We start from the raw sequence: 288,358 nt of genomic DNA, 5'->3' as shown, positions 1-288,358 counted from the left end.
GCCAGAAAATGAAGTAAGATCTCCCGCCACCCAATCCAGTCTGTTAGCCTCAAAAGTAGCTTTCAGGGAGAGGAAGACAAATAGTTAACTAACACTCCCTGTCAACTACTTTTCTGCTTCCTATTTTTTAAATCCAGGACAATACAGAGAAGAAATGCTTCCATCTCAGTTCATTTTAGGAATAATATGTCGACTATTGTCTACTAATTGAATCAAGGGTCCTCAACCAAAAAAAAAAAAAAAGGAAGGTCACTTTATGATCCAAAAATCACAGCACAGATATACAGGGCTCTAAGAGAGACTATTTAGTCTAACAGCATTGAGGATGTTAGAGCGGTGACATGTAACGACTAAGAGTGGCTCAAATCAGCAGTTCTCAAACTGTGGATCAGGACCCCAAGGAGTGTCACAACCCCCTTTGCAATAAAGTTTGAGAACTCCTGGCTTAAATGATTGATGTGGCAACATCTGTATATGACCATCACTGAAAACCATCGTGTTTGCTAATAAGCCTCGTGTGGAGAGTTTGTCCAGGATATTGCTACAGAGCCTACCTGTCCCTACAGTATGCGTACCCGCCCCATCACTTGATGTACCTTTGAGTCACCCCCAACAAGAGATGTAGATCCTGCAAGTCAGACACTGGCTCAAAATGAGTGTTTCCAAATGCACCTGTTCTCAAGCGCTAATTATCTTCCTCCATCCCATTTTAAAAATTAGAGGATCACAGAGGAATCAAATGGGAAGTGGCAGAGAATAAAGCAGCAGCCTAGAAGCCCAAATGACGTTTTAAGCACATGATCTTCCCAGTGCTCTATTAGCAGTCTCAGAGTTTTGCAGAAATCAGTCATACTTCAGTTTCACTAACGAAGAAAAACAAAGATTTCCTTGCAGGTTTTTCAGCTGGGCCCTATTCACAGAAGGTGTCATGCAAAGGGAGGTCTACCAGCCATTTCACACAGCATAGACATTAAAACAATCATAAGCCATATTTTCACACTCCTTTGTTACTATATATGCTGCTGGTGACAAAGCAGAGATCAGCCACGCAAGGAGATGCTGTATGTGGTAGAGCAGAAGGGGGCTGCCTCCAAAATGCTTAAAGATCAAACACCTTAAATTAGATCTCCTCCTACCCCTAGTACTATTTTGATTGCCAAGTGGCTTTCAGTTTGGGATCTCCCTGCCAGGGTGCATGGTGGTGCAGCTGTACATTATTGGCCCAGGGCCACCAGCTAAAGTGCCGATTTCAAGCACAGTTCAGCATGTAGGGAGAAAATACCCGCCCATCACGTTAGATTGAATTGCTCTTTTTTTTTTTTTAAACCCAAAGGCAGCGCATTTATGATTTGAAGTGGGTTGGAGCAGTGTGGACACAGGTTCCACTATAAGCGATACCTTCAGAACTACAGGCTTCTACTCTTCTCTGGCCTTCCACAGTGTGATGAGCAATTTTCCATAAGACACACCAAACGGCCGTAGGTAGGGGTGATAAGTGTCCTTTTCACAGAAGCACAGTGAATAATAAAGTGTGTGAGAGTGAGCGAAGAGTGTTCTAGAACTAAGGAAGGATACTATGGGGTCTCCCTGGCATCTGCAACACTATAATTTTGTACATAACAGCAAGTGCCCCATTCTCTCATCTTTGCTGCAGACGTGCCCTAAAAGTAGTGCACAACTCATGAAACTGCCCTGCCAATTAAGAATTCAACAGCAGGTCAGAAGGTAGACAGAGGCCTGGTCTACACTAGAGTTAGGGGGACACAAGGCAGCCTACAACAACCTATGTAAGTGTATACACTAAAATTTCTCTCCTGACAACGTAACTGCTCCACTATGCCAACTTAATAACTCCACCTCCATGAGAGGCACAGAGTCAATGTTGATGTAGTTAGGTCAACACAGTGTAGACTGTGACGTTGCACCCCATAATACTTTATAGGAATATGCTTATGAGTGTAAATATGACATAACTGGGATATGTTTTATGCTAGATTTGCCGTGTAACATATCTTTGCAAAGGTTATGATCTACTGAATATATTCATCCTATTTGTAGGTATGTATCATTTTTATATCTGAAGTTATGAGCGGTGGCTCTATGCTTGTATTTGAAGTGTTTGCCGTAGGAAGACATAAGACAGATTTGGTCAACATAGTGTGAAGGGGTTATTCAAGTAATTGGGAGTACTTAACTAACAATGAACTTTGGAAGTTGCCAATTCACATCTGAGCTTTCCTGGGAACCTTCAAACTAACATGTAAACAATGGCGTCGGCCTGTAAAGAACTGAGTCATGCATGAACATGTGACTTGTCCAGGTGACTGCAAAACTCCATCTTGTTGAGGGGATTTTACATAGGAGAAGAGGGGTTTCCACCCACAAGAGAAAGACTATATAAGCCCCTGGAAGCCCCTCCATTTTGTCTTCATCCTGCTCAATGGATAGCGTCTCCACCCTCAAGAGATGCCTGAAAAAAACTGGAACAAAGGACAGTAACTACAGGGGTGTTAGTGATTGCTGGACCCAGACTAGGAAGGAGTCTAGTCTGTCAAAGATGCTTATTGGAACATCTCTGAGGGTGAGATTTACTGCATTTAGTTTCCTACTGTATTAGGCTTAGACTTTTGTGTTTTATTTTGCTTGGTAATTTACTTTGTTCTGCCTGTTATTACTTGGAACCACTTAAATCCTACTTTTTATATTTAATAAAATCACTTTTTACTTATTAATTAACCCAGAGCAAGTATTAATACCTGAGGGAGTAAACAGCTGTGCATCTCTCTCTATCGGTGTTATAGAGGGTGAACAATTTATGAGCTTAGCCTGTATAAGCTTTACACAGAGTAAAACAGATTTATTTGAGGTTTGGATCCCATTGGGAACTGGGTATCTGGGTGTTGGAGACAGGAGCACTTCTTAAGCGGTTTTCAGTTAAGCCTGCAGCTTTTGAGGGACGTGGTTCAGACCTGGGTCTGTGTTTGTAGCAGGCTAGCGTGTCTGGCATAACCAGAAGTACTGAAGTTCCAAGCTCTTAGGGAAAGTCGGCTTAGAGATAGTCTTAGCACAGCAGGTGGCAGTCCCAAGGTGGTTTCTGTGACCCAACCTGTCACACAGACACCAACTGTAATTGGCTTTCAGAAGCTGTCCTCCAATGCCCCACACTTGACAGTACAGTCGGTACAAGTGCTCCTGGTGAGGACGCGCACCGCCAACACAAGGAGTGTAGTGTGAACATGCAAAAGCAATTTAACTACGGCAATGGCTGTATGCTGACGGAACTTAGGTTAACATAATTTTGTAGTGCGTGGAGTCCTGTTAGAGAAACACCACCCCTGGCAAGACTTATAGGATGATCTCCCTCCTGAGAATATAGATTATGCAGGATGGTGGTAGATGGCTGCAAGAGGAATTTCAAGAGCCATGTAATTTAAACTCATACTCATTTTAAGAGTAGCCCTGGGACTAGATTGAAGCATGTGCTGTTGGTTGGTGTGGTCTTTACCTCCAAACACAAAAGGAGCTCCTTAATGTTTATTCTTGAGTAGTCTGAATCATTTAAAACTAGATTAGACAATCAGTGGGCTTCTCACCATCCAACTCCCATAGGGACGATATTCCTCATCCTAACAGGCCTTAGTGTTAGCATTCCCACCCCACCCCGATTGTCTAAGACCCCCTTTGCTCAATTTCATGACATTTTCAGCAACTGGGCCATTCTTCAACACGATCAATATTACCAGACAAACCATTTCAATCATGGCTTAAGATGCTCCAGGGGGGCCCATCATTGGAACAGGTCGTTTTCGTAATGCAGACAGGGACAAAAGGAGCCTGTTGAATCTTGTGGAAGATACATCTAGTTGCTATACACTGTAATGCAATGCAGAACTGTTGGAGATTATCTGGAGGAGAGCTTTTAAAAGGAATAAGTCCCTGGAATTCAGGAAGTCTGCAGACGCATGTGTTTCCTGTTTCCCTTCAAGGCATCATTGTTGGGATCACATACAGCATTTTTTATTAAGTTCCTTTTCAGCCGTAGTCATTCATAAGAGCAGGCAGGAAGATAATGAGACTGCGATAGATGTTTATCTGGATTTGCACTGTGACTTTACTGTACATCAGATCTGCAATGAACAAAGACTGATAAACACTGCACTATTTTTTTAATAATATAGATACAACAAAAAGTATTTTCTACTTCAAAGGACCATTGCCCCTAAGTAAAGAAATGCCAAAAACTGACGCAGCCTCTCTCCAGATGTCCTTTCTGCATTTTGGCCTTCAGAAATATTACTAGATATTTTTCTTTGCCAGATCTGGCAGCGCTAATAAGCCTTCATTTCAATAATTTAAGAGCCTATGAAAAGATAGCAGTATGAACTAGTCCACTTATTCAAAGAATGTGACTACAGCATAGATAATAGAAAAAGGCAAACCACTACCTCCTGTTAAGGTTTCGCTGATATGAGGAGTTTCTGCTCCCATAAACATCTCTAACTGAAACCACTTGTATACAAATGGCCTTTTCTTCTAGGAAAAGTAGAATATTACCAGCATGGGGGATAAAGGAGCTCAATTATCCACAGCATAGCCTATGGTGTTGCAGGCTTCCCCCTGTAGGTCTTCCAATGTGCCTCCAACTTCACCTGAAAAACCACACACCGGATTGAAAGCATAGCTCAGTACCTGTATCCAGTTCATTCTTGACTCCTAGCAGGGAAGATTCACAGATTTTAATGCCAGAAAGGTCCATTATCATAATCTATTCAGACCTTTTGCACAATACAGGCCAGAGAACATCACCCAGTAACTTCATAGGGGGGAACTGTTTCCCATATTTGCATTTTGCTTATTTCCCATGTCCTTCTCCTCTGATGGAAAGAGAAAAAAGTAGTCCCAACTTAATAGCCAGAAATAGTTCTTCCCCACTGATTGTAGACGGGTGCTCAAGATATACCCTGATCTCTCTCCAGGGCCTGGTAACCTTAAACAATTCTTGAAGAATGGAGAATTAAATTCTGGAGTATTACTCCCTGCTCTACCTCATCAGAGCAGTTCCAACTGCCTCCATTCTTCAACATTCTCAGCAGCAGAGACCAGTCTTGTGAAGCACTGAGCAGCCTCAGAGGTTGTTCCCAGTGAGACTGAAGGAAACCGAGGATGCTCAGCTCCTCAAGATGAAGGCCCAAACTTTAAAGCTAATGGTTTAATTCCTTAGCGCTGAATCCTGCATTGCTTATTTGGGTACCCCAAAAAATGATACATCCCCCAGGACCAACAGGGCCCAGAATGTTGACTATGCTACTATTTTAATCTGAACCAGTGCCAAAAGGCAGTCTTCATTTCCACTGTATTCCTGATTCCCCCTTCCTCACGCATCAGTCATCATGCAGACTGTGTGTTACAATATCCAGTCTTTCCATCTTTACTGATCACCTAAGTATACATCAGTATCAATGGTACAATGCTGATGGCATGCACTGTGTATAGCTGGTCATTATCTACAGCTATTATTTCTCATTATCTTCTTAAAGGACATAAGAGAGTTAACAGACCCTGTGCACTGGGCCTCACAGCCTTCAGATGTCCTGGCTGTTTTGGGCCAAACTCTCCCCCAAAAATAAAGCTCACTTAGTTCTAGGACACACAAGTTACTTGCATAATGACCGATGTTGCAAAGGAACACAAATTCCTACTCATTAAAGTTAACATAACAGTCTGACAGAAGTTGCAAGCCAGTCACTTCTCTCCAATGGAGCTGTAGAAGCACCCTTTGTCAACACCATTTTTAACTTTAAAAAGCTCAATATAATCCACTACCAGATTTCAATAAGGTGTAGCTAAAAGTTCAAAGCCAAAAGAGCTGTGGTTAACCGGCAGCAAGAGGGAGGTTGAATTTTTTGCTCTTTATGAGCAACTTTAGCTGGTGCCTGTTGTTGTCACTGTTGACATGTCAGCATTAAAAACTCCAAATATCAGGCTTGTATACCAAGAAACTTAACTCACGATGGGGACATCCTGTGATGGTTCTGGAAGAACTTAGAATCATAGATCATGACTTCTGTTTTGCTCTGAAGCATGCATTGTCCTAATAAACGCCACTTATTAGTGAATGCAGTCTTGTAAATGAAGCATGTATACAATAGCAAAATCATTACAGTGTTTTACGCCGTCTTGCCAAAATGAAATTGTGGACTACAATACATAATTAACTTGGTGCCTGAGGCTCCGGAATAGCCCTGTTCATCCAGAGGTTCAGCGACAACAGATACCCTTACACATGCCACCTTCAAGGGATTCATGCCAGTGACTGCCTAGTAAAACTGAAAGGCAGTTGGAGCCCCAAGAGAGCTTATAAAACAATCAAGCATTTGTGCTGCTGGGAGCACAGTGAGAAGTCTGCTGAGCTAAAATATCCTGCAAGTTTCTTTTTTTTTTTAAATGAGGAAAAGTCATTGAATGTTACAAGAGAGGCTGCTAAGGTTTGGGGTTTCACCAGCAACAGATCTCAATTTCAGTAGAAGCACTGGGATGGGAAAAATCCAGGGACAGAAAAACTAGGAGAACCTGAAGCACTGCAAGAGTGAAGATGTACTGAAAATTCACTCTCATGCAAATAATCCCACAAAGCAATAAAGATAATCCCACAAATGACATCAGTGTTTCTTGTAAAAGAGGTGTTTCCCCTCTTCTTAGATTTAAGGGACCAAATTTTCAGGGTAACTTGAACTCTGCTTCTAAAATTCATGCCTGTGATTTTGCATGCTCATAGCAAACCAGATCCTACTCCTATTGAGGTCAGCGTGACCAGAGTTAGGCCTTAAATTTGCACACAAAACCCCTATCAAGTATACTTTAAATCTACTTTGTATAAGATTAACTGGATTTCATCATGAAAAAGATATTGCTATATAAAATAACACATTTAACAGTTTACATTTCTAAACCACCTACCTAGGCAGAGGATTTTAGGGTATGTCTAAGCTGCAGTTAAACACCCACAACTGGCCCATGCCAGCTGACTCAGGTTAAGGAGCTGTTTAATTGTGGTGTAGATGTTCGGGCTTGAGTTGCAGCCCGAGTTCTAGGATCCCGTGAGGTGGGAAGGTCCCAGAGCTTGGGCTGCAATGTAGACATGCCCTTAAAGCTTTGAACTAAGCCCAACACCTGTGAAGTAGATATTCTCTCCATTTTATAGAACCATCAACTGAGGTTACATGACAGACACAGGAGTACTACCCAGACCTCAATTCCCAATCATGAATTATAGCCCATAGGCCACACTCTCCTGCTTAACAGTTTACCCAAAACAACCACTCATGCTGCAATCCAGTCCTTTGATCACTAACCCGAAAGAAAGAGACACCACTGATTTTTTTTCAATTCCACATTTGTGTGAAAATATTTTACCTATTGTTATTACAAGAAAGAGATAAAATCCCCATCACTGAGGTTAGACAAAAGCATTTCCCCAGCTCGCGTATGTGACAGCACTTTGCATTCAGCAGTTTCTCCTGTCGCGTGGGTCTTTCACACACTAGGAAAACACGGTAGTAAAATTACAAATAGCAGGGGAGGCTCACGTGTCATCACACGACAGATACTAGGTCTCTTCATTTAATGCACTTCTGGAATATTCGTAGCCATGACAGCGATGGGCACAATTCTTAATAGAAGGGGCAGGTATAATGCCTGAAACTATTTTAAAACTCATTTACTGCTAATTAGATTTCAAGTTAACAGGGTCCTTTTGGAGGGCAGGGTGGAGTGTGCATGCTCTCTCTTTTTGGAGATAGCCAGAGAAAGAAGCAGTAGATGCTAGGCAACTGAAGAACTGGTTAGCTGCCCAAGCCATATTCAGGAAAATCCTCAAACGTGCAGGACAGACCTTACGGGAATCTGGACACGGGCAGCCAGTGCAACAAGACAAAGAGGGAGGTGAAGATACTCTTTATTTCTATTAAAAATTCTCTTTGCAAAAAACGTCTGAAAAGCAAAGACAAAACCAATGAGTGCAGTGAGCAGTTTGTAATATACGGCACAGGGCTCCAATTAGCTGAAATAAGCCATAATCTTTCCATACTATGGAAGCTGAAGGTTTTGAATCTATCCTTTATAGCTCCTGGATGAATAATTCAGCAGAAGCTTGACCAAACTGAACAGCTTCCTCCCCCTCCAAGCATGTGAAGGGGCAAGTCAGGGCTGGAGAATTAATGTATGTTAGTCTCTGTATACAGAAATCAGCACTTCACCCAAACTTGTGCTGGAAACAAGAGTCCCCTTACTCACAACAACCAACAGAAAAGTTCTCTACAGTATTGCAGTCAGTGCAGCAGAGCATCCAGCCAGGCAAACATTACACCAAACACTGCTCCCAGATGACTGCCTTGAAACCGGAGAGATGGATAGACCCGTGTGTCTGTGAAAAGTCAGCCCTTCTAGTCCCAAGCACTATGCCCTTGATCTAGCTTTAGCTTTAGTTTTCAAATTTGGGTAGAATGAGGCAACAGAGGAAGGTTAAATTCACATATGATAAAAACAGTCACTGTCCTTATTGCACATGATAAAAAGTCACTCTCCTTATTTTGGCAGAGGATCCTGCAGGGCAGCCTACAAGTCTGTTTTTAACATTTCATATTTAAGACTAATTGACCTCAGAGACCTCCCTCTCCCACTCTAAGAAATAACTAGACTTCTGAAAACTATATTAGACTATCGCAACTTTGAACACATGAACACAAGCGAATTGAGTGGTATAAACAGTAATTACTGACTTGTTAAAAATAAGTTTCTATTTGGATGCTAACCAACTTACCAGTTTCAGGAAGTTTAATATTTGAAGTAGCTTGAGTTACAATATATGCCTTTTTAAGAATAATCTTACAAGTGAGCAATTTGCAACTAATTGATACTAGTGGCTGGAGAACTACTGACAATTACAGTTGTGAAGAGAATGTTTAATTTCACTTACAAGGTAAAAGTGAACCAGAAAAATGATAGTGCTATTGTTTCTATGCAAAAATTGCTACAGCTCACTAGAAGAAAACATGTTGCCTAATTACAAATTGGACAAATGTTTAAAAGGGACATCAACCCACTTCTGGCCCCCAAAGTTTGTACAAAGTCTGTTGACATAAGACCAATAAACACTTTCAAAAAATATTTGTCAAAACATAGTTATGTTTAAACAAATAAACACTCCAAACAGTGCGATACTAACAACCTGAGAGTGAAACTGGCTTCATTGATTTCAGTCCTGCAAATACTTACGCTCATGCCAATAGTTTCATTGACTTCACAGGAACTATCTATGCTTAAATGATTTACTGGGCTGGGGCCTTAATTCTGGAACACTTTAAGAACATAAGAACGGCCATACTTGGTCAGACCAAAGGTCCATCTAGATCAGTATCCTGTATTCTGACAGTGGCCAATGCCAGGTGCCCCGGGGGAATGAACGGAACAGGTAATCATCAAGTGATCCATCCCCTGTTGCACGTTCCCAGCTTCTGGCAAACAAAGGCTAGGGACACCATCCCTGTCCATCCTGGCTAATAGCAACTGATGGACCTAACCTCCATGAACGTATCCAGTTCTTTTTTGAACCCTGTTATAGTCTTGGCCTTCACAACATCCTCTGGCAAGGAGTTCCACAGTTGACCGTGCATTGTGTGAAGAAATACTTCCTTTTGTTTCTTTTAAACCTGCTGCCTATTAATTTCATTTGGTGACCCCTAGTTCTTGTGTTCTGAGAAGGAGTAAACAACACTTCCTTATTTACTTTCTGCATACCAGTCATTATTTTATAGCCCTCTATCACCCCTTAGTCATCTATTTTCCAAGCTGAAAAGTCTCAGTCTTATTTATCTCTCCTCATACGGCAGCCATTCCGTACCCCAATAATTTTTGTTGCCCTTTTCCAAACCTTTTACAAGTCCAATATATCTTTTTTGAGACGGGGTGACCACATCTGCACACAATATTCAAGATATGAGTGTACCATGGATTTACAGAGAGGCAATACGATTTTTCTGTCTTATTATCTATCCCTTTCTTAATGATTCCCAACATTCTGTTCACTTTTTTGACTGCCGCTGCACATTGAGTGGATGTTTTCAGAGAACTATCCACAATGACTCCAAGATCATTCTTGAGTGGTAACAGCTAATTTAGACCTCATCATTTTATACATATAGTTGGGATTATGTTTTCCAATGTGCATTACTTTGCATTTATCAACACTGAACTTCATCTGCTCATTTTGTGAGATCCTTTTGTAGCTCTTCACAGTCTGCCTGGGACTTAACTATCTTGAGTAGCATCTGCAAATTTTGCCACCTCACTGTTTACCCCTTTTTCCAGATCATTTATGAATATGTTAAATAGGACTGCGCCCAGTACAGACCCCTGGGAGACACCACTATTTACCTCTCTCCATTCTGAAAACTGACCATCTATTCCTCCCCTTTGTTTCCTATCTTTTAACCAGTTACCAATCCATGAGAGAACCTTCCCTCTTATCCCAGGACTGTTTACTTTGCTGAAGAGCCTTTGGTGAGGATCTTGTCAAAGGCTTTCTGAAAATCTAAATACACTATATCCACCGGATCCCCCTTGTCCACATGCTTGTTGACCCCCTCAAAGAATTCTAGTAGATTGTTGAGGCATGATTTCCCTTTACAAAAACCATGTTGACTATTCCCCAACAAATTATGTTCATTTATGTGTCTGACAATATTGTTCCTTATTATAGTTTCAAGCAGTTTGTCTGGTACTGAAGTCAGGCTTACAAGCCTGTAATTCCTGGGATCACCTCTGGAGCCCTTTTAAAAAATTGGCGTCACATTAGCTATCCTCCAGTCATTTGGTACAGAAGCTGATTTAAATGATAGGTTACAGACGACAGTTAGTAGTGCTGCAATTTCACATTTGAGTTCCTTCAGAACTCTTGGGTGAATACCATCTGGGCCTGGTGAATTATTACTGTTTAGTTTATCAATTTGTTCCAAAACCTCCTCTAATGACACCTTAATCTGGGTCAATTCCTCAGATTTGTCACCTAAAAAGAATGGCTCAGGTTTGGGAATCTGCCTCACATTCTCAACCATGAAGACCGATGAAAAGAATTAATTTTGTTTTTCTGCAATGGCCTTATCATCCTTGAGTGCTCCTTTATCATCTCGATCGTCCAGTGGCCCCACTGGTTGTTTAGCAGGCTTCCTGCTTCTGCTGTACTTAAATTTTTTGCTATTAAGTTTTGATTCTTTGGCTAGCTGTTCTTCAAATTCTTTTTTGGCCTTCCTAATTATATTTTTACACTTCATTTGCCAGAGTTTATGCTCCTTTCTATTTTCCTCATTAGGATTTAACTTCCACTTTTTAAAGGATGCCTTTTTGCCTCTCACTGCTTCTTTTACTTTGTTGTTTAGCCATGGTGGTGCTTTTTTGGTTCTCTTACTATGTTTATTAATTTGGGGTATACATTTAAGTTGAGCCTCTATTATGGTGTTTTTAAAATGTTTCCACGTAGTTTGCAGGGATTTTACTTTTGGTGCTGTACCTTTTAATTTCTGTTTAACTAACCTCCTCATTTTTGTGTATTTCTCCTTTCTGAAATTAAATGCTATAGTTTTGGGCCGCTGTGGTGTTTTCTCTGCCACAGGGATGTTAAATTTAATTTGACAATTAGACACTCAGACGTAGTATGCTGGTGGACACAGCTGTCGGTCTGCGGTAAATAGGGAACATGGCAGAGCCAAGGGACCACATGGGCTAAAATCCACAGGTTTTTCTCAGGGTATGTCTACACCACAAAATTAGGTCAGATTTATAGAAGTCAGTTTTGTAGAAAGCGTTTTTATACAGTCGATTGAGTGTGTCTCAACACAAATGCTCTAAGTGCGTGTAGTCAGCGGAGTGTGTCCACAGTACCAAGGCAACCGTCGACTTCCGGAGCGTTGCACTATGGGTAGCTATCCCACAGTTCCCGCAGTCTCCGCCGCCCATTTGAATTCTGGGTAGAAATCCCAGGGCCTGATGGGGTTAAAACATTGTCGCGAGTGGTTCTGGGTACATATCGTCAGGCCCCCCTTCCCTCCCTCCTTCCATGAAAGCAAGGGCAGACAATCGTTTTGCGCCTTTTTTCTTGAGTTACCTGTGCAGATGCCATACCACGGCAAGCATGGAGCCCACTCAGCTAACCGTCACCGTATGTCTCCTGGGTGCTGGCAGACACAGTACTGCATTGCTACACAGCAGCAGTTTATTGCCTTTTGACAGCAGACAGTGCAGTATGACCGGTAGCCGTCGTCGACGTAGTCCTAGGTGCTCTTTTAACCGACCTCGATGAGGTCGGGGCGCCTGGGCAAACGTGGGAGTGACTCAGCCAGGTCATTTCCCTTTTAAGTTTTGTCTCATGGCGATTGAGTCCTACCGGCAGTGCACTTGGCCTCTGTGAGCTATCCCAGAGTGTTCCATTGTGACCGCTCTGGACAGCACTCTCAACTCAGATACATTGGCCAGGTAGACAGGAAAAGGCCCGTGAACTTTTGAATTTCAATTTCCTGTTTGGCCAGTGTGGTAAGCTGCAGGTGACCATGCAGAGCTCACCATGATGGAGTCCCAGAATCGCAAAAGAGCTCCAGCATGGACCGAACGGGAGGTACAGGATCTGATCGCTGTATGGGGAGAGGAATCCGTGCTATCAGAACTACATTCCAGTTTTCAAAATGCCAAAACATTTGTCAAAATCTCCCAGGGCATGAAGGACAGAGGCCATAACAGGGACCCGAAGTAGTGCCGCATGAAACTTAAGGAGCTGAGGCAAGTCTACCAGAAGATCAGACAGGAGAACGGCCGCTCTGGGTCAGAGCCCAAAACATGCCGCTTCTATGATGAGCTGCATGCCATTTTAGGGGGTTCAGCCACCCCTACCCCAGCCACGTTGTTTGACTCCTTCAATGGAGATGGAGGCAACACGGAAGCAGGTTTTGGGGAAGAGGAAGATGATGAGGAGGAGGTTGTAGATCGCTCACAGCAAGCAAGTGGAGAAACCAGTTTTCCCGACAGCCAGGAACTGTTTCTCACCCTGGACCTGGAGCTAGTACCCCTGAACCCACCCAAGGCTGCCTCCCAGACCCGCCAGGCGGAGAAGGGACCTCTGGTGAGTGTACCTTTTAAAACAGTATACGTGGTTTAAAAGCAAGCATGTTTAATGATTAATTTGCCCTGGCATTCGCGGCTCTCCTGGATGTACTCTCAAAGCCTTTGCAAAAGGCTTCTGGGGAGGGCAGCCTTATTCTGTCCACCATGGTAGGACACTTTACCACTCCAGGCCAGTAGCACGTACTCGGGAATCATTGTAGAACAAAGCATTGCAGTGTTTGTCTGCTGGCGTTCAAACAACATCCGTTCTTTATCTCTCTGTGTTATCCTCAGGAGAGTGATATCATTCATGGTCACCTGGTTGAAACAGGATGCTTTTCTTAAGGGGACATTCAGAGGTGCCCATTCCTGCACAGAAATGTTCCTCCCCACTCCCTGTGGCTAACAGCAGGGGTGGAGGGGCTAGCCACGTGGTGGGGGGGGGGGGAGGAAAAATGAGACCTTGGAACGAAACCACATGTGCTATGTATGTAATGTTAACAGCAAGGTTTACCGTGAAAGAGTGTACCCATTGTTCTATAAAAACGTCTCCCCCTTACTCTCACAGATATTGTGGAGCGCACAGCAAGCAGTAATAACAGTGGGAATATTGGTTTTGCTGAGGTCTAACCGAGTCAGTAAACTGCACCACCATGCTTTTAAACGTCCAAATGCACATTCTACCACCATTCTGCACTTGTGCGGCCTGTAGTTAAACAGCTCCTGACTACTGTCCAGGCTACCTGTGTATGGCTTCATGAGCCATGGCATTAAGGGGTAGGCTGGGTCTCCAAGGATAACTATAGGCATTTCAACATCCCCAATGGTTATTTTCTGGTCTGGAAATAAAGTCCCTTCCTGCAGCTTTTGAAACAGACCAGAGTTCCTGAAGATGCGAGCGTCATGTACCTTTCCCGGCCATCCCACGTTGATTTTGGTGAAATGTCCCTTGTGATCCACCAGTGTTTGCAGCACTATTGAAAAGTATCCCTTGCGGTTTATGTACGTGCCGGCTTGGTGCTCTGGTGCCAAGATAGGGATATGGGTTCCGTCTATGGCCCCACCACAGTTAGGGAATCCCATTGCAGCAAAGCCATCCACTATGACCTGCACATTTCCCAGGGTCACTACCCTTGATATCAGCGGATCTTTGATTGCGCTGGCTACTTGCATCACAGCAGCCCCCACAGTAGATTTGCTCACTCCAAATTGATTCCCGACTGACGGGTAGCTGTCTGGCATTGCAAGCTTCCACAGGGCTATGGCCACTCGCTTCTCAACTGTGAGGGCTGCTCTCATCTTGGTATTACTGTGCCTCAGGGCAGGGGAGAGCAAGCCACAAAGTTCCATGAAAGTGCCCTTACGCATGCGAAAGTTTCGCAGCCTGTGGGAATCATCCCAGACCTGCAACACTATGCGCTCCCACCAGTCTGTGCTTGTTTCCCGGGCCCAGAATCGGCGTTCCACCACATGAACCTGCCCCATTAGCACCATGATGCCCGCATTGCCAGTGCCCGTGCTTTGAGAGAAGTCTGTGTCTATGTCCTCATCACTCTCGTCACCGCGCTGACGTCGCCTCCTCGCCTGGTTTCGCTTTGCCAGGTTCTGCTGGATATACTGCTGGATAATGCGTGTGGTGTTTAATGTGCTCCTAATTCCCGAAGTGATCTGAGCGGGCTCCATGTTTGCCATGGTATGGCGTCTGCACAGAAAAAAGGCGCGGAACGATTGTCTGCCATTGCTCTGACGGAGGGAGGGGCGACTGACGACATGGCTTACAGGGTTGGCTTACAGGGAATTAAAATCAACAAAGGGGGTGGCTTTACATCAAGGAGAAACAAAAACAACTGTCACACAGACTGGCCCCCTCAACGACTGAACTCAAAACCCTGGGTTTAGCCGGCCAATGTTCAACCCCCTAAGCTATCCCACCTACTCTGGTATTTCAGGCAGGATTGAATCTCCATTACAGTTTTCAAGGTGCCCCTGACAGACCTCACTAAAACGATTGTCGGCCGTTGATTTCATGGAGGGTGGGAGGGGGAAGCAAATGAATACAAAACAAATCTTGGTCTATTTCTTGTTTTGATCCACTCCATCTATATTTTACATCTTTGGCTGGCAGCAGACGGTGCAGTCGGACTGCAAGCCATCCACATCTCCTGGCTGCTCGGCAGAAGATGGTGCAATAGGACTGCCTGCAGGACTAAAGAGAATGACTTGGTCGAGTCACTCCTAATTTAGTCCCTGCGCCCATGTCTGCCCAGGCGCTCCTGACTTACCTTACCGAGGCGGTCAGGAGCACCTCGGACATGATGACTATGGTTTTCAGGCTTGTTACACCGTCTGCTGCCACAAGGCAATGTGTTGCTGCTGCTGTGTAGCAATGCAGTACCACATCTGCCAGCACCCAGGAGACATACGGTGACAGTGAGCTCAGCGGGCTCCATGCTTGCCATGGTATGGCATCTGCACAGGTAACTCAGGAAAAAAGGCACTTTCACGGAGGGAGGGAGAGCCTGACGACATGTACCCAGAACCACCTGCGACAATGTTTTTTGCCCAATCAGGCATTAGGATCTCAACCCAGAATTCCAATGGGTGGCGGAGTGTGCAGGAACTGTGGGATAGCTACCCACAGTGCGACACTCCAGAAGTCGACGCTAGCCTCGGTACTGTGGAAGCACTCCGCTGAGTTAATGCACTTAATGCACTTAGAGCATTTTGTGTGGGGACACACACAATCAACTATATAAAAGCGATTTCTAAAAAACCAACTTCTATAAATTCAACCTAATTTCGTAGTGTAGACATACTCTAAGTAAGTGAACATCAGCCATTTGCTACCTTCTTTTTATTTAGCTTATGATTTCCAGGCTTAGTTAGCAACAGTGCCAGTACATTTTAATCAACAATTTAAACCATGGTTTCAACCCTAACACAAGACAAGGTTAGCTCAATAAACTGACAGTCAGAACAAGGGATCAGCATTACTGCAACCTGCTGCATTTCCAACTGGCTCTACAATTCATTTTATTGTTTTGCCTATAGAAAAGTCATTTTCAAAGAGTGACATTTAGATACTTACAGATTAATTATTTACAGCCCTTACACACTGCATTACCTTTTGCCCCATGTACCCCAGAAACCATCCTCTGGATTCTCACTGCTCAGTGTCAGCAAGAGGAGGCAGGCCTTCTCACTGGTAAGATGTGCCTGTGAAATTCCATCCCCAAGGATGCACTTGTTGGACAGTCCCTGTGGCAGTTTACAGAACTCAGGTCATTCTATTTGGCTCCTTTTGATGGTGACCATTGAGACACCAGTCACTGTATACTGGAGACATCAAGAATCATGTATCTACATTGTGTTCAGCAGTATCCATACCATTCTCCTGCCACATTGGCTATTAAACCAGCATTAGGGTCAGGCATATGTACAGCTTTAATGGAGTCATCTGAAAGTGGAGAACTGTATTCAGCCAGAACACATTTTAGTGACAACATACTCTATATATTTACTCAACAGCAAAAGCTGGTCACAAACTGTACTTTTAATCAATGTAATACATTCGCTCTAACAGTCAACCATCCTTCCAGTAAAAGATTTCATCCATGCTGATGCCAGAAACAGAGCAAACAGTGCCACCACAGTACAAACAAATTCAGAGTCCATGAATGAAAAGTCCGATGGGATACAAAGATGGGTTACAAATGTTGTGCTGTATCTCCCAGCAATAAAATACATGTTAGGACACAGAATTGCTGGCACTTGCCCACCCACAGGGAGGAAAAAGGTTTTCACTTCCAGTAGAAACCCACCAACATATAGGAAACAAGAGACAGCATGCAGAAGCAACTTCAGTGAGAAAAGCCAATATCCTAGTTTGCTACCCAACTACCCACACCCATTTTGGGTCTATCTCCAATCCACAAACCATGAGAGAAATCCCCCCCCCCCCCCCCAGAAAATGGTCAACACCTTCACAAGAAGCAGAAGAGTAGCAAATACTTCGTCTTCTAGCTTTTCTTTCAATAGCTTTGCGATTATACAACAGAGCAGCAAGTCATGCCATCTGACGATACCGTTTTGTGATATTTCTTTTTAAAACCATATCCATACTAACCAAACGATTGGTCTGTTGAATAGCAATTGAAAAACCTTATTAATTTACAACTAGAAAACTTCCAACCATATGACTAGTTGCCATAATACACATTTCCTGCCATAAGTTTACTGCTGCTGAAAAGATACCCACAGGATAACCTACTACGTATTTACTATTGGGATGCAAGATTGTTTGCTACAGACAAGTCTGTCATCTATAAAATCACTGGAAAATGTAAATGTGCCAAAAAAGACATTCACAGAGCATGCACATAAATGAAGTTCACTGTACATCAAGTGCAATTAACTGTATGATCTGTTGGCAGCTCCCCTGACATCACAGTAATAAATGATCAAGGTGACAGTTAGAGCCATGCAAATCTGATGCTATCTGCTTTATATCTGCGGACCATGTATGCAGATCAGACGTGGATACAAATTTTGTATCCACGCAGGGCTCTAGATAAACCGTTCCTTAGAGGTGTCATAGGATAGGATATCAGGCATGGGGGGCAGGGAAGAGAAAGAAGATAGCCATTATCAGATGGGAAGAATACTGTACATTTTACCTAACCATTGGAACACACCCGAAATGTAAACAAAGTTTGATTTGAACAGAATTTCTTTTTAAAGTAACCCTGAAAACACTTTCCATTACAAAACCCACGTCATTAGAAAAGCAGATCTTTCTTGTTTCTCCCTCCTTGAGCACCACAAGAAATTGTACATATAGCTGTGAAAGTAAGGGTTTATAGAGCACTTTCCTAGATAGATCTAATGCAAAAGCGTAGCTCTGAAAATGCTATTATATATATATATAACTGTTTTCAGCCTGTAGAAGCAAATTTTCAGATTGAAAGTGGCCAGGATTATAATTAAATTAATAAAAAAAAGAGAGAGAGTCCATTCCTGTGATTCAGTATCTAACAAAAGCAGTAGAAAATAAGCATTTATCATCATCTTCAAGGTACTTGAAAATAATTATCTGTATAAACTCCAATACAGGTGATCACCATGAATACTTCAGATAGGACTTTAAATAGTACAAAACATTTTTTGAGTGGACACACAGCCAATTGCTGCTGAAATCGTTACATTGCAGGGTTATTTCAAGTGAGGAAAAAGCAAAAGAAATTGATCAGGCTAAAGGAAAAAAATCCCACCCTCATAATGTTCCTAATACTAGAAATAACTCAGCTCATGTATTCAAATTTGTTTTTCCCGTCTTTTTTTCCCCCTGTCGTCTTTTTGTTTAACAGAGAATGTTTTTCTAAAGCTTTACAGGAGTTATCAGTTGCCCTATCAATATTTACATCCTCTATTTGTTTTTTCTTTCTGGTAATTCAGCACCAAATACTCTGGGATCACTTGCTCACCTCTGATGAGTGAATGACATGTGGACAGGTGTTGGCACCACAACCTGTAAATTCTCAGCTTCTCTCTCATGCGCATGGAGACATACGAGCTGGAGTTCTGCTAGTCCAACGCATGTCACTTCATGCCAGTTTCTGCCTGAAAATAAGAGAGGGACAAAAGCACAACACCCAAGTCTCTCTCTGGTTGCATCATTAAGGAGGGTATAAATTTGGAAAGAAAGTCAACTTGTTGTGGTCTTTATTTTTCCCCCTATGTAAAATATTCCCCATGAGACACAAAGTTTTCCCAGGTTTCAGAGTAGCAGCCATGTTAGTCTGTATTCACAAAAAGAAAAGGAGTACTTGTGGCACCTTAGAGACTAACAAATTTATTTGAGCATATGCTTTCGTGAGCTATAGCTCACAGTCAAGCACCAACTGTCAGCTTGTGAACAATTCTTTAATGAAACAGCCACAAGGGATTAAAGGCAAGGTCCCCAGCTGCAGTGGTTCTCAACCTTTCCAAACCACTGTACCCCTTTCAGGAGTCAGAGTTATCTTGCATACCCCAAGTTTCACCTCACTTAAAAACTCGCATGGTGGGTCTCAGGCTTCAGCTTTCTGCCCTGGGCCTCAGGAAGTCCAACACTGGCCCTGGCAACTCCATTAAAATTAACTTGCCCACGGTTTGAGAACTGCTGATGTAGTGTATAGAACAGTAACATGTCACTGTCTGTATGAAATTTTAGTTTGTACTGACTTTGCTAGTGCTTTTTATGTAGCTTGTTGTAAAAGTAGGCAAACATTTAAATGAGTTGATGTATCCCATAGAAGACCTCTGCGTACCCCAGGGGTACGTGTACCCATGGTTGAGAATCACTGATCTGCTCATCAATTACTGGGAGTGGACACCCTGATTGAAATGGTCTTGTCATCACTGGTTCTCCACTTGTAAGGTAATTCCCTTCTCTTCATGTGCCAGTATATTTATGCTTGTATCTGTAATTTTCACTCCAACCATCTGAAGAAGTGTCTTTTTACCCACAAAAGCTTATGCCCAAATAAATCTGTTAGTCTTTAAGCTGCCACTGGACTCCTCGTTGTTTTTGTGGATACAGACTAACACGGCTATCCCTCTGATACTTGCTACTAGCATGTAGGTCTTCAAAAATCAGAGTACATACGTTAGTTTATTTGATGCCCAGATTGCTCAGCCTCTCAAGAAAAATACTTTCATTGATTTACCTTCTAAGAGGTCCAAGTAAACTAAGAACGCAGCATATACTTGAGTGCTGTCAGCCACATCCAATGACATCATCTCCGTGAGCTGAAACCAACATGTAACAGCAATCAAAGATGCAGAGCAGAAGTCAGATTGGTACAGATACATAAAACCTTTCAAAAGAGCATGAGAAAGTATGTAGCCTGTTTAAAGAACTGCTACTAAGATTCAAAAAGATTAAACACCAATATAAATATTGACCTCTTAAAATATTTTAAAGTTACATTTCTGCTTGGCCCAGATAAAAAGGCATTAAAAGAATCTTGACTGTTTCTGGAACAGAGCTGTTTTTGAGGAGAAAGATTCTGAGTTTCATCTGTTTCTGCTACAGTACATAAAAAATGGCCATACTGAGTCAGACCAATGGTCCATCTGGCCCAATATCCTGCCTTCTGATAGTGGCCAGTGCCAGATGCTTCAGCAGGGCAATTATAGAGTGATTCATCCCCTATCATCCAGTCTCAGCTTCTGGCCGTCAGAGGCGTAGGACACCCGGAGCATAGGGATGCATCCCCAACCATCTTGCCTTTAATGGACCTATCCTCCAAGAATTTCATCTCATTCTTTTTTTAATCCAGTTATACTTCCGACCTTCAGAACATCCCCTTTACAAGTTGTGCAAAGAAATACTTCCTTCTATTTATTTTAAACCTGCTGCCTATTAATTTCACTGGAAGACCTCTGGTTCTTACTTTACATAAAGGGGTAAATAACATGCTAATACTCCTCAACAGCTCTGATTATAAAATGTAAGATACGGTTTCTCCATATGCTAAACTCTTAAGAAGTTTCTTACATTAAAATCACATTAATCCATCAAGTTCCTCTTCCAACAAAGAGACCTAGCAGTTTTGACTATTCCAAGAAGTACTACTAACAGGAGACTCATTATTTATATAGCTCCATTGGTGTGCATGGGGCCTATTAGTGCTTTACAGACATCCAAGATGACAAAGGTCAGTGTCCTAAGGAATTTACAATCAATGCTTTTCAGGGCAGAAATTATGCTCTTTTAAAAAGTTTCCTGTGAAACACCATTCAAATTAATAATACACAAATAAGTAATGAAAACAGATCAGATAAGGGGAAACAAATCTCTCTGTCTACCTAGTCATGCTACTATCTCTGTTTCTCTGTCTAGACTAGGTCAGGGGTGGGCAAACTATGGCCCGCAGGCTGAATCTGGCCTGCCAGTCATTTTAATCTGGCCCTCAAGTTCCAGCTGGGGAGCGGGGTCTGGGGCTTGGCCTGCTCCGGCACTCCAGCCGGGGAGCAGGGTCAAAGGCTGCTCCACGCTGCTCCCAGCACGGCGCCACTCCAGCTCCTATGTGTAGGGGCAGTCAGGGGATTCTGCTCTGCACACTGCGCCCACCCCAAGCGCTGCCCCCACAGCTCCCATTGGATGGGAACCGCAGCCAATGGGAGCTGCAGGGGTGGCACCTGCAGATTGGGCAGCACGCAGAGCTGCCTGGCCGCGCCTCCGCGTAAGAGCCATAGTGGGGACATGCCACTGCTTGCGGGAGCCACTTGAGGTAAGCGCCTCCCGGAGCCTGCATCCTGAGCCTCCCCCTGCACCCCAGCCCTGATCCCCCTCCTGCCCTCCAAACCCCTCAGTACCAGCCCAGACCACCCTCCTACACCCCAAACCCCTCATCCCCAGCCCCACCCCAGAACCTGCTGGAGCCCTCACCCTCCTCCCTGTGCCCCAATCTCCTGCCATAGACCTGATCCCCCTCCCGCTCTCCGAACCCCTCGGTCTCAGCCTAGAGCCCTCTCCTACACTCCACACTCCTCATCCCCAGCCCCACCCCAGAGCCCTCAAACACCCCTGCACCCTGAACTCCTCATTTCTGGCCCCATCCCGGAGCCCGCACCCCCAACCAGAGCCCTCACCTGCTCCTGCACCCCAACCCCAATTTCGTGAGCATTCATGGCCCACCATACAATTTCTATTCCCAGATGTGGCCCTCGAGCCAAAAAGTTTGCCCACCCCTGCTTTACGTTTTGATCTGAATGCTCACCACACAAAAAAACTTCAGTTTGACAAGTTATTGCAGTTGGGTACTCCTTTTCTCCTTCCTCCCTAAAGGAAGGTAGCTCACAAGTTGTTTTTTGTTGATTTCTTAGATGTGTTTGTTTCAAGGTGAGGCTGAGAGCCAGAGAAAAGATTAGTGGTGAAAAGCTACCATAAGACACTGAGATTGAATTAGTCAGCTTGAAAGATTCCTTCCAGAACTCAAGCAAAACTTCTTGGGAAATTGGCAGAAACCCTCTATTCAATCTTAGTTTTCAAAGAAGACTTTCAGCAGCCTAAGATAAATTAACAGGGGTACGTGAGACATTTAAACAATATCTTTAGGGTGAATCTTAAGTGAAGATGGCCCATTTTATTTTGTCTTAGCTGTAGACCGCAACTGTCAAACCATAAATACGCAGCCATGACCCCAATAACTCAGTTACCCTGGAGGAAGAGGCAGCCTGGGTCTGCTGGGACAGGCGGGATCCAGCAGCCAGCAGCTGGGGGAGCGCCCAGTCCCGACAGCTCCGCCCTCCTTCAGGCGGGGTGCCGGGCCACGCAGCACCGCCGAGCCACCCGGCTGGGCGGGGGCTTGTGGGGGCCCCACCGCTGCAGGACCCGGACACCCCAAGCCGCGGGCCGCAGGGAGCAGCCTTGGGACGGCGGGCAGCAGGCTCCGCTCGGCCCCTGTAAGGACCCCCATGGGGCCAGCTCGGGGCCCGCCCCCGCACTTGCCTTAGGGTGAGTCGCCATCCAGTTGCCGCGGGGCGACCCGCGGGCCTCCCGCTCCGGCCCGCTCGGGGCAGTGCCCGGAGCCGCGCAGCCCGCCTCGTCCATGCGGCTCCTGCTTGCAGCGCGGCTTCGCTCCGGGCGGGTGCACTGCACTAAGTGCTCCGGCCGGAGACAATCCAGCGCGCGCTATAGTTCCGCCTCTGCTGCGGCAGACCCGCGGCCTCCTCCCCGCCGTGCCCAGCTGCTCCTGGGGAGCCTGTGAGCCAGGCAAGCTCAGGGCACGCTGCGCCCGGCTGCCAGTTCTGGAACCAGTTTGCCCTGGCGTCTCCAGGAATTAAAAAATAATCTTTAATTAAAGATTATGTCATGTCATGAAACCTCCAGGAATCTCTCCAACCAAAAGTGGCAACCCAAAGCTGCCCTGTCCCATCGGAGCTGTCAATCTCTGCATCTGTCCCTGTCCACCCATCCCTCTCTAGCCACCCACTTCTTCCTCTCTCTCCATCCCACTGTCTATCCCCTTTCTGTCGCATCTCATCACAATGCTTACCACACAAATAAACTGCTGGGGACATTAAATAAATGCCACAAACCAAGAGAGAAATCATAGCATATGAGGGTTGGAAGGGACTCAGAGTAACAGCCGTGTTAGTCTGTCTTTGCAAAAAGAAAAGGAGTACTTGTGGCACCTTAGAGACTAACCAGTTTATTTGAGCATGAGCTTTCGTGAGCTACAGCTCACTTCATCGATGAAGTGAGCTGTATCTCACACTCAAATAAATTGGTTAGTCTCTAAGGTGCCACAAGTACTCCTTTTCTTTTTGGAAGGGACTCAGGCAGTCATCTAGTCCAACCCCTTGCTCAAAGCAGGACTGATCCCCAAGTTTTGCCCCAGATCCCTAAATGGCCTCCTCAAGGATTGAGCTCACAACCCTGGGTTTAGCAAGCCAATGCTCAAACCACTGAGCTATCCCTCCCACCACAGCATGTATGACATACCATGAAATGCAGCAAGCAAACTCCGCTATGGACAGGTGGGAAAAGGATTAGAGGAATTGAAAGGGAAAAGGAGGTGGAGGAAGGGATGAGGGGAAAGGAGAGTGGGTCTATATAATACTAATTATATAACAGTGTTTTACATGTTCAGTTGCCATACAAATATTTACCAATCATTTTTCACTATGGTCATGTAAAGTAGTATGGGACTTAAGGACGGGTGGAAGGGGTGATGATGAAGGGAAGTGGGGAATAGAGGAGAATGGTGAATGAGGGAAGGAGGTAGAGAAATTCAAGGTAAGGGAGGAAGTGAATGAGAGAGAAGCAATGACACAGAAAGGAGGGGAAGAAATAAAAAGAAACAGTAGGGGAAGAAAGGAAAAAAGCAAGAGTGATGAGGTCAAAGGGCACAGGAGAAGAAATGCTGAAGGAAAAAAAGAGGAAGAGAGGCTAAATTGAGGGAGGAAGATGGCAGAAGTGTTGGTAAGATGAAAAGAGAAAATAAGTAAAGACAAAACCCTGACAATGTGCATACTAACAATTAGAATGAAAACATCACTGGGAAAGAGAGACTATATGGATAGAAAATATAAAGTGAAGGAAGGATGAGGAAGGAAGAATATGAATAAAGGTGATATGGTATATTTTATTAATTTATTTATAGTTTGTAGAATCTGGGTAGATTCAAATTTATATATATATATATATATATATAATCTCTAGAAATAATCACCACTGATTCCTTTTGTGAATGTGGCTTCTACAGTTCAATGAATGCAGGGTTTCCCTTTGCAGAAGTTGTCAGCTCCTTGCTTGGCACCTGGCTTGTAGAATTTCAAACACTGTCCCAAACTACACAGTCAAATCCATCCCTGGTTAGGAGGCATTAAAGCATAGCTCAGTGCTGGTGTCTGCTCAGTATGCAGCAGCATTAAAAAACAAATATATACTTGGTGCAGTAAGAGAATAATAGAGAACAAATGGCAATGACATAAATGAAACAATTAAATGTCCCCTTCTAGGGCATTGTGCCTGGTTTTAGTCAACCTAGCTCAAGAAAGATCTGGCAGAGACTAAAAACGACCAGAGACAGGCAACTAAAATGCTTAGAGGGAAGGAGTGGACTGGAATTATTTAGCCCGGGAAAGAGAAGAACAAGAGGGGACTTGACTGAGGTATTCAGACTTAGGCAGAGCATAGTGGAAAAATGAACAGTCCCTTCTCTTATCCTTTTATGATGATATGGTAACAACTGGGTCCATCAGTGAAGGATAAATAAAAAGACATCTCTATTTATTCAGCATTTAATCAGTGTGTGGATTACACTAGTGCAGGAGGTCACTGAGGGACCAATCCTGCTCCTCTTATTCTGGCAGTTTTCAGGACCTTTGCCTGTCTAAGAAGTGTAGCTTTGATAGGGCACATACACCTTATTCTTTTGTGACCAATGAAAGGGCTAAAGCATTTTAGTGGTCACAAAAGAGGTGGCTGGTTTTCAAAGACTGTCTGAGCTACCAGACCTGGAAGGAAGAGCTGGCGGCTGTGGCTTGTTTGGCTCCTGGACAGAGGAATGGACAGCTGTGCCTCCTAGGTATGGAAAAAATAGAAGAAAGTAGAGGCTTCCAAGGCCTGTGGGTGGTATGTTCCTAGCAGGGGAAAGAAGCTGCTCTCCGGCTGATCCAGGGAACAGCACACCTGAACTAGGTATCTGGGGGTATTTGCTGCCTGCCTGAACTAATGGAGACTATGGTTCTATCAGAGAGAGTACCCATAGTCAAACTGTTCCTGTCTGTTTGGGATGGACACTTGGAGTGGACTCAAGGAAGATTCCTGCATTTGTTTTATTTCCTTGGGATCTATGACCAAAGGAAAATGAGAGTGTTGCTTCCTCATGGCCAGAATAGTTGTTTTTTTCCTGCCTTTTTCTGAACCTGCCTTACACAGGCTAGTACCTCAACCCTTGGAGTGACTACCAGTCCTGTTACGGCACAATTGGGCCTTGAGTCAAACGCACCGGCTGGATTTTAAAAAGCAATGGGATATTTTGACCAATAATAAACAAAGCAATTATATGAGTTGTAAAAGTAGCTGCTGCCTCCTGCCATGTATCAGAAATCTGACCTTTTGTAACCCTGACCCATATTATTGGGAATAGGAAATGAAGTTGAGTCTGACTCCTGTGTCATATCCTTATTATACATGGATAAACACACCTCATGCTTCAGGGTGTAAACTAACCTCCTACAAGCGTTGAGGGAATTGTTCCCATGTACCAACATAGCACAACGGGCCAGGTGAATTGGCGGGGGGGGAGGGGGAAGGGGGAGAGAGGGGAAGCATTGAAGAGGAGCTACCTTCCTTGAGAGCATCAGATGCTGCTGGAGGCAGGATACTTTGCTAGACAGTCTGATTCGGAATGGTAACTCATGTTCCAAAAGGGCCTTTGATGCCATTAACAAAACTTGAAGAAGCCAAGTAATATAAAAAGTGTTCAAACCACACATGGCTTTTGTTAAAGTCAGTGTGTTAAGAACATAAGAATGGTCCTACTGGGTCAGACCAAAGGTCCATCTAGCCCAGTATGCTGTCTTCTGACATTGGCCAGTGCTAGGTGCCCCAGAGGGAATGAACAGAACAGGTAATCATCAAATGACCCATCCCCTGTTGCACATTCCCAGCTTCTAGCAAACAGAGGCTAGGGACACCATTCCTGCCCATCCTGGTTAATCACCATTGATGGAGCTATTCTCCATGAATTTATCTAGTTCTTTTTTGAACCCTGTTATGATCTTGGCCTTCACAACATCCTCTGGCACGCTGGCGCAGGTGGGTGGTCGACCCCCCTCTGTCCCTGGCCCCTCCTCAACTCCACCCTTGCCCCACCCGCTCCCGCCCCTTACTTGCCCTGATTCCAACCCCTTTCCCAAAGTCCCCACCCTGGCCCCGCCTCTTCCCTGCCTCCTCCCCTGAGTGCACTGCGTTCCCGCTCCTCCCACCTCTCTCCCAGAGCTTGTTACGCTGCGAAACAGCTGTTTTGCAGCGGCAAGCGCTGGGAGGTAGGCAGAGAGGCAGGGATGCGGCGCGCTCAGGGGAGGAAGCGGAGGTGAGGTGGGGCAGGGGGGCAGGGAGGGGAGCTTGGCTACCAGTGGGTGCAGAGCACCCACTAATTTTTCTCCGTGGGTGCTCCAGCCCCAGAGCACCCACGGAGTTGTCGCCTGTGCACAGGGATATTAAATTTAATTATATTATGGTCACTATTACCAAGTAGTCCAGCTATATTTACCTCTTGGACCAGATCCTGTGCTCCACTTAGGACTAAATCAAGAATTGCCTCTCCTCTGGTGTGTTCCAGGATTAGATACTCCAAGAAGCAATCATTTAAGGTGTCAAGAAACTTTATCTTTGCATCCCATCCTGAGGTGACATGTACCCAGTCAATATGGGGATAATTGAAATCCCCCATTATTATTATTGAGTTTTTTATTTTAATAGCCTCTCTAATCTCCCTGAACATTTCATAGTCACTATCACCATCCTGGTCAGGTGGTCGGTAATATATCCCCATTGCTATATTCTTATTATTACAGCATGGAATTTCTAGCCATAGAGATTCTATGGTACAGTTTGATTAATTTACAATTTTTACTTCATTTGATTTTACGCTTTCTTTCACATATAATGCCACTCCCCCACCAGCACCTGTTCTGTCCTTCCAATATATTTTGTACCCTGGTATTACTGTATCCCATTGATTTTCCTCATTCCACCAAGGTTCGGTGATGCCTATTATATCAATATCCTCATTTAATATGAGGCACTCTAGTTCACCCATTTTATTATTTAGATTTTTAGCATTGGTATATAAGCACTTTCAAAACTTGTCTCCTTTTAGCTGTCTGCCATTACAAGGTCTGATTGAATGGGACTCTTAATATTGTTATTCTTTATTTGACTGTTTCTGATCAGACCCTGCCTGTATTTTATCATTTTCCATCCTCTCGTCCTCACTAGGACATAGAGATTCTCTATTAATAGATCCTCCCCTAAGGGATGTCCGAACCATGTGTTCCTCTGCATCTGTCGGCTTTCCCCCAGCCCTTAGTTTAAAAACTGCTCTACAGCCTTTTTAATGTTAAGTGCCAGCAATCTGGTTCCACTTTGGTTTAGGTGGAGTGCATCCTTCTTGTATAGTGTTGTGTAGCTAAAGCCATGCTCAACCTTTTGAAAACATCCCATAGTGAATTAAGTGAAATAGGTTAGAGCTAGGTTGTCCCTTTACATTTAGCTCTGTGTGAGGGAGGGGCTGTGCTGCCCAAGGAAGGAATTATGTTTCTTCTTCCCTGCTCTCTATTTCCTCTTAGGAGAGTGTAATCTCTATTGCTGGCCCTGACCAGTAGCAGATGACTATAGCGCCCACCCTGCATTGGCTCAGCTGTGCTGGCTCTGTGTTAAGTGGGCAGAGTCAAGGTTCCCCCCTCAGCAGAGCAGGAGGGAGCACCAGGTGCTCAAGCCTTTATCTTGAGAAGGGCTTAGTACCTGCAGTGTCTGTTCATTTCTGTGGGAGCTGTGAGTACAATGGACCCAGATCCACAGTCTCACACAGTATGTTCTCGAATGAACACACACGGGAAAATGATAAAAGACAAAAACGCCCTAGCACCTCTGGGTGAACACCCTTCAAAGCAATCACTCCATAACTGACCTGTCAGTCCTCATCCTCAAAGGAAGCCACCCAGGACTTTCAAAAGACAAGCCTGAGAGCTTAATTTCATAACTTGACTTAAAATTGGTCTTAATAAAGACCCTGGATTTATGGCTTATTACAACAATCTGGAACCCAGTAACCCCCCTTTTTGTCCTATGACTACAGTGGTGTTAATGGTCCACTTCACCTTTAGTGTCCCTTAGAATACACGCTAACTACTTACGCTAAACTATCTGTTCAATCTTGTATTTAGCTGTCACACTTTGAGTATCTTTCCCTGATCTGAAGAAGAGCTCCGTGTAAGCTCAAAAGCTTGTCTCTCTCCTCAAGAGAAGTTGGTCCAAAAAAAGATATTACTTTATCCACCTTGTCTCTCAGATCCACAAAAGTGTTTAGGCGCCTAGCTTCTATTTAGGAGCCTAGATATCTTTGTGGATCTGGGCATATGCTCCTATTAAGATCATGATCCCAAAATATAAATTGTTACAGTGGGTGTTGTGTGGTGGTGTTGTTAAACTGTAATCTGTTGCATTGATGGTCCTTTCAGGGCCATTCATGGGAACATTTCTGGAGAGGGTGAGTTAATGAAATGCAGTGAATATTTTAGTGTCTTAGCTAATTTCCAGCTGGGATAACTGCATTCTGCTTATCTAAATTTCCTCTTGCAGTTTGTTTTAGATACAGTATATTAGCTGATTTCATCTGGTTATTCTGAGGCATCTATTTGTAAAACACTTTGTACAAAAGTGGAAAATAACTTCCTTTCCTCAATTGCTAAGAAGTATGGCTGTGGGCTGTGAATTAGCTACTGCCTTCTATCCCAGAGATAGCATAGGTACGTAGTGGAATAAGAAAACCCTGTGTACCTACCGAAGCCCTGGGGATGGGGAGGTGCAAGCCCACCCACATCTAAGCCCCAACCTAAGGGGAGGAGCCACTGGTCTCAGGCAACAAAAGATTATGGGGGGACAACAAGGGAAAAAACAGGGACAGGAGTGTCAAAAGCAGGGATCCAGAGGAGGACACAGAGCAGAGAACCATGAACAGTGCTCACTGCTCCTCAAAGGCATCCAGGGAGCCAGAGGACACAGCCCAGAGATGTGACTTAAGGGAGGATCAGAAGTAGGCCCCACAGTTCCAGTTTCCTCCTCCTGGGCCAGCATCAGGAGGAGATCGGTGTGGAGGTCTTGTGACTTTGTGGGGCCATGGATGGGGTGTGCATAGATCAGGAAGTGCAGGGAAAAGTGCAGCCAGAACTTAAGGAAAAGGTTCTGGAGGAGCCGGAAAAGGGGCTTCAACATAGCACATTCGATGTAGATGTGCACCATGGTCTCCCTCTCACCACAGAAGGGGCAAGTGGTGGGGAAGGTGGTGAACCGCTCCAGGTACACACCCTTGTTTACTGCTCCATGAAGGAGCTGCCGGATAGTATCCCCAGTGGGCTGTGGGACCAGGGTGGAATATGGACTGGCCCACTGGGGTTCCTGACCCTCCATGGGTGGTAGGAGGTCTCACCACTTGGTGTCAAGACGGGATACAAGGGTGAGGAAGTGAAGGGTGTGGAGCACGAGTGCGTATAGCTGTTTCCTAGGCATGGTTCAGAGGTGGACCGGCTGCATGTTGCGCAGCCAGCTCAGGTGGTGCATAGGGGGTGGGTAGGGAGGCTCACCCGGCAGGGGCCCAAAGGTAAACTTTGAAGGGTCAGGGGTGAGGGATGGGCAGGGAGCACCCTCCCGAGGACCTACTTCAGGAAAGCCTGAGAGGTGGGTAGTAAGGCTGCCATCACTTCCTGGAGTATACGATGGGGAGTATATGACGGGGGACATGAGGAGTGGAGAGCCCCATGTGCCAGCTGAGAGTCAGGGGATCCACCCAATCCTTCTGGTCATAGTCCAAGGTTTCCGATCCTGGTGGTACCAACCAGGACCAGTCTCCGGCACACCAAGGGGGACTCTGCTATCTGCACACTGTGGTGGAGGTTGTGTTGCATAGGCTCCGCAAGGAAGTCCTCCCCCTGGGTGGCTGCTGTGGATCTGGTCGCTGAGACTAGCTGCCAGGTCCTGAATACGTTCTGGTAAAAGACTGCAATCTCAGAGAGGTCTCGGAGGAGACCCCTCGGATTGAGGTAGAAGAGTTGCCGGTCATATCGGAGGCGGCAGAGTAAGGTATGCGCCAGTGCACTCCATGCTGGACTACTGGCACCATAAAGGAGTCTCTGAGGGCCTGGAGGGGGAAGACAAGGAGCTGACTGCGGAGTCGGAGCAGGCCCTCCCTGTGCACTCTCCTCCAGGGGGAAGAAATCTCTGTGTCTCTGTTTTAATTGTGTAGGTTCTTTGGGATGAAAGTGCAAAACGTTTCTTTTAAATGTTTACATGGTTGGGTTGGTATTTTCTTTGTTGAACTGATCTCTTATCCCTTGCCATGCCACAGGCCCAAACTCTACAAAGCACTTCACTGGGATTTAAACTGTAGGGAAGGGGAGCGTATGTTATAAAACACAGAGTGCAATTATAAAATAACAATGGGTGAGTATAAAGGCTGCATACAGTACTCCAGTACTTTCTCTGAAGTCCTCATCACTTTTGGATGCACAAGAAATATGGGGATCGGGCACTTGATGACAAGCTTGTACAATTCTGATGCTTTGGGGACTTTGGTTTTTTCTCTTTTTTGGACTGGCTCATAAACGATTCGATTTTGTTCTGATCGTCCTGGTAAGGCCCGGCGAGTAGATTTCGGGGGCTGGTAAATATTCATGACTCGTTTGGAAAGCTGCTTTGTGGGGTTGTTCTTGAGTCTGAGTGGGAGCGGAGGGGACACAGCCCAGAACAAGCAGGGTTTTACCCCCTCAGAGGCGAGGGCTGTGCGGCTTGACCCGGGACGGCTGGAACCGGAGGGAGGTGAGCACACGGGCGTGTCGTGTGTGCAGCCCCAGCCCCAGCCCCCTCTCCATCCCGTTCAGCCTGCCCACCAGTGTGCGCCGCGAGGACCAGCAGTCCCCCGCCACCCCCCAGCAGCGAGGCGAGGCTCAGCCCAGCCGGCTGGCGGCTTCTGCCCGAACGTCGCGCTGCGGAACATGGCTGCGCCGCCCGCTCTCCGGCTCCTGCTGGGCTGCTTGCTGTGGGCGAGGAGCGGGGCCGGCTTCCCCCCGGAGCCGCCGGAGGGCTCGGCCCCTTTGCCGGAGTCCCCTTTGCAGAAGCCCACCGTCTTCATCGCCATCCTCGCCAGGAACGCTGCCCACGCGCTGCCCCACTGCCTCGCCTGCCTCGAGCGGCTGCGCTACCCCAAGAGCCGGCTGGCCATCTGGTAAGGCGCGGGGCGGGGGAGCCCGGGGCGCCCCGCTCGGGGGCAGTGGGCGGGGGAGCTGACGGCCCTGGCCCGGGCCAGCGGGAGCCGAGCGGCGGGCGCGCTGCTCTGTGGGGGAGAAAAGTTTCTGGGCAGCTGCCCGCGGGAACAGGCAGCGTCTGTCTGGCCAGTGCGGGCGGGGGGCGGGGGGGTCCCGATGGCAGCGAAGGGGGGTGGGGGCCGGGCACGGGAAAGGGGGAAGCAGCGCAGAGGCTAGAAGGGAAGGGGTGCAGGGTAAGGGGGGGCAGGGTAAGGGGGGCAGTGCAGAGGTCTGGAGGGGGTGCAGGTTAAGGAGGGACGTGCAGGGTAAGGGGGAGGTCAGTAGAGGGGGGGCAGGGTAAGGGGGGGCAGTGGAGAGGTCAGTAGAGGGGGCAGGTTAAGTGGGGCAGTGCAGAGGTCAGTAGAGGGGGCAGCTTAAGGAGGGACAGTGCAGAGGTCGGGAGGGGGTGCAGGGTAAGGGGGGGCAGTGGAGAGGTCAGTAGAGGGGGGCAGGTTAAGGGGGAGCAGTGCAGAAGCCAGGAGCATAATGATAAGAAAGCAAGGGAACAAGTAACCCACTGCCTCCAGCGCTTCAGCGATCGAGGACAGTGCTTTTCAAGCTTTTTTCATTTGCAGACCCCTAATATTTCAAATGGAGGTGCAGCCCTCTTTAGAAGTCTTAGCCATAGTCTGCAGAGATCCGGGGATCCAGGGACCACAGGTTGAAAACCACTGATCTAGGGCAAAGGGTCTTTGTCTTTCCTGAACATCTGAGGGCTCCCTGCCTTTCAGGACTCCTGATACACTGAGCAAGAGGGCTCAGCCAGGGGCTTCCCTCTGAACCTTTTCTGTGCTGTGCTTTCCTAGCCCTAGCTGTTCTACTGGACACAAGGGTCTTTCCCTACTGCATTGGTTGGGATCAGGACAAGAGCAAAGCTTTGCCTTACCCTTTGTGTTCTTAGCTGTAAACTTTCCCTGGAGCTACTGCTTCCTGTGGAGAAAAGGATTTATTGGAACGAGCTGACAGCGTGGCTCAGATTTTGGGGTAACTCCACCCCATCCATGCTAAGAGGGGAGGACTCCAAAACTAATCCCCTTCTCTGCAACCTACCCACATGGCTTGATACATTAAACCAGGAGCAGATGTCCACTAGCCTCTCCGGAGGAGAGCAGCGCATGCATCCCAAACTATGGAATGTGTGTTTTGGCTATAAAGACCATGAACACACTGGAGGTAGATAGGCAGCAACGATGTGTTTGGGAGGGTAGGGCAAGGCACATAAAGCAAAGCAGGGATTACAGCTCATGTTTTAACAGCCAGAAAAAACTTTGACTGAAACCACAGTTTTGTTGCAAAATTGCAGGTTTTGATGGAAGTTTGCCCACCTGCAGGCTTGATTGTTGGGGAAAATGCTTGATTCTTATGCAAAAATCCAGTCCTGGGGCCAAAATGAAAAACCAAAGTCTTTGTAGAGACAAATTGCTATTATATTATTGCCATTATTATACCGATTGAACAGCTGTACTTCAGTTATTAGAGAAACAAGGTGGGAGAAGTAACAGCTTTTATTGGACCATCTTTTGTTGGTGAAAGAGAAGCTTTCCAACTACTCAGAGCTCTTCTTCAGGTCATGTTCTTGAGTTATGTTGAAATATTTGTGATGTGATCTTAGGCGTGCTTAAAACATATATGAATAGGTGCCTTTCAATATTTGTGTAAATCCAAAGAAATGAAATAAATAACATAGCTCAGTAAAAAGAACTGATTTGTCAGTGCTAGCTAGGTCTTAAATATTAGTATTTTGCAGATGTCCTAGAGGTGGCAATTGCCTGGTTTGGAAGGTGATCATGCTGAATAGGTACTGGAAGGCATTGAACAGAATATATCCAACAGCACTGGTAAGATACATTAAAAGGACCATAGCTCATGAGCAGTGTGGTAATAAAACATATTTTGTGGGAAAGGAAGAAATTGGCCTTGAATTCAATTAGCCTACTGGTATCTGAAGGGGAAAAAATCCTTTCTACTCACCAGACATTAGTTATACATGACTGGAGCAACAGAAGCTGGTAGATAGGATTCTAAGAAGTAAGAACTTTTGTGGGGCCAAGATTTAAAGTAAGAAATGCTGTTTTAGAGCTTGCACCTGATCCAAAAGTCTTTTGAAGTCAATGGAAAAATGATTCTTGATTTCAATGAGCTTTGGATTAGTGATTCAGGAAGGAAGACTAGATTTTTAGGCCCCATTAATACCAATGGAAGCTTGCATTAAATTACTTAATCAAACATGGACAAATATCCCTACATGCATTTCAGGGAGATAGTGGTTATTTACCTTCAAATACTCTACAGGTCTCTACACAAAATTACTGACTAAAAAATGATTGGTTCTAATCCTCATGTATCATTATTTGGAAATGGGATATCTGTTTTGTGCACTATGATGTCAGCATAAGTACTGCATTCTGAACTACGGACCAGCAACATGACTTAGAATAGGGACAGGCAAACTTTTTGGCCTGAGGGCTGTGCCTCCCCAAACAGCCAGGCGTGGACTGGCCCGCATCCCTGCTTCTTGCTCCCTGATGCCCCCCACTCCCCAGGACTCCTGCCCCATCCAACACCCCCTGTTCCCTGGCGGCCCCCCAGGGACCCCCGCCCCATCCAACCATCCCTTCTCCCTGTCCCCTGACTACCCCTGGAACCCCTTCCCCTGACTGCCCCCCGCTGCCCCATCCAACCCCTCCTCTCATTCCTGACTGCCCCTGAGACCCCTACCCCCATTCAACCCCCCTGTTCCCCGCCTTTTAACCGCTCCAACCCCTGTCCACACCCCTGTCCCCTGACCATCACCCCAAACTCCCCTGCCCTCTATCCAACCCTCCTGCTCCCTGCCCTCTTACTGCCCTGCATGGAGCACCCGTGGCTGGTGGCGCTACAGCCGTGCCACCCGGCTGGAGCCAGCCACGCCACCGTGCAGCTCAGAGCACCAGGTCAGGCCGGGCTCTGCAGCTGCGCTGCCCCAGGAGCTCGTACACCCTCCACCCAGAGCATTGCGCCGGCGACGCAGTGAGCTGAGGCTGCGGGGGAGGGGGAAGAGCAGGGGAGGGGCCGGGGGCTAGCCTGCTGGGCCAGGAGCTCAGGGGCCGGGTAGGAGGGTCCCGCAGGCCGGATGTGGCCCGTGGGCCATAGTTTGCCCACCTCTGACTTAGAACTATAAACGGACATGTTAGGGGTAAATGAACAACAAATGCATGTTTTAAGGATCTGAGAGTTGAGAGGTATTCCAGCAATGTGTAACATAGCTCATTTTAGAAGTTTGTCTCTGGGCTAGTATGGTTTGCTCAGCATGTAGTCAATCCTGTTCTCATGTCAGTGGGAGTGCTAGGTTTAAACCTAGTTATTAGACATGTGTCAGAAAAAGTTTACTAGGCCTTAAACCTTGCCTGCAATTCAGCTAAATATGTTTACCTGACATTAAAAAAACCCCACATTAATGAGAGAGAAGTTCAGATCTGATAACTAAATAGGATATATCAGGGGTTCTCAAACTGGGGGTCATGACCCTTCAGGGGGTCACAAGGTTATTACGTGCGGGTCACAAACTGTCAGCCTCCACCCCCAAACCCCGCTTTTCCTCCAGAATTTATATATAGTGTTAAATATTTTAAAAAGTGTTTTTAATTTATAAGCGGGAGGGGTCACACAAAGTCGTGCTGTGTGAAGGCCCCATAGTGACAGAAGCATTCCAGGGGACTGCCCATGCAATTACAATACAAGATGACTAACAATATGGTGAGATTCATTATCAAAACTAAATAAGACAAGAGACTGAAAAAACGAGAGAGGTATTCTTAAAAGGGGGCTCTGCACAGAGGTGAGGTGTGGTTAATATTGGAAATGCCTCTGGAAAAAGTGTCAATTTTTTTTAAATGAAGAAAGAAGGTCTGAAGTGGGTGTGCAGTGAAAAAGAAGTTCTATATCATATGGATTGCCATAGAGAAAGATTGATCGTCTGATGATATAAGGCATGAGGTAGATCTTCTTAAAGGGCTGTTCCCACTGAAGTCAATAGCAAAACTTCCACTGGTGTGAGATGGTGCTTAGAGGCATGGAGTATCCAGAGCACAAGATACCCACTAGGACAGAGATGGGCAAACTACGGCCCGCTGGCCACATCCGGCCCGCGGGACCCCCCAATCCCTCCCCTGCTCTTCCCCCTCCCCCGTAGCCTCAGCTCACTGCGCTGCCGGCGCAATGCTCTGGGTGGCGGGTGTACGAGCTCCTGGGGCAGCGCAGCTGCAGAGCCCGGCCTGACCCGGTGCTCGGTGCTGCGCGGTGGAGTGGCTGGCTCCAGCCGGGTGGCACGGCTGTAGCACCGCCAGCCATCGGTGCTCCAAGCAGTGCAATAAGGGGGCAGGGAGCCGGGGGGTTGGATAGAAGGCAGGGGAGTTTGGGGTGGTGGTCAGGAGGTGAGAGTGTGGATAGGGGATGGGGCAGTCAGAGGGCGGGAACAGGGGAGTTGAATGGGGGCCCATCTGTGCAGCTGAAATAGGCGCTGTAACTCACTATTAACACTTCTTGAGGAAAATTATTAATTTTAATTATTACCTACATATAAACTATAACACTGTAAATAAACAATGTACGTTTCCTTTCCATTGTAATGTAAACAATTGTAGTGATAGAAATCCCTAGCAATATGCACTCAAAGAAATGCATCAAGATCTTTGAAACCAAACAGTTTTAGTAAAATTACACTTTAAAAAAATGTTGAGAGCAAAATGTGGCGTTCAAACAGAGAAAACACAATGTATAAATGTACAATATATAAAATTGAACAAAAAGCAACCCAACAATGTTAACAAATTTGTTAAAAAACGTGTTATTTCTTGATTTTAAAACAAAATAGTTGTCCAACTTTGAATATTATATTGTGTTTTAAATTTTTTGGGGGTGTAAAATCTGAATTTGTATGGTGTGTAAGTAAAGACCCAACCCTATTCTCTACTAATTAGAAAATAATCAAAATATTGTAAATAAATATATAAAATAACATGTTATAACACACTTGTTATATTATAATAATGGGTACTCATCCTATCTGGCAAAGGAGAATCCAAACTTCAAGTATGTATTATCATATTTTCTTACCACTTTCTTTATGTTTTTGACTGGCTCATTTCGTGTAGCCGTAGATGGTCCAGGACTTTCATTATCTTCTCCACCAGTTTTCGTTCTCGTTTTCGAAAAATAAATTGATCCATGTCAGGTTGCAGTCTTGCTTGCCCTTTTTTACAGTTGTAAATGGCGGACTGTTTGTACATTGCTAGGTTACCTTCCAATGAAACATACTGGCGCAACTGCATTCTCCAGTCAAGCTCTTAATAAATGTTTAACTCCACGTGACTCATGTAATCTAAGTAAAAGCTATATAAATGTAATGTTTTGAGCTGTATATATTGGACAGAGTATAGAAAAATATTATTTATTTATTAATAAAACCAAGCTGCAATATGTCAAGTTTAATTCTCACTAATACAACGGTACGTTTCACCAATAGATTGGTGAGACATGACTTCCCTTTACAAAAGTCGTATTGATTCTTCCCCAAGATATCATGTTCATCTATGTATCTAATAATTCTGTTCTTTACTCTAGTTTTAACCAATTTGCCTGGTACTGAAGTTAGATTTACTGGCCTGTAATTGCCAGGATCGTCTCATTGTGTCTCAGGGAAGTACAATGCCTCCCCTCGCTCCTGGGAAGCACAGTCTCAATTCCACTTCTATGGGAGGGTGCAGTGGGAGCTCAGCACTGTAGCTGGCCACATCCCTGCCTCCTTTCCTACTCTCCCTGCCCCTGGGGAGGTGCTAAAAAAGAACAATCCCTGGGACTGCTGTTGGGGCTACTTCCTGTGTGGAAGGCATGGAAGAAGAGAGGTTTCTTGAGCCCTCCCCTTAAGTACCTGTTGAAAGGTAAGACACAGTTTGGCCCTCCTGCAAGTATATAAGGTTGTGACAAAAGCTTCCAAAATTTGGGGGATGGAGTGCTTCCAGTGCCCAGCCATGCTAGAGTGCCTTAAGGAAACAGGTCAGTTGGATCCTGGTTGTATCTAAGTGTTGAGTGTATATATTTGTGGCCATTCCATTTTAATGGCCATTTTCCCTTGTTTTTCCTCAGGCTGTGTCAAAAGTTAAAACTTCTTCTTGTGTAGTTTTAGTGTGTGTACACTTACTATGGAAGTTTTCACTGGGATGGGTCAGGCTTTCTCAGGGATGTGCCAGTTACAATCTGCCGTGAATCTAGGAGAAACTCATTTGGATTAGGAAACTGGCATGTTAGGAGGATTTGCTAACACGGTTTCATTAGAATTCTATCCAGTTACCATTAAAAGTGAACTACAAATCAAAAAACCTCCCTTTCTTCCCTCTTTACCCTCCTTTGTCATGTGAAGAGAGCCTAAAGCTACGTTTTGTGTTTGTGGAGCTTTTCTCTGCTTATTTGGTACATAGGGAGTATCAGGTCCTGGCTCTTTCTTGTTTTTTTGGAGGACTTTGGGAAGATCTTTGGAGATCCTGTTTGGTGACATCACAATCAGCTGAAACATGAGTGGCAGCTCTCCCAGGTCAATTTGACATTGAAGCTAAAATCTTACTTGAAAAAGCCACTTCCCAGTGGTGCTGAGATGTTTGACTCTCACTTAGCTCAGCTATGTCTACAGCTGCTGCAGCTGCATCTCTGGTTGCTGTATAGACATCCCCTGAGAGGAATCAAAAGGCATTTTCTAAGGATCAAATTAGAAACTATGGGCCTGCTTCTCATCTCACATACAGCAAGTTTACCCCCACTGTATTTCTATTGACCAGTGGAGTTACTCCCAGTTTATATCAGTGTACATGAGCAGAGAATCAGGCCCTATTTCTCTGAGGTCGACTCAGCTGCAAGTAAGGAATGTACTGTTTGTAAGAGTGCTAATTATGGCTAGCTAGAACCTGATGAACCAGCCATAAGACTATGTCCAGCAGAACTTAGAATGCCAGACTCAGACCTGTGGCACTTTGGCATGAAGAGTCCTTCATTTCTTCTAAAGTACTTTTCAATGGCTTCATCTCACTGAGTCATAGCTTTTCCAAAGGTCACATTGATAATGACCCTGTCAAGAAGGTTGCAGATCTCTGCCATATACCCTTAAAATGTAAAGAAAGCAAATGTCCTTAGTTTCATCCATCAATTCCTATTGCTTCTGAGTTTTGAGCCACATCTCGCTGTTGCTGCTGAGAGTTCCCTTGCTGCTGATTGTTGGACTAATCCAGTGGCTGCTGAAGTCAATGGGAGTATTTTCACTGAGTTTTGTGAACAGTGGATCAAGCCTTTTCTGATTAAATGCGCATGGAGTCAAGTTTTGCAGAGTACAGTTATATGTTGTGAGATGCACTTTTGCAGGTCCACTTTGGAAATGACAGAGTATACAATAGGTGTGGCCATTGTTTGGTAGCAGCTTGAGATAAATCCCAGATGAGTGGAGGTAGCTCATTGCTGATGTACTGTAAAACTAGCAACACTAAGAGAATGGTTTATCCCTAAAGGTGTCAATGATGTGGCTAACAATGGAAGTTTATAAAAACAGTGTGATGGTGATGCAGTTTTCATAATGTCAAGATTGGTACAGGATTAGTCTCTTCCTGTTTGATGCCAATAGAATGTGAATATTTTCCTATCATGTGAGTTCATAACATTTTTAAATGTGAAGCAATGTACATATATGGGAATTTCCATTAGTGAAGCAAGAATCATTTTAACTTCCCATGCTAAATACTCTTGTGGAATATTGGAGTTAGGAATCTGCTGTTTTATGTGCTCACTTCTGTCTATTGATACTGTTTTGATGTATCTCTAAAATCCCTTTTCTGTGTTATGAAACACATCAGATTGTTATAAATGGAATAATTTTGTAAAATAAACCTACTCTTCACTGTTTGCTTTTTGCACATCACTCAGTTTGGATGGTGAAAGTTGACTTGTCTGTTTTAGTTTCTTAGTTAATTTCTATAATCTTTTGTTAGTTTAACATAGTGACATATGGGTTGACTTTTATCATTCATATAGTACCTCTCCACTGTCTCTCATCATGAGGAATGCCACATAATTTTTTTAAAATCCAATTTTACGTTTGCCCCACAGGAATTTTGTGTTATCATGTAATAAAAATTCTACTTGGAACTTACATTATTAGGTATTTTGCAGTGGCACTCAGATCTCAACTGAGATCAAGGCCCCATTGTGCTAAGCACTACAAACACAGCTCCTGCCCCAAAGAGCTTACAATTTAAAAAGACAAGACAGACAGAAGATGGGAGTATATTATCATCTTTCACAGATGGGCGAAACTGAGGCAGATTGAAATTCACAAGGTCATCAGGGTTATCAGTGTCAGACCTAGTATTTGAAAACAGGAGTTCCTGACTCTTGCTGAGTTGCTGAGATCACATTCTCACTTCCAGTACTGTAAATTATTCATATCTGAAACGTAGAACCAGGAAACTGAGATTATACAAAATTGCCTTTATACTGAAGAAATGATTTTCTTCTTTTGTGTGTTTCACAGTCTTGGCAGGTGAAGTGTATGACATCATGAAATGCTTCAGTAGAAACATTGGAAAGGAAATCTGAAAATTACTACTGTGACTTTAGTCTGTACCACTATCCTCAAATGTATTGCAATATTGCAAAATTGTAATATTGATGAATTATGGAGCAACACTGAGTAAAATGTCAGCTGTAAGAATATAAGCACATAGTTATTCCTAATTTCTATGGATCCCCTTCTTGTACTGGAAGCTTCTTTAAGGGCCAGATTCTGATACTCTTACTCCTGCTGAATAGCACCATACTTCAGAAGTGGTCCCATTGAAATCAGGTGATATTAGGCATGAGTAAGAGTATCAGACACTTTCCCAAAATGAGTAAAGGAAGTAGTGAAAATAAAAATTCTGCACCGCTGTTGAGGTGTGTAGCGATTATGAGACCTGTTGGACTTCCATGAGTGCTATGGGTGCTCAGTATCTGTGAAAATGAAGTCACTTATTTCGGCAACTAAATTGTGGTGTGAATGAAATGGAAAACAAAACAGATATACCTCTACCTCAATATAACACGACCAGATATAATATGAATTCGGATATAAGGCGGTAAAGCAGCGCTGCAGCCGGGGCAGGGCTGCACGCTCCAGTGGATCGAAGCAAGTTCGATATAATGCAGTTTCACCAATAACACGGTAAGATTTTTTGGCTCCCGAGGACAGTGTTATATCAGGGTAGAGGTATATTTGCTTTGTGTGACTGTCTGTCCAATGCATCTGAAAACACACCCACCCACCTTAGGCATCAAGAATGTGTGCAATAATCATTTGGCTATGTGGATCAAGTATCACTTTCCAAAGGCCATATTCTATTGATGCTGTTCCCCACCCCCTTCCTCTGGTTTATACTGGTTTTAAGTTTTGGTTTTAAGGGTTAGTTTGGAAGTGGTTTCTTGGATGTTTTCAAAGGTCAGAAAGAGTTGGTATTTAGATGCTTTGTATATAAATGTACTGTCACACGTCTTTGAATCCCATTAGACTGTAGCTAAAGAATCTATGCAGCTTGTTGGAGTGCCTAGTAGGACCAGTTAAAGGCTACGCTGTTGCCAAAATGTCAGAATTTACTTTGTCCTTGCAAGATGGAGACTTCTGCTCCTGGGAACGCAGTGTGATTTTTGGAAGCTTACTCTCTTATGGACCTGGATGTAGCAATCAGTAAGCTGTGATAACCCAGTGGGGGTTGCCCAAATAGATTTTAAATTCAGGAGTATGCAAGTAAAACCACAGTGTGCTCCCACCCCTAATCTGCCAAAGATAACAAGCTTTCTTCGTATATTGTTTCTCCTGAAAGAAATCCTTATATTTGTGAGGTTGTTGTGTGAAACTTGTCAATGCATCCCAGGTTTTTAAGTATAGAGTGTGAATCTATGCACGCTGTCTCTCTCTCTCTGGGTGAAGAACACTTCTATCAAGATTTGTTGTTTGCTCATGTCTGGTCCACATATGCTTTGTATTATGTACACATGTATTTAGCTATATTTAAATCCCTCCCTCCACCTCAGTTTTCTTCAGAGTATGAAGGTTAAAGAGCTTCTCCTTGTGTGTCTATAGGAAAAGCCACCGAAGATTCTGTTTAAAGGATTATGTTTCTAGCCTGGTAATATCGAGCAACGGTTTGCATTGTTGCATACTTCTGCTGCTTTTAACTGTCATGTAAGGGGTGTCACTCACAGGCTGATTTTTGCTGCTTTACTGCTGGTTATAAATCAATGCTGAATCTCGTTAAAAGCTCACAGGATCCCAATGTTGCCTTCGCTTATCCCCCATGCAAAATCCATTAGACCAAATTCCGGGGGTCGACATGTGTATAATCAAGAGCAGAATTTGATCCATCATATGTTTCTATATTGTAGTAATAGCATATAATGTCCTTGTAGTCTCGTGTGACAGCTGGAATTAGAGCAGAGTGAGTCCGTTGTAGAGTTCATATTATCTAGTATAATACAATTTTAGAGGCTGAGCCTCAGAAGTAGTGAGTGCCCACATCTCCCACCAGCTTCAGTGGGAGTTGAAGGTGGCCAATACCTTTTGGGATGGGAACATTATTCTCTATAGCCTCTTTGATACAAACTGTAAGATACTTTGGGATAAAGAATTTTTAAATAAGATGGTCACAGAGGTAAAATAAATACAGAACAACTAAGAGGTATAAACAGGTGAGAAACTAGTATGGGAAACAAAAAAATGGGCCCAATCCACTGACCTCAGTGAAGCTATTTTAAGTTATACCAGCTGAAGAACTGGCCATATAGATTCTATGATGGATTTGAGATCTTTTTTTGTGTGGATATCATACGTTGTCCTGGTTATTCGGATGTTTGCTGCAGTAATGTATTGGGTTAGCTCAGTAGAGGACTGTCTTCAAAGAAGGCAGGAAGGAAAAGAATGGCTCAGGATAGCCACCTCTGAGCAAAACATGTGAGAGTTAGTAAGGGAAAATGCCAGAGCTATTAGCTTTGATGTTTTTGCCTCCTCTCCAACCAACAGACAAAACTGGTTTGGATCAGAATGGCCAAAACTTGGGAATTCAGAACTCTGGCAGATTTTAAAAGGGCTTCTCTTTGAAGAGAATGGGGGTAGTTGTTTGGGGGAACCAGACTGAGACATAGGCACCCTCTGGTGTGTCTGGAGAAGCTAAGCATGCCTAGGTCACCATCACAGGATGATAGTTTTAGATAAGATAGACACATCTGCAGATTGTTATTTCAAAAGTCTTTCTCTCTCTTTGCTTTGCTCCTACCCCTAAAACAAACAATACTTAGATTTTAAGAAGGCTGTCTGTTCGCTGTACATCACTGGTCACAGAAGCCCAAAGGAAAGAACCGCAGTCAGACTTCCTGGGTAAGTACAGTTCATACATAGGGTAGTGTAGCCCAGGGACTGCTCAAAGAGTGGGAAGACTGCAAAATTTCATCCCAGGAGAAGTAAAGGCACAAGTCCTGATACCTGTGGGGGCGATTCAGAGACCAGTGAGGGGACAGAGGTGCAGCTAGCCCTGTAACCATGATAGGTTGAACATAACCCTGCCCAACACCCCCCCCAGCCCCTCCCCCCGAAACTCTTCCCCCCACACTGTTATAAAATTACACTAGAGCTGAGAAATAAATCCACCGAAGCAAGGACATTCCCAGTGTTGCTTTCTGCCATGCATATGCATTGCAACATGTGTGGTTATTTATCTGAGAGCCCGATGAGGCTGGATGGCTTCCCGTATCCTGTGAGGATTCTTTAAAAATGAATTGTAATGGTGCATTACACATGGAGAACCAAGTATTGGGAGCTGTCCACACAGCTGTCTGCAACGATGGCCAGTATTGTGGAATGTTTTGAAAGGCCATCTGTGTTGCAGTGCATAGAGAAGACTCAGCAGAGTGCAGGATTCTATGAGTGACTTAACTCACAATTTCCTTCCTTTGGGATGATGTCTCAGACTTAATGTTATTTCAGCTTGTTTGTTTGCCTTTAATTTCCTGTGTTTTAGTGGAAGCATGGTCTACACTGACAATGGTATTGCCCTCATTTTCGGGGTGGATTAAGGCTAAATGTGGCCCATATACATGCATCAAAAGTCCAGAGTTTTGAGACAGAGTTTTGTCTTCCTCCAAAGGGCTTAGCTCGCTCTAGCAGGCATTTGGCTGCCAGCAATAAGATGTAATGCTATTTGCTACTCTGCCTCCAATTTACAGCTCCTTCCAACAATTCTAATCCTCATAATCTTGCTTTAATAACTCTCCCCATCTTGAGATAGTAACAGGGTCTCTGCAGACCAGTGGCTGTCAATGTGTGAGTTGTAACATCCTCAAAAGAGGTGCCAACAGCTCTTGGTAGTTACCAGAAACCTGCTCATGGTTTTCTTTTTTCAGTCTTTGTTTGCTTATCGACTCTTGCAATACATCCTCACTTGACACCAGGAAGGTCAGATAAACTTGCATTAAATCCTGTGGTGCCTTCTTGGTACTAAGGATTCTTGAGTAGATCTGAGAAGTAATTGTGATTGACTAGACTTAGAGTTGAGAACCCAAGCCATAGATCATTAGTGCTGTTTTGCCATTGTAATCTGGCCACAGAGTGAGGTTGCCATAGATTTCAAGTGACGTTATAACAAGGTAGAGAGAGTAAGACCCACATTTTTCAAAAGTGTCCAGTAACCTTTGGTGCTTGAGCTTTGGCTGCCTAATTTGAAACAACTTGGACCCGAGCACCTACAACACTTCCATTTCATGTAGTTCAGGCATTTGTAGTTCCCACACCTCTGACCAGACCCTAATTTTCTCCAGCCAACTGTAGAGACACACACAGTTAGTAGACGCTTTTGGCCTAAATGCCTTGCCTGAGGTCAGACATTTTATGGTGGAGCTATGAACTGATCACCTTATTGCCAGTCGTTGGTCTCAACCACAAAACCCACCTTCCCTAATTCTAATCTTGCAGTTGTCAGTGGCAGAAGGTCTCTCCTGTTCAGTAATAGCTGATGGAGTTAACTAAGGTGAATTAGAAGGTCTCTTTTTTGCTTATCTTGAAGAGAGTTCTTGGGCCAATTCACAGTTATGACAGAAATGAATTTGTCTCCTTGTATTCTTATTGGCTTTTAGGGTTATTGACTATGGCCAGGTTGTGGGCTCTGATGATGAATCTTCTGTTGAAGTCTTGACTGATTAGTAGGATACCCTTACACACATCCACCCATCACAGTATTCTTTCATTTTTCTCATTTGAGATGCAGTGGTCTTCAGTCACAAGGTGTGCTAGTAACAGACAGACACAAATGGAGCTATTTAGTTATGCAGCACTGGAGAATGGCATCTTCTCCATAAGGCACTGCAGCCAGCCATGCCCTCTCAGCCATTCTGCTCTCCTTTCCTAGTGTATTATTTTTTTGTTTAAGAATGTCACAGAGCACTTAAGGTTTTCATATTCTAAAGGCAGATTTTTTTCACTTATGCAGTATCTTGTCATTTCTGAAAATCTGAAAGTGCTCTATAAACATTGATTAAGCCTCATAATGCCATCCTGAGATAAGGTAATATTAGCTCCATTTTACAGGCTGGTAAACTAAGGTATAGAGATTAAATGATTTCCTCTTTCTACTTCTGATCTAGTCATTTGCTAAGGTAGGAACAGAACTCAGAACTCCTGACTGCCACTCACTTATTCTAACCACTTAATTATGGAGACACTACATTTATGTACAGTTCAACCTCACTGGCATATACTGCCTTGAAGATATGGCGATGGGCATAAATAAAGATGTATCTGGAACTTTGTTTTAGGTTGCAACTACCAGTTTTACATAACAGGCCAATCTGTTTCCACCTGCCTTCATTATAACCAGTCTCCCAAAGCATTTAATAACAAAGCTTCATTTTGTATCCTGCAGGAGAGACGGCTGTGTTGTTATACAGGCTTCTATTCTATACTTACATTCTCTGGGCAAGGATACAATAAATTTTTAAGCAGGCAAAGTGCCATCTGAACTAGTGGGCATATGCATCAGCAACCAAAAGGATCATGCATATGTATGGGGGGTGGTGGTAATGCTGTTTGAAGGCAGGAGTTCCAGCTGGGAAAAGCTCTTTGAGCTGGGATCTTTCCCGAAGCTGCTCTACATACACATTCCTCACATGGGAAGTTCAAACTTGCCCCCTTCCAGGGGTTTGGCTTTAATAAAGAAAATAACGGTAAGAGAAAGATCAGGACTACTGACCTCTAATCCTCTCTCCCCAGAAAGTCATGCCCATCTCCCTTATATCCAGGTGAAGTAACAAGTCACCTGCTTCAGTGAGTCACCAGAACGCACTTAGCCCTTTCCTAGAGGACCAACTCCTGCCAAATGCTTGGGATAAACACTATCAGCCTGTTGTCTGGGTGTTTTAGGTTTATATGACTGTTTAAAGTGGGGATATGTCATTCATAATCCAGCTCTGCGTTGTCTTAACTGTCAGTTTTTAAATAACATTTCTTTATTCAGTGTCGGAATCAGATTTAACAGTGTATTGATTGTTTCCAGTATTTTAATAACCTCTGAGAATTTCCCCAGCCTGAGAGTTATGCCCCGTCTTTGTCACTGGATGTGAGCACATTTTGGATATTGTAGAACACCCTCATTTTTCTTTCTGGAAAGTCAACAGGTGTGTAGTAAATCTGTGGTGGTCTGAAATTCAACCACATAAGTAGAAACTGGTGCATGCCTGTAATGGAGTTATCACACATTAGATAAAATTGACCGAACTGGGGTAAAGCAGACTTAATTATAAGGTTTATTCATTGAAGAGATCTGAGAATCATTATATTCACCACTTTGGTATGTAAAATGTTTACTCATTTATAGCCAGATCCTGCACATGGAAGAAAATGGAAGTTTGATCAAGCCATTCACTGGTTTTGTCTTGTATCAGGCATTCATAGAAGGTGTTTCATTATAGAGGATTTGAATGGTGTATATTCTTTAATAGTTTTTTATATTTAGGTGAAGTGTTTGTGCTTAGAAGATGCTTCATCTACTTTAGATAATCATAAAAGAGTGATGTAAAGTAAAAGACTTCATTATATTTAAGGAGCAAAACCCAGTATATCTCTTAATATCATCCCCACATCCTTCTGTGTACAGGATCCAACAATAATTGAATAAACATTTTACATACCAACTGCAGCTAAAATGCCTCTTCCACTTTCCTGCTGTAAGCGATGCCTTCAGGAAAGGCGATACGACAAACTGGACATCATATTGGAAGGAACCTGTCATGGTTCCTGCAGCCGTTCTACCACTGACAGTGGGTAGAGTGTCAGCTGCCATATCATCACAGCTAACTGTGGAGTTGGGCTGTACAGAAGCCAGTGCATAAGTTCTTTCCGCTCCTCTGTCTTTCCACTTCTCACTTCCTACTCCAGTAGGAACCAGGCAGCTCTTCAGAAATGAACGAAAGTCTCCAAAATATAAAAAAAACTCTCTCTGGCTGGAAACCAGGTGAATTTGGGGGTATGACCACACAGTTTTGAGGCTTGTATGAATCCAACCTTGTAGTGAGGCAAAAGAGCGAGGGGAGAGGGTATGTAAACCAAAACCCCAAGGCAAGCTTATTGTAAGTTCCTCGCACACCCAAAATGCCTAATTTCACACAGCTCCAGGTGCTTGGGCCTGATTCTCAAAAGTGCTCAGTACTCAGTATTGGAACTGGGTTTTTTAAAAAGAGCTCAGCACCTGAAGTGCTGAACTGCCTGGGGAATCTGGCCATAGGTGTCACAATGGAAGCTTCTGGGGGCTGAGCGCCTTTGAAAATCTGGTTCTTATTTAGGTTTCTAATGGGTAGCTGAGCTCTTCTGGAAATCTGGCTTCATGTCCTGATGTTTTTGGTCAAAAGATGGCTCCCTGTAGCCTGAGCCGAATAGGGAAAGGAAGAGGTTCCCAAGACAAGGAGGGCAGTATTCTTCAAAGGAGAGAATGAGGCAACTTGCTTCCTGGGGTGGAGTGGACTTGCAAGTGCCTCCAGCAGCACCTTTGGAAAAGTTCTAGTGTGCACCCCCAAATCTCCGCCCTCTGGGCACTGTCTGGGCAGGGCAAAGACCACACCCCTCAAGGCTGTTTAGTGCTGCCAGCTGTTCTTGCAGCTCCCTCCCTGCTTGGGGAACATACAGAACCACAGAGGTCCTTGTCCCCTCTCCCTCTATTCAGGATAGCTATTATGGGGCAGCCATAGTCTGGCCCTTTGGTCAAGGGCAGCTATGCTGAGGTGTGTTTGGATTACTGGCCCCCCAAGCCCTAACAGAGTTGGGTGTGGTATGTGTGTCCTAATTGCTATATCTCTGTGGCACCCAAGAAGTTGTGGGTTGGCTTTGTTTGTTAGCATTAGAAGGTGACAATTTGCTTTGCCATTTGAAAGAAAGGGTGGGCACTGGGCAGTGGTATTTTACCTGGAGCTGCAAGAGAAGAAATATCTGATTAAAAAAATTTTTTTTTAAACCAGATGGTAATTGCTTTTCCCTCCCTAAAGGGATGTTTGCTTTTTCTGTTCTTTGGTCCCTCTGCAGAGGAAGGCTGCACATGTCTGCAATCTGTTTTTAATTTGATGCACAGAGGTGCTGAATAATAGGTTGCAGTAACCAGTAACTCTAAGGTCTGCTGCTTTCCTGCAGCTGTTAGTAGGTGATTGTCTCTTGTGTCAGCAGATCCAAAGATCTGTTTATCCTGCTTGTACGTTTCCTGCTCCTAACATGGAGAGTGGCTGAAATTGGGGTGAGAAGCATGGACTATGAGTTCTTTAACACTGTAGTAGTTTGAAGAGTATTCTCCATCACTCCAGTCCTGAGAAGAAATTCAGTTGTTCTCAGGAAAACCAGAGAAAAGGCAAGTGTTACGTTCCCAAATGCTAGTATTTTGAACAGCTTGTGATGTGGAAGCCGGATATTCAACTCTGCCAAATGCAAACACGTCCATGTCTTCTGGTTATCGATTTGACTCCATGCATTATTCACCACAAACTTTCTGCAAAGTAAATTTAAGCAGCCTCCCATAAGTAATAGCCATGCCGATTCACGGTCTATGGAGGTAAGAATCACAAGGAAGAACAGGAGCCTAAGTCCCAGCAAGGGCTGAAAAGAGATCTGTGCCCCTGTAGTTTATGCAAGCAAGGCAAATATGAATGTGGAAAATATCCCTTTGCTGCTGTGCAGCTGAGGTTATTGAGTCACTAGGCAGACTCTGATAGAGCTTTTATTCACCCTGTGCTTTTTCTCTGTAACACTGACACAGTCTGAAGCTATGTCTTCACTGCCCAAAGAGGTGTGTTTTTACAGTGAGGTCACTGTGTGTTAGCTATCTTGCTGTGAAATCCATGGAGAGACAAGGCCCCTGTAACTATTACCTCAAGGTCACTAGGTAAATCCCAGGTGTGTGTGGCGGGGATATAAGGTTGACCTCGACTAGCTACATTGAGGTCAAAACTACCTGTGAAGTAGCGAAGAACTTGAGCTGGTCCCATTTAGTTCATACACCTTCTCTGCTGTGTAGGAGTGGGTTGATTATTAACTTTTGGCTTCTTCCCTTTGCTGCTTGTGGGTATGAGCGTTGCTTTTTGGGTAGTTCTCTCCTCCAGCAGCCACTCAAGGACCTGAGAAGATGGATAAATTTTGCAACAGTAGCATCAACAGCAGTTTCACAAGAGCAATAATAGCACATTCTGGAGTATTGATTGCCCCCCACCCCCATTTGCTTGTTCCTTCACAAATTCACTTCACTGAGGCTTGTGTGTGGGCTGCAGAAAGTAGTGTTACCTTTGTACATATTTATATGATCTATAGCTATAAATTAACTCCATCTTAACAACGTTTTCTGTAAGTGAAAGTTGTTGCCAGCAGTGTATTCTCAAAGTGGAAAGCGAAAGGAACTCAAACCCACAGAACCTACTTCTATTTCTGTTGCTGCTGCTAAAGGTATCCAACCAGTGGACCAAATTCTGTGATGAATCCTGGTCACATGCCACCTGAGGCAAGTTGGGCATACACTAAGAAGGAGGGGATTTTTTTGGTCTAAATTCTCAAGTTCCCTTGAGTTGTTCTGTCCTTCAGGGACAAGTCAAGGCCCACACTCAGGCTACTCAGCATTAAGAGATGGAAGCTTGAAATTTAGGGTGAGATTTGAAAGCCACAAATGGTAGTTAGGTGCCTAACTCCCATTGTCTTTCATTTGAGGTTAGGCACCCAAATGAGTGTCCCCAAAATGAGTGTGATTATCAGCTCCTTTTATCTAATGAGAGCATCATCTCATTTGCAAATTTCACATCATATTCAGCATAACATACTTTTTAAAAAGTATTTGATTCTGTAATTAACAATATAAAAACAATAACAAACAAATCTAAAGGCAAATCAAGACCTTCAACTTTAACATACATGTAGAAATCATTATGCAAAAATAACTAAAACCATAGTACACTTTCATAGTAGAGTATGAAAAATAAAGGCAATTAAAAACAAATGGCACTAAAAAAAAGGACAGTTTTTATAGATGTGTAAAATACGTGGTTTAAAGTCTGGATAGATATCATAAGCAACCAACCACAAAATATCAGAGTTACTTTGAGATAAAATAATTGTGGACAAAATTTTCAAAAGCCTCCACTGATTTTAGGCGCCTCCATTTTTGGTTGCCCAACTTGAGCCATATTAAAGGGGCCTGATTTTCAGAATGTGAAAATTTAGATTTCTCAAGCTGAGCCCCCAAAGTCACTGGTTTCTTCTGAAAATTTTGGCTTATCTGTCTAATTATTAAATTAGATTATTAAATTATTAAATTATATGCCTTTAAGACACAGCCCATAGTAAGGGGCAGTGCACAGCTTCACTCCCATCTGGGGAGAACAGGCTGCTATTCTGTTTGAGTGATTCCTCCAGCCACGCTAAGGGGAGAGCAATTTGCAACACCACTTGAAGGGATCTAGTATATCATCCTGCCAATTCCGGAAACCAGTTCACCGGGTGGCAAAGCCATGACTCCTTCTTGCTGCCCCCTTATCAGTGAGTTGTTTCCCAGGGATGTGTGGGAGAGCAACTCCATTGCAGCTTCTGTACTCTCCTGAGCAGTGCACTAGTAATGCTGTTCTGGCAGTCTCCTTAGTCCTTGCCCACTCTACTGCCTGGCTCTGTTAGCCTGGGCCATGTTCTAGCTCTACAGGAATATTTTAAAGAGTAAATCACAAAAGCTACTCTGAAAGTATCAGCTTTTTATCTAGAGTGTATTAGAGTATATTGATTTATAACAGTTTCTCTCCACGTGCTCTTGGGGAATTTCCCCAAGCCAAACAAAACTCAGCGAGTTCATTCTCTGGTTTAATAATCATTCATAAGAAAGAAGCAATCTCAGTGGGATCCATATGCAAGTCTTTAAGTTGGGGGATGAATTTGGTACCTCGTGTACAGAAAACAAGCCTTCCATGGTTGCATTCAGCAGCACACAGCCGTTTATAATCGTACTGTTAAGCTTCTTGATGAACCATTTACAGCTTCACTCAGTTGGGGTTTGTTGAGAAGTCCAAATACTGGGTCACCCGTGGAAAATGACTTGGTACATTTACACAACCTGGAACAGCAGCTGTCTGAGGGGGAAAGAATGTTTGGAATGTTCTGAAAAGGAAACATCTGATTGGCTGAAAATGAGGGAATGCGATGTATCAATACACAACAGTTCTCCAACCCTGTCTGATAAATTCCTAAAAGACTAAAGCTAAAAGGGTAAAAGACTGTCACCAATAGCAGTCAGGCTTACACTTTAACACAGGCACATCAGCCTAAATATTCTTCATGTAGCTTTGGGACAACAGCATGAAGTGGTAGCAAAAGAACTGGAGCTGATGGCAATGGTTTGTTTTGGATAAATGACTGATCAAAGCCTGAAGCAACACCACACAGCATATAGTGATGCAGCGTATGAAGACATCGTATCTCTGATTTGACAAAGTTGCTTTCAACAACTGTTTTTCTGGTTCTTTAAAAGCATTTCATTTCATTATCCCTTACCAAACTCCATCAGGTTACTGGAAAAACCTATCCACAGCCTGTTCTGAAGCTCACAGAAGATAATAGTTGCCACTGGGTCTGCTGCCTCTTCAGATATTTTTTTTCCTACATGGGAAGGCTGTTTTTGAGGTTTTGGTTACACTGTCTTTTCAAATACTAAAATGACACAAGTTCAAAGAGCTTGACTTGAATACAAAAGTCTGTGCTGCTAAGCACTTCCCCACAATTTTATAATTTCCTAATTAATGCAGGGGCTAACTCGCGTGGTGTCACGACTAAGCCATGGAGGGATGGAATGATTATTGTGAGAGAAATGTTGGAGTCCTGTTTCTAGCATTAACTAATGTAGTTACCGTACCCACAAAAAATTCTTCTCAATGAGTTGTTATTTCAGACTGGTGAGCTCATAGCTGTCTGCTTGGCAAAGCTCAGCTCTGACTTCTTCATACAAAATAAGATTGCTGCCAGGTTTTTCTGCCTCAGACCTGAGCTTCCAAGAAAGCTCCATTTTGCAGAACAAGAGGGACACTTCCATCGGTAGCATTTCCTTCTGTCTTTGACAAGCTTCTCAAGAGGACTCAGAGCCTGCCTTTTTTGGTCTAGCAAGTCATACAAGTTTAAAGCCTAAGGATTTCCTGGAAATATAGTGTTTGCATCTGGTTTAGGGTGTGTTTTCAAGCCAGATCATGGGTAGGATTCAAATGTAGATATGATGGCACAGAAATGTCATAAGCTGTTCTTGTCAGATTTTGGTCCCAAATGCTGGGAAATTGATACCTATCATCTTGAATTGTAATAGCCATGTGAGATTATCTGTGTCCATGTAATTTCTGCCATCTTGGACCAGACTCTTATTAGAGTGGTCATTCTTGTGAAATTTCAGTTGCATCCTTAGGGAAGACAGGTTCTTTCCAGTTTTGAATCTGATCCAGAACCCTAACTGGTGTGTATCTGGATTTTGAATACAAACCCCTTGTTTTTCTGACCCACCACTATTCAGAGGTTGTGATTTATGGCTCTGGTTTTGACCCAGCTCTGAGGAAAAACCTATAGAATTCTTTTGTACAACACACTGGTTTATATCCAGCTGAGTTAGGAGCTGAACTTGCTGCCCGCTGAAACTCTCATTTCGTGGGTGTGTGTGAGTGCGAGAAAGAGGTTGCTGGTTTATGTGTTGCATATTGTGTGTGTGTATGCATGCACTATATTTATATAATAATTTGTTGTGAAGGGTTACTGTTGCATGACCTCTGTTTACAACTTATGCCCATATTTGGAAACAAATTGCCGAAGCTCTGAAAAGCAGATGGGTCTAAAGGATGAGCTGCTAGTCTGAATGGCACTGAAATAGTTAAGTCATGGGCCATGAAAGAAGGATGGGCAAAGTCTAAGTGTCCTTGAAGAGGACTGCTGTGCAGGCATCCTCCAAAATCCACATGCCACTGACTTGTGATGATTTGTGGGATCTGTCTGTAGCAGTTATGAATTTTAGTTGATATTATGAAGTTGTTACTCATGGGCGGTGAGTAAACCCCCGCTTTGGGGAGGCTAGCCCGGTGGCTGTGCCCCTTCCACCCGAGGCTCCGTCCCTCTGCATGCTTGAGCCTCGAACCCTCCCTCCATAACAGGAGGACTGGAGGAGTCCTGGTCTGTCCACTCACAGCCACCATGGAGGACAGCCACCATGGCCTCCTCTCCCAGGCCCCCGAGCACCTGTCCGGGCCCAGCCACATGGACCGAGCTATCACCACCACCCTGAACTGCTGATCCTCCTTGACCTGCTGGGCCAACCCGGCCACACTGGTCCAAGCCCCCGTTCCTCCCCAAGCCACTGGGCTGACCCTGGCCATGCTGGGCCCAGCCGCCACGGCCTCACTCCCCTGTCAGACCCTCCCGCCCACCACTGGCTCGCCGCATTTCCTCCTCGCTCCCCTGCCCCCGAGGAGGAGGAGTGCGCCAAGCGGCAGCAGGCAAGCAGCAGCAGTGTAGGCCATGGGGGTTGCTGGGAAGGGGCAGGGTCACCACTGCCCAGGTGTCCCGCGGCAGGTCCGCGGCAGCTGCACCAGGGAAGGTTTAGCCTTCCCCAGCCTATTATACCTGCCGCCCATGTTGTTACTATGAAAATTGCTATAGCATGAATGCTTCTATTTCTGTGTATTCACCATGACCTACAAGCCTGAAATCCATGTTTCTGCCAGACCAGCAGGACTATCTGCACCTGAATAAGTCTTACCTGGAGAGAACTAAAGAGTGACTGCATCCTACTAGAAATCAGTTCTCTCCACCTTCCCTCTGCAAGGGCTTGTGTCAGGGAAAATGAAAAATCCCCAAACACAGAAATAAGACAGCAGGGTGCTGTTGCTAGCTTTTAAAAACCACAGAAGGGGAGAGGCACAGGAACTTTGGACAAAAGAGAGGGGTAGGGGTAGACAGGCTAGTGTCAGAGAAGAGCTGGGGGAGAAGGTTTCATGTTTCAGAAACCAAGCTATGCACTGCAGCAGATGGACACTAGATGGCCCCGGAGTTCAGCCCAAAGAATGCTCTGGATACTCCTGAGGGCATTCTGCACCAAAAAATTAAAAATTCTGCGCACAATATTTTAAAATTACGCAAGTTTTATTTGTCAATAAATAAATGCAGAGTTTCCAGCATGGCAGTGTGGAGCACAGGCCACTGGCTGCATGAAGGTGGAATATTACCCTGCAGCCCCCCACCCATCACTTACCACCGGGACATGGACTCAGCGGTGAGGCTGCACCTGACCCTTACACAGCAGAAGACCTGGGCCTGCCCCAGAAACATCCTGGGGCCCTGCCCCTCTACGCCAGGTGCACCAGGTGTGGGGCAGGTAGGCTCAACCAGGCAGGATCCAAGTGTAGAGGGGCTCAGTGTGGGGGGATCCAGGTGTGGGGTGAGAGGATCCGGTGTGGGACAATCTGGATGCAGGCAGCTCAGTGCAGGGAGGTCTAGGTGTGGGGGGATCTGGATGCACAGAGGCTCGGGGGGTTCCAGGTGCAGGGGCAATGGGACTCTACAGGGGCTTGTTGAGGCCTGTGAAGGGGTCTAGTTTTGGGGGGCCTCAGTGGGGGGCGGGGGTTCTGGGTGCTAGGGGATTGGGGCTTGGTGGAATGGGGATCTGGGTGCAGCTAGTTGGCTGTCAGTGGCATGGGGGTCTGGATGTGGGGGCTCACAGTGGGGCAGGGGGTGGGTCATCAGGGTGGGAGTTTGAGTGCAGGGAACTCAGTGGAGGTGGTCTGGGTGCAGGGGTGGGGATCTGGAGGCATGGGTTCTGGGTGCAGACGGGCTCAAGATGGAGGGGTTAAGGTTCAGTGGAGTGGGGTTTGGGTATGGAGGGCTAGGAGGGTTCTGGTTGTACCCGGTGAGGCTTGGCAGTGGTGTCTGGGTGTGGGAGGTCCAGATGCAGAGGTGTTGGGTGGATGCTGGAGCAGCTCCCCGTACAGTGATCCCTCTCCCCACAGCTGAGGAGTGATGGGGGCAGGAAGCAGGGGAAGATGCTGAGCTTCCTACAGCTGGGGGAGGTTTCTGGGGGTGGGTCTGACACAGCCCCAGCCACTCCTTACAGGGGAAGAGGAAGTCCTGTCCTCTCCTGACTCCAGTCCAGCTGGGACTAGCAGCTGATCCTGGCTCAGGGTAGGAGCCACTAGCTGGGGTGTCCCCAGTCCCGCAGTGATTTACCTTTCCACCTGCTGCTCTGGATGCCTGAAATGTTGTGACTGCACGGCTAGGGAGTGGTGCGTGACTGCTCTTGCACCTTCCCTTTGCTTCTCTGTCAGAAAGTCATTTTTCTGTGGGGAAGCAAAGAAATCTGCAGGGGGACATGAATTCTGCCCATGCGCAGTGGCGCAAAATTCCCCCAGGAGTATCTGGAGTGGTGAGGAAACTGAGGCAGGGAAATGCCGTGGTTTAGGGTTTATTATTTTTGTATAGATCTGTGTATTTCTTTTGTGGTTAAGTAAAGAGCAATAATGTGTTATGCTTCTGCTCAAAGCATCTGTGTATTCTATGCTACACCTACTAGGTGGCCCCTTGAAGGGGTAAAACAGAAGGCCCATGCCTTCGAGTGGAGTTCTAGGGTGTGTTGGAGCAATGGGGGTGGGGGAGTGGGCAGTCTGAGGGGCCAGCACTAGTTTCAGGAACTGGGGCAGTGGGTTGTTTCGTCTAGGCTGTTAGGAGTGGGTGCCAGATATATCTGCACCCCAAGAGTGTGCTCAGAAAACAACAAAGGGATCCAATTAGTGTGAACAGTGGGAACCCAAGGAATACATCCGCTCACAAGGAACAACTCTACCATTACCGTGTGGCCAAACAATTGGAGAAATAGGGGACACATGGGCACTAGGAATTGAGGGTACAGAGTCAATGAGACACAGTCTGAATGGGTTAAGCAAGCGTTTAAAAAATAAAACTCCTACTCAGCTACAGGGTCACAGAGCACAGCCAGTTCATGCCAAAATGAACTACTTAGGGTAATGTTTTTCCACCATGATTCCAGGTGGTACATTCTGAGCTTTGAAAATCAGGTGACACTAACTGAAAACACTTGCAGCAGAATTAATGAGTCCATTTTTCATCCGTTTCTCCTTTGAATCTTGTAGGCAACTGCAGAGAACAGAATAGAAGGACATTTAGGAGGCGAAAGAGAATTTTAAACCAAGAGGCACAATTTTGTCAGACAAGTTGTTTGATGAGGGAAATCAATGGCAGAATGAGTTTTGGTTTTTTAATTTATTTATGTAACAAATCCCTCTATCAGGCAATCAGTAACACAACACATACACAATATTGATTAGAGCTGTGAATGGGTTTTGGATGAAAAACAGGCTGATTTCTTTGAAAGGATCTCCAAGGTCTGTAAGCCTGAACCTGATTTCATGGGATCCCTTGGCCTGCGCCACTTCCCGCAGCCCCCATTGGCCTGGAGCGGCAAACCGCAGCCAGTGGGAGCCACAATCGGCCGAACTTGTGGACGCGGCAGGTAAACAAACCGTCCCGGCCCACCAGGGGCTTTCCCTGAACAAGCGGCAGACCGGCTTTGAGAACCACTGCCTTAGAAGATCCCCAGTCCCTTAATTTTTTTTATATTTACCATGTGCCAAATTTTGTAACGCATAAAGCTGTCCATTGTCATGTATTATGTACTGTGTTGTGTTAGTGAGTACAGTGCTCCAATAAACACAGTGGCTATTGATTCGATGGTGCTTGCAGGGAGGACTTACTGTCGGGTATTGCAGTTTGCAGTGCAGTGGTTAGAGTTGTGTCTGGGGTGGGGAGGAGAAGAAGAAGGAACTGTTGGAGGTTGTGGGAGGAGGGAAACCAGCCCCAACAAGATGTTGGAACCCACATTCCCCCAGCTCACAGTGAGGAGTCAGGACTTGAGCACTTCCTTTCTTTCTCCCCTGTTGTTGTGTCTGTAGAGTGGGACTATTACCCCACCCCTCCTAAACCCCCAGCAGAACAGACCATGTGTCTGCGGACAAACCTGGCAGGTCTCAGTGGTCTGCAGGAGGTCAGGATCTTCTGTGTAGCGGTCTTGTGCCTTTATACCAGCTGCAAGCCCCAGGCCCATGAACCTGGTCCCCGGCAGTTCAGTTCCATTAGCGCTCCTATGTTAGCAATTGCCCCCAGCTGCAGCTGCCCCGAGTCGTCTGGGAGGTGAGTGTACAGAAAAGACAACACATCGGTAATGTGTCTGATTATCAGTGATGCTGACAGCCCCCGTTCACTTATGCAGGAAGCCCACTTCTACTAGCCCATGTAGAACCAGGCCCTTGGTGTCTCAAGCTGTGCTCCCAACAGTTGCGGCCCCTTCTGGAAATGGGATGCCTTCCTTGTTCAGGTCCTACAGTAAATTAGCGGGAGGACTGGATCAGAATCCATGTGTCCTGATTCCCTATTCCACACTCTCAATACTAAAGAGACTAGACTCTGCTATTGCTACACTCATTAGCCTGAATAATTATTCTAAGATGCAAATTTCCCCCTTTCTGGAAATTAATGAAGTACTGCATTTAACTACTCCTGTTTTTGGAGTATATTTATTTTCAGATGCAAGGGGGACCAATCTGAAGCGCTTTGGAGGGCAGTATTTATAAATGAAGCCGTCAGGTTGGTAAGCGCAAGGTGTAATACTGCCTTGTATTTTACGGCTCTTTGCAAAGTACACTGAATCCTTTAGATTTCTTTTTTCTCAAGTGCAAATGCTTCAGTGCTCTTAAAAATAAATCTAAAAATGCAATCAATGCCTGAAACCAGACCTCAGCAAACAGCGCCTGTAAACAGTGGAGACAATATTTTGGTTAGAAAACAAGTTTTTGTTTTTGAGCATCTGAAGGGTTATTATAAACATGAAGATATTTTTTTGGAAAAGATCATGAGAGTGCCCTAAATTACTGCTGTCATTGCAGGTCCTGTATGAATTGAATAAGCAGCCCTACAATCTGTGTTAGAGAAGATTCCTTCTCACCATGTCTAGTGGACTGATCACAAGGCTGGAGTACCAGTCTCAGCTCTGACATTCACTCCTCCTCCTGTGATTCTGGATAAATCCACTGATATATCTGCTTTGGTTTTCCTATTTGCGAAAAGAGATGATAACTCCCATTGACATCAATGAGAGCTTTTCCATTGACTTCAATGGCCTTCAGATCAGGCCTCTACTCTATCTACCCAGTCCTCATTTCCATGTATGTACTTCCCAGAGGTGTTGTGGAGATTAATTAGTAGAGCATTTCCCCCTCCCCTCCCTATTATCCCTGGTTTGCTGAAATTTTGAAATTCAGAAAATGTTGACCAATTAATTATTAATTTTGTGAAGTGTTTTGAAGATGGAAGAATGCTATATGAGAGCTAGGCACTATTATTACCTTTCCAAATTATTCTGCAGTTTTTGAATGTAGTGGACAAAACTATCCTTCACTTTGTGTATAAATTCTGAATATTTCTATTTTCATCTAACCTGATTGGCTGAGATGGGTAGTTCTTCTAACTGTTTGATTTACTATATGTAGCTTTTAGTTATGACGCAGTGCATTTATTTCAGTACACTGCAGTATTCCATCCAGTATGGAATAAATTACATTTCATAGCACTATTGGTTATTTGAGAAGTGTTAGGCCAAATTCTGCAGAGCTCCCATTTGAGCTCATGGTCTATATTCTGCTTTCATGTATACAGGTGTAAATCCTGAGGAACCCCACTGACTTCAATAGAGTTATTCTGGATTTCCACTGATGTAACTGAGAACAAAATTTGGCCCAGTGAAGTTATGCCAGGGAATCTCTATAAGGAAGAGGAGAAACCTTCCTTGAAACCTCTATAAGGAAGAGGAGAATGAGGTCAATGGTATCTTTAGTTCACTCATGATGTCTGCTTTCTGGCACTGGATTAATGAAAATGCACAGCTAGCCAACACCACATGCTATGTGTAGAGTGTGGTTAACTTTCTCTTGTTAAATGCACAGGAAGTATTTGTTTCTTGGGCTGTTAAACTGGCTTTCTGTAATTTAATCTCCAGTATGAACACTTCAGTTTCCTATGCTGCTTCATTACCAATCCCTTCTTTTTGAGGTATAGAAAACTAAATGTATCCTTCATCTCTGGTTGTTTCTTCTGAGTGTTCTTTTTGAGTCTTTAATAGCTCTGTGTTTTTTCTGTATTTTCCATTAAAAATAAATAAATAAAGGCCAAACCTTTGTTTTCTCAAGCCTGAGGCTATCTGGGGGCCCATATAGAGCATCCTAAGAGCTGCTCTAAATTACTTTGGCAGTCCTATTCTGCCAGGTGGGGATTGCTGGGAATGCACTGCACTCTGGTCATGTCCCTGGCCCACCTTTGACATGTCACCTAGGGTGGCAGGCGAGGAGGAGGAGACTGGAAGCAGGTGGTGTAGAGGTGTCTATGTCAATATAATGCCACCCAGGGATTTGCCCATTGTAGGGAAATCCCCCCGCTGCCCCTTTATGGGGCCTGAGGCTCTGGCCCAGAATTTGGAGTAAATGGATTGGTGTGTCAGTCCTGATGATGCTCTTAATGGGATACCTGGCTTTAGGAATGAATGTGATCATTTAATATCTCTAAACAGAGAGACTTTGTATTAATAAGACTCTAGATCCCTGTCATGATGACAAGTGCAGTATAGTACCAGAATACGGGTTTTGCCAAATTTTTCACAGGTATTGAAAAATTAATAAAGAGAAAATGTGAGAGATACAAACCTCCTCTTTTCCCCCACTCCTCTAGATTATCTTGGCCTTTGGGTAAATCTCTTTCCAGCTGGAAAAATTACCATTCTTCAGCCACTTGTTATTTTTTATTTTTGAGCCTGGTTTCTAGCCAACACTTTTGCTCCCTTTCTTTTCTCTCCCTTTCCTTCCTTTCTCGAGTTAATATTCTCCAACATGGAATTGCATCAAATGCTTTTCATAAACCTATCAGCTTACTTTTTCTGCAAGACTGTCATTAATTTTAATAGGAGTCATGTGGCCAGATCCGCGTACATAGCTTTGAAGATGGACTCCTCAGGCCTGGCCCATCACTGCTTTTCATTTGTCTACCATGTGGCAGACAGTGATATATTTCTGAAGCAACCATCAAAGTACAGTAGATACTGTGATCTCTCTCTCATTAATATTTCAAGGTGCTTTTCTTTAATAGTTCCCTTACCCTCCATCATGGCTCCTCCTGACATCTCACAGCTTTGCTGTAGCTGACATTGCTGTGATCAATGGATTTATTTTTTTTTTTGAAGAACTAGGGATTGTGTGGGTTTTGTGCCTGATATCCCAATTACCACCACCAAGCGAATGACTGATTTTTTTTAAACAGAATGGAACAAATTCTGACCTGCTGTCAGAAGGTTCAACTCCATTGAACTCAATGAAAAGTTGTACCTGCTTATACCAGGTCTGAATCTGAGTTGCTTAAAACATGAAATAACAGAAGGAGAGCATTTAAACTCATGCATGTGAAGAATGCCCCTCTGTGCTAGGATATCTGAGGCACAACTCACTGGCAGCCTCTGTCCTTTTTATCTATGAAGTTGCATAGAGCTCCCTTCCTCCAGAGCTCCTGGTCCTGCTGCTGAAATGTGTCATCTCTTGTACTAGCATTGACAGTGGACAATCTGCTCCTTTGTGTAGCCTTCCCTCAGCCTTTGTTCCTTTACTGTCCTTCTCTGGCCAAGCACCAGAAGCTGCTAAGGTTCTGTGCTACAGATCTTCCTAGCAGTTCTCATCCCTGCTTTGTTATGCTGCGTGCATGCTGCCTGGCTTATATATGCCCCGGCGGTCTTTGGGCTTGATAGGCACCTGTGGGAGGACGTTAGGAAGAGGGAAGATGTTTTTGGTGAAGCTCAGGAGATGAGAGTTCGGTCCCTAATTCTGCCTCAGACTCTCTTATGTGACTCTTGGCAAGTCCCTTGACTTCCGTGCTTTGTTCTCCATCTGGAAATGGAGATGATGATACTTCCCTGGCTCACAGACTAAACTCATTATCAGTTGTGAAGGCTAAAAAAATCTCACAAGTGCCAAGTCCCCAGTGACTGTCAGTGGCCCTTAAGTGCCTAAGTGCTTTGGTATCCTTTGAGAGAAGGTGCTGTAGCTGTGTGAAGTTGGACTTATTTGATTGTTTTACCTGTTGTCGGTCAGGAGAGGTTTGGGGGGCCAGATGCCAAGTGGGGAGCAAGCTGGATGGGGCCACACATACCTTTATCCATAGGCCTTGCAAAACCTATGCCTGGCTCCTGCGTAACCCCCCAACTACCTTGTTCTTTTTTACAAAAAAACAAAAAACACAGCTGGCAATTCTCCTTTGGTCTGGTTCCCTGGTTGCCACTTGGCCCCAGACCACTCAGCGTATTTACTGGCCTACTTTTAAACACTGATGCCCTATCAATACTTTCTATTCCTCAGGAAATGGACCTGTCACCACAGAACAGATAAAAGCATCAGATAAGAGACTCCGCTCACTTTTATCCTCCTCTCTAATTCATGCTTGTACCTATGTTCTGAGCTGCTGGTGCTTTGTCCTCCTTATCCGTGTCCAGTCCCCATTGCTATCTATCTGTTCCTAAAGGTTAACTTTTCCCTGATAGGAAACATCATTCCAGTGGAGAAAAATTGGGATTGAAAATGTGATTGAGGTATTTAAAATTATGAAGAGAATAGTATGAATCCTAGGGTTGGGTTGGGGTTTTTTTTCATTTTTTTCGAGAGGCCCTCAGATACTATGGTGCTGCAGGTTACACAAGTATGTAGACAGATTTAGGCCGTTTAATTTATCTATTTTAGTCTATATAAAAAGGTTTTTATACTGCACTCATCCTTATAGTATCTGAACACCTGCTAGTAGTGCATTAAGCAATGTGACTGCATTCCTGTCACATGTTGTTTGTTCGCTCATCCTCTCCTAGAGGTATGATGCCAAGGAATCACTTGAAATGATAGACAAGCACATTTAGAACAAATAAAAGGGAACACTATTTTATGGTTTATATAGCTATCTGTGGAACTCTCTGGTGCAGGACAACATCTAGTCTAACACTGGAGCTGGATTTCTTTCAAAAGGGCTGGATAACTTTCCAAATGCTGATAACATTTGTAACTGTGGAAGGTGACAAGGGTAATCAAACCTTGGGCTCCAGGCTGATCACAGCTGGGGATCAGGAAGGAATTTTCTCTTCATAGAATGTTTGGGTGGGTATTATTAGGTGCTTTGGCTTTTCTCTGAAATATCAGGTATTGACTGTAGCTGGTGGTAGCAGTCTAGACTAGATGGGGAAATAGTCTGATGTGATATAGTACATCCTAGTTGAACCTGTTTAATCTTCTACCTTCCTTGTAATGCAAGTATGGAGCCCTGCCTTTGGGCCTGATGCTCTAACTCTTACTTAAGCAAAACTGGGGTGAGAGAAGGCTGCAATATCGGGGCTCCTACTGGTAGCTATAATATTCTCTGCATCTCAGCAACAACACTCAGGATTTCTTCTTGCTTGTCTAATCTGTTCAACTGGGGCATACTTCTGTGGATCTCACAGTCCTTTCTGTCCCCAGACAGTGATTTCTTTCATGAGGAAGAAATGCAGAGTCATATTTGTGAATGCAAATGGGTGAGAGAGCTTATTTACAGTGCAGGGTCCACCAACCAGGTTTCTTCCAACAGCTGCACCACAGCAATACATACAGAGCTGTGACTGGCAAGTAGCACACAGACATGCACACCGCCAAGAGAAACGACGTTAGAGGCCTGCTCTAATCTGCCAGTGACCAGGGAGTGCATAGTTGAGGTTTTACCTGCTTTCCATGGGCCAGATCTTGGGAAGGGCCAAGCATTTCCTTCAAGGAGCTGAGCACCCTCCACACTGACCTATTCTGCACCTTGGCTGGAGCTTTGCAGCAGACGTACAAAGATTTGCAGTATTCTGAAACCTTGTCAGTCCCAAGGATACCAGGATGATTTTTAGTCCCTTGGAAGTTGATATAAATTCTGCTATTGACGTAAGTGGGAGTAAGATTCAGTCCTCAGCCTGTGTTATCATTAACTGGAGATGGGCCAAAGCAAAAATCTGGATCCAGACATTCCTGAACTTGGAACTGAATCCAAACTTTGCAACTTGGGTCCATCTTTAGCCTTAGCATCCAGTGTCCATCTAGCGGCAGATAAGACCAGCTGGTACCATCCCTTTCTGTGGGTAGTGTTTGTATGTGTCTGGGTGCCAGCTCTCTAGAACAGTGGTCTCCAAAGTTTTTGGATCGTGCACCCCCACAGTGTCGCCGAAGAAGGGAGAGGGGAAGACCTGCCGCAGACATGCAGAGCTGCCGCCGAAGAAAAAAAAAGGTGGAGTGCCGTCTGGCGGTGCTCCTCATGCCGCACACCCCCTAGGATCCTCTGGCGCACCCCCTGTGGTGTACGCACCCCTCTTTGGAGACCATTGCTCTAGATGTTGTGCAGATAATGGAAGAAGTCTTTCAAGCACCTGTGGACCAGAGTTGGTGTAAAAGCACAGGGCCTCCATGCAGATGGTTCTGGCCTCCCACGGATCCTTGTCAATTCTCTAGGACAGGGGTGGGCAAACTTTTTGGCCGAGGGCCACCTCAGGGTTGCGAAACTGTATAGAGGGCCGGGTAGGGAAGGCTGTGCTTCCCCAAACAGCCTGGCCCCCACCCCCTATCTGCCCCCACCCACGCCCCGCCCCCTGACTGCCCCCCTCAAAACCCCGACCCATCCAACCCCCCCTGCTCCTTGTTGCCTGACAGCCCCCTCCCAGGACCCCCCGCCCCTAACTGCCCCCTGGGACTCCACCCCCAACCCTCCCTGCTCCCTGTCCCCCGACTGCCCCGACCCCTATCCACACCCCTGCCCCCTGACAGGCCCCCCAGGACTCCCATGCCTATCCAACCCCACCCCATTCCCCGTCCCCTGACAGCCCCCGCCAGAACCTCCTACCTATCCAACCCCCACCATTCCCCATCCCCTGACAGCCCCTCCAGAACCTCTGCCCCATCCAACCATCCCCTTACCATGCCGCTCAGAGCGGCAGGACTAGCAGCCACGCCGCCTGGCCAGAGCCAGCCGCATTGCTCGCGCGATGGCACGACTGTGGGGGGGGGGCTCCCAAGCTGGGAGCTCAAGGGCCGGGCAGGACGGTCCCGCGGGCCATAGTTCACCCACCTCTGCTCTTGGGTTATGGGCAAGCCCTATATAACTGGTCTATGGGGGAGCAAATCCCCACTCTCCCACTGTGTAACTAGAGGCGACTAGTGAGGATCTTTTCACAGCATTGAGATTTCCTCTTTAGAGTCCTTCTCCCATGGATTTTATCACCTGTCCTGCTTTTAGGTGGCTATTCTTTGCATTTCCCTGCAGAGACCTCTCCATCCCAGGCCCTGGTTCCCTCTGACTGAGGAGACATTTCCACCTTTCTGATATCCAGGGTGGAGTAAACAAGCCACACACACCACAGTGAGTGAGTAGGAAGCAGTTAGCGCTAGAGCTGGGAGAATTTCTCTTTTCAGTGAATAGTAAATTAGCTGAAAAATGCACTGGGGGGTAGGGGGGTACCAAAACTATTTGTAAATTTGGGTGAAATCTGGCGAATAGTTTGGGCTGGAGAAAAAATTCAGAAATGTCTAAATAGCTTGTTTTGACACTTCACTTCGAAACACCATTTTCTTAGTAGCCTTAGCACTCCTTATTCAACACCTGCTAACAGAAGAGCCCTATCTCCTTGTTACACTCCAGTAGTGGACCAGTTGATGGTATAATGGTAGCCTTTAGTCTGGAATACAGTAGAACTCTAGATACGTCCCTGACATGCTACTGTACCCTAGGAGAGAATGACAGCTAGGTGCCATGCTCCAGTGAACAATGATGCTTTAAAGCCAGTCAATATTCGAAGCTGGGCAGTGTTCCCTTCGCTGCGCTCTGGGGAGCGGTGCAGCCTTTTCAAACCTATTGGCTTTCTCCTCCCAACCTCCACAGGTTCATATATCTGAAAAGTTGGGGCTGCCCCCTCCATATGGCCATTGGAAGGCTGTAACGTACGGCCCTGAAACCCAGCAAGGTGATGTACTGCAGGCTGCACCATGACATACCTGAAGCATGACGTGTTGAAGTCAGTCAGCTGCTTGACTGGAAGATGTCTCCTGGCAATTATTCCAAGTTTTGGAACGCTCTCTGCAAAATATTGCATACTCTCTTTTCAACCCCTGGAGCTGGCTGCAACATGCTGGCTGCTAGGTCTGGAGGACCCAGTGCTGCCTTTCCATGAATAGGTTGTTTGCAATCCTCAGCCTGCAGCAATTACAAAATATTCAATTTGCTGATTTTGGGAGAAGCAGAGGGTTTTGCAGAAAATCCCCACTAACCCCCTTGACCGTGTCTAGGTACCTCATGTGAAAATAAAAGCTAGCCTTGTCTCCCCTAATGTTTTATAGCAAGATCACTAGCTCGAGCTTGTGGTTGGTGATTACGTAGCCATAGAGTGACTAAGCTGATGATTGGTAAGTATCTTTTTAGTTCAGATAGTTATATATCTCCAACTGCCCCTCTACTTAGCACCTGTTAGGTCCGTTTCATTCATTCATTCATCCATGGTTGTGCTTGTTCCTGCAAAGTATTCTCGAGCTGATGGCAGCTGTATTTTGGAAAAGGCATGCTAATTATTTGTAAGGCATCTGCACAAGACCAAAAGCCACTGATGCCTCAAATAAATAAAACACAACCCCCTTCCTGTGTACCTGTTGATATATTTAAAAAGTCCCTTATCATGCATTAATTAAAGTCCTAGCTTTCCTTACACCCAGAACATATCTGTGTTCTGGAAAGGAAGAAGTTATGATTTGAAAGTGAAAGCATTTCCTAATGCAGCTCCCATGCAGACACTCTCTTTATTACCCCTTTCGCCTCTCTGTCTGAAGCACAATTTACTGTCTGCTCTTGCATTCCTTTACTTCACATTTGGAGTTTGAAGTAGTTCTCTCCTCCAGGTGCTATATTTGTTTTTGTCTTCTGGAAGTATATTGTAAAACCGCCCTGTACATTCTTTTACCCCATACAGCTCTGAGGGATACAAATCTTCTTGTTTCTGGCTTCTTTGAGGATATGTGCAGCTGCCATCGCTGTCTGTGAAAAATCAGGAAGAGCCTTTTGATGGTTATTATATATCAGCATGTTTTCCTTTGGAAGAGTTATTTGTTCAATCTAAACAAACCTACCCATACCCTGTAAAAGGACACTGTCAGGTTAGAAATCCTGGGCCAGATCCTCAGCTGGTATAAACTAGCATTAATGTCAATACCATGCTGATTTACACCAGCTGAGGAACTGGTCCCATATATTCTTAAGTGAACCATCTCCTTTTATTATTAATAACACCTTTAATTATTAAAACTGAATATTAAAAAAATCTCATTTATTTTCCTTAATATAGGTTGTTTGTTTACTTGTTCCAAATAAACAGAAGCCACATTTACTTTTGTTTGTAGTCAGTTTCTTAATTCTGTAATATTTGGGTTGCAAACTGCAGTGTTTGTGGTTTTTTTAAAATTATTTTTAATACAGTATAGCCTATGACATTTTGGATTAAATTGTTATAGAAAGCAAAACAGTTTAAAAATCAAAACCATTTGTAAGAATATTTTTCCTAGAGAGAGTCTCACAAAAATCTTGATGAAAGAATTGAATGTACACAAAGCTCAGGTGCATCGTGTTAATCACATACAGCAAATACCATTGTTCAAATTGACATAAAGATAATCCTGAAATAGATATTCAGTAACAGTCCGCTGTATCAAAAGAATAACAGAATTCTGTTGGATCAGTATTGAAGCCAATATCTCTATTGACTTGAACTATCTTATTTTAGAAACAAGAAAAGGTTTTGCATTACAATAATCACAAGTACAAAGCTTTTGATCTTTAATTTAAACTAGGAAAGAAACAAAACAGAAGCAGAAAACCAAACACAGCAAATTCTGTCTCAGGCAGAAACTGCTTCCTCTCCCCTCAACCCCTTGCCATCTAGAAAGTGTGTGTGTGGGAATGTGTACATAATTGTTCTGCGTTTTTCCCAGACAAACTGTAAAACCCACTTTATATTATGAGAATCTAAATGTTACACTTGTGGTATTATAAGATGTACGAGATTGACCTATAGATTTCAATATTGAACTTTCATTAGGTAGATGCATTTTTTTGATAACTGGAGGGAACATTCAAACTATTGCAAAAACTACAAAAACCAGAAATGTAATGAGTTTGGTATCTCCAAATACCAAAGGTCCAGGGGGCGTGATCCAAAGCAGAGTCAATGGAAAGTCTCCCATGGATTTTGGATTAGGTTCAATATGTGGAGATTAGAAACTTTAATGAGGTTTTCTAGATTGTTCTGGTTTTTGGTATTCTTTAATTAGAACACCTGCTAATATTTCAGGGGGAGATTTCCACTGAAAATCAGTGGGAGTTGGGTGCAGGAGATGTTCAATTTCCAGAGCCAAAAATATCTTTTCAGTGTCCTGAAATTTCTTCCTGCCTTTTTCCACTTGATTATTCATCTAAGCGGTTTTATTGGTTAATGTCTCATTTAGGCATTAAAGGAAACAAACCATCCCTCAAGAGCTTTGATAAAGGTAGCTATTGACTTATTAACATAGTTAACTGGTTCAGAGGTCAACAAAAGCCCTGGTCCTTCCAACACTTGCAAATGTGATTGACTTTACTCCCATGAGTCATCCCTGTGAAGTTAAGCATGCACGTAAGTGTTTTCAGGACCAGGATCAAATTTTATCTGCATTTTGAATGGTCTCTAATGTAGGAGTAGTTGATGGAGAACATGGGGAGGACTGGTGCAGAAGGGAAGGGGCCTGGAGTGAAGTGGCTGATGTCCCTATGGTTCAATTTCACCTGGGGATTCCCTTACATAGGGAGCCAGTTTTTGGCCTCTAGTACACAGCAGATGTGAGCGGAGGATCACAGACCTCATTTGGATGGGCTACCTGTGGGATATTGATGCCATTTTAATGTTTGCTTCTGAGATGTGACCTGTGCCCACGGAGCTTAATGACATTGAATACATTGGCCTGGATCTATTGTTAATAAATGTAAATCTTTCATACCAAAGTACTCTGAGAAATGGAATGGACACCCAAGAAGAACATCCTTAGGGCCAAGCTCTGGAAGGCTGTCTCTGCAGCTGAAACAGGTCACTGCACGGAGGAGGGGAAGGATTTGAGGAGGCCATAGTGGGGCTCTCATGCCAGTTCATAGCTCATATCTGTGTGGTGTCCCTCTGCAACAGGATTTGGGGGATGGGCAGGAGAGGGGCCAGTGCATCTGCTATGAAGATCCATTGGCCATATCCTGCTCCCTCTAGAGCAGGGGCACAATGCCTGCAGTGGCTGTTTGAGACTCCTCCTTAAGATGTGGATAGTATTACTATATTCAGCCATTCTTCATTACAGATTAAGATGGTATTTTGCCAGTTATATATTAAGGAGATGGCTCTTTGGGAGCCAGTTAATCTCATCTTTCCCTCTATACCGAGCCCTGCCTGCCACAGATGCACCTCCTGCTATGACAATCTGTGCAATAATAGAAAAGAAAGAGCCAAGAGTGTCTGAGAGATTTCTCCACCTTGTGCCAAAACAATGACCCCCTCCCCCCGTGCATTTCTATTTATGAATCATGCTCTCTTTTGTTTACAAGGCCACTTAAGTTTCTACGTTTTGCTGCTGCCAGTGAAACACATCAACTAAAAGCTGCTGAAGAACATGAAACATGGCTTTTTGAAGAAATGTACTTGCATTCCTTTTCTGTGAGGTTACACTCTTGTATGGCTGCCCAGCCTGGGGAGTGTGTCTGTTCTTGTTGGCTCAATGCTCTAACAATCCTTCATTCACGTAATCCCCTGTGATCTACTTGAGACCCAAACTCTCTCTCCTTCAGGATTATCCTGAGATCTGGAGGGATACACTTAAAGGTGAAGAGTTGAAATGAAAACCAAGTTATGCTCAGCATTATGGCCTTAATTCAGCAAAACGTTGAAGTCCAAGTGAAAAGTTAAGCACATGCTTAAAAACCTCATGACTTCCATGGAATTTATGCATGTACTCATGTATGTTTTGTTGAATTGGAGCCTGTGAGTTGATGCCCGCACCCACTAGGCAAGGGGGTTATCAGTGGTGAAATAATAGGTTTTGTGAAATCCATTGGCATTACCTGGCTAGCTGAATGTGTCTCATAATGCATCACTCTCTCTGACACCATAGACACCCTGGGACTAATGGTACTGTGTCTGTAACTTCACAGAAGAATGGATTCTGAGCTGTCTTAGAAAACCAGGCAGGAATGCTGTATTTCTCAAAGAACAAAGCGAATTTTAAAGGAGATGAATTGTTCTTTACCTGAGTCCCCTCCACACCCTGGTGAGTAAGGGCATTCAGCCCACAGAGCGGGACTTCACTCGCTTTTCCTTGCTGTTCACCTTGACAGGTGCAGTGAACGTCATTTGACTTGCTGTATTACTGTGTAGACCGATGCTTCAGCTACTGAGTTGGGAGTTGAGGAATTGTGATTAATCAACATTTGATAATATTATTTACTCCCCCCAATGGGGAAGGATAGTTTTGTAGCTGAAGTAAAGGACTGGGAATCAGGAGATCTGGATTCTACTCCCAACCCTGCCACAGAGTTCTCGTGAGACACCATGTAAATAACATAACCTCTCTTGGCTTTGGTTTCCCATGTGTAAAACCTCATTTAGGTGCAGTTAGAGTTATTATTTGGGTAGTGTGCCGAGACCCCTACATAGAATGTGGTATAGCACTGATATTTCTGAAAAATGTGCAAGATTCCTCTGACTTACAGTAGTTGCTTCCAGTTAATTCTCTACTTGCTCTTGGAAAAGTCTTCTCCCTGGGTTTCAGAAGTTAGCCGTGTTTTGATATCTCTTCCTTTAGGAAACAAAAATTCTCTTCTAGTTTCTTTCCACTTTATAGTGTCCTAGTCAAGATTCGTCTTTGGTTTACAGGGAGATGTGCCAGTTGGTTGTTTAGGGATTTTTAAAATTCTGGCAGCAGCCGCACACCCCTAATGAAAAGACAGGAATAAATGACTTGTCTGTTCTTTATTTACCACTTGCTATGGGAATTCAAAACCAAATTAATATTTGGCTCATATTAGGATGCTATTGCTTTTTTTTTTTTGGTTACTTTCAGGAGGACTAGGTGTACACCAGAAATAAACACAATAATTAATCAGGACAGCATGTTAGCCACTGGGCCTGTCTCTCCTCTCACACAGGTGAAGTTACTCCTGATTGACATCATTCATATGAAAGATAAATCAGGCCCTCTATAAATGCGCCATCTGTATAATCCAAACTGTTTGGAGCCCTCATTAGCTTGAACAGGTCATATGAAACAGAAGTTACCTAGCTCTGTACCTACCCTTTCCTCTGAAGCTCTACCCTCTGTTAGTTTATCTTAAACTATCATAATTAGAATTATATATTAAAAACCCTTCTGTTACCAAATAACACTGTAGATTATTAAAACTGAAATCATTTTTAAAATCAAATTTACTTTTCAATAGTGACACTCATTTTAGTATTTTATACTTTGCTAAAGTTGGGTTGTGAAACTAAGCCAGTCAGTTTTCAGGAATCACTTGTAAAATTCTCTGGCCTTTGTTATGCAGGAGCTCAGACCAGATGATGATAATCGTCTTTTCTGCCTCAAAATATATATATCCAGGGGTTTCACTCTCTGCATGCAGGGACTGATCCAAAGTCCACTGAAGTCAATAGAAAGACTCCCATTGACTCCAGTGGGTTTTAGTCAGATTCACAGTTAGCTCCACATTCTGCTCCTGTATGTTAGTGCAGTGGAGAGCAATGCTTAAATGGAATAAAAACCTGGCTTTAGTTTAACTATTGGCTTGAATAAAATTATGAAACATTTCTGTTGCTCTAAAGTTTTATAAAACCCTTCCCCTTCCTCCAGAATCGCACAGAGTCCCTACTGTGGTGGGCTCTGTGCCATGCAGGTATTATAGACCTTCTATGGCACCTCCTCAACTCCTGCCCTCTGCAGCATTGGTTCTGCTGCTGGAGGGCACTGTGCACCCATTTGGGAGTGGCAGGATTTGTCCCACATGCTTTTTAAGCTCACCTGTGCCAAGTGGCTTACCCAAATCTGCAAGCTCAATGAATGTGGGGCAAATTATGGATTTGAGCATGCAAACAGATTACGTGACTGCACATCCAAATACCCCTTTGCTCCTGGAATTATCTGATTTGTGTGGGCCAAGGACAATTTGTTCAGTCACATACACAATTTGTGGATACAGGGGGGCTGTGCACAAGTCTTGTGGGCATAACTTGGGTGAGCGACTTTGACTATTTATAACCGTTTTCTCTACATTAGATCAGAACATGTAGAGAAACACTTCAAATGTAGCCTTCTTCAGTACTCCATTGCAAACAGGAAGGACCCTGTATAGCTATTTATTTCAACAGCTAACCTGCCACAAATGCTTCATCCCTGGCTCATAGTCTCTTAGGAGATGAACAAGATGATCAAATGGAGCATTTCCACCACTAGCTTCTACAGCATGATTGTCAAAGGACCTCATTACGGGCCTGATACAAAATCCATAGACGTCAATGGAGACTTTCCATTGAATATACAGTACAACCTCAGAGTTAGGAACACCTCGGGAATGGAGGTTGCTGGTAACTCTGAAATGTTTGTAACTCTGAGCAAAACATTATGGTTGTTCTTTCAAAAGTTAACAACTGAACATTGACTTAAGACAGCTTTGAAAGTTTACTATGCAGAAGAAAAATGCTGCTTTCCCTTTATTTTTTAGTAGTTTACGTTTAACGCAGTAGCATACTGTATTTGCTTTATTTATTTATTTATTTAATTTGTCTTTTTTTTTTTTGTCTCTGCTGCTGCCTGATTGTGTATTCTGGTTCCAAATGAGGTGTGTGGTTGACTGGTCAGTTCGTAACTCTGTTGTTCGTAACTCTGAGGTTCTACTGTAGTGGCCTTTGTATACAGCTCTAGGGTCTCAACCCTGCTTCTGTTTAAATGAATAGTAAAAAGCCAGTTAACTTAATTTGTGCCGGATTAGGCTTTTGGTTAACTGTTCCACTATTTGATCTTTACTGTGAAAGGTCTAAGAACCTTTAAAGCAGTCATGTAAAGAAAGAGAAGCTGCTCTTACCGTTGTCTTCTATTTTGGAAAACCAGTTGCCTAATGTTAATCTGCTTTCCAGTATAATATTTTAAAACTACAGTGAACTCCATCAGTAAAAGCTCTTCCTACAAGCCTACCCAAGTGAAAGAGTTAGGGAATATTAAATGCAGTAGGAAAACTACTGCAGGTCACTTGTGTTCGATTTTTCTATTGCATGTGTTATAATGCTGCATGGAAACTGGGAGGCTAAAAGGCACACAGTGTTCCTTCTGCCCGACAGTACCTTTCCTGCAGTGGTGAAAAACAGCAAAATATTCTGCTGTGCTCCTCCGACACCACACCTGAGGTAAATAAACTGTAAATAATTTGAGAATTCAAAATAGGGTGCTAAAGGAGTGAAAAGCTGATGGAATTTTTTATAACTTCATTTTTTTTTTTGCAGGGGGAGGGGCAGAATTGCCAAAACGTAAATTAACACACGCAAAACCTAAGTTTAAAGAGACATCAGGCTAAAAATACTATACAGTATTTATAGCAGCAAGTTTCCTTACCTCTGTCAGGAATATGTTAATTAAATCTGTGAATGTTTTAAATGGCTTGCTTACTTTCACCATCTGTGATACTTAGGGCTGGGTTTTGTTTTTCTTTTTGTGGATGGGGAGGTTGTACTTCACTTAGCTTGGACAGTGAGGGCTGAACTACATAGCAAAGTTAGGTTGGTATAAGCTACGTTGTAAATTGAAACCAGTATAGTTGATGCTGATATAACTCCCCATGTAGACGGACACTCTTATTCCAGTGTAAGAGCAGCATTTTTGGTTTAGATTTCAATTCTTGGGAAGGGGTTTTAGTTAAACTGAAAAAAAGTCATTCAGACTCGATAAGAGTGTCTATGTTGGGGAGTTATACCAGTACAACTGTACTGATGTAACTGGTAACATTTCCCATGTGGACCAGGCCTGAAAGTACAGTATCAGTTTCTCTTTTGTGACTTGTAAGCCCTGCAAGAGAATGTTTAACAAAACCTTTCTGTTAACCAAATCTAGATTTGGACTTTAAAATCTCCCTTTTAATTCAAGGATGAATGACCTGACTTAACCGCAGTGTTAAAACTTCTACCCTTATTGATAGTCACAAGCAGAGCAGGTTACTACTTGAATTGAGGGAATTGTCTGTCAGATGTCTGATATCAGTGCCCTGGACAGAACTACCATAGTCAGAGTGGGCCTGTTTCTGTTGTACTAAATGGGAGTTTTGCCATTGACTTCAACAAGAGCATCATCAGCCCTGTTATCACCATAGCCTGAACGCATTGAAGGCTGATCCAAAACCCTTGATGTCAATGGGAACCGTTTGAAAGGGGAAAATGGTAGTCCAGGGTTTTTCACCTTTGCTCTGCACTGTTCCCCATTCTTGTGAGACCCATGATCCCATCTTCCAGTATTTCTTGCTTTACTTCAATCCCTAGCTCCTGGAGCCATTTCATTATCGTGCACAAGTTTTAGTGTTATGGTTTGGGGTGCAATCCAGTCAGTGAGGGGTTGTGTCACCACTTGCCTGCAACCTTGGGTGCCTTACAATTAGGGCTGTCGATTAATTGCAGTTAACTCATACGATTAACTCAAAAAAATTAATTGTGATTAAAAAAATGAATCACGATGAATCGCAGTTTTAATCTCACTGTTAAACAATAGAATACCAATTGAAAGTTATTAAATATTTTTGGATGTTTTTCTACATTTTCAAATATGTTGATTTCAATTAAAACACAGAATACAAAGTGTACACTACTAACTTTATATTATTATTTTTTATTAAAAATATTTGCACTGTAAAAATGATAAACAAAAGAAATGGTATTTTTCAGTTCACCTCAAACAAGTACTGTAGTGCAATCTCTTTATCGTGAAAGTGCGCCTTACAAATGTAGATTTTTTTTTGCTACATAACTGCACTCAAAGCAATGCAAAATTTTAGAGCCTACTCAGAGCCTACTCAGTCCTACTTCTTGTTCAACCAATCACTAAGACAAACGAGTTTGTTTACATTTACGGGAGATAATGCTGCCAGCTTCTTATTTACAGTGCCACCAGAAAGTGAAAGCAGACATTCACATGGGACTTTTGTAGCTAGCATTGCAAGGCATTTACGTGCCAGATACGCTAAACCAGGGGTAGGCAACCTATGGCACGTGAGCTCATTTTCAGTGGCACTCACACTGCCCAGGTCCTGACCACTGGTCCTGGGGGCTCCACTCCTGGCCTGGGGTACTGGCCGCTGGCCCCCTGCCAGCTGGGGTTCCGTCCGCCGGCCCCGCTCTGCCCACTGCCGGCCTCGGGTCCCAGACACTGGTCTGGGGGCTCTGCTACCAGCCTGGGGCTCGGCAGCCACCCCCAGCTGTGGCTCACTGGCCCCAGCCTGGGGCAGTGAGGGGTGCAGGCAGGGGCAAGAGGGGGTGCAGCTCAGCAACTCCACCTTAAAAATTGTTCCAGCACCACTGTACTGGGATATTTTTAAGTCTTGATTTGCTGCTTACATCACTATCACGCCATTTGGAACAGCACACTGTGTTTGACTTTGAGATTAGAATGTACATGCAAGAACTGGAATCAGAATTTTCTGACCGATTCAAGATTTCCAGTGATTTGGCCCAGTGCTTTCTTTTCTAATTAAACCTGAAAAGTTCAATGAAAGCAACTTTGATTTGTCTGTATTTCAGTGGATGGGTACTGAAGATTTCGAAATGCAGCTCATTCAGTTAAAAAGCTCAGCATGGTGGGCATCAAAGTTTGGAGATTTGCGGAGTGTACTTTAAACTACCAAGAGAGATCATGGGGCCTCTATTCTGACCTGCTGGATGCCTCTGCCAGTGAAATTTAACTGTTTGAAGAAAATTGCATTTGCAATGCTTTCAGCATTTGGATCCACATACTTGTGGTATTTTCACACATGAAATCTGTCCTCTGTCCCTCTCAGAGCCGGTTAACAATTGATCACTCAGAAGCCTGTGTGCAGCTTAAAGTATCCAAATACGTGCCAGACATTGGAAAACTCAGCAAGGAAAAGCAAGGGCAAGGATCACACTAAACTGATGAAGTGCGCTGTAGCTCACCAAAGCTTATGCTCAAATAAATTTGTTAGTCTCCAAGGTGCCACAAGTACTCCTTTTCTTTTTGCGGATACAGACTAACACGGCTGTTAATCTGAAACCTGTCACTAAACTGATAAGATCTGCATTTTAATTTAATTTTAAATGAAGCTTCTTAAACATTTTAAAAACCATATTTACTTTACATGCAACAATAATTCAGTTATATATTATAGACTTATAGAAAGAGACTTTTTAAAAATGTTAACATGTATTTCTGGCACACGAAACCTTAGATTAGAGTGAATAAATGAAGGCTTGGCATACCACTTCTGGAAGGTTGCCAACCCCTGTGCTAAACATGCTTTGGCCACAGTTCCAGAGGACATGTTTCCATGCTGATGACACTTGTTAAAAAAATAATGCATAATTAAATTTGTGACTGAACTCCTTGGGGGAGAATTGTATGTCTTCTGCTCTGTTTTACCTGCATTCTGCCATATATTTTGTTTTATAGCGTCTCTGATGATGACTCAGCACGTGTTCATTTTAAGAACACTTTCGCTGCAGATTTGACAAAAGGCAAAGAAGGTACTAATGTGAGATTTCTAAAGATAGCTACAGCACTTGACCCAAGGTTTAAGAATCTGAGGTGCCTTCCAAAATCTGAGGGGGACAAGGCATGGAGCATGCTTTCCGAAGTGTTAAAAGAGCAACACTCCGATGCAGAAACTACAAAACTTGAACCACCAAAAAAAGAAAATCATTTGACTCAGATGATGAAAATGAACGTGCGTCGGCCTGCTCTGCTTTGGATCGTTATCGAGAAGAATCCGTCAGCATGGACACACGTCCTCTGGAATAGTGGATGAAGCATAAAGGGACAGATGAATCTTTAGCGCATCTGGCTTGTAAACATCTTGTGACGCCGGCTGCAACAGTGCCATGTGAACTCCTGTTCTCACTTTCAGGTGACATTGTGAACAAGAACGAGGCAGCATTATCTCCTGCAAATGTAAACAAATGTCTGAGTGACTGGCTGAACAAGAAATAGGACTGAGTGGACTTGTAGGTGCTAAAGTTTTACAATGTTTTACTTTTGAATGCAATTATTTTTTGTACATAATTCTATATTTGTAAGTTCAACTTTCATGATAAAGAGATTGCACTATAGTACTTGTATTAGGTGAATTGAAAAATACTATTTATTTTGTTTTTTACAGTGCAAATATTTGTAATAAAAATAAATATAAAGTGAGCACTGTACACTTTGTATTCTGTGTTGTAATTGAAATCATTATATTGGAAAATGTAGAAAACATCCAAAACTATTTAAATAAATGGTATTCTATTATTGTTTAACATTGTGATTAATCGTGATTAATTTTTTTAATCACTTGACAGCCCTGTTTACAATGCTTTGCTGCTGTAGCTGCCAGCCTGGGACTCTAATAACCAGCCTACCAGAATACAGGTCACACCCTGATGTGTCTGTGTGCTAAACTGCTGAACCAGGGCTGTCCTCTCCCTAGCTGCATGTCCACTGCTCCACAGCCCCACTTTGGCTTCCACAAGACTTGGTTACAACCAGCAAGGGGACCCAACATATTCTTAGGCCTGAATTCCCCCCGAACCATGTGCTCTGCAAATGTCCAGCCCTCTCCTGGGCAGCTCAGAGAAATAATGGACTTTCATTGTGTCTGCCTGAAGAGCGGGATGGTCAGACAATCAAATACACATTCCATTGTCTGGGTAAGATCTGTTTACCAACTTTCCTTCATATGCCTGGTTTAAACACACTTTATTAATAATTCCAGCATATATCCACAACTCTTAATACACACTACATCCATACATCACCCAAGGATATTAATGATCAGTGAGCTATTAGTTTTCAAATGATATCTCATAAGTCATATTTTGTAGTAAAATTATTATAATAGTTTGTAGGGTATGAATGACCAGTGCTTATGGTCACACTCAGCTTACTGAAAAAAGAAAAGGAGTACTTGTGGCACCTTAGAGACTAACAAATTTATTTGAGCATAAGCTTTCGTGAGCTACAGCTCACTTCATCGGATGCATCCGATGAAGTGAGCCTTAGCTCACGAAAGCTTATGCTTTCACGAAAGCTTTCACAAAAGCTTAGTCTCTAAGGTGCCACAAGTACTCCTTTTCTTTTTGCGAATACAGACTAACACGGCTGCTACTCTGAAACTCAGCTTACTGTCTTTTTTTAAATGAAAATTTCTAGCCCTCGTGGTTGCAGAGAAAATCTTGAAAACATGACCAGCGTGCATCCTAGAGGCTGAGAAACCAGAAGAACAAGTTTCTTATTTTTTTTTTTAAACATCTCATGGCTTATCAGCCAATCTCATGGTTTTGGGGGGCTCAAATCATGATTTTTGAATGTCTGGGATTGGCAATATTGTATAGGTTATTCTACTACAGTTTAGGTAAATCAAAGGACAGGAATGGCTAAAATGGCCCAGCGAGTTCATCAACATGGCTCTAGGCCACTCTGCTCTTTCATACAGCGATGCAAGCCATGCAGATTACAGGTCCCAGCATGCAGTGCTCCATCTCTAGCTAAGCAGCTCTGTCAGCCTGACCAATTGGATCAGGATGGGGCATTGTATGCTGGGAACTATAGCTCTGTGCCAGCATGGCCATATTAACAATGGAGTTAGGGACTCTTGCCATCTGCTCCATGGGATGCAAATCTGGTGGAATTCCTGGAAACTTGTTTTAATACAGCACTCGGGCAGAATCTGGGTGCCCCTGATTTAGGATCTGTAGCTACCTGTAGGGTTTGATTTTGTTTTTACTACTTTACACGAGCAGGGGGCAGTCCAGTCACCATTCTTAATATGACCTTATTGCTGGTCACCATTGAACTTTAATGAGGAATGTGTGCTGTCTACATACAGGGTGTGAACTGTGCTGAAATTTTGAATTTAGAAGTTGTCTGTCATTCATGAAACTCCATTGAAAGCTGGGGTCAGGGCAACACCAATACGCCCAAGCAAATGCTGCTTTAAAAAAAAATCAAGCTGTTTTCTCAGTGTCAGTTTTCAAAAGAGGCTTGTTTAGTGCAGAGCTGCATTCAGGATGAGTTTTTAAAATGTCAATAGTTTGAGCACAAAGAAGGCTCCTCTACAGTGGAGAATATTGTGTGTAACCGAAGTGTCAGGACTGGCTAGTGTGAAACTGTGCATCCTCACAATGAGTCCTCTGTCACTTGCATTTATCCCTGCACCACCACAGAGCATTATAATAAATTAGTCCATGTTTGTCTAGACAGACCAAGTACAGCATACACTTTTCGCACATTGCCCTGTCAATGTGCCTCAACCCTCTTCTGGCAGGAACCATTTCTGTAAGGGAGAGTATAGCCCATTCGCCATGGCCATTCAGTGCACCACCTCAGACAGCCAGTTAGGGAGCAAATGATGGTGGTGTTTTTCGTGATGTGGACACCTCTGTGATCTTGGAATTGGACTGAGACTATCAGACTCCTTTCCCTTATGCCACGGAAAACAATGAGAGAGTAACCTCTAAGTTAGAATTGGAGAGTTGAGATTAAAAGGCTCTGAATTGTATTACCAATCTGCAACCTACTGGATGTCCGATTCTCCCCTGAAAGGTGACTGTGGCAGAGATTGTCCGTGTGATTACAGAAAAGCAGAGTTCGTAAGGGAAATCATGACACTCCTTTTGTGGCTCAGTGCACATGGCTGCCAGTAGAAACCTGTGTTGGTATTTTGTTTGGTTTTTATGCAATGGTTGTCATAAAATAGTCAACATTTCCCCACAGTTTCCAGACAGCAATATTGGAGACATCACAGTCACTTCTTATCCCAAGGACAGATGCATACTGCTGCAGTAAGATACCACTGTATGGAAACAATGGTGAATGCTGACTTTTAATGGTGTTAAATGTAAATAGTTCCGAGAACAATAACAAAAATAGCTGTTGGGAATGGCCTATTTTTGAAGCTCTAAACTGGAAAAAGTAAAGGTTTGCCAAATTGCTAGTCACCGAGCATGTGTGATCCAAGAAGTGACTAACTTTGTTGTGTTTGAGAGTTTAAGGCTTATAAATACCACTGGATGGACACACCTGGAGACTGAAATCCTTTATCTGAGCCAAATCCTTGTCTCAGTGAAGTCACTGGCAAAACTCCAATGGGAACAGGATTTAGCCCCTAACCCACAGAGTAGGTACAGCATGGGCTCCAGCTATGCAGGCTTCCCTCTAGTGACCTCTCTGGTGACCTAGAGATTCCACCAGCTTCCATTCCATTTCACCCCTCAGCCTCCCTTTGGCGAGTGCCAGCTAGTGCAGCCTTTTATGGAGGCTTTTGTGAAGAGGACGCTTGTCCAGTAGAACTGGACTGAGATCACAAATACATTTTTGTCACATAAACTGGTGTTTGTGTTGATCGCAGTGTTTTCTGAAAGACTGCAGAAATTAGTGTAGCACAAGTCAAGTGTTTATTTTCAAAAAGTGCTCCATCTTGGCTCAACCCAGAGCACTGCATGCTGAACATGTAGTCTGTGTGTGCTGTGTCTCTCTTCAAAATGAGGACAGTTATGGAGCTCTTTGTAGAATTCCATAGGCTCCTGCAGTTGCATCTCTACACTAACAGACAGTATGATCAGACTTCTGTCTCCATGCTTGGACTGGAACAAGCAAGGAGGAACTATTGATATAAGTGTGAACTAGCTGCTAATGGGAGAGTTGCTGTAACTCTGTAAAAACAGCCTATGTGTCTGTCTGCTTAACCCAAAAGGACGCCTGTTCAGCTAGTCAGCATTCATTCCTGGGGGAGCTGCTTTTCCAACCGCCAAGAACAGTCCTCATGTCTGTAGATCAACATCTGGCAAAGGGAACATTCCCTCGTATTAATTATTTTTAAAGGAAATTGCTTTTCCTTTGTTAATGACTGTCTCAGTCTCCTCCTACTTCCTTCACTTTGCTCTCCCCGTGATGCTGACATTTTGGGGTTGTGTAGTTCTCAGGGCTGAGTGGAGAAAGAGTCCACACTCGGCATTGGCGTAATATGAGAGAGCATCCCCAGAGTAATAAAGGATCTGGCCCGACACCAGAGCCAGAGCTTCAACTCCCCTCTCCAAACTACAAGCAAACCCTCTCCTTCTCCTTTTCATGTAATCAGCAGGATAGAAAAATTGGGGGATGTTGTCAAAGGCACAAAGGGGAGTTAGGTACCTACCCAACCTGTCTTGAGCATGTTATGTGCCTAACTCTCCCTTGAAAACCTCCCCCGTCATCATGATTAACTAGGGCCTTGTAAAACATGATGGGAGGCACACTTGGAAGCTCTTTGGGGAAGGCATGTCTTTTTGTTCTATGTCTATACGGTGCCTAGTACAATGAGGTCCTGTCCCACGATTGGGGCTCCTAAGTGCTACTGCAACACAAATGATTGCTAATGCAGGGACACTAAAAAGAGTGCCCTGATGTTTTAGGAATGTGGATTGTAAATGTTAGACAACCCTTGAAGTTATTGGTGCAGCAGGCTAAAACCACTACTTTCTTCTGTTACAGGCCGTGGCTTTTTATATTCATTGTGGGCAACCAGGAGCACCAATAAGACTCCTAGGACTGGCACTGGGCTAATTCATTTTCTTTCTTTCTTTCTTTCTTTCTTTCTTTCTTTCTTTCTTTCTTTCTTTCTTTCTTTCTTTCTTTCTTTCTTTCTTTCTTTCTTTCTTTCTTTCTTTCTTTCTTTCTTTCTTTCTTTCTTTCTTTCTTTCTTTCTTTCTTTCTTTCTTTCTTTCTTTCTTTCTTCAGGAATAAATGTCCCATAAATAAATAATGCTGTCCTGAGGCTATTTAATTCTTTTCCAGCTTATTTAGCAATAATTACAGAAGTCTGTATCCTTGATTTTCCTCTCACTCAAACCAGGTAAATCTGCTGGAAACAAAAGCTTCACTGGTATGGAACCAGTGTAAACAAGAGGAGAATAAGACCCTGTTTATGTCTCATAAGATCATATAATATTGTAAGAAAAAATACCTAAGACCTTGTCCTGAAAGATCTCAAAGAGCTGCACAAATTAAATATGGAGGGCACAGATCCTTAGAAGGTTCAACAGGGTGAAGTCCATGGAGCTATGCTAAATTACACAACTGAGGATCTACCCAGTACAGTGCCCCTGAAATGTGTCTGCCTCTGGGACCACGGTAGTGCTCAGCACGCTGCATGGCTGTGAGGATAGGGAATATTTTGTCCAATGCCAGTGGGCAAATCCCAGCTCTTAGGAAAAGTGCTGTGGGATCCTTAATGTTACTGTGAATCTGTCAGGACTCCAGTCTGTAAGGTTTCCTGCAAAGGACCCAATCATAGCAAATTGCATTTGGAAATAGAGTAATAGGGAAGTGGTGCTCATCTTAGGGAGCATGAAGGGCTGAATCCACCCTGCTGAGAACTGATTCCAGTTGGGGTTTTTTTTATACCTGATTCTTGCAACATGGGAGCACACATGCAACCTCAGAAAAGTTGGTGGCAGAAACAGTTGAAGAAGCCGCTGGCCTTCTCCTATGGACTCCTGAGCTCTGGGACCATCCCACCTTACAGGGTCCTAGATCCAGGGCTCCAGCCTGAGCCCTAATGTCTACACTGCAATTAAACAGCTGCGGAGTCTGAGCCTTTAGCCTGGGCCAGCTGTCAGTTTTTAATTGCAGGGTAGACATACCCGGACAGGTGCTGCAGAGACACAATCCCACGAGGGAAATCCTAAGGGATGGTTGCATGGATTTGTGTGTATGTCTCTTGCCAGGATTTGGAACTATACATACACTCCCAGTGCAGATTATATGAGCTCCTGGCAGGCCTAATGTGTCCTGGGTTAGGGCAGGAGGAAAGTTACGGGGGTGCCAGCCAACATACAGGTGCACTTTACTATTTATACACAATGTATGTCCACCCATTTGAGGGCATTTCTTTGTCAAGAAAGAATTTGGTCTTACCCTGTCCAGCCTGTGCCTGCTATTCAGATTCTACGTTAATGGGATTCTTTGTGCCCTTATTTCTCCAGGGCAGCCACTGACCATAACGTTGATAACACCACAGAGATGCTCAGAGAGTGGCTGAAGAATGTGCAAAAACTGTATCACTATGTGGAGTGGAGGCCGATGGAGGAGCCTCAGTGAGTATCATGGCCAGTGATTTCCTGAATAGTTTGGGGGTTTCAATATCAAGATTATAGAAATCTTTAAACCAATGGTGGTTTAAACAAATGATTGTTGCAGGATTTACATTCAGATTCTTTAAGGGCCTGTCTCAGCAAAGCACTTCAGCACATCTTTAACTTCAGGGGGAATACTCATGTGTTTAAAGTTAAGGACTTTGGCTGATGGGGACCTATCAGCAGAAAGCAGTTCTATTCAGTCATTTCCCATCTGAGCCTGCCTTCCTTGCACACCCAAAAATTCTCAGTGAAAGATACAATGAATTAACGATTGGTTCCTTATTTTCCAGGAGACTCAGGGAAACATGCTTCATCTCCCCATCCCTGGTCAAAACTCTGTTCCTGGCTTTCAATATTCAGTACTTTTCCATCCAGGGAATTAGTGCAAGACCCAGGAAGGATATCTTGAGGGAAACTATCATTTACTTAGAATCATAGAACCGTAGAATCATAGAACCATAGAATTATAGAAGATTAGGGTTGGGAGAGACCTCAGGAGGTCATCTAGTCCAACCCCCTGCTCAAAGCAGGACCAACCCCAACTAAATCATCCCAGCCAGTGCTTTGTCCAGCCAGGCCTTAAAAACCACCAAGGATGGAGATTCCACTATCTCCCTAGGTAACCCATTCCAGTGCTTCACCACCTTCCTAGTGAAACAGTTTTTCCTAATATCCAACCTAGACGTCCCCCACTGTAACTTGAGACCATTGCTTCTTGTTCTGCCTTCTGCCACCATTTTGAACAGCCTAGCTCCATCCTCTTTGGAACCCCCCTTCAGGTAGTTGAAGGCTGCTATCAAATCCCCCCCCCCCCACACACACACACTCTTCTCTTCTGCAGATTAAATAAGCCCAGTTCCCTCAGCCTCTTCTCATAAATCATGTGCCCCAGGCCTCTAATAATTTTGGTTGCCCTCTGCTGGACTCTCTCCAATTTCTCCACATCCTTTCTGTAGTGGGGGGCCCAAAACTGGACACAATACTTCAGATGTGGCCTCACCAGTGCCAAATGGAGGGGAATAATCACTTCCCTCGATCTGCTGGCAATGCTCCTACTAATGCAGCCCAATATGCAGTTAGCCTTCTTGGCAACAAGGGCACACTGCTGACTCATATCCAGCTTCTCGTCCACTGTAACCCCTAGGTCCTTTTCTGCAGAACTGCTGCTTATCCAGTTGGTCCCCAGCCTGTAGCAGTGCATGGGATTCTTCCATCCTAAGTGTGGGACTCTGTACTTGTCCTTGTTGAACCTCATCAGATTTCTTTTGGCCCAATCCTCCAATTTGTATAGGTCACTCTGGACTCTATCCCTACCCTCCAGCGTATCTACCTCTCCCGCAAGCTTAGTGTCATCTGTGAACTTGCTGAGGGTGCAATCCATCCCAACATCCAGGTCATTAATGAAGATGTTGAACAAAACCGGCCTCAGGACCAACCCCTAGGGCACTCCGCTTGATACTGGCTGCCAACTAGACATCGAGCCATTGATCACTATCCGTTGAGCTCGATGATCTAGCCAGCTTTCTATCCGCCTTATAGTTCACTCATCCAATCCATACTTTTTTAACTTGCTGGCAAGAATACTGTGAGAGACCATATCGAAAGCTTTGCTTAATTCAAGATGTATCACATCCACCGCTTTCCCCATATTCACAGAGCCATTTCCCCATATTCTCATCATAGAAGGCAATCAGGTTGGTCAGGCATGACTTGCCCTTGGTGAATCCATGTTGACTGTTCCTAATCACCTTCCTCTCCTCCAAGTGCTTCAAAATGGATTCCTTGAGGACCTGCTCCATGATTTTTCCAGGGACCGGGGTGAGGCTGAGGCTGACCAGTCTGTAGTTCCCCCGGATTCTCCTTCTTCCCTTTTTTAAAGATGGGCACTACATTAGCCTTTTTCCAGTTATCCGGGACCTCCCCTGATTGCCATGAGTTTTCAAAGATAATGGCCAATGGCTCTGCAATCACATCAGCCAACTCCCTTAGCACCCTCAGATGCATTAGATCCAGACCCATGGACTTGTGCATGTCCAGCTTTTCTAAATAGTCCTTCACCTGTTCTTTCACCACTGAGGGCTGCTCACCTCCTCCCCACACTGTGCAGCCCAGTGCTGCAGCCTGGGAACTAACCTTGTCTGTGAAGACCGAGGCAAAAAAAACACCTTAGCTTTTTCCACATCATCTGTCACTAGGTTGCTTCCCCCATTCAGTAAGGGTTCCACACTTTCCCTGACCACCTTCTTGTTGCTAACATAACTGTAGAAACCCTTCTTGTTACTCTTCACATCTCTTGCTAACTGCAACTCCAATTGTGCTTTGGCCTTCCTGATTATACCCCTGCATGCTTGAGCAATATTTTTATAGTCCTCCCTAGTCATCTGTCCAAGTTTTCACTTCTTGTAGGCTTCTTTTTTGTGTTTAAGCTCACCAAAGATTTCTATGTTAAGCCAAGCTGGTCGCCTGCCATATTTGCTATTCTTTCTGCACATTGGGATGGTTTGTTCCTCCGCCCTCAATAAGGCTTCGTTAAAATACAGCCAGCTCTCCTGGACTCCTTTCCCCCTCATATTAGCCTCCCAGGGATCCTGGCCATCAGTTCCCTGAGGGAGACAAAATCTGCTTTTCTGATGTCCAGGGTCTGTATTCTGCTGCTCTCCTTTCTTCCTTTTGTCAGGATCCTGAACTTGACCATCTCTTGGTCACCGCTGCCCAGGGTGTTACCCAATTCTACTTCCCCTACCCGTTCTTCCCTGTTTGTGAGCAGCAGGTCAAGAGGAGCCCAGCCCCTAGTTGGTTCCTCCAGCACTTGCACCAGGAAGTTGTCCCCAACACTCTCCAAAAACTTCCTGGATTGTCTGTGCACTGCTGTATTGCTCTCCCAGCAGATGTCAGTGTGATTGAAGTCTCCCATGTGATTTGGAAACTTCTGTTAGTTGTCTGAAGAAAGCCTCGTCTACCTCATCCTCCTGGTCTGCTGGTCTATACCAGATGCCCACCACGACATCACCCTTGTTGCTCTCGCTTCTAAACTTAACTCAAAGACTTTTAACAGGCTTTTCTCCAGTTTCATACTGGAGTTCTGAGCAATCATACTGCTCCCTTACATACAGCGAAACTCCTCCATCTTTTCTCCCCCACCTGTCCTTCCTGAACAGTTTATATGTATCCATGACAGTGCTCCAGTCATGTGAGTTACCCCACCAGGTCTGTTATTCCAATCACATCATAGTTCCTTGACTGTGCCAGGACTTCCAATTCTTCCTGCTTCTTTCCCAGGCCTCTTGTGTTCATGTACAGGCACCTAAGATAACCAGCCGATTGCCCAACTTTCTCAGTATAAATCAGGAGGCCTCCCTGGTTTCACCCTTATACTTGTGTTTCCTCCCAGTGTCCCACTTCCCCACTTACCTCCGGGCTTAAGTCACCATCTGCTGGTGAACCTAATTTAAAGTCCTCCTCACTAAATTAGCAAGCCTGCCTGCGAAGATGCTCTTCCCTCTCTTTGTTAGGTGGATTCCATCTCTTCCTAGCAATCCTTCTTCCTGGAACAATATCCCATGGTTGAAGCAAAGCCCTCTCTCCTACACCACCTGTGTAACCACGCATTTACTTCCACTATTCGATGGTCCCTACCTGGGCCTTTTTCTTCAACAGGGAGGATGGACGAGAACACGACTTGCGCCTCAAACTCCTTTATCCTTCTTCCCAGAGCCATGTAGTCTGCTGTGACCCGCTCAAGGTCATTCTTGGCGGTATCATTGATGCCCAGATGGAGGAGTAGGAAGGGGTAGCGGTCCAAGGGCTTGATTAGTCTTGGCAGACATTCCGTCAAATCCTGAATTCTAGCTCCAGGCGAGCAGCACACTTCTCGAGTTTCCCAGTCTGGATGGCAGATGGATGACTCTGTCCCTCTTAGGAGGGAACCCCTGATCACCACCGCCCGTCTCCTCCTCTTGGGAGTGGTGGTCGTGGAACCCCCATCCCTAGGACAATGCATTCCATGCCTTCCGGTTGATGGAGTTTCCTTCCGGTGCCTTCCCTCAGATGACTCTTCTAAACCATTCTCCATCATAGTACTTAAGTTGGTACTTAAAGGGACACTGTTGAGTTTAAAAAAGATCATAGAAATGTAGTGCAGGAAGGGACCTCGAGAGGTCATCTGGTCCAAGCCCCTGCACTGAGGCAGAAACACATAAACACAGACCATCCTTGACAGGTGTTTGGCCAACATGTTTTTAAAAGCCTCCAATGATGGGGATTCTACAGTCTCTCTTAGAAACCTATTCCAGAGCTTAACTAACCTTAGAGTTAAAAAGTTTTTCCTAACATCTAACCTAAATCTCCCTTGCTGCTGATTAAACCCATTACTACTTGTCTTTACTTTTTGTCCTACCTTTTTTAACATCCATATTAAAGAATAAAAATCTTCACCTATTAACAAGATTTCAGATTATGAAAGTGAGAGGATTTTTAAAAATCTAATTTAATTTCCATCCTTTGTGCTGTCTTTTTTTTTACTTTTTTGCATTTACAAGGACACCAAATTCACATTTGTATGCAATCACTTTCTCATTCAGGGTCTTATTAGGGTTTCTTTCTTTCTCCCATATCCTCATCAGTAAGGAAGATTCTGCTATCAGAACACAAACTCCAAGCCTCAGAACAATTATGCATATGTGTAACTTGACTCACAAAATTAGTCCCATTAAGTTCAGTGTTAAGGGTTAGTTTGTTGGGATGGGGCCTTAGGTAACAATGGCTAATGAGGTACAAGCCATGAAAGAATCCAGATCGCTCTCCATGAGCTGTGTTGGTTCTGCTGGGTGTAGGGGAGTAATGTGAACAGATGTGACTCTTAATATCTAGCAGGGAGTAGCTATATGAGGTCAGATCCTCAGCTGGTATAAATCAACATCATTGCACTGACTTCAGTGGAATGACACTGGTTTACACCAGCAGAGCATCTGGCCTACTGAATGAGAAGCTGTTTTTGACATCACCCCTTTTTCACCATAGCCATGTGTGAGGCAGGAAACGCTGAAGCACAGTGTGTTCTTTACAGCCTTGTGTACAAACTCCAGGAATAAACTTGGAATTGCTTTTCCTCAGAACCTGCCTTTTTATTTCTGGTCTCCTACCGCCTGGGTCAGTTGAGGTGACTGTCTGTTTTCCTTTTATGCTGAAGTTAGAAGGGCAATGTAATGACCAGGGGTGCTGCAGCATGGACGAGGCCAGGAGACAGTAACTGTTTTTCTTTCATAGGTCTTACCCCGATGAAATTGGGCCAAAACACTGGCCGAGCTCCAGGTTTACCCATGTGATGAAACTCAGGCAGGCAGCTCTGCGAACTGCAAGAGAAAAGTGGTCAGACTACATCATGGTAAAACAGAGGTTTGGTTTATTAACTACAGTTGGGCAGAACATTTTCAGGCAGTCATTCTGCAGCCATGCTCGGAGTGGGGGAAGTGGGCAGAAACAAACCATCTCTGAACTCTGATGAGTCCCCCAAATGGCTGCCAAAAGTTCCTCCCTTCTAAAAGAAGAGCTCTTTGTTTGCTCTGAATTCGGCTTGAAAAACACCTGTGGCATCAGCTGATCTGATCAGCAACAGACAGTGTGTATGAGGCCCCAGTACTGCAATTAGATCTATGTGCAGAGCCCCGCTGAGTATAATGGGGCTCGGCATGGGCCCAAGGATCCACCCACAGAAACCGGACTATGTTTGCCGGGGAATGTAGTCCTGCTGGTGCTGGGTGCCTTTTTTAGAATCCTGCTGGCTATCAGTGAAGTTTGGTGACACCAAAAAGAAGTTTGGCAGAACAGCATGGAAGGGTGGGATCCGAGCCACTTTACAGCAGTGATCAACAGTCTTGCTGTATCAGACTCCAAGTGGGTGGGGTGTGTCTGGTCTCAGGAACCACTGCTGCTATCTCTCCACATAGCACATAACATCCAGCGTGGGCGTTGGCAATGCAAGTCTCCCCCATGGTCTCCTTTAGGGGAAGAAGCAAGTTCAGTCTCTCTTCCCATTTAGTGGCCTTTCCACAGAAGCTGCTAATTAGTGCCACTGCTGGATGTGGTATTTTTATAGTGGATGCTTGTCTACTGGGAAATAGACTGAGCCCATCAACTCCTTTCACACGGGCTCTCAGTAGCCATGAGATGGTAACAACTTACAGTTACTGTCAACCTAGGTTGGATTCAGACCAGTGACTTAAAGGCAAAAGTGTCCCTAGCCCATTGCTAATCTCGCGAGCCATTCAACTACTGCCTCCCCTAGGAAGGGACATTGTAAAAGTTTATTACTTTATCTGGTGTTGAAAAAGTCCTTTCTCCCTTTTCCTTCTCTAGTTTGTAGACGCAGATAACTTGCTCACCAATCCAGAGACCCTGAACCTGATGATAGCAGAGAACAAGACCGTGGTGGCACCAATGCTGGAGTCTCGCTCTCTCTATTCTAATTTCTGGTGTGGCATCTCCCCTCAGGCAAGTCACATCTTCCGTGGGGTTAGTGAACAGCGTTGAGGGGGCTGCCGCATGTGTGAGCTTTCTCTGGAGTGTTGTATTAATTTAGGTGGAATATAGGGGCCCAAAGATGTAAACATAACCCAGTTACTGTCCAGCATTAAACAAGATTTGGTGTTTGGTCTACAGTGATCTCAGCCACGATGGCAAACACACCATTAAAATCTTTTTAACTGTTTATTAAAAATACAAAAAAGAAGGAAAAACAGTTAAAGCATTTGAAATGTAAAGTGTTAAGTGAGGCTTTCATTTTAACAACAACCCTTGTTCCCTTTCTCTTGAGCTGGAGAGAGTTTTAGAAGTAAACCCCTCTTGTTTGACCATCTCTTAGATCAGTGGTGGGCAACCTGCGGCCCACGGACTGCACAGCGTAATCTGCTGGTGGGCCGCAAGACAGTTTGTTTACATTTGCACGGCCGCCTGCGTCTCCCAGTGGCCACAGTTCGCTGTTCGCGGTCAATGGGAGCTGTGAGAAGTGGCGACCAGCATGTCCCTGCAGCCCGTGCTGCTTCCTGCAGCTCCCATTGGCTGGGAATGGTGAACCGTGGCCACTGGGAGCTGCAGGTGGCCATGCAAATGTAAACAAACTGTCTGACGGCCTGCCAGCAGATTACCCTGATGGGCCGCAGGTTGCCCACCACTGCCTTAGATGGTATCAGAGATGGCGATAACTGGCCTTTTGGGGAAAAAAGAAGAAGGCAGTTGAGCGGGGATGGAGATTCTGCTGCTGTTGCTGCTGCAGTCCAATCCCATTTCATCCCAGGTGGTCTCTAGGGTTCTGCTGGAGCTGGTAAAAGTGGTGATGTTATCTGGCTCCCTCTCTCTTTAGTTTGGTCTGGTCAGGACATCTCAGGATCAAAGTGATGGAGACACAGGGACCTGGGAAACGGGGGGGGGTGTCAGCTATGATGGTGAAGCTCGCTCCAGTAGCTGCCATCTCTTCTTCCATATTCTCCCCACCAAAGTCTCTTTCTTTAAAGACCCAAAAAGGGAGTGACGGGTGGAATAGTCCATCTCCTCATTATTTTGTCCACCAATTAGGCCTAGTTTCTGACATGCCAATTTTGGTTCATTGATTTCTTGTTTCTACCGAGCATGATTTTAACACAGTCTGTAAACCATATGAGAAGGCCCTTTTTGTCTGGACTAATTCAGTCTCTCTCTCTCTCTGGTTTTCATACATTTTCCCATAACCTTTGTTATTATAGGTTGTTGTGCTGTCTTAAGAACTTTTGCATCCTTTTGACAGTAAACTCACTATTAGGGTAAATTTGGAGGCCTTGTTATTACAATAGGGCTCTGCTCACACCCCATTTGGCCGAGTTATTACAACAGGGCTTCACTCACCCCACATTTGCCTGTGATGCTGTGGGGCCCACGTCAATTTTGCTGTCCTCCTGAGTTGCCTAGCAGTGCAGGCTGCTCTCTATTCTGAAGGGATGCTGCTCCACCTCAGATTCAAATCAGGCTGATTTGAGCATTAGACAGCCACCTAAGCTTGCTCCTTCCTCAGGGGCAGAGTTGCAAACCTCATTATGGTAGGAGACCCCGGAGGTAAATCAGGGGACGTGTCAGTCAGTTTTTCAGGATCCTTGGAATAAATGGGGGAGGGAAAGCTTTTAGGGAATCCTTTCCTGAGCTAGTGCTGTTCTGACTCTCTCTGGCTTGGAATCTTTCCTCCTTCCTCTGCCTCTGAGCCTTGCCCCACCTCCTTCTGTTGCTGGGTCCTGCTCTCCTGCTTCATGGTGGGGAGCAGCATGGGGTCAACCAGCTGCAAAAGCCATTAGAGTCTTGGCATGGCAGGCAGAGGACAATTGGGGTGGGTGGGGATGTGCTTGGGGATTATGAGGGTTTTTATCCATGTGGGACTAGGTGGCTCTTTGAATACTCCTGAAGGGCTGGGATCTCAGAGGAACAATAAGCAGGTGTGTGTGGTGGGGGAGGAGGTGGGGGCGGGGCAGGGAAGAGTTCTCATTAATCAGCCAGGAGCATGAAGGCCTGCGGAGACAGGTGGGGCTGATATGAAGGAAGGAAATAGAGAGATAAGAGCAGAGTTAACTCAGCGGCCATCCATTATTGTAGACGTCAGAGAACTTGGCTGCTGCTCCCTGGGGTTCTTGGTGCTGACCCCAAGCGGATGTTACAGTGTTCAATGTCATCAACATTTTGAGGGGCTGGGGTTGTGTTATCATCAAACGACAGCAGTGAACAAAGTGGCGTATAGCCTGGATGTAGAAAAGGCGAAATCCTGAGAAGACTGATCATGTTTTATGGGTGAGGTTGTTTGTAACCAAAAAATGCTGTGTAATGGCCCAATCCCACCAAGTACGTAAGAAAACACCAGTACACCCGCAGCTGCACTGATGTCTATGGGAGGTGATTCCTTGTGTTCTGTGTAATCTGGATGAAGTTAAATACCACGGATACATAATTTTAGGCTGGGTTTTCCAGTATTCTGGCACAAATCAATTAAGAATGTACTCTTCTCCATACACTACTCCATTGTGTGAGCATGTCTGCTTGCGCTTCGACCAGATTTATACAGTGCCGTATTCCAGTAACTGATTTAGAGAGGAGAATCAAGCCCTGTTCTGTTCACGGCACTCCTAATAATTTATTCCCTATCTATACTTTGGTATATATTACTAACAAAAATATTGCACACTCTAGAAATTATTATATTTTTAGGGCCATAAGGAGGTTGAGAGATTCCAAAGTTGATAAATGTCTCCTTGTCTGTAAATGAGTTTTGCAAGAGGATTAATTAAACAGAAACATCTTCAGATCCAGAGAAGATCATTTAATTTCAGGTTCTTTAATTGCTCTGACTCATACATATAAATATCTCCAATTCTATACTCCTGCCCTTACCCAACTCTTCGTTTTAATATTTTGAAGAGCCATCCAGAAATTCATTATTAATTTTATTGGTGCTATAGGGAAAAGAAGTGTAGAAAGAACTTCCTGCTCTTCCTTACTCTGTGGCCAGTCTGGCAACTCCTTATTCTCCCAGTGACAGGCCAGACTAAAGACTACTGATTTAAGTAAAAAATTGCAGGATAGCATCCTAAACTTCTTCAATTCTTGAGTTTGCTGTTAGGAATTGTTATTAGTAAACGTATGGATAAAGAAAGTTTAAAAATGCATGAGAATGCTGGTGGTAGCATCCCTTTAAGCCTTCGGAAAGAAGGGATCAGATTCACAGCTGACATCAGCATTGCTCGGTTGACTTTAATAGATCACAGCCAGTTTCTACCAGCAGAGGATTTGGCACAGAATGCTACAACTCTGACAACAAGTTTCCAGTTTTCCATCATTATTGATGTTAGCTGCGAAAAGACAGTAAAGAAAAGAAAAACAAGATGAAAATATGATCTACAGACTTCCTGGTAAATAATGGTTAGAGTGAAAACAAAACATCCACTTTTTTTTTCCTGGCCACTCCTAGTTTTTGCACTTCTAGCCGAACGGTTTCACACTCCTTCTGGTCCGTTTTCTTCTGGGGACAAGTGCAGGAATAGCAGCTAGAACAAGTATTGAAAAGCAGGGTGCAGCAGCAACAAGTGCAGAGCACAACATCTAACTTGTCAGGAAAATAACTGTTATTTGGCAGCAAAACTGACAGCTGGAGCCTTTCCTGATGATGCACGACTTATATGCAGAGCGAGAGAAAAGGCACTGTAAGATGTTTGCTGAACTTCCGTCTGTTGCTGGGATACTTGTGGAACATTCAGGAATTAGGGTTGTTGTTGTTTTATTTTATGATTATTATTTTATTTTAAGAAGATCAGAATTTGCTATGGATCCACACCAGTCCTTGTCATTGTTCAGCCATCTGATCAATGTATTAGGACTGCCTCAGCCTGAGTATTAGGTCGTTATTTCCATCACTGATTGTGTTAGTAGCATTACACGGGCAAAGGCCAGATTTAAGCCACCACAACCCAGGTTGTGAGCCCACAATGATGGAAGGTCCACCTGGGAGGGGAACACAGTAATATTCTAATCAAGCACCTTTCCTAGGCAAACTCCTTTGGTGAAGCCCCCTGGAATTCCAAGTGGACATGAAAGCTGTTCTGCCCTGGGGTGAATCCACCCTCTGGTACAGCTAGCCCAGAGATGCAGGAAGAAGACAAATTGAATACACTCAGTTTCTAGTGGGAGGAATCTGTCTCATTGTGACAAAAAGCCTGTTCTAGTTGCTATTGAGACAATGGGAAAATTCCCATAGACTTCAATGGATGCAGTATCAAGACCAGCGTTGTGTCTGTCTGACAGCTCTGCAACAGAAAGGGGATTTGATTTTTAAGGGGATTGCCGTAAAAGGGGAAGGGCCTGATACTGTGAGCTGCTTAGTATCCTCTTCTCCCATTGACTTCAGTGGAAGTTGAGGGTGCTCAGCACTTTGCAGGATTAGTCTTGGAGATGTGTGTGCAAATGTAGGTTTCAGAGAGTCAGGGAGTAATACCTGACCAGGCTGGCTTCGAAGCTTTTCCGCCCAGGAGTTTTGTGGTGGTACAGCTCAGGTCTCCGTTAGCTGCTGAAAAGGGAAGATGGGTTCATGCTGTAAGGTTTGGGGGTACTTGTATCCAGGGGTTTGGGTCAGCCCATTAGAAAGAGTGGAGCAATTTGGGAAATTCAGTTCCAAGTGCAGATGTCAAACAGCCCCAAAGATTGGGAATGAGAGGACCTGGGATTTTGGCACTGGTCAGGCTCTCTTGAAAAGAGTCAGTAGGCTAGTCATTTGAAATGTCTCACGGTAATAAAGTGCTGGCTCTTCGCATTTCAGGGCTATTACAGAAAGACACCGGATTACTCCCTGATCAGGGAATGGAAGAGGTTGGGCTGTTTTGCTGTTCCGATGGTTCATTCCACATTCCTCATTGACCTGAGGAAAGAGGCCTCAGACAAGCTGATGTTTTACCCCCCACACCAGGACTACACCTGGACCTTTGATGACATCATTGTCTTTGCCTTCTCAAGCCGCCAGGCAGGTATGTTGGTGAGCTCACAGGCTGGGAAGGCTGATCGGTGGAGATGTGCAGATTCCCTTCAGTTCAGAGGTTAATACTTAAAGGCAGTGGGTTGAATTCTACCCTCACTTACATCCCTAAAATGCAGCAGACTTTAGTAACATTTGGTCAATGTGTTTTTCTGCGATTGTATTTCTCAGAAACCTTTTTTAAATTGGGAGTCTCCTCTCTGGACTCTTGGTTGTCACACAGCTGTGCCTGACTGTGACTAACTTTAAGGCTGCTTCTGAATGGCCTGAAGTCTTTTATTCTAGTGACCACTGTCTCCCCTCTTCTCCCTTATCCCATCCCTTTAACTTTCCTGTATGAAACTGTACTGACAGCTTCAGAGACCTTAATCCACAGAACAAGTATGGCCCTGGACAGCAGCTGTCCAAGCCTGCCCTATGCTGCCAGTGGGCCTCAGCTCTATCTTCTCCCGTTCATGCTCCTTCTCCTCTTCTTGCGCTTTCCTCACCACCAGTTCTTTCCCAGGCACCAAGCCTCTTCTCTGTCCTATTTCAGCTCCAATCAGGTACCAGAAATGGTTCCATGTGACCTAAGTGTCCTATCAGAGGTAACAAACTATGGTCAATGAACAGCTCATTCATGGTTGATGGGGCAAGGCTTATCTGTTGACATGATTCCCTGAGTAATTTCAAATCACAGATAAATCCAAGGAGACCACAAGCTGCTTGGGGATCATGGACAACCAAAAAAATACCAACGGACCAACCCATTCATTCACCCACCTTTAATAATACCAGTATGACCTACTTCACAAGGAAGTTGTGACTATTAATTAGTGCTTTGAGAATGGGAAGCACACTGAGATCCTTAGGTGGATGTTGCTATGTAAGTACCAAGCATGATTAGTATGTTTGTCACGTGGAGATTTACAGTGCTCTGTGTGCATGATCTCGGTTAAAGTCACTAGGATTTGTACTGCCAAATGTCTGGTCACCAAATGAAAATTCACTCCCTGGGCATCACTTGTCTCCTCCCTGAGATTATATTTGGAGGAATCCTCGAAATGGCCTTATTGCTTGACTCTCTCCTTCCTGTTAGAAGTGCTGAGTTGAGTAACTGACAGAGCTCTTCTCTAATATGTCTCTAAGCCATTGGGTATGGGAGGCTCCCCCCACTGACAGGTTTTCCCTGTGTGCATCTGTAACAAGGCCGCCTGGAGGGGGGCAGTTTGCCCAAGGAACTCCAGCGGACCTGCAAACTGTGTGGTGTTGCAACCTGGTGCATGGGGTTGCAGGATCATTCAGATTTGATCCGGCCCTCCCTCTGTCATGATGGAAGGACAGCTGGGCCAAATCTGAGTGACTGGCATTGCAACCTGGTGCACGAGGTTGCAGCATCATTCAGGTTTGGCCCAGCAACCCATCCATCATGACAGGGGGTGGCCAGGCCAAATCTGAGCACCACTGCACCCCCGTGTCCCAGAAGTGAGGAACTGGGCCAAGCCCCACAGGATGAGAGCTGCCACTGCAGGGTAGGCTCACTCGCCAACCCTACCACCCCTGGGCCTATCTTCAGTGTTTATGGAACGGTGGGAGGCCGCAGTTTCAGATTTTGCTCCACATCCCCAAAAAGCTCTGTATTGGGACCTTACATCCTGGCTCCCACGATGAAACAGAACAAGCACTTGTTTTTAAATCTCCTGAGGTGTCAGAACACTGGAAGTGCAGCAACGCAGGTGGCTCTGCATTTAATCAGTGAAAATAATTAGAGCTGTCTGAGCTTTTTGTTCTGCAACCTCAAATTGCACAAAATCTACCCAATTTCAGTATTCACAGGAACTTGAATCTCAGCCAAGTTTCACTGCAATGTTCTTTTCAAGTTTGTATGTAGGTTGTAACATGGTTGACCACACACAGTTTCTACATTCACATACAGGATCAAATTCAGCTCTGCAAATTCCCATCAAAGTTAACTGCTAATGCCAGGGCTGAGCCTGGCCCTCAGGTCCTAGCCATCAGGGTGTGCTATAAGCAGGGCTGCAACACAGTCTCTGAGCTTGCAATGGAATCTGCACAGTTCTTGTGCACTGTACATGGAACTGCCTGACTGTTTTGGTGTAACTGGATTAACCAGTTCTCCAGCCTATCAGGCCTTTGTATGAGAGGACATCCCAAAGCGCAGGGGCTCCTGTAAAACACACATCAGCACGTGAGCAAATACATGGTAGTATGCACAGACTTTCCCACAATACACCTGAAACAAGCCTTGTGTTTGTGTGGCTAGGCCAGTCCAAAAGACACGCAGTTGTACTAGGAAAAATGCCTGCCTTGTGGATGAGCTTAATGGTAGTAGCTGTGCCCATATCAAATGAGCATGTCGGAGCCTGGGTATATTTACAGGTGACACGGAAAGGGGAAAAAACGAGGGTTGTGCAGGTGTGTGCTCGCTCTCTCTTTAGATTAATCCAATATTTTCTAATTATTTAGTCTTAGAAATATCAAACCATCAAATCTGATCTGCCTTGTTTTTGCTGGAGAACTCCTGAGGGAGTTTTCCCTAGCCCTTAATTGAAGGCGCAGGGTGCTGATGTTTTAACAAAGAGAGTTATTCTCCTAAGTGTTCAAGTTAACATAAACCACCAACCTTCACCCCCCCACACCTCCCAAAAATTTTTAAATCACCTGAATACTTTCCCATCTCAGTCAGTTTCTCTCATGCCATAAGCCTGCCACTTCTCCAGTCATCCATAGGGTCTTGAAGATAGTTAAGACCCTGAATTTCTAATGTAAAACTCCTGTGGGAAAAGTTCTCTAGCTGGCCCTATTTAGACCTTCTTTCTGCTTTATAACGAAGTAAAACAGGGCAGCCCCGCAGTTCTTTTTGTGTTTCACATCCCCCTTAACCCCTTTCTAATTGTAATGTGGATGAGCCCAGGATCTTCACAGTGGAACCTGTTTCAGGCAACATAGGGCAGCTTACAATGTAATTTTGAATCCATGTGCAACTCAGAGGTTTCTGCAAGATTTCACTTCCTCTTTTTTCCTGCTGCGGGGGCCTACATTACTTGACTACAGATAATGTGATAAAGGCAAGAGATGTCTGAAATGCTTCCCAGAACCTTGTTGCTTCCCTCTTTTCCTGTCTGTGACAATGATTTACTGGATTCTCTTGGTTACAGGACCATAGACAATCTGACAATGCCCCAGTGCAGTGAGCTCTAGCTAAAGGACAAAGCATACTGGATAAGATGCTCAGCTGGTGTATACTCGTGTTGATCCATGGACTGCAATGGAGCTAGGCCAAATTACCTGAAGATCTGGCTGCATGGGAATTTCAGGACCCTAAAGATAGGTTTTGTGAATGGAGAGATTAGTGGGGAGGAGACATACACATCCAGCGACAGTCTCCAGGAGACACTGTGAGAAGGGAACTGAGAGGCTTTTCATGGGCTCATGGGCTTCTTGGAAAAGAAATTTGGTCAGGAAGAAACTCACTTCGCTCCTTGCACTGGGGAGGCCCTAATCACAGCCACTCAGTAGGAATGTTCATTACTTTTTGAAAGGACAGTCTCCTACTCAGCATGACTGTCAGCTTAATGATGTGGAGTCAAGTTTCATTTATCTTCAAGAGCTGTGCTGGGAAATCAATGTCTGGCATAGAAGGCCAGCGGTTAGAGCCAGGAGAACAGCATGCTTTAGCATAAGGGCTGGGATTGTCCAGTCAGCATTTTGAATGCCCAGGTCAGATGAATGGGCATATTCCTGCCTTGAAACACTCAGAGCATAGCAGAAAGGGAGTTCCATGTGTAGTTTCCATTAATGTTAATGAGATCTGCTCTGTTAAATAATGGGAGGAGCGTTGTCTAGTTGTTTGAGCTGAACTGTGGGCATCTGGGCTCCTGATTTCTTTCCCTGGCTCTGCCCCAGACTAGCTTTATGATTTGGTGGGGTGGGAGGTGGAGCTTGCGGGGGACACAAAGTCACCAACTCTCCGTGTTCAGTTTCCCTTTCCGCAAATGTCTCCAATAGTGACACCCAAGTCACAAGGCTCTTCTGAGACTTCATTCATTAGCCCTTGTAAAGTGTCCTGAGAGCCTCCTATGGAATGCTGTATACAAGCATGAAATAGCCTACTACTGCTGTCACTAAAGATGACAATAATGAATCCCTTCTGAGTGGAGAATATACAGTACCTTTAACAGCAGAGTAGTGCTACCCCAGAGAGGACTCTTTATTTAATGATTGGTGACAATCATGAGTAGCAAAACTATGCAAGGCAGAGTCTGGATTAAAGGATCTCTTTGGAAAGGTTGGGTTTTTTTGTTTGTTTGTTTTTGAATAGCTGCCGGCATTTTTCATAGCTACTAGTGTGTTGAAAAGGGGGTGTCTTGGGCCCAACAGGGGATAAGATATTAATGAAACCTTGTTCACTGTTACAGCATTGAACAGTGAAGTGTCATCTGGGGTTTTGTGTCAAGTTATTGCCGGCAACTCCCATTGTAACTGTCACAGTTCCAGGGTAACTGTGCCTGTATTCCCCCGTCTGTGGTCCACTTTAGGAGTGCCCAGTCAGTCTTCAGTTTTCTAGCTGTCACCTGTCACTGGGTAGGGACCCGTGTCTCACTCCCTTCTGACTGGAGGGTTTTAAACCTGCACAGCTCCCTGCCTTACACTGGGATATGCCCAGCAAGCCAGTCTGCCTAACAGCCAGCACCTGTGCATTGCTTTCTCTCTGAGGGCTATGACCAGTGTATTGCCAGCAGTTACAAGTAACCATACAGCTCTTTCTAAGCACGCACCGTTAGTCTGACAGTAAAAGCATTACAGAGAGAACGTATAAAAACCCATAAAAGTTCCTAGACGCATGCTAAAAGTGTAGACTGAGCCTGAGTCATCCTAATCACTCCCCCACTGTTTTAGTTCCTGAAGGATCTGGGGTAACCCGCCCCTAGGGCGTAGTCAGTAGAACACAGTCATATGTACAATCCCTGGCCCACAGTGATGCAGTAAACTTAAAACAGTATGTCCCCCCCAGTTGCAATATCTGTCACAGTGACAATCATTATTAATCATTATTATTTATTTATTATTATATTTTACTCATTATTCATTTGTATTACCATAGCATCTAGGTGCCTCAGTCACAGATTAGGACCCCCATGTGCTAGGCACTGTACAAGCACAGAACAAAAAGACGGTCCCTGCCCCCAGGAGGTTACAATCTAAGTACAGGACAAGAGACAACAGATGGATACAGGCAGACGGGGAGTACAAGGAAACAGTGAGACGGCATTGGTCAGCATGACAGGCAGGGCTCCCAGCACACCAGCAGCCTAGCTGTCATCAAGCGTTTTGTAGGCACCATGGCAAAGGAAAGTTATGAGGCGGGATTTGCAGGTGGATAATGAGGTAAATTTTGCGATTTTCATGGAGAAATGCCTGCCAAGCATGTGGGGCAGCACAGAAGAAAGCACAAAGATGCTCGTTTGAACATTTATGGGCTTTCATTAAAGTTATAGCAAAAGAAGGAAAAGCAGTTAAAGCATCTGAAATGTAAAATATTAAGTGAGGCTTTGTTCTTAATGGTATCCCTTTTCCCTTCCCTTCAGCTGTATGGGGCTTTTAAGGGACAAACCCCTGTTTGACAGTCTTTTAGATGGAATTAAAGATGGTATGAAATTTGTTTGGAGTGGAGGAGGGAAGAAGTTAGTTGAGATGGTCTGAAGCTGTTGTTATTGTGAAGTCCTATTCTGTTTTCTTTTACACTTTTCTGTCTACACTAGCGACCTTACAGTGGCACAGCTGAACCGATGCAACTGTGCTGCAAGATCGCTTGTGTAGCCGCTCTGTGCCGGCGGGAGAGAGCGCTTCCATGGACATGACATAACACCACCTCCAACACGCGGCAGTAGCTATGTCAGCAGGAGAAGCTCTCCCACCGACACAGCTCTGTGCACACCACTGGTGCTGGTGAAACTTATGTTTTTTTAACACCCCTGAGCAACATAAGTTTTGCTGACAAAACAAGACAAACACCAGGGAAGCAAAGCAAAGTCAGGTAATGCAGGTTCTGCCATTGGTGGCTGATTTCCATTTGCAGGCAGGCTGCTGGAGAAACACAGGCCCAGCATACAGTCTGATTAGCCACTGTGGCAAATTTATACTGGTGTGTAACTGCCTCTCTGGTCACAGGCTCATTGCAGTGTTGCACCAGATGGAGTTGTCTTGACTGGCTGAGCCCGACTCTTTAGTGTGAAGATAAAAGGAAAGAGAGAGGCAAGGGGAGAAATAAGCTGGGGAAGGAAAAGAACAGATGAGGCAAGGGGATCAGGATCCTGAAGGTCCAGTGGTGTCATGGGGGGCGGGGGGGCATGATGGTAAAGCTCATTCCATCCAGTCCATGCATCCCCCTTTCTCCCACTGAGTGACCCCTCCAGAAAAGCCATGTCCAGGAAGGTTTGACAGCCCCATCTCAATAGCATTAACCAATGAGACCACAGTGTGATGATTTTTAATTATTAACATTTTCTTCTAGAACTTTTCAGTGCATTGTCAGGCCGCCCTGTGACTTCCCCAACAGCTTGGCAGCTCCCATAGCATGGCTCTTTTACTTAAACAATCCAGTTTGTACCAGTCTATTTGTCTCCATTTGTTACCTCGGACAGCTTGTATGTTGTTCCTCCAGGATGTGCAGCTTGGGTTAGTAGCTTGGGTTAGGCTCCTTCCTGGGGTGATAACTCTGGTTACTTCACTAGAGTCACCATAAGAATGACTTCTGCCCAGGCCAAGCATAACACTGGCCATCACTGCATTGCTAATAATAATAATGCCTACATCTATGTGTTTCTCATATTTTCTCAGTGGCAGTGTTTGTTTTTATCCCACATAACAGGAATTGGAGGGATATTTCCCCACAAAGTGCTACCATTTCAAGGTAGATAAGAACTTTTTCCTTTGTTAAGAGAGATTGTTTGGAACAACAGAGAGCTGCACAGCTGAAAGCAGGGCCGGCTCTAGGCACCAGCAAACCAAGCATGTGCTTGGGGCAGCACAGGTCCAGGGGCGGCATTCTGGCCACCCTTTTTTTTTGCTTGGGCAGTTGCACTCTCAGAACTTGGGGCAGCAAAAAACCTAGAGTCGGCTCTGGTTGAAAGCCTGTTAAACAATGGAGGGAAAGGAGTGTTGATCGGTGAGCCAGATAAGATTGGCTGATTAGATCAGTGTCAAATCCATTAATGTCAGTGGGCAGTATTATTTTACTCTTCCATTTGCCTTAATGACTCCTGAGAGTGGAATGTGGTTTGGCAAGGAATCCAGTCACTATTTACTTGTGGAGAGGAGTTTATAATGGCAGAAACATAACAGTCACGAAAGCAGACCATTCCACTTGACTGAAAATCCTAGGGATTATGGCTAGCCACTAATAATCTAAAACATTGACATGCCAGGTTGTAGCTGCTTTTAATTTATTTTTCAGGTCTGAGCTTGTTTTTTAAAAATCAGAGCTGGAAATATATCAAGTTTCAATTTTTCCATTGTTGTGAGTGTCTGGATTTCAACATCCTTCAGGCAACAGGTAATTGTCAAAGGGCACAGTCAAACCCCACTGAAAGCAATGGACTTTTTTGTTGGCTTCACTGCCCTTTGGATCAAGCCCTACCTCTCTAAAGCAAGGTCTTCATTTTGATACACAGAGATGTATTCACAGCTTATTGCCTAATGAGTTAGTGATGACACTGGGCCATATCGTAGTCCCATTAAAGTCTCTAACAAACTCCCATTGAATCCAGTGGAACCAGGCTTTTGCTCATAGTGAATTGCTAGAGAATCTAAAGTGAATGAAATCATCAATGTATTTGTTTTCCCCTGACCTTGAGATCTAATATGAGGTTGGAGGTTGGTGCATTCTCTCCCACCCCCCAATTTGAGATCCTTATCAGAGGATAAGGAAACCTATGAGCAGGACAAAGCTGTGCAACCTTTTATTATATTTTGTTAATTAAAAAGCATCTTAGTATTCTCCACTTGCTTGTTTCTCTCGATATAGAATACTCTTTGGGCTCTTCCTTTTCCCTCCACTGTTTGGCAAGTTCTTGGCTATGGTAAGAAGTGGAACCTGGATAATAATATGCTTAGCACTTCTGTGGCATTTTTCATCCATAGCTCTCAAAGTGCTTTACAAACACTGATAAGTATCATCATCTCTTGTTTTACACATGCGAGAAACTTAGGCTCAAAGAGACTAATAGCAAAGTGCAAAATGTCACAAAGCAAGTCATTTGCTGAGTCAGGAATGGAATTCAAGTCTGTACCCAGTCAGTGCTGCTTTACAGCTTAATAATGCCTGATAATGCTCTGTCAAACCATTTCTGCCCTTGGCTGACCACATGCTGCTCCCACTGAAGTCAATGGATCAAATTCTGCTCTTGTTTACACTGTGTCCTTTTGGAGTAAGTCAGTAGAGTTGCTCTGGATTTACACCAGTATAACAAAGTAGAATTTGGCCAAGCCAGGGCAGAATGTGGAGCCTTGCCTATATGGGGAGACTTCGGTCGAGCTGTGTATTTTTCCATGCTTGTCTTTGCCAGTGGTTCTGTGCAGTTTCCCAAGTGCAGTCCAGGGCAGAGGGGAGGATGGAGTCCCCTCACCAGCTATACATATTGAATGCTCAGAATTACTGATTTGCTTCATACCAAGCTGCTTTATCCCAGGGAAGAAATCGTAACCGTGCAGACTGATAACAACAGAGCCTTTGTGCACTGTCAATGGGGAGTGCTGTTCCGTGGGTGGAAATGCCTGCAGCCTGGAAGCACTTCTGATACTTGGACATTCCCCTGCTTCTTGGGCCATATTTTCCCCCCAGGCTTGGACATTATTACTAAACTCTCGGACTCGCCCTCAGAGGCCTTCAATATGGGATCCTCTTACTTTGCTGCCGCCTTGCCATTTGAAAGTATCTCTCCTGTATGTTTAGACATTGGGGCCCCATCCTGCTGCCCTTGCTCACATCAGTCCCTTTGACTGTGAGTAAAGGCAGCAGGATCATGCTCAGGTTTTGGAACCAAGGGTTCACAGTAGAGAATGGATGATATTTTGTGAAAAATGAAAATGTGTTTTTAGAAGAGATGCCAGTGCCAGGTGTGGGCTGCAGAATCCCCACTGATATCTCCCACCACCACTCCCTAATGTATTTTGCCCCCATTCTAACCAAGGACTTTTTATTTAGCATAGTCCATTGGAGATGTAAGTCTGTTTGAGACTTCAGCTCTGCTCTGCTCTTTGGTTCTGATCCAAAGCCAATGGAGTGACTCCCATTCGACTTTGGTGGTCACTGAATCAAGTTCTCACACTGGCCAGAACACACAGCAAGCAGTTCACTTGGGGTTTTGGGGAGCAGAGAGCTCTTTATGCCTCACCACCTTTGATCTGTTTGGGGGGGCATAGATTGGTTTTGATAGGAGTCACCACTGTCCATTGCTCTAGGGCTGGTCTCTACAGTGTGTGGGGTCGTGAGAGTGAAATGAGGGGTGTGAAAGTGAGAAGGATCACTCCTCTGGGCTCTGAGATGGGCTCCCCCCCAGGAGAGAACAACAGGCTGGCAACTTAAAAGACCGTAAAATCTGTTTTTATGGGATGTGGAGAAATTGGTTGCCTAGAAGTTGGTCATTAGCTAAATATTAAACAAAATTATACTAGAAACTGCACTGATGGTTTTTAAGTGGTTGCTTAAGAGGGGAGACCTGTTGGGGCTGGGGTCCATAGCGTGGGTTTCACTATAGCCAAATAACCATCCTTTTTTCCACTTACAAAGCCAACAAGCAGCCTGGTAAATTACCTGATTCTGTTTCCATTTTCTCTTTATTCCCAGGCATTCAAATGTACATCTGCAACAGAGAACGCTATGGCTTCCTCCCGGTGCCACTGAAATTGCACCAGACACTACAGGAAGATGTGGAGAACTTCATTCATGTGACAATTGAGGCAATGAGTAAGTCAGAGCCTGCCCCATCTCTGCAGAACCATCCTTGGGATGCCAAGTACTTTCTTGTTGAATGGTGGCCCTTTGCCACCTGCCTCAGTGTTGCGTCTGTGCTTGACCTGCAGAGCGACAAGGTGTGGGAGGTAATATCTTTTACTGGACCAACTTCTGCTGGTGTGAGAGAGACAAGCTTTTGAGCTACACAGAGTTCTTCCTCAGGTCTGGGAAAGGTACTCTGAGCATCACAGCTAAAGATAAGATCAAACAGATAGTTTAGCATCAGTAGTTAGCATGTATTCTAATCTAAGGGACCGTTCAAGGTGAAGTGAAATGCATTAGGTAAAATGTTCACTGGAGTTCTGTAAAAGTGTTGTTGGAAGTGTGGGGGAGAGTTTGCTCATCAGATGCCCAGCTGTGTTCTTGGGAGCTGGAGGGAGCAGCATCCTATGCTAAGAAGGTCCTTAAAGACTGGATTAAAAATCATTGCTGAGATGGTCAAAGCCACCTAAAGGGATCTGGGCATTAAAAATTAATGGGAGCTGGGTTTCCAAATCCCTCCTTTATCATCCTCATGTGATGGCTGTGTTCCTAGTGGTATCACAGTTGGTTAATAGGAGCTGGTTACAGGGCTGGGATCCCCCCAGTTTGCACCAGTCACCGGGAGAATCTTGGTGCTGGAACTAGAGGTGAGCCCTGCCAGGGCTTGTGCAAAATCTCCTTCTCTTTTATTGATCAATGTATTTAACACAATATTACACAATAACAAATAAAGGAAGCCAACCTGCCAGGGAAATTCCAGACTGATGATTAGATTAGATGCAATCGTCAGTCTCCTCCCAGCCAGAGGAACAGTGATTTGGATTGGCTGCTGAGCAGCTCAGGCAAGACTCAAATCAATGGCATGAAGGCGCTTGGTGGAGCTGTGCTGCCCCGGAGGTCAATGCATAGGTTTGGTGGGGCAACCAGTTGTGCGAGGTCATGGATCTAGTGGCATGGTACTTCCATGTGGATCCCATAGGTCTATGGTGTTCAGGACACCTTGCTCCCTGCCCACTTCACATCATCTTACCCCCGCCTCTTGACGAGGCACAATTTCCTTAAAACTCCGTGGGGCTGTCCTCAGGGAGTTCTCAACCCCCTCTGTCCGAGTCCTGAAGGTTGGTCAGCAGTGGGGAGGAGCAATCTGGCCCCAAAATCATTATTAGAGCTGCGGGTTTTACTGGTTTTTTTGCCTATAAGTCCCTCACCTCCTCCTCCCCCGATAAGTCACCACAGCAACAGGAAAGCTCCACCAGCAGCAAACCCCCTCCCCCCCCACCAGACCGTTATTTAAATTTTGCCAGAGCTGAAACGTGAGCTCCTCTGTCATCCCAGCCGGAAAGACGTGCTCCAGCATGTGCATTGATACACTGTTCTCGTGGGTGTTTGCAGTCCCATGGCGTCTGGCTTTCTGCCTCTCGAGGCGCTCCTCTGGCACATGACGCTGATTAGGTCGCAGCATCACACGCCACATCTAGTGCCTCTCTGTGCCAGGGGAAGCAGTGAAAAGTGATGGCAATGAATTTGGCTGGGTTTCTTTGCCACTAGGCAGTTCAGTAACCAGTCACTGTGGATGTTTCTATTCTCTTCCAGTTGATCATCCTCCAATCGAGCCCTCGCAATACGTCTCCATTCCCTCAAAACACCCAGACAAGATGGGATTTGATGAGGTAGGTGTGGTGGGTTGTTACCTCCAGGGTGCAGTCTGGGAGCTGTCGGAACCGCTGTGCCCGCTAACAATTCAGCGGAGTTGGCCTCTCTCACACTGCTCTGCTAATGATACCCAGTCAGCCTCTCCAGGCCCTGTTATCACCCATCATGACAGCAGGTGGCGCCACACACCCAGCTGAATTACCTGAGTGCTTTCCCTAAGCCACTCATGGACAAACAGGAGGCCCCCAGCCAACTTCCCAGCTCCCTAGCCTTGCACCCCTACTGGAGTATAAACCCAGAATTATATCGTCTTGCACTGCACAGGGGTCTGTATGATGCAAGCTCATTAATTAACTAGCTCCCGCCTTGATGTGGGGAAGATATGCAGCACCCTTTGTTTACAGAGCTAGGATTCCCAAACCCTTCACTCAAAAACTCACTGGTTAAGATAAAACATAAAACAAGTTTATTAACTACAGAAAGATAGATTTTAAGTGATAGTAAACAGATCAAAGCAGATTACCCGGCAAATAAATAAAAGCGCAAACTGAGACTAATATACTAGATAGATAGGATTTGAATTAGCAAAATCTCACCCTGACTGATGATACAAGCAGGCTTACAGATTCTTGAGGGATCAGCTGCATCTGCTTTGCAGCTTGGGTCCTCTTTCCCCATTCCAAGGCCTTTGTCTTCCAGAGGTTCTTTCAGGTGTTCAGTTGTGGGAGAGTGAAGACAAATGATGATGACACTCCCCACCTTATATAATTTCTACATATGGCAGGAACCCTTTGTTCCAAGCTAAGTTCCCAGCCCAGTTTGTGGGAAAATACGGGTACCAAAATGGAGTTCAGTGTCATGTGGTCTGGTCACATGCCCTTGCATGCCTTGCTGAGTCATAGCAACCATTGCTCATAGGCTGACTGAAACATCCCCAGATGAGGACAGATCTTTTCCATGGTCCATTGTCTTTGCTGATGGGCCATTAGCACTGTCTAGCTTCTTCACTGTTGTACCTGAAAGGCTAGCTATGGGTGTTTCCAACTTCACAACATCTTTCAATAACACATACACAGTAAAACTTCATAACTTCACATACAATGATAGCACATACAATACAATAAGATATTAATGTTTGGTAGAGTAAGACTTTTAGAATGATACCTCACAAGCTATACTTTGTACAAAACATATCATAATTATATGACAGTGGTGAATATGGGTTTACCATGGTATAGTGCCTGTATGTACTTTTATTTTGTTGTGTGGACATGTGCATCATATAGGAAGCCTTGTCACTCCCACCACAGATAAGGCTGCAAATCAGTTTTCATTTCTATCCCGTCTTCACATGTTCATCAAAACTTTCCAAAACATTGATATGTTGGGTTGAAATTTTCCATGGGATGGATCCTGGTGTCTTTACTTGACTAAAACTCCCCCTGATCCAATGGGGATCCTTTTGAGGCATCCACATGTGAATTTTGATTCCTGCTTTCATAAGAGCTGAGCAGCTGTACTTGATGTCAGTAGGAGCTGTGGGTGCTCAGCATCTTTGGACATCAAGCCTTGAGGTGCCTGATCTCAGATGTCCCAAGTTTGAAAAACTTGGCTGAATCCAACGTCCAGGGATACCAGTGGGAATCTTTCCAGTTACTTAAATGGTCATTAAATCAGGCCAGGCGTGATTTGGCTTCACTTCCCGTCACCTCCTGCAACCACTAAGCTTTACTCTTTCTGTAGGTTAGGATTCCTATGGATAGGTCTCTCCATCCTAGGGTTAGGATTCTTATTAGTAGGCCATTTGGAGTTAGGGATAGGGTTCCTACGGGTAGGGCTCCCAGCCCTAGGGTTAGGGTTCCTATGCATAGGCCACTTGGGGTTAGGGTTCCTAGAGGTAGGGCTCCCCGTCCTATGGTTAAGGTTCCTATGGGTAGGCCGCTTGGAGTTAGGGTTCCTGTGGGTAGGGCTCCCCCCCCGGGTTAGAGTTCCTATGGGTAGGGCTCACCACACTAGGGTTAGTGTTCCTAGGAGGAGGACACTTGGAACTAGGTTTATGGTTCCTAAGGGTAGGGTACTTGGAGCTAGGCTTAGGGTTGCTAGGGGTAGTACACTTGGAGCTAGGGTTAAGGTTTCTATGGGTAGGGTTCCCCGCTTGCGGGTTAGGGTTTCTGTGGTTAGGATACTTGGAAGAAATGTTTGGGTTGCTATGGGCAGTGCTCTCTGCCCTAGGTTTAGGGTTTCTATGGGTAGAGCTCCCCACCCTAGGGTTAGGGTTCCTCTGGGTAGGATACTTGGAGATAGCTTCATTATTCCCGAAGAACTTTAGCACTTACGGGTTTTTTAAAATTTCTCCTGCTTTCCATTAAGAAGCAAGGACACTGTTTTGATGACCTCGCAAAGCTGTTAGAGATGGTGACTGAAGAGAGTCAGGTGTTTAAACTGTAAATACACAGCACTTTGGATCACTTGGGTTATGATGGGGTCTGTATGTAGTCACTGAATATTCTATATTGTTTGTCCTAATCTTCTTTTCCTGTTTGGGAGCCACATTTCCTCTGTGGCCTTTTTGTTTTGATTTTACTCAAGACAGCTGGGAACATGTTTGAAGCAGAACCCAGGAAGTTTGGTGCATAAATCATCCCTCTAGAAACTCCTGCCCCTGTAGTGCTAGAGCTGGCTAGCCACAGTCAGAGGCAAAGTTTCAGCAGAAAGAGACTGGGGAGGAAGAATTCCAGAGAGAGACTGTGCTGTGAATAAACTGGGTTTACATTTTGTGTAGAGCCAAAAAAACCTGCATAGGACGCGTAGTGCCTGCGTGTGTAGCTGCCAGAGACAGTAATATAATCCCAGAGGGAGCTACTAAAATTGGAGGAGCCTTGTTTTTTGTCTTTAAGACGTTTTGTTTTCTTGGGTTGGTCTGGAGTTTCTATTTATATGGCTTGTGTCATGAAGTGCGGATTCTGTGTGACTGTTTGTTTGGCCATCTATGTTTGGAGTCGTGTGTGTTTCTGGGCTGTTTCTTGTGGTTGCACTTAAATTGCCTGATATTTTATTAGTATTACTGCCTTTGCACCAAGCTGGCTCTCAGTCTGGTTTTTATTTGGCCAAGGTTTGTTCCTCAGGCTGAACTTGTTCTTGCCTGCCTGAGGACAGAAACATGGCCCTGACATTCTGTGTTTTACCAAGGAATGTGTGTGCCTGGCGGGTCCTGCAGTCTGCCCTCGACCAGGCAAAATATGTCTGCTTAGCTTGGGCTAAGTGTTGCCCTCAGATCTGTTTTCCGGCCCAGAATGTATCTTAGGAGCACACCTATGATTCTGATTGAATCAGCAGAAAATTTCCAGGATCTGCAGTAATTAAAGGTACCCTGCATTGCAGAACCTGCTTCCACTTGTGTCCAGTTCTTAGGGTGATAGGCATATTGGTAATCCCAAAGATAGATGCAGCATTTGGTAAAGATCTGTGCTCTTTACCACATGCCAACCTCATCCTCCCTTTGAATACAAAAGGGATATATTGTACTGGGTAGAGATTGGCCCAAACAAAAGGTTGGATCCAAACATCAGTGTGCTGGGGAAGTTCAGATCCAGCTCCAAACTGCACAACTGGCCCCTGGCCCTTGCTTTCTAATTCCATATACAACTGTGCATTCAAAGACCATTATGGTTGCAAAGTGAAGCATTTAAAAGTCAGGAAATGCCAAAGTTCATGTTGCCCACACAACCTTGACTCTGCCTCCTGTGTATTTATATTACCCTCCGGTTTCTAATTACTCAGATACAGTTTTCTCATCCAGGCCCCTCCCTCACGCAGTGTTGATGGTGCCTGGAGAATGTGGCACTGTTCATTTAGTTTTTTATTCTCACTGCTCAATGTATGAAGCCCTGCTGCATTCACTGTGCATCGTCCTACCTGGAATCCTCAGCTGTCCAGTTAGGGGTAGAGCTCTGCTGAGCTCTCTGGGACCTGAACCCAAACTGAGCACAGCTGACCCGAATCCAACCTGAGAGTGTTGAGTCGTTTTTAGAACTGACCCAGCCCTGATTACCCCACGAACCTGGGTCAACTTTATGTCCCTGCCAGATTTCAGGTTTCTGCTCCAAATTGGTGAGGTGCTAGAATTGATCCAAAAAAATCAGATTTTGTAGGTTTCTTTTAACAAGGCAAAAGTGCTTTCTTCCCACTGCCCCCCTACACACATATACACACACACATACACACTCTTCATTTTTGAAAATCATTGAACATTCTTTCCTCAATCTTCCCATAAAAATCAGCAGCTGGACTGAACAAATATTCTGAATTTCAGCTCAAAAGATAAATGTCTGACAAATTTATAGTAATCCAAAAACAACGATCTTAAATGGAAATGCTCCTGGAGCTCTAACAGGGTTCAAAACCTGCTGAGCTCCGGCACAGGCTTGTATCTGGACTTTGCACTGAGCCAGAGTGTTCTGATGTCCTTCTTTCTTAACCCAGATTTTCATGATTAACCTGAAGCGTCGGAAAGACAGGCGGGATCGAATGCTGCGAACGCTCTATGAGCAGGAGATTGCAGTCAATATAGTAGAGGCTGTGGATGGCAAGTGAGTCTTTGGAAAGATCTGGTTCTGCATAGCAGAACTGTTGATTAGAAGTGCTACCTTGATTAATTTCAGACAATTCTCTTTGATGCCCTGTGATTATGAGTTATCATTTTTAATGTACTATTTGGTGCAGTTTTGCAAAAAAAAAGTTTTCATGCTGTTATTTTATTCTTCTCTTACTCTGATCAGTCTCCATTAGAGATCTGGTAAGATAGTTTAGGCCCAGAAGTAAAGTGTTCTTCAAGGCAAAGTTCTATGAATAGAAACATTGTCATAAAATTAAATAGGGGTATGACAATGAAAACATTTTTGTGGCATTTACATGTTCCCTTGCAATATGTCCAACCCCACTATGCTACATTATAGTAATGTAAACACTGAGAAAGTTTTCTTTTAGTTGTAACTCTCAAAGCAATGTACAAAATCTCCATTTTACACACGGGGAAACTGAGGCACTGAGGTCAAGGTTGGGGTTTACTAAAGGAGTCAGGTGCCCAAATCCCATTTGAAAGTCCCAGGCTGAGTGACTTTCCCAAGGCTGCTCAGGAAGTCAGTGGCACAGTTAGAAACAGATCTTGGGTCTCCTGGGGTCTCTCTGCCTTAGTGGCCTCTCTAGTGCTAGGGCATTAGAACTTGACCGTGAAACTGACCATAAGCAAATATAATACTGACTGCGCTCGTGCTGTTGTTCAAGGTGAGAGAAATAAAAAAGCAAACAAAATCCCACCATGGTGGAAAGTGAGCTCGGTGTTCTCTAGCCTTCCAGTTTGACGATAGCTGAAGTGTTATTAACAATATTACAATGACCCTTTTAAGACTGCACTTTCTTGAAACTGTTGGGGGTGAGAACCCTAAAAAATCTCTTATGTTCAGCATGATTTAGATCAAATTAAACTGCATTCAGCTACAAATACACAGCCTATTTTGGGAACTTCCCTAACTCAGGGAAGTCTTTTCACTGCTAAACAATTTCACTGGTTTTGTGCCTGAGTGAAAAATAGTAACATCTATAGAAGTTCTTAATACTGAAAGCAGCTCTCTCTTTCCTCAGGGCATTGAATACAAGCCAGCTGAAAGCTCTGAATATTGACATGCTACCTGGTTACCAGGATCCTTATTCTTCCAGGCCACTAACCAGGGGGGAAATTGGCTGCTTTCTTAGCCACTATTATATCTGGAAAGAGGTAAATAATGTCTGTGCGCTGGTGGGTGTATTACACTTGGATGCTGTGGGGGGGAAGCAATGTTTTATTTTTAGATAGTCTCTCTTATTTTGGTGTGAATTGTCCAGGGTCTTAGTAAAGGTTACGATTTTCAGAAACAGGATCAGCAGTTAGGCTCTTAAGTTCACACCTTGGCACATAAGCAACCTGATTTTCAAGAGTGCTGAGACTTGAGCAGCTCCTATTATGCTGTCAGTTTGCAAACAGCTCCCAGTCTGTGTCACATGTCTGGACTGTGGTCATGACCTTTTTCACAAAACCCATAGCCAGCCTGTTTGGGGCAATGTTGTGCTTGGGGAGAAAAAAAAAAAAGCGAAGAAATGTTGTTGCAGGATTTCACCTATGAGTTTTTTTCTGATTCTAAACCTGTGTAGAATTGAATGGCACCAATTTTGATGACCTTCATACTGATCAAAGAGCAGGGGGGCTCAGTCCTGCTCCCAGTGGGGTCCTCGGCATAGCTTCAGAGGGTGCAGAACTGGCCCTTCAATAGCATATGGGCCATTTCAGTCCCATTTGAAAACATCCCTTTCAGGTGGTGAACAGAGAGCTGGAGAAGACTCTCGTTATTGAAGACGACGTGCGCTTTGAGCATCAGTTTAAAAGGAAGCTCATGAAACTGATGGACGATATAGAGCAAGTCCAGCTAGACTGGGAGCTCATGTAAGTAGTCTTGTCCCAAGAGCTTTCACTGCCCTAAACCAGCTGGAAACTCTCTCCCCTGCTCTCACATGCACGGAGCATTTCAATAACATGGATGTACCCTCATAATAATCAGACAGGGCTGCCTGCAGGGAATGCAGCATGGAGGAATAAAATTCCAAAGAATCAATAATGGGGGATAATTTTAAAGGAGCTGGAGTAGTTAAAACCTCCATCAAATGAAGCACATTGCGGGTACTCTTTAATAAACAGGTGCCCACAGTGATATAGCCATGGCCTCCCAATAACCCTGGTCCCCCACTCTGAACTAATTCCCATGACACAGGGTGCATGTTCTCACTGTGAGAACAGGGTATTTGAACCCTTTTGTTTAGTCATTTAAATACATACTCATTCTCACAAAGAGAAGCAAGAGGAGAATGGCACCGTCTAGCCAGCAAACAGACTGAGCTGGAAATCTTTGTCCTGTTTCTGAAAACAATTCCACGTTCACTGCCAAGGGAGCAGAGTTTTCGAACTGGCCAGCTGAAGAAGGGGGAGAAGACCTTCTAGGGGGCTCCTCCCCCAGGCAGTTTTTATAATCCTCCGGCTGTTTGGTGCTTTCTGGCACTCAGGTTGTGTGGGTCCCTGGATCAGTGCCTGTGACAGTCCAAAAGCAAAACGTTTTCTCTTCAGATGTATTGTTATAAGGGATAAGCCGTCTCTGGTGGCACTGATTTATCTGGGCTTCATCCAGAGAAGGGATATGGCTGGGGAATTACCCCAACCCTCCTGTCTGTAGGATGATGGAGTTTTAACAAGAGGCTCCTGAGAGGCCTCCAGCACCTCACTGGGTACGCACCATAGCGAATTCAAATCCTTGCTTGGGTCAGGATGGCGCATTGGTTTTGGGACCTGTAGTCTCCTTGGACTGCAACTCTGGGTTAAAAACACAGGCAGTTGTGGCACTGGAGAATTCCAGGAGAAGCATTTGACTTGTAGGTGCACTTTGGACCTGATCCATGGTCCAGTGATGTCAATGGAAAAACTCCCACTGACTTAAAAGGCCTTTGCTCAGCCCTGGTTGAAGTGGGAATGCCTGATGTCCCAGTTCCAGTATAATTGCACTGCAGAGCTGATCATGGAAACAGGCCTTAGTTTTCACTGCGGTGGGTTTTTCTCCCCTCCAGCTACATTGGTCGGAAAAGGATGCAGGTGCAGCGCCCCGAGAAGGCAGTTCCTAATGTAATGAACCTTGTGGAAGCAGATTACTCTTACTGGACCCTGGGGTATGCAATCTCCTTTGAAGGGGCTCAGAAATTAATTGGGGCTGAACCTTTTAGCAAGATGCTGCCGGTCGATGAATTCCTGCCGATCATGTACAACAAGCACCCTGTGTAAGTAAAAACCCTTCCTTGCTTGGAAAGCCAGCTGGCTTTGCGTGAGCTGTACCTTGCTAACTGATCTTAAACTGGACGTTGCGTTGCTGTTTGTACAGTGCATCTCCATAGCATAACCTAGTAGGCGGAGCAGAGGACTGGATATTATGATTCTTGGATATTGCCAGTGCTGCTGGAGATGTTGAGCAAATCTCCGGACCTTTCTGTGCCTGAATTTATGTAATAATATCCTACCTCGGAGTGGTCTTTTGGGATTCATAAATTCATACTTTTGAAGCAGCTAGTAATCTCTGATTGGAAGTAACTATATAGGTGTATTATTATGATTATGTAGATAGTGTCTACTTTGGAATACCTTACCTGGCATAGGCCTGGGAAAGATCTCTGTGCAACTCAGAGCCTTTCTTTTCAAAACCCTGCTTTTAGGGCCTTTTCAGAATCTACATGGCACCTTCCTACTTCGCTGTGTTGCAGAATCCAGGGTTTTCATTTCAAAGGTGTGTGGGGCAGGGAGAAGTCACATCTTTTAACCAGCTCCCAGCCAGACTTATCAACATTGTCTCTCTCTTTGCGGGGAAAGCTCTGCAAGGCTCTCCCTCAGAGCCCCGGAAAGTGATGTGGGTCTCAAGATACGGGAGGAATCTGTTTTCAAGGGTGGATCGCCTTGTTTTGTAAGAAAACAAGGGTTTTTCTTAATTCTCACCTAAAGCTCCCCCTAACCTTGTTTCCAGAGTCTAGTTACCCATTATGACATCTCCCCAAAAGAATTTGGGGAGCCACATCATTGGTCCCTGCTTCCAACAGGTACTGCAGTGTCCCTCTGACAGTTGTCTTCTAGTCCTGTATACAGTCTTAGTGATCCTCTGATAACATATCTGAGACAGGCCTTTGTTCTCCTCTAACACCCAGTTCTCCTAATTGGCCACACCACTTACTCTGTGGTAGCAGGGTACACTCTTCGGCCTCATCTGCATCAGTAGCAGCTTCTCTGGTGGTAGGGACGCTGGGAGCACTAATGCAGACAGGCTGCCATTGACTAACCATTGGGTTGCCCAGAACAGGTCTAGATGGGATTGGAAGTTGTGGCGCTTAAAACGCCAGTGGCCAGTTGACCACTTTGCAAGCAATGGCAAAGTAAGTCATGTGCGGTAGCGATGCCATAGAGGGAGATTTTAAGACAACTGCTAGTATAGACAAAGCCTTTGTTATTTCTTGGCCTAACTTTGCTCCCATTGGAGTTGATGGGAGCATTACCATTGATTTCAGTGGGAGCAGAGTTAGGCCACCCCTGAACTCATCTAAAAATCGCACCCCAACAGTGCAAATAAGAAATGATACAGGGGCCCAGCAGTTGAATTCCAAATGCCAACTCACATATCCAGGTATCTCTGCAAGACTGGGGCTACAGTCCCAGTAGAATTTCCAGATGGATCCGGTATGCTTCCTGTCCTGTTCTCTCATAGAGTGTTGCTATTCAAATAGCTGCAGGGTCCTGCTTCAGAGGTGGTTGCTCCCTAGTGGCAGGTGAAGTGCATGGTTTCTGAAATACTTTGTCATTCTTTAGGATCCTTTATGTTATTGTATAAAAATCACTTTTCCAAAAGGACTAATAGTGTCCTCACTGTTCAGTTCATCTCAAGCCTTCAATCATTTGCCCAGGTTTCACCCTGCGAGGAGCATCTAACTCTACTGACTAGTCCTAGCTCAGTAGATTGGCTCATAACCCATGGAAAGGCAAAGCAAACACAGTGGTGCTGAGCAAGACTTATTTCTGCTAATGATATTTGTTTTCCTTTCTTTAGAGAGAAGTACAAGGAGTACTATGAGTCCAGAGACTTGAAGGCCTTCTCAGCAGAGCCCTTGCTTGTTTATCCCACCCATTACACAGGGCAGCCGGGTTATCTCAGTGACACAGAGACATCCACCATCTGGGACAATGAGACCATGTCGACTGACTGGGACAGAGCCCATTCCTGGAAGTCCCGGCAACAGGGCCAGATCCACAGTGATGCCCAGAACAAAGATGCCTTGGCCCCCCAGCCATCTCTCGATGCGTCGTTGTCCAGGGATGAGCTATGACTGCCCCCCTTGCTAAGTGACTCTGACAACAACAGCAGAACCTGCCTCACAATTTAGCTTTCATCTAGAAGCTTCTAGAGACGTCAGTGTGGTCTCCTTCTCGCCGTCTTTAGTGGCAAAGCAAATTGATTGGATATGACTGACTTAACCTAACCAATCTCTATTTTTTGGGAAAGGGAGTGGGGGGAGGGGCTTGAACCAGAACGTTCCAGATTGGCAGAAAAAAAAAGACTTCTAAAAAGCGTATCGTAAACTCCAGTCCATTCTCACAAGGGTTCGTAACTTTGAAACCTCTGTGGAGTGGCGAGTTGGCTCCATGGCGCACTGAGTTGACACTAGTAATTACAAAATGTCCTTGAATGACGTCTTTCTACAGTTCCTGGTGTAGAATACTGTATTTATAAAGATTAATATATATAGGGGTTCTGAGGTGGACACGTGTAAGTCCTTTCCAGATAGTTGTCACTGTGCTGCTGCATAACATTAACTGTTGTTGATTTGCGTTTTTTTAACCCCATTCTCTGAGAGAAGCTGCAAGTGTGTGTGTGTGTGTGTTTTAAAGGATCACTGTCAAGATCACGACTTCAAAAATGGCCTCATCTGTGTTGCTATCTACACCTCTTCCATAACATGAGTCCCCACTTCACATTGCAATACAAAATAGTTTCAGGAGTCCTCTCTCCTACGTTTCAATACACCCCTCCCATCCCATCTAGCCATAAGGAAAGAGAGGATGGTCACAGTCTCCTGAGATGTGTCTGCAACCTCCTAAACTGACACCTTAGCTGTTTGTTTTAATAATCTATTTTAAAATCCATTGTGCTTTTTGCCACTTATGCTCTTCGTTTTCTTTTTCTTTTTTTTTTTTAATTTGTTTCATTCACACTGAACAGTGAAACTAAATCAGCCAGCGCTACTTCCTGTTAATGGTCAGTTTCACTTCCTGTTTCTTGGCTACAAACCTTTTGGGTTTCCTTCCCAATTAATATAATAAAAAACTATTTCAGTTTCCTCACTGATAGGTTTGGGCCTAAACTACTTGACAGTGTCCCTTTAAAAAGAAAACCATGAAAATGTTAATGGTGTCAAGTCTGCTGTTCTTTGTTGGATGGCTGCATTAGAATTGTATATTGCAGGACAAAAAAGGCAACTTGCCTTTTATATATTTTTAAATGTGAGGAGTGAGCTTGTTCTGTTTTGGATGAGTTCTGATATACTCAGTATTGGGTAAGATGTCAGCATAGTAAGTCATGTTGTTGTTTTTTAAAGTGTCCCATAAGGCAGGTGATCGTGTGCTACACTTCTTAGATTTAGCTGATGTAGATTTAGATCTTTTTCTGTACAACACAAAGTTGGGGGGAAAAAAAATCCTCCTGGCCTAAAATCTAAAGAGATTGTTTCACTTTCTGGATGAGCTGTACATTGGAGCGTGTGGTTGGTTTTCGTTTTTTTAATAATTGCTGATAATGTTGTGCTCTCTCCTAAAGAAGACATGTTACTGTCTATCAGCAGGTCTGATAATACATAGAACTGGATGCAAGATGATTAGCTGTGTGGAGTCTCAATTTACATGGAGCTCTTGGACTGAGAATGCTGGGTGAGCAGGGCTGGGGGTCTGCCATGCTGCTTTGGGGCATTTTCACAGTCGTGTGGAAATAAGGCACAAAAAGATAACAAAGAGACACAAATGTAACCCTTCTGCCCGTCAGAGTTGGCAGCAACAAGGGCTGGGTTCAATATCTAGGGGATCCATTCCAATAACACAATGCAAACCAGCTCGAGCCCCCACCCAGTGACCTGGGACAAATATATACCTCCCCCGCTGGGCGCCTCCAAGAGGCAATATTTCCCCTCTCGCAAGCACATAGTCTGAGTGTAGCAAAAAGCCTTTTAATAACAGAGAGAAACAATGTGGCATTATGTTGGGGAAACACCACCAACAGGATTCATAACACAACCCATGAGCAAACAAAAAAAACCCACCCCAAGCAAATTGGGGCATGTCCTTTCCCTTTGGTTCTTGAGTCCAGCAACCCCAAAGGTCCAATGACCCAAAAGTCTCTGTCCCTGGTCAGGGCAGCCCCAGAGTTCGAAAGTTTATCTGCAGAGCTTTACCTCCCAACCTGGGTGGAGATGGGATGGGGGTAAGAGGCACCTTACATGATCTGACACTGACCGCCCCATAGCTCCATAGCTTTGCTCTGCCAGCTGCCCCACGAACTCCTTCGCTCAGCTCCGCGGCCCACAAGCAGCTCCTGCCATCCACAAACTGCTCCGCGTCGAACTGCTTCACCAGCCAGTCCACAAGGCACTCCAGCCGCCCCGCAAACTGCTCCACAATATATCTTCAGGCTCCCCCACTACTTAACACAACACTCAGTGATTTCAGCTCTTAGGTGAATTCAGCTTGTAGTAGGGGAGCCCCAGTGCTGGTGCACTGTCAGCCCAAAGTGAGCTCAGCAGCCTATAACTAGACTTCTAATGAAATCAAAATTAGCTCTGATATTCCACGGTGGAGAGAGGAGGAAGTGCAATTAGCATGTAAGGCCCTCACCAAGGGGCCTATGCCACCAAGTATTAATACTTGTCCCCAGCCTCTCTCCATTCACACAGTTTTGGAACCCATGACCCTTGCCTAGCGAGTGCTACTTAGTTGATGGCGAGTCCCTCCATCATAATAAAAGGCCATGTACAGTTCCAAGCACAGTTCCCATAATCAGGGTAATAACAATTTATTCTTCCTGCCCCAATAACAGAGACACTGGGGATCCCACAGCAGCCAAAGTGACCGTTTGGGCAGCTATGGTCTCATTCTAGGCGTGGTGGGTGTGTCTATGCAAATGAGATCAGCCCCTGAAGTTCTTTTCCACAACTTGCCACACCTCACCACCAGATGTCAGGGTGGAGCTCATCCTGACACTGCTTACACAAAGATCATAGCTACAACATTTTGGAGCCTGATCTGACTCTCAGTGGGACGCTTGCACTTAACCAACTCCATCATGGATTTAAGATTTTGTGAGCCTGTTCCCCTGGCCCCTAACCACAAACACATGATCCACAACTACCCTATGTGGTGCAGCCTTGTCAACACCCCAAGCTGAAGAAAGGCATGAAACTAGGCTCATGTGGAATAAGGATTGTGGGTCATCCTTGGGCCATAGTGAATTATTTGGGGTTTTTTCCCCTAATACTTAATTTGTAATGAAATAGGTGCCAGAGCTCAAGCAATTAGATGCTGGGGCTTGAGCAATTTTTTTGCATTCATAACTGATGCAGCAAGCCCAGAGGTGCCAGGGCTACGAACTACCAAGCCCTGGCACAAATTAAGTGTTGTTTTGCCCTTTTTAAAAAGCCTCCATTCCCATAATCAGGTCTTTATTCTCCAGCCCACAGGGCAGACCTGACCTCCATTTTGAGCCTGGCTGGCCAGCAGGTGGCACTGTTCAGCGAGACAATGCTTGCCTTCTGATCTGCTTTTTTAAAAGCACCATTTGAAAAATATAAACACGCAGAACATGGTGGTGCTGCAGCTCATCGGAAGGGGCTTTGCTTTGACCCACGGAAGTCAATACGAATCTTGACATGGACTTCAGTGTGGGAGCAGGAGCAGGCCTTTTGTGCAAGCCCACTTGGAGAACATCAGTTTTAAAGTAGCCAGGGCTAGAAAGGGAAAACTGTGCAAGAATTCAGGTTCTTTCACATTTCATTATGGATGTGAACACAGTGTCACAAAGATTTCACATGCTTCCCTCAGAAACGGGGCAGGTTTTGAGTATAGGACTAGGTGGCTTCGCCCAGGAAGCATATGGAAATGCTGATATTAGCATGCTTCTCATTGTGAAAATAGCCATTTCTCTTCAATTCAGCGGTAACACTGCTTTAGACGGGAGCAATCCCTGGAAACCACAAGGGGAAGGACACTTTGCAGACGGAAAGTCCCCGGTTTGGCACATCTCCATTGTACCTGTTCAGTATTTGCATAAGTGTGTGTGTGTGTATATGGGGGTAGATGAGGGTTCTTGGGGCTAGGTAGCAGAGAAGAGAAAGCAACTGTCAGAGAGGTGGAACGGTGCTCTAAGCATTAGCTCTGATAACATGGTCACCGCTGAAATAGGCAGCATTGGTCCTTGTTGCTCACAGAGAAGGAGCATGGCCATGAAGCCAGCTGGCTGGGACATAGTCTCCAGAAGGGAGGGTTACCAACCCTCCCGGATTGGCTGGGAGTCTCCCAGCATCGGCATTGAGCTCCCAGAGGCTACTGAAACCAATCTGGGAGATTTTAATAGGCCGCTAAAAGGCCAGCGGTGCAGAGGGGCTAAGGCAGGCTCCCTACCTGTCCTGGCTCCGCGCCACTCCTGGAAGTGGCATGTCCAGCTCCTAGGTGGAGGGGCGGCCAAGGGGGGGTCTCTCTCCACACACTGCCCCCATCCCGAGCGCCGACTCCACAGCTCCATTGGTCAGGAACCCCCAGCACGCACACACCCCTAGCCACCCCCTCCCTACACCCTGAGCTACTCCCCTGCCTTCACACAGCACCTAGCTACCCCCTTCCTTGCACCCTGAGCTACCCCCCCACCCCTGCACAGCCCCAAGCTACCCCCCTGCCTGCACACAGCCCCAAGCTACCCCCCTCTCTGAACTCTCAGCTACCCCCCCGCCTGCACACAGCCCCAAGCTACCCCCTTCCCTGAAGCCTGAGCTTCCCCCGCCCCCGGCCTGCACACAGCCCCTCACTACCCCTTGAGCAGTTTTCAAACTTTTTTAGCTGCATTCACTGCTTTGAGTAAAAGTTTTTGGTTGCATTTCCCCCCAACCCAGAAAGGCTGGGTGGCCTGCAGAGGTGAGTCAGGGGGTGGAGATGCCGCTCCCTCTCTGGACCCTGCTGTGCGGAGCTGGCTTGATCCCTGCCGGCCCTTTGCCCCCCCCCCGAAATAGAAGTCAAACTATGCCTATGTCCCAGGCCCCCCGCCCCGCCCCTGGTCTGGAGCCCCGAGTCCACCCACCTGATCCCCTGCTGGGCCCTCAGAAAGAAAAAGGTTCCGAACCCCTGCTGTAAAGCACACTTGCTTTCTTGCGTGCTACTGTTCTTTGGCTGTGTTTGGCTGCCGTGAGCTTATTACACTGGTCGCTGCTGCAGGGGTTCCCAAAGCTGGCCGCAACACAGACTCTGGGGTGGTCCGCTGGCAGGCGTGACAGTTGAAGGGGGGGGCAGATGTAGAGGGTGTCCCAGAGGGTGTCCCTGCCAAGCCCAGGAGTCCCCTGCCCCCCCCGATACATGGCATTCCTACACCTCACCCCCCAACTGCCTCATCCCCCTCTGAAACACCATTAATGCTGCTTCTGCCCTCCCCCACAATGAGCTGGCTTTGTGAGCCATCTTGGATCAAACCCCACCCCACACACTTCTGCCCCAGGGGGTGTCTCTGGGGCTGAGCCCCTGAGCTAACTGGGGTAACCGGTTCTGTTTCCTTTCTCAGTGTCTCCCCCCCCAGCTCGTGGGGGAGGGGGAGGTGCTCTCCGCCTGCTGCAGGAGACCTGGGCAAGCTGGTGCTGTGGCGGTCCCAGGGCTGAGCAGAATGTGCCACGCCTGCCACCGGTGAGAGGCAACACCACTGGCCCTCAGCCACCCCTCCTCCCTCTGTGTCACCTTGCTGATGGTAAGGAGGGACATGGTGCTTTGGCTCGATCTGGGGCAGGGTAAAGTCAGGGAGTTTGCCTTAATTCTGCAAGGGAAGGGGTGCGGGTAGGGTTGCCAACTTTCTAATCCCTGAAAAAACAAACACCCCTGCCCCACCCCCATCTCTCTCTCTCCCTCCTTCCCACCCCCCCCACCCCATTGCTCTGTTTCCCCATCCCCTGGGACTCACCTGCAGAGCTGAGCTGGGAGGAGCTGATGCGGAGCCTGTCTGCCCGATTGCCTCACCCCAGAACTTGGGGCACAGTGGGGTGGGAGGTCCCTGGAGTGAGGGAGCTGGGGCAATCAGGGCACAGGCGGGGTGGGGTGTTGGTCCCTGGAGTGGGGAAATTGGGGCACAGCAAGGTTGGTTGGTCCCTGGAGCGAGAGGCCAGGGAGGGGAAATTGGGGCACAGCAGGGCGAAGGCAGGGGGTCCCTGGAGCAAGGGGCTGGGGAAATCAGGGCACATTGGGGCAGGGGCAGACAGGTTACCCCCAGACGGCCCCACTACTTACTTTGGAGCCAGCCAGTTCTCTCCGTCAGGCTGGGGGCAGGAAGAGCAGCAGCTCCTAAACAGATCTGCTCCTCCAGGCTCCACTACAGCTGCTGCTCTTCCTGCCCCCACCCCCGGTGGCAGAGGCTGGTTACTGCAGGTAACCAGATGTTTAGCATCTGGTCAGGATGCCTGGCAACTCTGGGTGCTGGGCATCATGGGGCACACTGCCAGTGGGGAGGAGGGGTGGCACCTGCGCTCAGGCCCAGCTCTGAAGGGCCAGGCTCAGAAGGGCAGTAGAATGATGTACCCCATGAGTACTGGCCCCCTGTTGGTACATATAAGTATCCATGTATATAATAATTAGTAATTTTCCTCACAAGGTGTTAATAGTGGACTGTTGTGCTTATTGCCACTGCACAGGTGTGCCACAGGAGAAAGATGTTTGGGAACCCCTGGTCTCTGCCCCAGGCTGGGGATGAGGAGACAAGGAGTGTAAGATTGCTTGTTACATTTTGGCAGGTGAGGCTTCTGCTTGGCAGGCAACGTGTGTCACAGCCTCAGCTGTATAGAACAGACCTTGTTTCTGAAGAAAGGAAATCAGATGGGGGCCCAGGTGGTTAAGACGGCGCTCTCAGCTTGGTGCAGCGCAATCTCAGTTAAGCACATCTGTTGAATGGTGTAGCTGCTTGAGTAGGTAAAGTAAGGTCAGAGTATTTTATTAAAAACAAAACTTTTACTGATCCATCAAGAATGTTTTCAGTTCCTTTCATTACTATGCAGTGAATGATGCAGGGGCAGTAAATGCCAGTTTCAGAAAAAGGAAAGAAAAAGTTTTGCATAATTTCATGAGTCTTATTTTATTAGCTAGATGCCTCAGTGTGGCCCCACCTCTTCTCCCTGCAAAATGAAACTGATTCTTCCCCACAAACTGCTACTTTCCTTACTTACGAGCAGACTAGGAGCAGGAACATCCTGCTGTGACACTGCATTCCCACTTCTATTATAAACACTTTTCTCCCCCTTCCCTTTTGCAGTTGCTCATTACTTTCAAATGAATTCCTTTCTAGAGGCAGTTGTTCATGCTTTGGCTTAACCAGAGGTAAAGGCTTTTTGGAAAGGAGGTGCAAATTTAATGCACTTGTTTTTTATTATACATATCTAAGAGGAAAAAAACACGTGTCTGGCTGTAAGTCAAAAAATAGCTGAAGCTAGTAACTTCAAACGTGGCATGTTTTTGGAGATCTCATTGCAGCCCATTATTATTGGACATGTTAAGAACATGCTGAGTCCTGCACACCACAAATATCAAGACAGCCCCTGCCCTTAAGAGCTTACAGCTCTGATAATTTTTAATGAGCTCTGTGTAGGCACAGGGGTTCACCTCTGCTAAGCTGGTTGCAGCATTACAGCCAAAGAAAACTTTTTCTTTGATTGGGGGTGGGTGCAGTAGTGTTTTGTGGTTGTGTTTTTCATAATCAGACTAAACTTGATCTGAATTTTGAAGTAGCTCTCAGTTCAACACAACCCCCTTCCCCGCCCCCCCCCAGACAACTTTGGAGGTAAAAAAGGGGCAGGAGCGGAGGTGGACTGTCATGGGGACAGAAGAAAAAGGGGCTGGAGCTTTACAAAGTGCCACATCTCTCTCATGTACCAAAATGGATTCCTGCCTGGAGTCCATATGCTGCTTCATGCATCTTTATATATATCCTTCCCTCATCTTACTCCAAGGACTGAGAAAAACATTTAATGAACACATTAGAAGCAAGAGGAAGGGCAAGGACGTGGTAGGCCTATTACTCAATTGGGGGGGGGGAGTGCTAAATGACTTTTTTCTTCCAGTTTTCACCAAAAAGGTTTATAGCAATTGGACGTCTAACATAGTGAATGCTAGTGAAAATGAGGTAGGATCAGAGGCTAAAATAGGGAAAGAATAAGTTAAAAATTACATAGATAAGTTAGGTTTCAGAGTAGCAGCCATGTTAGTCTGTATCCGCAAAAAGAAAAGGAGTACTTGTGGCACCTTAGAGACTAACAAATTTATTTGAGCGTAAGCTTTCATGAGCTACAGCTCACTTGATCGGATGCATGTAGTGGAAAATACAGTGGGGAGATTTTATATACACAGAGAACACGAAACAATGGGTGTTACCTGATCACTCTTGTTACAGTCTGTATGGTAAGGTGAGCTATTACCAGCAGGAGAGAAAACAAAAAACAAACAAAAAAAAACCCCCAAAACCTTTTGTAGTGATAATCAAGGTGGGCCATTTCCAGCAGTTGACAAGAACATGTGAGGAACAGTGGGGGGAGGGGGTGGAATAAAATAGTTTTACTTTGTGTAATGACACATCCACTCCCAGTCTTTATTCAAGCCTAATTTAATGGTGTCCAGTTTGCAAATTAATTCCAATTCCGCAGTCTCTCGTTGGAGTTTGTTTTTGAAGTTTTTTTGTTGAAGAATTGCAACTTTTAGGTCTATAATCGAGTGACCAGAGAGAGTGAAGTGTTCTCCAACTGGTTTTTGAATGTTATAATTCCAATGTGATCTACGCCATCATGTGCCAGCAATGCCCCTCTGCCATGTACATTGGCCAAACCGGAGAGTCTTTACGTAAAAGAATAAATGGACACAAATCAGACGTCAAGAATTATAACTTTCAAAAACCAGTCGGCGAATACTTCAATCTCTCTGGTCATCGATTATAGACCTAAAAGTTGCAATTCTTCAACAAAAAAACTTCAAAAACAGACTCCAACGAGAGACTGCTGAATTGGAATTAATTTGCAAACTGGACACCATTAAAATAGGCTTGAATAAAGACTGGGAGTGGATGTGTCATTACACAAAGTAAAACTATTTCCCCATGTTTATTCCCCCCCGCCCGCAACTGTTCCTCACACGTTCTTGTCAACTGCTGGAAATGGCCTACCTTGATTATCACTACAAAAGGTTGTTTTTGTTTTGTTTTTTTCTCTCTCTCCTGCTGGTAATTGCTCACGTAACCTGATCACTCTCGTTACAGTGTGTATGGTAACACCCATTGTTTCATGTTCTCTGTGTATATAAAATCTCCCCACTGTATTTTCCATCTGATGAAATGAGCTGTAGCTCACGAAAGCTTTTGCTCAAATAAATTGGTTAGTCTCTAAAGTGCCACAAGTACTCCTTTAGATAAGTTAGATGTCTTCACATCACCAGGGCTTGATGAAATACATACTACAATACTCAAGAAGCTGATTGAAGAGATATCTGAGCCATAAGTAATTATCTTCAAAAAGTCATGGAAGATGGGTGAGATTCCAGAGAAGTGGAAAAGGGCAAATATAATGCCAACCTATAAAAAGAGGGAATTACAGACCAGTCAGTTTAACTTCATTACACAGAAAGATAATGGAGCAAATAATTAATCAATCTATTTGCAAACACCTAGAAGATAATAAGATAAGCAACAGCATGGATTTGTCTTGAACACAATGTGTTCAAACCAACCAAATAGCTTTCTTTGACAGGTTAACAAACCTTGTGGAGGGGCAAATGGTAGATGTGAAACAGTATCAAAAGCCTTACTAAAATCAAGATATATCACGTGACCTCATAAATAAACTAGGGAAATACAACCAAGATGGAGCTACTGTAAGGTGGGTGCATAACTGGTTGGAAAACCATTCCCAGAGAGTAGTTCACGGTCAAGCTGGAAGGGCATATCAAGTGGGGTCCTGCAGGGATCGGTCCTAGGTCCCGTTCTCTTCATTAATGATTTAGATAATGGCATACAGAGTACGCTTACTAAGTTTGCGAATGATACAAAGTGCTTTGGAGGATAGGATTAAAATTCAAAATGATCTGGACAAACTGGAGAAATAGTCTGAGGTAAACAGGATGAAATTCAATAAGGACAAATGCAAAGTACTCCACTGAGAATGGAACAATCAGTTGCACACATACAAAATGAGAAATGACTGCCTAGGAAGGAGTACTGTGGAAAGGGATCTGGAAGTCATAGTGGACCACAAGCTAAATCTGAGTCAGTGTAAAACTGTTGCAAAAAAAAGTGAACATCCTTCTGGGTTGTATTAGCAGGAGTGCTGTAAGCAAGACATGAGAAATAATTCTTCCACTCTGCTCCATGCGGATTAGGCCTCAACTGGAGTATAGTGTCCAGTTCTGGGCACCACATTTCAGGAAAGATATGGACAAGTTAGAGAAAGTCCAGAGGAAAGCAGCAAAAATGTAGAAACATGACCTATGAGGAAAGACTGAAAAAACTGGGTTTGTTTAGTCTGGAGAAGTGAAGACTGAGAGGGGAACATGATAACAGTTTTCAAGTATATAAAAGGTTGTTACAAGGAGGAGGAAGAAAAATTGTTCTTGTTAACCTCTGAGGACAGGGCAAGAAGCAATGGGCTTAAATTGCACCAAGTGGGGTTTAGATTGGACATTAGGAAAAACTTCCTAACTGTCATGGTAGTCAAACACTTGAATAAATTGCCTAAGGAGGCTGTGAAATCTCCAGTGATGGAGATTCCACAAAGAGCAGGTTAAACAAGCACCTCTCAGGGATGATCTAGATAATACTTAGTTCTGCCATGGGGACTGGACTAGATAACCTATTGAGTTCCTTTTCAGTTCAATGATTCTGTGAAAGGGCTTTGGCTGCTCTAATGGAAGTAGCTGGGTCTCAGCTTCCCTAAGGCTCCTGCTTGTGTACTAGTCTCTAGCAAGGAACAATCCAGTAGCTCAGAGGTAAGATACTCATTTTCTGTGCCTATTTTCCAAACAGCTTTCGTGCTGGGTGGAAAAAGGGAAGGAGAAATAAATCACGAACATGTATGTTTTCCCCATTTCTGTCAAAATTTTCGACAAGAATTTTCCAAGCCGCTTTGGAGCACCGAAAAGACGCGCTGGTGTCATTCAGCAGTTGAGTTATCCGAAGAGCATTTTTAGATTGTTCTCTTTCAAATGATTTGTTTTTCCACTGTGCTATAGATGTCTGATCTAGACCCTTAACAGCTGTTGAATATTCCAGGGCCAGCTAGGTAACACACACAAGCTAATGCCTAATGGTCTGATTTCAGTGAAATATTAATGGAAGCTAGAACCAGAGGTTTGACGAAGAATCAGCAGAAGGAGAACTGCAAAAACATTTTGTTCATGAGAAATTACTTTTAAAATTGACCATCTTAAATAAATGAAACCATTTTTATCCAACAGCAATTTCTTTCCCTGTAAGAAAGGAAAAGACGTTCAACAACATAACCTTGGCACTATAAAATCCAGATTCGCAGCTCTTTATATTGTGTGGGTGAGGGGCTATGCATTATATACCATACTGTAAAACTCACCAACACATTTATGCATTGCCTTTACTGAAGTACAAAGGAAACTGAACTTTAGTTCTGTTGTAAACCTGACCCAACACCAGACACATCTAAGGCTCAGTTCAAAACTGGACCTATTCATCCCCGAAACACAAATACAACTTGAATTTAAGATACCCAGACCTAGAGAATGAGCTGCCTTTTAAATGGGAATAATAATTCTTTTCATAGTAAAGACCCAACACCATTTAAGACATTTATTGGTACATCATGGCTATTTGGTAATTGAATCTAGGCCCAGCTTTGACAATCAGTGCTACAGAACTGGTAAAACATGCTCCAGACTTGTATAAAATTCAAGATCTGAGTTTATTTTAACCAACCCTAGTATTCTGAAAAGACAATCTGTTCTGTGAGTGTTGCTTACAATCCAATGTGTCATTTATGGCTTTCAATTAAAATCTTTTATGTGACCTTTTAATTACGCATGTGTTCTGAAGGGAGACTTGTATCTTCAAGTTAAGAAATGCGTCATTTAAAGTTTCACAGAGAATAGCAGCTATGGGAGCCTTTACAGAAGGTTAAATTCTTTATTCCATCTGGAAGGATGTACCATATCAGGAAACTATTCAATTAATAGAAGCATATAAGAGAGGGCAGTGGTTGAAGATTATGTATAATAATGCTACAAGTTTATAAGATCTGTGGTAACTTTGGGCACTGAGTAATAAACATGTCTGTCTTATGCCACTTTTAAAACACAAGGTAATATAGTTGCTCTCACTGAATCAATGTGAATTAATGTAGAGTTCTGCACCTGAAGAGGGATTGCACATTACAAAGAAGTATATCAGTGAATTTGGAGAACTTGCAACTGTGCATGCAAAAGGCCTTGATTCCTGTTAAACAGATTAGGTAAGCATAAGGAAGAACACACCGTAGTGGCATTAAGATGTGAACAAAGTCTAGAGAAGTAATGTTGGTTGAGTTTCCTTGCCTTGCTCATGAACAAAATATGACATTCATCCAAAAGCAACTGTGGCCCATTTTCTGGCTTTGAACAACTGCAAAAACTATTTGTCAGTTCTGTGAAACCAACCTACGTGCACACAATTTCATTCTTCCTTGTGTCTCTAGACTAGCATTTTGGGAGGGTCTCAACCCTTCTTTCTTCTTCACAGACGTGAACGCCTCCTGGAGGCAACACTTATCAGACAGGGTGAAGAATTACCAGCCATCAGCTCATCCACACTCTTTGGAAATTAGTGTTCTCATTCAGCTGATGGCTGCTCGGATCCTCCCGCTTGATTCAGGTGGAATTTATTTGCAACAGTTTTCTTCTCCAATGTATAAAAATAAATTTAAAGTTCTTGTTCTAGGTAATACTGGCACAAAGGAGAATCTGCTTTCCAAGGAGGAGATTTAGCTTATGTGGAATTCTTAAGACAAGGTTGGTTGGCAATTCCATTTTTCCCTGTATATGTGACCTCACCTTCCTAGGCCAATGTGCAAAATATATTTCCATAGTGACTGTCCCATAAGTCTCTCTCTCTCGATGTTCATCTCTATCTATATCTATAGTGAACGCACACTTTGCATTCCAGTCTCAAATCTTTCCATGACACCTTCATCTTCCATGACTTTGTAATACTGGATGGTATCAAAGGAATTTTCTTTTTTCTAAACCGAATCTCCTTTGTGTTAGCTCATTCTCTTCAAAGTGTGATTTTGCTGTGTCTGTTAGTCCAGCACCCCCTTTTGGCAGTTCTGGGAAGTGTCAAGCTAGATAGGCTCCGCATCTTCACTTGCCCATCGAGGGAGTTTTTTTTCCGTAGGATGAAGTCAAAGTTGACCTGGCTGTTCATGGCATAAAATACATTAGCAGTGTCAGGGATGACTAACTCTGCAAAGAGAGGAAACAAAGTCAGTGGTGATGTGCTCTACTATTGATAATACAGTTACCAGCATGAAAAGAAATCTCATGTGGGCAAATCTGGCTGCAATGCCCATATGCGACTCTGATTTGGCAGCAGTGCATTTTGTCCTCTCAGACTTTCCCCTTGTGAACAGGGACATGTTATGATGACAAAAAAGCTATATTAAAAAACATTATTTAGGTCGCAAAGTCAAGCCCTTGGAAAGTTGTAAAACTGGCATTTACTAGTTGCCCATGCAACTATAATTCAGATTCCAGTGAGGGGGGGAAATTGGACGTGATCATGTAACTGAAGACTAGCATGGTGCAGATGAGCAAGGGGTCTGAAATAGGGTTACAGCATAGGCAACTGTAAGGCACTTGACAGCTAGGAAATGTGATTGTCCTTGCAATCTTAAAGTGCTTTTAGTGCATTTTGTATGTGTGTAGTTTGGTAGGCTTTGGGTGTTCTTATGAATAGAATTTGGTTTTACCTTTTATGTGCAACTATAACCACCCCCTCCCCAGCTGCAGAAATGTCCAGTGATTTTGATAGACCCCCTTCCCCCCTGCCCTCACCCCCCACAAAAAAATAAAATAAACCCCCAGACACTCTTAAGGCCCAATCCTGCAAACATTAGATGAGTAAAGCGAAGCATGTGCGTATGTGGTTTGTAGGCTCTGGGCCTGGCCCTCCCACTGCAGTTCTGTCTGACTATTGAAACTGTATTTCTCAGAGTGAGCACTGCATCACCTCCAGCTGCTGCCACTCTCAACACATACCACCACCACTAATGCATTTCATTGCAGGGAGATCTACTAGAAAAGAGAACCAGGGCGGTGTCACTGTAAAATAATATACTAATAGGAAAGAAAGCTTTCCAGGCTGACTACATTAGGGACTTCCCTCATAGTCTACCAGCCTGTCCCAGTTTTGGGTACTAAGAGGTAACCATGTCATTACTACCCCGTTAGGCACATATGTGGTGGTCATCCCACCAGTGTGGATGTAGATGTTGGAAGTGGAGCCGTTTTCCTACATGCTGTAATGTTTAAATGTTATCAGCATCCAAATGGGAAAAAAGTCATGAAAAATCACAAAAAGGGCCATAATGCAGACTTTAATTTTGACCAAAATTGGCAGAAACCTTCTAAATAAATTGATAATGCACCAATGCACTCAAAATAGTACTGCTTTGAAAAGTTTGGGACATATTTAGCCCCTGATGATTTGTGTGCATTTTCCTGTCCTTTTTTGCCTTCAGTTAGAATAAAAGGCTGTAGTCACACGACAGCAAGAGCTTGTTTGCGCCATGTAATACCTCAAAATATCTGTCATCATTTATTAGAATGGACTGATGTGAGCGAAGATTTTTTTTGTCTGCTATTTTTATGACTCTGTGCAGATAATAAGCCCCCCTACCCCTTAATTACAAAACATATTTTTTACATTATCTATTCGGCCAGAGACATAAGCCTAGAGCACACGTGGTATAACTGTAATTATCATCTTACTGTCACTGAATGCAGTGACAATACATGTAAACTATTTCTACAACAGTAATGATTCGTAGTAGGAGGACTATAGAATATCCTATGTGAATATATTGTGTAAATAACAAAGTATTACTGTGTACTCTTATATAACTCTTGCATATAACTATGACCTACTGAAGGTCTCATGCAATACTCACCAGAGCTATATTTATTCTCAAAACCAGTCTCAGTAATTTGCAGATAGCTGAACCATTTCCACTCCCCTTCAGAATCTGTGTCTGATGCGTTCAGTGCTCTTCTGCTACACTCATCACTGTCACAACCGAGTGCATTGCAGCACACCAAATCTTTGTGGTGGTATTTGCATCTCTTTGTTGCACAGATACTTTCCCAGCTATGCTGCACAAAGGCTCCTGCTGAAAACTGCTCATGCTGTAGGTACTGGGAGCAAGCTTATAAATGACAGCATGCAGCTCGGTTACTGACACCCCACAGCTGATATTTCGCACATGTTCTTGGGATGGGAAGGAATCACTTCTCTTTTGCACAAAGCTGGGGGTGGGGGGGAGTAGTATTCACATGGCATGTATCTCAGACCAACACACAGCTCCAAAACCCAGTAATTCAAGCATTATTAGACTTTCCTGTTGGTTCTACAACATGGTGCTGCTGTGAGAGAGATCTGGAATGCCAACAGGTGCAACAGAAACATGAAGGCTGAAGTAACATGTCTGTTTAAAGGCAAAGGTTCAAAGTGCTCTTACGTTCACAAGTAAGGAGTCTCCTGACAGGAGGAACAGCTTTTGCTTGTAACCATTAGCCCAGTGGTTAGAGTACTCACATGGGATGGGGTAGACTCTAGTTCAACCCGCACCCCCCCCCACCCCGCCTGATGAGAAGGGATTTGAATAGGGATCTGCCCTTTCTCATGTGAGTGCCCCAGTCCCTGAACTAAGGGCTATTCAGGTGTCGGCGGCTTTTCATCTCTTGTTGAAGCTGTTCCATTTTAATTAAATAGTAACTGGGCCACAGGGAGCATGAGACTCCCTCTACAGTCCCCTATTTAGGTGTTCACCCAGGTTCTGCGAGAGTCTGGTTCAAATCTATTTTCACTGCACGTGCGATGTGGTGAAACCCACCAGCAAGGTATATGTAATGACCAGGTGTCAATCTCTGTCCACACGCCATGATCCAGTCACTGCGAAAGTTTGCAATGTTAGATTTAGTCTTTGAATTTGATATCATCTGCAAGCATTGCTTGGTAACGCTGTAAACAGAGTGGGGGCTCCAAATGTCTTGCATTTGGACATTCCCCCTGTGGGCTCTCTCACCAGATTTGATTGATTCTTCATTTGCATAATTGTCACCAACAACAGCAGTGTATTGACATTGCATTCTGACGATAGTGTGCAGCAGCTGATCAGACAGCTCTCCAAAAGTTTTGTACTTGCCAATATCATTGCACATCAGCAGTAGAAGCATCCTGAGTTTAAGAATAGCTGATGTTGGCTCATCAGATGCTGGTGGCTCAACCATTGACAGATTTTTCTCCAGCCAAGACAGCGTGTTGCTCTTTTGGATCTTTCTTAGAGATCCACCCAAGTTGAAGAGGGAAAGTGGGACAGGTGCCAGCTTATGCCTCATCAAACACTGGATATCAACATCTCTGGACTGGGCAAAAACTGTCAGCTTGCTGAATATCTGATGATCAATAGTTATCACTTGTGCTGATTGCTTCTTTTGTTTGATTGTTTTGTTGAGACTACCAAATGATTTCAGATTATGCCTTTCTATGGGCTAAAAGAGGTCTTCTTTAGCCCTTTGCAGACATCTGGTTATGAACAGCTTAATTTATTGTGTGCCAGTCTCTCTGATCATGCACAAACCTTCTGCACTTTCAGGTGGGCCCACAGTAGATGTTGCAGTGTTCAAAAGTGACTGTTGTGTGGGCTTGTTCCAGGTTCAATGTTAAAAAGATCTGTCATTCTTTCAGGCACAACTTTTTAATACCTTGGACAGCAATTTAATCGGCAGCCATGTGTTTTGTGGTAGCTTCTTTGTGGAGATGGAAGGCTGTATTCCACACCTTTGTTTTGTCACAGCTGTTACAGCTGCCTTAAAACGTGCAGTCAGGTAATCCTTGGTCAGAGCCTTATCTTTGGTGCAAAGATGCTGATGGTTCCTACAGTCCTTGTTCAGAGATTGCTCAATGACCATGTCACGGTGTAAGTACCCCACCGAAGAGTCTGGCAGTCTGGTACACTGCTTCCTATCAACTTGGGCACAATATATAGCTGGCTTCTCCTCCTCCAGAGATCTGGCTTCTGCTACATTTACACAACCCATCTGGCATAATTCATATGACTACACTGTCATAGTGGGATCATCTCTGCAAAGGTTTCAAGCTCCATGGACTTGTTTTTGCCTCTCTTTGCTGCTATGTAATCCATCCGTGGTTGCGAGCAATGTGTTACCTAGTTTTCCCAGGATGGAAACGTATCTGAACAGTTTTTCCCTTGGGTAACATAAGTGTCCATGAGCTGGTACAATGCTTGGGCGCTGTTCATCAAGTCTGCCAGAGCATTCTGTGCTTCCACTCTGTTTTCTCTGTGTGCCTGTGCCACATCTTCAAAAGCTTCAATGTGTGTTCGAGCTTCCTCCAAGAGGTGACTCTTCTCATCTTCTGGGAGAACATCAATGTTCAAGGAATTGCCAAGTGCCACCCATTTCAAGCAAGTCATCACCTCATTCATAAGTTTATGGATTCTAATGCCATGGTTATATGCTTTCCCTCTTAGAGCATGGCTGAAGCACCATAAATGCTGTATCACCCATCAAATTTGCTGCATGATGCATGCCTCCCATCTCAAGGTGGTCATTGTCAAATCTGTTTTGATTCCTCCATTTAAATCAACAGTGCTTTGCAGTAGATTTGCAGCTTCACCATACACGACATAGGTCCAGTTTTGGCCCAGAGAGTGGAATATATCCTGAAAATATTTCATCTTGGTGTGCCCGGTGTTAATATCAGTTGCCAGTGAAGGAGTCATTGGACAATAGCCAATATTCATAAAATGTAAACTAGCAGCCAATTTTTTTTCTCAGATCACTCCATGCTACAAAGAATGACAAGTATTGTGATAAATTACATGGTACAAACAAGCTCATACTGTTGTATGACTGCAGACTTTTGCTTTAACTGATGGCAAAAATGTATGTGAAAATGCATAAAGTATATCACATGGGGCTAAATATTTCCCAAATTTTCCAAAACAGTACTACTTTAAGTACATAGCTTCTAAATACACTTGATAATGCAGCTCTCTGCCAGTTTTGGTCAAAATCAGACTACGTTTCTTAGAGTTGTGGCCCTTTTTGCAATTTAACAATTTTTTCGGATTGGATACCTGAAAATGTTCATACATTATGTGATACAGAAAAATGGCACCACTTCCACCATCTACATCCACCCTGTTGATGATCACTAGATAGGTGCCTAGGCTGTGATAGCAACGAAATTTTTCTAGCTGATGGGTTACCCATCATTAACAAGACACTTTTTTAAATCTGGCTGGTAGACTATCAATAAATAGCTTCCCTGCATGGCAGCCCAAGAGATCTCTGCAGCAGCTGAGACTAAATGCAATTTCACAGTCCTAAATAAATCATTCCCTCTTTTGCATAGTCATGAAGTGTCCCATTAGGTTTGCCCTGTGCAGGGAGGAAGGGGCGGGCTGGAATGCCTCCAACAGATAATAATGAAAAGGCTCTCAGAGAGAGCTGCTTTTTCATGCCAGGTATACATCCTTGGGTCTGCATGGCAAGACTGAATGATCCTAGGGAATGAGGCAGAGCTTTGCTAATACAGTGATTTCCTGACAGGGAGGTTATGGTTAGAAATGTGAGAGCACAGCACTCACATCTTGGGTCATTATCCTTCTGTTACAGTTCAAATCGGCTCAATTTACAGAAAAAGCTTGTTTGGATCTAACTACCAGACCCAGAACTCCACCTAGCATTTGACAAATCTGGCTGGGTTCTTTCTGCCTCTTACATCCATCGCCCAGAATAAGGGTTCAGAACCAGAGCTTAGATGACAAGTTTGTAGAAGATTCATCAGGCAGAAGAGAATCCAGTTTGTTCTTTCGCACTTGAATGGGCTTTTCAGGGATTACAGGAGTAACATCTTACTTTTAATTCAGCACATTAATAGGACAGGATTCATAGAGAGCTAGCAGGGGCATTAAGCTGACACTAGTGGAATTACATGCTTCAAATTTAGGCACATACCAAGTACCTTGCTGCATCAGGCTCTAAGCACGAAGGTATAAAAACCATTTTTACGTCATCCCCATACTGACTCTAAACTTTAGAGTCAGATGGCTTTAGCCATCTGATTTTCTAGTAATAATAATACAAAATAATGATCTTATATGGAAAAGGATCTTAATCTGCTTTACCAATAGATTCACAAACTGCATACAGTAGAGAAATCATTTCAGTGATCATTGAAGCATAGCCTTGTTTCGGGTGAAGCACATCTATTAACAGTGTGCAGCCATAATGCACAGCAATTAAGAACAGGAAGTAAAGTATATTGTGCCCCTTTGAAACTGCTGGGAATTTAGGCAGGCTGAAAGCACCTAGTACTGGCCACTGTGAGAGACAGGACAGTAGACTAGACAGACCTCCGGATAGTCTGTTGGAGTGTGGCAACTCTTATGTTCCTGCATGGAGGCTTTGCTTTGCACGTGCCTATCTGATTTGTCGTGCTCACTACTTCATGGATCCGTATTATATATGAAGGCAGGTAAGCTGCGCTCAACTCCACTCTGTACCATGGCAGGGAATCAAAGGAGAGTGAAGTCAGATGGCCAGAAGGTGAGGGTGCAGGGTGAGGAAATACCTGTATGCTAACCCTCTGTGGGAAATGGTCTGTGGATAAAAAGGAACCAGGCCTGGCTGAGTGAGGGGGAGCCAGGGAGCAGCTGCTCTCTGTGCTGTACTGCAAGAGAATTTTCATTGCAAATTGCTGCAGAGACCACTGCTGTTCAAGACAGGACAAACTTCCCCGCGGTAGCTTGCACATGCCATTGAAGATGGTAGGGACCACATAGCTGGTGGAGTCCAGTTAATGGGAAACTGCCATGCTGTCAGTACAGGGGCAGGCTGGGAGGAGTATGCAGCTAGGCAAATCACATGTCCAGAGATCTCAGGGAAATGGCCCGGTGTTCCCTGTGTTTTTTTCGGCAGCATGGAATCTGCATGCTATACTCCCAGCTCTTTGTTCATTCCCCTGTGGCCCTGACTTCACGTCTCTTTACACTCTGAAGCTGGGATCTTGGACTGTACATCATCCTGTTCTGCACTTGCTCATATCCAAAGCGGAGGACAGGCCTATAGTGATCAATGAATCAATCACAGATCTACTGAAACTGTCTGTCAGAAGAAAAATCCACTGTGTTTCTGTAGTTCCTTCATATTCACTTTCTTCCTACAAAATCTGAAGAGCTTTTTAAGCAGCAAGCATCGCTGTTTTCTTACCTTTGTCCTCAGCGATGACCTGAACAAGTTCGTAATCCTCGACTGGGTCAGCCTCCAGGTTGTGTTTTGACATAGCTCTCTGAATGACAGCCGGAGTCTTGTCTTGGCTAGTCAACTGGAAAAAAAAATTTGCAATGAGGGTTTTTTCTTCTTCACTTTACTTGTTATCTAAACATTGTAACTGATGTATAAAAGTCTGCTTTGAATTCATCACTTGGTCTGGGGGTGAGTTTCCCAAAGCACTAAGAAACTATTGCCTCTTAGGAATTAGATAGTAGCTATTAGTGGGCACAAAAATGTGCTACTTACGACTTTTATGCAGGAAGATAGATACTGCACCAACTGTGAGATCAGTAAACAACATAATCAGCTCCCTTGAGCAAATGTGTTGAGAGATGAGGTGTCATTTGTACTTGGCTTAAAATTTCTACATAAATAATTTCTCCATCTGTTGCTCATAGGCAGCAATTAATTTGGAATCTAATGGGGTAAATACTTGCTTCGAAACCTTGTGAAGAGTTTTGGCCTTGTATCTAGTCTGCAGTCTGCTGTGGAAGTGTCACTTGTTCTGAACTAACCTAGGGCCGCATCTCAAGCACACTGAAATCAGCAGAAAAATTCCCAGGCCCATAGTTCATAGCTCTTTGCAGCACCTGAGGGATCAATTCCTTTAAAAAAAAAAAAAAAAGTGTCCTGCAAGCTGCAAAATATTTATTTGATTCACTCATTCAAAACAAACAAACAAAAAACAAAACAAAACATGGAGTGTTTGTTCCATGGCTTGTGGGTGAGGCATAGGTGAGGTATGTAAAGAAGTCAACATAGGAAAATGGCCCAGCCCAGAGAAACAGGATAGCATGGTCAATAGTGACATTTACATCATTATACATGCTTTGTTGTATATGCTGCCACCAATCCTAGAGCCTCTAAGTCTTGTCAGTCCCTGATATAAGAGACCACCAAGAAGACTGCTCTCTTCTATGGGTTCGTCCTCACTGCCCACAGGATCGGGGGTAGTGATCGATCTATCGGGGATCGATTTACCATGTCTTGTCTAGAGGCGATAAATAGATCCCTGTACTCCGCCTGTACTCGGCAGGAGGAGTAAGCGGAATCGACGGGGGAGCCGCCGTGGTCGACTCGCCGCCGTGAGGACGGCCAGATAAGTCGAACTAAGATACTTCGACTTCAGCTATGCGAATTGCTTAGCTGAAGTTGTGTATCTCAGTTCAACAACTCTGCCCCGCTAGTGTAGCTCAGGCCTTAGTCTATAGCTGTGTGAGATCATTCAATCAGCTGGGATCCCCTGGACATAACAGAGTCCCAATCATGACCACTCTGCTGCAAGCTGGAATGAGGGAGTGATGAAGAAGTGACTTCAGCAGTCCTGTGCCATCAGAGCATTGCTTAGATCCATTAGCTTTGTTACCACTTTGTGCCAGCAGCAGCTACAGGGCTGCGCATCTGGTTCATGGTCTATATCTTGACAGTTTCCCTTTAAAGGGAAATGTTTCACAGAGGATCATCTACACCTGGATGAGAGGGATTCCAAATGGAGCTATAGGATGGAAGCATTGCTGCACACTTGCTGATAGTTTTCATTATAGAGGGAACATTGCTCAGTTCAAAAGCTTGTAAGACCTTCCATTGTACAGTCACTAGTTTTAGGGGGTATTGAGAAAAAAAATTCCCTCCAGGCAGAAAGTTGGCACATGCAATCTCAGTCAAACCTGACACATTCCTCATTTGAGTTTAGAACCTCAAGTATAAAAATTTGTTATTTGTATCTTCCATCCCCAAAACTAACAGCAGAAGTGGTTAACATTTTTCATTTGGAGAAAACTGGGATAAATTTGGACATTTTTCAAAATGAAATTGAGAAAAATATTCTGATATTCTCAGTATTTTTCCATTTTTTAAATTTTCATTCTCAATGTTCCTTTATTGTTTTTATTTATGATTTGAGGAGAAAGGGGGGTTCCATTTTCCATTTTGGTTTTCTACCTTCATGACTTTCTTTCCATTGCCAGTTTTGACTTGTCCACTCAATCGTGTGGTGAGATTTTTTTCAATATCAAAAATATTTATTTTTAAAAATTTTAGTCTTTGATATTGAAAAAAATGTTTTTATTACAAATTTGTGAAAATCTCTGGGGAAATTTTTGATAAACTAAAAATAGATCAGTTTCCAAAACCCATACAACAAAACCCTGTTTGAAATTTTCATGAAACTTATTTTGATTTTTCAACTAATTCTAATAAATACAAATAAAACTTTGAATTTGGGACAAAGATTATGATTAAAATCCAAATCTCATAATGATGGATGCATTAGAGATAGATTAGATACGACAGAAGGATATTGTATCATACCACCACCTTACAATTATACGCCCTTTGAGATCCCTATATAGTTAAGTACCAGGTATTATTAAATAACATCTTTCACTCAAAAGAACTGAAACTCAAGAGGGATGTGGGGGGGGAGGAATGGGTGTGTGGAGCAGTGGGGGTGTCCACTACTAAAATGCAGCTACCTCTAAAAGTGGAATGCAGTGCACGTTTACCAGTAGCATTACACAACAATTTGGGACAAGCAATGAACTGAAGCCAACCGAAACCCCAGGGGGATTTCAGAAGATGGAACATATTGTGAAGATTGGTGTGCACGAATCAAGGACATGATGTGGCCCTTAGCATTTAAAATCTTAGCTGCTTTGATTTGCACCAAGGCTGAGACCTTGCATATAATTGGTTACCCTGAACAAAAACATCTCAGTACTAATAAAAACATTTAACTCCTCCACATCACTGACCATGATACTCTTGTACATGTTGCCATTGTTGTCTTCTATGCTGATCCGGATGATGCACATGTCTTCGTTCTGCTGGTTGTAAACAGGAGGCAATACTGTTGAGGTAATGGATGTGACGGAGATGGAGCGCTTGTGGATCTTGGGATTGGAGGTTAAGGAAGGAGGGGGTGAGATAGTGTTGGTTAAAGATGACACCCCTGAGGAAGATGTGTCCATGGAATGGATGGAGGAACAAGAGGAGGAGGATTCAGAGAGCTAAGTAATGAAAAATAAATTAAGAAAAAAACAACATACAATTAGAAACATGACCATGGAATTTTCATTTCTGGGGTGGGGGAGGGGGGAGAGAGGCACAATCAGGAATTCAGTTACTGTAAAGTCCATGCCCGGTTTCTAAAGTTCTTAGTGGCATTCTCACCTCTGCAGGTAGTAATCTGACAATTTACTATTCACATTAAAAACTTTCCCACCCGCCAACCCTATCCTGTCTGGGTGCTGCTGGACTCCACTACTAAGAACACTTTCTGTTTTCTGCTGCTCTTTGGAGAACAGACCAGCAGGTGGGAGCAGATACAACAAACCAAAGAAAGTTGTGGGATGCCAGACTGCAGAAGGAAACTGGTTTAGGAAGAAGCTCCCGAAGAGCAGGGGTAGGTCAGCAGAAATCAAAGGGAAGTGGGCTCTTTTATTAGGTGAAACACAAACAGTCAAATATCCCCAAAACACCCTTTTCCTCACTGGCAACTCATCCTTTGATTTGAGGGTAGCAGCCTGGTGCACTTAATCTCTCTGATTAGCTGCTGTCACATCTAATGAGCACAGCAGTGGGTGAGAACAGGACTAACTACACACACACTATATTTACAAAGGTCAAGAGGATAACTGTTCTGGTATAGAACAGAGTTCCCATGACCATCGTGGGCCATAAGCAGCACAAGGCAGGCTAGGGGCACAGACACCAGGAGTGGAATGCACATGTGCAATCACTCGAAGAACTCTTACACAGAAATAAGAGAGTCCACACAAGGGCTTGCACCAGTTTGACTGAAGCCGTTTAATTAAACAGGTGCAAGTCTGTGTGTAGACAAGGCGTCACTGTTGGTTTTTCCCTTCTCCAATTCCCCTCTGATTGGCTTCTCATTTTGATACTTTCTTCTCTCCTCCTGCCATATTGGTGGAGTCTCCCCTGGGCCTGCAGCATGGGCAGTATCTACCTTATTATGAATCATTTACACACACCTTTTTGTGTCAGTGCAGCTACCCACTTCCACACATCCCCAGCTTCCCCTGCACAGTGCCTTAGGCTTTGTCTTCACTGCCAAAAACCGGTGCAGTTTTACAGAAGAAGAAGAACACATGCACATTAGCTATCCTGCTGTAAAATCCTAGTGGAGACAAGACATTGCAGTTTTACCGCATGGTGAACTAGGTAAGGTCAACCACAAGCAGGGGGATAGTGTTTACGTCACCTAGCCTCCCTCATGGTAAAAACCACAGAAACCTTCTCTCTACTAGGATTTTACAGCAGTGTAGTTAATGTGGGTGAGCAGTGTAAAAAAACCTGCCTTTTCTGAAGTGAGGACACAGCCATTTTCACCATGCTGACCACTGAAGGCAGCTGCTTCCAGAAGAGGCAACTCTGTAGCAGAATCAGGGGCTCAACAGAAAATCCAACCACCCTAAGGCTAAGTGCAGATGAGCTCATTCAATCTGAGATGTTCCAGGAGGAAATGCTTGTTGCTGGTTCCATTTGCCTCCACAGGGCTTTGCCTCCCTGTTTTTTTTTTAAAAAAGGAGAATGGAAATCTTCTAAGCCCTTCCTCTCACTGCCATTATCCCATCCACTGGGCCTCAGGAACACCGCAAGCAATCTGATATTTGCACACACACACTTCAGTCTGTTGGTCCCACTGCCAGGAAGCCAATAACCTCCCAGCATAAACATGCCATTACAGACAGCTCCGTCACTCCCACAACTGGTGTCTTGAGAGAGACAGATCTAGCAGTGTGTTGTTAAATGGCCACATGACTACCGAAAAACCCCTCCGGACCCCACAAGAAAAGCTGACCCCAAGAAATTAAAAATGGTTCCCCCTGTGTACATGCTACAGATCTGGCAACACCCAAAAGCTGCTCATAAAAGGAATTGTATAAAAAGCCTGACCTGGATCTTTTCTACTTTCATCACATCTATTTTTAAGGATACTCCCATTCCTTGAAAGTAGTGTCTTGGTCAGTTATAACAGTAGACATGAGTGTGCAATGCAACTGACAATTCAGCTTTTGCTTATACTAGGAAGGGTCAACTATTCATCAGGGGTATTCATGCTGCAAGCCTTCTGAACTAAGTGTCTAGACTGTACCTTTTTCTGAGGCTCATCAGGAGTGTCTATGGGGGTGATACAGACTTCTTCACCCTCAGAGTGGTTCGACTCACACGATGATACACTGACAGAATCCATGCTTTCACCAGAGCTCCCACTTGGAGTAGATTTGGGCTGCTCTTTGGTTGGTGTGCTATTAGTGATCACATCTGCTCCCAGAAACAGTCTGGCAAGAACACAAAATATACCAAGTAAATAATACAACTACAGAATGTTGCTGGACTGAGCAAAGAGATGACGCTTGATTCATATGTCCACTGTGTTATTTTGTTTCTCAAGTGGTCTGGTGTCCTGGTTCCATCCACAATACATGTAAGATTTGCCATAAGAATTCCTTAAACAGCAACACATTAGTACCCCAATAATATATAATACACACACACACACACTCCCACCACAGAGCCAGATTCAGGGGTAATGTACTACGTGGGGTAAGTTAGACTCCATTACACTTATTCAAATTCCCTTAGACTCACTGACCAATGAGTGATTAATTTGGTGTAACTTACACACCAATGAGCCGGAAAAAGGTAAATTAAAGTAAGGGGCGGCCTACTTCAGCTCACACATTTCTATACTCTCCTGTTAATTGCTTTTCTTGCTTCTTTTCTGACCTCTCTGACATGTAAATTACATCATCTTAGAATCTCTTGCACTCAGACTCGGGGGATAGAGGGGGGGCAAAATTCAGAAGAGAGATTAAGCGTTAAGATACGTCAGTGAGTGGGTGGGAGTCTAACCTAACAAAGGACTCAAACTAAGCCTACAAAGGCCAAATTCATTCCTTGTGCGACTTTAATGACTTCAACAGGGTTGCACCAGAGATTAATTTCTCCCTAAGACTCTAAATGGGTATAATTTATACATACAATTAGAAGTCCAGAAGAAGGTGTAAATTATGTGACTTTATATTCTTTGAGATTCACTTAAACTCACCTCTGAGTTTGGGTCTAAGTCAGTCTAAGGAGTCTAGAGGGAACCTAATTTGGTATAACAATATGTTGAAGAGGTGAGGCAAATTAAGTTGGTGCTGACAAGGCATCTCATCAGCGGACAGAACCCAGAACGGTGCCATGTAACATCCAGAGAAGAATTATGCCAAGCACTATTATAGTATTAATTTGCAAAATATATTCAGGTTGCAGGTACCACAAGTTTTAAAACAAAGATTACACAGCAAACACAAATACCTCAGCCTAACTATCCTATGCTAATTTACAATACAAGAGCTACACTGAAATATGGTGGGAAATAGAAGGATAAACCCAGACTCAACAGTGACACTTACCATACACAGTTTAGGCACAGTGCCAGGGAGAAAGAGTTAGAGAGACAACTCAATTCAGACACAGCAGCTACCGTCTCCAACTCTGCTATTCCCACACCTCTTCATAACCAACTCAAAGGGACAAAACCAAACACAAATACCTTCCTGTCCAAACAGCTACCCTGATCTTATGATGATCAGAATTGACATACTCAGCCATCAAGAGTCTATTGCTAAGGATCCTAGATTGCCACAGAGCTTGCATGGAATTTATGTTTGTCCACTGTTCTGAGGCACCCAGGGGAAAGACTAAGGCAGAAAATGAGGAGTTAATAGCCAGGTTTCAATCTTCATATTAATTCTGATGTTGGCTGTAAAATTCATCTTCTCCTCTTGTCCTGACCATGTCACCCCTCCACAAATATTTTCCTGTCTTCTCTCATATCACGCTCACCTTTGAGACTCTACACATTTTTGCTGAGCCCCCTTGATTTCTGCCCCCATTCACCCCTGTTTTCCCTACATTCCTTCAGATCCTCTCTCTTTATTGTCTCCTTTCCCTAATCTTTGTCTCTTTAGTCAACTCTTGGCTTCATGCTCTTTCTCCCCTCCCCACAATCTTGTGCTTGAATTGCTAAGCAATGTTTCATATTCACCTGTCTGAACTAGACTGAACAGGTGACTGGGTAGATAGTACATACCTACCTTACAGGCTGATTTTAGGGCTGTCAGCTGTCCAATTGCACAAACCCAAACACCCTTCCCCGGCCCCCTGTCCCTTCCCGAGGCCTTGCCCCTGCCCCAGCACTTCTGAGGCCCCATTCCCGCTCACTCCATCCCCCCTCCCCAATCACTTTCACCAGGCTCTGGGCTGGGGCCGAGGGGTTTGGAGTGTGGGAAGGGGCTCTGGGCTGAGCTTGGGGCAGGGGTGCAGGAGGGGGTGTAGGCTCTGGGAGGGAGTTTGGGTGCAAAAGGGAGCTCAGGGGGTTGGGTGCAAAAGGGGCAGGGGTGTGGGCTCTGGAAGGGAGTTTGGGTATGGGAGGGGGCTCAGGGCTGGGGGTTAGGGTGCAGGAGGGGTGAAGGGTCCAGGTGGCGCTTACCTTGGGCAGCTCCCGAAAGTGACCAGCATGTCTAGCTCCTAGGCTCAGGGGCAGCCAGGTGGCTCAGTGCACTGCCCCTGCCTGCAGGCACTGCTCCCGCAGCTCCCATTGGCCATGGTTCCTGGCCAATAGGAGCTGCAGCTCAGGGTAGGGTGTGAGGGCAGCACATGGAGACTTTATATATATTTATTTTCGGTGGCTCTAATTTGCATGTTACAATTCTGCAGGAAATTTTTGCACACACAATAAATTAAACCAACTGTGGGCTACAGTCTGATCTCATTTACTTCGCTTTTGCACAGGTGTAATTCCATTGTATTTGGTGATGTTATTCCTGAACAACATCAGCGTCATTGAGTTTATAAGTGGGCCCTAAATTTGTTACTTCTCCTATACCCCAAAAAGGCTGGTAACCACTGAATGATTTGTTTCTAATCTTTTTCAGCTGTAGTCATTGTAAGTATTACCTGGAACAATAATTTAGTAAACAATTTCAGATGTAATTATGAACTTTTAGCTGACAATATCCCTTTAACGTGATCAGATTCCCTGCCAAGCTCCTCGTCTGGTGGAATACATTTTTCTTGTTTGATTTATTCAGGTCATTCCTCTACTAATTCAGCAGATGCCATGACCCCTTCTGGCATACTCACAAGCTGAGTCTCTTCACCATACTCTTCCGAGGTTTCGGTGACGTAGTGTTAGTGTCAGCAGCTGCTTCTATCTCACATGACAGGCCATAACTACGCAACAGGGAAGATTTGTTTACTTGAGAGAGTTAAATATCATTTTATTATCATGCAATATGCCCGCAATATGCCTCAGACTAGCAATAATTTAAAAAGAGAGAGATATTCAGTTACTCCAGCTTCAACAAGAGGTTACCGCAATACAGCACAGAGAAACAAACATCAGCCTGCACGCATTTTACCTTGAGGAAAGGAGTATTTGCTTTTTTTTACAATAGTTTAAAAAGAACTTAAATGTGTTTTTCTGATCATATTAACTATTATCATAATAGCAATCTAAGAAAAGGGATTATACAGTGCAGGACAGGACTGAACACCGTCACTCTGTGTGAGTTGAAATTGGTGTCCTTTCACGATGAATTTTATAGTACTGTGATTTATCGTAGGTTCACACCTCTAGGTAATACTGAGTGTATATGTAAGCACACACACAGACCGACAGACATACAGATCAGACACAACACACTGTAACATTTTAAAGTTGAAAACCAAATTACCAATCTCAAAACTAAATCCTGCAAAGTGTTAACCAAGTTTTCACCAGCTGTGTATTAAAAGGCACACATACATGCTGTATCCTTGATTTACAGTCTATTTAAATACTATGAGACTATCTAAGCCAGATATAGCTCATACACATAGATGGGAGGCTGGACATGAAAAACATGCTCCCTTCAGCGCATTGATAGTCTCACCTCTCCTCCTCTGTTAATAGCCGCTGTCTCCTGAACCATCGGATGAATTTTTGGTCTGGCGTCATGCAATAGCTATTACAGGAAGATTGCAAGAGCTTAATTTGGGCGATTACTTCAAACTCCTGAGGAAACAAATAATCAAATAGGAATTTTAATTAGAAACCAAAACAAAGCCAAATACAGACTCATTCACATACAAAGTAAGGATAAGTGGGCAGAACACATGCACCAATAATCACAGGACAAACTAAAGACTGCTTCATTCTTAACTGAATACCCAGGCAATTTTAGACATCACAAAGCAGTTTTTCAACAACAAAAATCTGGCTTTTGTTTTCCTGAACAGGTTTTGGTTTTTGCAGGTTTCAACAAAGCTCCACAGGTTAAAATATGGAAAAATAGGACAATCTTCCAACACCAGGAACTCTGCCTTTCAGTATAACTGATTTTGAGAGAGACAAACTCTAATGTGAGTTTAGCACTGGCATTAGATGCCAGAATGAGAGTGTTGCACACTGAAGTCATAGACTAGGGACATCATGGAAAACAGCAGTGAAAGCTTCCCTACTCTGTCCCACTCACATACCTCATCCCTGACCCAGATGGATCACCCTTAGAGGGAGTTCATTCTCTGTGCTTATTTGGACCTTACATTGCTGAGACTACAAACAAGGGTGTCCATAGTGATGACCGATGAAGCAGTCTGTCTTCCACTGCCTTGTACATTGTGCAGCCATTTATACTTGTGTAACATGAGTGTGTTATGCTACTTCTGGTGTGAATGAATGGAGAATTCGGATTTGGTATGGTTTTACACATGCTTTGCTGAGGTGTAAATTACAGCACAGGGTAGAAGGCAGGGCAGACTCAGCAACTAGGAACTGGACTGAGACTACCCATCAACCATCAGATGGCAATAACTTTCATTTGCTTCCAGTCTGGGCTGAACTGGGCTGGTGACATAGTCACAGGAGCTTTTGTGCCCCACTATCAATACCCTGAGCCACCCAGTCATAAATAAAAGGGAAGTTTAAAATGTGGTTTATGGAGCTGGGAATCAGTTAAGAGTAAGGAAATGGGCCCTATCACAGCAAAATCAAAGTCTGCACTGAGTCCCTGAAAAGATTTGCCTTTGGTTTGTCTTTATTCAGACAGATATGACCCAAGCATGTTGTCTTCTACGCGGCTTTTCTTTACCTCTTTATCTGTGCAACCAATGCAGGGCAGACTGAAAGGGCAGGCTGAGAGCATTTATTTCTCCGCCCCATATCACCCTTTCATTCTCCCCTGCATCCTTTCTTTGGATCCAATGAAGCAGATTAATGCAGCAAACTAAGGAAGTTTATGAGACTCATGCTACGCTTTCTAAAAAGCGAGCTTCACTTACTAGCAGGTCTGTTCTGCTGTTGATAAATTGGATTTATGAGATAACAGACTTCTTCCACTGATGCTCATGGGCAGTGAACATACAGTCCCCATGCATAAATGTTCTGTATACTGCCTAGTGCTTAGGACTTCCTTTCCCCTGTAGCACCCATCTAATTAATGGCAGTCCTTCCTTCACGCCCCACCCTCTTCAGGCTTGCGTGGACTCACACATATAGCGCTTTACTGTTCTATCCTTATTTGCAGGTAACTCCCATTGAAGTCAATGGTCTTTGGGAATGCACCAAGGGAAAAGAGTAAGTCCCTAAAGCAGAGATAGGCAACCTTTGGCACACGGCCCATCAGGGAAATCTGCTGGCGGGCTGGGACAGTTTGTTTACCTGCAACGTCCGCAGGTTTGGCCAATCACAGCTCCCACTGGCCGCGGTTTGCCATTCCAGGCCAATGGTTGCTGCGGGAAGCAGCGTGGGCTGAGGGATTTCCCTGATGGGCCGTGCGCCAAAGGTTGCCGATCCCTGTCTTAAAGTAAAGTACAAGCAGGATTCTGTACAACAGGGTGGCAGCAAAATGCTAGTCATGGAAGAAGTTCAGACTTACCCGTCTCCTCTTCTCAAAGTTTATCAGCCCACCCTGTATGAAGCAAAGAAAACAGGGATCACTGAAGAATCCAAAGTGAATATATTCAACAGCAGTGTAAAAAGTCAAAGATTGGAAGAAATATGGAATTCAATCATATGGTCTCTTTGAGCAAGGACCTTCTAGAGACCTGAGTTTTCTGATTGCATGCTAGTCCCTACTGGAGATCTGTCTCTGGACTGAATGGCAGTTTGATTAAGAAGGAAATTCCAATTTTGGAACAGGTATAGCATGTTTCAGGTCTGGCAGATGTGTGCTGACAGAACTCTGTGTGTGTGTGAGAAATCTGCTTAAATTCTGCCAGCACTATAAGTGGCTCAAGCCAGTGCTCCCAAACCTTGAGTTTGTAAGAGCCAAGTGAACACACATGGATACGTGTACACACACAACTGGCAAACAAACCCAGTACAGAATTAAGTTTTGTGTGTATTCTGAGTCATAGCTGCTTCCTTTAGATCATCCTTGCAAAACTATCAAGAAAATTTACCAGCCCAGCCAAAAACATTCTAACTCATCCTCACTACAAACACCAAAATATTCAAACTTGAATACCTAAAGTGTAGCTCCTAATTCCATATTTAAGCACCCAAAAAAGTGTGCTGATTTTCAAAGGTGTTCAGTATTTGCAGCTCCCAATGACTTCCCTGGGATTTGAGGGGTTTAAAACTTCTGAAAATCAGACCATTTTTATACAGGTGCCTAAATAAGGATTTAGGAGCCTAACTTCAAACAGCCAAGTTTCAAAATGCTGGCCCTAGAGTGCAAGATATTCTCCTGCAAATCACCCCCCACATTCTCTCTCATTGCTCTTTGGTCACACTCACCTGGCCACACATGTCCCATTCACTCATAATTCATCTGTGATTTGTCCAGTTCTCTCATTCGCCGCCAGATCCATCCATTCTATTCACCTTTGAAATGCTATGGAACCTTTGCCCCCTGGTCAGGATCTCTTGGTCCTGTCCTTCCCTGCCTACACTAAGGTTGGCCAGCTGAAGAGGAGGGAGAATCCTTCCCCACGAAGAACTTCAGTGCTCAAATGATTACAAAATGAGCTAAGACCATGTTGAAGAACTTAACTTCTCAAGCTGAAGAGCTGAACTTAAGACAAAATTGTGGTATTGAGTTTCCCAACACAGAAGGTGGAAGTTTATTTTTTTTAAAAAGTTTTAATTAAAATAAAATAATAAAAACTTTTATACTCTCATTAGGGTTTTTTCAAGCAAAATATAAATTTTGAGCATAAAGTACCACACTTAAGAATGCCCTAGTAAATAAGCTCCATTATTAAATTTAGTAGAGATCTTTTTTTCCTAATAAAAATATTGCTCATCCTCCCCATCTATAACTTTTGACATTGCAAACTCCTCTATAAGTCTGTGAATGTTTCATACGAGAATGTGACAAAAGCGAAACATACAGAACCATCAAGATTTGTCCTTAGTGGTGGCTAGTAAATTTGCTGGCCCAATTATCACAACTGCAGGGAGAGGGGTTAGAATTCAAGAAGCTGCACAAACCTACCTCTATATAGTCCTGCAGCGCTGTGTCAAGCATGGTCAGGTCTGTAAGAAAGGTGCCAAGGTAGGGGACTGTACCCTGCATGACTCCCTGCAGACAATCAGAACAGTGTCTGGTTAATTGTCAGAGAGAGGCTATGAATTCAAGCCGCTACATTATGATATAAAATATTATACAGAGAGTAGTCAGCTGAAAGCCTGCAGTAAAATTCTGGGTCTGATTCTGTTCCATTTAAATCAATAGGAATTTTGCCGTTGACTTCAATGGGAGTGGGATGGGGCCATTGTTATTCAAATGAACAACTGGATTTTGAAGAGTGGATATATTCAGGGCCTCTGCAACACTAGTTCCTGCACACAGAATTCCTACTGCTGTCCTACAGGAGGAATGAGTGTAAAATATGCTAAAAGGAGCACAAAAGCCAGCATCCCACAGCTCCCTTCAGACTGTGCAGATGGCTCCTAACGCCTTGTGTAAACAGCCTTTTTCTATGGCTCATCTCGGTGGGTCTTTGCTTTTTAATGAAGTTATAAAATTGTGTGATTACATTCCTTCCAAGCTGGGTACGTCCTCCTTGGGATAATCACTGTGTTCTAATTAACTCAGGACTCAACTTTCAATCTTCTGAAGTCTTCTACCTTATTTGGAGTCAGGGTTGATTCTACATCAGTGAGAAAAAAATTCTCACTGCTACTAAAACCAGCAAAAAGATTCATATATCTGCCAGTCAACAAAAATGAAAGCCAGCTTTTGCTTCCATTTCCTCCAGTTTCCAGATCTCTCCTCCTAGTCAGTTTGTCTGAGAAAGCTGTTTGTTTCAGCAAACATTCCAGTTTCATCAGGGTAAAAAGCAGTTTTCACTGGCAAAAATGGAAACAGGCACGTCTTATGGAATCATCTCCTATAAAAATCCGTCCAAATTCCATAAAAATTAAGCGGATCTCTCAAAAATCCTGGGAGTGCCTGTGTGTTTCATGAACTCACTGAAGTGAATGACAATTTCCCCTTGACCAGAACTAATTTTCCCGTAATATCATAAAATGTTTGGTTTTTTGCAGTAAACATTTTACCAAGTAAAAATTGGTTATTTTCACACAGCTTTGTTTAAAGGGTAATAGCGATTGCTACTGGAGTCTGAATAAGAGCTCCCTTTCTTCCTTAGGAAAGACAACCAGCCAGTCAGAGGCTATGGATATCTGCCTACAGCCATCAATCATTTATTGCTGTCTCATGCGGCGGTTTGAATAAATTTCGGAAAGTCTTGAAATTAAGGCCCAAGTCCTCAGTCCTATATCCAATCCTGAGAAGCTGGCCTGGGCACTGGGTAGATGGAGGTGGAAGTGAAGGAAGTAGCTCTAGGCACCCTTGTTTACTCCTGCTGTGGACAGACAAGTGGCGATTGGTGCAACAGCAAACACTCTGACACCACCACTTCTCCTCCAACTCCTGCAGTCTTTTACAGCCATCAGCACGTCCTTATTTCAGGCATTTGATAGATACTTCTGTTTTGTAAATACACTTCCTGTGGCATTTTAGTAAATTTATGGAGTTTTTGGATCACAGGACAGCTGGGATTCTCAAATTATCTGCTCAGTGACAGGCTGGGTGACCAGATGTCCCGATTTTATAGGGACAGTCCCAATATTTGGGGCTTAGTCTCATATAGGTGCCTATTACCACCCCCACCCCCCATCTCCTGTCCCGATTTTTCACATTTGCTCTCTGGTCACCCTTGTGACAGCTTAGAGAGACAAGGTGGGGGAGGTGATCTCTTTTATTGGACCACATTCTGCTGGTGAGAGACACACACTTTTGAGCTTACACAGAGCTCTATTTCAGGGCTGGGAAACTGGAAGAAGAGTTCTGCATAAGCTCCAAAACTTGTCTCTCCCCCTAACTGAAGTTGGTCCTATAAAACATATTACCTCACCCACCTTGTCTCCCTAATATCCTGTGACCTGACATGGCTACACCACCACTGCATACAATGATGCTGTTACAGCTTGGCAGTTCAGCTCCCACCATATAATATCTGTACAGTACATAAAGATGTATTACAAACTCCTGTTCATGTTCTGGTTTATACTGTAATGTCTGTTTATAGAAATATATGCAGAAAGGCTATTTTAGGTCATGTGTAAAAAGGAACAGAGTTAAGGCTGAGTGTTCAATCTTCACTGTTAAGTTTCTTGACACGGTGTACTTGATTGCTCACCCTCACTGTTGTATTGACTCTAGGGTTTTTGCATGGTATAATGCATGTTTTGCAATTTTTAAGTGTATAATGTGCTATGTGCTCTTTTTCTTAAAATGCATTTCTGGATTTTGTTTCTATGTATAATTCACTACAGATGGGATTATCCCAAGTATAAATTCAGAGAAAAGAGAGAACAGCATGCTGCACACACCATATCTTTCTGGAGCTGAAGCCGCCTCTGGGTCCTTTTCTGGTTCTCTTTCACACTACTGTCCAGATTTGCAAACTTGGATGTTCCTTCCTATGGAGTGAATGAAAGGGCAATTAATGGGGGACATTATTGGTAGCATTGAAATACATGAAATTTCACACAACTGAGCCCAATCCACACTGCCCTGAGGTTCAGAAATGTGAGCTTAACTTTTTTGCTTGTTTCAAAAAAAAACCAAAAAAACAAAAAACAAAACATTTATGCTTCTGCACTTCTGGGGTTTGTTGGAAACAATTGTACCAAATTCCCACAAGGAAGTTTGTCTGCAAAACAGTCCTGGCCCAGGCGAAGCTTAGAAGAACCACAAATCAACTGACACTTTCAAATTCAAGAAGCTTGAATATGCATCATATATTTCATCCGAACCCAGCTTCTGGGTTTTTGTCCTTAGACCTCTAACTTATTTCACAATCAGCAGTTTTACAAATAAACATCTCCCCCTCTGTTATGTAACACAATGGTGTTTTTCTTTTTTTATACAGTGACTCTATGATATGATGACTAACCTTTACGGTTTTCTGAGTAATAAGGAGACATTCATGAAATAAAAGTGTTTGTTTTAGATTTGCACAATTCGAGGCTGAGGGATTTAGGTTTTCCAATAACTGTATGAATGGGAGCCACATTTCATAACAGTTCCGTAGCCTTTGCCTTATGGCATTAATTTATTTCTGAGATTATGACCCCCATTTTCTAGTGAATCCCAAAACAACAATAAATAATAATTTGCATTTGTAAAGCTCCTTTTGTAGGATCTCAAGGTACTTTATAAATGTTAATTAATCAAGACTCCCAACATTCCTACCAGATAGATGAGTAATACAACACCTATTTTATAGCTGGGGAAAACAAGGAGTTTTAGTGACTTGCCCAGGCCATATAACAGTAAGTTGCAGAGACAGAAATGACAGGTTTCAGAGTAACAGCCGTGTATTTGCAAAAACAACCTGTATTTGCAAAAAGAAAAGGAGTACTTGTGGCACCTTAGAGACTATGCCCAGGCCATATAACAGTAAGTTGCAGAGACAGAAATGACAGGTTTCAGAGTAACAGCCGTGTATTTGCAAAAACAACCTGTATTTGCAAAAAGAAAAGGAGTACTTGTGGCACCTTAGAGACTAACCAATTTATTTGACAAAATTGCAAAAACAACCTGTATTTGCAAAAAGAAAAGGAGTACTTGTGGCACCTTAGAGACTAACCAATTTATTTGAGCATAAACTGTAGCTCACGAAAGCTTATGCTCAAATAAATTGGTTAGTCTCTAAGGTGCCACAAGTACTCCTTTTCTTTTAGAGACAGAAATGGAACTTAGTAGCCTGGACTCCCATAAGAATGGCCATACTGGGTCAGACCAAAGGTCCATCTAGCCCAGAATCCTGACTTCCGACAGTGGCCAATGCCAGGTGCCCCAGGGGGAATGAACAGAACAGGTAATCATCAAGTGATCCATCCCCTGTAGTCCACTCCCAGCTTCTGGCAAACAAACAGAGGCTAGAGACACCATTCCTGCCACCCTGGCTAATAGCCATTGATGGACCTATCCTCCATGAATTTATTTAGTTCTTTTTTGAACCCTGTTATATTCTTGGCCTTCACAACATCCTCTGGCAAAGAGTTCCACAGGTCCTCCATTTTGTGTGAAGAAATACTTCCTTTTATTTGTTTTAAACCTGCTGCCTATTAATTTCATTTTGGTAACCTCTAGTACTTGTGTTATGAGAAGGCGTAAATAACATTTCCTTATTTACTTTGTCCATACCAGTCATGATTTTATAGACCTCTATCATATCCCCCTTATTTATTTGACAAAATTTTGTTTATTCTCAAATAAATTTTCCAAACCAAAAAGTCCCAATCTTATTAATCCCTTCTCATATGGAAGGTGTTCCATACCCCTAATCATTTGTGTTGCACTTTTCTTAAGCTTTTCCAATTCCAATATATCTTTTTTGAGATGGTACGACCACATCTGCACACAGTATTCAAGATATGGGCATACCATGGATTTATATAGAGGCAACATGATATTTTCTGTCTTTATTATCTATCCCTTTCTTAATGATTCCCAATATTCTGTCAGCTTTATTGACCGCCACTGCACATTCAGTGGATGTTTTCAGATCTCTCTCTCCTTGGTGGTAACAGCTAATTTAGACCCCATCATTTTATATGTATAGTTGGGATTATGCTTTCCAATGTGCATTGCTTTGCATTTATCAACATTGAATTTCATTTGCCATTTTGTTACCCAGTCACCCAGTTTTGTGAGATCCCTTTGTAGCTCGTCACAGTCTGTTTTGGACTTAACTATCTTTAGCAGTTTTGTATCATCTGCAAATTTTATCACCTCACTGTTTACCCCTTTTACTAGATAATTTATCAGTATAGGAGTGATCCCAGTACAGACCCCTGGGGGACACCACTATTTACCTCTCTCCATCCTGAAAATGGACCATTTATTCCTATCCTTTGTTTCCTATCTTCTAACCAGTTACCGATCCATGAGAGGACCTTCCCTCTTAGCCTATGACAGCTTACTTTGCTTAAGAGCCTTGGGTGAGGGACCTTGTCAAAGGCTTTCTGAAAATCTAAGTACACTATATCCACTGAATCCCCCTTGTCCACATGCTTGTCGACCCCCTCAATGAATTCTAGTAGATTGGTGAGGCATGATTTCCCTTTACAAAAGCCATGTTGATTCTTCCCCAACAAATTATGTTCATCTATGTGTCTGATAATTCTATATTTTCAATCAATTTGCCTGGTACTGAAGTCAGGCTTATTGGCCTGTAATTGCCAGGATCACCTCTGGAGCCCTTTTAAAAATTGGTATCACATTGGTTATTCTCTCATCATTTGGTACAGAAGCTGATTTAAATAAGCTACAAACCACAGAAGAAATACTCATGCACATGGTGCAGCAGGCTTGTAGTGCTCTAGATTTTAGAGATGGAAAGACCTCTTGGTTCACCCACCAAGCCACTTCTGGCTTATTCCATACAGTACTGTGACAGAGCGTTGGGCAACAGTAGCTGTACCAGCACTCTGAGCACTGACCAACAATTATGTCAATTATGTCTAACTGGTGAGTCTTGCCCACATACTCAGGGTCTAGCTGATCATCATATTTGGGGTTGGGAAGGAATTTTCTTCCAGGGCAGATTGGCAGAGTCCTTGGGTTTTTTCGCCTTCCTCTGCAGCGTGGGGCACGGGTCACTTGCTGGAGGATTCTCTGCCCCTTCAAGTCTTTAAACCATGATTTGAGGACTTCAATAGCTCAGACAGAGGTTAGGGGTTTGTTACAGGAGGGGGTGGGTGAGACTCTGTGGCCTGCGTTGTGCAGGAGGTCAGGCTAGACGATCATAATGGTCCCTTCTGACCTTAAAGTCTATGATTCTATGATCACCCTCAGAATAAACCTGAGGGGTAATGCTGTGCCTAACTGATAGGCTGGGATGGGCTGAGCAGAGCCCAAAAGGCTAATGAGTTCATTAGATTAGAAAATAGAAAAGGCACAGGAAGGAGATGCTGAGGGAAGCAGAGAGAGACTGGCAGGCTTTTGCAAGTCAGAGCCAGGAGAGATCTCGCAGGGGAAAATCCTTTCTGTCTCCACACTTCTTGGCTGAGTGAACCAAGGACAGTATGCTTGTAAACACAATGCTGCACAAGTGATGGGGAGAACACTAATAAATTGTTCAAGGTGTTTGAACAGAAGAAGGTCTCCCAGCAGTTTGTATCTAGAAAAGAGACAGGAGAGAGATGCTGCCCTGTCAAAAGTATATTCAGCTGTTTTGATCCACTCCAGCTTTAGATGTCTCAAGCGATGAGTCTGCTACAACTTCCTTGGGAAGACTATTCAAGGATGTGGCAGTCCTCACAATTAGGAAAGAGAGAGTTCCAGGCTTCATCTGAAGCAAGTCTTGGGGTTGTCACGAGTGGAACGAAGTTAATAGAACAGATGCGCAAGATCATCATAAGCTCATTTCATTGTCTTCAGAATGGTTTGCAGAGTAAGAGCTGGCAGGATCCAATAGGTCTGTTCTCAGGGATGTTTAACATTTAGTTAATTAAACTGCTCTGGATAGATATGGACTCCACTCAATATTTATTACCGCTTCACCTGCTGTAAAATGTTTTCATAAATGGCTCATAAATAGCTACTGCCCACCAAGTTTGAATAAAATCACCCGCCACCGCTGAACCTTTGCCCAAAACTCAGTGCTTGACACGATAATGCTGAGGTGAACGATAAACTCCTGGACAGACTAGATATAGACTGGATAGAAACAGAGTGAATTAGACAGAGCTCAGAGAAAACTAACTGAACTTTCCCTTAGTTTCTAGAAGGTTCATACCAACATGTTTCCCTGCCAGTATCTCTCATTTTTAGGGACCTCTGAACTTTTGGGGTTTATCCGGTCTGACAGCAGAATTCCCAGACTACTGCAGCATAGACTGTTCTGTGGCATTTCTGGCCACACACACAGCAGGAAGCCTGCTCCTTCCAGATTCCCAGCCCTGTTTTGTAGTTCCAAGAAGGTGGGGATAGTTTGGACGAACATCTTGGATGAAATCCTCAGCTGGAGTAAACTGGCATCACTCCCACTGCAGTCAAAGAGCTATGACAATTTACAGCTGCTGAGAATCTGGTCTCTGTATTTTTTTATGCTCGTCAGTACCGAACCTTTCTAGATGAATTTATGACTAATGGAAAGGCTATCTAGAACAGCTGTATTTGTGGGAAGTACTTCTGCATCCTTTGCCGTTGTGCTATTTTGCAACTTCTTTGAGCTGCGCTCCTCAGTGAGACAACAGGTACCTCAACACCTTCTAGAGCACCTGTTCACTAGTAGACAAATCCCATAATCCATCCCAACCTTCCATTTGTGTATGGCCTCAGTGCAAGTGGAACCAATGCAATTCTGCTGTGCCAGGGCAGAAAGGTCACACAGGAAGCAGGCATGCACACTCCTTGCATGTCACAGAACTGTGCTCTGTAAGGCTCCCTACAATGGAGCCGGGGGGTGGGTTTGGGCAACTGGTTAGGGAGAGGGCGGAGTTCAACACTGACACAGCTCATAACTCTTGGTCTCAGCCTCATTCTCACCTTCATTAGCAGCTCTCTACTAGTCAGATAATTGTCATGGTCTGAGAAGATATCGGACAGCTCTTCAAACATCAGCATCCTGTCCCTAGGCAGAAGAGGAATTAAGTCAATTATTGATTACAAAGCACCCTAAATCAAGCCTACATCATTATTATCCAGTTTTCCACAGCGATGAAGGACTAGACAACAATCAAACATGTAAAAGGTGGGTCAGCACTGAGACCCATCCACTGAGGTGCTGAGCCTCCTCAACTCCTATTGCTGCTGGCTTAGCATTTTGCAAGATTGCATAACCATGAAAAGTAATCCTTTCTGTTGATGATGTTCTCCGTGGTAAGGTTGTATGGTGCCAAAATAGGGATATGCGTGCCGTCCAGTGCTCCTCTGCAGCCTGGGAATCCCATTGCTTCAGATCCATCCACTATGTCCTGCACGTTGCCGAGAGTCACAGTCGTAATGGTCTTGCACGCACAACAGCCCCCAGAGTGGATTTTCCAACTCCAAAATGATTGCCCACTGACCGGTAACAATCTGGCATTGCAAGTTTCCACAGTGCGATTGCTGCTTGCTTCTTTGCTGTCAGTGCAGCTCTCCTCTTGGTGTCCTTGCTCTGGAGGGTTGGGTTGAGCTCAGCACACAGATCCAGGAACGTGGCCTTGAGTATCCGAAAGTTCTGAAGCCGCTGCTCATCATCCCAAGTCTGCGTTATGATGCAATCCCACCAGTCAGTGCTTGTTTCTCGGGCCCAGAAGCGGTGCTCCAACATCGGCAGCTACCCTGTGAATGCCACCAATCACCTTGATTTGCTTCTTGCTATGTCCCACAGCAATCTGTCCTCCAAGAAATCGTCATGTTCCATGCTGATTAGTTTTTTTCTTACGGCTCTGCAAATACCAGAGGATTGTGCGTCCTGTGCTTGCGATGCTTATGACAGTAGTGCAGAGCTGTGCAGGCTCCATGCTTCTGTCAGAAATGGGGGACAGTGAGGACGGCTGCGTGGGTTTGTGGGATTTTTAAAAAAGGCACGAAAATTATGAGATCTAGGTAACATTATGGAACGGAGACAGTTGCATGCTGGGAAACTGACCTCTTGCTCCCAGTCACCCTTGCATGACTCACATCTGCCCCACCGTGCTTTGCCAAAAACTTCCCAAAAGACAGTGGATTGGATGGTGGGGGGATGCACACTAGGCTATCTACCCATGGTGCACATCACCGTGCATCGACACAAGCACTCTTGGTGAGCATGCACATTGCTAACGCAGGAAGCCAAGTACGCACGCTCACAAACAATATACTAATTGTGGCGGTCTTATGCCGACATTATTTGGGTCAGCAAAAGTTTGTACTATAGACATGCCCTAAGCATAACTGTACTTTGTTTTTGTTGTGGGCCAGTCATAGCGGAAAGGATATAAAAGGACAGTGGGAGGATTACTTTGGAACAGACGCCCAGGTCTTCTTTAACCGGTAGATGGAGTTGGACTGTAGTGCTGAAACAATGGCCCTCAAAGAGGAAAAATTCTTCAGGATCCTACATTCCTGTAAAGGGAGGGATTAAAAAATAAAGGGGAGTTAAAGATCAATATTACAAGTGAGCTGGCGATTTCCTGTTTTTCTAATCTCACAGCTGCAGTGAATTCTTACTACTCTATAGGCAGCTGTACAAACATAGGGCATCAAAAATGGCTCCTCTCTCCCTCCCCACCTACCAAAACCTTTATAGATTTTGGCACTTAATCCTTGTTTTCTTCACTTTCATGTTTTTTTTTATAGCTTCCAGCTCTTCTAGTAAAAATACTAGTGGAGGTGGGTCTTTGAAGTCAAGCTAAAGAAAACAAACTTTATCCTATTAACAAGCACTTTATAATTACCATCTCCCCCTGCCGGGGAAAGTTGGGGCCTGCCTATTTGCAAGTGGAATTTAAAACGATAAACCTTGCCAAACTAAGTGACAATTTAAAAATACACACAAAAGATCAACATATTCCGGCGAGTACATTGTTTAAGGTAAGAGCTCACAAACCTCTCCATAGGGGGGAGCACATCTGAATAGAGAGACGGGCTCAAAGACATCTCCCTCCCTTTTGTGATCACACCACATCTTTGTGGCAATTATAAGAGAGGCTTATATGGAAGCAAGGAGGAGGTGGAGAAAGAACAAGCAGCCTGTGACCAACCCGCTCTCCGAAGAACTCATGAAAGTGTGTCCACAGCCCAGCAGTTCATGCACGCACATGCAAACACCACTTGCTCTGCTAGTCTCCAATATTAACATTAAAAGTCACATTTTTAACGTTACTCTAACGTTATTCATGTTTATGAGCATGAGCTGTGTACAACTTTAGATGCTGTTTAAGAATTTACCTTATGTTAATATCAGAGAGTAACAGAGCATATGGTGATGGCATTTGGGCTAGGTTTGTACTAAGGTTGGTATCAAAAGACTGTAGTTGGGGCCAAAGCCATTATTCAAAAGTTCAGGGTCAGACCTGATGACACCAAAAGCTTGAAAGCTATTCTTGTACGATTTCTGGCACCTTGCGCCAAAATCTCACAAAACAGCTTTCTCACAAGATCTTTGGCAACAGTAGAAAACAGGCTTCTTCTTGGTTTGGGCTCAGCTCAGAACCCAAACCATAGGGGATGGTTTGGATCCAGAAATCTGATCCTGAAACACCCTGCTCTCCAAACGTGAAAGAGGTTGGGATAGTAGGTGCCAGTGTGGGCCCATCTTTAGTTTACAGCTTCCACTGTATTTAAGAAAAACATCAGGACTCCCATTATAGGTCCATGTTTTCAGATGTTTATTTTATTCACTGCAGGCTAAACTTTAGCCAACATTTTTCTGCCTCAAGTATTTTTTTAAGAATTGCTTTGCCTCTTTTTAAGTGACACAAACATAAAACAATCAGAAGCTTTCCTGTACCTGAAATACTCAAAAATAACCTTCATTTCAAAAAAGGAATTTTAATAGGCAATTAGTGATTCCTTTTTTATTTTTGAAGAAAATATTTAATGTAGAAAATTGGCCATTCTTGCTCAGTAATTTTAGCTCCGAAGTGGAGTTTGAAGTGCTGGCCGTTAGAAAAAACATATAATTTTTTAGTGACTAATTCCACTTTAACGGGCAGATTCCCAAGCACAGGCACCTAAATATGCAAAACATTCATTTGTGCATGCAAAATAAGCAATTCCATTTAGAAGTAGGTAACTGTTTGAGTAGCTAGCCATTCTGCCTGTGCAATTACTTGACTGAGTGTGCACATGCATTCTTCATGGGTTCAGCTAGGGCTGCAGTATTTAATTTTGTGTGTGAATTTAGGCCTGGTGAAAGATACTGGATTGACAGTCCTGGAGGCTGAAGTCCAAAGATCAGATACTATGTGGGCAGTGACAGTCCAGACTTCCCCTGCCACTCCTACTACCCTCTCTGTATGCACCCCCTGTCCTTGAGGGATCACCCCTAGGAATGAGAAAATAGCTTAATCTCCATACAATGCTTCACCTCTACTTCCAAACAAGGGTGTCCGTTAATACCTTTTGATGATGGTTTTTGTGATCCACACCTGTGTACCAGAGAACAAGACTGATACCATCAAAGTCATTTCACACTGGCCATCAAAGAACCATCAGATGATAACAGAAATTGGTCAACTACTGATTTAGGCTGAATTAGAATTGCCAATGTAGAGGTGAAAGACACTACTTCCCATACTAATACCCAGCCCTTATGTGCACTTTTCATCAGTCAAGCTCAAAGTGCTTTACAAAGGAGTGATCATTAGCCCTGTTTTACAGGTGGGGAAACGGAGGCACAGAAAGCTGAAGCAACTTGCCCAGAGTCAGCCAGCAGAGTTCCCTGAGCCATCCATTCCCACCTGTCTAGATGCCTATACTAACAATTTTACTTCTAGAGGCATAAAAACATATTAAGATTGGAAAACTCAATATTTGTCCTGATTTTTTAAGTATTGCTTATTTTGTATCTCTTTGCAAGAATCCACGATTCTTTAATGTACGTTAGATTTATTTTTAAAGGAACACTGAAGCATTAAAACAAAACTATCTCAGTGCCAGCAGCCCAGCCCTCATGAGCACAGTTCATGAAGCATCCAACAGAAGATACAATCTAGGAAACTCGGGTCGCTAAAGGAACTCAGACAAAATGATATCATGCAAACAAGTGAGAAACATATGGAATCAATTACTAAGGAAAGCAACTGAAGCAAAGAGTAAAAAGGAGTTTGAGAGACACATGGGGTATGGAGAAAAAGCCAGGAAACAGGATTAAGATGAAGCAAAGAAAGGGCAGGCATCTTGAACCAGACGGCCTGTTCTAACATTTCTTCTGTTCTTTTGAGTAAATCTGTAACTACAAACTAGTGAGCATGCCCACTGGACACAGAAAATGATTCAGTAAGCAAATATATTGCAGTGTCAAGGGTTATTCAAAACCACAATTCTATGAGCAATAACTTAATTTTTCTGCTTTTTCCCCAAAATACTTTTACTATTACTATTATCAATTTTGCATCTGATCATTTACCTGTCTTCCCATTTACTTTACTTTGAAATATGTTTGTGTTTAAGTAAGAAAAATATCTAGTTCGGTGATTTCATGTTTTAAGTTTATGGGATTTATAAATGGGAAGGAAAGAAATTACAATTACCTGTTGAAGACGAATTATTTCTAAGGGATTTCGTATTTCTGGTAGCTGATACATAGAATCTCACTTGCATTTGATTCCTTCAAAATCGTTTCCATTTGCTCAGAAGCCCAGTTTCCCATTTGAAACAGGAGAAACACAAACTGGGATTAAAGCAAAGGACACAGGAAGCACCTTTTACTGTTTTACTCATATTTCTTTGCCCAGCCCTTGAATGTTGTATCCAGTTCTATTTGCCCCATCTCATAAAAGGATATAGTGGAACTAGAAAAGGTTCAGAGAAGGGCAAGCAATGGCTTCCATACAAGGAGAGACTAAAAAGATTAGGGCTCTTCAGATTAGAAAAGTGATGACGGGGGGGAGTGCGGGGGAGGGGGAGAATTTGATATAGGTCTATAAAATGATGACTGGTATAGAAAAAGTGAATAGAGAAGTGTTATTTACCCTTTCACACAATACAAAAAACAGGGGTTACCCGAAGACATGAACAGGCAGCAGGTTTAATACAAACAAGGGAAAGTACTTTTTCCACATAACACACAGTTAACCTGTGGAACTCACTGCCATAGTTTTTGCCATCACAACATCCTATAACTGGGTTGAAAAAAAGTGGATAAATTCTTGGAAAATAGGTCCATCAATGGCTATTAGCTACGATGATCAGGGATGCAACCCCACGTCCAAGGCAACTCTAAACCTCTGACTGCCAGAAGCTGGGATGAGAAGACAGGGTTGGAGGACTCCAACTGCCCCGTTTTGAACACTCCCCTGTGAAGTTCTGGTACTGGCCACTGTCAGAGACAGGATACTAGGCTTGATAGACCATTGGTCTGATCCAGTATGGCCATTCTTATGTTCTTATGATATTTAAAGATTATCCCTGAATCATCTCACACAGTTTACTCAGAAGTCATGAAGCATCAAGAGGGATGCAATCATTCCAGGATAGTTGATAAATGAGTATTAATAAATTTAGGCCTTGGAGGTCCACTGGTCTATTAATAACACAGAGTACTACCATATGGAAAGGCCCTCGCTTAGAATGGAGCTTGGTTTCTCACCCCTACTCCGCACCCTCATGGCATCAAGGACTAAGAGAGAATGCTGCAGAATTATTGCACTGAGTCTCTCAAAGGGAGAACACCTGTCACTGTCCATTGACCCCCTCTGACTGACCGAGGCTCTAGAGGGAGCTTCATCCAGACCCGGCCTGTCCCAGATTATGGGGCAGGTTATCAGCACTGTGGAGGTCTTTAATAAAAGGGGTGAAGAGGAGTAAAAGGGCAGAAAAATTAACGGATATTGGAGAACTCCCCTCTCAAAACAACAAATGGGACAAACTTTCAAATAAGGATGCAACAAGGGGACACAAAAATGAGCATGCATCCTCTTCACTCATTAACATTTGACTGTGTGTAAGCAAAACACATATCTGAGTGAGCAAATGGGCTACAGAAGCAACCACCCAGTCTATGTGGGGTTTTGTGGGCACCATCATTGACCTTAGTACATTCTTGTTACACTTTCCTTGGGAAATGTGGCCTAATGCATCTAACTTTAAGAGGACCTCACCAGAATTCCACTTCCTTCAAGAAGGTTAGACATTTTTCTTTCCTAGGGAAGATTAATTGTTTGACTTTGCAAACCTCTCTCACCATAATAATAGCACTGACACAGACTTCCTACCTTCGAAGCACATGCATCATCCACGTATTAACACTCACAATGCTGTGATAAGGCAGCATTAACAACCCCATTTTCAGGATTGGGAAATGCAGGATCTTGCCCAAGGCCACCAAAGGAATTAGTATGAAAAATAACCTGTGGACGAAGCACATGACCCGACCTCCCAAACAACCATTAACTGAAACAGGACAGAACGAATGCTTTACATGTGCAATATGAATCCACTTCTCAATGATCTTGGCTCTCTGCTGTGTTTTGAGGTCCTTGCCCTTCAGGATGGTGCTGACGACACATTTGGTAACTGCGTTGAACTGAGAGATGGTAGCTCTGATGGTAGGTGCCAAGTGTTTGTTTTCTTTCTTATCCCTCCGAGACCAGATGCATCCCAAGCAGTGGTGTGGCACCACTTTCTTAAAGAGCTTCTAGAACAAGAAAGAGGTTTGTAAATCAACAGGGCTCTCAGAGATTTCTGTTGTTAATATGTAGAAATACATCTTTTTACAGTATGCTGGATCTCAAACTGAGAGTGTCTTAACGGATAAATGCTCATTTTCTCCGGTATGAAAATTTACTCTGCTCCATATATACTTGAGGACAAAATGGAAATGTACCATGGTCAGCTAAAAAGTACTTAGAACATTTAGCTGGTTTGAGCCAACGGAAGGCTGCACACGGCTGGGTCTCGGGGAGGGGAAGCCGGGCAGTTGCCCTGGATGCCGTCTTCCAGGGGTGCTGTACCACTGTCACGTTCAGCTGGGTTCCCCATGCTGATTGACCAGCCTTCTTCTCTTTGGTTCACTGAATGACCGTTTGTGCGTGTTTGGGGTAGGGGTTAAATGTTTTCCACCCTGGCTGGCAAAAAGGTAAGGGGGGGGGAGGAAACATGTCTTGTGTACACACATAACATATACAGTAGGAGTATATTTATGTACACACACACACACACACACCCCCTTTATCTGCATATCAAAATATACCAATACTATTCACAAGAACAGACTAATATGAGCTTAGTAATTATAGATGTCTATGTAAGAGTGAGATATAGTCACAACAGGTATCAGATATTAAACATATACTATGCTATCCTTGATCTTTGCAAAAAGGCCATGAAGTAGCAATATATATTCATACACACGCAATTTTAAAAATGCTTGGCTGAATGAAACAATCCAACTGGTTGAAATAGGATCAGGTAACCTAAAAGAGTTTTGTGTTGCTGCCCTGATAAGGCTAGCAGCTTTTTGGAACACTTCATTTGTATTGGTTAACATGAGTTAAAAGAAAAATTAAAAACAACAACACGAAGTACCCTGGCATTTTCTCCAGTAGCTTTTCCCCCTAAATGTACACAGTACTTACTGCATCCATGTATGTTAACTGCTCTGCCACACGGTCTTCTGGGAAAAAAGAGAACTCTTCTGGCCCACCAGTCTCCATTCCCTCTTCCTCATCAAGGCTGAAAGTAAAGGTGCTATGGAACCCATCTGTACAGCATGGAAAACATAATATCACTTGGTAAAATACATGTGCTAAACAGTACATTAAAGCCATTGTTTATTATTACCATTATTTATCTGTATTATAGTGGAGCCTACAGATCCTAACAGATGTCAGGGCTCTATTGTGCTAGGCATTGTAGCGAGACACAAAATGGAAGAGAGTCCTTCCTCTGAAGGATTTACAACCAACACAGACAAGACTTGCAGGTATAAAAATTTCTCCCTCCTATAGCAGAACCCCATTAATCCACCCTTTGATAGTCAGTACACTTATAATCTAAAAAATCAAACTATGAAAAGGGCCAGATTGTGTCCCACATTCAGTGCATAGGGACATTTCCTCGCTAGCATACTCTCCTTCCTGGGGTCCTATAGAAGTCCTGGTGTGGATCAAGCTGGGGAGAAGAGACAGTAACCCAATATGAAAAGGAGTACTTGTGGCACCTTAGAGACTAACCAATTTATTTGAGCATAAGCTTTCGTGAGCTACAGCTCACTTCATCGGATGCATACTGTGGAAAATACAGAAGATGTTTGTTTTTATATACACAAATCATGAAAAAATGGGTATTTATCACTACAAAAGGTTTTCTCTCTCCCCACCCCACTCTCCTGCTGGTAATAGCTTATGTAAAGTGATCACTCTCCTTACAATGTGTATGATAACTGGAAATGGCCCACCTTGATTAGAGGACTCTCCAGGTTTGGGGGGAAAACCATGGTTTATTCCACCACGGAAACTTTCCCCACCACTCAAGGATTAGGGAGGATCTCACCTAAAGGATCCATGAAGATATTTCATTCTCCCTAAGTCCCCATCCCATGGATTTTACTGCAGGAAGAGGAGATCTAGTCCAAAAAAATACAGAAATTGGTGGACTCTCCCATCTCTCAACAAAGATTTAACAGCAAAGCTGTTGTAATGAGGTCTGGATTATTAAGGCTTGACAAAATATACAATACATTTCAGAGTATCTCTAAAGTATTTCATATCAAATTACAACTAAGCAATTGTCAAAATAACAAAAGGACATTATGTGATGGTTCTTCCTTTTCCCCAAAAATGTTTGTTTTCTCTTTGTTCACTACCTTGCAAACTCTAGTAATTCACATCAGGTCTCCCAGTCATTAGCACAAGACTCTACGGTAACAAATTAGAACTATTGGAAGGTAGAAACAGGAATCCAGACACACCAATTTATTGACAGAGCTAAAGGAGGTATGTGGAAATGTCTGCCGCAGCCTTATCTGCAGATATTTTATAAAAATAAACACATGGAAATGGATTTTCATTAGGGTTGTCAAGTGATTAAAAAAATTAATCGTGATTAATTGCACTGTTAAACAATAATAGAATACCATTTATTTAAATAGTTTTGGATGTTTTCTACATTTTCAAATATATTGATTTCACTTACAACACAGAATACAAAGTGTAGAGTGTTCACTTCATATTTATTTTTATTACAAATATTTTCACTATAAAAACAAAAGAAATAGTATTTTTCAATTCACCTAACACAAGTACAGTAGTGCAAACTCTTTATCATGAAAATTGAACTTATAAACATAGAATTATGTACAAAAAAAACGGCATTCAAAAATAAAACAATGTAACTTTAGAGCCTACAAGTCCACTCAGTCCTACTTCTTGATCAGCCAATCACTCAGACAAACAAGTTTGTTTACATTTGCAGGAGAGAATGCTGCCCTATTCTTATTTACAGTATCACCTGAAAGTGAGAACAAGTGTTCGCATGGCACTGTTGTTGTAGCCGGTGTCACAAGATATTTACATGCCAGATGCATTAAAGATTCAGATGTCTCTTCATGCTTCAACCACCATGCCAGAGGACATGTTTTCATGCTCATGACGGGTTCTGCTCGACAATGATCCAAAGCAGTGAGGACTGACGCACGTTCACTTTCATCATCCGAGTCAGATGCCACCTGCAGAAGGTTGATTTTCATTTTTGGTGGTTTGGGTTCTGTAGTTTCTGCATTGGAATGTTGCTCTTTTAAGACTTCTGAAAACATGCTCTACACTTTGTCCCTCTCAGATTTTGGAAGGCACTTCAGATTCTTCCACCTTGTGTTGAGTGCTGTAGCTATATTTAGAAATCTCACATTGGTACTTTCTTTCTGGATCATCATGATGACCGAGACTGTTATAACATGAAATATATGGCAGAATGCAGGTAAAACACAGAGTAGGAGACATACAATTCTCCCCCAAGGAGTTCAGTCACAAATTTAATTAATGCATTTTTTTTTTTAATGAGCATCATCAGCATGGAAGCATGTCCTCCAGAATGGTGGCCGAAACATGAAGGAGCATATGAATGTTTAGCATATCTGGCACGTAAAGACCTTGCAATGACAGCTACAAAAGTGCCATGCAAATGCCTGTTTTCACTTTTAGGTGACATTGTAAATAAGAAGCAGGCAGCATTATCTCCCATAAATGTAAACAAACTTGTTTTTTTAGCGATTGGCGGCACAAGAAGTAGGACTGAGTGGACTTGTAGGCGCTAAAGTTTTACACTGTATTGTTTTTGAGTGCAGTTATGTAACAAAAAAAATCTACATTTGTAAATTGCACTTTCACGATAAAGAGATTGCACTACAGTACTTGTATGAGGTGAACTGAAAAATACTGTTACTTTTGTTTGCCATTTTTACAGTGCAAATATTTGTAATAAAAAAATAAAGTGAGCACTGTCTACTTTGTATACTGTGTTGTAATTGAAATCAATATATTTGAAAATATAGAACATTCAAAAATATTCAATATATTTCAATTGGTATTCTATTGTTTAACAGTGCATTTAAAACTGTGATAAATCGCGTTTAATTTTTTTAAGTCAATCGCGTGAGTTAACTGCTATTAATTGACAGCCCTAATTTTCATTACAACAGTTTATGAAAATCACCTCTCTCTCCTCTTTTTTTGAGCATGCTGTCCCATGCTGGAATCCTCCCACTGCCTTTCTGCATCCTAAATCATCAGATTCAACTCCATGACACCCACAAGATCTTAAAAAATCTTGTCTTCAACTCTGTTCTCATTTCCTTTACACACCTTCCTCCCCCCCTCAAGTCTTTTCCTTTACAGCCACCTTTATCTCCTTTTTCCACTCTCATTTTCACACCTTCTCTCACGTTGTCCCTACATTTTAAGCAATCTCCCAGTCCCCATCTGCGAAGAACACTCTCCTTCTTCAAATCCTTCTTTAACACCCATCTCTCTAAACCTGCTATTCTCTTCCTGACATCACTAGTAATCTCCATACACTCCTTCTCCTGAATTGCTGTCCTGTGCTTGCCTGGTTGCGTATTTTTAAGTTGCAAGCTCTTTGGGGCAGAGAACATGTAGTCTCTATGGCCACGATCTGGCAGTCTAATCCACAAAGGGTGGACCTGTGCAAAGCCCCATAGAGGTCTGCTCATATCAATCAGATTGCCAGATCCGGGTCTACATTTGTAAAGTTCATGTCAATGTATAGCATTAGATAATAATCATTGTTATAATTTAATGCTATCATATATTCAAATCTGAACTCTGAAATGAATTATTATTTCAGTTTTACATAAGGTGAGCAGACATAGAACGGACAGGGAATAAAATGAGTCACCACTATAAAGCAGCTCTCATCAGACCCTCAGAATAACTTGTTAATTTTTATTAACTGCCTTTATCCTTGCAGCATTCAAGTAATTTTATTCTCATTCAAGTGAAGTGCCTGTGACTCAAGTAGGAACCTTTTCAAGTGTTACTTCAGGAAATTAGTGCAGGAGCTGAGTGCCTGGGAACTTCTGCTCCTTTTGGACAACAGTTGGATCTAAAAAATAGAGCCTTTGGGCTTTCATTGTTTGGCCTGCTAGAACCAAATCCAGGAAAGATCATCATTAGACACATATTAGCAACACTGTAGACTTCCTTTTTTCTTATGAGGAAAACATTTGGATTTTACGCAATAGGCCTTTTTATACAGATTTAAATGCATAAATTCATTTGGCATTGTGTCTGATTATGCAATAATTCCTCATTTCTGAAACATCCAGCAGGTAATGTTTGTGAGATGAAATGCTACTTTTTTGTTGTTTGCCTTCTTCCATGTGTCATTTCCTTTCACTCATCTATCTGTCAAAGATGGACACTGAATCTGGTTTGCACATTGCACAAATTCCGGTAACTTTCTAGTTATGCTAATTATGTCACAGGAAACTTTCTAACTGGGGTACGGCCTACGTGCCAGGTTTGACACTACATAGCATTTGTGTGTTACTACAGCTCACTATTGTTTCAGTGGATCTTTGACCTGGTAAAGTAAAATTTTCCTCTGTCCTTGGATGTCAGCAGCTTGTCACTTAAATAGGAAAAAACAGCCACAGGCATTTCCTTTGACATGGGGGTAACTGGGAAGAGAAGCTTTCATGACAAATAGGCTTGTGACTGAAGCTGCATTTGGTCACAGCATAGTAACATTTGATGGGATTTTTAATGAATTAATTTAATGAGAAAACTAATTAAAGAGCAGCTGTGGTTTTACTCTGAAGACAGAGAATGCAATTGCAATTAACTACATGGCTGCTTCAGCAACTTCTGTGCACTGGCAGAGTTCTTAGAAATACAGGAGTTCCCAAATTTCGATCAGAATTACTAGACATATGATTCCACACTGCATGTTTGTATTTCATCCCCTATGGTAGATACAATCTCTGTGAGATTCAACAAGCAAACAGCTAAGCAAGACTCCAGTGGGCCTGATTCTACATCCATTGTAACCCCACTGGTTTCAGTGGAGTCACTCTTGACCTACATCAAAATCATACACCCTGTAAAATTTACCCTGAAAATTCAGTTCTTCAGGATCGTCTGGGAGATTAGGCAATAATAGCAGTGCAAAAATGTAACTTACTCTCATTTTTCACTTCTTGCTTTTGAAGCTGCTCCAAGAGGTTTTGTGCCCTTCTCTCCGGGTCAGAGCCTGGCATGATCCTTTTAAGGTAATCCAGCAATTTCTGCAAACAAGGGTAATTGGGTGGCTCTCGGAAGTCTTCAGAGCATTGGTCAAGCCAGGCTCTCAAGATTGAGGCTATTGCACTGAAAAGAAGTACATTGGAAAAGGTTGATTGATTATATATGGTATATAAAAAATCCACTTGTCATTTATACCTGTGTAAAGAGGGTACAGAATAAGTGTAATATATTACCACAGCTGTTAGTGAACAGCAAGTTCTGATTTGGTGGCATTTTTGCACGAGCTTTATTGTAATCTCATTTACACAGATTTTTACCACTGACTACGGTGGTGTTATATACAGCACTGTAAACAGGTGCTCAACCACTCCCCAAAGACGCAAGACAGTGGCGAATCAGATCCATTATTTTTAGCAGCACCAAAACCCGCCTATCTAATCCAGTATCTCTATCAAACAAGGTACCATTAGGCATGAGTGAAATGGTTCAGATAATAATAGAAACATCCTTGCTCCAAACATGCACAACCTTCACCCAAAATACAAACCAAATAGTTTTTTTCTTGTTTATTAATAATTTTCTTGCACCTTTATACTTCTGTGTTTGCACCACTTTTTGCACTGTTTCTCTTTCAGTTTAGCAGACACAAGAAATGCAGATTGTTTGGATAAGCTTCAACTAAGCATGCAAAATAAACCCAAATGCTAAAGCTTCTGAGGTCTATCACCCTCTGTTCTATGTTCTAGCCATACTCCATGTTCTTTCTCTATATAGCCAATATATTTTTAAGACTATGCTGACTTTCTATTTTACAAACATTTCCATATTTTCAACTAATGTTTCCTCCATTCCCTTCTATAATATGGCAAGCATCCTGCTTTTCTGGTCAGAAAGAGTGCTTTGAAAGCTGACAGTAATATTACTTGGTTAGAGCAGCCAGCAGGGGTAACTCTAGAATTACAAGAGCACAGCTGCACAAAACATTAACAACTAAGGATGAAAACATGCAAAACTCTCTTGGTTTGGGGCTTCATTACAAACTCAAAACATAGACCGTACAACTCAGGTGGTTCACTTCGGATCAAATCCTGCCATCTTTACAGTCAACAATCCCTTTGATTAACGACTGAGTAAGGACTTCAGGATCTACGCTCTTTGTGGTTATCAGCTTTATTCTTCTGAACAGCTTGGGCTCTTCCATTTCACCATTAATATTTTTCATTAAACAAGCTCATTCATTCCTCAGTCAGAGATTAGTTTAAAAGTTACTTTTATTTAAAATACAGATGTTCCTGCTTCTATGTCCCTACTGCATTTTAAAGAGATGTCTTGCTGTTTTGGAGATACCAGTGTCTTAACCTACTTTAACAACAAACAACTAGTCTGTTGAATTTCAGGGGGCAGGGTAAGTTGACCTTTCAGACTTCTACCCATCTGGGGATGAGTTGCAAGTGAGAGCTCATTTATAGCTCTGAGAAGGGGTTGTTGTTTTCTTTTATGTAGTGCTAATACCGTTCAACACATTTTTTATATTTAGTGCCATTGATGACGGGCACTTTCATACACTAAAAAATAAACAGAGTTTAACACAAGCCCAATCTCTCAGAGTGGAGTTGAAAAGTTCACAGTCGTTACAGACACTGATTTTGCCAGCAAAATAATTTCAGTCAAGAGGGGAAAAAAAAAAAAAAAAGTACATTGTGCAGACAGCGGCTGTATCCCACTGACCTCCTATCGGCTGATTAAACAATCAGTGTATTAGGGAGGGAAGCATTCTGAAGAAAGGCTGGACAAGTGCCCAAATCTTGTAGCAGCTTTATGTTTGATGTCCCTGGGAAGAAACTCCCTGTACTTGATAGGCCAAGAAACAGATAGGAATGTGAGACTTCCAAGATCTCAGACAGGAAAGCAACATCATAGAATCCATTCTTTATGGGGGGGATTGCAAGCCATAAATCTTTGTCTGTCCCCACATTGTATACTGCAGTGGTTCTCAACCCAGCAGTCTGGGGCCGCCTGGGGGTCCACGGGCAGGTTTCAGGGGGTCGCCAAGCAGGACCGGTGTTAGACTTGCTGGGGCCCAGGGCAGAAAGCTGAAGCCCCATTGTCTGGGAATGAAGCCCAGGGCCCTGAGCCCTGCCACCTGGGGCTGAAGCAGTAGCCTGAGTAACTCAGCTTCGCAGGGGCCTCTGTGTTGTGGGGCCCCTGACAATTGTCCTGCTTGATACCCCCTAATGCTGGCCCTGGCTTTTATATGCAGAAAACCATTTATTATGGCACAGGTGGGCCATGGAGTTTTTATGGTATGTCGGGAGGGAGGGGGGCTCAGAAAGAAAAAGGTTGAGAACCCCGGTATACTGTACTGCATATTTTGTGGGCTGCCACAGAACGTTGGATTTTAAATTCCTGTCTTGAGAGCCACACAATGTGGGCTCTGTTCAGTAGTGCTTTCAAGTGGTCATTCACTAGCCTAGAGGTTCTCCTTGCTCCACTGGTATGAACCCTGTCCCTAAAATTTTAAATCCCTCACTCAGCCCATTGTTGGGTGGGAAGAGAGCTGTAGTTTTGTCACCTTTCAAAATGGGTCCACAGGACACCACTCATCACCTCACATTATGCCCCCCCAATGCAATGCAATATCCCAATGCTGTGACACGCTATGAAGTTATTGCAGAGGCCCCAAAAGATTTGATTATAACCAGTGAGCAGAGCTAGGAGGACAGGGAGCACATGGAAAACCAGAGGGAGAGAGTCCCTCATATCTCTTAACAGCAACTCCATCAATTGATTTTGGAGTGGCACTGATAATCTACAAGATGAGCTCTGCCCCAATCCTCCTTGACTGGAAGGATAACTACGATGTGGGGCCTTGACGGAGCAGGTGCTGATGCAGAGGTCAAGCAGAGGAATCCTTAGGTCCAGATGGGAATTTTGAGAACCTCTCTCTGCAAAGATAGCCACACAGCATTTTTCTTACCCCAACTGGTATTAAAGAAAGAGTTTGGGCATCTTAGTGCCTTGGTTGGGGTTAAAAATTCTGCCAAGTCCACCACTACTGTCCCCAGGATGAGAAATTTTTATGAACATAAACTATGCTTTCAGCTCTGCGCAGCATCAAGTATATTTGCAAAAGGGGCTATATGAGATGGTTGACTAGTTTCTTACTGAATCAGCCAGACAGGAAGCATTTGTTCCTATGACCTCCCCTTTCCTAAATCCATGCTACATACCAACAGCCGAACTGTGCTTTGCAAAGGCCAGTCCCACCGTTTTCCTTTCACATGATTTCCAAGATTTCCCTCGCAAATGAAGTTAACCCAACCCTACTGTCTCAGTTTTACCTTGTCTAAAGTAATATGGGAATCACGTTGTTTGCTACTTTCAAATCCTCAGGAACATCTCCTGAAGCCAGGGAAAACCTTGCACAAACATCAACCAAGGTTCACAGATTTCCTTCCCACAGTATCTGGATCTTTAAGTACACCAAACCCTTTTATAAGCAATGCAGTTGCTATCTGTAGAATGTCTTGCTCCTCTTCTCTTGCCCCTGCAAGACATTTACTTGGGTAGATTCATTGTTTGGTAGGAGATCCCCACCTTCTTCCCTTTAAAAGACAGGTGAGAAGTCACTGTTTGAACAGCTCTGCTGGTTCTTCTTCATGTTAATTGGGGTGCCTCTCACAGTTTCTATTTGCTCCCCTAGTGATTCCTTTTACTTGGTTCTGCTTGTTTTCAAAACTCTCCCACTTCTCCAGTCCTCATACTGCCCTCCATGTGACTCTACACTTCTCCTCACTTAACCACATTGGTTTCTGGGGTTTTTTTTTGTTTTTTTAAAGCTTAACTGTCTTTACTGGAATAAATGTTGATTGTACCTTCCCCAAATGAATCTTTAATACTTCCTACTATGGATTTCCCAGGCATGAGAGAATTCCAGACAATTTTCTTTCAATCGTCTCTCATTTCTTCAACGTCTGTTTCCCTGAAGTCCAGTGTTTTGGCACTATTATTATTACTTATACAGCACTGTAACTGCACATGGTGCTTTCCAGCTGAAATAATAAGCTCAACAGGTAACAAAAGACAAATTCTCTGTCACAAAGATCTAAAGACACAAAAAGTATCAATAGTGTATTACAGATATCCTTCCCCCACCCCAAGCATTCTATAACAATAGCCCAAAACATTGCAACATTGGTACTGCAGGTTCTAGTGTTTTGGATAATTAACATGGAATACTATAGTACTTTATTAGAGTTGAACCTCTAGGAATGTCACATGGTCATTATTACTGAGAGGCTTTGTGGAAGCCTCCTGTGCAGCAGGAGAAGGAGGAATTAGACATGAACTTGATGCCTGATTCATTTCCTGCATCAGATTCCAAGTTCCTTTTATAGTTCTAGCTAAAGCAGATTCAGTTGGATTTGACATTAGCTGAGTAAACAAAGGCACCAAGCAGTTAGAGGTGTTTTCATTCACTTTTGCTCCTTGTCGCTTAACAGATACAGAGGGGATGTCGCGAACTGCTAAACTGAAATCAATTTTAGGATGAAAAGTACAGTCTTCTCCGTTTCCATCTTCCTGGATGTGGCTTCAAAGAAACTCTACTGTGCTCCAGTTCATTTGGGATTCAAACCTCAATCCTCTGTCATGCTGGTGCAGCAGTAATGTTTGGGGATATGGGAGAAGAGAACTGTTTGGGGGCTTCCAGTGGGTGTGAAGCTCACTGATTCTCTGCATTAGAAAAGTGAGCTTGTATATTTCCTAAACTTCAGTTAGTCTGGTTGAGACACGCAACCTCCAATTTTATAGCACCCTTAATGTGGTTTCACCATGCTGCAAAGTAAAATCAAATAATTAAAATAAATAAAGCTAACTAAAAATGCCTACTAAATATCTGATATCACAATCAGGAAGCTGATTTTCTGACTCGGAAGCTCTCTTTTCAGTATCTTTGAGAAACAGAACTTTGGACAGGGTTTACTGAAGCTCTTAGCTTTTCTATTTTGCCTCAAGAGCATCCATGTAAATAACGGATTCTAATGCAATTCACTTTCTTTACTGTGTAACATATGTGAAACATTTCCATTATTAGATTTTGTTTGCTCTGTCTATTGATACCCTTTGAATAGTAATTTCACTGGCTAAATATATGAGGCGTTTCTATGTACAGGTAAGAATATAACTTCATATTGTTTACAGACAACATTCTCTGGTATCTCTCCAAACCAGATTACTCAATGAAATGCCTAACCTGACTCAGCATTTCTCTGTGGACATACGCAAGTATCAGGACACTGAATAAATATGACCAAATCAGTGGCTTTGTGGCAATCTATTAACATTAAACTTGTCCCCCTTTACTGCAAACATTGCAAATGAACCTCTAAATTTAGACTAGACACTTCTAATCTGCAGTGCAGAAGCCTGATTCACGACTTATACGAACTTTACTACGAGTCTTTCAAGTTGATGGCTAGATTCTACGCACCTTCAGCTGGAGTGTATAATGTGCCACTTACCAATCACTCCCAGTGTCACAACCCTAGCAGTGAACCACAGGCACATGATCTCAGCACTACATTTGACCCTGACAACTGGTAAAAGGTTCTCCAGTATCCATTTAAAGCACCGATCTGCAGCACACACAAGCAGATGCAACACTTTGTCCTGCAAAGACTTTTCTATTCTCTATCTATCCTGAATGAGCTCTGGCCAACTCTAAATGCTTGCTATCTTAAGTATGAGAAATATTCAGTTTCTTTAATGCATTGCCTCTTGAACACATTTGGGACCACACCCATATGCCTAAATAGTTGTCAAAAAGCTAACTGGTCTATCGTGTAAACTTTTAGGCATTCAATACTATCATAAAAAGAAAAGGAGTACTTGTGGCACCTTAGAGACTAACCAATTTATTTGAGCATAAGCTTTCATGAGCTACAGCTCACTTCATAGGATGCAAGATGTACTATCATACTGTCATACCTTTATTAAGCTTTCTTATTTCTTCTCTTAGTTCTACTCTTGATATGATTTTTATTTTGCCTTGCTTCATGTATTCTATCCTGAACTGATGTACTCCTTATTTGCCCAGCACAATACACAACAGTGTGGGACAGGGTTGTTATGACCCAAAATGCCAGAGCAAACCTCTATTTAAAAAAAAAAAAAAAAAAAAGAACCATGAGATCTTTAATAGCCTTGGAGAGCAGACAGGCCATTATTTTTTAAAAGTCTGATCCTAAAGTTGTTTTTAAAATCAAAACTCTTATGTAGCATATTTGTACAAAACCAGCGGAAGTGTGGTTTTAAATTTTATGATGAGGGACTAAAATCCCAGACATAAGTTTGAACTGTCACAATAGGAGGCTGGTAAAATATATGAGAAAGAAAAAATGTGTTGACTATATGATTCCCTGTGAGAGACTGTCCACAGAGAAATGTTGAGACAGGTTATTTCTAGCCACCAACACTACCACTTATTATTATTATTTCTTTCATCATTACAAAAATGTGAGCATAAGATCTACTGGCTTGCTCTTCTATGAGAAATGAGTTATGAAATCATATCTAAATTAGAATTGCAAGCCAAGAGAAAGTCTGAGTTACCAGTACCACGTGTTATACAAGATGACCAGAAAGCTATCCACTTCCTAGAATCTATCATTCAAGTTAGAGGAAAGTAGCCAGAGCAGCCAAGGGGGACGCAGTGGGAAATGGTGAGGAATGAGTGTGAATTTGTACTTATAAAGCATCTGTGTAAAGCATGTATACATATTATAGATTTATTAATCTGATGCATTTCGTTATAAATTTTTGCATGAAACTTTCTGTAAATTAATAATAAAAAAAAGAATGTGGATAAAATTCAGACATGCTGTAAGAAGTTGCCACTCCCATGGAGGTCTTGGGATCAAATTCAGCAGTGCTGGAAATGTCAGTGTAAGTTAGTTACGTGCTGGATGTAGATTCATTGGAAGACGTATTTAAGTGATAAAGCAGTGCAACTTGCACCAATTTAGCATTAAGGGGCTGTGCAAAAGTGCATTAATCACGTATCAAGAGGGAAGAAGCTACGGGTGTAGCAGGAAAAACAAATAGCAGGAAGGTGTCTGATAAAGTGTGCAAGGCAGTACTGCTTAAAAAAACCCCACAAGACATGCTCTTGTTAATTGCTACTTCTGTTGCTCTTACACTTCCACACACTTGACATGCAATTGACTGTCATTTTGCACATATGTTGAATGACAATATCAGTGAAATACCTCACTATTGTCACCTATTTTCTCTTAAATTTACATCCAGGGTCAAATTTTACTCTTACATAGGTATAAATCCAGAGTGACTCCACAAAGACATTGGAGTCTCTCTTGATTTACATTGGTGAAAGTATCTTCTCCATTTTTTGTTCTCGCCTCTTTCCCTCTTATGCTTTCAATTTTTTCCTTATATTTTTTCCTTTCATCTTGGTATATTTTTCAAGCACATTTTCAATATCTGTTTTTCCTTGGTACCAATGTTTCCAATGGTACATTTTAAAATTCACCACTTCTGAGTAACACCCCCATCTCAAACTCATGCTGACAAAACCCCTATGCTACACCACACCACTACGTATTCCCTATACTTCACATATATATATTTGGTCCTCAGCTGTTTATTTTCCCATGAAACTCACTCAGATCCATCATCTGTTTTGCAACAAGATCTTGCTTTAGCTCAAGTTTTATGGCTGGGTTGACCCAAACACAGAAAGGTCAAGTGGCTTGCCCAAAATCATTAGGGATTCAATGGCTCAGCTTGGATTGGAGCCCAGGACCCTTTGGCCTTCAGCCATTTTCTCTACCCACCACATTTTACTGCCGTCTCTGTATTTCTGACATATTTAAAAACTACCACATGTGCTTGAATGAGTGCTTTATGACAGAATGGGAGGACAATACAGCTAGATCTATTTTCCCTCAAGCAGAGAGGAATCAGGGACCCAAGCTGCTGTGTTGAACCCAGTACGAATGCCTTTACAGCCAGTCCATTTCTTCTTCCAAACTCTCAAACCTATAATGGTTCGCTCTTAATTTCTGACCTCATTTATTTAAAGGTGATCAGCAAGTGTATAACTAAAAATGACTGCAGGATAATACTTTGTCTCTGAGTAAAGCCTTCTATTGAGGATCTCATAGTATTTTACAAACATTAATTAAGTATAACTACACTCCTGTAAGATAAGTTTTATTACTGGTATTTTTCAGATGGGGAAACTGTAAGGCCCAGAGAGGTTAAGTAATTTGCCTAAGGTCACCAAGCAAATCAGGGGTGGTCTACACTAGAAAATTAGATTGACCCAGCTGTGTTGCTCCAGGGTGTGAAAATCCACACTCCTGAGGAATATAGTTAAGCCCACCTAAGTCCCCAGGTAGATGGTGCTACGTTGACAGAAAAATTCTTCCATCAGCCTAGCTCCCACCTCTTGGGGAGGTGGATTTCCTATGCTGATGAGAGAACCCTCCCATTAGCATAGGCAGTGTCTATGCTGAGGCACTACAGAGGCACAGTTACAGTTCTGTAGCATTTCACATGTAGACAAACCCTCAGTTTAAGTCTTGATTTCCAAAGCATGTTCCCTAACCACTAACCCACATTCCGTCCCTGTTAAACCCGCACAGCAAAGGGCAGCAGGGTATGGAGCCCACTGTCAAACTTACAGTTTGAGTAGGGTTTATACCATCTCAAGTCCAGATTCGCCAACTCAGTTTCAGTAAGATGCCCCACAACATGCTATGCTGTTACATCACAACCAGCACAGAGACCCAATAGATTAAGGAGCTGGGCTGTGGTGGGGTTGGCGTGTCAGGTGAGTAGTGGTGCTTTAGAATATAATGTTGTTTTGAAAAACTATGCCATACTATATAAAACCACCTACCTGTGTCTTAGGAAGAGATAATGCTGGAATAGGGAATGCAAACCCCACCTCCTCCCCACTCCCAAAAACCCCAACTTCAGTTAAAATGTTATTTCTAGCAGGAAAACATACTAGAGTACGAGCTTGGAAGACTGGTTATGCTGTATATGGGATGTGATTGGAAAGGAGTGTTGGACTTATTTTTTCAAAACAAGCTGAAGAACTTGAAAGCTGCGTGGACTCCTTTCTTCAGTTATGCCGCACACAAACCAGCACAATGAAATTAAGAAACGTTTAATAATGCTCCCATGGATGGAATTTGTGACAGTATTATGGGGAAGTTGACAGCACTGACACCTTGTACAGAGCTGAAAGGAATCAAAGGTCTTTACTCATGGTAATAAATACAAACATCCAGCTATTTTATGCTGCCATTGCAGATGCAAATTGTAGATCATTCAGGTGTCCAAGTACAAATACTGTGACCTAAGATTCATTCTACTCTTGACTCTTAAAGATAAATAATATTTCACATGCAATAAAAGAGAGAGAAAGATAACTATTCTTTTACATTTAATATTTTTAAATAAATAGCTTCACCATTTTGCACACAACATCCCATCCCGTCAAAACTTAAAAATGACTTTAGAATTATGTACAGAGCCTGGGACAAGCAAGCCCTCATCTCCACTTGGGGTCTCGAGGCACTACCGCAATACAATATAAAATCAATAATAAAGAATAATCATATATTTTTGTGGATAAGAAAAGCAAGGGAAACAAACATGCTTAGTTTCTCACTATAATGTGTTGGCCACCACATGAAACATGTCTGATCTGTTCTGGGAAAGTTCCCCTGCCTCCCTCAGAGATTTGATGTTTGTATTATCTGTTAGAGTTATGACAGAGTTATTGCTTTGTGTTATCAAAACGAGTATGGATTGCTGCGTATTTTCAAAGGAAAAGAGGATTATGTTGACCACATCCTTTCTCAATATCCAATCCTGACTGAGGTTTTGCTGTACAGCATAAAGCCACACTTACTTCCTGAGCACGGTTTTGGACTCTGAGGAATTCTGGCTCCCATCTTCTTCACAGTTTGAGGTCTCCAGGTTTCCATACCTATACAACAAGACGGATATTTCAGGCTGTTGCTAAAAATCAAGCCTAAATAATAAGGACTCAAAGGTTATAAGGACTCAGTTTCCACCTAATGGAATATTGGTGTATTATAATTATTGCAATAATTTTAAAAGCTTTCTTATCTTGGACTAGAAATGAAAATATAAGACATTATATACACATCCGTTTATGTCTGGCTACTTGTATTACTCAGGCATCTGTGGCCATTCGCACAGAGTGAATGGAGCAAAGGCGTATACTGGATCTGTTTTTAAGTGTGCGGTCTCAAGCCATATAGGAAGTATGAAGTATTAATATAGACACAGTGAGCTTTCTAATTTGTGTACACAAAGTAGATATCAAGTAGATTAGGGTCCATGGCTCACAGTGGAATGGTGACGAGGAAGATGCTGCTTCTGCATTTGTATAGATAAGAGGTGAGATTTTAATGTCTTCCACAATGATGGAGGTCATTTCAGCAATGTAAATGAGATACAGCGTTTGGGTATATGGGAGTTGTTTACAGAACCTTAATTTCAAATACCTTGGTTTTCATTTTTTGTTTGGTAATTACTACAACATTCTATCAACAATGCTTTAAATTAATGTGATATGTTGTTACAAGCTTAAGTCTATCTTGAGGCATTTTATCTAGGAATCTCCTTTGTTTTTAGAAAGGAAGTATCAAAACACTGACATTGACATGTACGTGATGTATGTTATTGTGAACTGTCATTTTTATCTCCTTGAACTTGACTGATTCATTTGTAGTCTCCCAAATGGCTGTGGCAACATGTCTCTACCATGGGTGAGATGGGAATATGGTTGGGAATGTGACCTCTAGTGATTCAAGTAGGGAAGTGTGAGTAAGGATACCTAGGTTCTATTCTCAGGCCTACCATTGACTAGTGATAGGATCCTGTACACATCTGTTAGGCCAGCATTTTCAGAAGCGGCCTCTAATTTTAGGTTCCCACTTTCTATACCTTAAGCCTGATTTTCAGAGGTGCTCACCTCGAGTTGTGTGTGCTCAACACTTCTCAAAAATCAGACCCACACATGGTCAGGCTAGTGAAGCCCCCTATTCAAGCAACATCAGTGTTAGTTATATCCCTGGCTTACACCGAGGCTGAAAGGTAAGTAATTTATCTACATCAGAGCAATCCAGTAAAGCTACCAATTCTGCACCATTAAAGCCAATGGGAATTTTGTGTCTGATTCAGCTGGAAAAGGAGAAAGCCCATAATGTTTGTAAAGATGCTTGGATAAAAGAAGGGCAAGTATTATTAATTCATGGGGGAAAGGTTTATTACTTTTGGCACTTTTCTGGTACTGGATGTTAGTGCTATAACATGGCTTTATGCACTTCCCAGGTGTTCCAGGACTATACTGCATTTTACACCTACTAAGTATGGAGGCTGGTTCTTCACACTCACAACAGCAGCACCTCCAGACTCAATTTCACAACTCATCAGTGTAACATGATCATCACCTGTAATCAGATGTCATGAAGACTGAGGTTCTTACTTTGGTTTACTAAAATTTTCCTTTTAGTACTAGCTGCCCTGGGTAGACTGTAACACTGCAGAAGTGCAGAAGGAAGATATCTTCTAGGACAGAGAGATAACCAACCTCGATTAGTACAGGACTCAAGGACTGCTTTGTAATACTGTTGAGGGCATCAACTAAAGTAAAAACGGGGTTTTACATAGTGAGGTTAGAAAGCAAAAGAGCGATTTGACAGATTACAGCGGTAGCTGGGAGAACATGCCACTGGGTAACATGGAAGGATTTGGAAGAAAAGAGACCTGCCTCTAAATCCCTTTACCTCCAACCTCACAAGTGGTATGGGTTTAATACGACTTCAAGAAAAGAGGGCCACATACTGAATCATCAACACATCTTTCTACAGCACCTATACATGAAGATTTCTTATCAAAGTACTGATCCACCCTCCCCTCCTGCTAAGGGATAGGCTGTGACTGGCCCTTGTGCAGGGGGACTTTGCAATGCGATTACCCTGGTCTCTTGTGTGCTCCATGCAAAGGCCTGTCCCAGCCTCTGAGCTTGCAAGAGAATTGAGACTGTTTTCTGTTGATCCTCAGTGTTGCATATTACCACAAAAGGGACAGGGAAGAGTCAAGGCCTGGCCTTGATTCCCTCTACATTCTCCTTTTACTCCACTGGCACAGGTTGACCCTTGGCTTGTAAGAGCCTTATGGATGAGAGCATAAATTGGTGTGGTTCCAGGCAGAGACAATTGTTGTAAAAATCCAGACTCTTAAGAGAGATCTGGCTACAGCTGTAAGTTTGAGAATCTTGGCCAAGATTTTCAGAAGTTACTAACAATTTTGAGTGCCTTAATATCTAGGAGCCGAACTTGAGATGCTTTAGAAGGGCCTGATTTTCAGAGGGCAGGTACTCAACACTTTGTGAAAACCATGCCACTTGAAGATGTCTCAAGATGGGCACCCAAAAACTGAGGAACCCAAAATCATCAATCATTTTGAAAAGTGAGCCAACTTGTTTCTCTAAGATGCAGCCAATGAAAAATAGAGACTTATTCATCCAACCACCTTAAAGGAGAATGATAATGCTGTGAAAGAGTATGAAGAGAGGAGCAAACTCTGCTCCTTCATCTATCTGAAGATTTTACATCAAGGCCACGATGATGCTGTGAAGGTCAACTGTTGGCATTTAAGCCTAAGAAATCCTCCCAAAACCAGCCAGCTGCTATCTGCTACACGGTAAAAAGTATGTTTGAGCATTATTATCCATACTAGTAAAAATTACTTGCTCTTCTATAGCACATTTCATCTGAGAACGTCAAAGCACTTTACAAATAGTAATGAGTTAAGTCTCAACAACCCTGCAAGGCAGCTGTAGTGTTGTCGTCATCCTTGCTTTACCGATGGAGAAACTAAGGCACAGAGAGGGTAAGTGACTCAAGGCACAGAGAGGGTAAGTTACTCAAGCTCTCATAGCAAGTCTGTGACAAAGCTGGAAATAGAATCCTGATCTCCTGAACCCCCAGTCCTCTACTCTAACTGCTAAATTACACCGTGCTTCTTACTCTATGTCTATACCCATGTTAGTGTTGAAACTTTCTGAAATCTCACCACTCCACCTTATCAGTCTCGGACAGAAGGCAAAAACCATGCACAAAACTCTGCAGACTCTTACATTCTTTAAAGTCTAAATCCTTCTCAATTATACCATTACAACTCCACTGCATCAATGGGATTGCACAAGTGAGAGAGAGCACAGAATTTGATCCTCTGAATGAGCTTTTAGATATCAGTTCAAGTATATTAATTTTGCTTAGAACTGTCATGCTTTCACTGACTAAATTCTAACATATGCAAAAAAATAAGCATCGCTAAACTGATAAGTGCAGATTCTGATACTCTTACCCATGCTGAATAGCACTTTATTCCGTGAGCGGTGCCCCTGAAGTCTATGCAACCATTCATGGCGTGTCACCACCACTGGTGTATAATTTGATACATATCCTTTTTTATAAGTGTGCCTTCTTTCTGAGTCTCTGCTATCTAAGTCTTCCCCACTGAATCCTACTTGGCCTCTCATAGTTCTCAGAGTTACCCTCAATCCTCATTTCCAGTATTTCCAGCATCTGCAATTCAAAATAAATACTAATAACTCTATTTGCTATACCACCTAACGATTTATTGCAGCAATGAAATAAGACAGTACCCTGAAATAAGCCTTACCCTGAATATATTCCCAAATATATTTCAATTAATTCCATTTTTTTTTAAAAAAAAAAGTACGGTATGCTGAATTTTACCCATATTCATTAACTTCAGTCAGAATTTGGTCCTATATCACAAAGTTATTACAATGACAGGTGATAACTGCCACCATAGTTGTCAATCTCAGCTAGCAGCTGTGAAAAGAGCTTGGAGAATGAACTTTGCTCTTCCCTACCCCTAGGGGTGAGCTCTCCAGAACAGGGGCCAGGCACACTGATGGGGCAGCGTGCAGGGAGCTTGCCCTGTTTGCTGCCCAAGTTCTGTGAATAAAGAGAGGAAGGATTTCACTGTCCAGTGCCATTGGGCACCCTACACCAGAAGTAATTTCACTAAAAAGTATATTTTAAAAGTAAAATGGGGAGGGGGAAAAAACCTTTAATATGCAAATGATTTGAAAAGGCAAAAACTTTCCCTGCAAGCAGTGGCTAAGATAACTTCAGTTCTGAATGGCAGCAAATAATTACCTATAGATATTGATTGGGTTTTATAATTCACCATTAATTCTTTCAACAAAATTGAATAAGCAGTGGAACAGTGTCATTATTCCAGTTCTAGAAATCCTCCTTACATGAAATGTTAGCTAAACACAGACAGAATGTCAAGCATGCACATCTAAATCCCATTAGTGAAACAAATGTTGAACTTAACAATCAAATAGCAATACAAGCAGGCAATTATCCATAACAAAACAGAATACCACATAACACTACATTGGTTTCCAAATCACAGCCTGTCTCACTATGAAAGGGCTTTGGACGTACAACAGAACATTAAATATGGGTGAGGAGGAGTTTACAATGCCTGTAACATACAGAATAGCATTGCTGCAGACTTCCACTACTCTGCCCTCATCAGGTCCTGGACAAAGATCTAGTCACTGAATAGCGTTGTATCAATGCTTTGCATACAAAAAGAGACATGAGAAACAAAAGGATCCCACAGCCCATGGAACTTTTCAACCTTGTCCAGTGTTTGGAAGGTTATATACTTCATGCAGAGGGACTAAATGAACCAATGAAACCAGAATGTGATTCACAGTATTTAAGTTTTAAATGCTGAACAATGGAATAAGAAATGTACCCTATCCACTGAAGTTTTTTGGGGGGTGTGGGAGAAGGGGAACTACTGTTTAACCACTTAATGGTTAGGGAATCATAAAAAGTGTGGCCCTTAGTGTGGATCCCAAACAAACATAGAAACATATATATATATATATATACATACACACACAGAGTGATGAGCTGCCAAAATCTTAACGGGTTCCCCCCTCACCCCACAAGGGGGTCGTTGCCCACCCCCACCCCCTGGGACTCCTGCCCCATCCAACCCCCCCACGTTCCTTGACGCTCCCCCCAGGACCTCTGCCCCATCCACCCCCCTCCCCTGCTCCCTGACTGCCCCCAGAACCGGGCAGGAGGGTCTCGTGGGCCAACGTAGTGGGTACCCACCCCACCCCTAAGAGCCAGAGGCACCTGCGGGGGGCGAGGTGGGGAGTCCCGGTGGTTCTTATCTGGTGTAGCTCCCAGAAAGCATCCAGCAGGTCCCTCTGGCTCCTAGGGGCGGGGGAGCGTAGCTAGGGCAGGAGCAGGGCAAGCGGCCGCTCCCCCCACTGATCACATCAAAAGTGGCGCCTTAGGCACAGACTGGGAGCACCCACGGGGAAAATTGGCCCCAGCTCACCTCACCTCAGCCTCCTCCCCTGAACCCACCGCCCTGCTCTGCTTCTCCGTGCCCCCACCGCCCCCCGCAGCTTCCCGCGAATCAGCTGTTCGTCAGGAAGCCGGGGAGGACTGAGAAGCAGGCCGCGGCTCCCTGCTCAGGCCAAGGGTGGTGGAGGTGAGCTGGAGCGGAGAGCAGTTCCCCTGCACCTCCCCCGCCCCGGGTTACCTGCTGCGGCGTGGGCAGCCCTCCTCGCGTCCTCCCCCACCCGAGCTCACCTCCGCTCTGCCTCCTTGGGCCTGAGCGGGAAGCCGCTGCTTGCTTCTCAGCCTGCCCCGGCTTCCCGTGCAAACAGCTGATTTGCGGGAAGCCTGGGGGGGTGGAGAAGCAGAGTGGGGTGGCACGTTCAGGGGAGGAGGCGGAGGCGGAGCGGAGGTGAGCTGGGGCCAGGGCGCGTTCAGGGGAGGAGGCAGAGTGGAGGTGAGGTGAGCTGGGGCCGGGGTGGGGCGGGGAGCTGCTGGTGGATGCTCTGCACCCACCAAATTTTCCCCTTGGGTGCTCCAGGGCTGGAGCACCCATGAAGTCGGCACCTAAGTCACCACTTTTGGCCAGTTAAATTTAGAAGCCCTTTTAGAACCGATTGTCCCTCGCGGAACAACCGGTTCTAAAAGGCCTTCTAAATTTAACAACCTGTTCTAGCGAACCGGCTCCAGCTCACCAGTGTGTGTGTGTGTGTAAAAATAAATATGCTTCTTTCATTCACTAAGGATCCTAATACACTTTCAAACTATATAAAATACTACCCTACTGAAATGCAGTCACTTCGGAAGTGGAAGGAGGAAACCAGCCAGTATCCCGCAAAACAATATAGAAGGAAAAAATATTTTGGCAAATGACACTGAGCCAAATCCCTTTTCTTAAGAAAAGTGACTTGGGATCCTTAATGTCCATTCAAAGTAACAGTACTACAGGGTTGAAGAATCTAGAGGCCCACCCACTGTTTATTATTCCCATACAAAAAAATTGTCAAAATGCTGCCTGAGAACTTGGTTTGATTTTGATCGAACTGAAATTGGCTTAATATATTTTGAGATGTGATGCTGACAATTTGTGTTTTAACAGTTATAAAGCTTTAACTTTGTGAATCTAAACATCTACTGTCATTAAATAATTGTCTGACCTCCCCCCCCCCAGTTCCTACAACTGTGAAAATGTAAATCGAAAAAACAGAATAAAATGCTTAAAACCCATAATTTTGCACAACTATGAAAATGTAAATCAATAAACACTGGAAAAATACATAATAAACATCCGCCAAAATGATTACAAAAAAAAAATTGAATTCTGTCAAACCAACCCTATATGTATGTCTTGGACCATGTAAGTGTAACCAGTGATACACTGAAAAGGTGATTTGTGGATCAGAATCGTTACTGGAATGCATAAGGCCAATTTTCACATCCATAATGCCAATAACCGAATGGATGGACCTATCATCAAAGTCCTAGAAGTTCCCATAGAAAATATTATCCACCCGTTTTCTATAGTACCAGAAAGTTCAAGCCAGCAGGGCTTCCCTCTTGAGCAACTTAAGAGGAGAAGGGAAGCCCTGCTGCTCAGAAGCTCCTGTGGCCAGCAGGCCAGAAGCCACACTGTTCCTGTGCACCTGCTAAAACATGCAAGCTGGGAGTCCTACTTCTCAGACCGTGTGAAGTAGCCAGCAGAGGAACTCCCCTATGGCTTCATCCTGCAAGGTGCAGAGCACTCATCTGAAGGGCTGAGTGTCCTTAATTCCCATCAAGCACTCACTGGGTAGCTGAGGAGGTGCAGTGCTAGGCAAGGTGCCTGTCCTGCTCCGTTTCTAAGTTCAGTGGGAGCACAGTTCTGATTCTTTGGGCTCTGCTGGCCAGACACTATTATTTCTCTCTCAAAAGAGCTCACAATAAACATTTTACACAGCAGAATTTGACAGTCAAACTGGAGGAATAATTTTCTTTTTATTCATCAGCTTCTGCTGAGCAAACAGATACCATTATGATGAAAAAATGCTAGTAACTTGGGCAGAGAGTTTCAAAGCCATTAGGGCAGTATTTCTCAACCTTTTTATACCAGGCACCAGCTTGCTGCCTTCTAAACTACATCAGGGAGATCTCAGGGACTGGTGCCAGTCCACAGACTGATTGTTGGGAAACACTGCTCTAGGGGATTCAGGTACCTAACACCTATTAATTTTAAGAGATGGAGACATCAAATTCCTTTTAGGTAGCTTTGAAAATCAAACCTTTGTTTTTATTTTTTTAATGCACTTGCCTAGGCACAAGATTTTGTTTAGATCTACTTCAACCTAAAGGGTCACAAGAAAGCCTTTGGAAATTGGAGGGATCCAAAAAAAATTAAGACTCAAATTTCTTAAGTATAACACAAAAACTCCCTTTAGCTCCTAAAGTATTGAATGGATTTACATGTAATCTTCCACATTTTAAATTTCACTCAAAGAGTACATGGTAAAACCTTGGCTATGATTAATATTTATTTTCACACCTGCTAAAGAGGCTAATCTAAAGCCTATTCAAGTCGGTGGGAGATTTTCCCAAAGGATTTAAACCCTGCCTTTAACTGAAAAGTCGAAAACTGCCTTTGAGTGTATTACATATTTTTCAAAAATCTGACATCTATATTTTTACAGCAATTGCATGTTTGAATGAAAAACTAAAAATTAAAATTAAAATTTACACATTTTAAAAGTTAGATTTGAAACTAACGTTTCTGATTTGTCTTATACTCTGTGCAATGCTATTCATTTCAGCAGTGTAAATGATGGCAGAATTTGCTCCTGAGAGTTTTTCCTATTCTAATGCACAGATGCAAATTGCCAATTCATTTTCAGTTTTTGCAGTTCTTACATCTGACTTTTTCTTCCCAAGTCGATGTCCCATGTGCCTCCTGCTGTGAGAAGATTGAGCCCATGTGTGTTTTGGTTTTGGGGGACCCCCTCCTGAGAGCAGGATCCTGCTTTCCTATGTCATGCGGAGAGGATTAAAAGGAGCATAAATTACATGTGGCTATTTGTGCTTTCAGCCATATATGGAGAAAAAACAATCGATTCCCCCATGTCCATATACGAAATGAAGAGTACAATGCGTAGTCTGGAAAGCCTTAATAAGATTCTGTACAACTTGTTTCTTAATGTTGGTAAGGCAAAGTAACACCCATATTTTAAATCAGTGGGGTGTCTTAGGACAGAGGTTCTCAAAATGTGGTCTGTGAGCACCATTCAGGTTGTCCGCAGATAGTTCCCTCTAAGGTGCGTGCCTGGGCGGCCGCACACAAAAAAATGAAGGGCCACCCACCTAATTAGTGGAGCCATGCCTGCGTGGGAGAACTGGGGGAATTGGGACATGCCGGGCTGTGGCGGCCAGAGAAAGGTGATTTTCCGCAGCTCCAAGGCTGCGACTGCTGGGGAGAGACGGCCCTCCTTCCCAGCCCCAGGTTGGGGGCTGCCGCGGTGGGGAGGGGGACAGAGAGAGAGAGAGACACCCCCCACCTCCTTCCCAGCCTGGGGGCTGTTGCGGCAGGGGAGAGAGGGCACATCCATTGCATTAGAAAGGTAAGACTACCGATATTAGAATAGAGTTGTGTGCTTTTATTTGTAGAACAAAAAATGTTTATTATTATTAAGTTCTTTTTAATATAGCGCTTTTATCCAAAGCACTTTACAATAGTTAGCTAATGGTACAAACAACATTTGGATCAATCGTTAAGTGGTCCGCCGAGACCCTCAGCAATTTGCAAGTGGTCCGTGAAAAAAAAAGTTTGAGAACCACTGCCTTAGGAAAAGCCTGGGTTGGGAAAAGATGGATAAACCTGGATTTTTTCAGTTTCTCACGGAGAAGATCACAAAATAATCTCCTCAAGCTGCAGGTTAATTTAACCAAAGCACAAGTTATTTTGAACTTTCTGCACATATATCAAAATACCTTTTCTGACTTGTCACTTCTCTGGCATCAGCTTTCTTTATTGTTTTCCCATTCACAGCATCAAGCATAGCTTACAGGAATGGGTTTCAGCATAAATGGGTTTCTTGCCTATTTCTTGTTAACCAGAACACATTTTTTCATACCCAGAATTCAGATCATGCTTATAATACATCAAACATGATACCATGCAGACCATGTCTGATATATGAACCATATCCACTCCCACAAACATACCATTCCTGCAGGCAAAAATTATTTTCTACAAGTGTAAAATTCACCTCCCAACCTGGGGCCAGGTCGTAGAGCTGCATCCTACCTGTAGCACTTGTACAAGGTATTTTGACTGATGGATCCAACAATCTCAGATCAAGTAGCCCGTTACCTGGCTTGGTCCCATCACCATTTTTTATAGGACCAGGGAAGAGCACAGACAGAACAGTGACACTCCCTGCACAGCTACTCCACCTACAGTTCCCCTCCCCCATTTCTACCACCCAAGGTAAACGTAGGGCTTAAGTGATTGTGGGTATGTCTACACTGCAATTAAACACCCATGGCTGGCCCATATCAACTGACTCAGGCAGCAGGGCCCAGGTGAGTGCGGATTCTTCCATCAACCTAGCACTGTCTACACCAGAGGTTAGGTTGGCTTCCCTACACTGCTCAGGGGTGTCGATTTTTCTTACCCCTGAGAGACATAGTTGGGTTGACCTAAATTTTTAGTGTAGACCAGGATTTATTGACATGAGGAGGTGCCATTAACTTTAATTCATCCACTTGCCTGAGTGAGGGTTGCAGGATCTGACTCATGTTTTCCAGCACCAAGTGCAACGGGGTCTCAATGGGTGATAGGGCTTCTAGGTGCTACTGTAATACAAAATTATCTAAGAAAGAGAGAAAGCCCAGCCCTCTGAGGTGCTGCAAGCCCTTGGCTCCCACTGACTTTCAAAGCGTTGAGGCACCTCACAGAAGTAGGCTCCCACTGTATTTTTCACCTTAGCTAACAGAAGACACAGCAGTGACCAAAGTGTTAGAGACCGGGGTGTGCGTGGTCTTGCCTAATGGTCAGGGCAGGAGTCTGCCCTATTGGTTGGAACAGAGATAACCCGGCCTAGTAGCCAGACCCTGATCAGGAGCCAAGTTTCCAAGTACAAGGAGTGAGCCAGAGCCACGGTCAGAGGCCAAATATCAAGTTGAGAGAGTGAGATGGTATCAAGAGCCAGGAATCAGGAGCCAAGGGTCAGAGAATCATCCAGAACAGGGGCAGGAGTCAGGAGCAGCAACTAGGAACTGGGAGCCAGGAACAAGGAGCTGGAGGCCGGAGCAGAAGTCAGGTGCCAGGACCAGAAGAAGCAAAGAAGGACCCGAGAGCAGGAGCAGGACACAGAGCTGTGGCAGTGGAAGAATATTGTGCAGCCAGGGACCCAGGCCTTATGCAGGGTTTAATGATGTGCCTACTGGAGTCTTCAGCCAACCAGTCATTAGCTGAACCAGCTGAGGACACTGAGCTGGGTCTGGGTTCAACTGCAGGTCCCTGACAATAAGGGGCTCATTTTTAGAAGTGGGCTCAAATGCTTCACATGCAACATGGGTAACTGCTTATCTACCTATTTGCACAGTCAAATGAAAATGTGGGTCATTTAAACAGAGCTCACACAAAATGTACATGCTCAAATTTAAAAGCTACCTAAAGATTTAGCCCTGTATACAAAATATATCCTTTAATTTTCTTCCCCTCCTGCCCACCACTTCCTCCTTTTTTTCTTTTTTACTGAAGCATGGATGAGACAATTTTATGCTGGTGGCAAAAGACTGGTATAAAATATACTAAAACACAAGAGTTATGGTCAGTCTAACACTAAGATTACAAGTTGAAATGCTCAAAAGCAAGGATATGAAAATATTAAGGACTTCACGGTAATGTTAATTCAGCCCCACTGCACAAAGTGTACATTTTAGGGGATAGCTTTAGCAACAAACATTAATATATTAGGCTGTGATTTTTAGAGGAAGCTTAGGGAGTTAGGTGCCCAATGGAATTTGGGTATCTCACTCCTTTAGGTGACATTGAAAATCCCTGCTATAATGTACACATTTACAAAGCAACATAGAAATAGAAGCCACAACCCTGATGTGTTAACTTTACCATGAGAAACTTACTTTTTTCCATTTCCTAACCTTTGTGAATCTAAAGTCATAACCTCAACATTACATTAATGTGCATTGCTTAGACTTTAATTTCCTTGGGTGCATCTCTGCTCAGGAAAAAAGCCCGAGAGCAATCCGGGAGAGCCTACAAGCTTTCCTGGTAAAGCAAGGGTCTCCAAATGATTCTTTGTGATTCCATTAAATAAAAAGAAAAGGAGTACTTGTGGCACCTTAGAGACTAACAAATTTATCTGAGCATAAGCTTTCGTGAGCTACAGCTCACTTCATCAGACGCATTCCACACAAGTACTCCTTTTCTTTTTGTGAATACAGACTAACACGGCTGCTACTCTGAAACCTGTCATTAAATAAATGTAGCTTATTGGAGTTTGATCATTTTTAATGGTTAAAAACCAAACACCCAAAAACCACCAACCAAAACCTTGGCTGATGGCTTTGGTATGGTCTGTTCTTGCAAAGGATTATCCCCCGATTCCCATCTGTCAGGGTTCCTTCCCCACTCTGAACTCTAGGGTACAGATGTGGGGACCTAAACCTCCTAAGCTCACTTTTACCAGCTTAGGTTAAAACTTCCCCGAAGTACAAACTATTTTACCTTTTGCCCTTGGACTTTATCACTGCCACCACCAAACGTGTAACTGGTATATTACTGGGAAAGCGTCCATTTGGAAACGTCTTTCCCCCCAAAATCCTCCCCACCCTTACACCCCCTTTCCTGGGGAAGGCTTGATAAAAATCCTCACCAATTTGCATAGGTGAACACAGACCCAAACCCTTGGATCTTAAGAACAATGAAAAAGCAATCAGATTCTTAAAAGAAGAATTTTAATAGAAGTAAAAAGAATCACCTCTGTAAAATCAGGATAGTAAATACCTTACAGGGTAATTAGATTCAAAACATAGAGAATCCCTCTAGGCAAAACCTTAAGTTACAAAAAGACCCAAAAACAGGAATCTACATTCCATTCAGCACAGCTTATTTTCTCAGCTATTTAAAGGAATCAGAATCTAACGCATATCTAGCTAGATTACTTACTAAGTTCTAAGACTCCATTCCTGTTCTGTCCCTGGCAAAAGCATCACACAGACAGAGAGACAGAGACAGAGAGGCTTTGTTTCTCCCTCCCCCCAGCTTTTGAAAGTATCTTGTCTCCTCATTGGTCATTTTGGTCAGGTGCCAGTGAGGTTATCCTAGCTTCTTAACCCCTTACAGGTGAAAGGTTTTTCCTCTGGCCAGGAGGGATTTTTAAAGGTGTTTACCCTTCCCTTTATATTTATGACACCATCCCTGAGCTTAGAGTTCTTAAATCCCCAGCTGAAGGGCATTAAATTTTACTGTATTCATTTTAGTACTCATGAAAGTGCTGGACTGACAACTTTGGAGACTGATGTTCCCTACTGAACCACAAAACAGGAACAGCACGAGCAACCCCAGTGCAGGCCTCCACCTTACCACCCCGCAACCATCCCCAGCTAACGTGCCTCAATCAACCCTGACTTAGACACCCCAGAGATGACCAGTCCTTGGTCAACATTACAAACAATGGTGCCAATCTGTGCCAGTTGTGTCACTATGTTTTCAGATGACGAAACTCATGTAGTAGGAATGAGTAGAGAGCGACTTATAATGAAAACTATGTCCTTAGCAGTTGCCCCCTTCTACAACAATTTCCTAATGTATCAGTCGTCCTTATCTGCTCATTTTCTATAGTCACCTATGGCATGAATCACAAGAAATTGCAGGGAATATACAAATCTAGCAGAATGCCCAGCAATAAGGGGCTAATCCAGCCTTCTTTTGTGTGGCCTCAGATGAGCCTTTGGTGGTGGAACAGAAGCAGTTTTGGCTGCAGAAGGGCTGAAACTGGTTATAGTCAGGTTACCCATGGCAAGCACAACCTGTGAACAGGACAGACTACCAGTCCATGAGAGTCCCCTGCACAGTAGAATGCAGTAGGCAAAAACAGGGCAAGGGTGTCTGTAGTTCTCAGGCGGCACATAAGGGCCTGCAGAGTTTACTCCAGCTATCAGGCCGTGCTATTCTCCAGAGAGCTGCATTGCAGTCTGGGACTGATTCCTTCCTCCCAACCCCAGCACGGTGGAGCAGTGGGTTCTGAATTTGCCCCTCAGTGCACGATTGTTTTTACACATTGGTAAGTTACAAATGTGCAGTATGTGAACTGGGAAGAGAACGAAGGTAACACAAAGAACAAGAAGAACAGGAGTACTTGTGCCACCTTAGAGCCTAACAAATTTATTAGAGTATAAGCTTTCGTGGGCTACAGCCCACTTCATCGGATACATAGAAGGGAACATATAGTAAGAAGATATATATATCACACACATGCAGAGAAGTTGGAAGTTTCCGTACAAACTTTAAGAGGCTAATTAGTTTGTGACTTTGTCCTCACCCACAACTATTTCACATTTGGGGACAATATATACTTTCAAGTCAGCGGCACTGCTATGGGAACCCGCATGGCCCCACAGTATGCCAAAATTTTTATGGCTGACTTAGAACAACGCTTCCTAAGCTCTTGTCCCCTAACGCCCCTACTCTACTTGCTCTACATTGATGACATCATCATCATCTGGACCCATGGAAAAGAAGCCCTTGAGGAACTCCACCATGATTTCAACAATTTCCATCCCACCATCAACCTGAACCGAGACCAATCCACACAAGCGGTCCATTTCCTGGACACTACTGTGCTAATAAGCGATCGTCACAGAAACTACCATCCTATACCGGAAACTTACTGACCGCTATACTTACCTACATGCCTCCAGCTTCCATCCAAGACACACCACACGATCCACTGTCTACAGCCAAGCTCTAAGATACAACCACATTTGCTTCAATCCCTCAGACAGACAAACACCTACAAGATCTCTATCAAGCATTCTTAAAACTACAATACCCACCTGCTGAAGTGAAGAAACAGATTGACAGAGCCAGAAGAGTACCCAGAAGTCACCTACTACAGGACAGGCCCAACAAAGAAAAATAACAGAACGCCACTAGCTGTCACCTTCAGCCCCCAACTAAAACCTCTCCAGCACATCAAAGATTTACAACTTATCCTGAAAAATGATCCCTCACTCTCACAGATCTTGAGAGACTGACCAGTCCTCGCTTACAGACAGCCCCCCAACCTGAAGCAAATACTCTCCAGCAACCACACACCACACAACAAAAACACTAACCCAGGAACCTATCCTTGCAACAAAGCCCGATGCCAACTCTGTCCACATATTTATTCAAGTGACACCATCATAGGACCTAACCACATTAGCCACGCCATCAGGGGCTTGTTCACCTGCACATCTACCAATGTGATATATGCCATCATGTGCCAGCAATGCCCCTCTGCCATGTACATTGGCCAAACTGAACAGTCTCTACGCAAAAGAATAAATGGACACAAATCTGACACCAGGAATCATAACATTCAAAAACCGGTAGGAGAACACTTCAACCTCTCCGGCCACTCAGTAAAAGATTTAAGAGTGGCAATTTTGCAACAGAAAAGCTTCAAAAACAGACTCCAACGAGAAACTGCTGAGCTTGAATTAATATGCAAACTAGATACCATTAACTTGGGTTTGAATAGAGACTGGGAGTGGCTGGGTCATTACACATATTGAATCTATTTCCCTAAGTTAAGTATCCTCACACCTTCTTGTCAACTGTCTAAATGGGCCATCTAGATTATCACTACAAAAGTTTTTTTCTCCTGCTGATAATAGCTCATCTTAACTAATTAGCCTCTTACAATTTGTATGGAAACTTCCAACTTCTGTGCATGTGTATATATATATCTTCTTACTATATGTTCTATTCTATACATCTGATGAAGTGAGCTGTAGCTCATGAAAGCTTATGCTCTAATAAATTTGTTGGTCTCTAAGGTGCCACAAGTACTCCTGTTCTTTTTGTGGATACTGACTAACATGGCTGCTACTCTGAAACAAAGAACAAGGATGGTTTTGTGGTAAAGACACTAGATTTGAACATAGAAGACCTAGGTTAAATTTCCAAACTTCCTGTGTGAGTGGGCAAGTCACTTAATCTCCCTGTGCCTCAGTTTTCCCCCTATTAAAATGGGCATAATAATCCCTTTCTGTCTTGCCTCTTTAGAATGTAAGCTCCTCAGGCCAGGGGCTGTCTCTTAGTGTGTGTCTGTACAGTGTGTAGCACAACAGAGCCATGATCTCAACAGCACCTAAATGACAACTACAAAGAAATAAAAGAGTTGGAGCAACCAAATTAAAAACCCATGCAACAAGGGGAACACACACATCTCCTGGACTCTTAAAGGCAGAAATACCATATATACTCGTTCATAAACCGAATATTTTTGGTAAAAAAGTGAAGCATCAAAGAGCAGGGGTCAGCTCAAACAGGTCTACACCAAAATTTGATTATTTTAAACTCTATGAAATAATTGAATTGAATATCTAATACATTGTTGTTTTGTTTACCTGAAGCGTCTGCAGGCATGGAGCCCCTCAGTTTCCCTGTGGCTGCAGTTCGCCGTTCCCAGCCAATGGGAGCTGCGGGAAGTGGCACACCACTTCCCGCAGCTCCCTGTGGCTGGGAATGGGGAACCGTGGCCACTGGGAGCTGAGGGGCTCTGTGCCTGTGAACGCTCTAGGTAACCAAAACATCCCAACTCACCAGCGGCTTACCCCGACGGGCCGGGAGCCAAAGTTTGCCAACCCCTGAAATATAGGGTCGGCTTATGAAAGGGTCACACAGTTTTTACTATTTTTAACTATCCATCTTGGGGGGGGGGGGTGTAGGCTTATAAATGAACAGACTAATGAATGAGTATACAAGGCATGTATTTTATTTCAAATCAACCCATTTTTTAGCTAGAATTGTGTCATCTGGCTTGAAGCCCTCTTTGACTGGTTGATTTGGATTAATGTACCCACTGGTAACTTCTAATTGTTCATAGCACAAAAGGCAATCTTCTTTTGTACATATCTGATTAATACAGGAGAATGTAAAAGACATGGAAGAGAGTACAGTTTGGGAACCAGGAGGCAAGTCAAAAGCAACTGTACTGTCAGGGAAATAGTGTTTAAAATAGATGCTTTTAAATAAAGTCAAGTTGAATTTTTAAATACTTATTTTAGTAATTCCAACCATTTTATAATTTTTTAAAAAGTTCCTGCTGATAGAAATATTTCCCTATAAAATAGTTATATGCCATAGAAGTTTCATTATGGGATGTGACACAACAAACAAGCCAATCTATATGCATATACCCAGTTCGTTCACTCTCTAAATCTTTTTGGCAATTCATGTGCTTATGGGTGAGAGATTCTCAAGGCGCACCTCTTTAATGTCCCTCATTTTGAGAGTCGTCACTCCTTGGAGCTCCGAAGTTCCCTACATTCCACACAAAAGTGGTGTCCCCTCATGTTTATTGTTGAAAATTATTTACATCAGAAGCAAAGAATCATGAAACTGAGGTTATGGAAAGAGTTTCTCACACTAAAGGAAAGACTCCTATAGCATTTTTAGTTCTCTGCATGAATAACATTTGTGTTCTCCTCATTGTCGGTTTTGGTCACCCATTGTGTCTCACCTTTGGATCTTGGCAGATTGACAGGGGCATTCTCAAGTCTAAAGCTAACCTTGTTTTCTTCTTCCCCAGTGTGGCTTCTCTTTCACCACTCCTACATGTTACATGGCTTTTATGCTCCTACAGTTCTTGTACTCGAACAGTACTTTGTATCATAAGAGTCACACAGGGCCTGTCTTCTAAGCACTTTAGCATCATTATTAATGAAGTCACACAACAGTCCTGTGAGATAAGCATTATTATACCCATTTTCCAGATGGGGAAACTGAAGCATGGAAAATGTGTATGTCTTGCCCAGTACCACATAGGAAGTCAGTGGGATAGCCAAGACTAGAAAACCAGGCGTCCCAACTCCCAGTATCCTGCTCTAATTACTAGACAATGCTATAGCCTTTCTGTACATCACTTGATTTTGACAACATGCTAACTAAATAAGCACAAGAAATAAAATGTCCCTCTATCCCTTTGGAGATCCAGTGATAAATAGAGAGAGGAAAAAAACTGCTGAGATGGCAAAATGATTACACTATGGTGATGTTAACAACTTAAAGTACTCCTACCCAAAAAGCCATTCTTAACTTATAAGCAGAATAAAGAGCATGGAATGTTACAGACTGATAACTGATGTTGGTTATGTATGGACCAATCACCTTACTAACTCCACCTAAACCTGGATTCTTTTGAGATTAAATGGTTTTCTACCTTAGATTTTGTATTCTGGAACCACTGAGCTCTCCAAAAAAAAAAAAAAACAGTGCCTGTGTCATGGCTTCCCTCAAAAATCAAAAAGGCCAATCTGCTGTCCTTTCATGACAGGAAATAAGGATGAGTATTCTGGCACAGTGTAGTAGGTATGGAACAGGCTTGTATGCTCATGCATAGTCTATGTCTTGACACAGCAATGGCCCCTTCTGTGTAGCCTGCATACAGGAGACTATGCACAGGGATACTAATGGCTTGAATTCAGTGACAACTCTGACTTTGGTTGGTTATGCCACTTTCCCTACAGTGGTCACAATCTGGTTCTTTAGTAGCCCAAACTAGCCATCTCTCCCTATTTGGCGGCGATGGCATTATGAAGTGAGGAGGAGAGACATTTATCAACTCAGTGGTTAAGCTGAAATACAGTACTGAATTTTCCAAGCTTGTAGGAATCATCACTGATTTTGAAATATCTAAATATCATGTAGCATTTCAAATACAACTTCAATACATTTGAGCTAATTCCTTTCAATGCTCCTCGTCATGCACATGACATGATAGTTTTCCATATCATTATTTTCTCTATAGCTACCCACCCACTAACTCTTACCTTTCGAGGAGACGTTCCAGTACTTCTTTAGTAGAGGCAAAGCCCCTATATGTTGACAGAAAGATGCTAATGTAGGTAAAGTCATTGTCCCCAAAAGCCGTCAGCAGGTTCTCCACAAGTTTCTCCAGAGTACCAGCTTTTATTGTTCTGATCTTACATGTTTCGTACTGGCTGACGGTATGTCCTGGAGGCAATTGGTCCCCTTCAACCTGTGAAATAAAGAATCAAAAGCATGGGAGAAACCAAATACCCCAAATGAGAAGAATTACCACACCAAACAACAAGTTAAACTATGCTTTTTGGGTAAGGGATAAATGACAGCATGCCTTCAATTCCTGAAATATTCTGTCATTTTTGATAACCATTGAACTCTAGAAGATGGGTCTATTGATGCAACACTTTAGAATTGTTTACCCTTTTAAAAATAATTTCTTTGATATCCTTCACCTGATGTTTCAGTAGCTGAGTGTAGTCAAACCACCACACGTTATGATGCCATTAGATCTTACAATCTAAACCAGATTAGTACTGGGATAAGAGACCTGTAAGAAACATCTAGGTATGAGAGGAAGTAATACTGGGGATTCAGTGGCTCTCATATTTCTAAATCAGTATTAAAATCAATACCTACAGCCGGGTGTTTAGAGCACGGACGCAGGGGGTGGAAATTATGTGCAGAAGGTGCCAAGTTTAGACGAGATGTAAAACTGACGTCCTGAACACTTGTGGTCATCCAACATTCCATAATGCTTTTTGCAAAAGGAGGGTGTTAACTCCAGTGTCCTAGTCAAATCCCAAATGTATCATTACATTCTGTCGCTATTTCTCGTTGTTTCAATAAGATGCAATATTTCTCAGCATATCTACATTTTTGTATAGTATTTTTGTGTACGGTTTAGAGCCTGATCTAATGTCTGTTGAAGTCAATGGGAAGAGTTGTAGAGTTGATTATATGTCAGTAATGGAAAATGATCCCTGAGAATAGTTCATATACTTGTTTGTAAAGATATCTGAGATTACAAGTGCTATATAAATGAAAGATATAAATGCAAACACTAATAAATAAAATATAATAGTAATGACTGCATCAATTTGATGAGAATTTCCCTTTTTTGCTTTTAAATTGCCCAATTTTAAGGAAGAATTGTATTAGAGGCTATTGGCATAAAAAGGCAGAGAGCAGGAGAGAGGAGACTTCAGCAAGGTGTATAGTTTTTTCTTTTTTAAAAAAACCCTTTGTGCCAGTGTAACTGGGGTACTGTAGATTCAACTTGGGGAATGTATGCTGAAGTGTATCTCCTCAGTTACCTTGCAATGAATGGTGTCATCCAGCCTACCTACAGCTAATATCAATAAACTTTCATGAATGGGAAAAAAAGCGGTTTCCTTGGAGAGAAGTAGATGGTTCATACCTGTCTGTGAGAGTCTGCAATCCCAGATGGGAAGAAAAGTGTTAACAATCCCCAGCAAGCAACATATTCTGACTTGTGTAAATTAACAATTGAAATACAGTTTGAATAAATGAAAATAGCTCTTTTAAATATAAAGTTAGTTTTATATAGATACAAGATGTGTACAATTTAGGGTAGGAAAAATGTATATATTGAAGAGTAATGGGATCATGCAAAGGAAAATTTAGGATATCAAGAAACATTTCTTGACCACAAGGTCTATTAGACTGTAGTATGATCTCCCACAAGAAGTGGTGGAAGCCCCATTGTTTAGACATTGTAATTCTAATTTAAAATTAGACTGGATGGAGCACTAATAAATATGTTGTAGGGAATAACCACGCACTGACCAAGGATGGTCTAAATGAGCTAATTAGTCTCATCTATCATTAATTTTTGCTACCGTCTCAAGACGGAATAGGAGGAGTTCAAGCCATTTCCATTGCACTTCAGAATTAGGACATTGAATAGTTTGTTTACTGGTAGCTTTCAGACACTAGCTTACACATGACATTCCACTGATACTTAACCTTGAGATGGAGACAGTGTCTCACAGCTGGTTTCCCCACACCCAGCCTCTCTCCCCTGAGCTAACAGCAATATAATATCACCACAGCTGCTTCTCCTTTCCCCATCTGTCCCTCTGTGAAATTCTGTAATTTTTGTTAAATAACTGTTTTTTTTTATCTGAATTCAACATTTGTGAAAGGTGCCAGAGTCTGGGGTCCTCAATCTACAGAGCAGGTGCAACTTGAATAGCAGAAGTACAAATTTCTGCATGTTGCTTTGGCAACATAGTTCAACCTTCCCGGAAAGGACCACCTCTAGGAGTTAGAAGGAAGTTCAATCTCCATGCTCAGCCAATCACTGGTCTCTCTGACGAGACTGCCAAATAAAGCACTTGTTAATGGCAACTATGAAGGCGCTTTCTGAGACACAAACACCTGGCACTGGACTGAAGCCACCAAACAGCCATAAGATGTTTGTGACTTTTGGTAACTACCAGCTTGGACTGGATTCAAACTAGCAAGACACAAACAAAGGCTTGTTAGTCAATTATCAATTTCCAGTCACTTTGTCCCACACACAGTTTTGTGATCTTTAAAATTCTTTTAGAAAACTGCAAGCCTGAGTCTGGCTTCTCTGAGGTAGCCAACTGCTGTTGTGTCCACACGTGATGCTTTGAGGAAGAAACTCTCGTGACTGAGTTTCCAACATAGGTTTCCCGTCTAGAATTCTTCACCAAAATGGCTGCCACCATTCTTAGAGCACAGTCAACCACCTCTGCATCTACTTTATGAATAGCTCTGAGGACCATATATTGTCTTCAATCTATTTGTGGCACTACTATGGACAGCAGTAAGAGAAATGCGTGCGTCTTAAGGTCAGCGTACGGCTTGAAGTGCTTGAGGGCTGGTACTCTTCTCCTCCATTGATGCAGACCATCCAATGGGACTCTAAGGGCTCCTTTGTCCATTCAACCAACCAACAACATATTATGTTGTGTTTGTTCATATCACCCCACTTGCTATACTTTGATATCATAACGACACATAGGCTGGCAAAAACAATCAATGCAGTCCAACAAACTTTTTCACAGACAGATTTTCTCTCAGCTGTTTAGTGCAGGGAGTTTTAGTTAAACAAGTTTTATCAAAACCAAACCATAATAGGGCTCTATAAAGAAAAAAAAAAAAGGTGAGGCCAGACCTGCTCTGCTACAACCAAGATGTCCTTTATAGAGGCAAATGCTATGTGCCGAGTGCTTGTCTACACACAAAAATGCACTCATTTACCAGTTTATTTAAAATTGTCCAAACTAATATCAGTTTAAAACTAATTATATCATCTTAGTTTGCCTCTGTACATTTACAGTTTCAACGCCAGATTTAAATTGTTAGTTTATGTAATGCAGTAGTGCCTAGAAGCCCCAGTTAAGGACCAGAACTCCATTGTGCTAGACACTGTACAAAAACTGAACAAAAAGATAGTCCCTGATTTAGAAGTGTCCACATGCAAAGTTCCACCCATTTAACTAAATCTAACTTTAAAACACACCTTTAGTTAAATCAGCACAACTGTATGTGTAGATCAGGCCTGACTCACTCAAGTAGTCCTGTTGGCTTTAACGGGACTACTTGTGCAACTAAGTCAAGCACTATTTGGAGACCAATCCAACACCCATTGACTTTAATGGGATGCTGAATCAGACTTTTATCTGCTAACTTGGTGTGGGGATCTTCTTCCTATAAGGCTGCTTGAGTTAGCCTGATACTTTAGTTCTCTTCTCATCTGCTTCTCAGATCATTTTTACAGGGCTCAGAGTGCTGACCCCACTTTGTACAAGTATTGGCAATATAGTGATAGATATCCGTGGAACTGTATTCACTCCTATTTACAAGAAGAAACTCCTTTCTTTTTTCTTGATAGTGTAGCTGGCTAGGAAGGATGACTGTTGTCTGGGAGTCAGGCCAGGAAAGTGGGAGTTAGGGCTTTAGGTCCTGGCTCTGCCAACAATTAATTGTGTGGCCAGGGCTAGTCAGTTATGGACAGATTGTGTCATTAAGGTACAGCCCTCAGTACCGGGGAGATGTAGGGCCACACTGCTCCAGTAGGAACTCTGGGAGGTAAGGTAGCTCAGGGAGGCACAATATCTCCCAGAGCTCCCTGGCATGGGAGGAGAACATATGCCGGGCATTCTTTCCAGAGGGTGCAGTATATGCTTCCCTTTGAGGCCAGACAGCTACATAGCCCTGTTTTCTCCCCACCCACTTTGAGGTGGTCTACAACTGTGTCTAGCTACTTTGCAGGGGGCTACAGGCAAGGGAAGGCTCCTTGCACCTTACTCACTCAGCTCTTATATGCAAAACCAGTCATAATCCAGCCCTTAGCCTCTGTATATCTCAGTTTACCCATATGTAAAATGGGTATAATACCTAGCATACCTCTGATGCTATATAAATAATCAGTGATTAGACAGTCATAGGATACAAGTATTATTTGCACACACCAGCCTAAATAGGAAAGTAATTAAAATATCATTTAAATATTTGTCAAGTCACTGTCACTAATTGTTAATCTTGATCCATTTTGCCTTTGTAGCTACTTTGCTTCAAAATCAGAGACCAATGTTATAATAAAGGATCCAACTAGCAATTTTTCTTCAGATCTCTTTTATATATAGGTTTGGTCACTGTCGTGTTTTAGACTATGGAGACTAACAGAAGATTTTACATATATATATATATTTTACTTCACTAACTTAAAACAATCCAGCCAGTTTGAAGACTTACTAATGATGAACAATCAATCTTAAGAAGTTGTAAGAAACCAATTTGGGAACAAACTGTGGATTTGTATCATTCAGTGATAGGTACATGCAGGGTGAGAAGATAAATGGAAAATCTTTAGTTTGCTAAATTTCCCCTTAAGTGGCTTTAATCCCCACTGCAAATCATTTTTACATTTATAATATAGACTTTAATATTTTTTTTTTATAAATCACTTAAAAACTAAATCCTTCCTTCAGTTTGAGAAAATGAGCATTATCTGAAATCTTACTTTAAAGCAGCTGCATCTCACTTGTGAATGAGGACACTTCTTTTGTTTTAGCATATGCTTTGGGCCTGTAGACCAAGGAACAACACGCCTTCCCTCTTACATTAAAATATCATTAGCTGCTCTTATACAGATGATTCAGGCAGGGAACCAAAACAGTGATGATCAATAATTTCTACATCCCTAAAGTCCATGGAAAATTATTTATTATCATCATTTATTTCCAGTAGCATCCCACAATGTGCTAGGCTTTCTAAACTGCAAACAAAGCACAATCCTTGACCCAAGGAGCTTGTTATCCAAGGTCTTAATCTTGCAAATTGCTCCATGTGGCTGGATACCTCTGGAGGAGTCCCGCTGACTTCTCCTTGTTTGGAGTAGTTTACAGGAAGAGCAACAGAGGGTAATGAGAAAGGATACATAGATAAGGAGAGGGTCAAGGGAGTTAATAACCACATCTTGATAATACATAAGGTAATGCTAATATTATAAACAGATTAGGACCTTATTGTGAACTCACTGGCATGAAGTGCCTACACCATGGATAGCAGTATGGAGCAGAACCTAGTCTCAAGTGCACTGGTGTCAATACAACCCCATTGAAATAAATGGAGTTACACCACTGTAACTTGAAGATTTTGACCCACAAAAATCTCAGAATTGCCATTTATGAACCTTTTGTGATTGAAAAAGTATGCGATTTGCCGTGGCACTCTACAACCCCACTCAGAAAAGGCATAAAGCAACACGTTATTACTACTATTATTTTTGTAAGTAAAAAAATTTTCTAAGCAAAACTTAATTTTGTGAATAAACTAAAACAAGCAATTTGCATGTAAAAAAAAAATCGAACCTCCTTTTTGATACTTCGCTGTTAAAGTTTTGATTTTTCAAATCAGCTATTAATTATTTAACACAGTTCCCTTCACTTCATTAAGAGGAACTTGTGCTTCATTGTATTTAACTTAACATTATTTTGTATCTAGCAGAATTTTTTTCCTTTTACATTAAAGTTAAGGCCATATTCTACTCTTATTCCACACGCAAAGCTCCCATTCACGTCAGCATGCAGATGAAGAGGAGAATCTGGCTCTAAGACTGAAACGCACACAAAAATACACTTTAATTGTAACTTGCCCAAGACATCATACTGCAAGAATGCTAACAAAAAAACGCTGACAACCCAAAATTGAGTTTGCCAGCAAAAGAGCAAGCTGCTAGAAATCATTTTAAGGGACTTTTAGGGACTGTTTTTATTTGCATTATTTCAGCAACTCTGCCTTGAAGTTTAAAAGGAAAAAAGACTTGGCAGACAAGAGTTCAATAACACAGACTTACAGAATAAGACATTGTGGGCTGAGCTAGCATGCTAACAGGAAACTGCTCAATCTGGATTTAATCAGAGATCATCTCTTTACTGACATGACCAGGGTACCCAAAAGCATGAGGAGTTTTTATGTTTGCTTTGGGCCAGCTGTCTGCCTATGAGAATACTGTATCTACTGCTTTTAAAAAGGAGCCTCTGAAGCGATTACAGACATATGACATCCCTTAAAGTCACTGGAGGGCACATGCCAATTCTGAAATTTCAGTTTTAAAAAGTTTACCTCAATGTTTCCTTCAATATGAATGTCTAATGGCTTGGTTTTCAAAGATGCTGAGCACCTCAGGCTTGCATTAACTTAACTGGGATTCATGGGACCCCAACAACTCTGAAAATCAGGCCATATGTCTCTATTTCACAGTGACTTCCTCCAATCAAAAGAATTCTAGCACTGATATTTTGTGCATGTGCTTGATTAGCAAACAGCTTCCTACCACCTAAGGAGAATATCTCAACACCAGACAAAACTACCTAAGAGTAAACTGAGATATATCCTTTATTCATCAGAATAGGTAGCTATTAAACTGATGTGTTTCTAACAATCTCTATCAACCCCTTGGAATGGTATGTACTGTGAAGGGCCAATCCAGTTTTAATGCTGCATTCTTAGGGCTTTATAGCACACAACTTCATCCATACGTACAACTCCCACACACAACAATGATGCTCCATGTGGATTGAAAGTCCCTTAGGTTAACATCCTGTGAGATGCTGAGCTCCCTCAACTCATGCGGACTTCAAAGAGAGTAGTAATAGGGCGATTGGCATATAACATCAACATAAAGGTCACCCACAGAACAGAGTTTGGTTGCATTGTCATTTACAATTGAGGCCTTCACCCTGCTGCTACTGCCATCATGCAGGCAGATGTCTGCACCTGCATGGAGCCCCACTGACTTAACTGGGCTCCATGTAGGTACAGGGATCCACCACACAGCTAGCTGCAGGACTGGGGACTTAGACTGTAAACTCTTTGGGGCAATGATTTTGCCAGTTTCTCTTTTAGCGAAGAACCCAACACACACCTTCTGAACTCAATAAACAGTAATAATACAGAACCATACTCAGAGTGTCCTAAATTACAATGCGTTTGTTACTAGGACAGCAGGAAATGTATAGGCAAATGTGACAGCCATTATGAGTTCAATAACAGATCACACAGCCTATTATTATATTAGAGCCTTTCTGCCTCCCCCCGTTGAGGTTACTGGCCAGGAAGCTGAGGTTATCTACTGCTCCTTCCACAAAATACCAGAGAAGCTTTAATTTCCACAAAGACACCACCACAGACAGACAGAAAGGAAAGCAGCACCTAGGCCAGGGGTCGCCAACCTGTGGCTCCAGAGCCACATGCGGCTCTTCAGAAGTTAATATGCGGCTCCTTGTAATAAGCACTGGCTCTGGGGCTGAAGCTACAGGCGCCAAACTTTCCAATTTGCCGGGGTGCTCACTGCTCAACCCCTGGCTCTGCCACAGGCCCTGCCCCCACTCCATCCCTTCCCGCCCTTGAGCTTGCTATGCCCTCGCTCCTCCCCCCCCCAGAGCCTCCTGCACACCATGAACCAGATGATCGGGAGGTGTGGGAAGGGAGGGGGAGGCACTGATCGGCAGGGCTGCCGGTGGGTGGGAGGCGCTGGGAGCGGTGGTGTGGGGCCGATGAGGGGCTGCTGACATATTACTGTGGCTCTTTGGCAATGTACGTTGGTAAATTCTGGCTCCTTCTCAGGCTCAGGTTGGCCACCCCTGACCTAGGCTATACCAGCACACTACAATTTAAGCATTTGGTATGTGCCCAAGTCATGGTATAGGACTTGAATCCACAATCTTGTGGGCCAAACACAAGACTGCTACCCATCAAACTATAATGGCATTATAAAGGAATGGTATATTGATGTCGCTCAGTTAATGGTGTATATTAGTAGCAAGGAATACTGAAAAACTTAAAAGGACATCACCAACTGAAATTTGCTCAATATCTACATGATGTTACACCAAGCTTTTACCAAAACAAAGACCTATAGAAGGTTTTCACTATTTAAAATATATGCCTTTGGAAACAACTGTTTTGAAACAAAGAAACAGTCCCCTGCAGCGTCTGCAACCCAAACAGGTAGCACTTGGACTCTGAAAGTGAAACTGACTGTGAACAAAAGTGAAATTGATTAAATTTATTTTCAATATCCAAGTTGAAATATTGAAAGAAAACAAACCGGATAAACAGTGACAAGTAAACTGGATTTTAAATATTCTTCCAGTTTAATTATTTAAAATGTTAACATCTAAGAAGATTTGTTTGATTAAAAAGATATGGGGTAGAATTTTCAAATGTGATTAACTCTGAAGACCCATTTTCAACTGTGACTTAGGCACATAGGAACCTAACTGTCATTGACTTGCGTTGAGGCTATTAAGTACCTATGTCACTTTTGACAATGGGACTCAGATACTTTTGAAAATTTTACCCATGGTCTTTAAATTGACAGTGCACCTTTAAATATAGGATATTTAGCACATTTGTACAGTAACTACTTTCATCTTTAGACATGCTGAGAATAAATCGTCCCACCATTTTTTTAAAACCATCAAAAGCACAACATTCGGAAGTGCAAACAGACCTGCCACTTGCCTTGGGAGAACAAAGGAAATCTATGGCACATTTAGTCTAAAACTTCACAGACAGATTCATAAATTCATATGTTGCTTAGAGAAATGTTAAAAGGGACCTACATGGAAAAATACAGCTTTGTAAACTGTCATGAAGAGAGATTAAACCCAAGACAAAAGTAAAGAAAAAAAATAATATAACTGAATTGCCCAGCAAAGTGTGTAAGAACAGGAACTTCCAACCAACAACTCCTCAAGCACTGTACTAGGTAACACACACACCTCACTTCAGTCAATTTTTTTTCCAAAGAATTACTTTAAAGATAATTAATTAACAAGAAATTAACAGGTACATATTTCAGAGTAACAGCCGTGTTAGTCTGTATTCGCAAAAAGAAAAGGGGTACTTGTGGCACCTTAGAGACTAACCAATTTATTTGAGCATAAGCTTTCGTGAGCTACAGCTCACTTCATCGGATGCATACTGTGGAAAGTACAGAAGATCTTTTTATACACACAAACCATGGAAAAATGGGTGTTTACCACTACAAAAGGTTTTCTCTCCCCCCACCCCACTCTCCTGCTGGTAATAGCTTATCTAAAGTGATCACTCTCCTTACAATGTGTATGATAATCAAATTGGGCCATTTCCAGCACAAATCAAGCGTTTAACAAGAAGCTCGGGGGAGGGGGGAGGGGGCGGGGGAAACAAGGGGAAATAGGTTACCTTGCATAATGACTTAGCCACTCCCCGTCTCTATTCAAACCTAAGTTAATTGTATCCAATTTGCAAATGAATTCCAATTCAACAGTCTCTCACTGGAGTCTGGTTTTGAAGTTTTTCTGTTGTAATATCGCAACTTTCATGTCTGTAACAGGTACATAGGGCTTTTCATTCCAGAAGGATCTAAATATGCTTCATAAACTGCATATTGAGTTGCTTGTCCTCTGAAACTAAGTGTGTAAAACTTTTGCTTACAGGTATGGCTAGTGGCAATCTACAGCAGCAGCTGACAATCTGACTGTAACTGACTCAAACCAGCATAGGTATTGTTGACCCAACCTGCCAACTGGAGCTTCTGAGGAGATATGGGGATCATCATTTCATGCAACAGGAAGCAGCTATTCTGCCCTGGTAACAACACAGTGTATTTTAGGAGAGAAGATCAAGACTCATGTCAGAGTAGCAGCCGTGATAGTCTGTATCCGCAAAAAGAAAAGGAGGACTTGTGGCACCTTAGAGACTAACAAATTTATTCGAGCATAAGCTTTCGTGAGCTACAGCTCACCTCATCGGATGAATGCAGGGGAGCTATAAAGTGCATTTTCTTGATGAAGACTGAGTTGACCGAAGAAAATTACAGGGGGGTGGGATCTACAATGAAGAGGGATAATATTGAGTAGTAACTAATCGCAAGGAGTTTTATTAAACTCATGTCAAGTGTTCTTAAGCCTAAAGCCTAGTACGGATAAGCTAAAAATCTTACAGGCCTCAGTCTATAGGTCTTGCATTACAGCCATGTTTTATTTATATACCAAATACACACTCCTCACTCCTAAATAGTTGTCAGTCTTGTATTCTATAAGCCTATCGTAATTACACAAGAGATTCTGAAATTTACATATTGAGGATCTGGCAGAAGACAGAAGTTAAAGTGGGGCAGGGGCTACTTTAACTCACAGTGTACTTTCTTATACCTTCTTCTGAAGTTATGAAAAGTTAGCAAACTTCAGAGGTGATGTCTGAGGGAGTCTATGAATCTCACCACATATTAAGTGGTGGGGGCCATTGTCTGGAAGAGGTGTATGGCCCCTTTAAGTGCTAGAGAGCCAGAATAACTTCCTGTGGCAGCTTCAGACTAGGTCAGCATCCCTGACCCATCCCCCAGATGACAGGAGGAGAAGGGGGATTATTTAGGTCCCTTCCAGTGCAGGAAAAGCCCTCTTTTACCTGGACCAGGTGGAGCAGCACCAACCCTCCCACCCATGGAAGTAATTAAATGGCAGGTTGTGTCATGATCCACTGTGGGTGTTAGGCTAGTTGCACCTTTCCTGGGGTGCTGGGAAGGAATTTTTTCCCTCACCATCAGATTGGCCAAGGCAAGGTGGGGTTGGGTTATTTTTTTTGCTTTGCTTTTTGCCTTCCCCACAACAGGTTTGGGGCTTAGTTGGGGCAAACATGAAACACAGGTTAGGCTATAATGTCCAACTCTTTATGTAAGCTTGGGGCGGATGTCCAGTGCAGGTACTCCAGAGGGAAGGGATATGGTGATCAGATAAAATGGATTGGTACAGGATATAAAAGAGGTAATCCTTTATAAGGAGGGAAGTTTGGGGCTCCTATGACTGGTACAGCATGGTATCAACCTCCCTCCCCCCCACACACTTTATAGCTCCCCTCAATGCTTAGCGAGTTGGCTGGGGGGCCAGGCTGGGTAAAGGGGAGGGCTGAGAGCAGCCTCCACCACGTATATGTAAATTATTATGGAATTACATGAACTGTATGCTTTTATCTGCCAGGTACTCCCAGACACATTTAAGAAATAAGTTGCAGCTTAATTAAACCACATCCAGTGTCTCCAGTCCTTCTAGCATAGCTGGACAATCTAAGGGAGTCTAAATAAGTAAACAAACAAAAGTGGCTGGGATTTTCGGAAGTGCCTATGCAATTCCCATTAAAATAAATAGAAATGGGGTGTCCAAATTTTCTAGATGGCTTTGAAAATCTCAGCCAAGTCTACTTAGACTCAACTATGAATTTGACCCATTTTTTGCAAGCTTCTATGCAGCTAAGGAGTGCACACTATTTCACTCATGGTGACGGACGTCCTCTGAGAATGGACAGGTTCATTATGCAGTACAGAAGCTTTTCAAAACAACTGTAGATGCACTGATCACTCAGTCCCAGCCTTTATCTCTAGCTGTCTCGTGTGATTTACATATTTACCTTCCCTTTGCTTCCAAAAGAGTGTGAAACTTCCTAAGTCTTTCCTACAAAAACTAAACTAAACTTAAATAAAAAATCCCTCATCATTCTGATTCTTGCCTAGCTTCTCACAAGGACTTTCACCCACCTCTCCAATCCAACTCTCTGCCCTCACTGAACCAAGACAACTGGATCTGAAAGATCAGCATGGGTCATTTCTCTTTCTTTGATTTCACAGTTCTATCAGATTTAATAATTCAACAGTTAACCTGTACCCCATTTTCTCTCTCACACACATACTTTTTCCCCCATTGCGAATATTAAAATTGTACATGCTAAAGGAAGCAAAAATATAAAAGGAACATTGCCTACAAGATGTAATTATAAAATCCTCGTGGGCCAATTCTGGGGCTGGTGCCTCTGTAAGCAAGACACAAGTTACAACCATCCCGCATATGCAAATATTTTTGGGGTGGTGGGAGATTAAAGTACAGTGATGCTTGAACAAAAGAAAGTGTAAAATAAACCAGGTAGGAGTGTGTTAACCATTGGCATTTCACACCTCTCCAGAAGTAAGTCTTCAAAAAGAGATTTACTAGAAAGATTTTTCCAAATCAACTGTGCAAATCAAACATACACATTTAGCTTTCCTTGAGTATGTTTTTGAGAGCCCTTCCATACCCTAAAAATTTAGGCATTCAAGATTAGTGCACCCTTGAAAATTTGGGCCTGTCATGGTTCCTTCCCCACTCTGAACTCTAGGGTACAGATGTGGGGACCCGCATGAAAGACCCCCTAAACTTATTCTTACCAGCTTAGGTTAAAAACTTTGTACCTAAGGTACAAACTTTGCCTTGTCCTTGAACAGTATGCTGCTACCACCAAGCGTTTTAAACAAAAAACAGGGAAAGAGACCACTTGGAGACATCTTCCCCCAAAATATCCCCCCAAGTCCTACACCTCCTTTCCTGGGGAAGGCTTGATAATAATCCTCACCAATTTGTACAGGTGAACACAGACCCAAACCCTTGGATCTTAAGAACAATGAAAAATCAATCAGATTCTTAAAAGAAGAATTTTAATTAAAGAAAAGGTAAAAGAATGACCTCTGTAAAATCAGGACGGAAAATACTTTACAGAGTATTCAGATTTAAAACACAGAGGATCCCCCTCTGGGCAAAGCCTTAAAGTTACAGAAAACAGGAATAAACCTCCCTCTTAACACAGGGAAAATTCACATAAAACAAAAGATAAACTAATCTGCCTTGCCTGGCTTACCTATACTGGTTGCAATATTGGAGACTTGGATTAGGATGGGTTGGAGAAGATGGATTTCTGTCTGGCCTCTCTCAGTCCCAAGAGAGAACAAACATGTAAACAAAGAGCACAAACAAAAGCCTTCCCCCCCCCCCACAAGATTTGAAAGTATCTTGTTCCCTTATTGGTCCTTTGGGTCAGGTGCCAGCTAGGTTAGCTGAGCTTCTTAACCCTTTACAGGTAACAGGATGTTGCCTCTGTAACAGGAGGGATTTTATAGCACTGTATACAGAAAGGTGGTTACCTTTCCCTTTATATTTATGACAGGGCCTAACTCCTTGCTGTTTTATGGCTTCATGTTGTTCCCATTGCAGCCAATAGAAAAATTCCTATTAATTACAATGACAGTAGGATTGGGCTCTTAGGCTGTGGGCCTGAGCATCTCCTGAAGGTGCCAAGTGCTCTCTCAGGAGGCATTCGGCACTTTGCAGAATGGGGGCCTTCATTCCCAATCTCAAATTCAATCTCACAGATAATGAGGATCCCCAACCTAACCCCTACTTCCAGATTCTTTTCATTTTAACAAGCAGATGAATGAAGTTACAAGTGGTGACTGCAAAACAGCTGTGTCCATGCCCTGATCTCAGAGATCATACGGACTCTGGGCCAATGTCCAAACTCACCCCTTCAATGAGGTTTGGCTTTATTGGTAACTTAAAAACAACAGAACAACACACATTTCATCCTGATTCCTTCCCAAGCTTGGCTGTTCTTACGATTTCCCTCCAAGACCACCTCTGCATAACTAGTCTGGAGCTTAATATATAGGGTTTTAGCACCTGAACGATCTCAACAGAAGAATCCTGAATTCCTACAGGGCGTCAGCGTCTGCTACTGCTACAGTGACAAAAAAGACTGAGTACAGAATACCATCAGACCCCTTCCTGACAGGATGAGAAGGCAGGCCAGGAAATGGGGATACATTAAAAAGGCCCATAAAGGAGGCAATAGCACAAATCCAACTACCCTAAATGAACAAGAAAATAAACTGACAAAAACATACATATCTTTTAAAATAAAACATTAGTCTTTACAATACCACCATAATGCTTTTTCATAATACACTTAGATATGCATTATGTGCTGCAAAGGAAGACTATACAATATGTCATGTGAATAACTGACGAGGTTGCTTAAATGGGAAACATATAAATTGCACCAATTTAGCAGCAAGTCTAAATAATGTACATTACTAGTAATCTTGCTTCCTTACTTTAATCACTTACACAGTCTGAAGAGCTGATCTGGAAACACCAGTTAGCCTTATTCCCTTTTGGTCTTTCCAGAACCACATTGTCTGTATTAGAAAGATCCTGCATGGAAGAATTATAGAAACTACATAAAGAAATACCATTTAGTTAATCTAATCCTATCACTGCAGCATAGTTTCCCACGGCACATTTTCTGGTGTTTTATCTAATCTAGTTTTAGAAGTCCCCTGTGATAGAATTTTCATGCCTTCAAGACATCCACATCACCACCCGCCAGCTGCTAAAATCATCATCCTAGCCTGTCAATCTGCTTGTGTTACACCCATCTTTGAAATTGTACACTGGCTTCTTCTCCATGCCATTTAGTTTTTCTTATGCTCATCTTCAAATCTTTGCATAATCTTGCCCATTTACAGTCTCACCTATCGCACCGCCCTTAACCTTTCAATGTAGCAATGATGCCAGCTTCAGTACCCCATTAGTCCACTTCTCCCTCAGCTATCCCCATCTCGTTTCCTGTACCTCCCCATACAGATGAACTGCCCTGCCGGAGCTCACTCCATGAGACCTTTCCACATTCAAATCCCTCCTGAAGACTCATTTGTATCACCATGCCACAAGAAGTGAGTCAACTTCACCGTGCTGGGCACATGCCTTTACTGACTAACTGTGGTATCTTACTGTTTTGTCCCCTTCTCTTTCCTCCCTAATCTCCACCTGTTTGTTTTGTTCCTCCTTCATTCTACCATTGTCTCAAATTAGACTTGAATCTTTTCAGTGCAAGGATCATGTCTTATCTGTATTGTGAAATAGCTGGCACACTACTTGATGCTGTAAAATAATAAAATAAGTAATCCCCCTAGCTCATCTGCAATCCCGCACCCCCCCTGTCTTGAGGGAAACCTTCATTAGAAACTCTGCCAGGTGACTGATCCACTGTGCTACTCTACTGGTTTTATCAGAGGAGTGAACACCATGGTCCTAGACATCAGCATTTCCCAGAACTGGCTTTTCTGAAATCAATCCCCTTGTCCAGCTGCACTCCATGAATTCATGCCTTCCCAAACTGCATTAAGCAAGCTCGTTCTCAGTGATTCCAAAGTTCTCCATAATCCTCACCTTCTCAACCTGCTCAAATGTTGCAGATTACACGGTGCATACACAGAGTGGAGATTTTTCAGGGACTGGTCCTGCTCTCCTTCCTCCCGCAAAACTTCCACTGGAGGAGGTTGCTCATAATTTACATACAGAAACAGAAACTAAATTTGTCAAAGTGGAATTCTAATCTCTTAACCACATTCAACATTTGTTCACAGGGATGGTTTTCCCCCAGATCTGCACTCTCCTGTTTGGTCACAGGAATTATCAATACAGCAAATATAGTCAGTTGGTTTTAATGTGGCAAAATCACTTCATTGTATGAAAATAAAAGGTCAACATCATGAAAAACAAGATTCATGTGTAGTCAAAAGGAGTAAGGCTTTTTTTTGTTTTTTTTTAGTAGTAGTAATTATATTTTTGGGTTCTCAAAAACTGCAATACCTTCCCCCATAAAAAGAAAAGTTAACAACATTTTTCTCTCCAGGAATGTGATTTAACTTAATTATTAAACTAATAATCACTTCCTGTGCACTTGCTAGAAACAAAGAATGACTGTGGGAGACAGTAAACAATACTGCTGAACTTGAAATGGATTTAAAGATGCTGCAAACAATAATTCTATTGCAGAACTACTGCATATAAACATATTACATAAGTCTACATAGCTTTATTTACTCTCATTGGATCTGTGGCTTTGTTTTCATATTACAAAGCTTATTTAAACAGTACACAGCATTGTATGGCACAGAATGAAAAAAAAAATCATATTGACTCAAGAAATCAGAGAAAACTGCTATTGAATCCAATGTAAATAATCATGCAGGAGTGAGAGATTTTCACTGTCTGCATCACTTAACTACTAATCCATCTCCCCAAGACTTAGACTTTGTCTACATGAGAAAATTGCACTAGTTTAATGTAAATCGGTTAACCTGGTTAAGGCAGCGATGAACTTTGTGTAGACACTCTTATTTTAAGAGTGGCTTATTTAACTTTAGCTCAAACTACTTAAGCTAAATCACACATACGCATGTGATAGCATCAAATGGGGATGTAAAACAAGTATAGCTTACATACAAAGCAATTAACATGAGGGAGTAAGACAAAGCAAGTGCTCCCCCAGGGTGTTCTTACATCTTCCTGTTCAATATTTTTTTAAATGTCACAACAGGAGCTGGCACCCGGTGTTCTTCTCTTCTCTGCTCTAGCTCTTCTTGCCAATCAATGTTTTTCTAAACAGAGAATTGTTTTTGCATAGAGAGGAATGAAAGTCTTGTGGCTTGAGTAAGTGCGCAAGAGTTCATTCACATTTTGTACAGCAAATGCAGCCAGCACGCTGACAGCCCAGCCAGCATCAATCTGGAGCACTCAATGGGAGAAAAGAACTGGGATTTAAAAATGCAAGGAACTTGATTTCCAAATGGAGTGCATTATTAGTACTTATCATTTGTTTCCAACAGCACCCACATTAGCTGCTGTATCGAAATACAAGACACCATCTCTGTGCTGAAGAGCTTCCAGTCTGAAAAGGCAAATGGACAAAGAGTAAGGGCAGGAGGTACAACCCAGAAAGAAAGTGGTCCAAGTGATGAATGGCTGTCTTCACAATAAAATATTTGCTGTGTGTATTTGTTTCTATTGGATACTTAAACTGTCCTCCAACTGCTCCCCTGCATGCCATTATTCAAATAATGTTTCATACACATTGCAGAAGTAATGAAACTGTGTAATCTGGGTTAATTCAGAAAGATGCAAAGAACTGTATCTGTACTAGGATAACACTGCAGCCCAAAAGTCTCATCAGCTCCTCTAATGACCTTATATACAGGTGAATACAACATTCAGCTGCCTTTTGGAGCAGCTCATTCAGGAGGACACTACTCTGGATTTAGAATATGTGACAGTAGTTATTATATAAGTTTTAATGCTGGGGTAACGGCATTGGGGCTCTCTGAAGAGTTGAAACAGAGGCTCTACAAAGTGGGCTGACTTATACCTACTTCCTGGTACATGGCTATTATGAAGCTTAGTTAAGGCTGGCAAATCATTTTGAGATCATTGGATGAAAGATGCTACTATATATAACTGAAATATATAATATTTATTATATTATTATTACACCTGAACAAACAGAGAACCCATGAACTGTCCAAGAAGAAAGAAAAAGCTGCTGGATATATATTTTAAGCTAATGGTGAGGAGAAAAGAACAGGCACAAGAATGGAACCTCCATGGAAGAGCTGTAATATGCATATGAGAAAGAAAGGAAAAACCAATACTTGGACGTTAAACTGCTCCCCAGAGCAAAGAAAAAATGGATGAAAGCATGGAATATAACAACGTCACACAGAGGAAGTGTTTGAAATGCCGACACCTTATTGTTGTCTTTATGGTTCAGGGGGTAGCATTCTTGGCTCTGGCCCATGAGGCTGAGGGTACAGATCCCATACTAGCACTTGAATGCATCCCAAATGCTGACACAGCAGCCCCCTTCCAGGAAAGTACTATCCTGTGTATGTTAAACTATGCCCTTTTGCTCAACTCCAGTGGGGTCTGCGTGAAAGTCAAAGGGCAGTTTTTAGAAAGAGTGGGGGGATCAATCTCAGCGCCTTTGCCAGAATCCTTCCCCTTAACAAAACAGGTTCTAATATTCAAGACTAGGCCTGTGTGTGAGCTTTGGAGTGTATTTACCTACACAGTCACTGCACTACTAGTATACACAATAGAGTTTCATAGTGCGGATCAAGAAAATTTTGCCGCGGTACAGAACTACTTGTTATAACATATGAACTGCATAAGACTTCTTTCTCAGAGGCATGTACACTATGCCATGATAATAAAATATAATACTTGGATCCAAGGATCTCAAAGTAGTTTACAAAGATGGGTAAGCTTATCATAGATGAGGAAACGAAAGCACGGAGAAGTCAGATAGCTTGTTCAAGGCAACACAGTGAGTCCATAGTAGTTGGACTCTAGGCCTCTTGACTCCTAGATCATGATGAGTATTTAGTTTAGATGACACAGTTTGAGTATTCATGTTCTCCATAAATTTGCATAGTAAGTAATTAATATATAATGTATTTAAGAGAATAAAATATACAGTTTATTCTTAATGAACATTGGTAATACTTATGTCACTTTATTTTTTAAATGATAGGAGATGTAAAGATGCAGGAGGAAGCATTTTGGAATGACAGCTATAATCTCATTTGTGCCTCCTGCCAGCAATGAACACCTTACTAGTGCAAGACTCTGCCCCTACAGAGCTGACTGCAAAATCAGGGCTTTAGTTTGCACATCAGTATCACATTAGGACCAAAAAAGCCTATCAGGCCTTAGCCATAGTTGTTTGATGGAGCAAAAGGTCAGTGCTACAATGCAAAATGGCAGACGTTTTCACACCCAGGTGGGAACTACCAAATTTGCCAATTTCACTTTACTTGCAAAAGCAGTCATCAAAATCAAAGGACAGCCTCATTCTGATGAGTTAGGAGAATGAGCAACAGATGGCTTATGCAATTAAATGTAGAGAAATGTAAGAGGCTAGCAGGAAAATCTGTTAAAAGTATTACCCTCAAAGGTTGGACACTACTGAACACAGATCAGGGGAAAGAACTGAGGGGTTAAAGTAGGCAGAACATTAAATCTTTCGGCACAATGCTTAGAAGCAGTAACAAAAAGCAAACAATTCTGCAGTGTATAAATAAAGGGTATTGAACACAAGTCAAAGGACATTATTCTTCCATTTCATAAGGGCCTGATGAGGCCACATGTAGAATGCTATGCTCAGTTCTAGCTGCCTTTTTATTTTTTTAATAAGGGCTATTATGTAGCTGGGTAGAGTAAAGCAAAGAGCAAGCCACATGACTCCTAGATACATGCAAACCTACACAGAACAGTATGAGATATAGCCTGTTTTGCAGAAAGAAAATAATACAGGACCTATTTCAGTGGAGCTGGGTACTCACAGGTCTCATTGACTAGAAATGAGGTTGCAGGTGCTCAGCACTTCTGAAAAACAGGGCCCACAGGGAAATCAAAAATGATGTTATAATAAGGTCCTAACACAGGGGTGGGCAAACTTTTTGGCCTGAAAGCCACATCGGCATTGCAAAACTGTATGGAGGGTTGGGTAGGGAAGGCTGTGCCTCCCCAAAGAGCCTGGCCCCCACCCCCTATCCGCCCCTCCCACTTCCCGCCCTCCTCAGAACTCCCGACCCATCCAATGCTCCTTGTCCCCTGACCACCCCCTCCCAGGACTCCACCCCCTATCCAACCCCTCCTTCTCCCTGTCCCCTGACTGCTCCAACCCCTATCCACATCCCCACTCGCAGACAGGCACCCCCAGGACCGCACCCCATCCAACCCCCCCACTCCCTGTCCCCTGACTGCCCCGATCCCTATTCACACCCCCACCCCCAGACAGGCCCCCCCCCGGGACTTCCACGCCTATCCAAACCCCCCTGCTCCCTGTCCCCTGACTGCCCCCTGGGACCCTTTGCCCCTTATCCAACCCCCACCCCCACCCACCCCCCGGCAAAGCCCCACTGCCTGGCAGGAGTGCAGGCCAGAGCGCTGGCGTCGCACTGAGGCTGCAGGGGAGGGGGGGAAGCAGGGGAGGGGCTGGGGGCTAGCCTCCCTGGCCGGGAGCTCTGGGGCCAGGCAGGACAGTCTGGATGTGGCCCGCGGGCCATAGTTTGCCCACCTCTGTCCTAACATCTACTGGTCACTAAAGTTCTCATGGCTCTTTTCATGAGTTTAGAGGTATTAGCCATGGTGTCCTGTCAAATTCTACTGTGAGTAACTGTAATCTGTCTACTAAATTCTGACCGCAGACAAACTGGAAGAAGAAACTGATGAACATAGGCACAAAGTAATTGACACATCACTGTCCACACTGTCTCAGACAATGGACAGAACCAGATGCTTCAGAGGAAGGTACAAGAATTCTCATAATAGACTTGTGGAATAACCTGCCCATTGGGAAAGAGTCTTCCTAGACCCAGGAATTTGTGGTTGTTTTATGCCCTGAAGCATGAAAGTTTCTCTCTTCTAATCTTATCTAATGTAACTGTGATTGTTCTCATTATCCACATAAATATCTATTTCTTCTTGAATCCTTCTAAGCTGTACAGTTATGTCTTCCAGCAATGTGTCCGCCAGGTTAATGATGGCTAGTATAAAAATGTATTTCCATTTTAAAAATTATCACTTTTCAATTCCATTGAACATCCCCTCGATATTAGGAAAACAAGAGCAGCCAACTTACCTTCCCGATGCCATTCATTATTTTAATATACCTTTCTCATGCCCTCTTATTCATCTCTACTGTAAGGCCCCAATCCTGCAAAGGCTTATACTTGTGCTTATAGTTCAATTAACAAGACTTTATGGAGGTCAGGGCCTAAATTAAATAATCCTAATAATTTCAGTCTTTTCATTTGAAAGTCTCTCCAGGCCTCTAACCGTTTTCATTTCTCATCTCTGGACTCTTCTGTTTGTGTTACATCTTTTTGAGATGGTGTGATAAGATCTAAACACAATTTATCTAATAGCATTACAATATTTTTATGTTTTCTTGCCCCAGTCCTTTATAGAACCTAACATTTGCTTTGTTTTCATGACTATTGCTGCACAGTGAGTAAATATTTTGATAGAACTGTCCACAATGAAGCCCAGGTCTTTTTCCTGAGGGTTACAGTTAATTCACTTCCTGTCCTAAAATGTATCATTGTCATGTTGTGCATTATTAAATAGTTGTTGCTTTCCATATATGGTACACTCCCATTTATCCAAATGGCCTGGGGGACAACCAAGAGTTTTGGATTACCAGGCATTTGGATAAACAGAAGTGCAATTAACTAAGAGCTACACTGGGGACACACTGTGGATTCAGATAACTAGGATTGTCGGATACTGAAATTATACTGCATACGTCACATATGTGGAGAAGATACTCATGATAAACTCATGATAGAGTCATGAAATAAATAATACTTTGCATCTTTCACAACTAATCCATCTCCCCCAGGACTTACACTAACATTTCAAATCCCTCAGAAACTTCAAAGAGCTTCCCCCCCCCCCTTTTTTTTTTTAAAACCAAGCTACCCCAGAAATATTTCCTCCTCCCCAACAAAACGTAACCCAGCACAAACACCCAGGTAACAATGTCACTCATAAATTACATGCCCAAACCAAACGTATGCTTATGAAACCTTTATATCACATCACACCATAAGATTTTCTAGTTAGTCTGTCCAGTCAATATTTGTGGCAGTGCTTCGAAAAGCATTTGGATGATAGGTGTTGTAAAAATGTCAGATCACTATCATTTTAATTGGATATAAGAACATAAGAACAACCATACCGGGTCAGACTAATGGTTCACCTAGCCCAACATCCTGTCTTCCAACACTGGCCCATGCCAGGTGCTTCATATGGAATAAACAGAATATGCAAACATCGTTGTCCACACCCAGCTTCTGACAGTGAGAGCCTAGGGGCATGGGGTTGCACCCCTGATCATCTTGACTAACAGCCATTGTGGATCTATCCTCCATGAACAGACCTTATTCTTTTTTTAACCCAGTTATACTTTTGGCCTTCACAACATCCCTTAGCAACAAGTTCCACAGGTTGAATGTGCTCGTACTTCCTTTTTTTGTTTTAAACCTGTTCCTATTAACTTCATAAGGTGACCCCTGGTTCTTGTGTTATGTGAAGGGATAACTTTCTTATTCACTTTCTCCACACCATTCATGATTTTACAGACCTCTTATATCCCCCTTTAGTCAAGCTAAGAAGTCCCAGTCTTTTTAATCTCTGCTCTTATGGAAGCTGTTCCATACCCCTAATCATTTTTGTTGCCCTTCTCCATACCTTTTCCAACTCTAATATATCTTTTTAGAGATGGGATGACTAGAACTGCAGACAGTATTCAAGGTCTGGAGTACCATGGATTTGTATAATGGCATTATGATATGTTCGGTCTCATTTATCCCTTTCCTAATAGATCCTAACATTGTTAGCTTTTTTGACTGCTGCTCCATATTGAGCAGATGTTTTCAGAGAACTAACCACAAATGACTCCAAGTTCTCCTCTTTGGCAGGTAACAGCTAATTTAGACCCTATCATTTTGTATGGCTAGTTGGGATTATGATCTCCAAAGTGCATTAATCAACACTGAATTTCATCTGCCATTTTGTTGCCCAATCACCCAGTTTTGTGAGATCCCTTTGTAACTCTTTGCAATCTGCTTTGGACTTAACTATCTTGAGTAATTTTGCATCATCTGCAAACTTTGCCACCTCACTGTTTACCACTTTTTCCACATCATTTATGAGCAGGAATCCTAGTTTTCTGTGATAAAAACCCAAAATTCTCTGATTAAAAAAACCTATAAAAATCGACGTTTTTCCAGTTACTGATCCATGAGAGGACCTTCCGTCTTACCCCATGACTGCTTACTTTGCTTAAGAGCCTATGGTGAGAGACCTTGCCAAAGGCTTTCTGAAAGTCCAACTGCACTATATCCACTGGATCACCCTTGTTCACATGTCTGTTGACTCCCTCAAAGAATTCAAATAGACTGGTGAGCCATGATCATCCTTTACAAAAGTCTTGTTGACTCTTCTGCAACAAATCATGCTCATTTATGTTCCTGGTAATTCTGTTCTTTCCTATGTTCTTTTACTTCACTTCCAGTCCCTAAATTATTGATAGTACAGTGCTGTGTTGCGTTAAGCAGCAGCTATGTGAAGTAAAGTGATTGCTATATGTAGTATCTTGATTTCCATGGCCCAAATCCAGAAGTCCTTATTGAATATTTTGTTCAGTCTTCACTCAAGCAATGCTCCCAGTTTTCAGTATGAGTTTTGCCTGAGAATGGCTAAGTAAAACCAGAATAAGGACTTCACAGTTTGGCCCTAAATGTATTTCTATATGTATCAGTGACTTCTATATCTATTTCTGTGATATGCTTTGAGGTTTACAAAAGGGGCTTTATATAAACACATAAAGCTCATGTTAGCCTTTAAAGGATAGACACTACAGGCCTAATCCTGCACCAGTGAAGTTAATGGCTGTGTTGTCCTGTTGACCAGTCAGAACTGGTCCCAAGCAGATGTAATGCACATTGCCTGCATTTCCCTCTTGATTTCAGACTATTAGAATACTTTTGTAGTAGAGTATTTATTTGGCAAGTAGATTTCTAAAGCAGTAATGAAAAATACAAGTTGAAAGCCTGCATTTCTAGATTGTCACTGAACATATTTTTAATTAACTTTACAAAGGCTAAATTTAAAACCAAGTGTGGCTAACATATCCACCGTACAGCAGTCTGTTCCTTAAATGAAAACACCAAAAAAACCCAACTGTTAACTAATGGTTACTCCAGGTCTCCTCTCTTTACAATGCCTCAATGCAGCTCATATGTTGCTTCTCTGAGGCTTTCCAATGACACATAACCACACTGCTTGCCAACACTCCTTTAACCCTAATGGTGACCTACATCTTATAACATTCAGAACAAAAATGGTAATTTCCTTTCAGCATGAACTAATTTGTTATTTCTTCAGTTTATCTGATCTTGAAAGAAATAACATCACTAAATTTTACCCTGCTAGTTAACAGCAACACAATTATTACTGCAGATCACCTGAGAAAGACACTGCAACTAAGTGAGAACCCACTGTCCTCCTGAGAATGATACTGCAGGCAGGTGAGCACCGCAGATTTCCTGAGAAAGATACCAGTGAAGTTCAATTATTGTGTAAGGTTCTGTTATTTTCTTGTGTATCACAGATATGCTTGAAGTATGTCACAAGCAATTCTCTCAAGTCAGACTGACAGTCAAATCTCTAACATGACAATTACTCCTTTACAGGCACTTCTGATGCAAGAATTACACAATGACAATTTAAAAGCTTAGTAGGTGATCATTCTGGATGGTGACAAGATGTTCATCTTCTATGGTAAGGCCTCCTTTTCTCGCTTTTTGATGGCTTGTTCTTTGGGGTCATGGGGAGGGAAGAAATAGGAAAGAAGTCTTTGTGCGCCCCAGAACATAGGGAGCATAGCGACAGCTAGTGCAAGATGTCCTTATATAGTCAAACAAGGAGGGTGGTGTCCTGCTCATCCCCAAGACAGTCCCATAGAAAAGAAGGCAGAAGGGGAAACATCTCTCTCACTATAGACAATAACCCAGCATGGTGTCTGCTGGGATAATGCCTGCCAGATCCCTGGGAACTATTCTGCTGCTTTTGCCAAACACATCATTAGAACTGCTCCCACCAGTTCCTGCCTTCAGTTGTGCAGTGGGGGGGGGACAGACCACAGAAATCTGAGCTGCCTTAGTCAGAAGTGGCCCAGATGCAACAGTAAGCCAGTGACAAAACAAATGCCAAGCCCTTGCCTGCTGAGTGGGCTAGGAAGCTGCACTTAACAAGAAGTTCAGTGACCTAAGATAAAAGGACATCTTGAAACTGGCAGAAAGTCTGTCAAAGGGTAAAGTGGGCTCTGATAAAGTCTGTCCACAGGTGACTTGAAGGTTTAGGTGCTCCTGAAGTTTTGGTGGCTCTATGTTCCATTTAAGTCTTAATCTATTCCTGGCAGGCAGAGGCTGGAAAGACAAAAATCCAGTCTAAAAATATAACTTATTTTCAAAGATCTTTTTCAAGACCCCAATGGGAGGGTTGCTCCCAAGGCTATAAATGTGGCTAGGGACCCAGACAGAGGGAACCACACCTGGAGTAAAAAGTTAGATTAACGTTCCAATGATGTTTTTCTGTTTACCCAATATAACCTCATTGGCAATGCATGTGACTGAAGCTGTGCTTAGAAGCCAAGCAAGGCATTATATCCAGCTTTCTGTGTGTGAAGCAATTAATTGTAATCCAGTTTTGAAACAAAAATATGAGATTCTCAGAAAATATATTTACCAAATACTCCACAGCCCTTCAGATCCAACACAAAACTGCAAGCGGCCAAGTCTGTATTAAGCTACCCTCCCACTGCAGTTTAATGTTTATTTCAGTTATATGTTAGCATCTAAAAGAGGAGCAATTCAACAACATCAGAGAGACCCCCAGACAGGTTGATCCAAAACATAAAAACCCCACAGGACAAAAGCTTAATTATGGTGAAAAACAAAGCAAAAAGAAATAGTCACATCTCTGAAACCTCACACTTTGGAAGTAAACAAAGCCATAAAGCTGACTGAATGTGCTACTGAAATTGATCTCACTGGTCAGTTATTTATTTAGCAGGTTCCCAGTCTTCTTAAGGCACATCTGAGATCCTTTGTAAGAACCGCTATTACAGTACACTAGTCTGTATCTCCCATCAAGAAATGGAGAAATTATTATTTGAAAGTTGTCTCTCAAAGCTTAGCTATCATTTGTAAGGTGCAGGAAGTCAGCTTCACACAGTTTCTATCTTCAGCCTTCCTCTCTGATTTCAGTTTCTAGCTCTCTCGTCTGCCACTCATCCTCGATAACTTCAGCTCCACGTTAATGCCCCATGTGACCCCTTAGCTGCACATTTCCTAGCCTGCACGTCTTCATTTAACCTGTAGCCCTGGCTCGGTTCTCCCACTTACCAAAAGAGCCCATCACTTGACTTGGTCTTCACCAAGCACAGCTCTGTCTCTTGTCTCTGGTGCCACAGGCACCAACTTTCCAAAGTGCCAGGGGGTACTCTGCCTCAGGCCCTGCCCCCACTCCACCCTTTCCCCCAAAGCCCCACCTCCACCCCACCTCTTCCCACCCACTTCCACCCCCTCCTTGCACGCTGCAAAACAGCTGATTGCACTGGGTGAGAGGCACAGGGAGGGGGAGAGAGGGGCTGATTTGTGGGGCCTGCCGGCCAGTGGGAAACACTGGGGGGAGCTGATGGAGTCTGCCGGCGGGTGCTCAGCACCCACAATTTTCCCCGTGGATGCTCCAGGCCCAGAATACCCATGGAATCGGTGCCTATGTCTGTTGCTGATTTCCCCTTCTCTGCCATTACCTCGTGCCTTTCAGCACTGCCCATCAGTCCCCCACACTATGCTGGTCACTCAGCCTTTACTTTCAGTCCATTAGCATTGCTGATTTCTCATTTGCTCTCAGACTTCTCCTCCCTCCCCTTTCTTTCATTTATATGGCTGTTGATTCTCTCCACACTTCACTCTCCTCCACTCTTGACTCTTTTGCCCTTCTCTCCCATTGCAAAGTCTGCCCTACCAACCACCAGCCCAGCCTCACCCCCAATATCCACTTCATTTGCTTCGGCTCTCACGCTGCAGAATGACTCTGGCGGAAATCCTGTGTCAGGTCAACTTCCTCTACTACGGGTTTCAGAGTAACAGCCGTGTTAGTCTGTATTCGCAAAAAGAAAAGGAGTACTTGTGGCACCTTAGAGACTAACCAATTTATTTGAGCATAAGCTTTCGTGAGCTACAGCTCACTTCATCAGATGCATATCGTGGAAACTGCAGCAGACTTTATATATACACAGAGAATATGAAACAATACCTCCTCCCACCCCACTGTCCTGTTGGTAATAGCTTATCTAAAGTGATCATCAGGTGGGCCATTTCTGGATGCTGGAAATGGCCCACCTGATGATCACTTTAGATAAGCTATTACCAGCAGGACAGTGGGGTGGGAGGAGGTATTGTTTCATATTCTCTGTGTATATATAAAGTCTGCTGCAGTTTCCACGATATGCATCTGATGAAGTGAGCTGTAGCTCACGAAAGCTTATGCTCAAATAAATTGGTTAGTCTCTAAGGTGCCACAAGTACTCCTTTTCTTTCCTCTACTACAAAATTCTGTTCTCTTCTCCTTCAGTTCTGCCATCTTCCTAGGTAAGTAACTCTACTTCTCCAACTTAACTGGATCACACACCCGCAATCCCAGTCACCTTTTCACCACCTTTCACTCACTCCTCAAACCCTCCCTTTCTCCAGCCTCCACTTCTTTCTCGGAAAAGAAAACTGACAAAATACAATGGGAGCTTCCTCCTCCCTGCGGCTTGCTTTTCCTTCCCCACCCCCACAACTCTCTCTCCTTCTTCTCCCCATCACAGAAGCTTCTCACCTGCTCTCCTCCTCTAACACCTCTACTTGCCCTAGAAACCCTATCCCACCTCCTGGTCTTCTTCACACCACTCTTGTCCTCTCCCTTACTCTTCCCCTTAACGTCTCACTCCTGTCTGGCTCTATTCAGCTGGCAATACAAGCATGCTTTAGTCTCTGCTATCACAAAAAACCACCCTTGACTCCACTTGCCTCTCTAAGCTCATTGAATGTGTTGTTTACAGTTGCTGTCTGGCGTTCCTCTCGTCCACTTCCACCCTAGGCCCTCTCCAATCTGGCTTCCACCCCTTGCACTCCACTAAAACCACTCTTGTCAAAGTCTCCAATGACCTCTTCTTAGCCAAAGCTCAGAACCAGTACTCCATCCTCATCCTCCTTGACCTCTCAGCTGCCTCCAACACCACCAACCATACTCTTCTTCTTGACTCTGTCCTCCTACCTTTAATCCCTCCAACAGCCAATCCTCCTCACCCGCTCTCCAAACCTTATCTCTGGGTAATCTCCTCTGCAAACACAAACTCAACTACCATCTCTATGCTCACAGCTTTCAGATCTACCTTTCTACTCCAGAGCGCCTCCTTCTGCCCAAACTAAAATCATGCGGATCTCTAGGAATCAGCTTAAACTCAACATGTCTAAAACAGTGTTCTTAATCTCCTCTCCCCTCCAAGTCCACCCTGCTACCTCCTTTTTCAATCTCTGTGAACAATATCACCATACTGCCTGACATGCAGGCCTGTAACCTGAGTGCCATTTTCAGCTTGGACTTCTCTCTGCCTCTCCACATCTTGACTTCCAGGCTAAGTGTAAATTTTGCAGATTCTTTCTGTATAACATCTTTAAGATATAAGCTTTCCTATCCAGAACACAGATGAAACTCTCATCCAGGCTCTCATCATATTGCATCTCGGTTACTGCAGCATCCTTTTCTCCGGTGTTGACAAATGTAATCTTACCCCATTCAGACCCATTTAGAATGCTACTGCAAAGATCATTTTTCTAGACTGTCACTTTGAATATATCTCCTCTCTCTCTACCTCCATCCATTGGCACGCCCTCCTCTATTGCATCAAACATAGCTACTTGTCTTTACTTTGAAGCCCGTCCCCACTCCACCCATCATCTCTCATTGACTATTGAGAGGTTGACTCCCACCTCCCATTGGCCCATGACACCAGCCTCCACAGCCCAATTGTTACATTTTCAAACAAGCATCTTCGTGCTTTCCCATGCTGCCCCTCATGCCTGGGAGGAGCTACCCATAAACATCCATAAAACAGTTAAGCTGCTGGTATGCAGAGAGTACTGCATATCATGTGGACCAGTACGGTCTCATTGTTTCCTTGTAGTCCTCCCATCTGTCTGTATCCAACTGTTGTCTTATATATAGACTGAAAGCTCTTTGGGGCAGGAGCAGGTGTTTCTACAGCGTCTAGCACTACAGGATCCTGGTCCATGACTAGGGTTCCTTGGCATTATGGTAACAGAAATAATTAACAACAACAGGTTTTTAAACCACTTAAAACTAAATCCAGTGAATCAAACTGATGATCTTATGGGGGTTTATCATGTTACAGCTAGCTTTCATAACATTGCCTTTGGTGAAGGATACCTTCTTAAACACAGCCTTCTGCTAAAACAAAAGCTGAGTGGTTGGCTGTTTATATACCAGACTCCTGTTTTCACAAAGGTTTATTACTGCTATAAGCATTTGACTCTTGGCAGACCTTTGCTCACATGGCCTCAGCCAAGGAATCTTTTTTATTATTATTATTATTATCACAAAAATTTGAAACACCACAAATTAGTTAGAGTTATAGGGATGCAAAGTGTTAAGATGCTTAACTGATACCCTATGACTGACCTTTTTGCAGACCGCTCAGTTGTAATGGGTCCAGTGGGACGGGTGTCTTTGGATGCTCTCTTAGGGTGGGGAATTTTGTTTAAAAAAAGAAGTTTAAATATGAAAGGCTGAAACAGACAGAATGGACTAGATTCATACACAGTCTCACTCTGTTGTCTTTTGTGTCATTACAATAGAGATGAATTTGTCCAAGATTTCAAGCCTGTCAATACTCAATGGTACTTTTTTAAGCGTAAAATTCTGATATAATTGAAATAAACAAGCAGATTTCTAATTCACTGACATTTTCAGAATGAATTCTGCAGCGCTCTCTTCAACATGGTAAACAATAATGTACATTTTTACCTAGTGCCTGTCATCTAAAAGGATTACAAAGCACTTTATACACACAGCACCACTGAAAAGCAGCTACTTTGGGGTCACTGGGTCAAACTACTACTCTGATGAAAAATGCCACAAGATATTTAATATCCATGCACAGTAGACAGGCCTTCAGTTTTTAAAGTCACAAAGGAAAGATACCTACCCCACTGCAATAAACTACAAGGAACCCAAATTTCTCTTTCTTAGGAGGATGAAGGGCTGAGTAGACCTTTACAGGATTTGCACTGGTAGTACCAGGGAGCCTAGACACTCTCCAGCTTGACTTTTTTTAAAGGAAAAATCATTTAATCATAAAGAGTTCCTTTATTTTCCAGACTAAAGCCCACATCCTGTTGCTGGATATGTATGCATTACTCTCCCATTGTCTTCAGTTTGGCCCTGAATCAGCAACCCACACATGTAGGACACACTCATTAGAAAGAAAGAACTCCAACACTGGGAAACCCAGTGGGTTTTTGGAAGTAATTCATTTTATACAAACCATTGAAAAAGTTAAACACGCAGAGTAAGAAAACCACATCAGCTCCAGATTTCAAAGTAAAGCAAAACAAAACTCATGACACTTGTAAAAAACAGTTCTGCTTTTCATGGCAGAATTGCTGATGGAGTGCACATTAATTACCAGTGCTCCAGCATAAGGGCTGTTTATTGATCAGGGGACCAGTAATGTTCCCACTGAAGTCAACAGCAAGAGCAGGCTCAGGCTCCATCCACATAAAGGACTTAAAATATTTTAAGTTCTGAAGTGCTTACAGGGAACAAACAGGCTGTGGGACTGTTCTGATTTTAAAATAATTGTGCAGGATTATTGCTCAGAAAAGGTGCCAGCCTGACAGCCCAGGAGACTGATTTTATCCATTTATGAACAGAACAGCTGCAGACTTTCTAACATGCGGCCTCCCTGCCCACAAATATACCTCAATCCTGACCTGGAGGGACCAGTTCTATCCCACAATAAAAGAATAGCTCATTTTCCATGATGCTTCAGTCCTTGACCTCTCCCTATAATCAAAGTAGTATACCATCTCCTGCCAGTTGTGGTGGTGGTCTCTGTACCATGGACACCTGTGCACTGATTACAGGTCTGAGCGCCCCATACATGGACACTACTGAACAGTCGGGACTCCAATCTGAAGAGTGCTTCAACTGTGGTGACTACATCTGTGGGACACAATCTCACTCCAAATGTTTTTGACCTGTGGCAAAACTACCATCTGTGCAATTAACAGGAGCTCAAAATACATTCAGATATTTTCCCCCTAACCCTGCTATAAACAGGAGGCAGAGATGGGAAATCTGCCACTCATCAAAGGAAGCAGATTTGAAATAATCTGTTCTGCTTAGAACTCTGTGTACTTCTTGGAAATAGGGAAAAGGGAAATTCTGAACACTATCTGTATGCAGGGCAAAGTTTGCTTATCTTTCTAGACTGTGTTTTCAGTACTGCTGTCTCGCATGTTGCTTTATGCCATGATACTTGACAAGAAATCTATTTGATTTAAATCTCAAAGTAGCCCTAAGAGTCTTTAAATTATTGACCTTATATGGATTGAGGAAAGATGTTTTTCAAAAACTGGTAAATAAAACTGATCTAGAATGTGTATTGTGCCTTTCATTCTGAAGGAACTTTACAAATAGATAAAAATATGGGCCAGATCCTCAAGCAGTGTACTGACATAGTTCCATTGGCTTTAATGGAGTGATGGCATTTGATGCCAATGGAGGGTCTGACCTTATGGAAGTTTAGAGCACACAGCACCTTGCAGTATTTGGCCTTCTATACAGGCCTTGTTTCACCCACCACTAAGGCACCACCTGTCTTTGGGATGAAACACTGCACTTGTGTAACAGCACACAGCAACACTGCACAACTGTGTAGGACAGAAAGGGAAGATGAAAGGTGTATGCAACTGAAAAAGCAGTGAAATTATAGCCCAGTTCTGCTTCCATTGTAATTAATGGGAGTTTTTCCATTGACTTCAAAGGGTGCTGGACTGGGTTCTCAGGTAGGCAGAATGTAGGTACTATAGTTAGTGTGTGTCCAGGGGCCTGATCCTGAGGGATACCACTCTTAGTGAAATGATTGCGAGTGCTCAGTAATTTTCAGGATCAGACCCTGGACTAAAATCCTTACACCTGCAAAAAGTACTATGAGATCCATGACCGCAACTGATCAAATCCTAGTTTTATATATCATCCAGAAGATTAAGAGTTGAACACAACAGAACTTTTTTCAGGCAATGCAGATACAGAGTTGTTCTTTAATGTTAAAACCAGTCTCTGCTAAAAGTTAATAACATAACTATGCCGTGGAATTCAGCTCTTTGGACCAGGGCTCCAAAGTCTACAAGTAATTTCTCAAGATGCCACTGTGCCGGTTTTACTCACCCCTAGCCATCTTGCTCCTTTATTGGCAGCCTGTTGAATCTGCACTCTTTTGAGGGTGACATGGTAAACAGCTCCTTCCTCTACCTCTTCACCCCCGTCCTGAATTGAGCTCTGCCATGGAAGGGGAGAAAAAAAAAAGAGAAAGGAAAAAAAAAAAGGTACTTTTCCCCCCTTCTCTGCTAACCATAATCTGTACCAGCTGCTATACTCCTTATTGCAGAGCTCAGCGCACAAGATGGGCTGTATAAAGTAAATATAAGAATCAAAGCATTACAGGACACTTTTCGATTGAGGGAATGCTGAGATACTCTTGGCAAGCTGCCATTTCCTATGGTATCAGGATACCCTGACTTTCCATTTAGTTCTTTTTCCTAGACTTGCACATATTTTAAATAGTTTTGTTGTCTTTTTTGAAGGAAATGATTCCATTCTGATTAGTAAACTTTTTTAAAAGCAATTAATCTCTTTGGTTTTCCTTTATGGAAGGAATTATACTTTAAAACAGAGGAATTACATAGGTTGAGATCATTTAAACTAAAAACTAAAAAATTATTTAAAATACAGTTGTCTATTTCTTTTGACATGAGGGACTAAAAGCACTTCTGTTTTGCTTTTTAATATTATTTCAGGCTACAAAACCTTCACAGGGCTAAGACTAGGAAAGTTACGAATATCAGAAAGCAGAAGCAGCACCATATCATCACACTAAAACTTTAATTGAAACATAACCTGAAATAATTCTCCATTTTATATTTCCTAATCTAAAGAACAAAATATAAAAACAAAGACAAACCACTATTGCTGAGCCAGGAAAAAAAAATCCTGAATTCATCCTCAAGGACTCATCTAACTTCCCTTTCTCAAATGTTTCCCTCTTCTGTGACACTCCACAAACAGACACAGAAAGTCAATTACTTTGCAGATAAGCATCATTTTAAAAGCAGTAATGCACACTGAGAGGTAATAATAAGGAACAATGAGAAAGAGACTTTAAAAGTGGGTCTCAAGAGATTGCAGACACAAAAAGTTGCACACAAATATGTCATCAGTGTGCCAGATTCACTCAGAAAGAATACAATCCAGTCCTGAAATAGGGATTCTCCATCTAGGAAGTCTTTAGAGAAGTCAGGGAGCTCTAGTTACCATTTTAGCTTTCCAAAGCAATTTCATTCTCAGTTTCCTCTTCAGGACATCGACGGGGCATGATGGATCCTGTTCTGAAGCAAATAGCTTTTACAATCCTCTCACATACTTTCTCAACTCAGTAGACACCACTCTGCCTCTATTGCTTGGGTTCTGCAGTCAATTCATGACCACAAAGAACTGTGTAAGTGGTGTGCCGGGGGAGAGAGAGAGAGAGAGAGACTCCTCCCCCCCACGCACACACAGTGATGTAAGGTTTTCCTGTTTATGCTTATAAATTTAAACTCCCCTTTCTAAGCTCCACCATATATAAAAAGTTATTATAAAATAATCTTTCAGTGCTTAAAGACCCTTCAACATTGTGCTAAGCCTCTGAAGTTTATCTTAGTTTCCTGACATATACTAGGTACCAAAGTAATTCCCCCACCCCCCTTAACTATAAGAGACAAAGAGAGGGGAGTGGTGAAGGGGGAGGGTTAAATAAACTGCTATTATCCACTTGCGTAGACTTCTTTGAATAATCTAATCAGAGTGACTCCAGCCAGGCATTAACAATGTAAAGCTGCAATACCAATAGAGGAGTAAGTTTATCTTTCAGAAGCACAAAAATGGTACCTCAATATTCTAAAAGCCTTTAGAATTGAAAACCATTCAGAATTGAAACATTCAAAAAGGGTTTAATAGTGCACTGATCTGATGGCAGAACTGAAGATCATGACTTTCTGAAAACTTCACTTAAAAGACTTAAATATAACACATTCTCACTTCAGCAAAATGAGACTCAGGAGTTTCCAATCAAATAAGAGAGGTTCTTTTCTTTCCCTATTAAGAAAACTTGAAGTTTTTCAGTGGTGATTCTAGCTATGTTCATGGGAATCCTGCAGTATTATTTACTTACCCAACTCAATAAGTGTAAAATGCACTTTACAGAACAAGTATAAAATGACAGGATCACTGCCTTGAAAAAATGACCGTCTCACTCAGGATGATGTGATACACAGTTCAGCTCTCTGGACACAAGGAGATGTAGAAACCTCATGGACGACAGAAAATTAAGCCAAACTTGGAGCTTTTTGCCCAAACTGTTTTCAAATTATGAGATGGCAAAAAATTACCTGGAGTCCTTTTGGAGGCTCTCATCACATTAGTTCTTAGTCCATTTTCAAAATCAGTAATGTACATGAAAGTGTCACAAGCAATTCACAAACATGGGTTGCTTTTTAAACGAAAAAGGCCACATTTTTTTAAGTGTCAAAAAATCAAGTAGGCTGAAGAGTTCTGGTTGTGAATATATATCAGTGACATAAGGGGGGAAAACTAACAGTGTTCTAGTTTAAAAAACTAATAATCAAAAATTAGGATGTTCAAAGCTAAGATTGCACATTAAATATCTCCAGAAGTTCGAAAGTATGGCTCAGGATAGCTCAAACTATTGTTAGTATATCATCCATACCATCTATGCCTCTCCCAATGATATAAAACCTTACTGTTATGCACTGCACATCTTCAACCTTTGCAATACAAACCACTCACTCTCATTCTGTTTACCCATGCCTGGCACACTAATGAACACCAGCCACCCAATACCGCATGTAAGAGCCATCTACCCCAAAGATCAGTTCTAGCTCTTCCAGTTCACCTTCTCTTTGTAAGCCACCTTCCCACTATTAACCAAGAAAACACAACATTTTCACATCTTATCCTCTACATACAATCCATAAACAACACTGGCCTGTACCTACCATTCCATTATATGCCACAAAGCCCTAATTACCCTCACCACCTTCTCTACATAGACTAGAAACCCCTGCAGAGTTATTCTTTTTTATGATTTGTATTATCATAGCACCTAAGAGCACTAGTCATGAACTGGGAACCTGTGGTTGGCACTGTACAAACACGACTTACTATTCTTCATAATGACAGGTTTCAGAGTAGCAGCCGTGTCAGTCTGTATTCACAAAAAGAAAAGGAGTATTTGTAGCACCTTAGAGACTAACAAATTTATTTGAACTTGTGGGTCCAAGCCACCTCAACCTCCACATTCAATCAGATATCCAATCTGAACCTTGCCACTGTATAAATAATAGGCACAGACACGAATGTGCCTCATCTAACGATCTCAAAGTACTTTACTGACACTAATTAAGTTCTCTTCAGACCATCTCAGTGAGGCAAGTAAATAGTATAGTATTAGTGACCCTTTTTCAGATCAATAAACTGAAGCACACAGAAATCAATGTCACAGGATCACTCATTGAGATAGTAACAGAGCCAAACACGGAATAAAGGCACACCGACCCCTGCTCTAACTACTGGTAGACTTACTTATACATATTGATGTTATTAACTGTTAGGGCAAGCATGGTGCTAACACACGGAGACTATCACTTGCAGCTGCTAACAACAGGAAACAAGGAACATTATTTTAAGCTATGAAACTAAGACTGAAACGTATTGCCATGGTTGAACTGATTTGACTATTTTTCAGGCTGTGTGTGTGTTTATTTTTTGGTTGTGCAATACCAAAATGATCCAGGATATGTCCTATGCTATATCAGATAATGTCTCTCTGTGTGTTATAAGTGACTACTAAGTCTGGTATCCTACAAATTTAGAACTATGTTTTCAGCTCAGCTAGCCTGTAAAATTGCACCTAAAATTTTGCATGCTGAAAGTGGCACATAATTTTTCACATTCAAAATTTTCTACATGCAAACACCTGGATCTGTGTTGAATACATAAAACTGAAATAAGCAATTTTATAAACTGGTTCTAAAAAATTGGCTAATTAAGAAGCAAAATATAACAGGTTATCATGTGAAGAGGGGAGGATTCATGCTGCCAAGAGTAAAACACCAAGTCTGGACAATTATTTATTATCAAAAAGATGAGTTCTTGGTCAACTGTCCAGTTGACGGTACACTGAGGTATGATGTTCCAGCACCAGAGTTAGCAGTCACCAAAGAGGCAATTACTTCTAATCCATTGTGTTTTCATTGCAAGAAATTGGCAACAAGTTGATGCAAAAAAGAAGAAAGCAACTCATATTTGACCGTATCTTTCTCCTATTTAAATCAGTGACAAAACTCCCCATTGATACCCAGTGACAAAGACTGGGGCCTTTGTGATTGCCTGGCCAGTGAAAGCCAAGCTCAGCACTTTGCACTCAAAATAGGGTTCAGAGTAGCAGCCGTGTTAGTCTGTATTCGCAAAAAGAAAAGGAGTACTTGTGGCACCTTAGAGACTAACAAATTTATTTGAGCATAAGCTTTCGTGAGCTACAGCTCACTTCATGGGTGTAATCCCTCCTCCTGTGCATGTCTGTGAATCCTACTGGTTGCCAATATCTGAAAGAAATGGGGGGGGGAGGGGGAAGCGGTTAGGCAGGAATGTCAGTAAGCACTTCCACATCCAGATAGCAGGTGAGGCAGACAGCCACCCTTGTAATTGATTCAACTGGCCATTATTTATTTGGTCATGATTTTGACAGATCCATGGATTTACTTATTAGCAAGGGTCAGGATGGCCATTCTAGAAGTGTGGAAGAGGTTCTTCAATGAAACTGTAAAGGGCTCACAGAGCTGATTATTTTGTAAATTGTTATTTTTAATTATGTAATGTGCCAAGATGCTTCAGTAATTGATACGGATATAATTTCTAAACAAACAAACCATACATAAATAAATCAACCAGTAGAAGGGAGGATAATATTCAAGTATGCATTGAGCCTTTTCTTTGTTTGCCAAATTATTATGGCTTGCTTTTTATAACAGCAGTTTGCATTTATACATCACCTTGCATCCTGAAGAACTGTAAATTGCTTCACAGAAATACAGCCACCTCTGGGGTGCCAGGCAGCAACCCATACCACTGCAGACAGAACACTTCATAACAGTGTGGGAAAGGGAAATTTTTGGTCAAGGGCAGCACAGTGTCATGGGATCTAATATCAACGCAAAACAGACAGAAACTCTTTTAAGGACTGATTCAAAGAAAACCAACACCACACAATAATCTGCATAGAACTAAATTTATCTACTTTGCAAAGATGAAGGATTAACTGGACTCTCCTAGATTTGAACCTGTAATTTCACAGAGTCTAATTATGTCAGATCTTGGCAGGCTTATTATCAGATACAACTGCTATTTAGGTTAGCATGTAAGAGCATGTACATATCATGCCAACCCCCTTCTCTGCCAACCTGTTTCTTTCCCTGATGAGGCTGGGAATATTGAGGTATAGACATCCAGCTCTTTCCAGCATCATCCATCTCTCACTGTCATAGGCACTAAATTCACTCATATTTAAATACATTTTCAAAGCAGTAGATTTCTGAGTGAGTCTTGGAAGTGAAGTGTGTGCAGCCAAAGGGAAGTAGGGAATAGGACAGAGTATATTTGTTCCCTAGTACTCTCAGTCAGCTGACCCTGAGGGGAAGTGTCAAGATCAGCTTGGAGGAAGAAGTTACATTCCACAATAAGAGTTATCGCTTTGTAGGGAAGAGGGAAAATGGAAAACAAGATAAAAATACAATAGTCTTATCTGGAAATCTTTAATGTTTACTTGATCAGAACTGAGACTTTAATTAGACTTTTGTTTATCTATCTCCTTAAATCAATTTAAATAATTCTTTTTAGTTTTTAAAATTATTTCCCCAAACTAGTTTAGTAGCTATGAAAAAATTAAAACGACCATGGCCAAGCCTAATCAAAATGTAACATGGAGCCTGGAACAACCAACTCATTTGATCTTACATTTGTCCCTACCTAAGGCCCCAATTTAGCAAAGAATTTAAATACGTGCTTAAAGTTAATTATGTGCTTAACACTCAATGGAACTTAAGCCCACGCATAAGTATTTTGCTGAATTGCACCCTAGATCCTGAAGTCAATGGAATTGAGGGAGCTCAACACCTGGTGGGATTATACCCTCTATCCACCACTACAGAGAGATGCTCATGGCCACCTATAAAGTGGCACAGGCAGAAGAGAAATCTTCCCTATCTAGGAAATTGTAAGTCCCCATCATTGTGGTATCTGACAACCTATCCAAGGTGAGGAGCAGAGATCAGAATGCATATACAATACCAAGAGGATCCAGGCTCTGATTAATATAAAGGATGATCCATAAAGATCTCAGGGACTGATGGTAATACAGAAAAGAATAACTATTCTGAGCCAGCTGCAGCTTGGGTTACTACAACTATTATTTTGTAGTTCCAGCAAGGTTTAATAATTATTAGTTAAACAAGATTTGCCATGATCTATACTGGCTGGTCAGCCAGGGTCAGCAATGTGTTAACTAATTTGACTTTCCATAATTGTGTTCAAACACGATAATATTTTCTAGTGAAGACAAGACGTGTTTCTGCCACTTCTGCTATATACATTATATATGTTTCTGCTAATGACTCTCTCTGTGCATTCTTTCACCCTTGCAAGGAGAATGAACCATAAATCCACTTGTGAGTACAAACTCAACCTTTTCACTGTGTGACACTTTAAAATATAGTTAACCCTGGAAAGTTCCGAAGCTGTGAACCATGGATCACTGGTGTGGTTCATGAAGCCCTTACGGATAGTCCACAAAGAACTGAGAGAGTTACATAGTGCTGACCCCTCCTCATTTTTAGTTGTTGCTATAGCGAGCATCCAGGTTCTTCATTGAAAAGACAAGTCAAAACACCTATAACAGTACCTGAAAACAAGGAGGAACCAACTTTGCTGACTAACAGGGGCCACTCCTGCCTAACAGGAGAGGAAAGAGGACCATCTTCAGGGACCAGAATGATCAGCCTCTAGCCGAAGAATGTCCAGGAGAGCAAGGGAAAAAGGAACAAGGTAGCCAGACTCTAGGCAGTAGATCAGGGGTTGGCAACCTTTGAGAAGTGGCACGCCAAGTCTTCATTAATTTAAGGTTTCCTGTGCCAGTAATAAATTTTACATTTACAGGGGCCCCCTGACGGAACCTCAGACTGGCAGCGGGCTAAGTGGGCCGGCGGCCAGGACCCTAGCTGGCAGGGGGCTGGGCGGCTGGAACACCGGACCAGCAGCGAGGTGAGCGGGGCTGGTGGCTGGTATCCCAGGCCGGCAGCAGGCTGAGTGGGACTGATGGCCGGGACCCCAGCTGACAAGGGGCCAGCGGCCGGAACCCGAGACCAGCAGTGGGCTGAGCAGGGTGGCGGACAGAACCCCAGACCGGCGGCAGCGGGCTGCTGGCCCCACTCAGCCTGCTGCCAGCTGGGGCTTCTGTTCACCCAGGCAGGCAGCGGGCTGAGTGGGATCGGCGGCTGGGACCCTGGCTGGCAGCAGCGTCCCAGTAAAAATCAGCTATTTCCATGCCAGATTTTAGCACTCCATATGTTTTATGGAAATATGCTCATGAGTGTGAATATGATGTAACTGGAATATGCATTATGCAAAAGGTCTATTGTAAGGTATCATAACAAAGGTTATAACCTACTGAATACATTCCTCCTATTTGTATGCATGTATCATTCTTGTATCTGAAGCTAGAAATATGAAATATAACTCTGAGGTCCTATTGTAATTATATGCAAAGTGTGGGCCATCAATGGTGGTTCAGAATCTTGATGGCTCCCACTGACTAGGACAATTGGTTGTAAATGGTTTATTTATCTGCAAGCCTTCCTGTGTACATGTGGGCCAACTGAACGAAAGCTTATGCTCAAATAAATTGGTTAGTCTCTAAGGTGCCACAAGTACTCCTTTTCTTTTAACCGAAGGATGGAGACTAGGGGTCTTACAGTGACGTGTGACCATGATACTGGAATCCATTTTAATTCTTGTACTTTTCCATTGATGAGGCGGGGGTAGGGACAAGCACAGACAAAAGATTCCTGCCTTGTGCCAAAGCTATAAAAGGGGGCGGAGCAGGACAAAAGGGGCTGCCAGTCATAAGAAAACCCATGCTTACCACCTGAGATGTCTGCTGGAACTAACAAGGACTGTACCAGGGGAAAGGATTGGGCCCAGACTAAGAAGGAGTTTAGTTCCAATAAGCTTCTTTCAGACATCTCTCAGGGTGAGATATTACCTGTAATCAGTTTCTTAATGTATTAGGCTTAGACTTGCATGTTTTTGCTTTATTTTGCTTGGTGACTTACTTTGTTCTGTCTGTTATTACTTGAAACCACTTAAATCCTACTTTTTATACTTAATAAAATCACTTTTGTTTATTAATAGAATCAGAGTAAGTGATTAATACCTGGGGGAGTGAACACCTATGCATCTCTCTCTATCAGTGTTATAGAGGATGGACAATTTATGAATTTACCCTGTATAAGCTTTATACAGAGTAAAAAGGATTTATTTGGGGTTAAGGCTCCCAGAAAGGCTGAACACTGGGTGCTGGGAAAGTCCCTGTTAACTGAGAAGCCCCTGGGCTGAATGAATCTCAGTTTCAGTGAACTGCAGAGAGGCGTGGCCCAACTTCTGGGTCTGTGCTGGAACTAACTGGAGTGTCTAACTCAGCAAGACAGGAGTTGAGGGGTGCCTGTTCCAGCAGGGGGGTTGTTCTCAGTGGTATCCCAGCTCATCAAGTGACAGTCTCGAGGGGAGTTTCTGTGACCGAATCCGTCACACAGTGCAATAGAGAATTAGGCCCTATGTCATCCAGAGTGAATACTCATCAGCTCAGACAATTATCTTTCAAATGAATGACATCCAGTACACCCACAATGGATCGATTGGAAAAAAACTGCTGGGATCAAAAATTACATGATTTTCAGGCCATTAAGTGTATTCATCAAAATGAAAATCAGCTTACAGGAAAGGCAAAAAAACTGCTTCCAGCATTTCAATTCCAGACAGTGAGCACTGTACTACCAACTATGGGGCTGATTCTTCAATGCCTGGAACCTTCCTTGCTGAGTCATTTACACCTGTGAAAGCTGAGGGTAAAATGCTACCAAAGCAGAATGGTAGGTGTGACGTTGCACTCTATATGATTTTATAAAAATATGCTAATGGGCGTGAATATAATGTAACTGGAATATGCTTCATGCAAAAAGTCTCTTGTAAGGTATCATTACAAAGCTTATAATCTACGGAGTGTGGTCATCCTATCTGTATAAATGTATCACTCTTGTATCTGAAACTTGAAATATGAAATATGACTCTGAGGGCCTATTGTAATTATGCAAAGTGTGGGCCATTAATGGTGGCTGGGAATCTTGATAGCTCCCATCAGCCAGGACAAATGACTGTAGATGGCTCTATTTGCAGGCAGGCCTTCCTGTGAGTCAGGCTAGGAGGAATGAAGACTTGGAGTCTCACAGGAAATGTGACGATGTCACCTGGTACTGAAATCCATCTTAAACCTGGTGCTTTTCCATTTAGAAGGAGGGCGGACCCAGAGAGACAAAGGATTCCTGCCTTGTGCCAAAGCCATATAGGGGGTGAACAAAGTGGGTGGCCATCATGAGAAATCCCTTAGCTACCACCTGAGCTGGAACAAGGGCTGTACCAGGGGAAAGGATTGTGCCCAGATTAGGAAGGTGTCCAGTCTGTGAAAGAAACTTACTGAAACATCTCTGAGGGTGAGATTTTATCTGTATTCAGTTTCTTACTGTATTAGACATAGACTTGCGTGTTCTGTTTTATTTTACTTGGTAATTCACTTTGTTCTGTCTGCTATTATTTGGGACCACTTAAATCCTACTTTCTGTATTTAATAAAATCACTTTTTACTTATTAATTAACCCAGAGTATGTATTAATACCTGGGGTAGGGGGGGCAAACAGCTGTGCATCTCTCTCTATCAGTGTTATAGAGGGCGAACAATTCATGAGTTTACTCTGTATAAGCTTTATACAGGGTAAAACGGATTTATTTGGGGTTTGGACCCCTTTGGGAGTTGGGCATCTGAGTGTTAAAGGCAGGAACACTTCTTAAGTTACTTTCAGCTAAGTTTGCAGCTTTGGGGCACGTAGTTCAGACCCTGGGTCTGTGTTGGAGCAGACTGGCGTGTCTGGCTCAGCAAGACAGGGTGCTGTAGTCTCAAGCTGCCAGGGAAAGCAGGGGCAGAAGCAGTCTTGGCACATCAGGTGGCAGTCCCAAGGGGGTTTCTGTGATCCAACCCATCACAGTAGGTTTTATATCCACTTTACAATCAATTGGCGAGATTTAAATGACTATACCTGGGAAAAACTAGGTCCTATGAACCCACTAGATTCAGGGCTAGGCCTAAGGGCTTTGCCAGCCATGACAGAAAAACATAGTGGAGCCGTCACTCCCGGACAACAATGGAGCAAAAAGAAAAAAGCAGTGTGGCACCCCCTCGCCCAAAAGCTGGTATACAGGGCAACTTTCCAACTCACCTGCCCCTAAAACTAGCCCTGACCAGATCAACCCTTCTTGTGAAGCTAGTAGGTAGCAGAAGCCTTCAAATCATTAAAGAATTCCCAAGCATGATTGTAAAATGCCAAAGGAAATACAGTAAAAAGAAAAGGAGTACTTGTGGCACCTTAGAGACTAACCAATTTATTTGAGCATAAGCTTTCGTGAGCTACAGCTCACTTCATCAGATGCATATCGTGGAAACTGTATGGAGTTTGGAAATCTAGGCAGTTTCCACGATATGCATCTGATGAAGTGAGCTGTAGCTCATGAAAGCTTATGCTCAAATAAATTGGTTAGTCTCTAAGGTGCCACAAGTACTCCTTTTCTTTTTGCGAATACAGACTAACACGGCTGTTACTCTGAAAGGAAATACAGTATATATTCCCTACACAAAACTATGTTACCAGAACATTAAGGTTGCATAGTTAAGAGCTCTAAATCAGGAAATACCAAAGTTAAGAATGAACATGCAACCTTAGCACTACCACTTTTTCAAATTTATGTGACAGAGACTACAGTTACACGGGCATGCACTGTGTCTCAGTGTACACAATATAATAGGATATACTTTTCCTGCATGTGTAGCACCTCGTACTACTGTATAAGGAGTTTCACTTGCCAGGACTTTGAAACAATGCTGCTTGCAAAAACAACACACGCACACACAAAAGGGGGAAACAACATTGTTAAACTTCATAATCTGGAATGGTTTCTCTAGAAACACTGGATTATTCTAGTCTATGCACTTTAGGAAGTACCCAGGATGAAGTCCCTCTCCTGTGAGCCATATAAACTATGCAGCCACTAAGGTGTGTCAGAGTGGAACTCTTTCTGATGCACATTACAAAGTGCACAGGAATCCTCTCTTACCTCCTCCACTCCTTACAAGACCCACAGAACCTCTCTTCTGTCCTGTTGGGACTTACAATATCTGTAAGAGCAGAGGCAAGAGCTCCTAGGAGCCCTTGTGCACAGTGGCTGAGATATTACAGAGTGTTTAAGAATCTTCCCTCACGCCGATGAAACTTACAAGGTCTGCAGCCCTTTTTACAGCTCCAGGTGTCCCCACCTCTTCACAGAAGTATCTCTCACTACTTTTTACTACCTAATTGGCCATGCATGCATGCATGCATTTACAGCAAATCCTCTCTCAGATGCAGCCTTTACAAGCTTTAAAGACAGATCTAAAGTGCATGATCTGTACATGATTTTCTAAGGCTCATAATTGGGTCAAATCAAAGCCAAAAGCTCTAAAGCACTTCCCCACAATTAGGGCTATTTCCATGTCAGATTTTAGCACACAGCCCCCAGCCTCTTAGGCTGTAGAGCTGTTCAAAAGAAGGGAGCAAAAAAATAAAATAAAAAATAATAAAAAAAATTCTCTCTCCTCATATTCACAAATGGATTAAATGTTTTGCTCAAACTTCCCAAAAAAACTTTCTTTGACTAGAGTCCAAAGGCCTGATTCTCCTCTCATTTGCACCATTTTAAAAGTTTGTTTATACTTTGCAGACTTTTAGCAGATACAAAGAAAAGTCATTGTTACATTTCAGTTTGATGATAGGTAACTCAATTGACAACAGCGGAGCTCCTCTCAATTTACACTGCTGAGAGACCAGAATCCACCTCCATGACAGGAAAAATCCAACTACCCCAAAATTAGTATTTTCTGGAATATGATGGCTGAATGAAAACAGGAGGCTAATATAACCTGGAAACCTTTACATCACTATAACAGTGGTCGCCACGACACCGCTGTTACATCACAACACAAAGCAAAAACGAACACGCTGTCATGGACATGCTCCACTCTCAGTAATTTCTTCATAAAAAAACAATTGTTTTCAAAAGAGGATAAAATATTTCTCTCATAAAAGTCAGCCGTTTTGTGAAACTCCAAACTGATTCACAGATTTTCCTTTTTAAATGTCTTTGGTCAAATTAGTGGATTTCAGCTCTTGTGAGATATTGATATAACTGGAGTGACACCTCGGCTAGACGTCACAGACAGAATCACACCTGACAGGGACTTACAGATTCTTCAGCTTTTTGTTTCAGTCAAATCTAAGTGAGCCAGGAATTACATACACATGCACCATCTTGTTTGCTTTTCATTCTCAGGTTAAAAAAAAACAAAACAAAACTTTTATAGTCATATTTGTTAGTGTTTCTTAGTTGTGCTACCTGTTGTCTTTTGGGAGAAGTTTAAAAAATAAATCCAGCATTTAAACATCTCCATCCTCCCACCTTAGTTTCATTTGGTTCTTGCTCTCCCTTTTCATCTGATGTTCTGTAGCACAAATCTCTGCTACTTACTAGGCATCTTTGTTATCTTCAGTTATGAGCCCCACCCTTTCCCTCAGTGTCTCTCTTCGAGATACTCTTCCCTCCCTTTCTGATTTATCCTCTTTCATTTTTTAGGCCTTGATGCTTAGCCCCCACTGCTTTCTATTTTGCAGCAATGTTTTAGCCTACTCTGTACACACATGCTTTTAGTTTCCCTATTGCTCAGTATGCTTCTTGTGCATGCATTTGGACCAGGTTACAATCTGGTTTTATATAGTGCCTTTCATACCCTGGATATCCCAAAGCACTTTATAAAACAAAGTACTAGATACTGCAGGCCAGATCCTCAGGACTGTCCCTTCTGCCACCAGCACAACCCGGGAAAGAACAGCACAAACATGGCTCTAAGTCTTTGTAGCGCCCTGATCCTTGAACGGCCAGGCTGGTGCCAATGACCGATGCAGAGTGGCCTCAGGGCTGCTCTTAGTTGTGCTGGCTGCAACAGCCTCCAGGGGGCATTCCAACAGCCATGGACTGCAGAAGTACAGCAATGCTCTGGCTATACCCCCTTTTCTCCTACTTATACCCCACGCATGTTGGGCTGTGAGGGAATGGCCAATTTTAGGGCACTGGAGGATTCCTCTGTGCAGTGGGAGGACTGAGCTGATGTCATAAACCAGCTTTAAGTCTGCTTTGTGCTGCCAGAGTAGCAAGCAGATTTAACCAGACCAATGATTTAGCCCTAGATGTGCAGTGACTGTTCAGACTTTGGAACCGCGCAAGGCTTGAACAAATTTCCTGAACTTCTGGGTCTCTTGTTCTTTGCGATAAGGTTCTTTTTCTCTCAAAAATCTAATAACCTAAAAATTGCTCAGATTTTTAGAGAGCATTTCCCCAGAAAACAACAAGAGAGCCAACAGTCCACCAACCCTCTCCTCATCTCACTACTGACCCAAGAAGCAATAGCCAGGTGTGTATTTCTAGGAGAAGAGAGAGAAAGGGGACTTTACTCATTTCTCCTCCTCCTCCTTCCTTTTTGAGGAAGAACTGGGTTCTCCATCCTCTCCTCCGCCCACTAAAGCAAGGTAAGATATCACTAAGGCATCCACACCAGATTTCCTCCTCCATCCCAAAAGAACATCCTATTGTCAAGTCCGACACAAATATATTGTAATATTAAAAGACATCTTTATGGGATAGCATACTACTGAAAAAGAAAAAGCTTTCTTGTGGTGAAGCAAGCAGTTCCTCCTTTTACTTGCAAAGTTGAGTTCGGGGGGAGAGGGGGAGCTTATTCATGGTTTGCGACCCAAACCGGCCTCTGATACAAGTACCCGTTTAAAGAGTAACTTCCAACATACTGTTTCCTTCTCTGTACACCTCCTCTGGGATTTTTTCCTCCTCATTCAAGTAATGATTAATACTCCAAACAGCAGCAAGGACAAACACATTCGCTGTGGTGAAAACCACGGCAAAGAAATCGTTAAAATCTTTGAAAAGTCCTCATCTTCCTTAATTGCTCCCCTAATTCCCTGGTAGTCTAGCAGACCTACCAATTCCCTTGTGAGCTTCTTGCTTTTTGATAAACTTACAAAGCTGGCAGGTTTCAGAGTAACAGCCGTGTTAGTCTGTATTCGCAAAAAGAAAAGGAGGACTTGTGGCACCTTAGAGACTAACCAATTTATTAGAGCATAAAGCTGGCAGGGGGTTGGGGTGGGGTATGTCTTTGGCTGTTTGCTTCTAAAACACCCTTCTAATTTCCATTTTATATGCCATACTTTATATTCTTGTTTATTGGCTTTCCACAGGTTTGATTTCAATTTTCTAAAGGAATATTCAGTTTGAATAACCTTGTGAAACTTCCTACTTAATTATAATGTTTTTCTTCTTGCCCTCCTGCTTCCCATTTTCACTTGGGGTATGCATGCCTTCTATGACTGTTATGGTATGGTTACGTAGCATCCATGCTGACTAAGGATTTTGATTTCCTTAATTTTGATTTTAGGGTCTTTTTGACTAGCCTCATTTTTTCTTTAATTCCCCTTTCTAAAATTTAGTATAACAGTGCTAGGTTTATCACAATTATTCCCCAAAGGATGCTGAACTTAGTAATTACATCGTGGCACTATCAGTACCTTTCACTCTATCTGGGGCATCTCTCTGCTCTTGAATAGACTTTTGCCAGTTAGCTCTGTCTTTATATCTTAACTAGCTCAAAGCAAAAGGACTTTGCCCCTCCCACCCATTCAACTGCAATCAGTTGGCTTGTCTTTAGTTTGACTCATTCACTTTGAAGACACACAGATTTCAAAAGAGGCCCATTCAATAATTTAGTTTTATTACTTCTAAAGAGACTAGTTCCAGAGATTAGTTTTATTAGCTGCCCCTAGAACAGCTACTGCCCTAAGAATTAGTTAATAGCTTCTAAAATATCTATTTCAAAGATCAAGATTTAAGTCCCGAAATTAACTCTGCATCTTAGGTTCAAAAGGTTTAATTACAGAATTAAAGTATCATCTTGTGAATTGTTTAGGTGTAGGGAACAGCCCAGAACCACAAAGCAAAGCTGAGCCATATGCTACCGCCACCTTCTTGTCCCCTAAGACAGCCGGAATCAACCCTTCAATAATAGGGAGCAACTGATAATCAACCATTACTTTATTTTGTGGTTTCTATTATAGTTAAGAGAGACCACACAGGTTGAACTCTTCCGTGGGATGTTCCAATAGGAAGGCCAACCATTCAGAAATCCAGCATTTTGAGAGTTCTGCCAGGTGACAATCTTAGAAAAATAAGAGGGCTTCAAAATATCAGGGAATCCATAACCCTGCAGTTAGATTCCATAACTTCCTCCCCAGGTCACACCATTCTTAAAATGGACCTGGAGAAGGCACTCACAACCTGTGAATCAGAATGAGCACCCTAAACCCAATTCTGTTCTCAGTTACAATTATGTAAATCCACTGAAGTCAATGGAGTCTCACTGGTGTAACTGAAAGCAGGATTTAGGGCTCAGTCCAACTACCCTTGAAGTCAACAGAAAGGCTCTAATATTCCAGCTGGATTGGGACCTCACCCTTTCTTTTTCTTGGAGTTCAACCAGAAGCAGCATCTTCTTCTGCTTCACTGGAACAAAGTGGACAACATTAAAGTGAAATAAGAATTCATTACTTATCAGCATGCCCCTTTGGATATATTTTGCAGCATTCATTCTACCCCATTTCATCCCATCCTGTAAAACTTTATTACCTCCTTGTAGCCCTGCTCCAGAGCTGAACACAACATTATGCACCATTATATCAGAGCTCCCCATTCTTTACAATTTTCTTTTGAGCACTGCTCCTTGCTCTCCCCTTCAAATCTAAACAATGGAACTAAAAAGACATACAGAACAAACAACATTTAAATTAATATACTGCTCTCTACAACCACATAACTCTGTTTTATCTGCTGCTCATTTCCTAACTGAAACTTCAGGGCTTTATTGATTATCATGATTCTGAATAAAACTATAGATCTATTAAATTAGACTTGGCAAAAAGGGCAAAGCAATAACAATTTGTCACCTCCAGTTGATTTACCTCCTCCATCTCTAAAGTATCCCATATTCGGGTATAGTGGTCCATACATCAGTGCCGTGTACTCTCCAGCTTAGTGGGAGCTTTGGTTCCAGATGCTGCTTGTGCAGTCTTCTATTAAATCTCTGCAGAACCAGATACTTGTAGGAGGAATTCTGTATCTGTGTGAAAGAAATAAGGGAGAGGTGTTTTAAATACAAACAGTAACATGTTTCCTTATATGTTCTCATGGTCTCTTTCTTATGAGATTAATCCATTGAATATAGTCATTGTATAGATAAGGAGGCAGGCACATGTAATATTTGTTAGTTACATAGAAAGCCACTGGTCAGAGTGGATGGCATAGTGGAGTAAGTCTCAAATCTCCCTTTCCAACCCTCCCAATTCCCCTCTTTCTCTGTCATTGTTGAAGGAACCATTAACCACTTTGCCACTAGGGCCTGCAACCTGGGTGTCCACATCGTGCAGCTTCTTCCTCCATAAGGGTATGTTTAGATTAGGAAAACAGGTTGGGAACACATTTTAAAACAAGATCCGGTCTAGACTAGGAAGGTAGGTTGAACACCTATCAAGTCCAGCCTTCTCTTTCTGTCCACACTGCTAGAACTCCTACTCAGGCCCTTGTCTCTCATCTCGACTACTGCAAACTCCTCCTCTCTGGCCTCCCTAGCACCAGACATCACCCCTCCTCCAGTCCATTCAAAATGCAGCTGCTAAAATGGTCTTCCTTGATCATTGTTCTGAACACATCCCCTCTCTGAATCCCTCCACTGGCTACCATTTTCTGCTGCACTGAATTCAACCATCGAGTATTCACCTATAAGGCCCTCACAACTCTGCTACTCCCTACTGATTCGCTCTTTTTGAGACCTCCAACCCCTGTAGCCTCATCCACTCTACCAATGATGCCAGGCTTGATCTTTGATTGGTCTGCTTCTCCAACCATTATATTCATAGTTTCTTCTCTGCCACCATTATGCATGGAACACCTACTTTGAACTAGCTGATAAAACCACTATACTTCCTTCTTCAGATCTCTCTTCAAGATCTACTTCTACTGTGATGCATACAAGAGATCACCAATTCATAATGGCTAGGTAAAGGGCCAGTGGGGACTGCTAATGTTTATTTCTGTTAAAAACAAAAGTTGAAATGACTTAGAACAATCAAGTTATGCATCTAGCCCATCTAAATGCATGTTCTCATTTCTGTTACTTTGTTTCTCTGTCCCACATCCCTCCTGGTTGCTACGCATCCTTGCCACATCTTGACTTTCATTAGATTGAAAGTGCTTTGGGACAGGGGTTGTGCCTTCCTATGTATTTGTAAAGCTTCTAGCACAACGAGGTCCCAATTCTGACTAGCACTGATAATAAATAACAACAACAATATGGGTCCACAGGGTCAAATCCCATCAACTCAATCTTTTGCCCTTCTGACATAGGCTAACTGAATATTATGCAGACCAATGAGTTTGGATCCTTGGATGAGACTTCACAAACTTTGGTCCCATCTGCTTGGCTAAGCTATTAACAGATCCAATTGTACTTTTGGGAAGAGTATGCCCAAGTGTTCTTAGCTTCTTGTCACTTGTGCTCTTTGCTGTTTGGCAGCTGCATTACAGTCCTGTAGTAAGTATGTACATAGGACCAAATCTGATGAGGTTCAATAAGGATAAGTGCAGGGTCCTGCACTTAGGACGGAAGAACCCAATGCACAGCTACAGACTAGGGACCGAATGGCTAGGCAGCAGTTCTGCGGAAAAGGACCTAGGGGTGACAGTGGACGAGAAGCTGGATATGAGTCAGCAGTGTGCCCTTGTTGCCAAGAAGGCCAATGGCATTTTGGGATGTATAAGTAGGGGCATAGCGAGCAGATCGAGGGACGTGATCGTTCCCCTCTATTCGACATTGGTGAGGCCTCATCTGGAGTACTGTGTCCAGTTTTGGGCCCCACACTTCAAGAAGGATGTGGATAAATTGGAGAGAGTCCAGCGAAGGGCAACAAAAATGATTGGGGAACTGGAACACATGAGTTATGAGGAGAGGCTGAGGGAGCTGGGATTGTTTAGCCTGCAGAAGAGAAGAATGAGGGGGGATTTGATAGCTGCTTTCAACTACCTGAAAGGGGGTTCCAAAGAGGATGGCTCTAGACTGTTCTCAATGGTAGCAGATGACAGAACGAGGAGTAATGGTCTCAAGTTGCAGTGGGGAAGGTTTAGATTGGATATTAGGAAAAACTTTTTCACTAAGAGGGTGGTGAAACACTGGAATGCGTTACCTAGGGAGGTGGTAGAATCTCCTTCCTTAGAGGTTTTTAAGGTCAGGCTTGACAAAGCCCTGGCTGGGATGATTTAACTGGGAATTGGTCCTGGTTTGAGCAGGGGGTTGGACTAGATGACCTTCTGGGGTCCCTTCCAACCCTGATATTCTATGATTCTATGAAATCCGGTTCATCTTTAGTACACAAGTACTCCTATGGACTTCAGCAGAATTACTTGCAAGTGACAAGTTTTGAACCACGGTTTGTACACATGTTAGCGTCCTTTGGGATTAAGTTGTTTATTATTATTGACACATTTGTGTTCGGATGCCAAAATATTCATTTGAGGATGTTAGTTTCTATTTCCAGCCATATGACATCTATTTTTAATTCCACATTAAATAAAGACACACAGAAACAAAAGACAGGAAGGTGCACAATGCTAGAGGCACCGTACAAATACAGGAAGTTGACCATGCTTTGAACGTTCACCTTATTCCTGAACAGTTGAACCATCCTTAAGATCCAGCCAAAGACCAAAAAGCAAAACTAAACCCAAAAGGAAACATTGTAGAGGGAAATCCTTCTGTGTTCAGATACCATGATGATGGGAGATGTTAGAGAGAATCCAAATTTGGAATAGTAGGTAGCACAAAAAATGAGATGTATAATGATATAATAAAAATAGAAAGCGGACTGAGGGATAGCTACACATACAACCATAACAGAAACATCAAGAATAATTGTTTGCCTGGGAATAAAATTAAAAATCATAAAATACCCTAATGTATTATAAGAACATTTGTCTACTAAAAAGGACAATGGCAAGTACCTATGTTAGGTATTTCCAGGGTGCCCTTTACTGTAATAGATGAGCACAGAAATGGAACATTTCAGGCAGCTGAAGCCCCAAAGTGATCTGGTGAGGAATGCCCTTTGGATTTAAAACATTTATTCAAAAATAACAATTATAAACCCCACCAGTATTAGCAAAAGGTTAAAAAACATATCACACAGCATGAGAGAATCGACAGTGTTTTGTGTTGATTTTTACAAGCAGCGGTTGGCCAACTAGGAGAGCACTAGCTAGCAAATCAACCCTATTCTCAGGGCTGAGGAGACATTACTAAAGATATGAGATGAAATCTGGAAATTTTATATGCAAAACAGAACTCCAGCTGAAGTCAATGAAAGTTTTGCCTGAGTAAAAACATGGAGTACCAACTTCAGAATCAGGCCCATGTTGAATGATGCTGTCTCATAAACACACACGGAAGAGTAAAAGCAAAATCCTGATTATTTTTTTTCTCCAGGGATCAAGTAGAAAAGTACCAGACAAATGGAGAATGAAATATTAGTGTTAGGAGAATATTATAAACAATAAACTCTTTGCCACAAAATATCATTGTGGCCAAGAGCTCAGTAGGATTCAAAAAAAGGATTAGTCATTTATGTGGACAATGAGAACATGCACGGTTACATTAGAGAGGATTTTTTTTTAAAGTAGTAGTAAATAAACCCTCCTGCTTCAGGGCATGTGCAAACCACTATGACAGTAGTTAGGAAGAAACTTTTCCAGGAGCAGGTTATTCCATAACTTTTGGCTACTGCTTTTCTGCACCTTCCTCTGAAGCAGCCGACTGTCAAACCCTAGATACTGCACCGCTTGTCTGATCTGGTGTAGCCCTTCTATAATTCTGGATGAAAAAAATTCTGACAAGACTACAGAAAAAAGGGACTTGGTGGTGGGAGGGATAGCACACTGATTTGAACACTGGCCTGCTAAACCCAAGGTTGTGAGTTCAATCCTTGAGGGGGCCATTTAGGGATCTGGGGCAAAAACTGGGGATTGGTCCTGCTTTGAGCAGGGGGTTGGACTAGATGACCTCCTGAGGTCCCTTCCAACTCTGATATTCTGTGATTCTGTGGTGTTCTTTAAAAGTGAAGTAACATTAAAAATGAAATTAACACAAAATCTTTCTGCTCACGCAGAAATGTCTGAGTCACTTGCAGGGATAATAGATATGCTCTTGCCAGATCCTGGTGGCCAAAATGCATTAAAATAAACTATTATTCCAGCAGGCTAATAGTAGGTGTTCCATGCTGCTATATAGGAGGCACATGATTTTCTCCCCTTTTTTAGTACTGGTGAGCAGACCCAGACTGGAAGCCTTGGAGGCGTTAAGTCCTCAAGTCACAGGAAAGATACACAGCATAGACTGATGCAATGCAAGCTTCGCCATAATGCCTTGCCAATACGCCTCAACACTTACCTGAAACTGCCAACTTGAAGAGGACAGTTCAGTCCCTAAACCCTCTGCTGAGATTGCCAATAAAAGTGCCAGATAGTATTACCTGTAGTGATGGGTTTTGTGATGTGGACTTCTGTCCACTGAGGACTGGAATTAAACCACCAAATCCATTTCACGCTGGCCACCAAACTGCCATCATGTGGTAACAGCTTTCGGTTATTAAGGAGTTATTCTGGATTAAAACCAGGAAGCTAGAGGTGAAGAGGCACTGTATCCCACCGTAAACACCATTCAGTTACTTTTTATGGTTTGTTTTCTTAAGCTTTATTTGTGGAGCAAGGGAGAAGCAAAGAAATCACTGCACTTTTTTGCTTTAAAAAGTTGGTTTAGACACGCAGTACACCAAGACCAGATGTGCATTTATCGCTATAACGTAGCCTGATGTGTAAGTCAATAATTTGGCAACCTCCTTAGAGAAGGAATTTGCTTATTTTTTGTTCCACTAGCTGGTCCAAAACCATTTCCAAAGTTGCACAATCCTTCTCCAACTTAGTCTCTCTGTTGAGAAGCAATACTCAAAACAGAGATTTGTGGGGGGAGGAGGGCAGAAGCAGGTCTCTTCTGGTTACGTGGTTAAGTGCTAAAAAGCAAGAGTTTAGAAGAGAGAAAACACTCTGCTTGCTTTCTGAGGCAGGTTTCTCTCTTTTCCAAGGGGACTCCAGTCTTCATACATTCCTCCCTTTCCCCCCCATGATAGTATTTGGCAGGAGCTTTTAATTAAAAAACAGCCAGACTGCGTTTGTGCTACCCCAATGAACCTCTCTTGGGAAACGATGTTCTTTGCTCAGCAATTCCTGCTCAGAGCGCTGAGTGCCAACAAAAGGAAAACAGCTGGAATGACTTCCTATCCTTCCTATTCTCCATTCAGGCCTGGTGGCCTAGTAACAATTATTTTTTTATTTTTTTCAAGACAGGGGCTAAAATAACAAGGATTCATTCAGGCTTTAAAGAAAGACATGATGCCTTTTGTAAAACATTATTTATGGCTCATTTCTTAAATAAATGCATTAAAAGTCTAATGCTAATACAGATCTAATAGATTAAGGGCCTGATTCAGCTGCCCTGAAGGCAGTAGAAAGGTTCCTGTCAACTTCAAGGGGAATTGGATTGTGTGTTTAATGACTGATCGATTAATAAACTGGATCATATATTTGTTTGTATATGAACAGCACCTAGAACCAAACCTGACTGGAACCTCTAGGCACTACTGTAAAGTAAAAATTAAACAATAATGTCATGTGACTGGCCTATGCACTATGTCATCACCGACTTGCAAATCTGTGCTGCAGAGATGCAAATATACATAATTACTAATTCAAATTTGCATCGGACAAAACACAAATAAATGATGGGTGCCATGTTGTCAAATTTCACAATTTTATTGCATGTGTTAGGTCATCTCATGTTTTCCTAAAAGCCCCAGCTGAAGTTATTACCTGAAAAATCATAAGGGGGGGAAGGGAGAGAGAGAGATAAGATTCTAGACCTCATAATTGTGGAGAAAAGTTTGAAAACATGAACGCTGAAGACTCCCACACCAGAAGGCAAACAAAAAACACAACATATATTATTTTTAAAACCACATGATTTTTAAGGCAATCATGTGAGTCAAAATCCTTTTGGGGAAGAAAAGTAAGAGAGGTTCCACTGACACAGTGATCGGGGTCTTCTACAGACCCTCAGAATCCAATTTGGACACGGATAGAGACCTCTTTCATATTTTTAATGAAATAAATAATACTGGGAGTTGTGTGATTATGGGAAAATTTTATTTCCCAGATATAGATTGGAGAACAAGTGCTACTAATAATAGTAGGGCCCAGATAGAAATCCGACAGATTTCTTCACCAGTCGCTGAACCAACAAGAGGTGATGCCATTTTAGATTTAGTATTGGTAAGAAGCGACCAAGGACCTCAAAGAAGAGCTGGTTGTATAAGACAATCTTGCTTCAAGTGATCATGACTTAGTTCAGTTTAAACTAAATGGAAGAATAAACAAAAATATGTCTGCAACTAAGGCCCTTAACATAAGAACAGCCAGACTGAGTCAGACCAGAGGTCCATCTAGCCCAGTATCCTGTCTTCTGACAGTGGCCAATGCCACATGCTTCAAAGGGAATGAACAGAACAGGCAATCACTGAGTGATCCATAACCTGATGTCCACGCCCAGTCTCTGTTTGCCAGAAGCTAGGGACACCCAGAGCATTGGGGTGCATCCTTGACCATCTTGGCTAATAACCATTGAACTTGATCTTTAAAAAACTAAGGGAATTAGCTAGGGAAGGGGACTAAATGGAAGAGCTCAAGCATCTGAATGTGAAGGAGGCTTGGAATTATGGTGTCAAAGTTGAAGAAACTATCTGAAGCCTGCATCCCAAGCAAGGCGGAAAATTCAAAGGGAAGGGGTGCAGACCAAACTGGATTAACAAGCATCTCAGATAGGTTATTAAGAGAAAGAAATGAAAGCAGGGATGGATCAGCAAGGAAAGCTACTTCTTGGAGGTCAGAAAGCGTAGAGAAAAAATGAGAATTTCCAAAAGCCAAGCAGAGCTGGACCTTGCAAAGGAAATAGAAACCAATAGTAAAAGGTTTTTTAAACATAAAAAGAAAAAGAAAACAGGGAAAGAAAAAGTGGGATGACTAAACACTGAGGATGGGGTGGAGATTAATGATAATGTAGGTATGGTGCAACACCTAAAAACTTAGGCAAAAAATTCATTTAATAAGAGTAATGAGGAGTTTGGGGACAGTGGCAGGGTGGCTAATGGGAACAAGGTATGGAAGCAGAAATTACAACATCCAAGGTGGAAGCCAAACTCAAACAGCTTAATGAGACCAAATCTATGGGCCCCGGATAATCTCCATCCAAGAATATTAAAGGAACTGGAATATGAAATTGCAAGCCCAACAGCAAGGATTTTTAATGAATCTGTAAACTCAAGGGTTGTGCCCTATGACTGGAGAATTGTAAATACAGTGTCTATATTTAAGAAAGGGGAGAAAATGATGCGGGAAACTACGGGCCTGTTAGTTTGACCTCAATGTATACAAGGTCTTAGGAGAAATTTTGAAAAAGAGAGTAGTTACAGACATAGAGGTAAACAGTAACTGGGATAAAATACTACATGGTTTTACAAAATGTAGAACATTCCAGTCAACTTGATCTCTTTCTTTGAGAAGATAATCGATTTTTTAGCAAATAAAATGCAATAGATCTAACCTATCTGGATTTCAGTAAAGCATTTTATATAGGTCCACATAGGAAATTATTATTTAAATTGGAGAAGATGAAGATTAATACAAGAATTGAAAGGTGGGTAAGGAACTCGTTAAAGGGGATACTGCAACAGTCATGCTTCAAGGTGACCTGTCAGGCTGGAGGCAGGCTTCTAGTGGAGTTCCTCAAGAATCAGTCTTAGGATCAATCTTATTTATCATTTCCATTCACGACCTTGGCACAAAAAGTGATAATGTGCTAATAAAATTTATGGATAGCACAAAGTTGGGAGGTATTGCCAATACAAAGGAGGACCAGAATATCATACAAGAAGATTTGATGACCTTGAAAATGGAAGTAATAGAAACAGGATGAAATTTATTTAGTGCAAAGTCATGCCTTTAGGGACTAACAACAAGAATTTTTGCTATACAACAGAGATGTATCAGTTGGAAGCAACAGAGGAGAAGAAAGATCTGGCTGTATTGGTCAATCACAGGATGACTATGAGCCGCCAATGTGATGTGGCCATGAAAAAGGCTAATGCAATCCTAGGATGCATCAGGCAAGGTATTTCCAGTAGAAATAGGGAAGTGGTATTACCATTACAGAAGATACTAGTAAGACCTCATCAGGAACACTGCAGGCAATTCTGATTTCCCACATTTAAGAAAAATTAATTCAAAGTGGAACAGATACAGAGAAAGGCTACTAGGATGATCAGAGGAATGGAAAACTCACCTTATGAGGGGAGGCTTAAGAAGCTTGACTTGTTTAGCCTAACAAAACAAAAGTTGAAGGGAGATATGATTGCTTTCTAAATACCTCAGAGGCGTTATTTAAGTTAAGATCCAATATTGGCACAAGAACAAATGGATATAAACTGTCAGTCAGCAAATTTAGGTTTGAAGTTAAACTAAAGTTTCTAATCATTGGAGGTGTGAAGTTCTGGAACAGCTTTCCAAGGAGAGTAGTGGGAGCAAAAAATCTAACTAGTTTCAAGACTGAGCTTGATAATAATATAATGAGATTGCCTACCATGGCATATGACCCATCTGCGACTGCTATTAGTAAATATCTTCAACAGCTGGAGATGGGACGCTAGATGGAGAGGGCTCAGAGTTACTACAGAAAATTCTTTCCCAGGTCTATGACTCTGTGCTCAGGGTCTAACTGACTGCCATTTTTGGGATTGGGAATTTTTCCCCAGATCAGATCTGCAGTGACCCTTGTGTTCTTTTTTTTGGCCTTCCTCTGCAGAGTGTGGCAGCATTCATTTGCTGATTTGAACTAAATTAAATGATGGATTCTCTTTAACTTGAAGTATTTAAACCAAGATTTGAGGATTTCAGTAACTCAGCCAGAGGTTATGGGCCTATTACAGGAATGGATGGGTCAAGTAGGGTTGCCAGGTGTCCGGTTTTCAAAAGGGATCCTGGCGGCTCCAGTCAGCACTGCCGACCAGGCCGTTAAAAGTCTGGTTGACGGTGCTGCAGGGCTAAGGCAGACTATCCCTACCTGTCCTGGCACCGCAGTGCATCCTGGAAGCAGCCAGCAGGTTTGGCTGCTAGGCGGGGAGGCCACAGGGCTCTGTGCGCAGCCCCCACCCCCAGCACCAGCTCCACACTCCCCTTGGCCATGGTTCCTGGCCAATGGGAGCTGGGGGGGTGGTGTCTACGTGTGAGAGCAGTGTGTGGGGCCTCCTGGGCAGCCCACCTAGGAGATGGACCTGCTTGCTGCTTCCAAGATGCAGCACGGAGCCAGGACAGGCAGGGAGCTTGTCTCAGCCCCGCGGGGCCACTGACTGGGAGCCGCCCGAGGTAAGCCTGCACCCCAACCCCAGCCCTGACCTCCTCCCCAACCCAGAGCCTCCTCCTGTACCCCAACCCCTGCCCCAGCCAAGAGCATCCTCCCACACCCTGAACCCCTCATCCCCACCACCACCTGAGCCCGCACCCCCAGCGCACAGCCCATACCCTCTTCTGCACCCCAACCCCCTGACTCAACTCACAGCCCCCTCCCGCACTCCGAATCCCTCGGCCCCATCCCCCCCAGCCTGGAACACCCTCCTACACCCCAAACCCTTCATCCCCGGTCCCACCCCAGAGCCTGCAACCCCTCAAACATCCCAATGTAGTGAGCGGGGTGGGGGTGCCTTGGAGAAGTGGCGGGGCTAGGATGTTCAGTTTTGTGTGATTAAAATTTGGCAACCCTAGGGTCAAGTTCTGTGGCCTGCGATGTGCAGGAATAGGAGTTGAGAGTCATGCTGTCAGAGGTTTTTCCTCAGGTCTAAATGGAAAAACAGAGGGCTGCGTATAGTTTGATGGAGCCTAGAAGGAGACAGAAACAATGAGCAGAAACACCACAGAAGCATACAGAAAAGGCAGCAAGAAAACCCCAGAGATAGCCAAGAAGGTGATCCTGAGAAAAAGCTAAGAGATAGAGCTTTTGGGAAGACTGCTTACTAGAAAGAGTCGGGGAACTGCGAGCAAAGAAACTCTCTCCTGTTGTTTGTTTCCTATAGCGTTCAGGGAAACAGGACTTTATGTACATTCTTTGTAAATAAATAGGATTGTATAAAAAAAATACTTGACTCCATCATCAATTTTTCCTACTAACAGAGACAATCTGCAAGACGCTGATTATTGGCTAAGCGCTCAGGTCAAAAGGGGTAACAATAGTGAGTACAATACAAGGGGGAAAGTGGTCTGCTGGTTAGGGCTGAGGATTGGGAATCAGGACTTTGCCACTGACCTACTGTGTGACTCTGAGAAAGTCACATGACCTTCCTGTCCCTAAATGTATCCATTATTAAAGGATGGGTAATACCTCCCCATCTCAGATGGGTACTGTGAAGCTTACTTAAGGCCAGATCATGGTTCTTCACCCACTACCCCGGCTCTGCCTCCAAACCAACCAACCTAGCAGTGCCTTTTTAAAGATCCCCTTCAGGGCTGTTGTTGATTTGTGTTCAGACCCTATGCAGGAGGGAGTTTCCTTCTGTGCTCTCCACCCTTATGCACCCAGGCAGGGCTAGGCACAATGTTCTTATTCATTATTTGTATTATGGTAGTGTCCAAAGGGCACAATCAAGCTCAAAGCCCCTAGGGCTAGGCACTGTACAAAGACATATGACAGCATGGCCTCTGCCCCAAAGAGCTTACCCTTAATGTTTGTAGAGTGCTCTGAAATACTAAGACAGAAGGTACAATAGATACCAAATTTTTTTTCTTCCAAGCAACTTCCTACAGAACACCGCTACAGCTATTACAATTCAAACCATGTGGGTAATCTAATTCATCTATGACTCAGTGCATGATGCCTGATTCATAACAGAATAAAGCTACACACTTGCAATAAATTTAAAAGCGGATTTATATTTATTATCTATTTGTGTTTATGAACATGGCTCACTTTCATGTATTTTCATTTTAATCAGTCATTTTGCTTAACCAGTTTAACTTTACTTGGCCGTGTTTCACTGTACTACAAATATAGAGATTCCATGTGAAATTTCATCTGCCAAACCCAGATGAAAGAAAAGGCCCCTCCTCAAAAGCTTCAGAGTTGGATGAGGAGAAACACTGTCAAGGGCTGGTATGGTGGATTATGGGAAAAGGCCCTTCATCAAAGACCTGCTGATGTGGATGGAGGGAAAGAAAGAGGAGAAAAACACATGCAAAATTTTAAAAATGGTCTTATCCTGCAATCCAGGTGCAAGAAGTGTAGGAGCTGAAATGATGTGTCAGAGTTACAGTAATACAGAGCAGGAATATCCTCTGTCCTGTGCACTGAAAGTGATATACCATCCCTGTGCAGACTAGGAAACTGAGAGGCAGCAAAATATTCCATCTGGTGCATTCCAGACTGGTACCAAAATGGAGATGCTGTATTTCACAAATTGAGCTATCAAGCACTTGTATATAAAAAGGGGCCAATTAGACGGCAGCCACATCTGTAAAAACTTTAACCCTTAACCTTAGGAAAACATAATCTAGGATAAAACAGACACACACAAGTCATTCTCTGTTGCCTTTGAAAATGCTGTTATGGATTACCCAAGGTATTATGAAGAGCTGATGAGAAACCCAGACATAGCCCTACTGAAGCATTTGAAATCTTAAAGAAAAAGAAGTACATTCCAGTTCTTAAAGCATTTAATATATCACAGCTAGACCCTTCTCTCATACTAAGAGGAAAACAGTCATGGCTTCTTTGCAGACAGTATGAGGTGACTGTCTAACAATTTTTTCATCAAATGTATTTTAGTTTTCCTTTGAATGGAATTTAGTTTTACAATGTACTTTTCATGCTGAAGTGTATCAACGCACCATGTACATAACACTGAATTACATACAGTTATGCACTGACTTTGTAGGGAAACCACAGCAGCACAAAGCACTCCCCATAAACTCATACACAGTCTTGGACACCACAGCTTGTTTTATTTTTACAATTAATAACACTCAGCACTTCTAAGACACCTTTCATTAGAAGATCGCAAAGCACTTTACAAACATTATTAGTGAATTAAGCTTCCTGACCCTCCTGAAAAGAAAGGAACTATTTAAAAGATCTACTCATTGCCAGAGGATGCTATGAAGGCCAAAACTCTATGAGGGTTCAAAAAAGAATTAGATGAGTTCATGGAGATTGGGTCCATCAATGGCTACTAGCCAAGATGGTCAGGGATGCAACACTATGCTCTGAGTATCCCTAAACCTCTGAATGCCAGAAGTTGGGACTGGATGATAGGGGTCAGATCACTTAACAATTGCCTTGTTCTGTTCATTCCCTTTCAAGCATCTGGCATCAGCCATTGCCAGACGACAGGATACTGGGCTAGTTGGACCAGTGGCCTGACCCAGTATGGCCATTCTTATGTTGATCTCTCAAGTACATGAAGATATCGGCCCTGCTACTTGCATAAGGGGATATGCTCCCTGCCCCACCTTCCCCTTCCATTTTGTGGGGTACAGCTTTAGCAGGCCGTGCTGCATATGTAACCTCTACTAACAATAGTGAGAATTATGAATTTAAGTCACTATGCACAGCATTGTAAACAAGCCCCCAGAAGTCTGCAGTACAATTGTCTGGAAGGAATCAGGCTGTGTATTTTGTACACAAATAGCTGAAAACATGTAAATGTAATATACAGCGGTTAGCAACATGCTGATTAATACAAGACTCACAAAAGCATATAAGTGGGGGAAATAAATCTTTTCACCTCTATGGTCTGAGCACATTCAAAGCCAGAGCTGCAACAATCATGATTAGTGAGCTTTGATCAAGGATTAGATACTTATATGAATAAGAATCATATCTGCAGCACACTATCTAAAATGAAAATTATATGAGCTAACAAAGCTCCTGCTACAGGGCAGAACCTGACCAGATGATAGGATAGTACTGCACAATACAGTGAATTATGGAAGGCTATAGGAGTCTTTGAAGCATCTGAAACTGGTCACTGTTGCAGATCTGATACTGATCTAGGCAGGCTACTGATTTGTTCTGCAATAGCTGTTCTTATTTCCGAAGGCCAAATTTGGAGGGGAGGGGGTGAGCATGGTAGGATGCCAGAGAGATCTGCATCCTGTATCTGCTATGAGCACATATTCAGTAGAGTTGCCATACTGACATAGGCAATGATAAGAATTGGCCTATGGAAGGAATTGCAGTCTGTATGTTTTGGAGCAGGATGGTCTTGTGGCTCAGACACAAATCTGGGAGTTGGACTACCTAAATTCTGTTCCTAGCCTAAAGAAAAGGAGGAGTACTTGTGGCACCTTAGAGACTAACCAATTTATCTGAGCATAAGCTTTCGTGAGCTACAGCTCACTTCATCGGATGCATACTGTGGAAAGTATAGAAGATCTTTTTATATACACAAAGCATGAAAAAATGGGTGTTTACCTTCAGCCCCCAACTAAAACCCCTCCAACGCATTATTAAGGATCTACAACCTATCCTGAAGGATGACCCAACACTCTCACAAATCTTGGGAGACAGCCCTCCAACCTGAAGCAAATACTCACCAGCAACCACATACCACACAACAGAACCACTACCCAGGAACCTATCCTTGCAACAAAGCCCGTTGCCAACTGTGCCCACATATCTATTCAGGGGACACCATCACAGGGCCTAATAACATCAGCCACACTATCAGAGGCTCGTTCACCTGCACATCCACCAGTGTGATGTATGCCATCATGTGCCAGCAATGCCCCTCTGCCATGTACATTGGTCAAACTGGACAGTCTCTATGTAAAAGAATAAATGGACACAAATCAGATGTCAAGAATTATAACATTCACAAACCAGTCGGAGAACACTTCAATCTCTCTGGTCATGCGATTACAGACATGAAAGTTGCTATATTACAACAAAAAAACTTCAAAACCAGACTCCAGCGAGAGACTGTTGAACTGGAATTCATTTGCAAATTGGATACAATTAACTTAGGCTTGAATAGAGACTGGGAGTGGCTAAGTCATTATGCAAGGTAACCTATTTCCCCTTGTTTTTTCCTACCCCCCCCCACCCCAGAGGTTCTTGTTAAACCCTGGATTTGTGCTGGAAATGGCCCACCTTGATCATCGCACACATTGTAAGGAGAGTGATCACTTTAGATAAGCTATTACCAGCAGGAGAGTGGGGTGGGGAGAGAGAAAACCTTTTGTAGTGGTAAACACTCATTTTTTCATGCTTTGTGTGTATAAAAAGATCTTCTATATTTTCTACAGTATGCATCCGATGAAGTGAGCTGTAGCTCACGAAAGCTTATGCTCAAATAAATTGGTTAGTCTCTAAGGTGCCACAAGTACTCCTTTTCTTTTTGCGAATGCAGACTAACACGGCTGTTACTCTGAAACCTGTTCCTAGCCTAGTCCCTAATTCACTGGGCAACAAATATTTGCCAGGCTATTACCTGTGCCTCAGTTTTCCTCCTGTAAAATGAAGATAAGAGGACCTGATTCTCAATTACACTAAGCCCCTAGATACTGCTCAGACTAGTATAAAGGGGCCTTAGTATAAATGAGAATCAGGCCTAACATATACCTAGCTCAGAGTGGTGTTGTGCAGTATAACTCATTAATGTGTGTAAAACGTATTAGGATCCTTGGACGAAAGGTGCTATAGCAGTATGGAGGATAGTTATTCTTGAAGAATTTTTTATTTTAAACACATCTAGAAATAGGGAACCTGATTCAGAAGTAAGATACCTTTTACCCCAATCTTTGTCGATTTCTAGACCTGAAGAATCAATGGTTTTGGAGTTTCTGAAATGTTTGGGTAGAAATACCAAAACACCAAAAGAGAGGCTGTTCTTGTGATATTTTTAACACAACCAGAAGCAAACCCAAGAAGTCTGATTTGAACAAATAACTTTGGTCTTTATTTGATCTGCATCTGAACTCTGAACCTTGTGAGATCAACCCACCAACACTAAACATGACACCAAGCTGAAAGCACAGGAACTGACAGATTTGGCAAAGAAACGACATATGTAATTCAATGAGGTCATGAAATTCTCACTGTGTAAGACTGGCATATGATAGGAGTTTAAAGATGAAGTCCATTATTCCGTTGATATAATTTAAGCTGTTGTTCCACAGGAACCAGAATAAATATTTTTTATTTGTGTTTATGTTTTCACTGTCTTTTTCGCCTCAGCCGTCTCACTGGATTGTCACCAGCAAGGAATAATATCAGGAGAAGCCGAGGTCTCTTGTTATTTCAGATCCACAAATGTCTCCACATTTCGTTTTTTGAAAAGCCATGATAAATACTAACACAAATTCTAGAACTGGCACATGCTACAAACAGGATATTCAGTCGATTTCTTGTTGAAATTTACTGCACATCGAAGTAATTAATAAACTCAGCTTGTGCACATAACAACAAGCAGGATTAGTGAGCTTTGATCAAGGATATCTTCATGTACTTGAGGGATCAACATAAGAATGGCGATACTGGGTCAGGCCACTGGTCCAACTAGCCCAGTATCCTGTCGTCTGGCAATGGCTGATGCCAGATGCTTGAAAGGGAATGAACAGAACAAGGCAATTGTAGCCCATATAGCAGTCTTCCGTGCAACAGGCAAAAATACAATCCATTCTCTTGTCAGCTGTTAAAAGGGCACACAGCCACTTCACACCACCCATACTAAGGGCATCACTCTATCAGATTAAGATCATGAGATAACCAAAGATAACAGTTAACCTTTTGCTAAACTGAAAGACAACAGCCATGTTCTGAAATCGTGTCTTCCTGGCAGTTCTCCAAACATGCTTTATTTTCAGTGACTAAAACAACACTAACCAACAGCAGAAACTAGATGTAAAAAAAAAAACCACTCACATTCTAGTATAGGTCCAACAAAAATCCTGAATTTTCTTACTTTCTACCAAACACTCATCTCTGTATACTGCAATAATGCAAGCCAGTTAAATAAGGAAACGTTCTCTCTCTGTCTTATTTACTCTCCTTCCAGTTCCTTAATAAGTAGATTAGACGTAGGCCTGTATTGAAACACCAAACCTACGCCTCACTGAGCTGTACAAAAATTTGGATTTGGCAGCCCTAACTTTTGCTTCCTATCAGTTTTGAATCCATAACAGGATTTTCTCTCTACTTCCCTAAACACCAAGTTTCTCAAACAGCATCTTCTGACGGATTGTATCAAAAGCATTTTTAAATCTCTAAATAATTCTAGCTCCTGGTTCTCCAGTGCCCACTCTTGTAAATAATTTCAAGAAGTTAGAGAGGCAGTTGGAGAGGCAGAGAGTGGATCAGTTGATGTACACAAGCTCATAGCTGGCATGTTTAACCATCTCTGGGGGCTTGCTGACAGGGTGTTCCCCGAGAGGAGCTCCTGGCTGTGGTATCCCCTTTCTCCTTGGCACAACACTGACAGAGTGTGTTGATGCAACATGGCCTATGTGTTTATTCAGGCTCTCTATGTGGGGTTAGTTTGGGGTTTTTTTTGGGTAGGTGGGGTTGTCCTTTTGTTTGCACTAGCTAATGTTGGTTTGCCGGATTTATAGTATTGATGAATTCAAGTTTGATCTTGGTTTTACTTCACTGATTTAAAAAGAACTGTCCTGATTTAAACCAATGTGAGACAAGAATTATACCTAATATTCTTGAATTGTTTTTGTAACTATTCATAAGAACATAAGCATGGCCATACTGGGTCAGACCAAAGGTCCATCCAGTCCAGTATCTTGTCTGCAGACAGTGGCCAATGCCAGGTGCCCCAGAGGGAATGAACCTAACAGGTAATGATCAAGTGATTTCTCTCCTGCCATCCATCTCCACCCTCTGACAAACAGAGGCTAGGGACAACATTCCTTACCCATCCTGGCTAATAACCATTAATAGACTTAACCTCCATGAATTTATCCAGTTCTCTTCTAAACCCTGTTACAGTCCTAGGCTTCACAACCTCCTCAGGCAAGAAGTTCCACAGGCTGACTGTGCGCTGAGTGAAGATGAACTTCCTTTTATTTGTTTTAAACCTGCTACCCATTAATTTCATTTGGTGGCCCCTAGTTCTTATATTATGGGAACAAGTAAATAACTTTTCCTTATTCACTTTCTCCACACCACTCATGATTTTATATACCTCTAGCATATCTCCCCTTAGTCTCCTCTTTTCCAAGCTGAAAAGTCCTAGCCTCACATGGGACCTGTTCCAAACCCTTAATCATTTTAGTTGCCCTTTTCTGAACCTTTTCTAATACCAGTATATCTTTTTGGAGATGAGGGGATCACATCTGTACGCAGTATTCAAGATGTGGGCGTACCATGGATTTATATAAGGGCAATAAGATATTCTCCATCTTATTCTCTATCCCTTTTTTAATGATTCCTAACATCCCGTTTGCTTTTTTGACTGCCGCTGCACACTGCGGGGACGTCTTCAGAGAACTATCCACGATGACTCCAAGATCTTTCTCCTGATTAGTTGTAGCTAAATTAGCCCCCATCATATTGTATGTACAGCTGGGGTTATTTTTTCCAATGTGTATTACTTTACATTTATCCACATTAAATTTCATTTGCCATTTTGTTGCCCAATCACTTAGTTTTGGGAGATCTTTTTGAAGTTCTTCAGTCTGCTTTGGTCTTAACTATCTTGAGCAGTTTAGTATCATCTGCAAACTTTGCCACCTCGCTGCTTACCCCTTTCTCCAGATCATTTATGAATAAGTTGAATAGGATTGATCTTAGGACTGATCCTTGGGGAACACCACTAGTTATCCCTCTCCATTCTGAAAATTTACCATTTATTTCTACCCTTTGTTCCCTGTCTTTTAACCAGTTCTCAATCCATGAAAGGATCTTCCCTCTTATCCCATGACAACTTAATTTACGTAAGAGCCTTTGGTGAGGGACCTTGTCAAAGGCTTTCTGGAAATCTAAATACACTATGTCCACTGGATCCCCCTTGTCCACATGTTTGTTGACCCCCTCAAAGAACTCTAATAGATTAGTAAGACATGATCTCCCTTTACAGAAACCATGTTGACTTTTGCGCAACAATTTATGTTCTTCCACGTGTCTGACAATTTTATTCTTTACTATTGTTTCAGCTAATTTGCCCGGTACTGACATTAGACTTACCGGCCTGTACTTGCCAGGATCATCTCTAGAGCCCTTCTTAAATATTGGCGTTACACTAGCTATCTTCCAGTCATTGGGTACAGTAGCTGATTTAAAGGACAGGTTACAAACCATTATTAATAGTTCCACAATTTCACTTTTGAGTTCTTTCAGAACTCTTAGGTGAATGCCATCTGGTCCAAGTGACTTGTTACTGTTAAGTTTCTCAATTAATTCCAAAATCTCCTCTACTGACACTTCAATCTGTGACAATTCCTCAGATTTGTCACCTACAAAAGACGGCTCAGGTTTGGGAATCTCCCTAACACCCTCAGTCATGAAGACTGAAGCAATGAATTCATTTAGTTTCTCTGCGATTACTTTATCGTCTTTAAGTGATCCTTTTGTATCTCGATTGTCCAGGGGCCCCACTGGTTGTTCAGCAGGCTTCCTGCTTCTGATGTACTTAAAAAACATTTTGTTATTACCTTTTGAGTTTTTGGCTAGCTGTTCTTCAAACTCCTTTTTGGCTTTTCTTATTACATTTTTACATTTAATTTGGCAGTGTTTACGCGTATATTTACTTCACAAGGATTTGACTTCCACTTTTTAAAAGATGCCTATTATCTCTCACTGCTGCGTTTACATGGTTGTTAAGCCACTGTGGCTCTTTTTTAGTTCTTTTACTGTGTTTTTTAATTTGGGGTATACATTTAAGTTGAGCCTCTATTATGGTGTCTTTGAAAAGTGTCCATGCATCTTGCAGGGATTTCACTCTAGTCACTTGTACCTTTTAATTTCTGTTTAACTAACCTCATTTTTGCATAGTTCCCCTTTCTGAAATTAAATGCCACCGTGTTGGGCTGTTGAGGTGTTCTTCCCAAATAAATTAATATATTCCCCAGGTCTTTACAACTTCTGCCTCTGAACATATGCACCATAGGGGCACTGGGTTATCATAGGCTGAGAGGGAAATCTGACCTAAAGAAGTCAGTTTCAGTTAAACTGAACATTGATAATTTATATAAGTTAGGAGGAGCTTCTCATCCTGTGACTTGAGCCATCACCTTATTGAGCAGGAGCTGGGCGGAGTAAAGGATACACCTTACCCTTTTATGACCAAATTAAAAGCAACAAACAGCAAACAAACACTCTTAACCCAAAACAAAATCCGGTCTGCTCCATCCTGTCTCCTTAGGGAAGGTCACCTCTCACTTAAACTTCCTAGTGGTATCTCTATTGCCCACTATTTGAGCAATCAGTTCCTCCTACAGCATATAGAAATTCACAACTTTGTTCATCTTATAAACTACTGCTTATATAGGACAATTTCTGCCTTTTTATTTTACTAGTCTTTCAAAGCTGGAATACTTTATCTTCCATTTTCTCAGGTTCAATCCCTTTGCACAGCTAGAGGCAATTGCCATCTATTTGTTTAAAAAAAAACTTTGTTCATTATTCTTCCAGTATTGAACAGAAATCATGTGGCAAACAGTTTCAACTCAGCCAATAATTTAATGTATTTATTGGTTTCTATAATGTGCTCAATTGCAATTTCAGAGCCCATGTACATAACTCTAAAAACCTCGGGGCCAGATTCTGATATCAGGTTAAACACAGAGTAACTTCATCAGGTGACCTACTCTGTATTTTCCCTGCAGTGGCCAAGATGAGAATATGGCCCCAGAATGTATACAAGAAAGGACAAATTGCTAACCAAATTACCAGCACCACCCTCAAGCAAAATCCAGAGTAAAAAGAAGAGTCTTGTGCAATTCAATTTATGATTCCATATTGTTCCTAGAGCATTTATTATACTTGGCCAGAAATAGGACACTGACAAATAATTCATCAATTTAGCACTCGGACTCCCAAGCCACTAGCACACATCATTGTTCGGCAATCCCCATTTAAATAACTGTGCACAAGTTCAGTAAATTCTTTGTACAGCTTTCAATTGCTGTCATTTCATTTTAGATATCACTAGCCGAATATAGAGTACAAGACAGCTTTTTTTTGTAAGGTAAAAATAAAAAATATATATCCATAGTTCTGATCTTTACCAACCACAGATGTGACACATAGGGCTGGCCCGAAAACAAAAATTCACTTTTGCAAAAAGTTTGAGGTTTCGGCATTTGCTTTCATTCTGCATCAGAACAAAAACTAGACCTTTAAAAATTTAAAGTAGAGAAATATTCACCTCAGAATAGCTAATATGCCATTGGCGAGACACTCACCTAGGATGCGGGAGATGCTGATCAGCACCAGCTGAGCACTCAAACCACCCAGCTATTGGCTATTCTGGGGAATAGGGGTCTCTCTAAATGCCATCCAGAACCTGAGAAGCCTTCCTGACAAATTTTTTGTTGAAACTAATAAGTTTCACCTTTGACAAATCAGCATTTTCTGATGAAAAAGCATTTTATTGAAAAATTCCCAACCAGCTCTAGTGACATCACTTATGGATACTGTTTTCAATAAAGAGAAAGCAGAACATCCTAAATTAATATACACATATGGATTGATAAGGCTAAGCAACACTTTGGTGGAACCAACACACATTCAGGGTCTGATTCTGATCACATACCTCATTTACGCCAGAGTGACTCCATTGACTTTAATGGAGTTATTTTTGATTTATACTGGTATGAATAAGAGAATCAGACTCAGTATCTTTAGTGATATGAAGCAAACTACTCTCCCTCCACCGGCAAACGGATGTCAACAGGGGCTAGATCCTCAACCAAATCAATTAAAAAGAAATGTGCGTGTGTGTGTGTATATATATATATATGCAATAGTCCCAGATACATAATGTGCCCATCGATGTCACAGTGGGGAGGATAAGCCTATCTGTGTAGCAACAGATCTTCCAGCCCCACCTTCCTTACACTGGTACACAGGGAACTATGCTGGAGTTGACAGCGTGAGAGTGGCAATACACCGCCCACCAGTGTGGAAAAATAAAAATGTTGGCAACTCCCTAGCATTACAAAAATATCATGGGCACTTTAATGTTCATACAGCATGGAGAGGGCTGAGGTTTTTAAGATCTGGGTGGTTTGTAATGGGAGTCTCACATTATTTGGTGCTTTTGTTAGAGTTCCAGATGGTAGAATCAGGTTACTACATAATAAGCTCAGCTTTCCTTTAAAAAAACAAAAAACAAGAAAACCCCAAAAGATAATTTTATAGCCCTTGTGGCTAAAGAGAAAAGCATGAAAATGTGAAACCTGAACATTCCAACACCAGAAGAAAAAGAAACTACTCCCCTGCTGTTTATTTTTTAAATCTCATGATTTTTCTAGTGCCTGATTTGTGATTTTTGAATGCTTGGGTATGGCAATACTGCTAGAGCAAAATGCATAGAACTAAATTTATTTATGTTGAGAGGATGCAGAATCCTGAAATTTGAACTTGTGATTCAGGGTATCTGGCTTCTGGCTTCCATTTACACACTTTCAACCAAACATACATTGAGCCAAATTCATCTCTAAGGTAAACCAGGTATGAATTTAGCTAGCTTTCTACAGTATTTATTACTGTTCTTAGATGTCTGTTCTCATCCCACGTACAACAAACAAACTAGCTTTAGCAGGCATTACTACTTTGGTCTCCAATCCTGCAAAGACGTACACATGTGCTTAACTTTATGCCCAAGAGTAGTCCCAATGACATCAGTTTGTTCTTTTGTTCTTTTATAGGACCAGAGCCTTGATCAGAATTTTTATGAGCAAATAAAACGTGCCTTAGAAATAGTGATTTCTTCACTACACTGACTTATTATCTCTCTTCAGGCTCCCATTCCTCACTGAACCTTCCTAGGTGATCTTTGGTTCAAATACATATATGTTACCTTTTTCAAGTCCATAGGCTACGGAGCTCTCTCTCTTAGGAGGACAAAACACTGGGTGGAGGGAACAGCCTGTTTCTTTAAAAGGAAAAAAAATTAGTGCAAGTTGCAATGATTTTAAAACTATGTTAAAAAGTTAGTTACGGAGATTATCCCATAATAGCTAAATTACTGGGAGGCTAAATGGTGGGCTGCACCAGTTTTTCATTCTACGCATCCGATTTGAAAATCCTGGTGTAATTCATCAGTGAAAATGTATTTAGTATCTTTACCCCAGTCTCCACCATCAATTTCATAAAAACCACCGGACAGTTCAGTATCATTAGCAGAGTCTGCTCAAAGGAAGGCCAGCACTGAAATATTTGGGGCAATGTAGATGAGGATCAAGAAGCTTTGGTGTTCCTGGTTAAAGACAAAGCTGTTTCCTATTTTTGCATGCTCTGAATTCACAAACCCTGCACTCTGGCTTTCACTTTTCACCAGCCCCCAACAATATTTTCATCAGTTGTCTATTGCTGCTACAAATACCAAAATAGGCGATGCCAGGTCATCTTCCCTTTGTTACAGTCTCCACTGTTCACCACAATATTGGGATCAAGGGGCCTGATTCTGATTTCACTTATTCCAGTGTACATTGGGAATAACTCCACTGAAGTCAGTGAAATTACACTTGTGTAAAAACAGTGAGACACAAACACCAGAACACATGGGACTTGCGGGCACTTTGCAGGATCCAGCCCCAAGTCTCCAAATGAAACTAAAGCATTAAATCAAAAACAGCTTTGGATCATATCCTGCTTCTCCCTCCCCACCCCCATATTTAAAGTCTTAAGATAGAACAGAAACATTAAGTTTCTGATTGTTTAAGGACCACATGACTCTTCTGTACTTTGAACTCAGATAAACTTATTACTGAATGAAGTCATGTGTAAAATGCTTTCCAGTAGAGATTATTTTGAACCAGGCAGTGCTAAGAAATGCTACAGAATTTCAATGCTCAGAGATTTCAGCAGAAAAAAAAAAGGGAGGGGGGCATTCTTGTACAAAGTGCATTACTTAGAGGGGGAATACTAGATCCCCCTTATGTAAATATATTTGTACTAGAGACAGCAAACTTTGGCTTTTTAATTTGGCTAATTAATGGAGAAAAATCATTATCACACTTCTGGAACTATATCTATACTTTAGATAAATGTTTGCCAAGTTCTATATAAACCCTTAATCCGTGTATTTCCTTCGATGCAAAAGAAAATCTCGATAAATCATGTTATCCTTATTTTAAGTAAATAAAACCAATATCAGTAATTACACTCAAAATTGGCAAACTTGGGATAGATTGGGGTGTAAGGAGCTTCATAGATTCTGAAGAGGTACATGATTGCATCTAGTATTTGGAGAAGATGTAAAAGTGAGGTCCTGACCAGTTGGTATATTTCTCTCAAGAACAAGAACATATGGCCTATGTCTTGGCCAAATTCCAACTTGAGTAATTATATGCTGACCACTTAAATTCACCCTGTAGTTTTAATTGAATACAGTAATTCTCTTCACTTCCTTCCATAAACAGTTGTATAGTGCTGTTGTGCACCATTAAATGGCAACTGCTGTCTGCCCCAGAGATGGCTGCATTTCAGGCGTAGATGAAGGGATTCCTATATAGAGAGAATACATGTTTGTGTTGTGGTTTAAAGGTTTTACTGGAATGAGTTTGGAATGCCTAGCAAATGCCCTGCCTATCACTGTATTATGTCAGGATGATGCTTTTTGTATGGAATATGGGTACATTGCATAAATGATTTTTTTAGACACTTGGCAGATTTCACACACACCCCAGCCCCCGCAAAAAATTAAAGACCCACTCTCCACACTGCTGCAGCCCAAAACTCCTGTGTTCCTCCTGCAGATGGAAAACTCCCCCATTGACCAATACAGGGTTAAGTCCATAAGGAAAGCAGATAAGTAGAAGAGAGGGTGCTGGAAGCGCTCTTGGCTAAACACAGGGGCAGCCAGACAAAACAAAAGACTTCTGAGGGTCCTTATTGTTCCCTAAGCCTGTGCACTGGTTAATTGTTATGAATAAACAGAATGAAGCTAATAAAATATTTATACTCCTACAGTGTAATCTAAGGAACTCAGAGCACATTACAGATATTAATTTGTTGGCTCACAACCCCTTGCCTCTGCAAGGTGCTGTATATAAGTACTATATCCCCATTCTACAGAAGGGGAAACAGATACAGAACTATAGAACCAAACCCTGGGCCCTTAGTCAGGCAAATATCCCATTGGAATCAATAGCATTTTTTCCTGAGTAAAGATTGCAAAATTCGGCTTTAAGGCTAACAAAAATGATTACTGATTTGGGGTGCCTCAGGTTAAGTGTCCAATTTGATACACATTGAGTCTGACTTTCACAAGTGTTGAGCACCCACAGCACCCATTAACTGCAACTAGAGTTCTGAGTGCTTAGCACTTACAAAATAAAATAAAATAAAATAAATAAATAAATAATCAGACCCACAGTGTCTCAAATTAGGCTCCCAGAATCAGAAGCCACTGTCTCTGTAAGCAATCCAGCCCAGTGGCACACTCAGAGGGGCAATGCTGGGGATAGTGCCCCCTCACCAATCTGTATTTTAACCACTAAACCATTTGCTAATGTTTATAAAGTGCTTTGAGGATGAGATGTGCTAGGTAAGTGCTCCGTGTTATTGACTACAGCTGTACACTTGACAAGAATTTCTTTTTGTGGAGAGTTCCACAAGGTCACCAGCTGCTTCATCCACCAGACCTGGACATTTAAGAAAGTTAAATAGAGCTTATACAACTAAATTGGCATCTAGCCTTTCTTTTTCTTTTTTCAACAATTTAAACAACAAGGCACAGAAGCTGACTTGTCCTGAGAACCTGCTGAGTGGTCAGTTTTGTTCCATTTTGCTTAAGGGTTTTTTGATGTTTTTTGCCACCCTTCCTCTTTTGACCCACATTCCTCCACTATGAGAATAGTGTATGTGGCAAATGAGAAGCAGAGCTCTGCTGTATTCACTGATTCATTTGGAGTCCGCTCCCCTGTCGGTTCCACTCTTCTTACTTGGCAGGGGATTTAAATTGATGAGAATGCTGCAACCTGAAGCACTACAGTACAGGATCCTTGTCATTTTAAGCCCCTGCAGGCTCATAAGGACAGAGCTGGCAGGGAAGCAGAGGGCAGATGCACATATGCACTCAGGTCACATGCACACAGTCCCATTTAAACCCAGAGTCTTTGACAGGTTACCCTGGGGCTCCCAGCTCCTCAGTTAGGATACTGCAGCACTAATCTGGGAGGCTGGAAGATTTGCTGTTGTTGTATCAGAGCTACATAGAGTTTTAGGGGAAGAGGTCAGTCTCTTTGGCAGCACCTTGTTAAATGTCATAATAAGGTTATAAGATGGGTGAGGTTATATCTTTTATTGGACCAATAAAAAAAATTAATTCCGCCACCTTGTATATCTAACATCCTGGGACCAACATGGGTGAAACAACACTGCATACACAGAATAAAGTTGGCATGGCTACAACAACACTGCAAACAGAGAATAAAGTTCAAACCATTCTTATGGCCAGTTAGTATAAAATGCTGAACACCACGTGTGTGCTATGCTGCCATCCTGTGGCCAGTCTGGCTGCTCATGGAGGGCAACAGTAACACACACCTTTCTCCAAATGCTTCACCTTTTTTCTATTTGCTAGTATTGGCAAACTACAGGAGGTCTGGAGAGGTGCAGATAAGCCCCTCAAAAGGTGTTTATCCAAACTCTGAGGATTTTTTCTTCCTCAGAACCACTCTTTTTTATTATGAGTACTATTTACCATTTAAGCACCAATGTGCTCATCAGTGTAGAAGACAGATAGAGAGTCCTTGCCCTGATGAAATTACAGTGATCAAGACAGACACATACAAGACTGAACACAATAGGACACTCAGTGTGAATATTTTCAACATCACACGGACAGTGTTTGTGGGCTTCAGGAAGAGATCCTTTAGGACAAGCGTGGGCAAACAAAGGCCCGTAGGCCAGATCCAGCCTGTCAAGGCTTTGGATCCGGCCTGCGGGATTGCCAGCCCCGTGGGGCAGCGGGGCTAAGGCAGGCTCCTTACCTGCCCTGACCCCGAGCCACTCCCAGAAGCAGCTGGCACCACGTCCCTGCGGCCTCTGGGGGAGGGGTTAGTAGAGGGCTCCATGCGCTGCCCTCGCCTGTAGGCACTACGCCCTGCAGCTCCCCTTGGCCTAGAACGGGGAACCACAGCCAATGGGAGCTTCGGGGGAGGTACCCGCAGGCAAGGGCAGCGCACAGAGCCCTCCGCCTCCCCCTCCCCCGGGAGCTGCAGGGACATGGTGCTGGCTGCTTCCGGAAGCGGCGCGGGGCCAGGGCAGGCAGGCAGGCAGCCTGCCTTAGGCCTGTTGCACGCTACTGCCACCCTGGAGCCGCTAAAAGTAAGTGGCACCGGGCCACAGCCCACACCCTGGACCCTCCTGCACCCCAACCCCCTGCCGCACCCCACACCCCTCCTGCACCCCAACCCCCTGCCCTGAGCCCCCTGCCGCACCCCAACCCCCTGCCCTGAGCCCCCTTCCACACCCCAACCCCCTACTCTGAGTCCCCTGCTGCAGCCCGCACCCCAAGCCACTGTCCTGAGCCCCCAACCCTCTACCCTGAGTCTCCTCCCACACTCCACACCCCCTCCTGCACCCCAACCCCCTGCCCTGAGCCCCCTCCCACACTCTGCACCCCCTCCCACACCCCAACCCCCTGCCCCAGCCCTACATTCATGACCCTGCATACAATTTCCCCACCCAGATGCGGCCCTTGGGCCAAAAAGTTTGCCCACCCCTACTTTAGGAGAACCCCAAATGAGAAGCAGATGGAACAATCTCCTGAAGCAGGTCCTCATGCACAGGAAAGAGCAAGGAATTTGGCAAAAAGACAGGAGTGTGACAAGGAAACAAAAGGAGTAGTGAAGCTCGAGTCAGCGGAGCAAAGAGGATTTGCAGGAACGCAATAAGAGCCAAAATGCAGGTGGAAGGAGGAAAGCCAAGCAGGGCCTTGAAAGCAATGATGGGAAATTTAAACTTGAATCAGTGGGAAAGGGGGAGCCCGCTGGAGCTTTTTGAAAAGGAAGTGATAGGGTCCAACTGAAAAAGGAAAATAATTAGCCAGAGCATCTTTAAGTCAAATCTTGTTTACCTTACACAAAACTCCTATTAACTCCAATTTGGAGTTTTTTGAGAGTATGATTAGCATGATTTGGCCCACTGTATATCAGACTGCTTACACACTTATTAAAGATCCAACGATCATAAACCTACGCAAGGACTTTAGCAAAATCAAGATTGAAGCAGGGACTATTTTGTGTTACGTGTATGCACAATACCTAAAACAATGGTGCCTCTTTGTCGGATTGGCTCTACAGATGAATAATAAATAGTTACTTGGTATCAATATGCCAAATAAATATTTTGGTTTGTTATACCTGTGCACTTTTTATCCCCTCCCCCTCAAAAAAAAAAACCCAAAAAAACCCCCACGTGTACCAAAATATCTGAAAAAAATTAAGGGAACTTAATAAATGAAGAGAGAAAATGAAATACTGACAGGCAAAGGAAAGAAAGCTAAACACAGCAGACTGTTTGAAATACAAACAAATGAAAAAGTCTCATTTGTGTCTGCGTATCCTAGCATTTGGCAATTGCAAACATCAACATGAGGTTGCCTTTAGAGTCTTCACCACGACTGTAGTAGGGTTGTCACACCTCAGTAAAGTTATACAACAAAATTACAAGCTGGTCTATGGAGACAAGGGGAAAACAACAGGTTTTTTTTTTTCCAATTGAACAAATGATCTTAACGCCCACCCCCTGAAGTTTGTAATATTTATTAGACTAAAATGGGAATCAACAACTGGACTTAGGAAAGCCTGTGAAGTAGACTACATATACATTGACTACTATCCTGGCCTGGAGATGTATTGATGGTAATTATACTTTTTTTTAAACTATTTGATTGTGCTCAGATTGTATACAGCAAATCTAGTGATCCAATTTCTGAAAAGTATGCAATGCTTTTTATATATATATACACACACACACACTTTGTACTTTTGTGGGAGGGGAGGTAGTAGCAGGAAGAGACATTTTCTGATTAATTTATTTTAAACACAGAAAGCAGGCCTGCAAAAACAAGGACAATCTGAAACTCATATTGCCAACTTGCCCTCTCTTCACTTGAAGCTGCAATCCACAAAGCTTTCTTGTCTGTACTTGTGCACCAGCATATTCGTTGGAGACGAATATGCATTATAATGTTTGCTGTGTAAGTGCAAAGGAAATGGGAGAGATAAATTATTAGTTTCTTTTTTCTTCTTTCAGGACTGTCAATTACAGAAATATGAGTGGGGAGATTTTCCAGTACAATATGAACCCAGAAAGGGAAACTTTGTTCCAGGAATATCTGGCAAATCAAGGAACAGTAGTAAAGCCCTATTATTGGCAGACACTGAGCAAAAGCTGTGCCAAATGCCCCTATCATATACGGACAGGTGAAGAAGCAAGAGTCCCTTATATGGAATTTCATAAGGCCTTTGGATTCCCATATGGGCTAATGAGTCATCAAAACAAACACCTTATATTCTATGAACTGAGGAGCTTCTCTGGGACATTAGTCCAAAAGGGCCATGCAACCAACTGCATTAAGTATAACATCCACCCAGAGTCCATGTTATTTGAGATGGGTGGCTATCTGGATGCACTTACATATGACTATGACAGCATCAGGTACATAATTCTTTATTCCAACTACTCTCCTTGTAATGAAGCTGAGCACTGCTGTATAAGCAAGATCTACAACTTCTTGACAAAGTACCCAGACATTACCCTCTGTATTTATTTCTCTCAGCTTTATCACACGGAGGATGATTTCCCCGTGTCCATATGGAACTGTGAAGCTTTACGAAGCCTTGCCAGCTTGTGGCCTCATGTGACTTTGAACCCATTATGTGGTGGGGTCTGGCATTCCCTCCTTTGCAATTTTGTGAGTGGTATGCCAGAAGCAACCCTTTATCATCCAATTTTACCTGCAAGAGCATTAGCTGACCAACAAAATTCACATAAAATTAACAACATAACAGGAATTAAATCTTACTTAATGAAAGCATCTCCCCAGGCAATATATGAAAATCTAAAACCCCAGCAGAATTTGCAGCAAGACTATTTTGCTAACACACCCTCTCATCAACTTTCACAAATGATGAACGGCAGATTGCCACCACTGATGAGTCACAGCCATTTGGTGCCTTTCACAAGCAAGTTTCTGCCTTTTGGGGGGCAACATTTATATCCCAAACCTAAAAATATTGTAAGGCATTTAAAGATGCCCAAAGAGTTATTTAATTATACCAATCATTCCCAAACCTTTTCCCATGGAAGACCTGTTCAGGTGGTAGAAATCACTGAACAACTTTTAAGCAGCAAGACCACAGATACCAAAGGGCAAAAAAAAAAAAAAAAAAAATCCATCTCTTATGAAAGTTAATACACAGAGGGACTGGATGGTTCAGAGAACTGTGATGCTGAGGATATGGAAACTTTCACCTTTAGAACACTCGTTTAAATCCAGTCTAGGCCAGTAATGATGAAAATTCAGTACCTGCCCATGACTTTTAGTGACTTACAATAAATGAAGTTGACGGTCTCAATCTGATTTTTACTGGAGAGGTGTCCACATCATATAAGACGTCAGCATAACTAGTATCCTTGTTGGAAGCCCCGGCACAAGGCAAGGATGAAAAGGACAATATAGATCAAACACTGCCTGAATCCCTAGAAGTGGTTCCTTCAGGTAAGGGTGGACATACATGGGGGAACACTACACTCCCACTACTTGTCTTGTGAATAAAAAAGCCTTTACCCTCCAAGGTTGCCACCTCTCATCAGCCAGAAGTTCATGTAATATGATTTTTAAATTAGATTTTAAAAATATATAAGATTAGAAATATATAAAAAATGAAATTGAGTGAACACCAAAGAGATCTCTTTCCTATCAAGTTTAAAAAGGTGGTGCTGATAGCATATAGAGTATGAAAAGTGAGTTGTTTTATAGATCAGTGCTTTCACTGTTGTAATACAAAATATTTGTTACGAATATTTAAAGTGTTTTAGTTGCAGCGTTCTATAGCAAAGCTGGTAACTTCTGATCTCTAGCAAAAGGGGCTTTGAGTGATGTTACAGAAACCTTAACCAAAAAAATACCAATTAATTCTGCAAAACCAATTCTCCCACTCCTTTTTTATTTTTGTGACCTTGATCTTGCAAGGTGCTGAGTGATTTCACTTCAGGAAATTCAGGGGGACAACTCACTTGCATGAATCTTTGCAGGGTTAAGGTCACAGTATGAGAACTCCGTACTTCTAAATCTTAGTAACATGCAATCCTCTGGGGCCCTCTTCAATCCCGATTGAGTTTTTCCATTGACTTCAGTGGGAGTTGGACTGGAATTTTAAATTGAACTTCTTAATGTATATACAATTATTTAAAAAATGAACACATTTATTTAAAGGAATGCATGATAAAAATCTTATTTAAAAAGATTATCTGTTATTAATACCTTAGACGATTAAAATGGAGTGTTTTTTAAAATGTACTATGTCTGTATTACTTTCTGCATTTCACTCAGCTTGAACAGTAGAAGTTGGCTAGTCAGTTTCACTTTTGGTTTAAAGTCAATTTTAATTTCCCCTTGTTATGGATTAGCACAAGGCTTTTGAGTTTGGGTTCCCAGCACCAGAGGACAAAGTTTAATGTCCTAGAATAATATATTGTTTTGAGTATTAGGAAAGCATTATGATTCATATTAGATTCTGTAAAATCCTTTTTTGTAAATCCCAGATTTTGAACTCAAACTACTTACCAATGTCTATTTAACATACAATACTAATATAATTTATACCTCAAATCTGATTTCAATATGTATTAAGGACTATTGATTAAAATGTTTATATCAATATAAAGGAAGGGATTACTGTTTGAAAATAAGAGTAGGAACAGGGAGTCAAGTTTTTGGGGTTTTGGCCTCAACTCTGTTACTGATTCATCATATGACTATGAGTAAAACTCACTATAGCCCAAATTCTTGTAGTTACCTCGATTTTTTAAGAGCCTGATTTTGGATACTTTGGGCTAGCAACACCAAGCATGCCTGCTCAAAAAGGAGACAAGTGAAATTGAAAACCTGCCCACCTAGAAACTGCAGCAGCCAAAATCAAGGGGCACTGCTGAAAGTTTGGACACTTCCGTGCCTCAGTTTCCCCGTCTACAAAATGGGGCTGTGAGCGCTAACCCTTCTCCCGAGCAGCTGGGTGGGGTGAATGAATTCGTCAGCACCCGGAAGCACTCGGGGCGCCCCACTGGAAAGCGCTGGAGAAGCATTGCAGGAAGGGAGACAGGCCTCGGGAGCAGTAACCTCCTTCCTGCCGTAGCCCCTGAGGACAGACGGGGGACGGGCCACACCGGGGCTGCCAGAGATAAGCCGCACCCCGTACACCGGTGCGTACCGGGGGCTCACACCCACCCGGCGTGCAGAGGCTCAGCCTAGCCCAGCGGGGCCGGATCGGGGGCTTCGCGCCGCACCGCGCCCCCTCAGAGGCCACGACGCCCCCATAGAGCGCCGCCTGGCTACCAGAGACCGCTCCTATGGTAACAGTCCTCCTCACGCCGGGAGAACACGTGACCACCTCCTGCCGACCAATAGCAACAGCTCACCTGCTCCTCCCCAGACCCTGCCTTCCTCCGCCCACTTGAGGGTTGCCTTCTCTACGCCTCCGCGCAAGGCCTGCCGGATGCCGCAAGAGAAAGAGGAAGTCTGTTCAGAACACATGCGCAGAAGGGGGAGGTGCGGAATTTAAAACACGCATGTGTAAAAAGAGACTCGCAGTTGTGTTGCGCATGCGCCCACCCACAAACGGCGAGCGCGTATGGCTATTACGTAGGAAGAGAGTGTCGATCGAGCGCGATCTTTCTTACTGCGCGTGAGCGGAAGTGAGAGGCGGAAGGAACTCTGCTCCTTGCGCATGCGCAGTGTTGCTCGCTGTGGGCAGTAGGGGGCGGGCACCGCCTTGCGGAGGGGAGCGGACGAGAGGCGCCGGTAGGTTCTGGGGCGATGGCGAAGAGCACGGTGTCCTCTGCGCGCTTCCGCCGCGTGGATGTGGATGAATATGACGAGAACAAATTCGTGGACGAGGAGGATGGAGGCGACGGCCAGGCCGGGCCCGACGAGAGCGAGGTGGACTCGTGCCTGCGGCAATATCCTTCCGCCAACGCCGGAGAAAGAGTCCTGGCCCCTGGCGCTGAGGCCAGGAGCGCGAGGGGAGGAGGGGGCTGGCCCCCTGCCCTGCCCGGTTCCGTGCCGAGCCCCGGGGCGGGGAGTGGTCCCCAGCCCTCGACTGAGCCTACCAGGCTTGTAGGATGCCCAGGGCACAGGAAGGGGGATGGGGCTCGCCTGTGCCACCCTGCATTGAGTGTGCCAGGGTCTTGCTGGCCTGGAAAGTTACTGTCTAGGGGAAGGGGGAGAGGATCCTCCATGTCCAGTGCTCAGATTCACCACAGCCCTCTCTCTCTCTCGAACTGGTCTCCCCTGTACATCTGTGGCTCCCTAGGGGCAGGCTTCAGGTTGGGCAAGGACAGCCAATAGCACCTAGCCCCACAGAATGAAATAAATAACTGTTGTCTTTGAGTGTAAGTGCAGGAGTAGGAAACACACAGATTAAAACCCAGGTGTTATGTTCTTAAACAATAGATTTTCAATTAAATGTGTTCCAAACAATGTAAAACTTCCTAGCGTGTCTCTGTCTAATCCCTGGCTTGAGCACCATGCTATCCATGGAGACAGTTGCCCCTCTACAATTGTATTTATATATGTTAATATTAGTCAGCTTTTTTTTATTTCCAGTTCTCTGGGGCGGGAAGACACTTGAGGATGTGGTCTTGTCTGTCCTCACAAGAGCAGGAGGGAGGAGCAAAGAGAAAGCCCTGCCCTCAAACCCCTTTTCTTAGGCTTCAGGGTTGGAGGAAGTGTGCACTCTGTGTGGTTTTCCTTTTATGGGAATAATTGCACCCAGTCCGTGACAATCTAATTGCTTTTCACTTCCACATATTAAAGCATTTCTCTTCAGGAGTGCCTTTTCAAGGCGAGGCTGAACCACGTAGGATTAATGACAGGTTTCAGAGTAGCAGCCGTGGTAGTCTGTATTCGCAAAAAGAAAAGGAGTACTCGTGGCACCATAGAGATTAACCAATTTATTTGAGCATAAGCTTTCATGAGCTACAGCTCACTTCAACGGATGCATTCAGTGGAAAATACAGTGAGGAGATTTATATACACACAGAACATGAAAAAATGGGTGTTCATCATGCACACTGTAAGGAGAAAAGGAGTACTTGGGTTTTGTGATTCAGTTTTGGCAGTTCCTGGAGGTGGGGGAAAAAAAAACCTGAAAGGCAAATTTCTGTGCTCAAAACTGTGAAACCCTTTAAGAAAATTCAAGTGGGAGCTGCTTAGCTTCCTTTTCTGTACAGTCAGCAGGAAGCCTGAATTACCTGTGTCTCTAGAGCATGTTTTGTGCTCCTTCTGGTTCATGACAGTGATGAAGGCAGTCTTGGAATCTTGTTGTTCTATAATGAACTCTATCTGTGGTGCATATTAGTCATGTCACTTAATGCACGACTGGGAGGTTTTTAGATACCACAGTGGTGGATGCAGTATAAGAATCTGAATAGAAAACTCTCTTGAATCATAATCAACTACAGTGTGATGAATTGACTGACAGATTGACCTTTCTTTTCAATGTTTAGTTTGAGGTCCTGACTGATGGTATTTTTCCAATTTATGGGCCACAGATGTTCCCACTAACAGTTTATTTCAGCAATCACATCATTCTGTATTTTGCAAACAGCCGTGCTATAGCTTGTTGCATGATATTTTGCCATTATGTGTGGTGTTTGAAGATAGAATGGGTGGAATGTCTAAATGTTTCTATTATTTGGATCCTTGTTCTGTGATTGGTGCTCTCCAGTACTGAAAACTGGACCACCTTAGTACTGTCCCATTGCTTTTAGTAATTGGCTAGTATTTGTTACCTTACGTTGCACTCACTGAAGTGTTCAATATGGAAGATGTTCTCTCAGCAACTCCATAGCTGATATTCCAAGTAATGAACAAGTTCCATGTGAACCCCACTGTATTGTGACTAGCTCTACTGCTTTCCAAGTCCTTGTTTCCCCATCTTTCCTTAACCATTGTTCACAGGGAACATGATGGCTGCATTGCAGGCAGCCCTGAAGAATCCTCCAACCAACACCAAGAACCAAGCAGTAAAGGTGAAGTAATCAATAACTCTCACATTTATATGCCATGCTGTGAATTTTCCTAATTCTTTGTCCTCTATAGATTTCTCACTTCCCCTCTCGAGACTTATTAAGCTCTTCCCTTTTGCCAAACTATACTCTGCCAAAGTAGGCCCATGAAAAAGGCCCCAAAACAGTAGGCACTGATTGGCTACTGTGTTGAGTCCATAATTCTAGCTAACAATAAGAACTTAGAAAGTATAAGCACTCCCAGGATAGAGCTTTGACTATACTGTGCACACATACTTGCCTGTTGGATAAGGCTCCCAAAAACTAGTTTTGAGTGTTACGGATGCCCAAAGCAGACTGAACGATGCACAGATAAACTATAGGAATCTACCATACTGTAGCCACCCACACAGCTCTGTTTAAAGTGGAGTTCTGCTCTAAGCATTCACTCTGTAAGAATATATCTGTGGGATTCCATGTTTGTTTGTGACACTAGACCAAATTTCCCAGTAAAGATTGCTTCCCCCAACTGCCAGCCCTACAAATTTACTTGGGATTGTGAGAATCACTTAACGATCTTGCTAGCAAGGGCATCATCAAGTAAGAAATTCTGCAGGTAATTTTGCCCTTTTTTTACATCTGTGACAATGTTTCCTTCACTAGAATTGCACTGGTATCATTGAAGGTATAATACAAAGACATTAGGGTTGCATAGGGGCTACTGTAACTTAATTCTGAAGTAGGGGGCAAATAAATCTAAGTTGCTCTTCCACAGTTAAGTTGCTTCTGCAGGGCTAACTGTAGTAAAGTATTAAAACTTCTGACAGTGAAATACACGACACAGTACACATGGGGCAGATCGGCTGTACAAAGTAGTGCCATTGTACAAAGTGTTTTTCCACTTGGAAAAAAGACTTAAAATATGACTGGTGTCCCAAAGCCTTGTGAAAACCTGCAGACCTGGCAGCTCTGTCTCGCGAGCTTGTTCTTGGCATCATTCTTCTTTTAGAATAAGAGCCTCCCACCAAATCACTGTTGCTACTACATATCTGAGAAGGCTCACTAAATCAAATGGCTGCAGGATGTGTCTGCTTACTGGGAAAGATAATGGCTATAATTCCTTTGGGAAGCAACTGCAGACAGTACTTGCTCAGTGGGATTATACACAGGAGGAATCCATTCTAACAGTTAAGGTTTCTTTTATTGCTGAACAGAGGAAGAAAATTACTTTTTGGGGGCGGGGGAGAACGGGTGATGATAGGACCTAGCCATGCTACACAAATTCTTGATCCTGAAATGGCATCAAGGTCAGTTCTCAAAAACAGTTACCTGAAACATTTGGTGCTAGTAGTTGTATTTCAGCATGGATGTGACAGTTCAGCTGCTTTTAACTGTGGCTTCAAATGTTTGGGTTGGCCTCTGTAGATTAAGCAGTCATATTACCAGGAACTATTTCATGCTGGTAATGCTGACCGGGCCTTAAAGATGTTTTCCAAAGATTTTGTAAAACATTGCGTACACAGAATTAAAGCAGTAGTTATAATACAGTAGTCAATGGGGGAAGAGAGGGAGTAAAGCTAAGGTATCAGACAGTGCTGAGTAGGGATACTTCTGAAATTTGGGAGCAGACTCCTTTAAGATCACTTCTGTTCCACAGCAGTGCTGTCCATCTAGACAAAATGTAAAATAAGAGGAGGCTTAGGTTGTGAGAGGAAAGCCAATCAAACCCTTAGTCTTCTTAGTTCAAAATAAGTTGGAACTTTCCAGTCCATAACACATTAACAGTGATAAAGTTCAGTATAGCCCTTATACAGTACTATGGGTGGAGTCCTGCAAACAAAAGCCAAGCTTGGTGAGCAGAGATAGAAACCTAGAAGAGAACAAGCTTGTTACAAAGCCAGTGAAGAAAATGAGTGTCTCTTTTTTGAGACTAGCTTCCTTTGCCCAACTGGGGATGCGCTACCTGTTTAACTTATCTAAAACTTAATTTCAAATTAATTACATATGTTAGCTGTAAATTGAAATTCATTTAGAATTACAGATCTGTGTAGCAAAGTCAGTTGAGGTCATGCTGTCATAGGGCAGAGGTGGACATCTGTTCTACAGTTTGCTTGACAACTTGGTGTGTGTATGAGCTGCCTTAACAGAACATTTTTGCATTGTTAAAAATAGAAATGTTCTGCCTCCGAGAGCTGAGAGATCATTAACGTTTGGCCGCAGACCATGTGAGTATGGATCAGCTCAGTTCCAGGTTGTGACTTTTTCCCTCGTTTACAGGATCGTGCAGAAAGCATTGTCCTGAAAGTCCTCATCTCTTTCAAAGCCAATGATATTGAAAAGGCAGTACAATCTCTGGACAAGAATGGAGTTGATCTGCTAATGAAATACATCTACAAGGGATTTGAGAGCCCCTCTGACAACAGCAGTGCTGTGTTACTGCAGTGGCATGAAAAGGTGTGTTGATCGTCTGTCACTTTTGGCCTGATAATTTGCGTTAGCAGAGACCCTTACATCCAGGACTCTGTCTTGAGTCCAACAAGAATCATCCTTTGTGACAAAGTGCCTCCTCTGCCTTGGTGGGTCCTGCGGTTATTGGCGGATTTGCTCGCCTCTGAGATTCACAGCAGCCCTTGCTTGTGGCTCAAACCTGCCATTCACTCAGCTAACCTCATCACTGGCCAGCATAGAGAAAAAGAAGGAGAATAATCCCCACAGTCTCTGGGGTGGGACCTTTCCCTCTGGTAGGACCCACAGGTCAAACACTCCTCCAAGAGGGGGGAGGGGGATCGGGGGAACCCAGGCCTGCCCTCTACTCCGGGTTCCAGCCCAGGACCCTGTGGATCACAGCTGTCTACAGTGTTTCGTGTAACAGCTGTGTGACAGCTACAACTCCCTGGGCTACTTCCCCATGGCCCCTTCCCAACACCTTCCTTATCCTCACTGCAGGACCTTCCTCCTCATGCCAGGTGGCGTTTGTACTCCTCAGTGGTCCAGCAGCACACCTTCTCACTCCCTACTCCTTGCGTGCCCCTCACTGACTGAAGTGAGGTCCTTTTTAAACCAGGTGCCCTGATTAGCCTGCCTGCCTTAATTGGTTCCAGCATGTTCCTGATTGTTCTGGAACTGCCCCTGTTATCTTACCCAGGGAAAAGGGACCTGCTTAATCTGGGGCTAATATATCTCCCTTTGATCACTCTTCTGTAGCCATCTGGCCCGACCCTGTCACACCTTCTTCCCCTTAAAATTCCAGTGTTCGTATTGCAACAGTTGGGATGGGAAGGACAAGGTTCCCCAGGGAACCATGTGAAATTAATACACACTTCCTACTGCATATTGATGCATGCAGACTTTAGAGGTGAAGTTTGATCATGTATTAGGTAAAAATGAAAATGAGCCATTACATACTTCCTAAAAACTGTCGTCTTGCACCGAGGCAATATAATCTAAAGGTCAAAGCTGGGGACTTAGCTGGGAATAGAACCCAAGAGTCCTGACTCCCCCAGTGACTCTGGCTTGTGCCAGTTATCTAATGCCTGAATCCATTTCCACATCTATAAAATGAATGAAGTAATGCTTTCCTATTGCAGAATGCTGACGTTTAGTGTCTGTAGAACACTCTGAGATGTTCAAATGAAACGTACTGAAGTCCAAGTAGTAATTGTTTGTCTCTGGTTATTGTGGCTTTATATTAACTGTTACTTCTCTGTTTTCAGGCTCTCGCTGCTGGAGGTGTAGGGTCCATTGTCCGTGTCTTGACTGCCAGAAAAACGGTTTAAGTTCAGCAGCCAGTGACTGCCTGCCGTGGGTGTGCAAAATGCTGGTACAATGACCAAAACAACCAAATGCCACTGCTGCCCTGGGGGTAGCATCTGTCTCTCAGCTTGCCTTCTTGCTTCCTCTCTCATATCTATGACAAAATATGCATATCTGAGTTCCTTTTGCTGTTCGGGTAATAATAGAGGTGCCATTTTATTTCTAATAGGAGTATTTGGTACTCTCAAAAGCATTTCAGTGACATATACACAAGTCTTTGTGTAAGATGATTTACATTCATGTATTATCATGCCAGATTTTGACTTGACTTTCCAAGCAGATACTGAGGGACTCAGGGCAGTGTCTTAATTCTTTAGCTAACCAGGCAGTGTTCAATGTAAGCTGTATGTTTTAAAAGATGGTGCAGCTATTAATGGAAACTGGACTATGCTTCTCCTGTTCAAACTCTGAACCCTACAGCAGCAAGTACAGTAGAAGAACAAGCTCTGGCTCAAAAGAACCAGAATATCCATCCAGTGAGTTGAGTATTTTTTCCTATCTCACCTTTATGGTTTATCTCTGTTTCCTTTGATCATTCAAGTCTTGGGTCCACAATGGGAGAGTCACACTGTTGCAGAATTGTCTGAGGCATCACAACACAGTTGTATGACATATTTAAGGATGACGGTCCATTTCCCCTGGGCTTTAACCTAGTGAAGCTTTCCTTTTTTGGACCTGAGATCCTGATGAGGAAAAATAGAAGGGGCTGTTATACAGTTAAATCCCATTGCAGCATGTTGGGGCGGGGCAGGGGGGCAAAAAGTGATTGTAGCTAACACAATGTAGTAGCTGCCTTTTAGTAATCTGAGAAATGCAGACTGGTGCCTAATGTGTCCATTGCAAAGCCCCTTGATCAGTGTTCAGGTACATGGGATCCAGAAGAGATTAATTTCTGATCCTAATAGGTACGCACTCCATGTTATATTTCAGTCACAAAGTGACTTGGGTGAATCAAGTCAAGTCCCCAAAAAAGACAGGTGCTTTTTAAAATAAAAATTTTCCAAAGGCCCAGTGCACCCCAGCCCAGGGATAACCTTGAATGTGTATGACCAGGAGCAAGGCCAGCCTGTGTCTTACATTCACATTTTACACCAGTTTAGGAGGAACTCGTGAAAATCTTTGCTGTTTTTTGATACTTGCTTTTTTTTGTAAAATTATAAAGATCAGATAATAAATTGTCACTGAATATTTATTTAATGTTTCAAATTCCTTGGTGTTAATTGTTCTGATAGCTTTATTTCTGAATTTGGGAAATTCACACAGTAACAGAAGGATTGAGGAAGGAAAAAAGCCGAAATAGTCACCTGACTTCTGCTCTTCACCTCCAGTCTTTTTCCTGCCAAGGTTGTTTCCGCAGCAGCACTTTGCACGTGTAAGTAATCATAGGCCTGGATCATATTGTAGCAGTCTTGAATGCTCTACCTAAATCAAGATATGTGGACACCAACACTATTCAAAAATGTAGCTGTGTTTTCCAACTTCATTGGGTCCTTTTTTGCACACGGACATATCAGTAAGAACAATGAAGAGATTTTTAAACTCATTCCCCCACCCTACTTTCCTTATGAAAATGATTAGCTAGGAAAGGAAAAAAACAATAGCTCCTGAAGTCTCATTCTTGTTAGTTCCTGCTTTTTTTTTTTTTCTTACATTTTTTTTAAGTGCTGAAAACTTTGTGGCTACTTCATGTCTAAGTGAATTCATTTGAATATTTTCATCCTGGCCTAATTCCCAAAGAAATATTCCATCACTGAGCAGTGGATTGCATGGTCACTTTGAAGTGCTTATGCATAGACTAGTTGCTCTCTGAATAGGACTTAGGCCATTTCAGTGAGTAATGATTTTGGGTGTATCCATTTTTTTGGTGCCCAACTTGACTGTTTTAAAGGGGCCTAATTTTTCAAAGGCAGACACTTTGACAGTCAAGGGTCAAAGATGCCTTAAGTGAGGCAACCAAAGTTACGAGTCACTTTTGAAATGTGCATCTAGCATCTACAGTTTTCTTACCAGTATTAAGTTCACATTTAGTTGTGAATTGGAGTTTGCGGGGAGAAGTCATGAATGTACATGTAAGGATGAGGAATAGTGACATTTGTTCCACTAGGAAAAAAGCTTTCTAAGCTATATTATTTGCATTGAGTGAATAAGTCCAATTTGTTAGCATTGTCAGTGTTTGCTCCACAGTGGTCTCTGCAGTAACTAATTACAGCTCTTCATATAACTTCGCTCCCTCCATACGAGCTCCATTGCTCTGGTTGGGGAGTGTGGGATCACAACCTGCACTCAAGCAGTTACCTATTTATTCTGCCTTTTCTGAAGTCAGTCTGAGGCACCCAGCAGTGATTTGCCCCACTGCTAGTATCCACCACCTAATTCAGGTAGTCTTAAACAAAACCAAGATGTATTGACAAATTACAGAAAGAAAAAACAAACGAGGGCTAGGGACAAAATACTTTGCTAGTCAAACACTACAGAAAATTTTGGTAATTTGGGCCAAGTTCATGTTGCACAGTGTTAAGATAAAATATGGGAAAATCAGGTTTCTCTCTCCCAGCCTAAAGTCTGTTTCCTTTTCCCAGTTCCGTGTGTCTCACAAAGAAAAGGTATTAACTAAATCCTCTTACCACTTATGGGGATCAGTTCTCTGCCCTATTTAACATACACAAAAACAAACATCCTACCAGCATGATGTACTACATATTTTATCTGCCTTTCAGTCCCAACCAGGTCTGGACAATAGACGTTATTCCCATTTCCACTAGTTCATGTACTGTCAGTCTCTTGCTCATTTTAGTGATGAGATACATTATTTAGGCATGACTGCAGTACATTTGATTCATAGAAATCTATAAACCATATCCAGTTATAGCTGTCTTTAAGGTCTATGTGAGGAGCTGCATAAGGAAGCTTATTACTGAAAGAACACTGCTCTTCCTAGGTCATGGTGTTAATAAAGAAGAAAAACCCAGTACTGAAATTACTCAGCCTGCATTTGAGTGGTTTAGAGAGGAAGAAGATATAAAGCATGACAAGGTCACACTAGTCCTGATATGCAGAAGATGATTTCAAAATTCCAGCTGTACTGAGTAATAAGAGAGCCGGGGTAATAAATGACTGGTTTTAATGTGGCATCAGGCTAGGATAATTCATAGCGCGTTGCTCTGTGAATGGCCCCAAAACAAGCTCTATTAACAGAGAAATAATTGTTTAGTTTGTCTACTTCCTGTAATGTTCAGTTTTACTTACAATGACTATCTACTACCATGCACTACTTAGCCTGTAAAGAAGCCAAGGCCTTTCACATTGCCTTATACACAGATTTTTCTATGGGATCTCCCTGTACTCCTGCAACATGTCCACCTTT

At 43.0% G+C, this 288,358-nt stretch overlaps 5 protein-coding genes across 16 annotated transcripts in view; 3 read left to right on the top strand and 2 right to left on the bottom strand.

Annotated features, from left to right (window-relative positions):
* The window catches only part of TSEN15 (tRNA splicing endonuclease subunit 15), a 24,090-nt gene extending 1,306 nt beyond the window's left edge, over window positions 1–22,784 (bottom strand). The window contains exons 1-3 of one of the 2 annotated variants that reach the window (XM_073356654.1): window positions 22,643–22,784; window positions 19,854–19,935; window positions 18,630–18,765 (exon numbers count right to left, since the gene is read on the bottom strand). In XM_073356654.1, coding sequence (XP_073212755.1) covers window positions 18,630–18,765; window positions 19,854–19,935; window positions 22,643–22,744 — 320 coding nt within the window. In that variant the 5' untranslated portion in view covers window positions 22,745–22,784. Of the gene's footprint in view, window positions 1–18,629; window positions 18,766–19,853; window positions 19,936–22,350; window positions 22,591–22,642 lie in introns of those variants that run through there. The other variant, XM_073356655.1, reaches the window with a different exon arrangement.
* An 8,375-nt stretch (window positions 22,785–31,159) lies between these two features.
* On the top strand, window positions 31,160–117,496 carry COLGALT2 (collagen beta(1-O)galactosyltransferase 2). 3 transcript variants are annotated; one of them, XM_073356652.1, is made up of 13 exons: window positions 31,564–31,646; window positions 33,463–33,563; window positions 82,686–82,796; window positions 88,104–88,221; window positions 89,193–89,327; window positions 94,156–94,360; window positions 104,216–104,335; window positions 105,959–106,035; window positions 110,501–110,607; window positions 111,659–111,791; window positions 112,366–112,493; window positions 113,663–113,869; window positions 115,675–117,496. In XM_073356652.1, the coding sequence occupies exons 3-13, from the start codon at window positions 82,723–82,725 to the stop codon at window positions 115,949–115,951; spliced, it is 1,581 nt and encodes a 526-aa protein (XP_073212753.1). In that variant the 5' UTR covers window positions 31,564–31,646; window positions 33,463–33,563; window positions 82,686–82,722; the 3' UTR covers window positions 115,952–117,496. The 3 variants fall into 3 exon arrangements, with proteins under 3 accessions (XP_073212752.1, XP_073212753.1, XP_073212754.1); XM_073356653.1 differs by having other exon boundaries at window positions 31,591–31,646; window positions 33,473–33,563; XM_073356651.1 differs by lacking the exon at window positions 33,463–33,563 and having other exon boundaries at window positions 31,160–31,646.
* A 10,524-nt stretch (window positions 117,497–128,020) lies between these two features.
* On the bottom strand, window positions 128,021–278,684 carry RGL1 (ral guanine nucleotide dissociation stimulator like 1). Of its 9 annotated transcripts, none has more exons than XM_073356637.1 (19): window positions 278,593–278,683; window positions 246,521–246,693; window positions 230,160–230,270; window positions 197,886–198,094; window positions 179,321–179,398; window positions 169,313–169,497; window positions 164,251–164,375; window positions 163,095–163,310; window positions 157,971–158,074; window positions 156,533–156,617; window positions 151,363–151,452; window positions 148,958–149,044; window positions 147,395–147,427; window positions 145,412–145,533; window positions 144,621–144,710; window positions 141,580–141,766; window positions 139,217–139,471; window positions 136,401–136,515; window positions 128,021–129,347 (listed from the first exon to the last, which is right to left on the bottom strand). In XM_073356637.1, the coding sequence occupies exons 2-19, from the start codon at window positions 246,578–246,580 to the stop codon at window positions 129,160–129,162; spliced, it is 2,340 nt and encodes a 779-aa protein (XP_073212738.1). In that variant the 5' UTR covers window positions 246,581–246,693; window positions 278,593–278,683; the 3' UTR covers window positions 128,021–129,159. The 9 variants fall into 9 exon arrangements, with proteins under 9 accessions (XP_073212738.1, XP_073212743.1, XP_073212741.1 ...); XM_073356642.1 differs by having other exon boundaries at window positions 246,536–246,693; XM_073356640.1 differs by lacking the exon at window positions 278,593–278,683 and adding an exon at window positions 278,402–278,422.
* On the top strand, window positions 275,252–276,367 carry APOBEC4 (apolipoprotein B mRNA editing enzyme catalytic polypeptide like 4). Its single transcript, XM_073358289.1, has one exon. It carries the CDS (start codon window positions 275,252–275,254, stop codon window positions 276,365–276,367), a length of 1,116 nt encoding a protein of 371 aa, XP_073214390.1.
* A 191-nt stretch (window positions 278,685–278,875) lies between the features above and the next one.
* On the top strand, window positions 278,876–286,186 carry ARPC5 (actin related protein 2/3 complex subunit 5). The gene is made up of 4 exons (XM_073356650.1): window positions 278,876–279,133; window positions 281,134–281,205; window positions 283,459–283,635; window positions 284,895–286,186. Exons 1-4 carry the CDS (start codon window positions 278,990–278,992, stop codon window positions 284,955–284,957), a joined length of 456 nt encoding a protein of 151 aa, XP_073212751.1. The 5' UTR covers window positions 278,876–278,989; the 3' UTR covers window positions 284,958–286,186.
* The last annotated feature ends 2,172 nt before the right edge of the window (window positions 286,187–288,358 follow it).

This window comes from Lepidochelys kempii, chromosome 8 (assembly GCF_965140265.1).
Source record: "Lepidochelys kempii isolate rLepKem1 chromosome 8, rLepKem1.hap2, whole genome shotgun sequence".
In the NCBI taxonomy this organism is placed as follows: domain Eukaryota; kingdom Metazoa; phylum Chordata; order Testudines; family Cheloniidae; genus Lepidochelys; species Lepidochelys kempii.
Note: the sequence above shows the minus strand (reverse complement) of the source record. Positions and strands in the feature narration are given on the sequence as shown.

Coding starts and splice junctions, on each gene's coding strand:
- ARPC5 (XM_073356650.1), top strand. CDS start 278,990: ATGGCGAAGAGCACGGTGTCCTCTGCGCGCTTCCGCCGCGTGGATGTG. Junction 281,206..283,458: donor CCAAGAACCAAGCAGTAAAG/GTGAAGTAATCA, acceptor CCTCGTTTACAG/GATCGTGCAGAAAGCATTGT. Junction 283,636..284,894: donor TACTGCAGTGGCATGAAAAG/GTGTGTTGATCG, acceptor CTCTGTTTTCAG/GCTCTCGCTGCTGGAGGTGT.
- RGL1 (XM_073356637.1), bottom strand. CDS start 246,580: ATGGACCACTATACCCGAATATGGGATACTTTAGAGATGGAGGAGGTA. Junction 179,399..197,885: donor CTGGAACGTCTCCTCGAAAG/GTAAGAGTTAGT, acceptor CTTGTTGTATAG/GTATGGAAACCTGGAGACCT. Junction 149,045..151,362: donor TTCAGCTCCAGAAAGATATG/GTGTGTGCAGCA, acceptor GATTGTCTGCAG/GGAGTCATGCAGGGTACAGT.
- APOBEC4 (XM_073358289.1), top strand. CDS start 275,252: ATGAACCCAGAAAGGGAAACTTTGTTCCAGGAATATCTGGCAAATCAA.
- COLGALT2 (XM_073356651.1), top strand. CDS start 31,417: ATGGCTGCGCCGCCCGCTCTCCGGCTCCTGCTGGGCTGCTTGCTGTGG. Junction 82,797..88,103: donor AGGCCGATGGAGGAGCCTCA/GTGAGTATCATG, acceptor TTTCTTTCATAG/GTCTTACCCCGATGAAATTG. Junction 88,222..89,192: donor AGTGGTCAGACTACATCATG/GTAAAACAGAGG, acceptor TTCCTTCTCTAG/TTTGTAGACGCAGATAACTT.